Consider the following 288,358-nt stretch of genomic DNA (forward strand, 5'->3'; position numbering starts at 1 on the left):
TGTCCTTGTGACCTTCTCACCTGGGAAAATCCCTCTGCTCCTCTGACCCTCTCTTCTAACTGTGACTTCCTCCAAGAACCATCTTGAGGAAGCCTGGACTTCTCTCCAGGAGGCCTCTTCCCCCTCCTCACCTGTCTTCTGCAGTAACAGTGTAAACTCCTTGAGGGCTGGGATTATCTCTCTTTTTGCTTGTATTTGTTTTCTTGGTGAGCTCTTAGCACAATGCCTGACATACAGCATGCTTAATGAATGCTGACTGACTTGATTTAAAATACAGAAAATCTCCTTATAGTAAAAATCATGTATAAATCAAATTATATAGTATGTTGCTGCTTACCTATATTATGGGGGAGAATGAAGGAACGATTCAGAAGAACAGACTATTTAAACAACATAGTTATTGGATTTATTAAGTAATTTTTCATTAACATTTATTTTGGTTAAAGAGGTGGGAATTCAAAGTTAATGCAGGGCATGTTTGGCAAAGAAAATGTTATTAATACAGTTTTATTAAAACATTAATTGTATTTATGCTATGTAGTACAGACAGACATTAACAAAAATAAAAAGCACATCTTGAAGAGAATCAAATTCTGAAATACTCTGGCATGTAAAAACGGCACAATCACAAACAAAAAATCAATTGGTCCAGACCCCTCTGGGAGAGAAGCAGCTTATTCTTTTCACATCAGTAAACTGAGAAAGAACATTTCCCTCTTCTCATTGTCGGTCTTAAAACAAAGTTTACACGAACAAACCCAGATCCCTCTGTCAGGCAAAAATATAATAAACTATACCAAAACTCTAATACTGAATAGATATTACATAGTAAACCACTCTCTTTGAAAAACTTATGATCTATTTTTAAAAACATGAAATGGAATAAGATTTCTGAATAGGAAACAAAGACTTTGGCAAAGCCATACTTATTTTCAGAGAGAAAATAAAATGTAGCTGCAAAATCCTTTAAGTAAACTAGGAAGAATACTTGAATACTTGTTTGGAATAGTGATTTTTCTATGTGTAAACTGAGTGCAACACTTAACATGTCAATTAAAAGTTGCCTCCCTCACATATCTAAATCTGCTTTTTATTTAAATACTTTGAATAATTTTAATTAAAAATGAAATAAAGGCTGAAGAATACAGATAGTGCATTTTAAGGTTTTTTTTTTTCCAGAGATTTAAGTAAAAGTAACTTCCAAACACACAGCATTTACTATGCGCTTATGGTTTGGAACTAATTTTCCCTGAGCACTCTTTCTGCTTGGCTAGAAAAATTAAAACATGATCTGCAGGATGTAACTTTACTGTGATTTCTTTTGAGGACACACAGCTGTGTCCCACCCAATGTACACAAATATCGATCTCTCTAGACAGCTCTAAAGCAATCAGTAATCTCACTGTAAAATGTGAACTATTTTAATGGCTGTAAAATGAGTGTTTTAAATTTGGGACCCTTGTATACTCAGGGTACTTCACCAAACTGAAATGATTTAGTGTCCAAAGACTAACAGCTATTCTACAGATTCAGAATGATACTAGTAACACAGAAGGAACCATGTAATTATCTGCACTTTCAGGACACAGAGCAAATGTAAAAACATTTTTCTAGAAAGAGGAAGAAAAAAAATGGGCCAATAGTAAACATTTTCATTTTTATGTGATAAAGCTGAAAAAATAAATCCTCCCCAGCATACAAAAAAAGTTACCTTCCCTTCAAGTTTTAAACATTGCAATCTTGGGGTCTTTGTTGCTCCCTAGATACTCATGCAAATCTATATAACGTCATTGGGAATTACATTGCACATACTAAAGACCAATATGGTATCCCAAGATGTATCATTGAAATAATATAATACTAGTTAATGCACATGCATGGTAACACTGCCAGCTGTATTTCAGTCATTTTTTAATGTCTTAAAAAAACCCACCAAGAAAAAACTTAGAATTTAGGCCTCTTTCCTTTCAAAGAAATAAATTAGGGTTCTCAAATATTAGAAGTTTTAAAATTGTGCAAATTTATAAATAATCATTTTCTACATAGCATAACATTAAAAAGCAGATTAAATTTAAGAAGTTACATATTTACAAATTTCACTTTTTTTACAAGATCTAACTGGATCTGCATTCATTCCTCTTAGTAATGTGATTAACGTAGCTTGCAGTATTCAACAGTTAAGTCACTTAAAAGATTAAGATGGCAGCCTTCCAAATATCTTCAAAAAAATGAATAATTTCCGATGTCTGCACTGCCTTCTGCTATTTGAGATCACTCCTGACTGACGTGTCTTACACAGGACGATTTTGACTAAAGCGACTTTTAGACCTAGGTTAAAATACAGAAATGAACAAATGAAAATTAAAGTCAAGGTCTGACTTTATTCTAAATCATTTGGATAGTTGTTACTAGTTAAAAGTTACAAATGAATAAATTTCAATTTCACTAGCATACACTTCTCCGCTAAAGTTCTGTGTCTCATTCTGCGTTCTTAATGGTTATGTCAGAGATGGAAAGGGTCAGGCACAGGGATCAACTTAAGAACAGTGCAGAATGTTGGATCTGGAATCAGAGAACCTTAATTCACAACCCATTCAGAGACACTACCGAATACTCTTGTGATGTTGGGCAATTCAATTAATCTCTCTGGGCTTTTCAGTACCCTTTGGTGAAGTACTCATAAAAAATGAGGGGACTGGAAAGGTGAACTCTAAGAGGAAGACTTACAACTCTTAATCTATGATAGTAGGTAAATTCAAAGAGGCTTATCATCCAACATTAGCCATTAGGTTCTGAATTTCTTGTGTAGGCCATGGTACCCCTCATGAGACTTTCTGCTAAGATGCTGCCTGCTTATTATCTGTGTCAGTGGAGGGAGAAGGAAGCTTGTCTGATAAAATCATGGCTTTTCTTAGGGAACCATACACAACAAGAGCACCATTTAATAGGATCATGGCTTTAGGGTTAGGAGAGATTATTAATCCAACTCATCATCTTAGAGATGAGGAAGGTCACTCAGGTAGCATATGGCAGAGCTGGGATCCCACACTGCCTTGACAGCAGCAGTTAGCTCAAAGCAAAGTTGCATTAAACCATTCAGTGTCCCAAAGGTCTCAGAGATTTTAAACTTTCAATAGCTTAAAATGGTACTAAGACTTTTGTGACACTCTACTACAGCTAAAAAGTTAGTATTCTGACATTTTTGTCAGTCTTTGTCAAAAATTTAAAAATATAGTTCTGAAACTGCTTCAAAAAGTGTTGGGAAAAAATATATAGGCATTACCTTTTTCCCTTCTGGCATAACGATTTTTAGTCATTTAATCTTTTGATATGAGGTTTAACATACTTCAGATAAAAGGTAAGCAAGTACTTCTTCCTATCTTATTTAGGCAATTTAAACCGAAATGTAATTTCAAAATTCAGCGTTCTCCTGAACACTAATTTGGGTTCTGATTTACCTTGTGTTTTTCTCTGTGCTGCTCTGTCGTGTAGTGACTGGAATTGAGGCCTTGACTTGAGCTTCAAGCCTAGAATAAATACCACCCGCAAACTGCAAAGTAAATAAATTAAATTGTGAAGCCATTCTACTTTGATTTTAATAATTGCTTTGCTTATTAGTGGGTCCATTTGTGAATTTTGAAAATTTATTTCTAAATTAAAAATCTGGAGGACAATAGAAGTTAACACTGCTATAGTTAACATAAACAACAAACTGTTAACATCTACTCATCACGTGCATAGATGCTATTAATCAAAACTGGTGACTAATATTAAATTCCAGGAAAGTCACACAGTACATGGCCAGTAGTGTCAAATATGAATTAAGAAAATATAATAGGAACAGAAACATACATACACCCATCTTACTCTGCTACCTCTGCATGTGAAGCTCATGGGCAGGGCGGGTGACTAAGAATATCTGAGTGCTTTTAGACTTGTCTACAAAGCTAATTATACAGGAAACACTTTTTACTTTCCAAGGTGAAAACAAAATCAGAATGAAGGCATACTCAAACTCAGAAAAGGATACTTAAGCATAATTCTCACTTCTTTTCCTTCTTTTGACTTGACTCGATCCACATCACCTAGTCGCATTTTTATTAGGTGCCCTGTAATTTCAGACATCCGGCGCTGATCTGAACATAATAAATAGTAAAACCTGTTCACTTGTGAGGAAGTTGTTATCGAAATATGCTGAAAATCAAGACTTTGTGAATGTATGTTAGAAACATTCCTTAGTAAACATGTTTTTGTAGGACCAAGATATCAAGTTGCAAAGTTACTTCTTCATGGATTTTCTGGAGTTTAATAGGTAACCAAAAACTATGAAAACACAGAGTTAATATAAGCAGGTTTTTTGAGAGGAGGATGGGGTGTGTGGCTTTGGGTTCTATTCGAGGAGTATAAGTCTAGCTAGGTAAAATCAAAGGGACCCACTCTTGACCACAACTAGATGAGAGGATTTGTATTGGGCTAGTCTGATATTAAAAAATATAGATAATTTCCTTGAAGTTGGACAATTTTAGATATCCCAAAGATATTTCACCTCTGATACATACTTTCTAGGTGACCCTGAGCAACTCACTCACAATCTCAGTGATCTGGGCAAGTCTGTAAGATCCTAAGTTGCAGAGAAGGTGCCAACCTGCATTGGTAGAAAGTGTTTTCTCATGGGGAGTTCCCTATATCAATGAAATTACAAGTCCACTGCCTATCCTATCCCTCCCTATCTTAAACTAATAGGGACCAGGCTGGTGACCCACAGAGTTTGGAATCTGGGTTACTTTTATGGGGGAACACAAGTAAAGAAGTGCTTCAGGTTATAAAAAAACAGTTATATGTTATATACAGAGCTAGAAAAGAATGTCTGAAATAATTATATACCTTTCTAGTCAATAAGACTATAATCAAATTTGGCACTATATACATAAATGTGCAGCCAATATAGAAATACTGTTCAGATAATTATAATAATTTACGTCTAAGTGGTATTTTCTTTCAGTGAAAGGGTTATTGAACCACATATTAATGATGTAAGGTGGCCATAGGTCAAGGACCACATAACCCAGCTTGCAAGAACATTTTCTTACACAGTTTAGTCCCTTTGTTTATCACCAGTATAATGCAAGCAAAAATTATCCAATAAGGAAAGAATTATGCACACATAAACATCTTTCTACTGTAATAGCAGATGCATAAAAAGCACATTTACTATAGTAGTATAAGTAGAAGTTTGGGAAGGACTTACAGAGTAGATTTGTTGTTTTTTATCAGGTTAGTAGGAACACAAGGGATATCCTGACTATCATGAAACCTTGGTCATTACAAAGTTACTCTTAATTTGTAGACCAAGAGATCTGCATTGGACCTGGCTTCACTGCTGCTGTCACTGTCCCTTAGCAGCAGTGTGATCTTAGATAAGTTATTTCAAATGCCCTAGAAATCAGCCTCACCTGCAAAATGAGAGGTTTGTCCAGATTACTGATTAGTGCTTCCATTGCTAAGTTTCTAAGAAACTTCCATTTGCTCAACATGTTTTGTGAATATTAAGAAAAAAAAAAACCCACCCATCTCTCTTATGTAAATACAAATGTGTTAACCAAATTAGTATGTCTTACCCTCTTCTCTCTGAGCATCCTGATTGAACCTCAATGACCTAGAGGCATCCCATTTGTTCCTCTGTATACTCACACTATTGAAAAAAAGAGAAAAAGTCAGGTTCCATGCCTTTTTATTTGAATGTGTGTCTATGCATATGTAAATACATGCATATATGTATACATGAATGTATATATCTATGTATATTTTAAAACACATATGCACATATAAAAAAGGATGCAAAGGCTGTACTTACACGAATGGAGAGGCATCTCTGGAAGTTGACTAAAAAAAAAATCAAAACAACCCAGTGATGATAATCAGGCTCAAGTACAAGACATATGCTGATTTAGCAAACAAATTAGTACTAAAAATAATGATCTCTGATACATAAACTCAGTCTCAACCATACCAACATTTTTACACCTGTAACTTTTACCCTCTGCGGAGGATGACTATGTTTAATGGCAAACGACATAGATCTTTGGAGTTTCTGCCATCCCAGGGGAAACAGGGTTGCTCTAGCCCATTCTAATGGGGCTATTTCTGCCCTCCCCTGAAATACCTGAAGCATTTCCTGACCCCCACTGCTAGAGCGTCCACCCTCCAATGACTTCTCTCCTGTTTTATAAAGAGTTTATATATGGCCACATATGCACTGGTCTTTCCCAATATCCTTGGGGCTTGAGAACAGAGTTTATAGTAGGTGCTTAATGAATATCTGATGTTTGATTGACCTGCCTCTCCTCATGACTTTTATTCAAATGACCTAAGTTTTCATTCACCTAAGTGATCTAGTAAATTAATCTTAAAACTTAAATTTACCTTATCTGATGATTTTTCTTTCTTTTGAACACATGGGGAAGACATCTGTTTTTTTGGCTGTTTGGTGAACTTCTTCGGCTTCTCTTTTTTCCCTGTAAATAAAGATGTTATTAAGTCATAAACTTGTTGTTAATATGCTCTTGTTGATTTCTGGTTATTATGTTTTTTGTGTTTTAGGACACTGGTGACTGAGATTTTTCAGTAATCATGGTGCCACAGAATTTACAGCCATGAAGCACCGCCAGGAGAAGAATGGTGGAAAAGCTGGGCTTAACATAACAAAAAGTGATACTCCTTAACTACCTATAAACCTATCAAACTACCAAGGGGATATTTTAGAGAGCCAGACAACATAGTAACAGAATTCATTTGAAAGAAGAAAAGGTGTAGAATCTCATAGTAAATAATGAAAAAAAGTAGGAAAGAAGGAGAAACAGCATTTCCAGACCATAAATAATATTCTAAAGAAACGATAACTAAAAACAAATGGTACTGGTTAAAAACCAAAAAGTAAATCAGTGAAACAAACTAGACAAGAAAGAATTAGAAACAATTTAACTCAATAACTCAGTGTTTAATAAGCCACAGAACACTAAGTTACTTGGGTAAGAACTGCCTGCTTTACCAAACAAGAAAGCAGATTGGGAGAAATTAGGCTGAGATAATTTTCTAACATCTTATCCCATAATAAGCTCAAAAGGAATACAAACAAGCAGAATATTAAGGGTCACAGCATTAAAAAAAATAAGAAGAGAACCAGATCAGGGACCTTTCACTGCCATGGCTGGAGAGGAATTTCTTAACCAAAGAGGGGTTAGAAATAATCACAAAAAATAAAAAGATAATTTTGGTTACACAAAAAATGCAAAGCTTTTTCATGAACTAAGTTAGTGCAACTGCGATAAGAAGGGAAGCTGTCAGGTTGGGAAGAAAAAAAATCTGTGTTTCAAATATAACTGACAAGGATCTGATTTACAAGATGCTGAGGGAAAGAATACAAATATACGTGGCCTCATTCTGAAGGGAGTATCCACTGAGACGACCTCAGAGATCTTTGAAAAAAATGAAGGAAGGTTATTTGTGTATTTGCCATGCAGTCCATTTGCATGTTTAACCCAGCAGGAGCCTCCCTCCACATTCCCCCTCCCATCCTGAGGGCAAGGAAAGTCTTGGTTAAACTCTGTACCTGCCCTCTTACTTTAGACATAAGGCTTAATAAGGAGTTGACAAAACACATTTTGAAAGCAGCTGTGAACACTGAGGCTTGTCTTAAATGCAGGTTATACCTTGCTTTTTAGTTACTTCTTCTTCATCCCCAACCTCATCTTCAGTAACTTCAGACCCAGTGGTATATTCATCCTCTTCTGAAAATAATGACTGTTGTTTCTGAATTAAAAAAAAAAACAAACCCAAAACTCGGGAAAAAAATTCTCTGCTTTTTAATCATAAAGAGATGATCATGTTTATAACATATTGCTCTCAAAGCAGAAAACAGCATGAATGACAACACAACATTTATTTTGGAATAGAAGGAAATATCATGGTCTTCAGTAATTGCTGGCTTGTGGACTGGGAGCTTCCATGTTTAGGGCACAGCAATCATATTGTATATTTATTTTCCCTCACAGTAAGTGCTCTAATCCTAAGAAAAAAACAGATATTAAATAACTGTCTCTTGCCTTGAGGGAACTTTGATTCCAAATGGCAAGTCTAACTCTCTTATGTAAAACCAAAATAATGATTCTGGCATCAAAAGTCTCACATTTCCTGCAATATGGCCGCTGATGACATGCTATCACTTTGTTTCATGCATTCCCTTTAGTCGTAGTCTCCTCTGGCTCTTTTAAACCTATATACTATTTTGGTGTGTAAACTATCACATAAGCTTAAATGTTTTAAATGTAAAAGACAAAAGATACTTTAAAATTTCATTCATTAAAAAAAGTGTTAACATAGTAATGATGAAAGGCTTAGGACAGACGATGATACCATTAAATCAGAAATGGTGGATACTGCTACTCTAAGAAAATATTGCTAACTATAATAAACACAAATTTCTCGCTCTAACAGATATGTTTAGCTAAAAGATCAATTCACTAAAATTTCTGAAATAAAAATTGCCAAAGATTCAGTTTAGTAAGTTCTTTTTTTCTTCTAAAAAACTCAGGAAATATGAATATAGTTATTTACCAGTTGCAGAGTCCAATTTTTCAAGGACAAGAACTGTAAAAAAGGCAGAAAAATACTAAATTAGTAGCTATCCTTCTAACCTGATTATAGTACAATTTAAATTTTGTGTCTCCTATTACAGAATTACAGAAAATGATTTAAAGTTAGAAACCAACTTTACCCAAGAACTAAGAATTTTATTCTAAATTAAAGAACCAGATTTTAAAATCATGCATGTTACCAAATTATTTATTGAAATAAACATATATGAATAAGAAAATCTTTAAAGCTTAAGCTTAGAGTTATAGTGTGACCAAAGGTTCCCTGATTATTTGTATATTTTATGGTTTGAATATTAGTTCGGGAGTATGAGCTAAGGGACCCCACACAAAGCAGACAATTCAAAGTGGGAAAAAAGCTAATAATAGGGCACAACTAGAAAAAGACAGATATCATAAAGATATGATAAAATTATGAGGGGATGTGTAACGTTAAGAGAACAGGAAGATCTTCCCCACCATGGGCCTAACACATCGAGCTTGTGATCACATGGAGCCTTTGGTTACATGGAGCCTGGGTCACATGGAGTTCAGATTGGGAGGAGCTTGACAAGTAGGAGGAGAAAGAAGAGGAGGAGGAGGAGGAGGGGAGAGAGAGAGAGGGAGAGAGCGAGTACAAACAGAGATAGAGGAAGAGCAGATAGAGAGAAGCAAGCTGTGAGTGGGAGCAGTTGGCCCAAGAAGTAGAGAGAGAAAAGCAAGCTGTAAGGTAAGAGGGAGGAATTTGTCTAGAAGGTTTAAGATGCCAGCGCTCCCTGGATTAGTGATAAGTACCCTGTTGAATCTTACCTCCTGGTATTCTAATGATGTCCCAAATAAATATTTTTTGGAGGAAGAGAGTTATTTATATTTTGCAAATTTACCTTGCAAATACACATGCATTTTCATAGCGGCTGCTATGGGTATGGCACTGGTGCTACAAATAGTGACAAGGATGGGATCACAAAATATAAAAACTCTATTTGGAGACAGGAAGGCTCTAGGGAAGAAAATGGGTATCTTGGATGGGAGAATTTACTTTATTCCTCCCTGGTAAGAGAATGGGCTAAAAGCACAGGACTTTGTGAAAACTGGGAACTGAGGCTACAGAAGGGAGAACCCATAGATTTAGAAAGATATTTGCAAGGAATACCAATAGAACCAGGGAAAGAAATGGCAGGGGTATGTAGAAGAGGATGGGAGTTGTTAACAAGTTATCATATTATATATAAAAGTAGAGACAAATTGCTGGAGGAAAAGGATCAGTTGATAAAGGAGTCAGCTGATTTGTATGAGAAGCTTTCTATGCTATAGCATCAGAACTTCCCTTCAGAAGAGCAAGCTAGAAAGTATCAGGTGGTAGAAGAAAAGAGAGTTGTGAGTTTAGCTCAGAAAAAGAAGAGAGAGTTAACAAGATGAAGGTGCACGCAACCCTTGCACATGCGGGGCCTGACTGGGACCCACAAAATGAGAGGAAGATGCGTGGGAGGAAAATGAAACAAATTTACACGAGGAGACTTCTCGGAATGCGGATGTTCATCCAATACTATGAAGGAAGCAGGAGAACCAGCAGGGCCACATAGTGTTTAAGGAAGCAACTGAGGATTTTACTCAACAGGAAGTCACAGATATTTTAAGTGGATTCACTTAAAAATTGGAGAATTACTAGTATCTTGGATGTGAGAATCACTGATGAGGGAGCCAGAGGAGTATGGGTAGATAACATAGACTGTTTGAAATTTATAGGTATTAGAATCTTTTGTGATAAGAAGCTTTTAGGGATTACTATATTCAAGGAGGTAACAATGGAACTAATTTGTTAGCTTTAGCTGCCAAGGGATTTAATAAACAGTATCCCACTGACTCTATGTGGCTGGTGGAGACAGACCCTGGTATTCACTTAGAGACTGTATGAGAAAGTTAAAGGAAGAGGTAATGAAAACCGCAATTATTTATTGGAGATGCAGATACCTATCACAGCACTCCTTTAACAGTTTCTCATGGAAATATAATAGTGAAGACAGCTCCTCCTGTTCATAAACACATAATTCTGACTACTAATTGGGGAAATAGGGTACCCTCTTTCAGAAGTACTAGATAAGATTGCAGTTAGTAACTTAGGGAAATGGGGAAAAGATAAATCTCCTCAAGAAAGAAGAGAAAATAGCCAGTGGATTCAAAGTTAGAATAGATTAACAAGGAGAGAAATATTTATTGCTTTATTGAGAGCAGGGACAGATTGTGGAAGAATAGATGGTATTCCAACTAATGAACTATATAAGATGAACTGGGAAAAGAGACTTAATATTAGACAAAACAGGGAAGTATGAACTGCCCTGAAAAATCTTCCTGAATCACTGCATCTAAGTTTGTCACACCTGTAGGGAGGATAGGAAATTAGCCAAGCCCCAGATCAGATTAAAGAAGTACACAGAAGTTTGTAAAGATTACAAACCCCATATCAGTTTAACTAAATATTGGAAAAATGGAGGGCATTAAAAGATATTGGGGTAGAGGCCTCCCTTATATATGGAAAGATGAATTTAAACATGAAACCCCTATTACTATCACAGGACTGGGAGGAGCTGAAATACAGCCAAACAAGTTAAACTAATGATGAAAACTGGACATGCCCAAGAGTTTAGCATAATTAAATGGAAATGGTACATTCAAAACAGATCTAAAACAGCCAAAAGTGGAATTTCTGCTTTACATGAATCTATAGCACACATAACTACCGAGGAAAATGATACATCCCCTGAACCAAAGCAACAGTTAGCACAGTCCTTGGTAAAATGGAATGAGGGATATGATGGATTAACTGAAGAAGAAAAGAAACATGCATGGTTTATTGATGGGACTGCAAAATATTTAGACCATAAAAGACATTGGAAAGCGTTAGCTTATAGCCCACGTATTAGGTGGACTTTGGAAAGTATTGGGATAGGTGCAAGCAGTCAATATGCTGAACTTATGGCAGTATACCAAGCTATTAAAACAGAACAAGGAGGCCAGTGTCATGTATTTACTGATTCATGGGCTGTAGCTAATGGGTTAGTTACATGGATGCCTAGGTGGAAAAATCAAAATTGGGAAATTCATGGGTAAACTTGGGTAAACAAGTCTGGGGCAAAGAATTATGGGAAGATAGACGGGACATGTCTTTGGTTACTAATTTGTCAGTTTTTCATGTAGATGCTCATATAGCCCTCACCACTCTAGAACAGGAGTACAATACACATGCTGACTGACTAGTAAAGATTGCTACTCAACATCTTGTTCCTACACTGAAACCAACTGATGATCTGATACTGCTAGCAAAATGGGTCCATCAAATGGCCAGCCATTTAGGGGTCCAGGCCACACACAAGATTGAGATATTAGCATCTCACATTCATTGTTATAACTGGTAGCAGAGGAATGTCATACATGTCAACTGAAAAAGGAATGAACTGTCCCCAGGTAGTAACTAGAGAGATGGCAAGGGAAAAAATCCCAGGTCAAATTTGGCAAATAGATTATGTTGGCCCCCCCTACCCCAAGATACAGGATGAAAATTTATATGTACTTGTGTTGACACCTATTCAGGTGTATTAGTAGCTTGTCCCTGTAAGAATGCAACCCAGAAAAACACCTGTAGAACTCTACATATCATAAATCTATATTATGGAACCCCAATGGTGATTCAAAGTTACCATGGCTCACATTTTAAAGGAAATGAAACGAAGAGTTATTGTATATTAAACAATATAGAATGGATATACCATATCCCATACTATCCACATGCATCTGGGTTAGTTGAAAGAATGAATGGGTTATTTAGAGAACAGTTAAGTTCTAATAATTCTTATCGACATTGGAAAGATAATTTGTTCACTGCTTTATGTAATTTGAATGGACTATTAGGAGAAAGGACACTTCTAGCCAGAATGATGACTCCAAATCTGCAAATTAGAAAACAGTAAACACATTAAGATCTCAAATACCGAGTAGCGAATTGTAAGGCAAGAAGTCCCAGAACCATAACCAGGAATACCTGGCTCAGCAGGATATGATTTACATTGTTGGGAAGACTTTTTGTTGGATAGGAAAGAAATAAGAGAAATCCCTACTGGAATATGGATGAGACTTCCTAAAAAACATTTTGGATAGACATTACCTAAATCATGACTAGCAGCATGAGGAATACATCTATGGCTGGAGTAACAGATTTCAATTATCAAGGAGAAATTATTGTGATATTCCAAAATTTAGGTGAAGAACCTATATAGTTCTGCAAAAATGACAGAATAGTTCAAGTGATCATTATTCCTTGGGAGATAATACCCCTTCAGAAAAGTGACCCTCCTTCCAAAATAACTATAAGAGGAACTGAAGGGTTTGGTTCTACTTACAGAATAAAATTGGGAGCTAAAGTATGGGTAAAATGGAAGCCAAATGATGTTCCAAAGGCTGTGGAGATTATAGCACATGGAAAAGATAATAATGTAACTGTTATTTATTCAAAAGAAGATGATTATCAAATTGTGCCCTTAACTCATATATTTTACTGTGAATAAGGCTTTAATAGTGGGTTCATGGACTCTAGAAGCATGGTTGATGCTATATTTACCTTGCTTCTGGTTACTGTCTCCTTATTCTTTTGGGCCTTTGTTTAACCTGTTTGCTAGATTTGTCTCTTATAGGCTCAGTGTCCTCCACTTGTAGATGATCCAGCTTAAGTTGGATGTCACCCTCTGTCCAAGACTACGATATGTCACCTCTAGACCTGGCATTGACCAACTTCCCCATGCCAGCTAAGGAACTGATCCCTTGAATGGATTTCATGAAGCAGGGACAACTCCATGTCCAACCTCAGCAGGAAGTAGTTACACAAGACAAGATTCTGGGTCCCATTTATTTGAGGGGAGAATGATGGGGTGTTTATGACCAAGCCACTATCCTAAGATATTGCTTTATGTGTTTATTTGTGTTATCCCTTTTATATTGTTACACAAGTTATGTTGATACAAGCTACCCCTAAAAGTCCCATTGGTCTATGTAATGGACATGAAAGGCCTTGGGGTTGAAAGTAGTGTTGGGAGAATAGGAAGATCTTCCCCACTCATTAATAGGCCTAACACATGGAGCCTGTGATCACAAGGAGCCTGTGGTCACATGGAGCCTGGGTCACATGGAGTTCAGACTGGGAGGAGCTTGCCCAAAGAGGGGAGAGAGGGAGAGCACAAGTGGAGAGTGAGAGCAGGCAGAGCAGAGAAAGAGAAGCAAGTTGTGAGTGGGAGCAGTTGGCCCAAGGAGCTGAGAGAGAGAGAGAGAGAGAGAGAGAGAGAGAGAGAGAGAGAGAGAGAGAGAGAGAGAAGCAAGCTGTGAGAAGATAGAGGGAAGGGGAACTTGTTTTTGTGGGAAGGTCTGACAGATAGAAGGATTAGTGATAAGTACCCTGTTAAATCTTACCTCCTGGTATTCCTAATGATGTCCCAAATAAATATTTTGGTTTTGCCTTTGAGAAAAAACGTTATTTATATTTTGCGAATTTACCCTAGAAATACACACGCATATTCATAGTAGCTGCTATGGGTATCACATTGGCATTACAGGATGCACACTAGTGAAGATCTTCATGGGACTTGAAATCTTACTGGTGTAGTGCTATAAAACATACAAAACTCTATATTAAAGCGTGTGTGTATGTGTGTGTGTATGTATGTATGTATGTATAATACATCAGGGTGGCTTAACTAACAGTTTTTTAGTTTGTAAAAATTAAAGGTACCCAAGTACTACAAAAGGTTAAAAGAATCCCAATATGCAATAATTCACTTTTTACAAGTGAAACATTTGTTTGTTTCTAATTTATTGACAGAAAACCATAAAATAGCATTATATTTTATAAGTCCTAAAAATTTTCAAACTTGGAAGAAAACTTACAAAAAAAACTTAATTGCTATAGATTACATTAGAAAAATATGAACAAAGTACAAAAAAAGGATTCACTCACAGCATTGATCTCTCCAGTTTTGGGGCCCCAAGGAGTATTTGGCTCTAGCAGACCATCACAGTCTAGGCCCTTCTCATCAAAGAAGCCAATTCCATAATCACTTTAAAGAAGATAGAATATTCTTGATATAACAGAAAACCCTGCATTTCATCAAACTGAAATTAAATAATTGTTTAAGTTTACTACTGTTATATGAATATTTATGTGGGGTCAGTTGCCTAGCCATATAGGAGAAATATACTGTTTCTTGAGTATAAGGTCTAGCATCTTAAAGCTGTTATTTTCTAATCAATGTAGTGATTTGCATAATAGGAGTCTGCCCATTTTAAAGAGCACTTCAATCCTCTTAACCCTCTGTCTGCCACAGAGAAAAGTGGGCTATTGGGGTTATTGCTGTTTCTGGAGCACCTTATAATTTTAACAGCAGCAATTACATACTAACCTCTCCAATCCAGTTACAAATGCAGTTAAGATATAATTTCTAGAATGCTGACACTAACCAAACTTCACTGTTTTCAACCTGAGCATTTAAATAAAGGGCTTAAACATTAAAAAAAAATATACACACTACATACAAAAGACAATTGAAAGATCAGAGAATTTCATCCTGTTGGGGTATTTTCTCACCTAATTATGTCTTTAGGAAAAGGTACAACAATAACATCCCTGTGCATGAGGAGATCGTCCAGTATTTTAGAAGATGAACAGGTTGGTAAATCCCCACCTTCACCTCGATCACATAAACCAATCACGTGGTCCCTCACTTTACAACCCTGTTACATAAGAGACATCAGATTAGATTGTTACAGAAATGCTTGCTCTAAGAATTACCGTCTGATTCCATCCCATGATGTGCTAGTTCTTTGCAGAGGACATATCATCTATTTGAATCAATTATTTAGATTATACATTTGTCCCAAGAAATCGCTTCACTCCTAACACATAACATGTAAAGCTGATAATTTGTTAGACTTGCCGCACAGATCTATAATACAAGAAGTAAAGTGCTAAAATGAGACTAACAGAAGAGTCAGAGTCAGCCAAGAGGTAATGATTTTCATCCTGCAATGAAGAATATTATTTTTCTACTAACTATGTGTCTATACAGAAGATATATAAAGTTAAAATGAAGAAAACATAAACACAAAGTAATGAATTGATCATCATAATAAATCTCAGGAAGATACATTGTGCAATAGTCATGAACTGATGTAACATCTCTGGGTCTGAAAAAACAGTGCTAATTTGCTTAAAATTTTAAGGTAGTCTGATCAAAAGTAGCTATTTTCATCTTATATGGAATGAGAGATTTAGGAAATTGAGCAGTCTAACATTTCATTCCTTTATCCCCAGATACTCTTCAATTGAAGATATTCTATATAAATAAATGAGAAGCATGTCATGTATTGCTAGGAGCATGGAATATGAAAACCACAGGATTTGGGTCTGAGTTCTGATTCTGCCACTTACTATGACCTTGGGCAAATCATTTAGCTCTTTATTTTCTCATTTGTAAAATGAAGTTGGAAGGCAGGCTGACATAATGGATGTAGAACTTGAACCTTTGGTTCAAGTCCTAGCTCTGACTACTGGATGTGTGACCCTGGAAAAGCAATTTAACTTCTCAGTCCTCTGGGCAGCTCTCTAAGTAGCTGAGAAGGCACCTTGGAAAGTCTGCACTAGAAGAGGAAGCTCCTTCTCAGGAAGCTTCCTACCCTAAACAAATCATAGGCCTGGTTGTATTACTATTGAAAGTCATATTGACTCAGTGACACACTGTCCCCATACTGCTTATCAATCAGTGTCAGGGGAGGCATCACCCAGTCCCCTGATATTTGTCACATAGCCAAGTCACCCCCTACCTGTGACCTTTGTCCTCTATCTGGAAATTATCATGTTCTCACTTTCTTGGGGAGGAACTAAGATGTAAGAGCCCAACCTCTGCTGGCATTGCCCCAACTGAATTGTCTTCAAATTACCTATAAAAGCTGGCCCTGCTCTTAAGCTGGAGCAGCTGATCTTCAGTGATCAGCCCATCAATGTATTGTTACCTTTACATACTTATAATAAATTCTTTTTAATTCTCTTTGTCCTGAATTTTGCCTCGTTAATAAGGGTGAAAGCCCAAATGAAGAATTTTCCTTTCAAAACTATCTTCTTCATAGGGTTGTGGTGAGGATAAAGTGAGATTATATATGCTTTTTGTAAATCATAAAGTTTTAGACTTTCAAGTTATTATTGTTGTTGTTGTGCAAGGAATTCGAAATTAGAACATCATTTTGCAAGTTCTCCTAGATTTTTAATATAAAAAAACCTTGAATGCAAATTTTCCTAGTAATGTGAGGTAACTTTTACAACCTCACAAATCAAATTTTTGATGAATCAGTTAATTCTATTAATAAAAATCAAAGATGAGGAATCTGAACAAAAGCTTGAGTTTATTTGGCCCAGAGTCCTCGGATTTATGATAAAATTTCTCTTAGAATTAGGAAGTTTTCAAGTTTTTCTAAGAAAAAAAAAGCCAAATTGAAAATTTACCTTTGCAATCTGGGTAGGATCAAATCGAAGAACCTTCTGGTTACAGCAAGGATATATTCCAGTGCCAGAAGAACTTGATGTATTTGACATACCGGGATAAATCACTGGTTCAGAGTGATACTGACAATGTGAAAACTCAGTGCAGAGAAAAGCCTAGGTAACAAAGGAGACATATTAAGAACTTTTATATATACAAATTACTTCTTTCAAAATAAGATTAATTCAGATTATCTCTAATGTAAAATAATTTAAACTGAATTTGCCAATCATGTCAAAAGTTTTCTAACGAACGAAAAATGATTCATGAATACCACTTCAGGTTTCGTAGAATTATCCTAGATTTAGAGTAGGAAGGGACCCTTAGTGGTCACAGAATCATCTCAGATGCTATCTAGTTAAAATCATTCTACAGAGGAGAGAAATGACCTACCGAAACTGGGACTTGCCCAATAGCATGCAGGTAAGAAGTGTCAAAGGTCATTAATCCCAACCTCTTCATTTAATAGATGAAGAAACTAAGGCCCAAAGACATAAGTTGACTTCCTCAGGGTTGTACTAGTGAAAACGGCAGAAAGAGGATTCAAACTCAGGCTCTCTGAGTTCACACCTGGTATCCTTTCTGCTGCATTAACATGCTTTGTTATTTTTAAAAGAGTAGATAAGTGACTCCAATGTTAATGGAAACTATGTTATATATCTGAAATTAGATGAAAACACTCAAAATTGTTTAGAAGTGTCATGCTAGGCTTTTTTGAGTGCACTTATAAATGGAAATAACTAAAAACTATAAAGAATCCCACTTTTAAAGCATTAATGATTTTGAATAAGACCCCAACACAGAACAGTCTGCTGTTTTGAATCATTCTTCCACAAAGTCCTACTCTAATGCTTCTTCATAGGATGGAGAGGACTCTGGCTTCTTGAGAGGACATGCTCTTCTTATGGACTCTACAATGCTGGAAAGGCTGAGTACAAATCTAATCTAGGCTAGGTATTATGTGATTAATTCTTTGAATGCACAACCATGAAACAATAACAAAAAAGAGGAATGATATCCTTCAGTCTCCCTTCCACTTCCGCAGGGACAGGAATAGCAGAAAAAAGGGAAGAAGGTGCTAAGAACAGCAGCTTTTAGACTGTCTATAAACATTAAATGTTGTTTGTTTAAATGTGAGATCTCTTTTAAAAAAATTTAATTTATTTATAGTTTTCACTTTTCAACAATCACTTTCATAAGTTTTAAACTCTTTTAAACCCCTCTCTCCCTCCCCAAGACAGCATGTAATCTTATATGGGTTCTACACAAACATTCTTTTTAAACACATTTTCACATTAGTCATGTTGCACAGAAGAATTAAAACAATTGGGAGAAACCATGAGAAAAACCAAACCAAACCAAAACACAACACAAGAGAAAACAGTCTGCTTCATTCTGCATTCTGATTCCATAGTTTTTTCTCTGGATGTTGATGGCATTTTGCCTCAAGAATCCTTGGGGAATGTTTTAGGTTCTTATATTGCTAAGAAGGGCTAGGTAGGTCTATCAAAAACAGTCCTTGTACACTATAGCTGTCACTTTGTATACTGTTCTCCTAATTCCGTTCTTTTCGCTCAGCATCAGTTCATATAAATCCTTCCAGACTTTTCTGAAGTCCTCTTATTCATCATTTATTATAGCACAATAGTATTTCATTACATTCATATATCATAACTTGTTCAGCCATTTCCCAGTTGATGGGCATCCCCCTGATTTCCAGTTTTTGGCCATCACAAAGAGAGCAGCTATAAATATTTTTGTACAGGTGGGATCTTTTCCCATTTTTATGATCTCTTGGGGATACAGTCCTAGAAGAGATATTGCTGGTCAAAGAGCATGCACATTTTTGTAGCCCTTTTAGCATAGTTCCAAATTGCTCTCCAGAATGGCTGGATCAGCTCACAGCTCCGCCAACAATGAATTAGTGTTCCAACTCTCCCACATCTTCTCCAACATTTATCGTCTTCCTGTTTTGTTATGTTAGACAACTGATAGGTGTGATGTCACACCTCAGAGTTGTTTTGATTTGCATCTCTCTAATAAATAGTGATTTAGAGTCTTTTTTCATATGACTATAGATAGCTTTAATTTTTTCTTCTGAAACCTGCCTGTTCACATCCTTTGACCATTTTTCAATTGGGAAATAAATGTGAGATCTTTAATGAACAGTGAATCAACATACTATTACAAGCACATGATAAAATCACATCAATCTTTATGTTCTTGTGGTAAACAAAACCAAAAGATAAAAAAATTGCAACTGGAAGGGAGGCTCCCAATTCTTTTGTATTTTTCACAGATGTGCTTTTTAAAGCACTGCCACTATTTCCCATACACCACCACTCTTCCTCCTTCCCACCAAGAGTACTCTCTTACAACAAATAGGTACACAAAGAACAGAGAGATGGACCACATCAAGTAGCGTACACCTCATTCCTCACCTGTTAACTCCATCTCATTGTTTAAAGAAGAGTGCACTCTTTACACTGATCTGAGTTCTGAAGTTTTAAAAAGCCTTTTTCCTTTATATTACTGTAGTTAAGATAGATCTTGTGCTCTTGGTCTGCTTACTTTGCTCTGCAGCAGTACCTCTCAAGCTTCTAAAATTCTTCATTTAGTTTTATTTCCAACAGAATAATTCTATTACATTCATTTACCATAATTTGTTCAGCCATTTCCCAATATAAATACCTTCTGGCTTTTTCCCCTTCCAAAAAGAATAACGCTATGAATAGTTTGTCAGTGTTGAACTAAGTATGAGGTCTTTTTGTCACCTACTTCCTTGGAGTATATATATGCCTTAGACTAGGATTGCTGGATCTAAGAATAGAAGTACTTTAGTGACATCATATAGATTCAAATTGTTTCCCAGCATAACTGAATCAATTCACAACTGTACCAAGAGAGCATTAATGTGACAGTCCTTTCACAGCCTCCAATGCTAACTATTTCTGTTTTTGGCAAAAATTTGTGTATTTTCACTTGCATTTCAGTGACTAATGATTTGTATCTTATTTCACTGATCATTTGTATTTCTTCTGACAGCTGCTCACTTTGATCATTCACCTACAGGATAATGAATCCTGGTTTAAATATTGTATTGATCAATTTTGCACAGATCTTACATAACAAACTTCGCAGAGATATTTAATGGAATGATTTTTTCCCCTCAATTGAGTTTTCTGTTTTAATCCTAGCTGTACATTTTTTGTTTATGCAAAAGAAATTTTATGTCACTGAAATTGTCTATTTTATATTTCACGATCTCTCTTCTTTAGTTAAGAATTCTACCTCTACTCATAAATTTGAAAGGTACCTTCCATTCTCCTCTAATTGTTTCATGATGTGACAATTTGGTTATCTTATATTTTAAGTATACTTTAAAATGCCATGTCATTTAGTACATATATTTACAATACAATAAACATTTATTAAGTGCTAACCATGCACCACGCATTGGGCTGAATGCTGGAGATACAAAGAAAAAGAAAAGATAGTCCCTGTCCTCAAGGAGCTTATAACTTAAAGAAGAAAAGACAATATGCAAAAGGAAGCTGAAAAGCAGGGGTGGAGTGGAGAAGGTACTTGGGCACAGGGGCATAATGATGGTGGATCTAAATCCAAGGAATACAGTTGGTAGGAAACGAAGAATTGGCTGGGTTACTGAGCCTTCTTTAAAAGGAGATTTCTGGAGGCATAATTTGCTCTCTGATCCTCCAGCCAGAAGGCATCAGAGGCTACTGATGAAGTATGAGTACTAATGCAGAAACAATCTCCATGATGATAAGTATTCTGTTGATGACCTGTTCCTAGGGGGATGGGGGTGGAGTTGGGGGAGTGGTCATGATGCTGGTAGTATTTAATATCAATAATTTCATGATCTGTGATGACTTTCGTATAATAATTTCCTTGCTCTATTTGTCCGGATGCTTTGTGTATGACTGTTCCATCCCTTATAATGATGTATGAATCTTTAGGTTTTAAGTGTTTTTCTTATAAACAACAGATTTACCAGGTTTTGCTTTCTAGTCCATTGATATTTTCCTTTGTTGCCGTTTGGGTGAGTTCATTCCATTCGTGTTCTTTCTGAAATGACCATTTGTCTATTTTATATATGTATGTATGTTGTACACACACACACACACACACACACACACACACAAACAATATATTATGCACACAGTTGTTTGCACGTTGTTCCTCCCATTTCAGTGGAACTAGTAAGCAGAACTGTGTTTTTGCCTCTCTATATCCTTAGCTCTTAGTACAATTCTGGGGAACATAAATAAACTATGAACAAATTGCTTGCTGATTGACTTGTTCAGTAAGTTTGTTTTTCCACTATATGAAATTCAGTTAAAAGATTTCTTCTCTCTATCCCCCTTTCCCCTTCTCTTTGCTTAAAACCATTCCCTTCCTGACTATAACCTCCCTCCCTCTCTATCTCTAGGGTTTTACTTCAGTGTATTTCTACCTCTATGTAATTTTAAATATTTAAATAATTATTAAAATAATTTTTTATTGCCTAGACCAGATAACAGCACAATAGTTCAAGAGATTCTTCACTCCCCCACCCCTATAAAAATCTTATCTTATTGCATTTCAGTTATTAGAAACAGCAATTTTCTCTTATTCTTCCAATGCCCTTGAATACCCAAGCCCATACAAAGCTTGTCTTCTTTGTTCCCTCATTAACTCTCAGAGAGTCTTTTCTCCCCCTTTCAGGATAGAAGCACTTGAGCACAACTTAGTCCATTAAACTTTTAAAAAAACTTTCTTTTCTTTATCTGTTGTATCTACTTTCAAAGTCTCTGCTCCACAGAAATATATCTTGCCCTACAGGACAAAAGAGAAGATGGGGATAAGGGAAGGGAGAGATGTTAGAAGGGAGGGCTTATTGGTGATAGGGGTAATTAGAATGCTCAGTGTTTGGGGGTGGGGGGAGGGGAGAAATGGGGAGAAAATTTGGAACTCAAAATTTTGTGGAAATGAATGCCGAAAACTTAAATAAATAAATAAATAAAAAGTGAGGATCAATAACCAATGGACAGCCCATGGGCTCCACTGGTATCCTTGCAATTTCAAGATAATAGTAAGAGGTCCTGGCATGTTCGGAGAAATTTTTGTAGTGAAATTCTGAGGTGAAATGAACAAGAGTGAGCAAGAATGGGATGGATGGGTCACAATCTGAAGAGTTACAGGGGAAGATATACACTGATTAAATGAGATCAGAGATATCCATCCAAAAACAGCACCTAGGGATCAACTTCCTGGTGATGATCTAATCCATACTTCACTGAACCCCTCCTCAAACAGCAAGTATGAATCCATCAACAGGAATCCAGTGACAAATAATTGCCAATTGATTGCTGCAATAGAAGCTCAGAGTAACTGAAAAAGGCTAGGGACTTTATCTTCAATTCTATAGAGACTTTATATGAAAGAATATGAAATCTGTTATACTATGTCTCAGTGTTACATAACATGATTTATCATGTAATAATATAATCTGAGAGATTAGATAACTTTTATTGCTATAATTAGAATAAAGACCATTCTTACTTTATAAAAAAACAAACAAACAAACAAACAAACCCAAAGTCTCTGTTCCAGTTTTTCTCAACAGGAATACATGGCAGCCATCTATTCTTCTAATAATTTATTTTTTCCTTTGATGGTAATATATTCAATTTTGTAGGTTGTTATTCTTGGTTAATGGATAATTTCTTTGTCTTTTGATACATTATATTCTAATCTTTTCTTCCTCATAGTTCATGTGTAATCTAGTCACTTAGAATTTTTTTCTTTAACTTGGGAGGTCTGGAGCTTGGCAACCACACTTCTGAGTGTGCTATTTTTGGTGTGTCCAAAGGTAGCATATTGCCTTTCGATCTTCACTCTATCCTTTGGTTCCAAACTTCAGGGCAATTTTCTTTTATAATTTTTTGGTATAAGGTGTTCAAGACTTTTGTTTTAACATTCTCTTTTGAGAATCTGATGATTGTTATATTATTTCCTCCTGTCCTGCTTTCCAGGTCAGTTTTTGATAGCAACTATGTCATATATTCTTCCAATTGTTCTATTTTCTAAATTTTGCTCTAACATTTCTTTGCATTCTGATGTTTCACTGATTTTTTTTTTTAGGCATATCTTCCATTCTTTTTTTTTTAAAAAAAAACTGTACCCATGACTATGCCAGGATTTTCTAGTTTCTGTGCTAGACTATCGATTCCACTTGTCTCTTCCTTCAGCTTATGGGGGTTAAGTTAAACTGCTGAAGATCCTCCTTGTAGAGCAGTCGAGAATTCTAACTGAATGAGGGGAGACTTCCAGGAAGGATTGGTTTTTGGCAAATGTCTATTGGACTTATAATTTGTTTTAAGTTTTCTTTGATTTAGATAGCCATTTATAGTCACTTCTCAAAACCCAGAATTCATACTAAATTTTCTTCTTCCTGAGGGGCCCAGGCAGGTGTGTATATAGAGAAGTCTTTGACTGCCATGAACTGTAGGGAGGTCAGATTGGGATAGATTCTAGAGAGTCAATGAGGGCCTTTGGTGACTTCCCCCAACAAGCGGAGTTAATTTCACGTTACTCGTATCTATCTCTTTGAACCAAGAGTGAACTGTGAGAGTGGGAAGGGACTTAGATGATTTCACAGTATTATGGGTCAGGCCTAACTGCAGTAATTCAGTCTCAGGATTATGAAACTCACAGACCATAAAATGCATTTAAAGCAACCTTACTTTAATAAGGATACAATTCTTAAATTTAAAAAGGATGCCAACTCAAATAAAAGATTACTCTTTAACACCTCTACAGTTACCCCAGCAGTCAAGACCAGTGGGTCACAAAATCATTCCTTCAGGACAGGTAGAATTTGGCTTTTTAATGTCTTGCCTTTTAATGTCTTAAATGACAAAGGATCTAAATCAACAAGGAGCATGAGAATGGCCTCTCCAAGCCCTTTTAAGGGAAACCAACCCAGTCTACATAAAACAGGTTACACTCCTATCACACATGGAATACTGGGTCATTTTGTCTTTCAGTACATATGATAAGCCAAAAGATCACCACGACAGAGGCAGCATACTGCAATTTTTTAAAAGCCCTAGATCTGGAGTCATGCACCTTAGCTGAAACTCAGCTCTATTACTTATTACCTGTGTTAGATTGGTCAAATCGGTGAAACTTTCTGGGTCTTGTCTTCTTCATCCAGAGGAGGCTGGATTAGATGATTTTAAAAAGTGCTTATATAAATGTTATACATAACAAATGGGGAAAAAATTGCTTAGTAATGTAGGAATCACATTAAGTTTTGCTGAATAGTTAAACCATCATCAAGTTAGAACAAAGGTTAAAGCCAACATAAAATTATAACAAAGGTTAAGATAAGATAAGAACATTAGCAATTACAAAACTTTCAATCTGACCTATTAAAACAAGAAGTTGATGTTTACAAGTGGAAAAATTTAAAAAGGTAAAATACTGACTTTAATAAAGCAGTTGCCACAATGACATAGCCAAAAGAGCCCAGAAAATGCCTTGAGCTACAAACACTTGCCCACTTTGCTAACCAAAGAGACCCAGCAGTTAAAATACAAATCCATTTGTAAAATACCAAAGAATTAATGCAACTACAATAAAAGAAAGTGTTAACAAGAAAAAAAAAACAACCCAAAACTTTGCATCAAATTTTTGAGTCAAGTCAGTATTAAAAATACACTGGAAATCAAGACAAATATAAATCAGGAGACATTCCCTAATAGTTAGATGGTGAAAGGATATGGATAGCTCTCAAAAGAAAAATGCAACTGACCAACAACCATATGGAAAAGCTGCCCAGTCACTAAAAAGAGAATTCAAATTAAAACAGTGTGGAAGCTTCATCTCACATATAGCAAATTGGCAAAGATTATAAAAGATGGAAACAGAATGCTGGAGAAGGTGTGGTAAGAAAGGCATATATATTACCTTGTGTTACTGTATCCTTCATCCCACTTTCACATGAAGAGTCTTCTCCTTATCAAGGCAAACTTTTCTACATGTACAAGTGATCCCATCTCCGGCAGATTGCTCTCCCTTATCAATCTACCCATTCCTCCATTTATCTTCAGTTTCTCCTTACCTACTCTCTGCTTGTCTACTGCCTACAAACATGCCCATGTCTTCCAAGACCTAAAACCCCTCTCACTTGTCTTCCTCTGGGTTTATATCTGGATTGGCCTGACCACCACAACAGCCTTTTATGGTGGCAGTCTTTCTTTATTTGCTCATCCTTCCAGCTTACTTCCTGACTTAGAACTTGATGTCAGGGCTAGCCTCTGACACACTTCTGGAGAGAATACTTAGGTTGGCCCTGTTGCTGCTTTCTTGGGAACGTTGGGTATTATGTTATGCCAGGATCTTAGAGACACTGCTCCTAAAGTGGTCTGACCAAGAGTAGACTGCTGATAAATACTGTTCCTATAAGTCAGGTGGAAAGCTCCTCTAGTTCACAGTGACAGAACCATAGGTTTCCTTTTTGGTCTGGGATTCTTGCCTTGGTTATTTATCTCTCTGCAGTCTGGGCTATGTGTTGGAAATGAGACTCTACCCCTGGGGTCCAAGTCACATAGCTGCTGCTGGCTTCGGAATTTCCTTTTTTCCCATAGGGCAGCCTAGGTTTTCCCTACCCAGAATGAAAATGCAACCTTTATGCAGAGGTCCCCTTCTCAGTTTGCCCTAGATTTGTGACCTACAACTGGATAGTGGGTAAGGACAAAGCTGCCAGTTTGTACTTGTCCCTGTTGCAGTGCCCTGGAATAGGTCCCGGATTTCCTCTTGCCTTGTAACACTCAGGCATTATGTGTTCCTGGCCTGACCCTGTCAGACCTCCACTTCACTTTTCCCTATGCTGAACTAGGCTGGAAAAATGACTTACTGTGACTTTTTCTGGGTTTCCCCATCAGGATTTGGTCTGGTCTGTTTGGAGGAATTTTGCGGAGGGGAGCTCAGCTGTCCTGCTTCTCTTCCTCTCCTCTCAGGCCTTTTTTCAATCTACATCCTGCTTGACCTCTCTCAACAGCCTTTGAAGCTGTCAAACATACGCTTCTCTTTAAGAACCTCTTCTTCAGAGGCTCCCATGCCACTCCTTTATCCTAGATCTTCTACCTATCTGACCATTCTTACTTGTATGACTGTTCTTTCCTCATCTTCTTTGCTGGATCTTTGTCCAGGTTCTTTTCATTAAAGGTGAATGTTCCCTAAGACTCTGTCCTCGTTCCTCCTCTCTTTTCCTTTTATATTATTTCATTTGGGAATCTCATTAGCTCTCTTAGTGCCAATGATCTCTCTGTTGATGGACCTCACATCTATTTATCCAGCCCTAACCTCTCTCCAAACTTCCAGTCTTGCATCTCCAATTGTCTACTAGACATCTTCAACTGAATGTATTGCCTACTACTGAGGAGCATGAAGCTCGTAGATCTCGTGAGCTCAGGAATTCTGAGCTGTAAACACTGACTCAGCATTAGCATGAAATCTGCCCCCAAAATGTCTAGCCCTTGGGAGTGGGAAGACGACCAAGTTGGCTGCCTAGTGAACCAGTCCAATTCAGGAATGAAGCAGGCCAAAGCTCTTGTGCATCAGCCCAAGAACAGCCTCTCAGTGTCCAGCTTGGGTGTGACAGAGAGACCTAGTCTCATAAAAACAAATAAGGACAAAACCCTGCACCATTTTAAGACATGTACAGAAGATACTTAGTTGGAGGAGACCTTTAAGGCTGTATTTGTATTTCCCTTTATCAAACAATAATAATCAACAAGCAATAAACGCAGGCTGGTTAAGAAACAGAAAGGTGTATCAGTGGAACAGAGTAGACATATAATACACAGTGGTAAATGATTACAGTAACCTTGTATTTGACAGATATAAAGATGTGAGCTTTTGCTATTTGGTAAAAATTGTTGAGAAAACTGCAAAGCAGTCTGGCAGATTTTGAGTATAGCTCAATACCATTTACTAAGATAAAGTCAAAATGGCATATATGACCTAGCTATAAAGAGATATATCATAAGAAATCTAGAAAAACATGGAACATATTACCTATCAGATTTATGGATAGGAGAAGAATTTATGAATAAGCAGGAGAAACAGAGTATTGTGAGAAGTAAAATGGGTAATTTTGATTAAAGTTTTTGTACAAATAAAACCAATGTAGCCAAGATTGGAAGGAAAGCAGAAAATTGGGGGGAAATTATAGATAGTTTCTCAAATAAAGGTTTTATATCTCAAATATATAGAGAACTTTGTCAAATTTATAAGAATATGAGTCATTCCCCAACTGATAAATTGTCAAAAAATATGAATAGGCAGTTTTTTGATGAAGAAATATGTGTGTGTGTATGTTTATACACATACACACACACATATATATATTCATATGAAAAAATGCTTTAAATCATTATTGATTATAGAGAAATGCAAATTAAAACAACTTTACTATCAGAATGGCTAAAATTATAGAAGGGGAAAATTACAAAAGTTGGAGGGGATGTGAAAAAATTGGGACACTAATATGCTACTGGTGGAACTATGAACTAATCCAACCATTTTGGAGAGCAAACTGGAATTTTGTCCAAAGAGTTATAAAAGTGTTTGTAACCTTTGTCCCAGCAATACCACTATTAGCTCTGTTTCCCCAGGTAATAAGGGAAAAAGGAAAAGAACCTGTATGTTCTAAAACATTTATAGCAGCTCTTTTTGTGATGGCAAAAAACTAGAAATTGAGGAGATACCCATCAATTGGGAAATGGCTGAACAAGTTGTGGTATTTGATTGTGACAGAATACTACTGTGCTGTAAGAAATGATGAGCTGCTTAATTTTAGAAAAACATGGAAAGACTTGCATGAAATAATGAAAAGTGAAATGAGCAGAACCAAGAGAAAACTGTATATAGTAATAGTAATATTGTTCGAAGAATAATTGTGAACCACTAAGTTATTCTGAGTACTACAAATACTCAAATCAATTATAAAGGACCTATGAAGGAAGATGCTATCCATTTCCAGAGAAAGAACTGATAAAAAGAAGCATGTATAGTATGGTTTTACATATATTTATATACTTATGTCAAATGGTGGTCTTCTCCAGTGTGGGATGGGGAGGGAGGGAGAGAGACAATTTGGAACTTAAAATGTAACTAAAAAAATTAAATAAAAAAAAAACAATAAGCATAGGAAGATTTTATTCTCTGTACTTTTCAGTACTGTATGACTATAAAAATGTAATCTACTACAGAATATAGTATTTTATGTTATATATATATATACACACACTATACTATATATTCTTTTATAGAATATAAGTGAAAGCTGTATTATTCCCTTATGTTTTCACAAAGAAAAAAAATACTGATTTAACATCTGAAACTGTCAGATGCAAATATGGAAACAGCAGCTGACATTTGATCATAAAATTTTGCTTCTTTTACGTAGACACTGAATAGGAAACAAAGAAGACAAAAGTACTTACTTGATGACATCTAGAACATGTCAGCCAATTGACGGTTCCCCATAATCGCCAGTACACATCTCTCCAAGACTTTAATTCCTCAAAAAGACTAACCAAATATTCATGAACTTCCCAAGTTTTGTCTCTGAGAAGAGGATAAGTTATCTTATTTTATTGAATAGCAACATAAGCAATTTATTTATTTTAGACTTTAAAAAATTAAAGCTTATACTCCCAGCAAAGTTTCTTAAATGATTGGTTTGACATGAATTGTGGTGGAAGATGAAAGAAAACTGCATTTGAGGTACTTTGGTATGGGGCTACAGAAGGGGAATGAGAGTCAGTAAGACCTGAATTCACATCCTGTGATGCAATGAAAGTCACATACAATGACAAGGGGAAGCCACTTAACCTCCTGGAGCTTTATTTTCCTCCTGGCTAAAACAGCAATAATACCTCTGATAGTGACCTCATAGGGTTGTTGTGAAACTCAAATGAGATAACATAGGCAAAGCACTTTACAAACTTTAAGGAGTTCTATGTTCTTTATCATTACTGTTAGAAGAATGTCTTCTCCATGTTTCTTAAAGGACCTGCACATCAAATCTGGTTATAATAAACCCTGGAGAGTGCCTATTTTACTATACTCAAAGTATTTTGTAATCGTTATCTGAAGAGCTGACACTAGTATAGCATTTGCTTTACATATTTTCTCATCATGAACTATTGCTTGAATTCAGTAGAATGCTGGGGAAACAGAAAGTTCTATCATATAGAAATTGTATAAATCTTGTAATAATCTGATTGGCATTCTTGATGATTCCAAACATTTTACCATTGTATCATATCTCTATCAGTCAACCAACCAGCATTTATTAAATGCCTACTGTATGGCAAGCACTATGCTAGGTCCTGGGGATACAAAGACAAAAGAAGTTCTTGCTTTTAAAGAGCTTATAGTCTATCAGGGGAAACAGAAAAGCAAATACACAAAAATGTTAAAACACAGACACACACACACACAGTAAACACAAAGTCCCTGGGGGTGGGGGAGAATAGGAACTAGCAGGTGAGAGCACATGCTGCCTGAGGAGGCCCATCCCATGTCGAAAATGAAGCAAACAGAAGCTCCCCTCCTGATCACTAGCGGCACCGCAGCCCCTTGTCCTTCTGACCTAGGCAAGACGGACAGATTCAGTCTCAAAAAAAAAAAAAGGTTGTGATGAAGATGAGTCAGTCAGCATTTGGTCTCAAGTACAAACAGTGCGTTCAAACTCTGTTACGACTAAAATTATCAAATGGCATTTACTTCTAATATAGTAATATGAGGAATCTATTGGTTGGGGTGGTGTTTTTTGGGGATGAGTGTATGTGTGTTTTAATGGAGCAAACTCAGAATTCTTTCTCCTGAAACTTAATTCAGTGCTGTATCCCTAATAAGAAATCTGTGAATACTGACAGTACTTCAGAGTGGAAGTTTTCCCTGAGGTGATTCATAAAAACACTTCCTTTTTACTATTTTTACTCAGAGCAGTTTCCTGACAATTTTTTGCTTTCAATACTTTTTAAAAAAATCAGCTCTGAATAAATTCATTATATAATATACATATTCAGCAGTGTGGAATAGTATAACACTTCACCTTGAGAGCTCTTTATCAAAGAACAAGAATGACAAGATTCCTTACGGTTAAGTGTGAAACTTGAGCAATATTGAATATCATCTATTACACTGATGTAAACCAAACTGAAAAACAGTATTAGCCATAACTCTTCACATATAATAACAAACCTCATTAATTCATTACTACAAATGGTCTGTTATTTGGAATTATACTGTCCTCCAGGTTCAGAACCTCTGTGTAATTCTTGACTCTTCATTCTCTTAAACCTTTCCTGTCTAGTCAGTTGCCCCAGTCTACCTGCCTAGTATTTTCTATGTCAGTCCCCTTCTCTCCACTCAGAGCTATTGAAATAATTCTATAAATACATGAAAAGCTTACATCTAAGCAAGTTTAGCATTTTATTTTCACCATACCTTATGTGAATATAAACAATGTTTCCATGTTGATTTATGTTGATTTTTCCTGGAATGCAAGGAATTCTTGTTTCTGTTTCTTTAGTTAGAAGTTTCTTACACAAACAGCATCTAAAAATTATTTGAAAACAAAATAGAAACATTCAAAGTTAAAATCAGGAATATATGGTTCAGTGAAAAATGCCTGTCATATATAATAGATATTGAAGAATTATTTTACCTGTACAATGTTGCTGCATTATTCCGAGAATCTGGGTTCTGGTACTCTGGATCAAAAAGTCTTTCAATCTTCTTACAAAAAAGTTTACTGTTAATAACAAATATATCTGTCTTCAAATGATTGCGACTATATATTAGATTTTGACACAAACAATACCTGGTAATACTATGAAAAATATTCAACCAACTGTAGAGGGTGCAAAGAAATCAGGATAAATAATTTTGTTGCAGTTCGCTATGCAATTACTGCAAAGAGGTAGTGTTTTAATAAAAAATCTGACTTTGTAAGAAAATCAGATAAAACTGAAACTTCTTCTCTCCTGTCCTCTTGCTGAAAAAGGCAAAAATGTTGTAGGCACTGTCTTGGAAGTGAAAGGGGATTCATCACAGTTATGATCTAGTATTTGCTGAATCTCTTCAGTGCCTACTTAAATATGTTCTGGCTGCTATCACACCTTTGACTGGAATGGCTTTAACAATCCAAGCAATGGGGAAAAATCAGAAATTTTAGATTAAAGGGCTCACCACCCTCTTCTAAGAGAAATTTGTCCTAAGTGCATGGATTTTTATCTGTTTGGGCTGTGATTTCAGCTCAGCAAGCATTTATTAAAGACCTAATATGTGCCAGGTACTGGTGCTAGATCTGGAGCAAACTGGTAAGCTGAACAAATTGATAAAAGTAAATTGTTAAATAAATCAAACAGGTGACACAAAGATGAAGTCAATATTGTTTACAGACAAAGAAAGGGAAGTCGGGTGTGGTTTTATATTTATTAAGGAATTGAGTATAGCAGTTACCAGTACCAAAGCTCTTATTCTGGAGGTGTTTAGGGGAGATGTGAACACTGGCAAGTAGTTAAATAACAAGCCTATACATTAAAATTCAATATGGAGAATAGAAGGCATTGTGCAAGGACTTACACTGACTATGGGAAGTTTATTTCTAACCCAAATGGCTGCTATCTATGTTTCAAGCCAATCACTCCAGAAGAATTAAGTATCCTCCAGAAGAATTAAGTATCTACTGTGAGTCAGGTGCCATGATAAGCACTGGGCATACAAAGAAAGAGGAGCTCAGTCTAATGGGCAGACACTATGACAATTATGTATAAACAAGCTACAGAGAGGATAAAATGGAGATAATCAACAGAGGAGACATTAACATTGAAGGAGGATCTGCAAAAAGGTGGAATGTTAGCTGGGGACTTGGAGGGAACCTAGGAAGGCAAAAAGTGGAGATGAGGAAGAGGGTATTCCAGGCATGGGAGACAGCAAGTGAAAATCCAAGAATCTGGAGAAGAAACATCTTGCTGTAGGAATAACAAGGAGGCTAGTGTCGTGTGTGTGTGTGTGTGGGGGGTGGGTGTGGGTGTGTGTTGTAAAGACCTCTGAATGCCAGAGTTTTTTCGATTTGATGCTGGAGGTGATAGGGAGTCACTGGTCATGACTGAGAAGGGAGGTGATATGCTCAGGTCTGTGCTTTAAGAAGATCACTTTGGTGGGTGAGTGGAGGATGTACTGGAGTAAGGTGAGACTTGAGATAGGGAGTCCATCCCATACACTTCTGTAGTGGTCCAGGGGTGAGGTAATAAAAGTCTGCACCAGGATGATGGCAGTATCAGAGGGGAAAAGGGGTTACATAGTCTAAAGATGTTACAAATTGTCAAATTAATATACTTTGACATAATATTGGAGATGGTAGCTGAGTGAGAAATACAGGAGGACAGGTAGGTTTCAAGCCTGGGTAACTAGGGGGATGGTGGTTCAATTCTGAACTTGATGAGTTTAAGATATTTACAAGAATCCAGTTCTAGATGTCCAACAGGCATTTGGAGAAGAGTGTAGAGGTTAGGAGAGAAGTAAAGACTAGATAAGTAGGTTTGAGAATAACCAAAGGGGTTTATGAGATCACCAAGTGAAATAGTAGAGAGAAAAGGGGACCCAGGACAAAGCTCTGGGTTATACCCATGGTTAGGGAATAGGACCTGGATAAAGATCCAGCAAAGGAGGCTGAGGAGAGGACACACAGGTAGAAGAAGAACCAGGATAGAACATGTCCTGGAAACCTAGAGAGAAAAGAGTATTAAAGAGCGTAATTTTATTGTTGTCATTCAGTCCTTTCAGTTGTGTCCGACTCTTCCTGGACCACTGCGGGTTTTCTTGGCAAAGATACTGGAGTGTTTGCCATTTCCTTCTCCAGCTCATTTTACAGATGAGGAACTGAGGCAAATAGGGTTAAGTGACTTGTCCATTATTATCACACAATAATAAGTGTCTGAAGCCGAACTCAGGTCTTCCTGACTCTAGGCCCAGGGCTCTGTCCAAAGCACCACCTAGCTGCCTTAGGTGAAGAGGGTGATCAGTAATGTCACAGGCTGGAGAGAGGACAAGAGGAGGATTGAGAAACAGCATTATTATGCAATGATTTAAGATCTGCAAAGTCCTTTACAAATACTGTCTCATTTGACAATGACCCTCACAACCCTGGGATGTAGGCACTATTAAAACCCCAACTTTACAGAGAAGAAACTTAAAGTCAGTAGATGTTAAATGCCTTGCCTAGGGACACACATACATGTCTGAGGCTATCAGGTCAGTCAACTCCTCTACAAGAGTTTCAAAAATGCAGCAGACCGAGTACTAATCTGTGGGGAAAAAAACCTCTCAAAACCTAGGGGGTGATTTTTCCAGCCCAGGTTAGCATAAGGAGATAGACAGAAAGGCCTGTAGACACTGGAGACAGGGTTTGACTAGGAGTACACCTTTTGGAGCATTTCAGTGCACTTGAAGGTTGCATACCAGAATAAGAAGAGAGCCCAAATCCAGCACAGATGGACCTATACTTGTGCAGGGTGTAGGAACAGGTTCCTACTGGCAGCTCTACTGCTTACTGTTCAGTATCAGGTCACAGATCCAGAGCAGACTGAGAAGGGAACCTGAACCTAGAAATACTAATCCAGGGTGAGAAGTATGATCAAAGTACAAGGTCAGAAGCAAAACGTGGCTCTGACCCCAGCAGCTGAGCAGGGTCTCAGTTCTAGCTTTCAGCCCAGTATGAAGCTTGGAAGATAATATCCAATGCAGGAATCCCAGAACAAGGGGAAGCCTGCAGTTTTGCCAGTCAGGACCAGTAAAGCTTCACAGCTGGCTTGTGATAGCTGAAGCCAGTAGCAGTTCACTGGAACTCCAATCAGGGGAAAGTCTACAGGCATGCTGTCCAGATCCAAACCCTGGTTGAGAACTTGTAGAGTTCAGATCAGAGTAGGGATAGGAATGTTACAAATCAGACTTTGCCCTGGATCAAATCACTTAGGCAGTAAAAGCTTGCAGGTCCTCATCTCGAGCTATTTGTGACAGCGTGGAATAACAGGCCCTCTAATGAAACTTCTGTGGGTAGCTAGGTGGTACATGTAAAGTACTGGGCCTGGAGAAGACCTGATTCTGAGTGTCTGAATTAGAATCCAGCTTCAGATACTCACTAGTTGTGAACCCTGGGCAAGTCACTTGACCTTTGTTTGTCTCAGTTTTTTCAACGGTAAAAACAGAGATAATAATAGCACCTAGCTCATAGGGCTTTTATGTTAATATCTTAAAGTATTTAGCATGGTGCCTGGCATATGGTAGGCCCTGTATAAAATGTTTACTGCTTTCTTATTCCTTCCCTCAATTCCTCCAAGAAAGAAATAGTAGGACCAGTTAGACATTCCCCAACTAGGACCACTGAAGGTAAGAGATGAAGAACAACAGAGGGGTCAAACACAGGGTTTGTTTCTCTATCCACTGCATCACCTAACTGCCTGAAGGATGGCTAGCCTGGGGATTAGGAGAATTAGTTATACTTTTTGCCTCTTTCAATAAATAACTGTGTAATATTGGGGCAGCTAGTACTGTGGATAGAGAGCTGTGCCCGGAGTTAGGAGACCTCATGCTTCAAGGCACTTACTGGGTATGATTCTGGCCAAGCTGCCTACTCCCATGTGCCTCACTTCCTTGTCTGTTGGATGAACTGGACCCACTCCAGTGTTTTGCTGAGAAGGCCCCAAGCAGAGTGCTGGAGAGTTAGACACAACTGAAACAACTTAACAACAGCAATTTTGGGCAAGTCTTTTTCCTTTGCCAGGTCCTAGAGGCCTCACCTGTAAACTGAAGAACCTGGATGAGGTGAAATTCTCAGATTCTCATTGATCTCTAAGAAGGTTTTATTTAATGCTTTTCTGTCTTCTTAAAATACATATGTTTTATTTTTCTGTTATTTCTTTTTTAAAATTAAGAATGATCCAAATATTATTTTGAGAAATGCTGTTTTCAAACTACTATTTTTTCTTTAAATTTAATAAACTTTATTGCTACTCACAAGTGGAGGGAAACGGAAAAAAAACAACCCCAATATAAACCACTCCTAACTGTAGTGGAATCAAATTAAGTATTTTAACAAATATTTAATTTAAGAGATTAATTATGGTACATATTTAACAAAATAAATAAAAATACAATATGTAGTAACATCGGGTTTTCTAAATATGCTACTCACAGGGACCCTTATGCTGGTTTAATGTTCTCTCTGCTTCTATTTGAGTATGACTATAGAAGAGGATAATTGATTTGGAAAGTCAACATCTAGCTAAGAAAGTACTATCTGACAATGAGGTCTGACTTTACTGAGCACGTCTTGAAACTGAGGAATTAAAGATTCTTAGACAAGAATGGAACTAGTAAGAATGTACTTACCTAGTACCTTGCAAATCTAATCAAAAGGACTTCAAAATAAAAAGGATGGAGTACAAAAAAACTGGCTATATTTATTAATACAGAAACCACAGAAGGTAATTACAGTGAAGTAAGAACAGCAGTTGAGATAGAAGTTCACAGAAGAAAAAAATCATGCAAGGAACCAGTTGTAAAAATCATGGCCTCAAATGTCTTTACACCAAATGCCCATAGTTTACACAAAAACCCAAGAAAAACCAGAGACCCTAACACAGGGAGGAAAATATGTCTTCACTGGTATCACTGAGAGTCAGTTGGGTGAATCCCATGCCTGGAATATGGCTCTAGATGGATATATCTTTTGCTTCAGTGTTTCCAGTCAAGAATAGTGAGTTTTGCATTGGAAATGACAGGACAAAAATGGGTAATGGGAGTTTAGCCAAAATATTTCGATAATAAAAGATAACAATTGCCCTTACTGAATTCAAGAACTGGTGAAAGTCACTGATAAGCCACTGTCACCAATATCTGAAGGACTAGAAATTTACCACAGGACTGGAAATGGTCAAATGTTGCAACAAGTTTCTAAAGAAGGAAGACAAAAGGGCTTGGAAATTATAGGTTCTTGGGCACGACTTTGACTCCTGACAAAATTCTTTAATCAATCATTAAAGAGATGGTTGAAGAACCTCTACAAGCCAGACCAAGCTTATTTCTTCTTTCAGTAAGGTTACTACATTGGTAGAATTCTGTTAATACAGTTTACCGAGACATCAGCAAAACATCTGATGTACTATCTTACACTATTCACTGCATAACAGAGCACTGGCTTGAAGTCAGAAAGACATGGATTTGAATTCCACCCCTGACCCTTGTTAACTGTGTGACCTCAGCCAAGGCGCCAAACCTCTATTTTGTGTCCTCATCTGTAAAATAAAAGGGTTGGACTTGAGGGCCTTTAAGGTTTGTTCCACCTGAAAGTACCCATGTGAGATTAAGAGATATAGACATTAATATAATTAGATTGGTTCAGAATTGGTTGGATTCAAAGTATAGTCATTAAGAGTTCTATAACAACTGAGGAGAATGTCTCTGGTGGGGTGCAATACAGCTTTTCTCTGCACCTCTTCACATTTGTATTAATGATTTGGACAAAGGGAGGGAGAACACACACTTCTAATCTGCAGGTGGCACTAAGTTGGGAGGGAGAGCTAACAACACACTAGACTACTTTCAAAATCTAAAAACATCTTGATAGTCTAGCACAGTAGGTTAATTCTAATAAGATGAAATTCAGTATGGTTAGATTCTTAATTTGGGTTAAAAAAAGAATTTTACAAAATGTAGGGTGAAGAAAGCATGGTTAGTCAGCAGTTTGTCTGGGAAAAGATCTGTGGGTTTCAGAGACTACATGCTCCACAGGAGTCAACAAAATAATGTGGCAACCACAGAAGCTACTGCAATCTTGAGCTATGTTATGAGGAATAAGGAGGTCCAGGAATCGTTATATTTACTACCAAGAATAGCCTCAGAAGCCGTCTAGAGCAATTTCCACTTTTATGGATGAGGAAACTGATACCCACAGAGATAAAGTGACTTGCTCAAGGTCTTAGAGCTAGCATTACAAGATGTGCTTTGAACCCAGGTCCTGTGTTAGTCCCCCTGTACTCTGTATTGGACAGACAACATCTGGAACAATGTGTACTGGGTACTCTACTCTGCATAAGCAGTATAAGAAAACATCTAGAAGAGGGCAACCAGGCTGGTGAAAAAGGAAATCAAGATGTTTAATTTTAAGAAAAAATAAGAAATATGTGACAATTCATGCGTCTGAAGGGCTACTGATATGGAAGGGTGACTAGCATTCTATTTGGATCCAGAAAATAGAAATAAGCTTAGGGAATAGAAATTACTAAGAGGCAAATTTTGGCTACATGTTAGGGAAAACTTAAGAATTAAAGACATTCTCAAATGGAAGGGCTACATGGGGAGGTAGGAGCTAGAGGCAGCCAGGTGGTGCAGTGGAGTGAGTGCTAGACTTAGAATTCAGGAACACCTGACTTCAAATCCTTCTTCAGACACTACATGTATTAGCAGTGTGACCCTGGGAAAGTCACCTCAGTATTCCCACCTGAAAAATGGAGATTTTGCTACCTACCTCACAACATTGTTGTGAAAATAAAACTAAATAATATATGTAAAGTGCTTTGCAAATATTAAAGGTACATAAATGTTAGCTATTATTATTACCATCACTAGTGGGTTTCCACCTTCCTGGAGATCTTTAAATAGAGACTGGACTACTATGCTAATCAATTCATAAGCATCTATTACATGCCTATGATATGCACTAGAATTGTTCCTGTCCTTAAGGATTATTCTAGATGGAGTGACAATGATTACAACACATGTTACAGTAGAGATTCCTTTTCAGGTATAGATTCTTCTAAATGGTCACTAAGGTACTACTCAGCTCTGAAGTTCTCAGATCATGTGACAAAAAGGCAAAGTCCCTCCTTCCACATACCCACACATAAATAAATAGAAATTACATAGAAATTATTTTTTGGGGGTGGGAGGCACTAAATATAGCCTTCCTGAAGCAGGTGGCATCTCAGTTTTGAAGGAAGCAAAAGGATACTTTAAAGCAGAGATAGGTGGGGAATTCATTACAGGTGGGGGTCATGGGAGGAGATAGTTTATGCCAAAAAATGAAGATGAGATCTTGTGGATGAGGGACATCTACTAGATCAGTATGTCATGAAGTACATGAAGGAGAGTAAAGAGCAGTAACCTTGGAAAAACAAGACTAAAGCCAGATTGTGAAGAGCTTTAACATCCAAAAGAAGAAATCTGCATTTTGCCCTAGAGATTATTAGGAGCCCACGGAGAGTCTTGAGTAGGAGATGACATGGTCAGACCTATGCTTTAAGTATATCAGTATTGGCAGTTGCCAGATTTGGTGATTAAGAGATAACTGGTTATCTTGGAGAGAGCAATTTCACTGGGTATAGGAATGTGCAGTGTGGAAGGAAACTTCCTTTACAAGTGAAGAACAGCAATTTTTTTTGATAACTTGTAGTTTTAGAGTGAAAAATATTTAATAAGTGGTTATTTTGTGTCAAATACTGGGGATTCTAATGCAAAGGCAAGATAGTCACTGACTTCAAGGAGCTTACATTCTAAAGGGGTTGTGGCCAGGAAAGGGGGTTGTGGTCTGGGAAGTCACAAAAATGCTAAGAAGACAACAGAGACATCCATTAACATATCCTTTCCAGCTACTCTCTCCATAAGGCTGAAGGAGGGAATAACATGCTCACTAAATTGGATATGAAAATCTATCTTACAACAGGAAAGTAGGGGAGGAGGTGACAAGTGGGGTGAGGGGAATGATAGAAGGGAGGGCAAATGGGAGAAGAGAATTACTAGAAATAAACCTTTCGAGAAGGGACAAGGTCAATTGAGGGGGGAAAAACAAGAGGGGTTAGAGTAGGACAGAGGGCAATATAGTTGGTATTATACAGCATGATTATTATGGAGGTCTTTTGCAAAACGACACATATTTAGTCTGTATTGAATTGCTTGCCTTCTCAGTGGGGTTGGGGAGAGAAGTTGGAATTCAAAGTATTAGCAACGAATGTTAAGAATTTTTATTGCATATAATTGGGAAATAAGAAATACAGAGAATGGGATATAGAAATTTTCTTGCCCTACAAGAAAAGAGAGAAGATGGGGATAAGGGAAGGGTGGGGTGTGATAGAAGGAAGGGTACATTGAAGGAAGGAGTAATCAGAATGCAAGGTATTAGGAAGCGGGGGGTGGGGGTGGGGGTGGGGGAGTGATGGGGAGAAAAATTGGACATGTTACAAAGTGAGGTAAAAGCAATTAGTACTAAAAACAAACAAACAAACAAACAAAAAATCCTTTCCTGAGCAGAGGTAGTGATGAACTGATTAGAAACCTCAAGCAGAGGAGGTAGAAGGAAGATTCATAGGGTCAACAATGCCCAGGGGTGAAAAAGAGGACATGATTTCAGACAGCTTCTGGAGGCATTAAGAGGCTAAGTGACTTGCTCATCCTCTAGTTAGTATTTGTCAGAGGAAAGACCTTTCCAACTCTGAGGCTGGCTCTCTACAATTATCAGCAAGGAACTGTTAAAAGTGATTCAAAATAAATGATTACAAAGAGGTATATGACAATAATCATCATTTTGATGAATCCGGTTTGGGAGATATCAAAGAACAAAAAAGTCCAAACAACTTACAAAAAAAAGAAAAAGAACTATAAATGACATATGAATGATCCAGGAAGTAGGTGTTACAGGAGGTCACTCATGGGAGGGAGAGATCACTCTTAGCTAGGAAGATCTGAGAAAATTCAGTAGAGGAAGTAGCTGGGGGGATACAGAGGGAAAGAGAAGAAACAGGATTTTAGTAAGTCAGAGGTTGTGGGGGAAGGTATTTCAATCAGAGAAAACAGCATAAGCAAAAAACAGGAAGGTCAAATACCTGCTCCATCTAAGGAATTACAGACAGACCAATTTGGTTGGAGAACAGGATTTATATGCAAGAGTGTGGTGGAAAATAAAGCTAGAAAAGGTAGGCTGGTGCCAGATTTAGAGTGCTTTGGACAAGGCTAAAGAATTAAAATTTCATCTCAAACAATGGAAAATCCATGTAGTTTTTAAAAAGTGGGTTTTGTAGTATAACAGAGGTGTGAGGTAATTAGGATCTGAACCAGGCTGTTAGAAACGGGAGTGGGTACAAAGGGAAGATGCCAATTCTCCTTACCTTCTGAAACTAAAGATACAGCTAAAAGTATGTATACAGCTATCAAATCAGTCATACTCACCCAAGGAATGCTTTAATAGAAAAAAAGTCAGACCAAAACCTCAAGACTTGTATGGTTCAGCCACCTTCTGTCTGCAGGGCTTTATCTATGTGAACCACTACATTTTTCCTAATCTTGATAAAGGTTTTACATTTGTATAGTATTTCTCTATTAACTTCATGTCCTTGCCTATTTCTCTTTTATAATTCTCTGAGACACATGAAGGAAACAGGCACAAAGAATAATAAGTGACTCTTCCAAGTTTCCTGGCTCAGGGGATTCGAACCCAAGTATTCTTAATGCTTTTTTCTAATATTCACTGTTGTTTCTAGATAAATTTCTAAAATAGTCTACCACTGTAGTATGTTTTTAAAAAGCATTTTAAAAAAGTATTTATTTAAATGTTCTAAAATTACTGACCATACAGTTGACATCTGTTCTGTAAGAAGGATATTTCACATACAAGGTCCTAAAAAGATTCAAAGATAAAACCGCTTTATTTCTTAAAGGAAAAATTATAAATTTCAAAATTAAGCCTTGAAATTTACCTCCTAAACTTATCTTTTTTGTCCTTTACATCATCAACTTCATTATGTGTGAACAGGTCAGCTATACGTGTAAGGAGGTTTGCATTAATACAATTCATGTTGCATGGGGTGGATACTATAGCATTCATGTTTTTATGGCAATAATGAATACACTGTTCAACCTACAAAGAAGAAAAAAGACAACGAATATTGAAAATAATAGGATGAATGCTGGTGTTTCAGTATATCAACAAGCTCACATGATGAACACTTATGATGAACCCAAGTACATAACACTAAATTTTGTCTGCTATTAATACCATTTCACAGGTGATGTGGCAAGTAATGTTTTAAATTTACAGAATGCTTAAGCGTAAGTATTTCTCAACAGCTTAAAGTCTACTAACTCATAACCTAAAAGTCATATTGTTAGGCTAAACTACATCTTTCTAGTGCTCTTGGTCTATCGTGACTGTTAAAGACCACAAATTATGAAAAGTTTGTAAACTTAAAAAGATTACAAACAACGCTGTGGTGTAAATCTGATAGTTTCACTGGTTATGGAGTTAAAATTTATGTTGAAAAACTACATATATGACATTTGTGACATAAATTTAAGAATTAACAATGGAAAAGAAAAACGAAAAACATACTTCAATGAGTCTAAAATTTACAACTAAGTTATGAGAACGCTGATTTTTGTGATGGAACCCTTAGTTTAAGAAAAAATTAACTTGCTTTTGTATTCATATGGTATTTTTATTAATTTCTATAAAAGATCTTTGATTTCATCAGCGGGCATTTTCTCTACCTATGAAGGTCAAAATCCTTCATGATTAAGTTTCATGATTTATTCTAGGAAAAAATAAAAACAGAGTATGGCCAACTCTAGGTAATGAATGTCTTTGAACTAAAGTTTATCTTCAGAGAAAAGATCCAACACAAGATCCAACAACACAGTCTGGGACTGTGCTCAAAAGGATTCTGGCTCAGGAGGGCCTGTCAGGACTTGTGTTCTACTGGCAAAGCCCTCAAGAGCCCATGGTCCTGTCCTAGCCAAGGTAAAGAATTAGAATAGAACTTTAATGAAGATTGTATGATATGAACCTTAATGATATGAAGCTTCAGTTCAAGAAAAATTTATTAAATGCTATTACATGCAAGGCATCATATTGGGTATTGAGGATATATAAGCACAACAGTTCGTGCCATGTAGGAGGTAATGACTCTAAGAGACAGAGATAAGGAAGGAGAGCATTCCAGGAAGAAGCAGGAATACTGTGTACAGGGAATAGCTCACATGCAAATCTGACCATAGCAGAGGTGTTTAATCCAGTGTGGATGGCTTTAAAATGCTAGGTTGAAGAGTCTTTATTTTATCCTAGAGGCTAGCAGGAGTCACTTAAGGTTTAATCACGACTGTGTTTTAAGGATATCAATTTGGCAGCTGTCTAGAGTATGATCTGGAGGAAAGACCTGAAGCAGGGAGACCAATTAGTAGGCTACTGCAGTATCTGGTAAGAGGTAATGAGGACCTGAAGTAGAGAGGTTGGGGAAGTAGTAGAGAGGGGAAAGTGGAGGCAAGAAATGTGGCCTTAGAATCAGTTAGACTTGGGAACTGATTAGATGTGACGGATGAAGGAAAGGGAAAAGCAAGGATGACTCCTTCCTGTCACGCAAGTTTGTCTTCTTGCCTTTATCCCATTCAACTAGTTTCTAGCTATTGCTACCTTCTTCCTCAACATCTCTTGTACCTGTCTCCTTCTCTCTACCTCGTTCACTCTCATCACTTCTGACCTTCATTATCTCCCTCCCTCCGTTTTGTGCCTCATCACAGAGACCCTGAGAGCCTGGAACGCATACCTTCCTCACCTCCTTCTCTTAGAGTTCTTGGGTTGTTCTAAGCACAGCCAGGCCAGCTTTTCCTGTGGCTCTTGGTGCTTTCTCTCTCCTGAAATTATTTTGCATTGACTTATCTACATGTGGCATGTGCGTACATGTTACGCACCATGGCAGAACAAACTCTTCAAGGCCTGCAACTAGTCTGCTAATGTCTCTCTCTCCCTAGGGCCTTACACACAACAGACATTTCATAAGTGTCTGAATGAAACTGAAAGAGGGCCCAGAATGGAGCTTTAAGAGTATAGCTGGCAGTACAATGATGGCAAGTACAATGATGGCAAGTACAATGTCACAGAAATTTTTTGCATTTAAAAAACAGACATTAATGGTACAATTTGGTGGATGTTTTATTGCATAACATCAAACATAGGCATGAGCATCTATTAATTTTTCTGTATGCCCACATAAAATTCTCATTAAAAAATTCTCTTTATTCCTTGCAATACATGTAATAGCTGATAAACTAATTACACTTAAAGAACTTCAATTTTACACTAAGTATTAACTCAAAATTAATCAGTTTACCCTTCCTCTAAGGTGGCTGTCAAAATAAAATTAGTTTGAGGGACAAACATACAATTGTTGTGCTTTTATCCCATCTAAGAAAAAGGCCTCTCTACTTTTACTGGTGTATAACAAGTGATAACAACCGCTCATATTGACACAGCACTTTTAAGTTTTGCAAAGCACTGAAATCTCTAAAAGCGAGCAAGTTATTCTCAGAAATACTTTTGTTTAGGATTTTTTTTTCTAAAAGAGACATTAGATTCATTTTAAACAACTGAGTGCAGATTTTGGAAAGAAAAGATGTGACAGAACTTCACATATACCTGAAAAATAAAAGATAAAGATGTACCTGGTGATGACGCATTCTCAATACAATGAAGTAAAAGGCCTGGGAGTCTTTATGAATACTTACTAATGAATCCATCTTCAAAAATTCAGAAGAAATCAGAATTGAAATGACATTCCCTGGTTCTAAAAATAAATAGGAAAAATGATTAGTTCACTTATCTCTTCCTTTATTTGTGGCAGAATATTCATACAACAGACTTCATTGTCAAGTGAAATAGCAATGAAATGTAAATCATACTATAGCTCAGATACACATTAGGAAATTCAGAGTTAAATTTAGGATATACGGAAAGTAGCAGCAAATCTGCACTGCAATCGGATGCATACCAAGAATACTCAAAAACTCAAAATCCTTTTCTACACACACACACACACACACACACACACACACACACACACATACACACACACACACACACGAAAAATAAGGAATAGCTCAACTAAACCCAAAAATCTCAAGATGATACATTATCACACTTCTTCACTGGAAAAATACAGAAAACAAGCTGAGATAATTTGATATCATTAGAGTTGTTCCAAATGGAGCTATGGTCAACATTTTAGATAATTCAAGATTTCCAAAGAGAAGTATAACATTAATACTAAAGAGATTCTGAAACTACTTTCTAAATATGGAATAAGTGAGCCTTAAGAATGTAGCTGGGGTGGTATCAATTCACAAAACGATTATAGAAAAAAAAGAGACACACTCTTGTTCCTATTATGAAAACATGGTTAAGGTGTTATTTCATATGGACGTCCATCAAAGTTAAGAAGCACAAAGCTTCCTGTTTAATTATGGTGATTTCGTGATGCATCTTTGCTATCAGATCAATTTGACCACTGGTAGTTTTACATAATGGATAGAGTCTTAGAGTTGAGAAGTCTTGGATTCTAGTCCTGTCAGAGGCATGCACTGGCTACCTTGCCACGGATAAGTGGTTTACCCTCTCACTGTCTCGGACTAGAGGCTGAAGACTGATATCAGAGGTTTCCACACACTGATGAAAAACATAAGCCCTACCAAAAGCATGTATGTTATATCAGAAAGACCTGGTGTACTAAGTGTTAGTACTTCATGGATGAGGAAGTTATATGTGCTCTAAAACCAATGGGAAAGGCTATAAAGAAGAATGTAAGTCTTGTATAAGATGTTTTTATTAGATAGTACAATGTGTTCTCTGGCTACATGTCTTTATTCTCTAAAAAATGACTTGGAAAATGTCATTTCTAACATCTGGAGAGCTATCCATTTGCCAGAAATTCCACTATAGTTTACTAAAAAAGGATGATGTGTCAGTTTCCTAAAAACTATTGCCAATGTGGACTTGAATACTACTTTCCAAACAATTTTCCACATCTCATTGCTGGCACATACAAAGTAAGTACTGGGTGGCATTCCAACTACTCAATGAATAGCTTGTATCAAATAAGCACTTTTACCTAAAGTGGGTACCTCACATTTCTCATTCTCCTTAGAGTTCCTTTTCACATACTGTATCAACCAGTTGAAGATGTGAACATCACAGTGAACTGAAATGTCCACTTCTTCCCAGCGCTGGGCATCCACAGACAGATATTCAGCAAAGTACTTCATTTCTGATATCAAAAGATCTCGAGGGCAAGTAAAATCTTCTTTCAGGTTTTTTGCTTCATCACATACATGAATCACCATATTTGGCCTTCATTTAAAAAGTTACAAAGAAAAGAAGTTATCACAGTTTGAAAGCAAGAGTTAAGCCACATTTATTACAAACAGGGAGATAAAAAGTGAAGAGATGGACTTCTAAGTAGTTCTATGGAATTTTATCATTTTGATAGCCTATTAACCTGATCATAATTATCAAGTAAATTTTATAAAATTTCAAATTTTATGTACTTATATGACTAAAAATAACTTTAAACTAATAAATGTCACTTCAAAGATCGGAGGTGGGGAACCTGAGGCCTTGAGGTCACAGGTTCCCTTGCCCTGTCATAGATGAACAGTCTCTTTTTGGTTATTAACAATTAACACAATTAAATGTATACTACTTTAAGCTAGATTTTAAAAAGGAATTAGTGTTTCAACTTTATAAAAACAGTACAGGGAAAGTAAATAAGCGAGCATAATTTTTGTCATGAACCTTTGCTTCTTAAATAAGAATGTTAAGCAATTATAGGAGGGAGATTAATAAATGAAGAAAGAAATGAACTATGTACTTAAAATCCTTTGGTACTGTTTTAAAATGGAAAAGAACCTAAGTTTTAAAATCAGTTTAGGAAATATAAGGAAAAAAACAAGAGTCACAAAGGACAGGAAGACAAGGTTTGGTTTTGACCTACTTTCTAATATTTCTGGGATGGGGAAGTACTATCCACATGGAAAAGATCATAGAATAAATGATCATAAAACAATAAAAGAAAAAATACTTAGAGACTTACCTTTTTAAAAAGGAGGTTAAACAATGAGAAGACAGTGTGATACAGTAGAAAAAGCAAATGTCTCTGGAGTCAGAGGACATGAATTCAAACCTCACCTTTGATGCTTGCTACTTTTGCGACCTTGGGTTTCACCTCCTTGGGACTCAGTTTCCTTACGTATAAAACGAGAGGGGATATACTAGATAACTTCTAAGATCCTTTCTAGCTCTAGAGCTATGATCCTATAAAGTCTACCTTTCTGTATTGATTCACAAAGTTTACACATGAAATAGTTGATATATTTAAGAGTTAGCATTACTGCAAAATATTAGTAAATATGTTTTAAAACATGTTAACTTGGTTGATGGAAAAGAAAGTTAATTTTAACACATTACCTAATCTTTAAATTTTCTTTACTCTGAAGATTGTATCATTAAAAAAAAAAAAAAACATCAGCTTCAAGACAAATCTTGCTTTGTGTCACTCTATAAAAGGAATATAGGAATAGGAACAGATTCTCTGAATAATGTCATCAATACTGTATATTTAAATGGCTGCATGCCAATCTGGATGAATAACCACTCCCATTCTCCCTCACCCCTATCCCCAGAGCATTAGAAAACAAAAGCCAAAGGGATAGGATTTGACAAATCTTAAGAATTTTAAATGAAAAAAAAAATCAATGACTTAAGAAAAAATCATAATTTATCATTCTTTTCAATTAGTCAAAATAAATGATAATTATGAAAATCCATTTTCATCATTTAACATTTTCCCCCAAAGTCAGATGCAAGACATAAATATTAAATGAGACAATAAATTATTAGTGAAATTCAGTAAAAAGAGTTTGGCATTAAGTCTGAATGGCATTCAAGTTAAAATTTCATGAAAATTTCCAACACATTATAAGGCAATCAAAAAAAAAAATCAAATCTAGCCTCACCAGCTATAAAGTCAACGAAATAAAGAAAAAAATTTTTCTTTGGACTCTTTCAGTATTCTTCAGTTTTAATTTATCTGCAGCAGCTATAAATGTAAAAATAAAGATCACTTTGCTAACAGATATAAATTAATAATAAGCCATAAAATAGGATTTTACACAGGATGATCTGAAACCAAGTTTCGATAATAATATTGTAATCTGATATCTCTACAAGGTAGTAAGGGACTCACGAAAATTTCTATTATATACCTTGTAATTTAAAAGTAATATTAATTCTTATCTAATGAACAACCAGCCTCCTACCCTTCTGTTTCGTCAGCCTTTTCTCCATCTTTATGAGCAGTACAGTTTTCATTTTCTGAAGAACAATTCCTTGTGGAAGCTATAATAGGTCTTCCTTAAATACAGAAACAAACACAAATAATGAAAATGTTAAGAGTTTATAACAACTTGGATTCTGACTATTGACTAGTAGTAGTGAAAATTATGCTGTCATAACTATACATAAACTGAAGGCACTGTAAGTCAGCTGGCATTCTCCCTAATTTTTTCTAAGAATGCTTGAAAGGACCACAATAGAGAAAAGGAACCATAAACTACTAACGAAGGCAGGTTGTTTTTTTCTAAATAATGCATCAGTATTGTTTTTATATGGCAGGCACGAAAAAGGAGTTTTATGGGGATAAAATGAACTAACAGCTACCAACAGATTTCTTTCTTCCTTTAGAAGGAACTATTTTAGACTAATGAATGCTCTGACTCTGAAACTGAGATAAAAACCATTTAAGATATATTGAGTGTATCTATAATGAGCAATTGTTTTGATTGTTATTACTGAAAACAATACTTCCAAATAATGACTAATTAATCAATATAGCTACTGAACAGGTTATAGGGCTGAAGAGTAGATAAGCTGTTTTTCTAAACTAGGAAAGCAACAATGATCAAATAAAAAATAATGAAAATATCAAGTATGAATACGAATGAAAAAGCATATACATGTGTTGCCAGGCACCGTGCTAAGTGCTGAAGATAATTAGAAAGGATAGTCCCTGCCTCAAGTTCATATTTCAATGGCAGGAAAAAACACTTATGGGAGGCTAAGCTGCAAGTCAGAAGGATAGGATTTAATCTCTTTATTTTAGCACTGGAGAATGTTCACGTTCTGTGTTCTTATGATATAGTATTGAATGTACTTTAGCCTTTGGGAAAAATAACTATGATAAAAATGATGGAATTACTCTAAAGCTTACCTGTTTTGGAAACTGAATTCTGCCTAAGAGGTGGCTCCTGAAATTCTCCTTGCGTGTCAAGGAGTGAAGATTTGATGTATGTTGCTAAGTTTTCAACAGGACTTCTTCCAGATGCCATAAGAGGACTGTACTGGTTGTCAACAGGTGAACTTCCACTGCTTTTGAGTTCATCAAATCTTTTTGCACACTACCACGAAGTAAAATAATGAAATAAAAAGACGGAAACAAGGAAAGTAAGGGAAAAGTATCTTGGTATCATAAATTCCTTTTCTATGAACAATAATTTACTATCAGCAGATATTATTCTAGGTTTGTGATTCCTGGTAACCATTGCCAAAAAATGTCAAAATTCTTTGATTTGCCTTTAAATTTTTTAAAAAGGAAGTTCAAAACTGAAGTTTTCCCATCTCCTTCTGCATCAAATATATTTTCTTATGCTGTATTTCTACCATCTGCTGATAATTTCATATTTTAAAAACTGGGATTTTAGTCTTAAAGTTATATGGCCAATACTTTAAGCTATAAAAATAAGTAAATTCTAGCCTGAAACTATTTTGCTGGTGATTTAGTACTTATAAAATAATTGACATTTGAGTCTGCATTCTCATAATTTACTTATAAAAACATTTTAATTTCTTAATAAGTTGCAAAACCCAGTATTTATTTTTAACATATTTTTTATTTTGTTGTTTTCCAATTACATATACTTTTTTCTTTTTTTTCTTTATTTTCAGTGTTTTACAATCACTACTATATAACTTAGGATTTTTTTTCCTCTCTCCCTCTCCTTTCCCCCTAACCCCCCCTCCCTCCTTGAGACAGCATACAATTTTGTATAGGTTCTACACATATATTCCTATTAAATACATTTTCACCATAGTCATGTTGTATAGAAGAATTAAAATGAATGGGAGAAATCATATAACAAACCAAAATGTAATACAAAAGAAAATGATCTGCTACATTCTGCGATTGAATTCCAGAGTTCTTTCTCTGGATGTGGAAGGCATTTTGCCTTAAAAGACTACTGGGAATTTTTTAAGTCCTTGTATTACAATGAAGTTCTAAGTCTACCAGAAAAAAAACCTCGCACACTGTGGTTGTTGCTGTATATAAAGTTCTCCTGATTCTGCTCCTTTCACGCAGCATCAGATCATATAAATCCTTCTAGGCCTCACTAATGTCTTCCTGTTCATCATTTCTTATGGCACAATAGTATTCCATTACATTCATATACAACAATTTATTCAGCCATTCCCCAGCTGATGGGCATCCCCTTGATTTCCAGATTTTGGCCACCACAAAGAGTGCTGCTATAAATATTTTTGTACATGTGGGACCCTTTCCCATTTTTATGATGTCTTGGGGATACAGTCCTAGAAGCGGTATTGCTGGGTCAAAGGGTATAGATATTTTTGTAGCCCTTTGGGTATAGTTCCAAATTGCTCTCCAGAATGGTTGGAACAGCTCACAGCTCCACCAACAATGAATTAGTGTTCCAGATCTCCCACATCTTCTTCAACATTTATCGTCGTCCTGTTTTGTCACGTTAGCCAATCCGACACGTGTGATGTGGTATCTAAGAGTTGTTTTGATGTGCATTTCTCTAATCAATGGTTGATTTAGAGCATTTATTCATATGACTATATATATCTTTAACTTCTTCCTCTGAAAACTGCCTGTTCATATCTTTTGACTATTTATCAACTGGGGAATTACATATAAATTAAAAAAAAAAATTGAGTTCCAAATTCTCTCCCTTTTTTCTGCCCCTTCCCTACCCTTTGAGAAGGCTGCATAATATTGATTATACATGTTAAGGCATACAAGACAGATTTCCATATTGTAAGGGTCTGGAACTCTCGGATTATCAGGGTCATGATGCCCTCAGGAGAAATCTCTTTGAGATGCCATGTCCTTGCATGATTTACGTGATGGACCACCCCCACGCAATTACCAACCTTCACAATTATCTTGAGCAAGAATAACAACAGCCAAGCACGTAAGCACAGCAGACAGTATTTACAAACTTCTTGCTTGAACGGAAGTACAATGGAAGTAGAATGCCTATATATACTCTGATCTAGCTGAGAATAAATGGAGTGCATACCATCCTTGCTCCTGCCTCATTCATTCGTGCCTGGAAGAAAGATCTCATGCAGGCATGAGATCTTTGGGAACTTAACACCATATTAGCCACATTGCAAAAGAAAATACAAAAAAAAAGCAAGAAAAATAAAATTACAAGAAAGTATATTTGAATCTGCACTCAGAGTTCATCAGTTCTCTCTCTAAAATGGACAGCATGTTTCATTATGGATCCTTTGGAACTACCTTGGATCATTGTCTCAATAAGGGTCTTTCACAGCTGATCATTCTTGCAAAACTGCTGTTACTATATACAATGTTCTCCTGCTTCTGATCACTTCACTTTGAATCAAATTCATCTAGGTCTTCCTGGGTTTCTCTGAAATCATCCTGCACATTATTTCTTATAACACATTAGTATTCCATCACTCTCTCATACGACGACTTCTTTAATCATTCTCTAATTAATGGGTATCCCTTCAAATTCTGATTCTTTGCTACCACAAAAAGAGCCACTACAATTTTTTTTTTGCGTGTGTGTGTGTATGTGTAAATGGGTCTTTTTCTCTTTTATCTCTTTGGGATACAGACCTAGTAGTGGTATTGCTACTGTCTACTATAGTAGACAGTTTTATAGCCCTTTGGTCACTGTTCCAAATTGCTCTCCAGAATGGTTGGATTAATTTACCACTCCACTCAAAGTGCATTAGTGTCCCATTTTCCCCACATCTTCTCCAGCATTTATTATTTTCCTTTTCTGTCATGAGAATCAATCTGATATCTCAGAGTTGTTTTAATCTGCATTTCTCTAATCAATAGTAATTTAAAGCATTTTTTTCTTGTGAATATTGAGAGCTTTGATTTCTTCTGCAAACTGCCTATTCATAGACTTTAGTCAAATGTCAATTGGAGATGGCTCATATTTTTATAAGTGTCATTCACTTCCCTGTATATTTGCAAAATGAGGCCTTTATGAGAGAAACTTGCTATAAATTTCCCTCTAATTTCTTTTTTTCCTTCCTATTTGGCTACATTTTGTTTTGTCTGTGCAAAATATTTTTAAGTTAATGTAACAAAAATTATCCACTTAACTTTACATGACCTTATCTCTTGTTTGGTCATACACTCTTCCTTTATCCAGAGACTGACAGGTACATTTTTCCATGCTCCCTCTCATTTAGTTATATCACTTGTTTTGTCTAAACCATTTATCTATTTTGACTGTATCTTGGTATACAGTGTGAAATGTTGGTCAATGCATAGTTTCTTCCAAACCGCTTTTCAGTTTTGCCAGCAATTTTTGTCAGATGACAGAAACTCCAAAAACTTGGAATTTGGGTTTATCAAACACTAGATTACTATGATCTAGATTACTAGATTACCACTGTGTACTATGTATTTAATCTGTTCTACTGACCCACCACTATTTTTTTAGTCAGTACCAGATTGTTTTCATGATTACTACTATTATTGTAATATAGTTTGAATCTGGTACTGCTACCTAGACCAGTTTCCTTCAATTGTTTTTCATTGATTTCCTTTATATTCTTTACTTTTTGTTTTTCCAGATGAATTGTGGAACTATTTTTTCTTGTTCTATAAAATAATTCTTTTGTAGTTATAGTGCCATGGCACTAAATAAGTAAACTAACTTAGTAGAATTGTTTTTATTATATTGGCTTGGTTTACTCATGAGCAATTAATATTTCCCCAACTGTTTAGATCTATCTTTATTTATGTGAAGAATGTTTTGTAATTGCATTCATATAGTCCCTTGGTTTGCCTTGGCAGGTAGACTCCCAAACATTTTATACTGTCTGCCATTATTTTAAATAGAATTTCTCTTTCTGCTGGGTTTTGTAGGTGGTCTACAGAATTGCTGATGATTTGTACGTGTTTATTTTATATCTTGAAACTCTGCTAAAGTTGTTAATTGTTTCAATTAGTTTTTTAGTGGAATCTCTAGGGTTCTTTACATATACCATCATATTATCTCCAAAAGGTGACAGTTTTACTTCCTCACTGCCTATTTTTATTCCTCCAATTTCTTTTTTCTTGCTGTTATAGGTAGCGCTTCTATTACAATACTGAATTAATAGTGATGATAACGGACATCACATCTTCCTTCACCCTTGATCTTACTAGAAATGTTTCATATTTATCCCTGTTACAGAGAATGCTTGCTCTTGGTTATAGATGCCACATAATTTTGAAGAAAGGCTATATTGATTCCTATGCTTTTAAGAGGACTGAGTGTTGTATTGTGTCAAAAGCCTTTCTTGCACTGATTGAGATAATAATATGAATTTTTTTGTTATTAATATGGTCAATTATGCTGATAGTTCACCTAATATTTAACGAGCTCTGCATTCCTGGGATAAATCCCACCTGGTCACAGTATATGATCTTTTGTGATATACTGCTATAATCTCCTTGCTAATATTTTATCTAAAATTTTTGCATTGATATCTATTAAGGAAACTGGTCCTTAGTTTTTTTTTTTTTTTTGCTCTCTCTGAATTAGGTATCAAACACATATTTGTGTCATTGAAAGAATTTAGTAGGATTCCTTCTTACCTGGTTTTTTTTTTTCAAATAATTTACACAGCAATGGGATTAACTGTTCCTTAATTGTTAGGTAGAATTCACCAGTGAATCCATCTGGTCCTGGGGATTTTTTTTTTTAGGGAGCACGCTAATGGCTTGTTCAATTTCTTTATTCTAAGATAGTTATTTAAGTCTTCTACTCTTTTTTTTATCTGGGAAGTTTATATTTTTGTAAATATTCATCCATTTAACTTAGATTGTCAATTTTAGTGGCATATAATTGGGCAAAACAGCTCATAATAATTGCTTTAATTCATCCTCATCGGTGATGCATTCACCTTTTTGAAACTGGTAATTTGGTTTTCCAAAAAAAGGAGGAAATTATTCAATTTAAAAAATTTTTTATTGGGATTCCCCTCATAAAACCAGCTCCTAGTTTTACTTATTAGTTTAATCATTTTTAAACTTTCAATTTTATTAATTTCTCCTTTGAGATTTTCTGGATTTCCATTTTGGTGTTTAGTTGGGATTTTTAATATGCTTTTTTCCCCCAGTTCTTTTAGCTGCATGCCCAATTCATCGATCTGTTCTTCTTCTCTTTTATGAATGTACATGTTTAGATATATAACATTTCTCCTAAGTACTGCTTTGGCTGTATCCCACAAATTTTGGAAAGTTGTCTCATTATTGTCATTCTTTTTAAAAGAAATTTCTACAATTTGTTCTTTGACCCATTCGTTCTTTAGGACTGGATTACTTACAATTAATTTTTAATGTATCCTTCCATGGCCTTTTATTGAATGTAATTTTTATTACTTTATGATCTGAAAGAAAGATGCATTTAAGATTTCTGCCTTTTTTTTGCATTTATTTGAGAAGTTTTTATATTCTAATACAGTCAATTTTTGTGAATGTGCTATGTACAGCTGAGAAAAAGGTATACTTTCTATTCCCATTCAGTTTTCTCTAGAGATCTATCTTATCTAGTTTTTCTAAGGTTCTATTTACCTCCTTAACCTCTTTCTTCTTTATTTTATGGTTGGATTTATGTATCTCTGAGAAGGGAAAGCTGAGGTCCCTCACTAGTATAATTTTACTATTTCCTCCTGCAATTCATTTAATTCTTCCTTTAACAATTTGGATGCTATGCTATTTAATGCATATGTTTACTATTGATGTTACTCATTGTTTACAGTACCTTTTGACAAAATGTAGTTTATCTGCTTATCCCTTTTAATTAGGTCTATTTTTGCTTTGTCTCAGATCATGATTGCTACCTTCGCCTTTTTTTACTTCAGCTGAAGCATAATACATGCTGCTCCAGTCCCTTATCTTTACTGTTGTGTGTTTGTTACAAGTTTCTTATAAACAACATACTGTTGGATTCTGGTTTCTAATCCATTCTGCTATATGCTTCTGTTTTAAGGGTGAGTTCATTCCACTCACAGTTATGATTACCAACTGGGCATTTCATGCCATCCTATTTTCCTCTGTTTATCCATTTCGCTCTATCCTGTCTCTCCTCCAAAATCTCTTTTGCTTCTGACCATTACCTTCCTTTACGTGCCCCCTTCATCAACCCTCCTCCCCATCACTAATGTTCCTCTTATCCCCTTTCCCTCCTACTTCTTTGTTGGGTAAGATAAATTTCTCTACCCAATTGAGTGTATGTGTGTGTATATTTTCCCTCTGAACCAATTTAGATGAGTGAGGTTGAAGTGTTACCTTCCTCCAACCTCCCAATCACACCTCCCACCCCACTGTAAAAAAACTACCCCGCATGGCTCTTTTCTGTCCCTTCTCTCTTCTCCCAAGGCATCCCCTTTCATTTTTTTAGATCATCCCAAAATAACTGACTTAAAAGTGCCCCCCCCCCAAGGCAAAATGACTACGAGAAGAATCAGTGTCAACAAATTTAGAGTACTTCTCTGAGCGTGAACAGTTTGTTGCTAACTTGGAAGGAAAGTTGAGCCAACACACAGTTGGCAACAGTGGAGCAGAAAAGGAGTGGGTAGCTTTCAGAGATTTGGTGTACAGCACTACATTTGCTCATCTGGGTCAGAACACTCGCAAACACCAAGACTGTTTGATGAAAATGATGGGGAAATTTGGAAGCTGCTAAACAAAAAACAAGAACTCCATAGGATTTACCAGCAGGATAATTCATCTACCTTAATTCCATCAAAAGCAAAGTACAAGCAAAGTTTAGAGAGATGTAGGATTCCTGGCTCAGTAAGAAGGCAGATGAAATTCAGTTTCACACTGATAGTAACAATTCAAAGAGCTTTTTTAAAAAAATTTATTTATTTTTAGATTCTGACATTCATTTCCACAAAATTTTGAGTTCCAATTTTTCTCCCCATCTCTCCCCTCTCTTCTCCCCATCTCTCCCCTCTCTTCTCCCCATAATACCTCACATTATGATTACCCCTTCCCTCAATGTACACTCCCTTCTATCATACTCCACCCCTCCCTTACCCCATCTTCTCTCTTTTCTTGTGGGGCAAGATAAATTTCTATACCCTATTACCTGTGTTTTTTATTTCCCAGTTATATGCAATAATAATTCTCAACATTCGTTTCTAATAGTTTGAATTCCAACTTCTCTTCCTTCCTCCCCATCCATCCCCACTGAGAAGGCAAGCAATTCAATACAGGCTATATATGAGTCGTTTTGCAAAAGACTTCCATAATAATCATGTTGTGTAATACTAACTACATTGCCCTCTATCCTACCCTGTTCCCCCCTCTTTTTTAATTCTTTCATTTGACCTTGTCCCCTCTCACAAGTGTTTACTTCTAGTTACTCCCTTCTCCCATTTGCCCTCCCTTTTATCATCCCTCTCACCCCACTTGACCCCTCCTCCCCTACTTTCCTAAAGTATAAGATAGATTTTCATGCCAAATTTAGTGAGCATGTTATTCCCTCCTTAAGCCATATGTGAAGAGAGTAAGCTTCACTTTCCCCCTCTCATCTTCTCCCTTTTCTACTCCATTGAACAGGATTTTTCTTATCTCTTTTATAAGTTATAGCCTGTCCCACTCCATTTCTCCCTTTCTCCTCCCAGTATTTTCCTCCCTCACCCCTTAATTTTTATTTCATTATTTTTTTTATGGCTATTATCTCTTCTGATTCAACTCAACCTCTGTGTGTGTGTGTGTGTGTGTGTGTGTGTAATCCTTCCACCTACCCAAATACTGAGGAAAGTCTCAAGAGTTACAAATATTACCTTTCCGTGTAGGAATGTAAACAATTCAGCTTTAGAAAGTCTTTTATGATTTCTCTTTCCCGCTTACTTTTTCATGCTTCTCTTGATTCTTGGGTTTGAAAGTCAAATTTTTTATTCAGTTCTGAATGCTTGAAAGTCCTCTATTTCATTGAATGACCATTTATGCCCTTGAAGTGTTATACTCAGTTTTCCTGGGTAGGTGATTCTTGGTTTTAATCCCAGTTCCTTTAACTTCTGCAATATCCTATTCCAAGTCCTTCGATCCTCTAATGTAGAAGCTGCCAGATCCTGTGTTATCTTGATTGCATTTCCACAATACTTGAATTGCTTCTTTCTAGCTGCTTACAGTATTGTCTCCTTGACCTGAGAACTCTGAATTTGGCCACAGTATTCCGAGGAGTTTCTCTTTTTGGGTCTCTTTCAGAAGGTGATTGGTGGATTCTTTCAATATTTATTTTGCCCTCTGATTCTAGAACATTAGGACAGTTTTCTTTGATAATTTCATCGAAGATAAAGTCTAGGCTCTTTTTTGATCATGGCTTTCAGGTAGTCCCATAATTTTTAAATTGTCTCTCCTGGATCTATTTTCCAGGTCAGTTGATTTTCCAATGAGATATTTCACATTATCTTCCATTTTTTCATTCTTTTGGTTTTGTTTTGTGATTTCTTGGTTTCTCATAAAGTCATTAGCCTCCATCTGTTCCATTCTAATTTTGAAAGAACTGCTTTGTTTATCTCATAGTCATTAGCTTCCCTGAACTCGATTCTCTCTTTTAAAGAACTATTTTGTTCAGTGAGCTTTTGAATCTTGTTTTCTATTTGGCTAATTGTGCTTTTTAAAGTCTCCTCCTCTTTAGCTTTTTGGAGCTCTTTTTCCAATTGAGTTAGCCCCTTTTTAAAGGTGTTATTTTCCTCAGCATTTTTTTGGTTCTCCTTTAGCAGGCTGCTGACACGCTTTTCAAGCTCTTCTATGGCCTGAGCTCATTTCATATTCATTTTGGGGATACTGGAGGCAGAGGCCTTGACTTCCTCTGACAGTATGCCTTGTTCTTCCTCATCTGAAAGGATGGAAGGAGACAATTGTTCACCAAAAAAAAGTAACCTACTATGTCTTATTTTTTTCCCTTTTTTGGGCATTTTCCCAGGCAGTTACTTGACATCTGAATCCTTTGTCAAGAAGAGGATCCTAGTGCTTCTCCGCTCCCCAGTACAAGGCTGAGATTCAGATCAGCTGCTCAATTCTGCCAGAGGCTTTAAGCTGAGCTCCCTGGACAATGGACCAAGGCTGCTTCCTCAGCCACCATAGCTGCCTGCCTCCTGTTGCTGCCGCTGCCTAGGGCTAGTGCTGGGGGAACGCCATTCCCCTCTCGCCCAGCTGGGAAAACCCTCCCATACTGACTTTTGGAGCTTTCTTTGTCACTTGTGGGTTGAGGGATCTGGGACCCTCCCTGCTGGGAATTCTGCCCTGGAAGTCGATTCAGGTCCTGTTCCTCCTGGGGCCGCATGGCCATGGCTAGGCTTCCCTCTGCTCAGTGTCCCATGAGATAGACCTTTCCTGTCAGCCTTCCAGGTTACCCTTGGCTGGAAACCCCTTTCACTCTGTGTTCTGTGGCTTGTTCTGTGGCTTCTGCTGCTCTTGAGAATCATTTTTTACAAGTATTTACAGGTATTTTGTGGGCTGTGGGGGAAGCACTAGAGTATGTGCATCTTTCTACTCCTTTCTTGGCTCTGCCCCTCAAAGAGCTTTTATGATTCCCTGAAAGCTATTTGTGGACCAAAAACCTATGGTGCATCACAACTACTCAGTGCTGATGGAGCCACATTGATTAGTGATAAGGACACAATCCTACAGAGATGGGTTGAATACTTCCATAGTGTTCTCAATAGACCATCAATCAATGCTGAGGCCACTGACCATTTTTACCTCAGGTTGAAGCTTAACTTCCTTAGCTGAACTTCCAGCTGAAGAAGAGGTCTGGAGGGCCATTAGGCTCCTTTCATGTGGCAAAGCACCTGGTGCTAATTCTATTCCAGCTGAGACTTACAAAACAGGGGGACCATTACTCATACAAAAGTGACTGAAATTTTCCAGGTTATATGGCAAGAGGAAGTTATCCCCCAGGAGTTCAAGGATGCCTCCATTGTCCATTTCTATAAAAGTAAAGGGAATAGATTGTCCTGCAACAATTACAGGGGGGTCCTCTCTCAATCACTGCTGGCAAAATTCTTGCCAGAGTCCTCCTTAATAGGCTGATCCTTCACCTGGAAGATGGTCATATATCTGAGAACCAGTGTGGCTTCAGAAAGGGCCGAGGAACAGTCAATATGGTGTTTTCTGCCTGACAACTCCAGGAGAAATGCCAGGAGCAGAATAGAAGTCTGTGCACAATATTTGTAGATCTGACCAAAGCCTTTGACACTGCTAATTGTGAGGGCTTTGGGAAATTATTTCAAAATTTGGCTGCCCAGAGAAGTTCATCAGTATTGTATGTCAATTTCATGATGGCATGTTTGCCTGGGTTTGGATAGTGGTCGATGCTCTCATGCCTTCCCAGTCACTGATGGAGTGAAACAGGGCTGTGTGCTTGCTCCCATGCTCTTTAGCATGATGTTTTCAGCCTTGTTGTCAAATGCTTTCAATGAGGATGAACATGGCATCAAGGTCAACTACCATACTGATGGCAAGTTCTTAAATTTCAAAAGGCTACAAGCCAAGACCAAAGTGGAGGGAGTGCTAGTGCATGATTTTCTGTTTGCAGATGATTTTGCACTCAATGTAGCCTCTGAAGCTGAGATGCAATAAAGTATGGATCAATTCTCTGCTGCCTGTACTAATTTTGGCCTAAAAATTAACACCAAGAAAACACAGGTGCTCCATCAGCTACCACCACACCATCCATACATGGAACCATCAGTTACAACAAATGGAGAAGTTTTGAATGCTGTGGATAAGTTCACTTACCTTGGTAGTATACTTTCCAGGGATGTACACACTGACAATGAGGTTGTTGCATGCATTGCCAGAGCTAGTTCAGCGTTTGGAAGGCTTTGAAGAAAAGTTTGGGGAGAAGGGGTATTAGACTGACTAACAAACTGAAAGTTTACAGAGCTATTATGTTGACTTCATTATTGCATGCCCGTGAAACATGGACAGTCTACCAGTGCCACGCCAGAAAACTGATTCGCTTCCATTTGAACTGTCTTAGGAAGATTCTGAGGATCACCTGGCAGGGTAAGGTACCAGACACTGAAGTCCCTGTTCGAGCTGAACTGCCAAGCATTCAAACTATGCTTCAGAGAGCACAACTCCGATGGTCTGGCCATGATGTTCAAATGCAAAATATATGCTTGCCAAAAAGTCTATTTTATGGAGAACTCACATGGGGCAGGTGATCACATGTTGGTCAGAAGAAGATACAAAGACACTCTCGAGGTCTCTCTCAAGAACTTTGGATTTGACTGTGCAACATGGGAGACACTGGCACAGGACTGGTGCTCAGCACGGCATGCTCACATCAGAAAGGGTGCTGTGCTCTTTGAACAAAGTAGAATTGAGACAGCACAAAGTAAATGTAAAATGCTCAAATTTTGAGTATCCACCCCAAACATTCATACAAGCTAACTGTGCCCAACCTGTGGTAGAGCATTCTGAGCTCATATTGGTCTGATCAGTCACAGTCGGACACACTGAAACTTCACTTTATCATGGTGATGTTATTTTGGTCCTCTTCTAAAACGAAGGATAACAACCAACCACATAGATTCTTTCTAACTGCTCTAAAAAAACTGATTAAGTTTTTAGAAGTTACAAGTGTTATCTTTCCATAAATATATGTAAATGGTTTAACCTCAGTAAGTCCCTTTGATTTCTCTTTCATGTTTACTTTTTTATGTTTCCTTTGAGTCTTGTATTTGAAAATCATATTTGCTATTCAGCTCTGGTGTTTTTATCAGGAATGCTTGAAAGTCCTTTCATTATTTCATTAAATTTCATTACACATCCACATTTTTTCCCCTTAAAGTATTATAATCAGTTTTGTTGGGTTGTTTTTGGTTGTAATCCAAGCTCTTCTGCCTTGCAGAATATTATATTCCAAGCTCTCTGCACTTTTAACATGGTAGCTGCTAAACCTTCTGGATTCTGACTGGGGCTCCATCATATTTGAAGGGTTTCTTTCTGATTGCTTGAAGTAATTTCTCTTTGACTTGGGAAGTCTGGAATCTGGCTATAATATTTCTACCAGTTTTCATTTTGGGATTTCTTTCAGGTTGTGATCAATGGATTCTTTCTATTTTACCTTCTGATTCTAGGATATTGAGGCAGTTTAAAAAATAATTTCTTGAAATATATTTAAGTTTTCTTTGATCATGGATTTCAGGTGGGCCAATAATTCTTGAATTAACTCTCCTTAAGCTCTGTTCCTGGTCTGCTGTTTTTCTGATGAAATACTTTACATTTTCTTCTATGTTTTTCATTCTTATGATTGTTTTATTGTTTCTTGATGTCTCATGGAGTTATTAACTTTTATTTGCCCAATTTTAATTTTTAAGGAATTCTTTTCTTCAGGAAGTTTTATATCTTTTTCCATTTGGCCAATTTTATTTTTAAATCTCTTTTTGTTGCTGTTCAGTCATTTTCAATAGTGTCTGACTTTTCCTAACCCCATTTGGGGTTTTCTTAACAAAGATAGTGGAATTGTTTGCCATTTCCTTCTCCAGCTCATTCTATAGATGAGGAAAAGAAGGCAAACAGGATTAAGTGACTTGTCCAGGGTCACACAGCTTGTAAATGTTTTGAGGCTAGATTTGAACTCCAGAAGATGAGTCTTCCTGATTCAAGCCTGGTACTCTCTATCCACTGTGCCACAAAGTGTGTCTTTTACTAAGTTGTTGTCTTTTCAAAAATTTTCTTCCCTTGTTCTTTTATTGGCCTAATTTTTCCTTTACCCCTCTTATTTAATTCCGAAAATAATGTAGTTCCAGGAATTCTTGTTGGGCTTGAATTTTTGTCCCCTCTCAAGGCTTTGCTTGTAGCACTTTTGATTTCATTGCGTTCTTTTCAGTTTGTATCTTGATCTTCCCATAGCAGTTTTTTTTTTTTTTGCTCATTTTTCCCCCCCCGCCTATTTCTTGACCATGAATTTATGTTAAGGTTGGGCTCTATTCCCAGCATGGGGAAAAGGGAGGGGCACTACGAAGATGCAATGAGGAACATCAAGCAGACCAGTTTGGGTGCATCATGGCTGCAAGGCCCCATTACATCTTAGCTAGACTATTCTAATTGGTCTTCCTGACTCAAGACTTTCCATACTCCAGTTCATTCCCATATAGCTGCCAAAGTAATGCTTTTAAAGTATAGTGATAGTCATTCCTCACTTTCCCCATCCCCCTTAATAAATTCCTGGAGCTTCCTATTACTTTTAAGATCAAATATAAATTCCATTGTTTGACATTTAAAGTTCTTTACAACTTGGAGTCTTCTTATCTTTCCAGTTCTACATATTCCATCACTTCCATGTGCTCTATGGTCCAGCCAGTGGCTTACCTGCTATTCCTATGATAACATTTCACCTATGTGACACTGGATGGGTCCCATTCCTAGAATGCTCTCCCTTCTCACTCCTGCCTCAAAAAACTGTAGGCTTCCTTCAAGATTCACTCAGTTCAAATGACACCTTCTGTAGGAAGTTTTCTTAGTCCCCCAGTTACTAGTGCCTTCTGCTCTAAGGTCACCTTATAACTACATACAGCTTTTATATATCTATTTATGTACAGGTTCTCTTCCAATTAGGCTATAATTCCTTGATGGTAGGGAATCATTTTAACTTTTTTCTTTGTATTTTCAGCATTTAGCACAATTCCTAGCACACAATAAGCACTTAATAAGAGCTTGACTAACTAATGTACAGAAAAGTAGGTCAAAATGAGGATACGAAAAGTTTTAAATACCAAACCAGAGGCACTTGTATTTGATCGTCAGTGCCATAGGGAGCCACTTTAGTTTAGTGAACAAGGAGAGACATAATCAAAATGCTTCAGAAATATCACTTTGGCAGCTGTGGAAGGAAGGAATGAAGAAGGTAGACAAGTGAAGCAAGGAAACTAATTAAAAGGCTAATTCAAAAGTTCAGGTGAAGAAGACCTCAACTAGAATGGTAGCTCTATTAGTAAAGAAAAGGGTGTGGATGCATGAGACAGGAAGATAGTGTGTGTTTGTCCTTCATTGCCAAAGAAGACCATGCCATCAGAGAAATAATGACATGACTTGCACTTGACTTTGTTTTGAGTGAGGGAGGGCTGTGCAGGTCACTAGCCTCATTTCCCCTCCGGAGCCATCTGAATGTAGTGACCAGATATTTATCAGGATGACTGAAGATGAGCCAGGATGAGGCAACTGGGTTAAGTGACTTGCCCAAGGTTACACAGCTAGTGAATGTCAAGTATCTGAGGTGAGATCTGAACTCAGGTCCTCCTGACACCTGCATTGGTGCTCCATCCACTGCACTACCTAATTGCCCAATAGGGAAATAGAATTAAACAAGAATGGAAATTAACTGGCTATGTGGGGTGAGGATCAATTGGAGGAAAATTACAAGTTTGTGAACCTGGGTAATTGGAAGGACAGTGGTTTCAATACTAAGAAGATAGGGAGAGAAGTTTTAGGAGGAAGATAAGTTTTGTTTTGAGTCTTTGAGTTTAATATATTTATAGGATGTCTAGCTGGGAATAATATCTAATAGGTAGCAGGTGATGCAGAAATGGAACTCAGGAAAGGGACCAGGACTAGATCTACAGTTATGGGAGTCACTCATGTAGAGATAACTGAAGCAACAGAAGCTTATGTGGTTACTGAGTGTGGAGAGAACAATTTCTTTTATGTTGACAATACTCTGACAGGTAAGCTACTGAAGAATTTTAATCTTGAATAGCTGTAATGGGGAAACCTTCCTTTTCATTATTTGGCCACACGTTTTTTAAGGCTGCCATTTCTCCTCTATCTTTATCCCTGGCTTTATAAACTTGCCCAGAGGCCTTTTCCAATGAATCCCAAGGATGTCAAATTTACATGAAGCACTCTTCCCAGTCAATAGACTATTCTTTTATTTCACAACAGCAAGGTCCACATAATTTGGGTCTTCTCTATAGGACAGTCTTGGGATATAACCACAACAAAGAAGAGGATGGGAATGATGGTCCAGCAAAGGATACTGAAAAGGAGTGGCCAAGCAAGTAAGAAAAGAACCAAGAGAGAACACAACCACCTCTAGGAGGAGGTGGCTAACAGTCTAAATGTTAAAGAGGTCAAGATGGACAGACACTGAAAAGACCATCAAATATGGCACCTGAACAACACTGGTAACTTTGGAGGGAGTAGTTTTAGATGAGTAATGAGGTCAGAAGCTGAAATGTAAGAGACTGAAAACTGAGAAAATTTTAAGAAAAGATGACAAATATAAAAGACAGTTTTTTTCTAGGATTTTGTCTGCAAAAAGTAGGAGACAGCTTGAGGAGTTGGTAGGGTTAAGGTAGGGTTTTTTTTTAAATGGAGATAATTAGGCAGCAGAAAATAGGTCAGTAGATGGGAGGGGGAGAAAGGACAATTGTAACGGCATACTATTAGAGAAGGGATTAAGCTGAAGGACTGGTTGACTTTTGTGAGGGGAAGAGACCACTTCTTTTTCAGAAAATAAAGTTCAGACATAATTATGGCATGCACTATTTAATTCACATCAACAACCGATATCGCATTTCCAATCAATACTGTCATCTAATTTTAAAATGAGTACTGGAATGCTCACTATAGTAGGATAATTGGTTTATTCCACTTGGTAGTTTAAATTACTTAGTAACTGTTCCTAACAAACAAACATACAAACCACCTAGTTAGGCTGAATCTGTTTAAGTGAGATATATATTTTCAAATATTAAAGAGACTTTATTCTAAAGCAAACACATAATTAATCTTACCTCTAACATTGCACATTAGTTAGGCATGGAATTAAAATTTTATAATGATAATAATATCATTAGAATAACAAGTAAAAATGAAGCTACTAAAAACAATAGAAAATTATTTAATAAGGCCTAAAGGAACAGTTGCTAGATAACTACTGAAGAAGAGCTGTAATGAAATTTTGAACTAAAGATAAGTAACAAAATTCTATAATATTTTTATTATTTAGAAAATAGTAATGGTCATGTAAATGAGTATAAGGTGAATAATTAAAATCAGAATATTCCATTGAATCTACTTTTTGTACACAAGGTAACTCATTATTTTTCTCCTACAATTCAGAAATACAGGTTTTATTTTTAAAGCTGTGATTTATTTGGATATTTTTTACTATTTAGTTATGTTGGAAAACAGAATGAAAATTTACCAAAGTTCAATGAAGCAATTATGTATGAAGGCAATAGAAGGTGAATGCTTTTCTTACTTAATGAATTAGCCAAGGACAGTTGAAGCTGATTTTTGCCATACCATACAAGTAAGATGTTATCAAAAACAAAAGACATTTATACATTTAACTAAAACAAGAAGTTTCTTAAAAAGCAGTACATAACTATTTGAAGAAAGCAAGTCTATATATTTGTTATTTTAATTATATATGTGAAAACTTTCTATTCCTAAAATAAAGGCTATTTGTCGTGTTAGCATGAGAAATTTATGCAACTAAAGCAGTCTTCTTGCTTGTTCAACGACTATAAGAAATAATAATCTTCTTCGCCTTTTTCATTTCTAAACAATTTCTCAGTTTTGAATGAATAAGTCCAAAGGAAGAACACATGATTTTTGTCTCAGTAGAAGTTACTCAAGAAACACACACACATATTTATTAAATGGTCCACCCTAAGCCCTGATCATTTTAATGACTAATACAAAAGGTGATCGTTTGATGCTAAGCTACTGCCAACTGTTTTAAATTTGAATATACAATTACTGAGCACCTGTATGCCTAGCTAGGTGCTGAGAGTGACACAAAGATAATAAAAATATCTTAAATTTCAAGGAATTTATAATCTAGTATGAGAAATTAATTCGTATTTTTTCCTAATAATCTGCACAGGGATATTTTAGATTTCTTTAAATGCCAAGGCCCCTAAGACATTTAAGGATCCTAGAGACTTGACTTTTCATGAACATATCAAATGTGTAAACTACTATACCTTGAGAGTGACTATTTGGTTGTAAATGTCTGACACACGGCACTTTAAAGTATACAGCCACACATGTATTATGTATACATTTTTATACATAGTACATGTATCCATGTTGTAATATCTAAAAACCTATATGAGTCAAACATTTTTAATATAGTCATTTCTTTTAATATTATCTTTTACTGGATTTTAGGTTTGAAATTTTACCTCTTTTGATGTTAATCCAGGCACTAGCCTTGCTACTGTTTCCCAGTTGATAGGCTGAGGTACTCCGATTAGAGAATAAAGGATCATATCCAACACCATTTGGTTATTGCACAGAAAATTATTGTTTTCTGAATATCCACGACTCATCTTTTAGAACTAGGAATAGAGAAGAACATTATTATTTATACATGAAACCTCTAGTTTTCCAATATTTTATAAATAAGGTTAATAGTTTGTTCCTGAGAATTATTTGATAGCAAAATACCTTTTACCTAAACCAAGAGCTCATATTTAATACATAAAGTGAAAATACTGAAACTTAAAACTTTAAAGACTTGTAATTGCACTAATATGGGAATTACCTCTACTGAGACAAACCATAACCCTCCTAAGGCCTAATACTGACAGTTTCGTGAGTTTAAAGAGCTAGCAAAATTCATCACTTGTTGGTAACCAGGTGGTTTTGAGTCTTTCCAAACTTAGCCTAGTAGATAGCTCCTTGGACAACAGTAAGTTTATCACTAAGCCTTAGAAACTGGAAATACAATCTGGAACTGACTTACTCTTGGAAGTATTCACCTTAAAAAAAAAAAAGACTAACATCTCAAATATTGCTGATTTAAATACTGAATAGCATTTCACAGATGGCTGGTCAAAAGTTGCCAAATGATGAGTAACTAGCCAGAGGCTAAGGGCTCAAAAAAAGGTTATATAGGTCAAAAGTAGATGTTTCATCTAATGTTCTAGTTGGAAATAAATGAACATGCTATAAAAGATGTAAAACTCAAAAGTATGAGAACAGAGTATAGTATGACAAATAACACCAAGATAATCTGATAATTCATGATATTCATAATTTTTACTGTGCTACATAATTAGATATAAAAGTTAAGCAGTTTGCCTAAGTAATTATAATTAGTATACTTCTGTATAGCTTATCCAAAATTTTAGCTTTTCTTTTTTGTAAACAACATTCTCTAGCTTTGATAATTTAATAAGTCAAATGTCACAGATACCAGTTTGCCACAATACTATGCCCAAGTTTAACCTGTATCACACAGCACCTCACAACCCTATTAAAAAACAAAGGTCCTAGAATTAACTACTTACTGTCCAATTGTCCTCATATTCATACTTCACACCTTGAACTAGACTTAAGTTTTCCAGTGTTTCTCAAATCCCTGCCCCTTAATTCTTCTTTTTTTTCTTCTCTTCCTACCTTGTGTTTGCTGAACAATAAGTCATACATCTAATTTCTCCCTGTTCCTTATCCCTGGTTTCAGATTCAAAAGGACATGACAGTGGCAAATGAGTCAAAAGATTCTTAGATTGCTTTAAAGTAAAAGCTATCCTTTTGGCTGGCCTATTTTAAAAAGAATTCCTCACTAAGAACTTAGTTCTTTCTTTTCTATCATTGTGAGAATGAGTGTGTAGAATATGGTTAACTGAACTGCTGGAACAAGTATCTCAAGAGGAAAATTTCTGGATCCCAGGGATAGATCATTCATCTCTCCCATCACCCCATAGATAGCAGCTTCTTGGCAAGGCAAAAGCTATGGCAGCAGTGAAGCAACAATAGCTCTTGGAGAGCTGCACGTGCTTGTTTGACATAGCTCTAGAAATACTAGCTATAACAGTAAGTCAGAAATCGATGGTACAACAAAATGGAGACAAAATTGTTTGTATTTGTGGATAATACTGGTTTAATAAGAAAATCCCAAGAGCTGGTGAACAAACTGAGATGATAAATAGCTTAATAAAGTAGGATATTAAAAACTGATAAAAACCAAAGTAATAGATTCAGTGCTGATCAGGGCCATAGAAGCCATCTGGTTGAACATCTTTATTTTGCAAATGAGAAAACTGAGGTTCAGAAAGGTTATAAGGGAAAAATAAGTAAATAACTGGAGAGGTATTCAGTATTCATGGTTTGGCCATGCTAAAACAATAAAAAATTTTAATGAGAGAACCCTAATAGTAACATAAACTGATTTATAATTAGTAAACAGCAACTATCTATTGGGGACACTCCAAGTCACAAAAACAAAACAAAAAACAGTAAGAGCTTAAAATGTCCCCAAGTGATAAGATGTACATCATATTTTGAGAGGAAAATACAGGACATTAAATGCTGACTAAAGAAAGTTTGGAAAGATATCTAACAATAACTAACATTTATATAAACGCTTATTGTGTGTCAGACACCATGCTAAGTGCTTTACTTATTTTATCTCATTTGAGCCTCACAATTACCCTGAGAGACAGGTGCTATTATTATCTTCATTTTATAATTGAGGAAACTGAGGCAAATAGAGATTAAGTGACTTGCCCAAGGTCACACAGCTATTAAGTGCGTGAATTTGAACTCAGGTTTTCCTGACTTCTGGCCAAGCACTCTATCTACTGTATTACCTAGTTGCCTAAGCAAAGGCTTTTATCCCAAGGGCATTCCAAGAAAACTTCCAAGAGGAGAAAAACAGAAAAGATTTACAAAAGTTATTATAACCATTTTCTCCTCCAAGGATGGTAGGATGGTATAACCCAGAGGTGGGGAACCTGAAGCTTAAATCCCTTAATGAAGGGATTTGTGCTATGAAGTTTGGATTCAGAGAAAAGGCTGCACTTGAGGATGCAGAGGACCACATGTGGTCTTGAGGTCACAGGTTCCCCACCTCTGATGTAACCACTATACTTGGATCCTAACATCACAGTTCCCAAGGTGCTTAAAAAGGTAATAGAAATGGCACTGAAGAGAAAACAAACAGGAAAAGCAACTGGATTGGATCAAACATATATGAAATCGCTATGTGATGGGGGTGGGGTACAATTTTGAGGGCACTCAGGAACTTAAATGTTAACTAAAAAACAGGAAAATACTAAAGACTTAGGAAAAAGTCTTAGGCCTTACCGATTTCTCCCCAAAAAGAGAAACAAGAGTATATCAGCATCTACCTACCTATGTTTACTTTCCCTCTACACAAAATCTTCATGAGGAACACCTATACCCAAATTGAGGACAACCCCGATGAAGGTACTAGCAGGGAACAAGAAGGCTTTTGCAAATTATATTCAGTAAAGGACATCTTTGCTACCTCACAACTGTCTGAAAAATGTAGCCAATGTAAGATCCTGCTATGATTATTGTTTGTTAATTATGAAAATGCATTCAATTTAGTACAAATGTTGCTTTACTGTCTTTTTTACAACACTGTGTCTTGTATTTATATATCAAGATCATTCGAGATTTCTTGGAAGATATAATAGAAATAAACCTGTTAAATGACCTAATAATCAGGGGAGCAATAAAATAGGGAGATGTATGCTCACCCAAAGGTTCACTCCTGGATGGTGAAGTATTCAAGGTTCTCCTATTTGCAGATGACAAAGGGTTGACTGCATTATTCTATAAGATACTGTATAGTTTCCTGGAAGATTTCTTTTCCCCACTTAAGTTTCTATAATTCTACGTGTATTGATTAAATTTATGCAAAAGCTTTATAATTCTATATATTTGAAGGAGTCTGGTTTGCCCATCCACAGAGGAAAGACCAAATGAATAAAAAAAAATTACTGTTGTCTAGATTTCAACATGTATCTGAACGGACACCCTACAGAGCTTCTCCATCTGGGACTGGAAGTAGAGATGGGAAATGAAATGAACCCAGAACTGGAAAGCAGGAAGAGTTAAAGTTAGTTGGATCACTTTTGTGAAATTGCAAGGTACTTTTACTGACTCTAAGCTTCCATAACAATGAAGGTCCATCTTTTCAATACAAACATTTTACGAATCTTGATGTATGGCAGCAAGCCCTCAGATAATACTAACTGTAAAGAACCAAAAAAATACATCACACAGAGGGTAATGGAAAGGTGAATTGTGAGCAGGCTGCAATATGCAAACAACAGAGAGTACCTCACAACAGTAAAGAATGTCATGAAAGAACAGCAGGACAGAAAGATAGAAAAGATTTACATATATTATCTCATTTGATCCTCACAATAATCCTGAGAGGTAGGTGCTGTTATTATCCTCATTTCATAGTTGAGGAAACTGAAGCAAACAGAGGTTAAGTGATGGCCCAAGGTCTGTTCAAACAGAAAATATGACATGGCTGGCCATATTCTCAGAGCAAGGAAGAGAAGGGGAAGGGGAGATGGGGAAAGTGTCCACTAGTATCACTTTTAATGCTAGGAGAAAGTAAGGAAGGCCTCCAGCAACTTAGGAGGAGTTCCTGTAGCAAAGTTTTGGGAAGACACGGCTAGGTTACAATTTGCATCATTGAAGATAGTCTTGAATCAATGAGATCCAAGATTCATTTGGAAAAGAGAATGCGTGGCATCACTTCAATTAACAATCACTGTATGAAACTAGACATGGTAACAAAAATTTATTTAAGGAATTAAAAGGCATGGTACACTAGAGAAATAATGAAAAAGGACTATGCTAGAAAAAAGGTACTCAAATCTATTTGGTATTGGTTAAATAATAGAAGGGCAGCTTGGTGGTGCAATGGATAGAGGATTGGGTCTAGAGTCAAAAAGACTCATCTTCATGAGTTTAAATCTGGCCTCAGATACTTACTAGCTCTGTGACTCTGGGCAAGTTTCTTCACCCTATGTGCCTCAGTTTCTTCATCTTTAAAATGAGCTGGAGAAGGAAATGGTAAACTACTCCAGTATCTCTGTCAAGAAAACCTCAAATAGGCTCATAAAGAGTCAGATACAACTGAAAAATGAGTAACAACAAAGTAACAGGAAAGTAGGTCAGTGGAACAGACTAGATAAACAAGAACGAACAAGCATTTGTTAGAATCAGAAGCAATCCAAGACAGTTGACCCAGTGTTTGATAAACCTAAGAACATAAATTACTTGGGGAAAGACTCCCTATTTGGCAAGAACTTCTGGGAAAACTTTCAGTCTAGCAATTATACCTAAAGCACAATACAAATTCCAAATGAATACTTGACTTGAATGTAAAAAGGTCATGTCATAGAAAGTTCAAAACTGTACTTTGTAAATACAGTTAGAGGAAAGATTAATTTCTTTATTTTTAATCCTTGCTCCACTAATTTGTTTATAATATCAGTCTTCATACCTAGATCGTGTACTATTTGGAATTTATTTTTGTGTAGGGTGTCAGGCATTGGTCTATGCCTAGTTTCTGCCATACTGTTATCCAGTTTTCCCAGCAAATTTTGTTGAACACTGAGTTCTTACCCCAGAAGCTGGGATCCATAAGTTTATCAAACAGTAGATTGCTATATTCACTGCTTACTGTGTCTTGAGTACCTAGCATATTCCACTTGTCTACCCTTCTGTTTCTTAGCCAGTACCAAGTGGTTTTGATAATTGCTGCTTTATAATACAATCTGAGATCTGGTAGAGCTAGGCCACCTTCCTTAGCATTTCTTCCCTTGATATTCTGGACCTTTAGTTCTTCTAGATGAATTCTGATGTTATTTTTTCTAGCTCTACAAAATAATTCTCTTATAGTTTGATTCGTATGGTACTGAATAAGTAAATTAATTTAGGTAGGATTGTCATTTTTTTAATATTGGTTCAGCCTACCCATGAGCAACTGTTTTTCCACTTACTTAGATCTGACTTTATTTGTGCGAAAAGTGCTTTGTAATTGTGTTCATATAGTCCCTAGATTTGTTTTGGCAGGTAGACTCTCAAATATTTTATAGTGTCTATCATAGCTTTAAATGGGATTTCTCTTTCTATCTCTTGCTGTTGGGCTTTGTTAGTAATATATAGAAATGCAGAAGATTTGTGTGGGTTTATTTTGTAACCTACAACTTTGCAAAAGTTGCTTATTATTTCAAGTAGTTTTTTAATTGATTCTCTGGAATTCTCTAAGCATATCATCATATCATCTGCAAAAAGTGATAACTTAGTTCTTTATTTTTAAGTACTGAATTTTTACTTATGTGTGTTAGTCACACTGCTATTGAAGCAGTCATGTTTAAATAATAGTAACATTTCATTTGAAATTCTATTTAACTTCACATCCTCCAACTTTTTAGTTGTGTTGGGCAGTGGATAGACCATCAGGCCTGAAGTCTGGAAGACCTGAGTTCAAAACTGGCCTCAGACTTTTACTAGCTGAATGACCTGGGCAAGTTATTTAACCTCTGTTTGACTCAGCTTCTTTTGTAAAATAGGGATAATGCACCTACCTCTCCAAGGGTTCTTGTGAGGCTCAAATGAGATGATTGTGAAATGCTCAGCACAGTGTCTGGCACATAGCAGGTGCTACGTAAATGTTAGTTATCATCATCATCATCATCATTATTTTAATATTACCTTCAGGTATCACATCCTGCTCCTCATTTCCATCAGAGGGAGAATTCTTGATCACACAAGGCAAAAAAAAATTAAATTTTTTTTCTCCAGCAAGTTGTTTAATTCCCTAACAATGTGAACTCTCAAATTTTCCCTTTTATCTTTTTGTCAGATTTGTCTAAAAGTGAGTGACATTAAAGTGTCCTGTTGTTATTATATTATTGTCTTTGTCTTCTCATAATTCAGTTAATATTTTCATTATAAATGTAAATACTAAGGCATTTGGAAAACATTTAATATTGATATTGGTTTGCTGCTCCTGGTTGCTTTCAGCATAAGGTCATTTCCTTGTTTAGTTTTATTTATATTATGAATTTATTTTTGCTTTGTCTGATAAATTTAGTTTCAGTCCCTAATTGTCATTCTGTGTATGTCTCTGTTTTTTAAGAATATTTCTTGTAAGCTACAGATTGCAAAGTTTTGCTTTCTTATCCAATCCATCATTCTCTTTTGATTTGCTGTATAATCCATTCACATTCAAAACCATGAGAGGTTTATGTCTTCCTTCATTTGTCTTTAATACATGCCCCCACCCCCAAATTAGGAGTCATTTTCCTCCTCTTTAAAGACTGCATTTTGTCTCTTCAGTTGTGTTTGATTAATCTACTTTAAGGTAACTCTTTCCCCATAGGTTCTCTTCTCATTCTGAAGCCATTCCCCCTCCCCATTTGTCAACTCTTTCCCTAGTTTTAGAGTTTTATTTAAACTTAGCAATTCCTTTTCTTTCCTTTCTTCCTCTTATCTAGTTATCTAATTCTTCCTGTTTTTTTTTTTCCATCAAGTAATTAAACAAAATCCCCCTTTCTCCATTTAAGGTTTTTTCCCACTTTTTGCATCTTTTTCTATTTTTAATCTTTAATAGTATTTTTTCCAATTATATGTAAAGACAATTTTAACATTCATTTTTAATAAAATTTTGAGTTACAAATTATCCCCTGCCCTACCTTCCCCGCACCTTAAGAAATAAGTGCAATCATGTAAAACCTATTTCCATATTAGTTATGTTGTGAAAGAAGAAACATTTTTGCATCTTTTTCTAAAGATAATTTCTTTACCTCATTCTCTTCATTAATTAATTACCTCATTCTCTTCATTAAATAGAATTTGTTTATTCTAAATTCTTATTTTTTGATTCATGGTCTTTAAGCTTAATTTATTTCTGGCCTCTGTGTTCCTTATGAATTTAAATCTTCTCAGGTCTCCATTTTGCATTCCCCCTTTTAAATTGTCTATGCTATTGTGCTGTAGATCTTGCTCCCTTCCCCCTTTTCTGTTGTATTTCATTCTTTTCCTGTGCTCTTGATTATGCAATACATTTTGATCCTCTTGTCCTTTTCATGATCATTTTTCTTTCCTGTTTCCCATGAAATCAACTCTCTGGATCTATGCTCTTCCACACTTTTGGCCACTGCTTGGCCCTAGAACTCTGGCAACAATTTCAATAAAATAAAATTATAAAGCTTTTTACATAAACAGTCAGTCCAAACAGAATAAGAGAAACTTAAATGGGAAAAATTTTGCTTTCAATATAAGTGATAAGAATATGATAAACTAAAACATAAAAAGGAATTGAGACCAAGAGCTATTTCTAAGTAGACAGTCAAAGGATAGGAACAATTTTCAAAAGAACTGTAAACTATGACTATATAAATATATGCTCCAAATCACCAATATGAGAAAATAAAATTTTAAAAATTGAGATTTTGTGTCACACTCTGAGAACTGGCAAAGATGCCCTGCCCCACAAAAGGTATCAATAAGCAGCCTTTTTCAAAAGTCTACTTAATAAGTATCCTTTCTTTCTTTATCTTTTTGAGACTGGTGGTGCTGGATCTAAGAGGATGCAGTTTGGTAATATTTGGGACATAGTTCCAAAGAGCTTTCCATAATGGTCATATCAATTCACAGCTCCACCAACATGGATACTCTGGTTTTCCTGAAGCCTCTGCAACTTTAGTCATTTTCCATTTTTGTCCAGTTTTTCAGTCTGACGGATGTAAGGTAGAACCTTAGAATTGCCTTAATTTGCATTTCTTTAATACTTTGTGATTTAGAAAATTTTTTTCATTTGCCTTTAAATAGCTTGGACTCTTGAGAACTGCCTGTTTATATGTTGTTCACATACTGATCATTTGGAAAATTCCTTTAATTCTTATAAAGCTGAATAGGATTTATATACTTCCTAACAGAAATCTCTATATATTGAAATTAAAGTTATACTAACATAACTGATATTTGAAACGTAAGGTAACTTACGTTTGAAACGTGCTGTTGTATGTATCACCTATTCATTCAAGTTCACATAATTATCATTTTAGAACAGGAATGGACTTCTGAAGTTTTTTAGTGCATTTTACAGATGAGGAAACTGAGATTGTGTAGTTAGGTGATTGGCCCAAGATCACACAGGTAGTAAATTGGTACAGCCAGAATTCATACTCAGATTCTCAAAATTCACCTGTTTTTAATCTACCATGTTACTTCTTAGCCCTTAAATAAAAGATACGCCCAACAACCATCTGGTACTAAATTTGAGTCCTATACAATAATAACATTAAAAACTGTAAGTGGTCTACTTACAAATTATTCTAAAATCTTCTTGTGACAGGACAAAACTGCTATCAGACCCTGACTGATTCTGAGGCAGACAGCTTCCTGGTCATCTGAGAGCATAAAAAGTCCTGGTCATTTGGAGTCTAGGCCTCTCAGCCTTGATGGGTCTGAGCAATTAGGTGGCTCAGTGGAGAGAGTGCACTGGGTCTGAAATCAAAAAGATTTAAATTCAAATCTGGCCTCTGACACTAACTGTGTAACCCTGGGCAAGTCACTTAATTTGTGTGCCTCAATTTCCTCATCTGTAAAATGGGATAACAGCATCTACCTCTCAGGGTTGTTGTGAGGATCAAATAATAATTGTGAAGCACTCAGCATGGTGCCTGGCACACAGTAAGCACTAGATAAATTCTTATTCCCTTATACCCCTCCTGGGTGTCTAAGACCATGGGGTTACCATACTCTGATGACCTATACTGACCAGATGCTTTTCAGATGGAGACAAGGTGGAGAGGAACTATCTGGAAAAGCTAAGTGCTACCATGTTCTTGTTTTATTAAAAGCTCCTCTGTTAAACAGTGCCTCATTTCATCTTAACATCAAACCTGAACTAAGAGACATTACAGGTGTTAAAGTTCTTCTATCTAAAAGTCCCCAAGAATGCATTTAATTATGTCCAACAATTAATGAACAGGCAAGAATCAGGACTAGAGGAAAGAATAATCAAAATATATGTTTTAACCTTCTTATGTAAATACATAAAAGGAAAAAACAAGGAGTTCCTATACCAATGCAAACAAGGCCCCATCTTCATCCCTATGAATCCTTGACTTCTTAGTAAAGATACATGTGCTGCACTGGTAATTTTCAAATTAATGAGATTCAAGAATGGAAATACAATGGATAGCCTGAGATGAAATAATACCTCTAATAAGTAATCTAAAAACCAAGCAATTCAAACTTTACTCCATTATCAACTACGTTTATTTTATGTTTCTTTCAATCCTAAATTACCACAAGATGATGCAAAGGGAGGCCGTCATCATGCTGATGTCATGGTCCTCTTGGAGAACCAAGGACAAACACAACCACCACAAGATCCTCAAGCCAATTTAACACATTTAACACATCTGTGCCAAGTAACCCTGGCTATGAGGATTCAAATACAATTAATTAAAGAGTTCCTACTTTTAAAGAGCTTACATTCTAAGGGGGAGTCAAGTATATGCATGAATATATAAAGTAAATCTACAGAGAACATATACAAATAAATACAAAGTAGTTTAGCAGAAAGCAGTTTGAGAGGTAGGGCACTAGCAATGAGGGGAGGAGGAGAGGTTTCATGCAGAACAGAAATGAATTAGTATTATAACTATTTAATAGCCTTGCATATGTAGTAGTAGGTAATTAAAAAATAACAGAATATATATTTCTTTTGGTGACTTGGAAACAAACATGGCAATCTCAAAACAGAAGTGAACACCACACCTATACAGTCTTGGCTATACAGCTTCATCTTTCCATGAAGACAGATGAATTCCCACTTAGCTCTAATAATAGATATAAGGGCTTTGGACCAAAGAGGTTGGCTGCATTTGAAAAGATTTTAGGAGACCCACGTTTCATATGATACATTTCTAGTGCAGAAAAAACCTGGAAAACGGGTTATTTTCAGTCCGTAATGCAGGTTTGAGGTGATCTTGGAGAACCTCAAGAAAAATTTATTTAGGATGCTAGGGATTCACTAGAGTTAAAATGGACCCTTTGGGACCAAAGCACAAAGCAAAAACCCAACGGTAACTTTTGCCAAAGGGGGTGGAGGGGCGCGTGGGAGAGCGGGATGGGAGTTTGAGGGTACACTCAACAAACACCAAGCGTCCCACGGTCGGAGGTAGAAGACCTGCAGGAGGAGGCTGGACACAGACAATCACGGTGAGCGCTAAGGGGGATCTGCCAGCACCAGGAGTCTCTTTGGGTGAGGTCTGCATCCACTCCGCTGCCACCCGGGGTCTGGAGGAATCTCAGATGCACAGTAGAGAGCACCTGGGGACCACTCTTGCTAAGATAAAAGGATGAACTGCGCCTTCGCTCTTCTTCGGTCTCTCTCGGATTTTTTAAGGTGGAAAGCCCGCACGGCACTCAGAGCCTTGAAAGCCCTGCTGGGGATACATTGTGACTCTTTAGGAAGACTGTTCAGAGCGCAGGGGATGCTCAGCGAGGAACGCGTCACCCACACGCGCGTCCGACGCTAGGAACACCGGCTGACGGACACTTGAACCGCGGCCCTTACGTCTCCCTTACAGACCCACTGCGCGGAACCCTAACCCAGCCTGCTTCCTCCGCAGCTGACACCGTCCACCAAGACCCCCCCGCAGGCCTCGGACCACCCAAGGACTCCAAGGTGACCCTCGCACAAAGTCAATCAGCTTCACGGAGGACCCAGGTCCCCCGCGGGCCGTTCGGGAGCTCCCCGGCAGGACAAGGGGCAAGCCCGCAGGTCCGTGGGCAGCTCGGCCCCACCCGGCAGGGTCCAAGCCCTGGTCCTCCGTCCTCCGGCAGAGAGCTGGCCGGGCAGGAGGAGGGGGGTGGGAGGCCGCGCACCGGCACCCCGAAGGGAGGTGAAGTCACCCTCCCCAGGGCGGGCACCGGCTCCTCCGCAGTCCAGCGCCTCCTAACCCTCCTCCAGCCCCCCACCCCCACGGCGGCCGGCCCGCGCCCCGGAGGGCATCACCCCCAGGGCCGAGGGCGGGGCCGAGGACAAAAGGGGCGGCCCCCTGGGGACGCCGGAGCCGGTTACCTCGGACGCCGATCGTCCGTCTGCAGCAGGAGGCGGCCAAAGGCGTCCCTCAGCCGGGGACCAGCGTCCTCAGGAAGGCCGCGGAGCCCGTCGCCGGCGAGAAGAACGGAGTCGAGCGGGGCGCGGGCGCGCCGATGAAGGACCCGGATTCCTTGGCCCCGGATGGGGGTCGAGGGGCGGGAACCGGCCCGGAGTGCGTGACGGCCTCGCCGCCGCCGCCGGCTCTCTCACTCACCTGCCCGGGGCCGGCCTCGCCGCCGCCTTCGCGCCTCCGTCACCTGCTGCTGCCCCGGCGCCCCGCACACGCGCCATGAAGCTCCCGGCCCCCCAGCCCGCGGCTCGCAGCGCCCCTAGCCCAAAGCAGAAGCCGGCGGCCGGCCCCACTGGAAGAGCGCGGAGCGAAGGTGGGACCGAGGAACTAGGCCGAACACAGCCTCGCCAATCGCAGGCTAGAGGAGCAACAGGCGGACCAATAGGCGAGGCGCCCCTCGGAGGGAGGGAGGGAGTGGGACGCGTCGGGGTCCATGCAGCTGCCTCGCCTCTCCCTTCCCCGGGCGGGGTTACTTCCCTCCCAGTCCTCCTCTCCTCCCCCTCCCGCTCCCGTCCACGCCCGGCTTGTCGCACTGCAGTTTCCCCCGCCCTCCCAGCGTCTCGTCTCCTAGCAACCAACTCCAGCAGGAAGGGCTGGGGCAACTAGCTCTAGGCCCAAAAGGGGAAGCAGTCTGGGGTTTAGAGGTGAGAAACTGGGAAAATAGGGAGGAAAAACAGTCCAGAAGGTCACATGATAAAACTGGAATATATGTTGCTGTAGAAGCAGTAATTAACATTTTAATTACGCTTTAGGTGGAATGGGAAGCCCCTCACTCCCCATCGAGCCGAGTCGTTCTGTCTTACCACAGCACCTATAAAACCATCACTTGAGTTTTTAGTTGAAACTTGTTTTTGAATCTCCAGCACCTGGCTCTAGCACAATGTCTGGCACGTAGCAGTGTACTCGATGATCACTGAATCTGTGAAAGTGTGTGGGGTGCTGAAGATCTTTGAGGTTACCCTCTAAATCTAAAATCCTAGGAGCCATTTAAGTTCATTTATCTTAAGCATTGTCCTCTTCTAAACAATTTTTTAAAATGCCAATATCCTTACAAGTGTTTACAAAGGATATCTTTCCAGTATCTTTCCAGTCCTGAAAACTATTACTAATTTACCTTGTTGCTAATATTTTCAGGTAAATTGAAATTATCAAATGGCTTTCTTCCTTAGCAGCAGGATCCTGAAAGTTTGAAAAAGGGAAACAACTGAGAGTTAAGGGATCTGAGACAGAATAGTAACCGTGGTTTGACACTAGGTACCTTTGGGTAATAGGGGCAGCAATGTTCAGAACTAGATAGTTTCCCAAGGTCTTTGCCTTTATAAAAAGTACTGTGTTTATACCTCGCAGAAGTATTGTATGGTTAGAGACCCTTTATTATTTGTTATTTTTTTTATAAGGCTGTAACTCTAGATATGAATCTCATGGGATATTCAGTCTAACCCCCTGATGAGATTAGGAAATTCTGACCCAGGGAGGTTAAGAAACCTCTCCTTCTGTGGTTTCCAGTATCACTTGGTAAATAGATTGCCCCATGGAAATTTTCCTCTTCTTAAAGTTTAGAATTTACAGTTTCCTGTGTATCAATTCAATCTAGGTCCTGTTATCTTACAAAGTAAAGACATTAATTTATTTAATATATCATCTAAAAAGAACCATTCCTAGTTCATTAGAAAATGTACTAAATACTATGATAAAAATTTTGAAAATACACAAATTTTAAGAATCTCAAAATCTAACTTACAAAATAAATTGAGCTGTAGATAATATTTCTGCTTTATTAGCAAAATGATAAAATGTATCACAGGCAAAAGTGGAAAGATTAGCATTATGTTTATGACCATGGTCCTTATGAAAAAGGATTTCCTATTTACAATAATTACAATATTTACAATATTTAATATTTTTTCAGTGCCATTTGAAAATTATTTTATTAGCTAAACTAAAGGGATTATAATAAAGTGAAGTTCCATTACTTTTGCACAACATTCTCAAGTTCCTCTTTAGACTTATTTTTTCCAAGCTTCATTATTTCCCTTTTCATAGGAAGTATTTTTGTTCCTTCAGTGAATAAAGAGCTGCACTCATCACACCTGATGCAGTCTGTAGTTCAGTAAAACATTAGCTATCCTTTTACCATGATGTGACAAGAACCATGGCAACAATGCTACAAAAGCCACAGTATGCCAGTAGTACCTACCTTCAATCAACTTTGAAAAAATCCTAGTTTGTATAGTGTTAAGAATTTTACAAAGAAAGATAACTCCTTTGGAAAAGAATTGTTGACAGAGAAAGAAATCAATTTCATTTATTAATTTTATTTTGGATTTTTGTGGTTGTTCAGTCATTTTCAGTCCTGACTCTTCGTGACACCATTTGAGGTTTTCTTGGCAAAGATACTGGAGTGGTTTGCCATTTCCTTCTCCAGCTTATTTTACAGATGAGGAAACTAAGGCAAACAGGGTTACTTGACTTGCCTAGGGTTGCATAGCTAGTAAATGTCTGAGGCCAGATTTTAACTCAGGAAGAGGAGTCTTCCTAATTCCAGGTTCAGCACTTTCTTCACTGTGGCACCCACCCGCCCAGTTCTGGATATTTAGCCTAAAGCAACGTATCATTCATTTTCATGTCATTCACTGCCTGCTCAAATACTATTATTAGTGGCTCCCTACTGCTAGTAGGGTAAATTCAAATTCCTTACCCTGGTATTCAAGGTCTTTCATGATTCAGCTTTCATTTTATATCTCACTATGGGTGATGTCTTTGTTTTTTAATATCCCATTAACTGTCTTAAGAAGATTCTGAGGATCACCTGGCAGGATAAGGTACCAGACACACGGACTATCTGTGCCCAACCTGTGGTAGAGCATTCCATGCTCATATTGGTCTGATAAGCCACAGTCAGACACACTGAAATTTCACTTTACGATGGTGATGTCATTTTGGTCCTCTTCAAAGACAAAAGGACAGCAACCAACAACCAACTATATCCCACTGTAGCCCAATACAAATTCTTTCCTCCAGCCAAAGAAGTCAATTCACTGTGACCTCACAGCTTTGCTCCTGCATTACCCTCTGTGTACCTGGAATCATCTTTCCTTTTCATTATTTAAATCAGACATTCTTCAGGGCCTCAATTCCCACTTCCTGTGTGAAACTTTCTTAACTTTTCCAGCTTGGTGACTCCTCTCCCCTAACTTCAAGAACACTCATTGCCATTTGAGAAGCTGCCATGAAGGTTCAGAACAGATCATTCTGAACTTAGATCATTCTATGTGAACTTGTTAAAACTCCAACTGGTATCCTAGTATGACAGCAGGCCAAATGCTTAGCATGCATCTCAGTCCTTCATGGAAGTGGTGGTGTCAAATTTCATGTTAGGGAATGATTTTTCCTACAGGCCTGAAGACCCCCTTGCCCCAAAGTGCTTTTGCAACATAGTACCTTTCTTCACCTTATACTGTTAGTCCTTGTTATGCCCAAAGAGGAAGAGATAGCATACTTGCATTTTATCCACCATGATTCATGTTCTTCTGTTCCATTCTTTTTATTTCCACAGAGTTCTGATATATCTTTTATTCTTTATAAGTAACTTTCCTAAAGAAATTTCATTTCTATACACAGTTGCATCTTTAGCAAAGACTCTTGGTGATGAATATTGAAAGAGAACTAAAATCATATACCCTTCAGAAAGTTGATTGCTAGGAACCACTGAAAAGCTACAGACCATTTAATTAAATGATTTCAACATGGTTTATTATTAAAGTACAATAAGCAATATCTTAGTTAACGTATTTCCTTTAAATCAAACTATTTACAATCTCTAGCCCCCAGCAAAGAAGTTTTACTATATTTGAAACTTAAAAACATATTGACTACTTGGTTTGAATAGTAAATATGTGGTCACTAACACTAAGAATTTAACTTCAGTTGATCTTTAAAAGTTGTCTGTGTTTTTCACATGTAAATAAAAAAGATCAACTAGACTAACTATAGTAAAGTCCCATTTATCCAGAACATTTGGAAAACTGGATAGTCTGGCTAATTATTTTGGTCAACAGAATAACTACATATTACCACACATGAATTATCAATTTATTAAAAATAATGCATTAGAACACAAAATGCATTAAACTATTCTGACCATCTTTCCTTGATATTTCAGAAAGCACATGTTCTACCTTAAAATAGCACTATAAACACCAATGATAACAGCACAGCACTATAAATATAAAACTTATAGAAGACTAGGCTGATTTTATACTGACTGAAAGTTGTCTTTTTAATTTTTAAAAATAAATTCCTGATATTGAATTGTCTTATAAAAGTAGATTATAAAAAAAAATCAGTTATTTCCAATTCCTTAGTTGATCAGTAACATTTAGAACTAAAAAAGTGAAGTAGGTTGTCAAAAAGCATACACAAACCTTGAGGAAGCAAAAATCTTCAAAATAGTAAAGGGCTAGATACTACACAGATTTTTTTTAAATTATAAAATCTCATATAATTGGTTACTTGAAAATCTTGGTAACAATTCATGTTTCAGATATGTGAAATGTTTAGATGATTTTCAGCCTTTTCTCTAAATGCTGGGGTAGAAGGGAGGAGGTGATGCAACTTTATCACTCTAAAACCTCCTTTACAACTTTATAGAATCACAGAATTTGCTGTTAGCTAGAACAACTAAATCTGGATAACAATAGGTTAAAGGATTCAAGAATATAACATCTTTACTGTGTACTTGTAATCAACTCTGATAACTTAGAATGGGGAGGAAGGGAGAGAATGGGGATGGACACCTTCTAGCAAGCATTTGGTTACCCATGATGCAAACAAGTGCATAAAGCATTTTATTTTGCTTTTTGTTTTACTTGCTTACCTAAGTATTTATTAATATCTACTTGTGTAGTAAAACATCCAGTAAAACATGATAGAAGAGTGAAAAGCCAATAGTATACCACTTAAGTTGAACTAGGAAAATAAAACATACTCTCTTGGTATTTGTGATAAGTTATCAGATTTAACACTGTATTCATGTCACATTTATAACTAACATCAGTATATTCACAGTGAAGGCCATGTGCTATTTTTTTTCCTTTATAGGGTACCTCTTTGCATCAAGGGGAACACTGCAAAAAGATAATGGTGCAATGTGATCCCTTTTATAATCTCTAAAGGAAAATGGCATTCTTATTAACTGTCAATAAGAGGGGTAGACATTTAAGAAAATATTAAGAAGGGGATTAAAATACAAATCAGCTATCAGAAGAGATGACTATCTGAGTTTTATATTTTTTTAACCAACTAAATGTGTAATTTGGTTTATGCAAAGGGGCTAAAGGATTGAGTGATTTGGCAATATAAAGAGAAACTATGAATGGCAAAAATCTCTTAAATTTTTTAGTCCAGGGTCACTTACAGAAGGAAAGAAGTAATCTGAATAAATCGAGGAGCTTGAACTGAAGAATTCATGGGTCAATTTATGTTGGGTATTGTTGAGACACAATAGAGTCATAAAAAGATGGTACATAGAACACACTGCCTGAGAGAGAGAAAAAAAATCAATGTTTACTTCTAAAGAAGAGCTTAATTTTTCAATTATGTATCCCTAAAATTCTTATTGATGGCCCAGTCCAAGAATTTCAAATTTAAACTAGCTTGTATGGAGAGCTAGGAAGGCTCCCAAAATTAAAGAGAAAAAACACTTCACATCTCTGTTCACAGAATATGACACATTTCTGAACTAGCCAGGTTATACACAATACATTTCTACATTACTTAGCTAACAATGTCTTTAGGTAGAAAAAGTCCTAACAAATAAGTATTGTGTATATTTCGATTTCTCCCTTCAAATTTTGAGTCCTTTTCCTCTTGCCATGTACCTCCCTCTATCTCCTTCACCCCCGTAGAAAATTCCCCCATGGCTTCAAAAGTTCTGGAAACTTTACATTTCTCTTTACACTCAACAATCCTTTTCTTCCAAGTGGCATTAAGGTACAGGTACAGTACTTGTAAAATTCCTATTAACACATTTCCCTTAATATACGTATTACCATAATGTAAGTTCTTTGTCCATTCTAATTGTGTCATTAAACTAAATCACTCAAATTTACTCATTTTACAAAAATAGACTCCTAACTTATATTCAACTATAATAACTGAATAAAGTAAAATTAAAAAAATAAAAAATTAAAACTTTTCCAGTGAGGTTAAAAAAACTATATGTGTTTATAAATAATGAGACAAGGAAAGAATATTCAAGAAAACTGAAAATATGCAGGATTTGAAAAAGCTGCTTTTAGTACATGTACATTCCATGATTTAACAATCTGAAAATGGATCAATATACCCTTCTGGTTTTAGATAAATCAGCACAAGAGAACTTTTTGGGAAGAAAGAAAAGCTAAATTTAATTTCTCTTTTCTGGATGGACTTAAAAATCCCACCATAATTTTTGTAATAAAAGAACTGCTCTAATATTTGGCATTAGTATTTTTTGTTTTATCTTGTGCAGAATTATATGTAATTATTATATATATATATGTATGTCACGTATAACCTATGTCCTAAATGATAAAACAAGCTTTTGAGGGTAAAAAAGTATTCTACATATACATGACAATTACTGTTACCAATAGCTGCATCTCAACTCTGTAGCAGAGGTTCTTAACCCGTCTTGTGTCATGGACTGCTATGGCAGTCTGGTAACATCTGTGGATCCCTTCTTTTAAGAATGCTTGTGGCCTACATTCAAAATTGTGAAGGAAATGCTAAATTTCCATTAGAAGTTAGGGAGAAAAAAGATGAATTCTCTCTCCTCTCCCCTCTGAAATCTATCTACAACCCACAGTGGGGGATGATGGACGCCAGGTTAAGAACTTCTGTCCTATAGGTACCTTTATGAAAAAATTATAAATTTTTACTCTCTTCTCCACCCTCTTCCATTCTCCAGAAGGAATATTTACTTATATAGCATTCTAATATATGTACTGCCTGCTGCCAAAATCATGGCTGTGTCTCTATCCCAATAGTTGCTATATTGTGCTTTTTAAATAATTTTCATAAACACCCAATCTCATTTGATTCTCACAACAACCCTGTGAGGTAGGTAGAGCACATATTTCTTCCTTTTTTATAGCTGAAACAAATGGTTATGTGACTTCCCCACAGACACATGAATAATTAGTGATGGTGATAGGTCCAGGTCTTCTGATTCACTGTCCTAGCCTCTTTATACCAGTTATACAACATTTAATGTAACTTTTGTAACAACATAAAACCATTTTTATTGGGCGCTGTTTAAATCCAGAAGAAATAAAACATGCAAATGGGTTGGAAATAGTCTGATGCACATGACATGAGAAAATTAACTTTAAAAAAAGCAAACACTTTTCATATTAGCTTCTGGATTGAAAAATAGAATGTCAGGTCACCTGCAGAAAATATCAGTGAAATTTAATTTATTTTTATTTATACAGTACATGTGATTTCACAATCATTTAAAAAATAAAATATATTTTAACTGTATCCATTTTCTGTCTTTTTTTCATTAAGAAAACAAGACAAAGTATAATTTTATTCAAGTTAATGTATAGTTATGACACAGTGATAGACTAAATCAGATACCTAAAAATGAAACATTAAATGACTAACAAACTACAGTATCTTTACTTTGTTTTCTTTAAGTCGGTAGGTCAAAGAATACAATCAGAAAAACTGAGAATACTAAATGTCTGCTTGCTGCAAAATGTAAGGATCATGTTATTTAACTCGAAAATGTTTTGGTTAATAGTTTCTTTAAAATATCCATTCCTTAATTAAATAATAGATAAAGCAAAAAACTGGGGACCTCAGCAGCAAACAAACTTAGCCCCATTTGAAAACTGTAAAGGTCATGATAACAGAAAGTTCAAAGACTTTCTTTGCTTACTCAAAATTCTTAATTCCCTTTCTGGTTTTCCAGTAAAACAGGGATTCCCACACATATGTATACTCACCAGTCAGATAATTTATATAGCAACTTACCATACTAAAAACAGTAAGAACTACCTCAATGGAAGATGAAGTTACATTTATCCACCTTACTACTTTGTGCTCTGCTATTCCTTCTCCATTCTTAATAGCAACCACAATCCCTAGCCTAGGAAATAAATATTTTCATCAAATTTAATGAGGCCACCACCAAGTTTCAGGACTTTTTACTTCCATTGTACTCCTATTCAATTTTGCTGTCCCAACATAAAATTAAATAACTAATCTGTTTTAGAAAGAATTTTGGTATGAGATTTAGATTCCATGAACTAGAATCCCAGCAATTACATCTAAGAATAAACCACAAAAATTGGAAAAAGTCAATAAGAATAAATATTATTTAAAACTTGTTTATACACCTTGGCTGAATCTCTAAGTAAGGAAGTTTATTTTCTCTACACCTTTTTATCTCATACACTTTAAAATTCTAAGATGTTCCATGTTTTTAGATAGGAGTACTAATTTAAATGATGTCTATTTGAAAAACAAGTTTCAGAGATGTCTTTTAGTAAATTTCATTTAGGCTATTCATGTTGTAGATAGAGTCTGTCCTATCTACTCATTTAGTGAACATAAAAGTTCAAGAGAAGAAATGTAAAAGCATAATCATAATTCTATCAAATAATTCAGTTTTAGACATCATCTTAAAGTACTTTACTATTTTGAGCTTAGTGTTAAAGAAAATTATTTTTTAGCAATCACTGTCATATATGATCATGGTTTACAAGAATCTCCAAATTTTGCTATAAGATATTTAAGCACCCTGAAATTTAGTTGCATTTGAAATCATTATTTAAACAAAAGAACTCAAATCAAGTAGGTTACCTAAATGAATGGTGATATAGTATTTTGTCATCTGCTTTGCTTTGTTAGCTGCAAACCTTAAATCTAAAGGAAACAACCTGTTGACACTTTTAATATCTTTGCAGACTATCTGCATGTGAAATTTTAAAAACTAATCATACTAAGACATAAACAGGGTTTTAATGACAAAGTTGAAGATTACTACTGCTAGAACTGAGTAAATCATTTTACTCAGCCTCAAAGAATATGTATGTTCAGGTTTTTTTGGGGGAAAAGTACCTCTATTGCTCTCTCTCTTTTCATAAAAGTGGTCATAATTTTAAGAGCTCAAAAGATGTAGGATTCTCAGCACAAAGAAATGGAGACATTCTAGAGCAAAAAAAAAAAAAATCCCAACTACCATAGGGGACATTTTTGTACTGCATACAGGAAGCAGTTTTATTCACAATGCTTCTACTGAACTTTTCAACATATTTTAAAACAAAGGATAAATATGAAATTATTCTGAAAAGGTGGAAAAATATAATCAAAAGTAAATGATGCAGTACTGGGCTGCAATGAAAATCATATAATTCTTATTATGCACAAGTTCTTACTTAAATTACACATCTCTGGCTACTTGCCCTTAACCCACTTTAAGAAGCTAAGTTTCTTAAAAACCACCAACTCTTTTTTTTTTTTTGGCCTGGTTCTTATTTTTTTATGTATTATTTCCTAATTTCTGAGGATTCTCAGACAATCTGTTTAGAAGTCTTAAACAATTAGAGTTCTACATTCCAATAAACAATACATTCTATAGCTCATCAAAGTAACTCTTTCAATAAAGAACTCGGTATTTGATGAGAAACAGGCAGTCTCAATCCAGGACCAAGAAAACCTCCTACTCCAAAACTTGAGATTGCAACCAGCTCATGTTCTGAACCAGCCTACTAAAGTACAACTTAAATATTTTTCTAGCAGCAAAAACATCTATAAAAGCCAAAACACATGTTTGCATTGGATTGTGGGCTATTTCTTTTAAAGAAATATCAAAAAATGTATTTTTTTTTGAAAACAGTTCAATTATAAGTAAACATGAAGGATATCAAAGATCTTGTTTATCTCCACTATTGCCAGTGGATTCAGATGTAACTGGAACCTTATTATTTTCAACAAAAACAGATTCAAAGGCAGCTTCCTGCTCCTCCAATGTGTCTGCAGCAGTAGTTCCACTAATTAGGGCTGAGTTGGTAAAAGCTCGTTGCTGCTCTGAAATCTTATTCAATTCCACTGTTTTCCTACCTCTTCTTTTACCAAGAATTTTGACATAATTAGCTGGCACAAGTCCTGTTGTTTGACCATCAAGGCTGGCAAGAAGCCAGCCACGAACTTTGGGCTGTTGTTCTGATGGAAGGAAAAAAAAGTTTTGCAATTATAAAATACTCTGAAAGTATGTGACAGAATAGACATTAAAACATAACAGGTAAAATATAAAACAAAAATAAAATACTAGGTAAAACTCAATTTTAAAAAGTATCCTTAATAGTTTCTTATCTGCATAAGACATTTCAATTATAATCCAAAAAATGTATTAGGAAATTAATTCCTTCAAATATACAAAATAATATCCACTGAAAGGCTTAAATTTTTCTACATTTAAAATTCATAAAACCAAAGACAAGAATTACTAGTTTATTTTCAATTTCCTTACCTTCCCTGATAATAGGAAAAATAATGTGTACTTACTAAAATATAGCTTGGAAAATAATACATTAAGTTTAAGTAGTATAATTTCCTTTTGGTAAACTATAAAGAAAATCATTCCATTTCTTTTGTGATATGAGAGCATGCTAAAAGATATTGTTGTGAAATTTTCAAAGGAATGAATATTGGGTTAAATCCAGAATGAAAAAAATAAAGTACTCAGATTTCTAAACAAAAGTTCAAAAACTCAAAGGCAACTCACAAAATAAAATTTTAAATATTCATTTTTGAAAGATTTCTTTTTGCATTTTAAAGCTCTAACATTAGTATACCTAGTTAAATGTAGCATCTTAAGATAACTGCTAAATCTGTTCAGTTATCTTTCAACAATGTAACATAAGACAAATATAGCTCATCACAGAAGATGAATTCCTTACTCTGTAAAGAATTATTCTAAGAGAACAAAGGAGAAAACTTAAGTGAACCAGTGCTTGGAAACAGGTTTAAAGTCTAAAATGTTCAACACATTTAAGTATTCACTTACACCTTTTACTTGATAGAGGGAGAAAGCAGAAGAATAAAACTAAAATATTAGAAGCCACTCCTATATACAGATCAGAGAAGCTATAATTGAGGGAGGGTCCATAACAGGGAAGGTGGAAAGGAAGAAGTATTACTACGTGCCTACTCTGTGCCAGTTCCTACTGTATTTTTTTACAAGCATTATCTCATTTGATCCTCACAACAACTCCATAAGGTAGGTCTTACTATTATTTCCATTTTCCAGTTGAGAAAATTAAGACAGAGGTTGTGACTTGCCCAGAGTTACACAGATAGTATCTGAGTACTTACTAAGTATCATATCCAAACTCAGCTCCTTCCTGACTTTAGGCCCAGTGCTCTATCCACCTATCACTGCTGAAAAAGTCTAGACTGAAAAATAAAATAAAAATTTTTCTATTCATACCTAATTATCCGGTGTCATAAAGAAAAAGTTAAGTGCTACATTCTATCTACTCTTTAAGTATATAGTGATTAATGGAATAACTTAATAAATTAAGTACTTCAAACTTAGAAAGTATATAACTTTATATAAACACCTCATTTATCTAGTACACTCTACTAGCACCAAAAATTTTTTAACCATTTTTGATAGAAATGTTTCTAAAATATATCATGTCCTTCTTTACATTCTTAAATAGTATATGGAACATAACACTTGACTTTTCCTGGATCATTCCAGATAATTTCAATCAATTTTTGAAGGGAGGGTCCAGATTAGTGACTGAATTAAATTAGGGAATTCCTGGTGTGGAAACTTAATCCACCAAAGCAAACAGGCAACTCCTTCTGAAATTTTAAGTCTTAAGAATGTTGTCTGGGACACTGACAGGTCAAATGACTTATCATCACTGTTAGAACACAGCTAGCATATATAAAAGGTAGAACCAGAATCTACCTCCTTCCTCACTCAATACTCACCTTCTACTCACAACAGATTGTCTTCATCAATACTGTATTATAACAGAGAAGTCATCATGGACTACTGTGTCACAGAAGACTGTATCAATAAATGACTTTATAAAGTTATCTATATCTTTAGAGAATTTGAGGCTACTTATAATTTTGGTCTTTTCCTTCCTGTTGGATTGCCATCTATCCTTTCCAAGTAGAAAAAAGCATAGACCTATGAGGCAGGAGACTGAATTCCAGTCCCAGTTCTGACAATAAGTAGCAGTGTGACTTTGGCAATATCATTGGACCTCTTTTGTTCTCAGTTTCTTAATTTGTAAAATGAGTTAGACTATGGAAGGGAGAGGGGAATAAGTACTTGTTAAGTGACTACTGCGTGCCTGGCTCTGTGCTAAGCACTTTACAAGTATCACCTCATTTGATCCTTACAACCCCGGATGGTAGTTGTTCTTGTTGTTCTTCGTTGTTGTTATCCCCATTGTATAGGTGAGGAAACTGGGGCAAACAGAGTTGAAGTGACTTGCCCAGGGTCACACAGCTAGTGTCTGATTTGACCTCATATTTTCCTGATTCCAGGATCAGTCCTGAAGGGGGAGGGGGGGAAAAGGGGATGCCTCAGACCAGATGATTTGAGTGATTTATGTTTACTTCCATCTTCCATATTCAATGCCCAAGTGGCAGTGAAACAAGAGGAAAAGGTGGGGTAAAACAAATGTCTTCTATGACTCTTCCTTTACATACTCCCACTCTCAATTCCCTGGACAAAAGCTCACTTACGTAGAAAGAGATGTCATTTACTATGAGGAAAGACAACAAATGGGGAGCTTGGGGATAGAAAAACCAAGGATTGAAGCAGCATTCGTTTACTTTAGGGGGATGTCTAGACTCAGGGAATAGCCTGGGTTTTTTTGTAGAGTGTAGGCTAGGGAGGAAACAGAGCAGCAGGAAAGGTAGAGGATGGAAAGGAGATCTCCTTCCCTCATGCCACTTCAGGCCTCATTCTGGACCAACCTAAGTATAAAGTGACAATCAGGAAGTGCTAGTGAGGTGAAGAAGGGAGAAAAAAAGAAGGAGCAAAGGAGAGTTTCTGTGACTACCAATCTAGGGGCCATTCTAGGGCAGGTCCTATAAGTAGGTCAGATCTAAGTCAAAGACATTTCTCCACTACCGTTTTGTCCTATCATTTATTTGATCTTTATATGTTAATACTGACTTACCTTTAGTCTCTTACCTCATTTCATGTAGGTGGTTTCAATATTAAATCTTAAAAAAAAAACCCCACTACTCTATATTTGTACAGTACCTATTTTCTTGAAGAACTCACTAGACAAGTTCTAAAGTAGCTGTTTTACCATGTATTTCACTGGAAGAAAAACACTGTATCATCTAACAATAACATAAACAAATCAAAAGAATTATGTGGCATCTCCAACTAAAGATGTCTGCATTTGAAGGGCTGGCTTGAAGATCCAGCAAGTTCTGACTGGTTTAGCCAGTTTAAATTTCTCAATCATTCACACAAGAAATCAATGTGCTGTTGTTCAGTCATGTCTCTTTGTTACCTCATTTGGGGTTTTCTAGGCAAAGGTACTGGAATGGTTTGCTATTTCCTTTTTCAGCTCATTTTACAGATGAGGAAACAGAGGCAAACAGAGTTAAGTGACTTGCTCAAGGTCACACAGTTAATAAGTATCTGAGGCTGGATTTGAACTCAGATTCTCCTGACTAGAAGAGTGCACTCTATCTACCACACCACCTAGTGGTTGCCCTAAAGAAAAAAAAATCAATGTATTTAATAGTAAGACTGTTATTATAATATAGTTAATATATTTCACTTTAAGTTTGGGTAAAAATTAACTAAAACCATTGGGCCAGTGTTTTCAGTAAGAAGACCAGACATATTTTAAAATAATTAATACAAAAATTATGATCTCAATGTTACCATCCAAACTGAGTTTCCACAAAAAATTCCTATTACTCTGACTACAGAGAAATAAGGATGAAAATAATTTTGTCTGAAGTCATTAAAATAACATCTTTTAAACAAAGAAGTCTAACATACAAGTTCCAGTTAGTTAGTTTGCTAAATCACTAGAAACTGGTTAAAAATGAATACTTGAAATATGAATAAATGACTTGCTGAAATTTGGCATTGCTCCTGGTTTATGAGCACACAGATTTTCTGATATAAATTCAACACAATTACCAAATAAAAGCAAAATACTGCTTTGAGGAAGCCTACTAGTAAACCTATAAAAGCAGATAATTCCCTGGTAATTTATTAGATTATTCAAGCATTGTTCTTCAAAGAGGTGGTTTGCTTCCAGTTTGGAATTCACATATTTTGAATTCTTCTAAAAGAGGCATTAGATAAACACAAAATGTTTCTTTTTTTTTGTTTTTTTATTATTATTGTTGGATGAAATCCTGATGCTATATATCTCCTGAAGTTTTTGAAGCTTTAAATTAATACATGAGAAACAACTGTAGCTAATTAATAATTAGCATGGTGTTCTGAATCCTCAGTGGCAATTAGGAGCACTTTATTCACAAACAAAAAATTTCACAGACAAGAAAACACCGCATTAAATATCATCAATACTCTTGAAATATTGAAGCACGTTACCTTTGGGTGCCAAGTTTAGCATATCACCAGCCCGGAAAGAAATTTCTTCTTCAGAAACAGCAGCAAAATCATATTCTGCTCTAGCTACAACATGGTCATCTTCACCACTTGCCCAATTCGTGGTAGCTATATTCCAAATTGTGAATTAGATTAAGTTAATAAAAAAAATCAGCAGGAAAAGCCACATATTTCATTAGATGCAGTTTTAAAAATATATCTTATTCTCTAAGAGAAGCAGAAAAAAATGTATTCTGTACCATCAATGTTGAATTCCTGAGTCTACTTCAAACTGTTTTTACTATTCAGCTACCCATTCACCTTTTATTTTTTGGCATATGACTGTGACTCCTGGTTCACAGAAAATTGAAGCCAAATACTATGAACTCTCAAACTTTCTTCTCTTTACTTATGTATGTCTTTCTACTCATCTCCTGCTCCCTTTCAATCTCAAAGGAAGTCATTTCTTTTCTTAGGCTAACCCTTTTCCTAGTAATTACTTTTGATGTCATCTATCCCAAACACTCCCCCAAGACTCTACCCCATCAATTTTCCCCTCTCTCATTTACATCTTCAATTTTTCTTGAGGCTCCCTCCTCTTCCTACAAATACATCCTTCTCTTCTCTCGTCTCCCTTGGCAAGTTTATTTACATCCAGAGATTTTGCTATGAATTTTAGGTAGATGACTCCAAAATGTGTATGTGGTCAGCTGTGGTCTCATATTTTTGCTTATTAGATAGTAGTATTAGATTAGTAACTTAAACTTAAACCTATTTAAAATTATTATTTACACCACCCCGTTTCCACTTAGCTCCTCCTCTTATCTTTTCTACTTCTAAAAATGGCACCACCATTATTTTAGTACCTGAGCTTAAAACCTTAGAAGTTTTTACTTCTTTCTTCTTCCTCTATGCACAAACCTAAATAAGTCACTAAGCCCTAATGATTCTCACTGCTCAAATTCAACAACTAAATAATGAAGTATGTGCAACAAAGCAGCATGAAACGTCTCTTCCATCACACCCCTCCTATTTCCACCACACTGGATTAATACCTTTGACCTGGACTCTTGTACTAATCTCCTAACTGGTATTCCTCCACTCTCCATCCCACAATTTATATTGTATACTTTTGCTAGATTAATCTACCTAAAGCATAGCTAATATATTATGTCCTTGTGTTCAAAAATCTTCAATGACTTCCCACTGTCTGCAAAGTTTAAAATCCTTAGCTTGAGGAGAAAGTGTGGTGCATTTAAGTGGACTTTTATAAGGACATTTAAAGACCAGGGCACTTTAGTTCAAATTCCATCTTCAACATTTACTAGCTTTGTGCTCATAGAAAAGTGACTTAATCACTCAGAGACCATTTGCTCATTTATATGAGTCCAGTATCTGTAATAATTACTTTTCACAGGGATATTGTGGAGATCAAATGAGAAGTACACAAAGTACTCTGTAAACCTTAAAGCACTACATTAACTTGTCAGCAAGTATTTTAATCACTTCACAATCTAATCCTAACTCAGTCTCATTTTCATTATACCACTCAGAGTCTCTGAAACACACATGAAACTTTTACACAGTTGCCTATTTATTTTAATCCTGATCTGTATGACGTAGTATGACGTAGGGAGCACCTGGGTGAGGCAATTCTTTTTATCTACACAGGTTGGCAACTTTGCTGCAACTTGTAGTTTTTGAGACTAGAAGCTGGCCTGGACCCTGGAACTTACTTTCAGAAATCTGATTCATTTTTCTGGCACTAGCACAAACCTCAATTCCTCTAAGCTTTCCCTGAAAAATTCTGTTGAAAGTGATCATTCCCTTCTTTGACTTCCTTTAGAGCTTTGTACTCTAATGTATAGCCCTTCATCGTATTCTACTTTGTATTGCAGTTTCTTGTGTAGACTTCTCATCGCAATTACTAAATTACATAGTAACTGAGAAACAAGGACCATGCCATTTGTTTTTAAAATTCTGGATATCATCAAGCAAAGTGCCCTTGTAGGTATGCAATTAATAATTGTTTACTTTAATCAATGACTAAATTAACAAGTTTGTTTTATGCTTAATTGTTGTTTTTCCAGTCAAAAATATCCTTTACTCAACATATATCTATAAAAGGACCAAAACCAAATAAAATTATTTTCTACAATCTGATGATATGTCCCATTCATTAAAAACTCAAGGTGGCTATATGACCTTATTCCTTTATAACAGAAATATGATTATTTGTAACCTTATAAATTGTCCTTACCTGTTACTTCCTCAGTGTGGGTGGATAGCAGTTTCCAGATAAGGTAAGGACCCCCCAGGATAACAGCAAAGAATAAGAATATTGGCCAAGATTTTGCTGAGTTAGCTGCTCTGTCTTCAGGGCCAAGGCAAGCCACAGTACCTTCACTTTCTGCCCATAAATCCTCATTCTCAGAGCCTCTTCTTAAACCCATCATCTGCTGCAACCGTCTGTAGAGATATCGTATAGTCCTAACTAATGCAAAAGCTGAAAACACTTTTGTGAAATGTATTTTCAATCGGGAAAAATGATTGGCTACATCCAAAACGGCTCTGAAACTGTTATAGACAGCTGAAAAGGTGGCATCCATCATCATACTGACAGAAGCAAATGCATGCACAATACTTTCAATGGACTGAAATGCACCTCTGCTGCTTTCTTCAGCTTGTTGGACAAATCTGCTGGGAGGAAGATCATCCATACGGAATCGGTTATATCCTAACCCCCCATATCCATAACTGTAAGGATTGTAGCTTCCATAAAATGAATTTCCATATGCTCCATAACCAGAAGAAAAGGAAGTGTAAGCAGGTCTAAAAGTGTTCAGATTGCTGTTTCCTGTCTGCTGTGATGGCCTTGGAAGAATTGGTGGGGGTACTCTTGTAAGAGTTGGTTGCCCAGGCCTTGTCAATAAAGTAGGACCCAAATCAGCAGATCTAAAGAAAGAAAATTTTAGAGATTCAGGATCCATATCCATATGACAAGGATAATCACTCAAGCACTAAAATTCAATTCAGTAATTATTTATTAAGTTCCTAATATGCACTTAAGTTGAGATACATGATAAGAAATATAAAAATGCTTACTAAGTTATTTCAAGTTGTATGTGTACTTTCTCCATTTCTTTATAGGTCTTTTTGAATTGCTTTGCGTTATGTGCCTGTTAGTCAAACTTTCCAGAAGAGCCCTCCCCACCCTCCGCTAGCTTCCATACTCAGAAAACAGGGGTAAAAAAAATTTCCTGTTCACCTCATAAGCTTGTGAAAATCAAATGAGATTCATTCTTTCATTTAAACATTTATTTCAGGTCTATAATATGTAGAGCCCTGTGTTAGACACTAAAGGAGAAACAAAGTTTATATAAAACAGTATCTGCTTTCACAGCATGAAGGAACTTTGTAAACTCTAAAACCATTTAAACACATTTAAACCATTAAAAGGAATAGTTCTTGTCCTCTAATACTTGACAGTTGCATTGGGGACACAAGATACAGAAAATAAAAATACAAGATGGCATATATGATTAAATACCAAGGTGAAGAGTATAAACAAAATAGGGAGTTCTGAAAAGTCTAATCCTATCATGCTTCCCCTCAAAAAAATTTAGGGTCTCCTTACTCACTACTCAGGAAAGTTCAAACTCTTTGTTAGGTTAAGTTCCATACAACATGATGCTACTCTGTTGTTCCAGCCTTATCTCATATTCTAATCCCCTATAGGGTAGCTAAACTCAGCCCCCATATACCTTACTGTTCTTTCCAGCCTCTGTTCCTATGCCTAGAACTTTCCCACACAATGCACTTATGTGATATTGCACATTATAGATAAGTTTGTGTAATATCCCTTTATTAGACAGTAAGCTCCATGAGACCAGGGGCTGTGGCTTCTCTAAACTGTATTTTTCCAGTGTCTAGCAAAGTGCTCTGCCTACAGTAATATGAACTAAAGATTAAATAAAAGTAAAAGGAGAGAGGCTATCTGGCATCAATTCTTCCTCTCCCTCCTCTACTCACTGCAAGTCCCTGTTATTGATATTCTCAGAACTGCTGGACAAAGGGCTCCTACAAACCAATCTACAAAGCAACAAGAACCGTTTTAAGCATTGATTTGAAACCCACAAGCAAACAAAAAGTACTGCAAAAACAAAACATTTAGATCTGCTTTACATAACTAGAAACAAGATCTATAAAATTAAACTTTTCCTATTTACGTTGTATCTACTATTATTAACAATGATCAATGTACCCAAAAGATAGGGATATTTATTATGTGAACAATCCCCGATCTTGTTTTCATGCAAAGCTTGATGAGCATCTACAGAAGCAATTCGGCAGCAACATATTCTAGCGCTGTTGTGTTTCTTCAATGATTGATCAAAATTTGATATTTTGTCTCCATCTCTGCAGTGAACAAGAAACCATCGGGAGGGGAGAATAATAATACACAGTAGAGGAGAGTAAGTCTTAAAATGACTCTTCCAAAATCCAGAGCCAAATATTAGGGGAACTTGGCAAGACAAGAACAAAATCATTCCAATATACATTTATTAAATGTCTAAAAAAAACCCCACCTTTTACTGAGGCCTCCTGTAGTTAAATGCTTTTACTATATACTGGGCGCCCCAACCACTCTATTATTGAGTTAGTAGCGGAAAGCAATGCCCTCAAGGATTGGAGAAAGGGAAACTGGGAGATTCATTTTTATTCCTTGAATACTGAGGCTTCAGGAAAGAGGTTCCCCCTCCCCCCATACATACGGGGTGTGTGCGTACGTACACGTGTACACACACACACACACACACACACACACACACACTCTCTCTCTCTCTCTCTCTCTCTCTCTCTCTCATCAGAAGCTCAGAGGTACAGACAGCCTGATGCCCCCTGCTCTCCTTTCACCCTCCCACCCTTCTGGTGCACACCCTCATCATCTCGGCCTGAACCACCGCTATAACCTGCCCCAAGTCTCTTCCCACTTTAATCCATTCCCTATTCTTTCTGCCACTAAATTCATTTTCCTAAGACTCAAGTCAGATCCTGTCAACTCGCCCCCGCCTCCCCCAAGCTCCAATGGCTTCCTATAGATCTCCAGGACAACAAGATGTCCTCGCCTAGACCCCTTCTTCCAGTCTTTTTATACCTCGATCCCGTGACGCCGACCTCCCGACCCAGCTCTGACCACTTTCTCCGGCTGCCCCGCTGCCTAGGTTACGCTCCCTCCTCAGCTCTCCCCGCCGCCTTCGGCACGGAGCCTTCCCCGAGCCCTCGGTCCGTCCGTCATCTCCCCTGGGTCCTGGGGTCGGCTTCTGCCGGCCGCTGGGCAGGGGCTGCCTTTCCCCGTGTCGTCAGCGCCCAGTCCGGCGCCTGGCCCTCACAGCAGGCTACTAACAAACGCCGCTCGCCCGCAGAAGCTGCCCGGGGCCCGGGCCCCGGCCCGGCCCTCCACCCCCGGCCTCGGCCGCTCCGGAGGCCTCGGCGAGGAGGGGGCCAAACCCAACGATCCTAACTGCCGCTACCCGTCACCTCAGCCTCCCCGACAGCATGAGCCAAAGGCCCTCACACTTACTGGAAAGAGGGGCCGGGCCCGGGTCCTGTTCCTGCCCCCGGGATCCTCCGAGTCTCCCAAGGCTTCGGCGGAGGCGGCGGCTGAGACGCCATCTCCAAAAGCTCGGCTCGGCTCTCGCTCGGCTCGGCGGCGGCTCCAGCCGGGGTCACAGGAGCGTCCCGCGCCCGCAGACCCGACGAGGAGAGCGACGAATCATTCACTTCGCTAACCTTTCCCCGCCCCCTCACCGGGCCGAGGGTTCGCCTTTCCAGGAGCAAGGGCAAGCCGTCTACCCGGCGGAGGCTCTATTGGGTGACCCGCAACCACATTCTGTGGAACACAGCTCGGGCTCCCCTCTTTCCTTCCCTGTGTACCGGGGGAAGTTCCCGAGGTAGGGGACGGGCTTATCGATGTTTTCTTTTGCTGCTACGGAGTCCTGGAGACCGTTGTTTTCCCACCTCTCTAGACACAAGTCAATATTCCACCGCGGCCGCGGGACAAGATGATGCCCCCGGACCTAGTCCTTCCGAGTGCAGCCGGTGGGAGCTCACGCAAGTCTCCGCAAGCCGTGGGGCGGGGCAGGGCCGGGCAGGGCCGGAGATGGCGTGGAGGAAAGGCGGTACCTCGATGCTGCGGAGCGCGTTTCCTCCGGGGACGGCATTGCGCGTGGCACCGAGTGTCTTCTTTTCACGTCCCCATTCCCTCGGAGGAACGCAAGGGGTTAAGCTGGGCTGCCGCCGTCGCTACTGCTGGAGAGAGGCTCCCAGGGAGCGAGCGCGGGAGAAGCCGGGCGAAGGGACCGGGGCCGGAGAGAGACTGGCCCTGACGTGCACGCGGGGAACAGGCGTGCGAGGCGGCGCGGGGCCGGAGCCTGGACCCGGCCCGGGGGACGCCAGCGAACTTTCCCAGCGGCTGGAGGCGTGGGGGTTAGCGCGCCGGAATCTGCGGGTGGCCCGAGGAAGTCTGCGAGGGGGAGGCCGACCTGCGGGAGGCCGCTTTAGGTCTTCCTGGTGGTGGGTATCCTCCCGGCGGCGCCACGTGCCTTCCTCTGCCCCCCTCCCCCTTTACTCCTTTTAAGTATTTTCGTGTACTTTACTGTATAAGGGGTGATCCAAGAAGTCCTAGAGGTGGGGGGTGGAGGGAAGTAGCACCTCCTGGAGTTGGAGGGGAAAGCCCTTCTGCAGTTGGTGCATGTGGGAGGTGTGCTGCCAGAAGTTCAGAACTTTGGGGAAAAAAATAGAAAGAAAAGGCCATGAGACTCAGGTCATCGGGCATCCCCTTGTAGTGGACTGAACCCCCACCGGATTGGGGAGTCAAAAGATTGGTCTTTATGTTAGCGGTGATGTTGGAATCTGTTGGGTTGCTTAAGAGCCGTGTGACTAGGCACAGCTCCCTCAGCTTCTCTCGCTTATCTATTAGATGGGGATCAAGTATTAAAGTTCTTATACTTTATCGAGGTACCGAGGTGACCCTTGGTTCTCATAGGCTGTGCTCACGTAACGCGTGCTTTAGCGAGTCCTATCAAGGTGGAGAGGATTTTAGTAGGGGACCAGCGGTCGTCTGAGGACCAACCAGAGAAGGTCGCAGCATTAATTGTAGACAGCCTTTTCAAGGAGTTAGGGCAGGAGGGATAAAGGATGACAGCAGGGACAGAAGGATTAAGTGAGGGTTTTTTAGGATGGGGATCTATCTGTATGTTTGTAGATAGTAGGGAAGGAGCCACCAGAGAGAGAGATTTAAAAATAAGTGAAAAAGTTGGGATGACAGAGGGCAATCTGTTGGAGGAGTCAGGATGGAATGGGATCACTTGAACAAGGAAAGGAATTAGCTTTGGTAAGGAATAAGAGTAAAGCCAGTTTATTATGGGAAACGAGTGAAAGAGTAAAGAGTGGCAGAAGGCACGTGAGTGATAGAAGATGAAGAAGAGGGAGTTGGGAATGCCCTCAGTTTTTTTCTGTATGATAAGAGGCAAGGTTCTCAGCTTAGAGAGTGGGGGGGAGAGGAAGCCATGGGAGATTTGAGGAGGGATAAAAAGGTTTGGAAGAGCCCCATTGGAGAGTGGGATAGCGTGTTGATAAGGGAGATACAATAGAATTGCCTAGCAGTAGTAAGGGGCTAGCTGAAGCGATGTAACATAAATTTGTAATGGACCTAGTTAGAATGGTCATGTGATTTTTCTCTGCACATGTGCAGAAATGAAGGCTGTGAATGGTGGGAGCCGTCTGAGGCTGAGGGTTGACGGGGCGAAATTGGTAGTATAAGAAGGCTAGGGATTCGCTAGGGATTCAAGAGAGGAGAGCACCGTGGAGTAGAACGGCTTCCCCAAGGAGTCAAGATGAGGAGAGGAGAGGATGGTTAATGCTGGAGAGATGGCCTGGGGAGAAGAGAGGGCTCATGAAGAGTGGGGTTATATGGAGGAAGGCAAGAGGGAGATGGGGTGGGGAAAATCATTAGGTTATGGTCAGCTAAGGGGATTTCAGAGTTTCTGCACATGGAGTTGGTACATTTGTGGGTGTCAGCAAGACCAAGGATAGAATCATCTTTGTGTGTGGCTGAAATGGAGTGGGGGAGTAGCTCATGGGAATTGAGAAGGTTGAGGAACTGTGTATGTTAAAGTCCTCCAGTATGAGGGCAGTTGGGAAGGAGAGAAAAATTGTAAGCCAGGTATCAAACTCATTGAGGAAGGAAAGGGAGTGACCTGGGAGTCTGTAGACAGTAGCTACCAGGATCTTGTTTGGGTAGTAGATATGAATAGCATAGAAGAGAGGAAGGGAGAGAACCCAGAAGTGGCAGTGGGGAGCAAGGTGTATTCGAACCCCCCCCCCCCCCCCCCCCCCCCCCCCCCCCGCCCCGCCCCAACCATGAGCCCAGGATTATAAGTGAAAGTGCAGCTATTACTGTAGAGGGTGGCCAGGGAGTCTGTTTCATCATTGAAGAGCCAGGTTTCAGTAAGGGCTAGTAAATGGTAGGTGTGGGAGAGGAAAAGATTTAAGATGAAGGAAAGTTTGTTGCCTATAAAACAGGCATTCCAAAAGGTACAGTGGAAAGGCTGGGTGGACTTAGGATGAAACTTTCTTGGAAGGTTGGGAAGGATAGAAATGAGGAATTAGATATTAGGGGATGTGGAATGGGTCTTGAATTCAGAGTCCCTGGGGTGTGAAGAGTCTGACCAGGTGTGAGAATGTTTATCACTGAGTGGAGGCACTCCTCCTCTACTATCAAAAGACAGGCATAGCAGGAGATGAGAGGCTTGAAATTAAAGGAAGAGTTGCTTTTTGCACTGAAGGTGTTCCACATTCCTGTTGGGGGATTGGGTTGGAAGCAAGAGGTAGAAAATTCATTGTGCCAGTACAGGCAAAAGTGGTTGCACTGAGGTAGATTGAAGATATCTGGCTTGGCCCCTTGCCTCAGGGGACAAGCTGTGCCAAGCAGGAGATGGAAGACTACCACTGTGGTGCAGACCCTTATCACCTCATACCTGCACTATTTCTATAACCTGCTAATGGATCTGCCTGCCTTAGGCTTCTCCCTGTTCCAGTCCATCCTCCATTCAGCCACCAGTGATCTTCCTAAAACCATAGATCTGATCATGGCACTATGCAATAAACTCCAGGTGCTTCCTATTGCCTCCAGGAGCAAATACAAAATGCTCTGTTTGGCATTGAAAACTGCTCATAACCCAGCCTCTTCCTACCTTTCCTGTCTTCTTACACCTTATTCCCCAAGAGATACTTTTTGATCACTGTCCTTCTGGCTGTTACATGGTTACGTGAACAAGACACTTCATCTTGTAGCCCCAGGCATTTTCTCTGTCTCCCATGCCCACAGTACTCTGTTCTCATCCAGGCCTCCTGGCTAAATTGGCTTCCTTTAAATTTCAACTGAAATCCTACTTTCTACAGAACTCCTTCCCCAATTCCTCTTAATTACAATGCTTTCCCTCTGTTAATTATTTCCTATTTATCCTGTATGTACCATATTTGTATGTATTTGCTTGTTGTCACTCCAATTAGAATGTGAACTTCTTAAGGGTAGGGATTGTCTTTTGTCTCTTTGTATTTCTAGGGCTTAGCATAGTGCCTGTCACATGTGCTTAATAAATGTTTATTCATTGACTGACTTATCCATGGTTAGTGAACAGGGTTAGCTGGATGAAGATCAAGCAAGGGGTTTCAAGGTATGAGAATTTGCTAACTAAAAAACTAAAAATTTGCCAAATCTAGAGAAAGTAGCTCATTTTTTGCTCCTTTTCATTAGCAGTGGGAAACTTTATTGTCTAGGTGATGTTCCATTTTTCTGAATAAGATATTTTTTTTTCTATGCATGTTCTTCCAAATCATAAGAAGTGTTAGTTTGACTGACCTTTTGAGGGAAAGAGCACTGCATCTGGCATCAGAAGACCCATGTTTGAATCCTGGCTCCACCACAGACTGCTTGACTGTGGCTGTTTGTCACTTAACCCTCCTGGGCCTCAGTTTCCTTTGTTGTAAAATGAGTGGGTTGCATTAGGTGATTTCCCAGTTTTCTTCCAACTTTTCAAATTTTAGTTCTATGTTACAGATCACTAAGCTACCACTAGGTATTTTATATTCAGATTATTGAGGATAGGGATTTAAACGGTCTTTGATTTCATTGATAGTGAACTCCCAAATGAAAAAACTTCCACTAAATGCAGGTTGGCACTTTGCAGTTTATAGTCTTAGTTTCATAGAGCACCAAGGGGCTAAATGATTTGTGAGTGAATTGGGCCAAGAACTGAATAGGGGAAAGAATGTGAGCTTCATGCCTGCCCCCTGATAAAAAGACCTGTCTTTTTTAACACACATAACTATTGGCAATGATTGAGATTCTCAAAATTTTACTAGCTAATCCACAAGCCAATAAAGAGGTGTGCAGCTTTCTAGTGATGAACTGTACACAAGAAGTAGAAAAATGCTATCATCATATGTATGCTTAGGAAAGAAATTGGCTTGGTTATGTGACAAGAGTGAAGGAAAGAGATTCGTAGCCCTCATGTTTCATGGGTACCTAGGAAACTCGAGAAGACCTAGAGGAAGGCTCTTGACATCTTGGTTGGAATCTCTGTGGATAATCTATTAAAGAGCATGGATGAGAGTTTCATAGCATGAGAAAGTATAGATGGGATTTGTTTTCTACAGATGGAAGGAATGCCCATTTGAAGAGATCAGTGTTATGAGAAATTTTTGATTGTTATGAGAGATTTTGATTTCCTGTTATTAATTTTTATTTGGGGTTCAGGACTTTTTCTCCTGGTAAGGAAATTATTGAGCTGGCTGAAACCTGTTACATTCCTGAGATAAGAAGGGAGTTTGAGCTTCCTTTAACTTGCTTTAATTGTGGAAGGATCTTCCTGGCTCCCTTTGGTTATCTTTGTGACATATAAATCTGCCCCTCTGAAACATTTGTAAGCTCTAAATTTTGGAAAGAATTTTTAATATGTAACTAAGTCTGTTTGGCTAGGTCTGCTAAGAGCATGGAAGATTGCAGTATGTCAAATATTATATAGTATTTCTGATGTAATTTTTCTCTATAAAAGCTTTGTCAGAAACCCCATCTGGATTATTTTTTCTGAGACTGAATCAGAAATCTATGTAGAAACAGAAGTAATTAAGTTGTTATTAGAATTGAATCAATTTTGCATATATTGTAGAAACTGATGGATATGCCTTTCTTAAAATCCTTCCCTGACCAAGTTTTCTTTCATAGCTAATGACTATTAAATTGATATACCTAATAAATTCCTTTGTAGGTTTGAATCTGTTAATTAATTTATTAAACATATATTACCATTATTCCCTGTCCCATTCTCTGTTCCAGTTAAACTGTTCCTTATATGATGCTCTACCTCCCATCTTTGTGCCTTTGAACTGGTCATCCTCTGTGCTTGTAATTGACCCACTTTTCACCTTTGTTTCAGAGAACCCCTTGCTATCTTCAGGACTCAATTCATGTACCCCTTTTTTTTCTCTTTTCTTTTTCTTTTTGCATTTCAGTAGTTTTATTGAAAGGTGTGGCACCAATGCAATATGCACAGCACCCACGGCAGCCGTGAACATCGCATTGCAATTCAGAATCGTGAAATACCACAGACTTTACGTGTGGAAGGCAGAACCAAAACATTCACTCAGACCCAAATCCATCACACAACAAAAATCTATACACAATAATAATGCACCATCCCCAATCTTTCCCCCTCCTAGGCTTTCCACAAACCAGGTCCATTACACTCATCACAAGCAGGCTCTCTTAAAATCACAATCACAAAATCACTCTCGTTACCCAGGAGTCTGCATCCTTCCTATCTCTGACTGCTCTTAAGACCAACTTCCTCTGAGCTCTGATCTAGCTGTGCTTCTTCCTGCTCCGACCATTCAGCAAACTCCTCCCACCATAGGCTCCATGTGACTTAATAGGCCTTTTAATGAATGGGAAAGATTTTCCAATTCAAATTACCATTACAAAAGGTCACTTTCTTAGTACCACTACATAAAGGTACTTACTTGTTATTATTAGATCACTTCAGCCAACTTAAGTTTTCGTTGATTAATTAGAAAGGAAATTCTTCAATAAATCAGGTGTGTAGGAATAACTGAAGAGTGCATCTGCAAAACACTTTACAAAATGAAGCACAAGACATGAGACATACTGTGGTTCTTTGGTTTATCTTTAAAAGGGAAGTTTTCCCCCCACAACATGTCAAAGGAAAATTTGAACTAGTTATAGCTATTGTGGAAGTTAAGCTATCAATTGCACTATTAACTATATGCTTTCCCAACCCTATATGTCAGTTTAGATTCATTAACCTACAACTAGCCTTCAGTGTCCACCTGCCACGTAATTAGTCAAATAAATTACTGCTTATTTGAATCTGGTTAGACAACTCATTTTAGTCTCTCAAGTTGAACTGTTACAGGAGCATTGTGACAATTACATACCCCATATGTACTGCTTTTAAATACAAAACTCTGTACTAAGGGTCCAACTATAATCCTTATTTAAAAGCTCTAGAGTGTCAGCATTAGCATATATTGCTTTTAGAAGGGCACAGCTGAGGTTTCAGATTGCCACACTGTAAGAGTTGCTTGTATAAGAGAAATTAATTTTTTTCTGAGGGGCTAGATGAGATAAAAATCGTTCTGTGTAAAACTTTGTATACTGTATCACTTGCTCACTAAGATAATGTTGAAGATCACTTTAACATGTCTGTCTACAACTTTAATAGAATTTTATAATCAAATTTAAATGAAAAAATATGCCAAACAGAAATAAATCTTTGGAATTATTGGATTATCTAGTTGTATAAGGCTTTAACAAGGTTATTTTGTTGATGTTTTGATGCAAGTTGATGTTTTGACATGAACTTGCATCACAGTTCAAATAATATCAATTAAAGTCAATCACACCTTGCCATCAGTACTACTTATAATCAGTATACTGATCCAGATACTACTAGATTGGATCAATATTAACCGTCAATTCACAGTATAGTCTCCAATCCTTATTCCATGTTAGGGTTTCACATTTGAGTTTTAGTTTTTATAAACATGTTTCTAAAGGAGATTCCAATTTAGTCCTGAACACATTTCTAATGGCAGCACACATAATAAATTTCCAACTATAGTCTGGTTTCCCCTCAAGTCTGAAAACATCAAATGCTAATCTAGTTGCTATGTTTCAGGCTTCACGGCTTAAATTCACTCTAATACTGGAGTCCACAGTTCTGATGTGAAATAAACCTTCAAAATAGTTGAATTTCTTCACCATATGAATCTTATTAAGACCCAGTTTCAGGAATTGTTGGAAAATGAGCGATTTTGTAATAACTATGCTTTAACTTACATGCAGTACGCCCAGACAAAATCCACTACAACTTCTGAACATTTGGTTTAGAACACTTGTTTGATGAATATTCAGTTAGCAGTTTGCTACAAGTTCCTGCCAGAAGGTCAGATCTCTGCAATTTATCTTGGAATGTTTGTGAAGACATTTTAGTCCTTCTGTCAGTTCTGTAAATTTCTGTGCTGGAATCTCCAGTGCAACTCTAGACAATGCCAATGCAGAAGGCTTTGGTTTAGAAAACATAATCCTGCCTTAAGCTGAGCTAGTCTTTCAAAACTCAGGTTCTTTGTCCTTTCATATGGTAAGTTTTCATGAATGAGTGAATAACAAAACTGTGGAAACAGAAAGGCAGTAGGAAAGGTAGTAGTAACTTTGAGGGTTTCCGGTACCCCTTCTCTAACACAGTCTTTTCCATTCTCATCAGATCAGAAACTGAATTTCTGTTGGCTTATTTATATCAAATCAGTGGCTAATGGGACATTTCTCTCTTTCTCTGTTAATTTCACAGTCAGATAGAAGCAACTTAATCCCACACATCCAAGATGTTTGGGCTGTACCTTCATTTTGGATAGAAATATGTCCAGTAAATTCATAGTTAGAGAAAATGTTTCTGTATCAAAACCAAAGAACTGAGTTAGGCTAAGAAGATCTTTCACTTCGAAGTCCCTCAGTCTTGCCCTCATCCAAAGGCCATTTTCATGAGCAGATTCAATTAATCTCAAGCCACATACCTTTGGCTGACATCTGGACTCCTGTTCCAGTAGAATATTCAGCTGGTGCAGCAGTTTCTGAGCTTCAATTGTTACCAGTACCTCTGTCATTTTGAGGTCCTCGCAGTGGCTCTTCCTCGGTAGCAAGCCCTTTCTCCCATGTCCCCCCAGGCCTGTCCTCTTCTCACCCTGAAAAATTAGTCCAAACATCCTGGACGACAGTGGAACCATATAAGGGATAAGAGAGGAATCTGGGGGGAGATGATGGAGGGGGTTTATGGGGCAGCAGCTTCAGTAAGCTGAGAATGATACCAGTCTGAGGCCATGGAATGCTCCATATACCACTTTCTAAATAAATCTTTTTTTATTATTCCTCCAACTACTTGCATCTCCCACATTTTATTTAACTAATTTGTATCTTGTATTTTTATATACAGTACTTGTGTATACATATAAGTATATATTTTTATGCAAATATGTATCTACATGTTGTCAAGCCCTATAGAATGTAACTTCCTTGAAAGCAAGGATTGTTTAATGTTTTGTCTTTGTATCCCCAGTGCGTGCCTAGCACAGTACCTGGCACGTGGTAGGTGCTTAAATGTATCATGATTGATTGAACACAGTTCATTAAATATACTGTGAGAAGTGAACTATTCAGGCCTTGGATATACAAAAATAAGATGAAATAATATCATCTTCCAGGAGCTTACCATGTAGTAAAGGTGATAAGATGTGTACCAATCAGTCAGAAAACATTTTTTAAGCATCTGTTATGTGCCAGCACTATGCTGAGTATTGGGAATTCAGAGACAAAAGTGAAATGGTTCCTACCTTCATGAAGCTTACATGTGTTTGGGGGCAGACTATATACTTGTATAGGTCTTTACAAAATTACATTCAAAGTAAATGCAAGACTCCCTTAGAGCAAACACTACTAATTGGGGAACCAGGAATTTGAGCTTATTTTTGAAGGAAACCTGGAATTCTAAGAGGTGGAGGTGGAGGGGGAGAGCATTGTATCCTTGGGGGACAGCGAAAAAACATCCAAATGGCTGATCAGTGGGTTAAACCATAGTGTATGTGGAGAAAATTCCTGTAAAAAGACACTGGAAAGACTGCAGTGGACCAAGATTTTGAAGAACTTTAAATGTCAAACAGAGTAGTTGGTATTCTATTTTAGAAGCAATGATGAGCTTCTGGAGTTTATTGAGTAAGGAGGATTGTGAAATGACCAGAACTGGCATTTACATTTGTCCACCACTTGACCCTTTTTACCTTTCAAATTGTCTACATTCTGCTTCCCTTCCTGTACTCTGTGATCCAGCCATAGTGTTCCACTTTCTGTTTGCCTCACATGACTTGATCTCTGTGCCTTTGAACTTGCTGCTCCCTTGGCCTGAAATGTTGTTTTCTAACTTCCTTCCTCTTAGAATCCCTGGCTTCGAAGATTCATCTCAAGAGCTCTTTCTGTAGGAAGCCTTTCCTGGTCCCCCCAGAAGCTAGTGCCATCCCCTCTAGAGTTACCTTCCATATATTCTGTATTTATCTTGTGTATTTGGATTCATATGTGTTGTCTTTCCCAAGCTTCTTGAAGGTGACTGTTTTTATTCTTTGTATCCACAGTTCTTGTTACACAGTAAGCACTTATTAAATACTTAATTGATTGATTGAATCAGATTGGGAGAGATTTGAGGCAGGGAGATTAAAACACTAGACAGACTGGAACTTAAGAAGCCCTTGAAGGACCAATCCATGTCAATTGAAGCAGTGCATTTTTTTTTTTAAATTCATAAAGAAATATGTTGAAATTGTATCTTGTTCCAGTTCCCCTATTTAGCACCTCCCCCTCCACTCCCCAGTTAATATAATAAGCTAGTTAGGTAACAATACAGATAGTTTTTTCTTTTTACATAAATTCACATTACAAAAATTTGACTTTACATAAAGAACTCTAAAAGAAATCTGCATTTCCCAAAAGTACCTACGTTAACTTTACTGTATAGTGCTGTGCTTTTTCTTTCCCAGCTCCTGCTCTTCTTCCTTTCCCAGTGCTATCCCTCCCCAACTTAAAAACAAAAACACAATGAACCCTCCAAGTGAAAGTGGAAGGGACTCCTTAAAAGACTATTACCTCCATATGGAGCCTTAGCATGACATTTCCAGGAGTAGAGAGAGAAAACCTTTGGCCCCCTTTAAATGTTAAATATTAAGGAACAGTTCAAGTGAAGAGGCAACATGATGTAATAGAAAGTATATTGGATTTGGAGTTAAAAGACCTCCTATCTGTTTGATGGTGATTGGCTATAGAATCAATATCTTTTAATCTCTCAGAGCCTTGGTTTTCCCATCTATTAAATAGATTAAGTATTTCTACTTTTACCTTAAGATGTTGTTGGGAAGATAAGGATGCTGTAAGCTTTAAAGTACTTGCAAACTTTAAAGCATTATATAAAAGTGAGTTGTTTGGGGTCATATTTGTTTGTGAAAGTGAAATGTGGAATTTCTTACTATCCTTATGGTTTTTTTGTTTGTTTTTAAAGTTAGGTTTACTCAGCATGTTCCCGCTGACTGAAAAAGACAAGCCTGTTGCCCACTTGCTGTTCAGAACTGGCACTTGTCCACGATGTATCTTCAGATTCTGTTGTGTGGATTTTCATGCACCTTACAAACTTCCATACAAGGTCTTTTCATATTTTTTAAATTTAAAAAAAGAGTCTATATACATGAATATCTGTATTATGGTTTTATATTTGTTCCTAATCCTTTAGTAAATGTAAACTTTCAACATTAACAGTATGCACACACAGAAGATTACTGACAGTGGTAAGAAGATAGTCTCATAAAATAAAAAGTGTAGAGAATGATCCTATGTGCACACATTTATTGTTGCAATAGCCATTCTGCAGAAGATATCTAAAAGCATCTGCAAGAGGCATCTATCTATCACAAAACATTTTCCTCATATAGCACTTTAAGGTATGAAATGCATTTTACATGTTACCTCATTTGATCCTCAAAACAATCCTGCCAGGTAAGTGCAATTATTATCCCCATTTTATAGATGAGAAACCTGAGGCTGAGGGAAGTTAAGTGAATTGCTCATCTGAGGCAGAATTTAAACTCGGGTTTTTTTGATTCCAACACTATTACTACTACTAATAGTCTAACACCCCCTCCCCTGAAGATTTCACTGATACAGGGAATTCTCTGGGGAGGAAATTGCCTCTTTCAGTTCAGGTCAGCACTTTAACTACACCTTAGAGCCATAGAGAGTTGCCTAGAGCCCTGAGGTATTAAGTGGCATTTCCAGGGTCACCCTGCAGAGGACGTGTCACTGGCAGGATGTGAACTTAGACCGCTGAGTTCTCAAGTCAGCTCTTTATGCCTTGTTCCATATTACTTCTCATGTTTTAATAGACTTATATTTCAATATTTTAAAGATAAGTACTTTTGCTGGGGTAACTCAAATTCTGCCTCTACTTATTAGATGGTCTTTGAAAGTTAGGTTGACCATAAACCCATTATCTTGCTGCTGACCTGGTGATAGATTGGATCTTTTATATGTTGGCATATTTTTTTAATGATCCCAAACTTCTTCTTGATATAAGGACCTGTATTTTTAATAGCAATTTTCTTTCTGATGGTGGTGTGTGACTGTGAATCATAGAAAATTAAAGTTTCCGAATAAATGAAGTGGAGGTTAACTCACGTACAATAGAGAGGCTTATCCTTGGTGTGAATGGTCTATAACATGTTACAAATGAGGAATTATGCAGGAGAATTGGTATAAAGGATGTCATTAAAGGACCATATGATTGGAAAAAGATGAATTGGTCACATGGCAAGAGCAAGAGATAACTGATGTACAGCTCCTGTCCTCCAGTGGCATCTTTGGGATTTTAAGAGAGTTTGAGAAAGACTTTTAGAACATTGGATCTACAGCCTTTCTGGGGAACTTAGGTGAGGACATGGACATGGTTGCTGAGGTTAGAAAAATACAGATGAATTGCCATCTATATCGTTGGAGGAAATACCCATATATATCTAAGATCATAGATCCTTTGGAGTATTGGAGATAAAACTTCCTTTTGTATATTATCTTCTCCCTTTAGATTGTGAGCTTCTTGAGAACAGGGTTTGTCTTTCTTTTTCATGTTTGTATCCCTAGTGCTTAGCAATAGTGTCTGGCATGTAGTAGATACTTAATAAATGTTTATCATATTGTACTTAGATTAAGTTAGGATAGTTAAATACTGCCTTTGTAGTTTCTGTTTAGATGAATGAATGTAAATTAACATTTCCTTGGCATTACCATATCAGTGCATGAGGTTTGGGAGTCTTAATTTCTGTTAGTAAAATTGTTTATAAACTAATAGATACTTTTTACTTTTAAGTAAATTGAGAATAAATTGTTCAGAATAATTCTCAAAATTATGTTTTGTTTATTATGTTAATCATGTTTTCCTTATTAAGTTCCTTTTTCTCCCAAAGGTGGGGCTCTTTCTTATGGTGAATTTATATAAAGTCTACATAAAAGAAAATTGAATTTATGAGATTTTATTCTACATGTTAGAATATCATGTATTTCCTGATAAGAGAAATATTTTCATGTTTTTATTTCTGTAATTAATGAACAAAATCATAAGCTATCATTGAAATTATTATCTTTCATAGTAGGACAATTAACAGATATTACAGTTCGTTGATTTATTTATCATAGGATCATAAGTCTTGAACTAGAAGGGACCTTACAGATCATCTAGTTCAACCCTCATATTTTATAGCGGAAGGAAATGAGGGGCAGAGAGTATATAAGTATTATTATTATGATGACTTGCCCAAGGTCACATAGGTACTATGTACATAGATACTAGTTTGACCATAAAACCCATTATCCTACTGCTGACCTGGCTCTCTAACTCTTATAGCTACATTCTAGAATTAATATTTATCTTTGAAATCTTTCTCTTTGTGTTATAGAACTTATGTTATAATAATGACAATTTTTTATGAAGATATAAAATAATGGGAGTTGTTCCAAAGTTGATGGGAACAAAAATCATCAAAATATACTGTATTTAAAACTTTTTACTGATATTTTAATATGTGGTATTTAGTGCCTTGAGAGGCATTACCAAAAAAAAAGAAAAACAAAAAATCCTATTCAACTTTCTTTCTTTAGGTCTTGCTTAGGGAGCTCGAGAATTTCCTGAAAACTGAAGATAATGATTTCACTTTGGAAGCCACCAAACCACCTCTCAAGAGGATTCGATTGCAAGATAGTGAGGCTCAAATTGATGAGCAGAGCCAACATGGTGGGGAAATGACTGCCATGGTGAAGGATGAAAATATGCTACTTGAGAAGCCATATCTAAATGTATGCAATATATGCTTGGGAATTCTGCAAGAATTCTGTGAGAGGAAGTTTATTAACAAGGTAAATGACTAGTTGTTCTTATTAAATGTTTAGGTTGGTAGAGATTTTCCTTGATTTAAGACATGAAGTGATTGTGGTCATACATGATTCTTTGATAACAGAGGTAACCTTATTTGACAAGCTTCTGATCATTAATATCAAGCAAGGCATAGCCAGAGAGAAAGTATGCTTTCCAAATCTGTTCTGCACTGTGACTGAGGGAGATCCAGGGCAGGGTTTGAATAGATATGAGATTCTTTATTGATAAAGTCCTCCACATGCCCCTGACATTGTTGGGAGAGAGTATCTTATTCGAGAAGCGGAAGGTGACCATTGTTACTGTGTCAAAGAGTATCTGGTAGGATTGTAGAGGCGTAAGAAAACTGAAAAGGTGGAGGGGTGGGGAAGGTTATGAAGGGCTTTCACTGGAATTTATTAAGGTGAGGGGTGGTAACATGGTCAGATTTCCACTTATTAAGGAAGATCACTCTGAAAGCTGAGTAGAAGATGAATTGTAGTGGGGAGAAACTTGTGACAGGTGCAACAACCTTAAGGTTATTGCAGTAGTCTACCTGGTCCAGTTGCATTTTATAAATGAAAAGGCCCAGAGAGGGAAAAATCCCAGTAGAAGGTCACAGCCAGCTGAATGACAAAAGTTGGGCCTAGAAGCCAGTTTTTATGATTCTCAGTGCAGTGCCTTTTTCTAGTGTAGATTATGGAACTTGGAAGTATACTTGTTCAGCTAAAAGTTTGGAGTATTGTAATACCAACTAGTTGACCAAAATTTCAGGTTAAAGAGTGAAATTTTCAACAGTTCCTATGGATTTGTGTAAATGTAATCATTTTTCAGGTGTGTCAGAAGGTTGAATCTGCTGGGTATGAGTTCACCAACTTGGTGTTTTCAGTGTCCTTCCCGCCACAGCTGTCTGTAAGAGAGGTATGGTCATTTTTACCTTAATTTACATTAACAGGTGCTTAAAATATGGGAAAATGGAATGAGGTAACAACATGCTGTTTATTTCCTATTTTGTGTATATTTTTAAACATTAAAAGAAATATATAGGTGGTAAGTAGATGCCTGGATAAATGAATGAGTTGTTAGCATTTTCTTTCAGGAGCTGCTGCTCTTTTGAGAGTAGTGAATAGTGGCAGGTGTCTGACTAGTGTCCAGAGGCCCTTTGCGGAAAATGCTAGAGAGTTCATAATGACTTTGGGAAGAGGAAGCTCGTTTTGAAAGACAAAATTTGTCTCTCCTGTTTGGGTGAAACCACGTTGTCCTCCAGCTATCTGATGAGAATATGAAAAATTTTCAGAAACTTTAGTTCTTATTGGCAGTGTAGGGAAAAGAACCTGACTGGAGTTTTCATTGAACTTGGGTACTTCATCTTTCTCCATTTATAAAAGGAGAAAAATAATAATAGTTTTAAGCACTTCAGTACTTCAGTGATTGGTGATTTTCTTCTGTCAGGATAAGCCTTTCATCAATGTAGATCAAGACTCCTCTTTGACTTTGTAGATGATTTGCAATTCAGTTTAAGTCCCAGAAGGGCTGACGTGTGGCATAGCTTAGAGGCTGTAGAGACACCCTATAAAATCCAGCATCGGCCTTTGACACACACTGTTTGACCCACCCTGGGGTCATGTACCTACTCAGTGCTGGAGGCTACTATTCTCTAAGACTATAACTTACAGAGTATGCACTGATGTGTATTAACAGAGGGAGTTTCTTAACTGGGTCTTCTCTGGACCACCAAAACCACAAGTTTGATTTAAAAAATTCCAGGCACCATATTAGGTGTTGGGGAGACAAAGACAAAAGCAAATTAGATCCTGCCCTCCAGGAGGCTACCATCTATTGACCTGAAACAGCATATATGCAAAAGATTGAATACAAACTATATAAAAGTGAATGCAAAGTATTATTGGTAGGGGGAGGAGAGATTTAACAGTTAAGAGAGGATCAAGAACAGCCTTGTGAAGAAAATGATATTTGAGCCTAAGCCTTAAAGGGACCTAGGGGTTCTAAAAGGATGAGATGAGGAGGAGGGAAAACATTCTAGGCATGAAAAGTGGTCTGAGCAATGGTGTGGAGAGAGGATGGAACATTCTGCAGAAGGATTAGCAAGTAAGCCAGTTTGACTGCAACATGAAGTGCACGAAGTGGGAACATATAAAACCCGTCTAGAAGAACTTTAACTATGAAACAGAGGTGTGGTGTTTATCAGCTGTGGCCTTTGGGGTATCTGTTTGGTACCTGTATGGAAGGCGAATTAGTGATAATGATAATGGCAACAATAGCAGCCGGTACTCATAGTGTTTTAAGGTTTTCAAAATGCTTTACAAATATCTCATTTTATCCACATAACAACTCTGGGAGGTGGGTATTATCTCCATTTTATAGTTGAGGAAATGAAGGCAGACAGAGGTTAAGTGACCTCCCCAGGGTCAAATTTGAACTCACATCTTCCCAATTCCCATTCCAAAGGCCTGTCTACTCTATTACCTAGAAAGTGGAGGCTAGGAGACTGTTATAGTTATCTCTGCAAATCTGGATGGAGAGAAGGGGATGTGTGGAAAAGGTGTCAAGGCAGCAGAATCAACTAGTCTTGGTAGCTAATTGGATGTGAAGACAGAGGTAAGGGAAATGTCGAAAGTAACTCCAAGGGTTTCAGTCTGGGTGACTAGAAGGCTGGTAGTATCCTGGAAAGAAACACAGATTTGGAAGAGGGGTGAATTTATAGAGAAAGGTAATGTGTTTAGTTTTTGGCTGTGGTATATCCATGTGGAAATGTTGAAGATGTGGCCTAGAGCTCAGCAGGGAGAGAAGATCTAGACACAGATTGGGAGGTCGTCTTCATAGATTTCCTCTTTGAATATAGGTACTGAGCCAGAACAGAAGACTGAGAGGGAATGGTTGGACAGGTAAGAAGAGAAGCAGGAGATACTAGTATCATAAAAACATGAGGAGGAGAAAGTATTAAAAAAGGAGGGGATGGATGAGGACTTTGGAAAGTCCTCATTTAGCAAATAAGAGATTATTAGTAATCTTAAAGCAGTTCTAGTTATTGGGTGTAGTAGAAGCTTAGATTACAAGGAATGAGAAAGAAATAAGAGGAAGTGTGGAGGCAGTGAGTGCTGAAGTCTTTTTTTAGGAATTGTCTGTGAAAAGGAGGACAGATACAGCAGGGTGCCTTAAGGAAAGGTTTGACCAAGTGAAAGTTTTTTAGGGACAGGGAAAATTCTGGGCATGTTTATAGGTAGCAAGAAAAGAGCCAGTGGATGGAGAGATTAAAGATCAGAGTGAAAGAATGTATAATTCAGAGGTCAAGATCCTGGTGCATATGAGAAAGATGTGCTCAAGAGCACAAGTTGGGGGTCAGCCCTGGCAACGAGAAGAACCTCCTCTTTGAAGAGAATGAAGTAAAAAGAGAGAAAGGGGGATTCAGTTGAGGAGGCTTGAGATGTAGAATTGAGGGGAGAGTAGGGAGCATGGATAGATAGCCTCAATACTCTGTCAACAGTGATCAAGGGGTGGTGAAGGTGGCTGGAGAAAAGAAGAGTTTGGAACAGGTGCTGTGAGAGTGCAGCAGAGGGTCAGTCAGGAAAGGACACAAAAATTGCCCAGTAGTTTTTCTTTCTTCCTTCTCCTTCGTCATTTTTTTGTCTTTCCTATCTCTCCCTCTTTCACAAACCCCAGGGGTGTGGAGTACTCAGACTCCTTGGTTAGGTGGCATGGGAACCCCACTAGTACCCTGTCCATGGTAACCACAGTGGTAGAGGACCGACCCTAGCTGGTTTTCTTGTCACCTCTCTTTCAGGCACAAGTGACTCTAGGGCTTCTCCTCTGATACCTTTTAGTGTTAACTGCATCTATCACCACCACCCCTCCAAGTTGCCCTACCTTTTCTTCAAATGGCTGGGTCTTCTGAGGGGTGAGAAGATGGGGAGATTTAGCCTGAGCTATCATGGAGGGACAAGACAGGAACCTACCATAGTAAGAATCAGCCTGAGCTGATTGAACTTAGTACATAGTGAAGGCTGAGTGAGATCACTAAGTATTTCAGCTTCCCACCGTTATTTCATGAGACTTTACCTCTTGTGGTTTTTCTGTCTTTTCATCTTGAGGGTCCAGCTTTAATTATTTTACATCTGATAAACATTTTCTTTCTTTTGAGTTTTCAAGGTTGGAACTTTGTGTGGAAAACCGCTGCTGAGCCATTTTGCCAATCAGGTGATAGGATTGTCACCCTTTACCCTCCAAGCCACCATGGTAGATCCAGAAATGGTGCTGACAGAGACTAGAATTAGATGAAATGCAAAGACTTATACATGGATTCATAAAATCAGCTTTCCAACTATTAGATGAGGCATGGGTAACTAATAAGTTTTCTTTTTCTTAGTAGTTTTATGTTTTAGTGAACTGAGTGTTGTGTAGTGAGAGGTTCTCTGGCTTAGTGCTGAATCTGAATCCCTGCTCTGCTGTACTGATCTTGTGACCATAAGCACACTGTGATTTTGAGCTGCACTAAGGGAAGAAGAGCCCCCAGGAGTTTGGGGGACTATATTTGCTTTAGTCAGATTATGTCTGGGGTATGTTGTTCAGTTCCGCGCACCACAGTTTAGGAAGAACATGAATAAACTAGAGAATGCCAGAGGAGGACAGTCAGAATGGTGCAAGCCCCGGAGTTTATGCCATATAAACATTTGAAAGAATTGAGAATGTTTATCTTGGTGAAGAGAAGACTCAGGGAGAACATGATAAGTTGTTTTCTGAAATTTGAAAGGCTCTCTTGTGGAGAAGGGATGAGATTTATTTTTTCTTGGCTCCAGAGGGTAGAATTCAGAGCAATGAATGGGAGTTGCAAAGGGAAGAATTTAAGCTTGAGATACGGAAACAACTAAACAATTACAGCTGTCTAAAAATGTAATGATCTGCCTCAGATAGTAGCTGGTTCTCTCCAAAGAGAGCTTCAAGTAAAGACATGATTTTTTTTTTCAAGTACAGATTGAACTAAATGGCCTCTTAGCTAACATTTCAAAAAGTCAGTGATTTTTGTGATTCCTTCCCAAGAAATGTGGGAAAGCCAAAATGCTTTTAATTTTTGTCTTCACTGATAAAGAAGTAACTGCCCATTAGACGGAAGAAAATTATGTTATAATAGTGACATTTATAAACATTTTTGTAAGTCTTTAATAGTCAGTGATCATAATTCTTCTGAATTTTAAGGTCAGCATGAGAATTCCGTTAAGCAGATATAAAGACATAGACACCAGAAAGCTAAGTGACTTGCTCACATTTACAGGTTGTGAGTGACATATCCAGGAATGCAAAACAAAGCTTCTGAAACTCCAGTTTCCTGCCAGGTAATACTGCCTTTAAAAGGCTTATATGTGTATATATTTTAGTAGTTTACATAAGCATTTTTTCATTATTTATCAGAATCACCACTTGTTGTTTATTGAATACTCACTGGATGTAAGACACTGTATAAGATGATTGGAGATAGTAGATACCTCTTCTCTCACTCTCCTCTTCTCAAAACCACTTTATGTCATTTGCTATTCTTTCCCTTTTTCTAAGTCTTTGAAAAACAGGTGACACTTCTCCTTTCTATGTACACTTGATCCCTTCTTTTCTAATCTCTAGTAGATTGTATTCTCAGTCTTTCCCATTTCTCTAGTCTTTAACTTTTAACTTCTCCCTATCTACTGGTTCCTTCTCTGATCCCTTAAACATTCTCCCCCTTCTTTAAAAAACCTCTTCCTTGATCCCACTATCCCACCCCCAGTTGTCATTCTGTATCTTTCTCAGCTACACTACTTGAAAAAGCTGTCCATACTCACTTCCTCTGCATCTCTCCTATCCCTCCTCAACCCTTTTCGTTCCTGCCCCCTCACTCAACAGAAACTGCTCTTTCCAGAGTTGTCTTTGATCTCTTACTTGTCAAATCTGTCAAAATCCTCCCCTGTGCATGTTGAACACCCTCTTCTCCAGGTTGTTCTCTCCTCTCTGAGTTTTAGTGATGCTAATCTCTCCTGGTTCTCTTTCCAACCTGATCACTCCTTCTCAGTCTCTTGCTGGATTGTCATCTATATCATGTTTCCTAATTGTGGGTCTTTCACGAGGTTCTGTCCTAAGTCCTCTTCTCTTCTCCCTCTACATTCTTTTGGTAACTTCATCAGTTTGTGTAGATTCAGCTGTCATCTCTTTATAAATGACTCATATGTATATTTTTATGAATATATTATGTATCTCTCTCTCTCCCCTTCTTCCCCCCACCTACCTGTCTGTCTGTAAAACACATACAGACACATCCAGGCCCAGTCACACCTCCTCAACTAAACCTTCATAGCTAGCATTTATCTAGTGCTTCAGGGTTTGCAAGGAGCTTTGTAAATATTTCATTTTATCCTCACAGTAGCTTGAGGAATAGATTTTATTATTATTGTCCCTGTTTTATAGATGAGAAAACTGAGTCACGGAAATGTTAAGTGACTTGCCCCGAATCAGATAACTAGTAAGTACCTGAGGCAAGATTTGAACGCAGGTCTTCCTGACTCTAAATCTAACAATTTAGCCACCTTGCTAGCTTACTATTAGAAACTGGATGTCCTGGAGACATTTCAACCTCTACATGTCCAATGCTGAATTACTTCTTTTAAACCCCTCCCCCCCAATCCCTTCTTAACTATTTGTTTCGAAGACATTACCATTCTTCCAGGATCACAGATCTGTAACCTTAATATTATCCTCAATTCCTCAAACTGTGTCACATAGAAATTTTGTCATTTCTGCCTCTACAATATCTCTTGAAATGAGCTCCTGCTTTCCTCTCATATGGATACCACCTTAGTTCAAATCCTCATCACTTCCTGACTATTATTATAAATCCCTTAATTGATCTCCCTCCCTCAAGTGTCTGTTCACTGCAGTGCATCCTACCATAATAATTTCCTCTAAGTACATCCTACCATAATAATTTCCTCTAAGTACAAATCTGATCAAGTAATTCCTTTCCTCAGTAAACTCTTACTTGCCATCATTGCCTCTGGGATCAAATAAAAACCACTCAGTCTAGATTTTAAAGCCCTCTACTTATCCTGACATCTTTCAGTGTGACTGGATGTTATTCTCCCTTCTTTATTTTGCAGTCCAACCAAACTGGCCTTTCCTCTGTTCCTGGCACCTGAAATTTACCTCCTGTCTAACCATTTCATATGTCTAGAGTTCACTTCCTCCTTACCTCTGCATCTCTTTCAAGATGCAACTCACACAGTTTTCTGTATTTAGGCTATATAGACTTAGACATGGACTTCTTGACTTGCCTATTAGAATGTCAGCTCCTTTTGATGAAGGATTGCTTCCTTTATTGTAGTTATATCTCCAGACCTAACAGTGCCAGTCACATAGTAGATATTTAATAAACACTTATTGATTGGTTAATAGTGATTTTTTTAAAGGATTAGATTATTATGCCTAAGTTCTCTCTACTTTATATTGACTGTTGCCTCCCAGATGTTCAGCAGAGAAGATACTCCAGTGACTGAAGAGTTTAGAACATCTCCCTAATTTAACATGTCATCATTATGTACTTCATTCTTTTCTTTGTGCTCTTGAGCCTTGTTGGTTTAAAAAAATTTTTTTTAACCAATCATTTTTCTTAAGTGGTACAATTATGTAGGGAAAATGAAGTGAAATGGAATGAATATACTACAGTAATATTGTATTGATAATCAACTTTGAAAGACTTAGGAATTCTGATCAACACAGTGATCACAACTGCAAAGGGCTCATGAATATGTTACCCACCTCTAGACAGAGAGCTGATGAACTCAGTGCAGATTGAAGCATATTTTCCTTCCTTCCTCCATAGTTAATGCAGGAGTTTGTTTTGCATGACTGTACATTCATATAATGGGCTTTGTTGTTGGGGTTTTTTTTTGCCTTCTCAATGGGTAGAAGAGGGAGGGGCAGAGGAAAGGGAGAGAATTTGCAACTAAAATAAAATCGATTTTTAAAAAAATTGCATTGTAATGCTGCGATCTTTCAGCATGCTAAGAAGTCATATTGATGATTCACTCACTGACACTCTATCCCTTGAATTACTGTCAAGTTCTGCCTTAGAGGCCCTTTCAAAGGGCTCAGCCTCTTTGTTTTCTGTTGTTTTGACAAGGACTTTAAACAAACTTCGCTCCCATTTAGGTAACCTACTTAGTATAGATCTATTTAAACAAATAACTATGTCACTGGATACTGAAAATATTGAAATATTGCTACTTCACTCTTTCTTAGTGCCTTAGTTTCCATGTTCTGTGGCCATCCATATCTGAAGATAGTGAAGACTGGTTAATGTTAGTAATCTAACAAGTTAGGGTTCAAAGGTCAGAATTTTAAAAAGAAAATAAATCTGTGATTATGAAGATATTTTGAATGAAACTTCCGAAAGTTCTTTGCTATTCCATTTCTAAGCAGATCTCTATGATATTTGGTATAGTGCTTTGTTCTTGGCATTTTAAACATGTTGCTGAGGGTTTTTTCCTATGAAAGTGGTATTTCAATGCTTGCATCCTGGCTTGGAGGTAACCTTGGGTTCTTAAAGATTATCCCATCAGAGTGCAAGATCTAGCAAGTCCTCCCCGCTGGAAAGACTTCAGTTTGGGGTTCTTCAGTTTCCTTATTATATGATCAAATTGTCTAAATAAATTGAGGGGAAATTTTTTGGGAGGAACCTCATCACTTCATGAAGACAATCTACAGATACACGGTGGAAGAGTTCTGATATATTAGTGGTGCTAGGATCTACACTAATGAAATTGCATGTTTTCTAAAGTATGAGTAAGATTCTATTTGGATTTCCTTTGAATAAGAATGGAAGAGAGGGAGTAGAGTGCAGGAGATAACGCTGACCCTGAGTCAGGGAGACTTGATTTCAGGGCCCACCTCTGACACACTCTGGGGATGTGACACCAGTGAGATTACTGCGCAAACAAACATTAAGTAAAAGACGACTTTGAAAAACCATTGTGATAAAATTGTCTTGGTTCTTTCACATTATTGGCCTCAGAAAACTTTGAAAATTTGAATATGTGACTTGTTATATTTTATTTATGTATGTGTATGTGTGTGTGTATTTATGTATTTATGTATGAGGGAGAAAGGCAAGGCAATTGGGATTAAATGACTCGCCCAAGGTCCTGACTCCAGGGCGGGTGTTGTATTCACTGAGCCACCTTAGCTGCTCCATATAGGATATATTTGAAAAAATTTAAATCTAGGGTGAAGCAGTAGTTAGGAAACATTAATACTTCATGTATTTGTCTTGTTTTTTCAGGTTTCTCTCACACTGTGGCAATAAAGCAAAATTACGGAATGAAGTTGTTGAGCCTAGATTTGTGTAATGGTTAATAATGCTTTCCCAGGACAGTAGTTTCTTGATAGGTCTTTTAAAATTAACTTTACTTTGAATCCCACAAATTTCTTTGTTTTTTACCAGTTTAGGTCAGTAGAGGGCAATCTTGTTTTGCCATTTTGGATGAGAGGCCCCTTTTTAATTTTCCAGACTGGAGGAGCAGATGAAACCATTCTGGGTAATGAATAGGCAAAAGTTTGTTTTCATTCAGGCCTTCTATTGACTTGGGATCAAAGGTTGTTAATATTTAGAGCTTGAAGGGACTTAGACATCAAGTAGTACAACCACTTCGTTTTGCACATGAGAAAATTTACAATTCCTCTTCTAGTATATTAGGTATCCCTTTTCATTTTTTATTATTTTCAATTGTGCTAAGCATGCCATACGTTCCCTTCTCCAAGTTGTTGATAAAAATATTAAATAAATAGCAGAGGATCCCTGGCATGATGCCTGGCAAGCTTGTGTCCAAGTAACCTTTGGTGACTGCTTTGGGTCCAACCATTCAACCCGATGTAAATCCACCTAATTCTGTTACTGTCTACTCTAGCCCATATCTCTCAATCTTTTTGCATAAAGATAGCATGAGAGACTTCATCAAATGCTTTGCTCAAGTCTCCTTAACTGTATCTGTAGCAGTCTTATGATTTACCATTTTAGAAATCTTGTCAAATAAGGTTGTTGAAGCAGTGATGACTTTTTATGATGACTGCTTCCTTTTCTAGATGTTAACTAAACAGTCAACAAGCACCTCACAGTATGTTTTGCCATTTTAACAGGAAAGTGTGAAGGTTAAACTCACTGACTTAGAGTTTGCAGATTCTGTTTTTTTCCCCTTTTTTGGAAACTGGAACAACCTTTGCTCTTTTCCAATACTTTTCCCTTTCTCCAGAATCTTTTTTTCCTTTGAAGATGTGGTCTTCCTGTTTTGCCCAGGCCATAAGTGCAGGGACTATGTATAGACTTGATCCCACTACTGATCATCATGGGAGCTTTGACATGCTCCATTTCTAATCTGGAGGATCACTCCTTTTTAGACAACCTGGTTGCCCCTTACCAGACTGTGTGAATACCTAATCAGCATAGCCCATTGCAGCTCATGATCCCAGAGCTCAAGAGATCTGGTAGCCTCAGGAGTCCAGAATTTTGCAAAGATAACTGATAGTGGCTCAGTAGTCACATCTGGAAGTTCTTTAAATACTTGAGGTGGTATTGTAATTTGCCGGAGCCTAGTGACTTCAATCTACCAAAGGTAAGCTAGATGCTTTCTTACTGTCTACTAATTGTGAAAATCAGCTTCTTTTTAGCTATTTCTTGTTCTGACTTTCCCATTCCAAATATAATTTTCCTTTCTCTTTTTCACTAGTTTTACCATTGTCCCATCTCCTCTGAGTAATAGTGCTATCCTGTTCTTTTTCTTAACCATTTTAGCTAGAAAAACTAGCAATCTTCCCTCATTCTGTGCTTTTTCACTTCTGACACTATATTATAGGAATGGTTCATTTGTATTCAGTTTACATTCTTTACCCTTGTTTCCATCTTCTTTATATATTTGTGAAGATTATTTGATGAAATCTCTATTTCCACTCTTTTTAGGACAATTTCCTCTTTTCGTCTTCATCATCATTGTTTTTCTCTGTATCTTCACAATTTCATTTTTGAGAGCGTTCCATTTCCCCGCTGCTGACTTTCCGTTAGAGCTCTAGGCCCTAGGATTTTACTAATCCTTTCTCCAAATCTTTTGAAATCTGCTCTCCCTTTGTCTAGGGTACATGGGAAACACGCCAGGCTTTCCTCTTGATTGTGAATTTGTAAATTCTGAAATGGTCACCAGTTCCTTTTGTTGGTAGCAATCAGATCAGAATAGCACTCCCTCCCTTGTTGGTTCCTTTATCTTCTCAAGCCTGACATTATTGTTAAGGCTCTCAGATACTTAAGTGGATCTGTGATCTCAGGGTTTTAGGATTTCCCTCCAGATGATGTCACTCATTGTCCATCTTTCTGGTGCACCTTTTCTTCATCATTTCCCAAATATTCATTGCAAGCATTGTACTTAACATGCTATAGGCCTTCTGTACCTTCTTCTTATAAGGTATGAGGATGGCATTCCTTCATGTTGTCATGGGACCTGCTTAACTCCTCTTCCTGTCTTAACAGTTCTTTGTGGCATCTTTCCGACCTTCGTAGTGCTAATTGGTTCATATAATATAGCTTCATCACATCTGCTCCTTGCATTTCCATTGCCCTCAGTGTAATATTCATCTTTAGTTCTTTTGAGGCAGTATTGTTCCATGGCTCACTGCCACATAGTAGCCCTGGTAAAATGTTCATATAAGAAAGGTGGGTCTTTGCTGTTATAGGAGGCTTGGGGTTAGTATAACAACAACAACAGCTGACATTTCTGTAGCATGTACTGTGTGCCAGGCAATTTGCTAAGCACTTTACAAATAATATCTCATTTTATCCTTACAACAACCCTGAGAGGTAAATGCTGTTATCCCCATTTTTTGATGAGGAAACTATGCTCAGAGTCACACAGTGAGTAAATATCTGAGGCTGTATTTGAATTCAGGTCTTCCTGATGCTAGGCCCATCACTCTACTCACTATGCCACTTAGCTGCCCCAGCAAAAGAGCGTTGCAGTGTCCTGAAAACAGTCCTGGAATATTAAGGCACCCTTGAAGGATAGACATGGGGGCAACACATGTCGTATAAGTCAAACCTCCTCCAACACCTTCCCTCAGGCTTTGATGGAGGCAGTCCAGGAACCTTGGGAACAGCAATGCTCCTCAAATTACCAGGCCTTCTTCCAGCCCAGGCCCCACATTTGTCATTGAGGGGCAGAAGCATAGGAACAATCCTAGAGCCTTGAGAATATCAGTGTTTCCAGCCCAGGGACCTCGGCCATCATCCTGGGAAGCAATCTCGCTGGAGATGCAGCCTGTTAGCTGTTCCTTCAGGTAGAATAACCTTAGCTACTGAAGATGCATAGAAGAAAGTTCTTGCTACCATAGTCCTTATCACTGTCAAATGCTTCAGCATCAGAAACATGAGATTTTATTAGTGGAAATGACAATAAAGAAAGGGCATTAACCTTCTTTATGTATCATCTTTAGAATTGGAACTCCTTGAGAGCAGGAACTATCTTTAATTTTTTTTTTTTTTTTTTGTATTCCCAGTGCTTAATACATAGTAAGCGTTGATACCAGAAAGACCAAAATTTATTAAGCTAGATTTGGGCTATGGTGTTAAAAAAATCCAAAAGGACTTTTCCTTTTGTGACTCTTTTCAGGAGCCAATCAATGGATTCTTTTTTTAAAATTGAACTTTATTTTATTTTCAGTCCAAATTCTTTCCTTTTCATCTTCTACTCCACAACTCACTGAGAAGGCAAGAAAAACAAAACCCGTTGCAAATATGTTAAGCAAAACAAATTTTCACATTAGCAGTATCGAGAAGAAACATGCTTCAGTCTTCACACTGAGTCCATCAGCTCTATATTTGGAGGTGTTTCATAACGAATACTTTGGAATTGTTGTTGGTCATTGTGTTTGTCAGAGTTCTGTGTCTTGTAAAGTTGTTTATTTTTTTTACGGTATTGTTGTTATGTAAATTGTTCTCTTGTTTCTGCTCATTTCACTTCGTGTAATTTCATATGTCCTCCTAGATTTATCATCCCCTTCATTCATTTATTTTAGCACAATAATAATGTCAAAATATTAAAATTATTTTTTATGGAAACAATATAAGAAGGAAATAAATTAAACGAAACACAGTTAGTGGAGTGGGAAAGTAGTCCAGAACAGTATCAAATATTTCATGAAGGAAGGAGCTAGATGAGGGAGCGGCCTTTTATAGGTATAGAACTGTATGGAGATAGGGCTAGCAGTAGTTAGTACAAGCTGGTAAAAGTTTAGAAGTTTAGAAGAAAGTCAAGAAAAGTTTAGAAGAAGCCAAAAAGAGGCTACCTCAGCGGATTTCTTCAAGATTCAGGCTAAAGGATTGTTAAAACTGGTGGTGATACTGAGGCAATGAGATGTAACACAGATAGAGTTCTGAATATTCTCAGGCCACCCGGCTTAGCAGCTCCAAGTTGAGATAAAAGCTTCTGTGTCTCTGTCACCTCCTTGCATTTCTTTCAGCAAGCTCAAACCCCTTCCAGGCAAAAGCACAAGGTCCAAATGTTTACACTTAGAAAGGGGCTATTGAGGACTGAAGATTTTTTATTTTTGTTTGTTTCGCTGGTTGCTATGGTCAAAAAAATTCTGGTGTTGGGTGTCTCCAATATTATCTAGGCTACCCTCATGAAGCAGATTTAGTCTGTTACTGGGGCCATACTCACAGCCTTTTCAGCATGGTAGAACCTGCCAGACCTTATGCTTTGGTAGCATAGTCATTAAGAGGCAAGGATCACCTCCACAACTTGATGGGGCATGGCATTAAAAAAAATAATTGGACATTATTAGCTACACTGCTATGGATAGGAAGAAAGTTCCAGTAGATTATTGATAGTTAAAGTCCCCTATCACAACTCTATTCTGCCTTCTTATCAGGCTTATTATCTGATACCCCAGTTTCTCATCTTGTTCTACCCAGGTGATGTGTAGTATGATGGAATGAAAATATTGCTTCTCTTTTTGCCTTTGTTGGTGATGTTGATTGGCAGCCAGATGTTCTTAGTCCTGCTTCCACCCTATGCTTCTTAGATTTCCTCATAGAAGTACACATGCTATTCTGTCCTTTTCACCCATTTATTTATCTCGAGTGTTTTTGTTTATGAATCATGGCTTCTTTCAGAGCCATTTCAGTCATGGGCCTCATCCTCTCAAGTCTTAGACATTCCTGTGAAGTCAAATTCACTTCTCACATTCGGTAGGATTTTTAGTTTATCTCGTGTGTTACCCAAACCTTGGGTTTTTATGTATTCACATTTCAGTCCAAAGGTCTCATTGATGACTTCTTTCTAGGATTTTGTTTCTGTGAATTTCTGACCAGCTCTTTCTAACTATCTCTATGGTATCTAGTGTAATGAATTAGTTGGGTAATTTTTTCCTGTTTTTTCTTTTTAATAAGTATTTATTAATCATATATAAGAGTAAGAAACTCTGCTAGTTGAAGATACAAAGATAAAAATGAAGAACAGTCACTGCCCTCCAGAATCTTGATCCTACTTTATTTTCAGTTGTACTAGATTTATAAGACCCAGTCAGATATATTCTTACTACTCCTTGTTAAGAGTCTCCTCTTGCCCAGGATCCTGTCTAGAAATACAAATCCTGTTCTTCAACACCATCTTCTTCACCAGCTGTTAACTTCCAGATTTGAATTTCCCTTCTGAAGCATTTGTTTTCCATTGTTAACAGTAGTGACAACACTCCTATACCTCAGAGATCTTCAGTTACTTACCCCAAACCAGTATTCTTTAGCAAGGCTTTCTGCTTCCTTCTCTCATGTGATTTGTGCCATGTAAATCACCAGAAGTGGATAATTGTTATTAGGTTGGACGAGTATTGGGAGGTTCTCTGGATAGCTGACTTTTCTTTGATACCAGGTCATCAGACAGCTTCCTCAATACCCTTCCTTTATCAGGGAGTCACCAACCCGTGTTTTTTCTTACCCTTACTGGATGGTCTCTCTTCTTACTGCACTTTCCATGGAGGACAGTCAGCTGCTCTCTACACTTACAGATTTCTCAGATTATATGAGAGAAGAATATTTTCAGCCACCTAATTTGGTAATTCCTAAAAGTATATATATATTTTTTTAAAAAATCTATCCATTTTATTTATGAATTCCTCCACTGATTTCAATGATTGCTTTTAATAGAGATCAACCTGTATGTGACTGGATCTACGTAAACTCAGATCCAGAGGATTATAGAAGATAAAAATGGCTAACTTTGTGTTTTATAAAAACATAAATTCTTTAATTGATCCTTATGACTTGAAATGAGATAATTTGTAATTATGAGAGAATATTGATGTGACTTTATTATTGTAACTTTAGAAGATAATTTTCAAATGTGTTAGTTGTCATAGTTTTGGGAGAATCCAGTGATTCTTAAATTTGTCTCTTCTCTCTGCCTTTTTCTGGCGGAAGCTGTTGAAATGCTGGAGTGGGTGCCTGGATAAGCAGGGTAAGACGAACTAATTTCAAGGGAAATCATGTCTCATTTTTATTCATGTAATTGGATTCATGAAGCACAAGGAGAAAATAATGTAGTGAAGATATGGATTCTTTCTAGCTTCCCTTTACCCTCTGGTTGTGATAGTTTTGGACAGTTTTCATCTATGATTTCTTGAAATAAAGTGTTTAGGATTTTTCTTTAATCTTAGTTTTGGGGGAGTCCAATGATTCTTAAATTATCTCTTCTTGACTTAGTTTACAAGTCACTTGTTTTTGATACCTGATGTCTTGTTTCTGTAATAACATCAGCATATTAAAAAAATACAAACTTATTTAAGACATTTCAAACTGATATTTTTGTTTGTAACAACCTCAGTGTTTATGCAAACAAGATTGATCTGTACCATATACACATTCTGAAGCACTTTTAATTATGTTTATTATATAAACAGCATAAAGAAGTAGACAAAAAGTTCAGTACCACTTAACATGCACATGTGTTCTTCATATGTATTGCTGTTCAATTTTTTATATGTATTTTATATTTCTCATATCTGAAATCACTGCTTTACAGGAATGAATTCTCTAAGTAAGATTGAACTTAAAATGGTAATCTCTCATCAGAGCATATGTGTCTTAAAATGCTAATATAAATTTGTACATTTGCCTGTTCAGATTTTTACCATTTTAAATATTTACAGTGTTTTCATAATATACAAGTTCAAGGTTTTCACTATTAAGTTTAAGAAGTTACCTGTCTGACATTTTGTTAATCTCTTCTGCCAGCCATTGGCAACTGTAATATGATATGTTTAACTCATATGTCTTTTTGTTTTTTCAATAGGGGAAAATAAGTAAAGAGAATACAGTCAAAGTGTATTTACCTTATAGCTTGTATTCTTTATTACTGAAAGGTTTTGCTAGTTCCTGGTTGTTCCCCTTAAAAAAATTCCGCAAGCTTCAAGGAATTATATAAGGTAGCAGGAGAGAAAATGTAAGAAGATTATTTTTTAAAATTAAGATTCTATTAAAGTTTAATGTTTTCATTATCTTTTAATTAAAAGCCTTTTTTATTTGTCTGCTGATTATCTCCTGATTTTATAACACTGGTCTACATAAATTAGCTCTGTATATTTTGTCATTATGCCATTCATTAGAAATTTGCTTGAGATTTTCCTCACATACTAAAGTCCTGTCAGTACAATTCACTTTTATCATACTGTTCAATGAAACTTAAGGTTCATTTTTTATTTGTTACATCATGGTGTATTTGTAACCAGTGGGAAGATAGTAGGGCAAGATGAAACAGGTTATGAGATCTGGTATCTTACTTTCCTCTACTATCTTTTACATCTTATTAGGTACCAGTGGAGGAGACTGGGGTTGTATGGGGTTTATGTACATACTTTTGTTGTACAGACAAGAGAACTAGTTTTGGCCTGACCTGGTATGTACCATATCCTTGGGCAACTAACTCCCCCAGTCAATTAATTCCCAGCATTCTCAGGCTTAATGTGTCTGTACTAAAGCTAAAGCTGAAAGCTTGTGTATGAGGAAGAAAAGGAGTTGGAGAAGAGCCAGCCGCTTTCATCCACTATAATGAAAAATGTCACTCAGAGTGATATTGTAAAAGGGTCAAGTGCTGTTGAAATTCTTGACCCTCTGCTTGTGTCTTCCTCTTTCTGAAACTATTTCCTCATCTGCAGATTGAGAAGTTTGGATTCAAAAGTTCTTTCAGGCTTGTGCACTGTGCTCCTGTTAACATCCTACATTCCTGCTCCTCAGTTAATGCAAGTGCTCTGACTGGGGATTGGCCTGAATAAGGGTCAGGGAACTTTCAAAGACTGTTAAAGAGAGGAAAAAATAAAGTGCCTCTTCTAAAGATGTATAATAGTAATTTAAGAGACTCAAATAGAAGGAGTTCACTTCAGCAAACCTTTCTTAGTGCCCCATACCTGTATGTCTCTATGCCTTAGGAATACAATAATTAAAAATAATGTTGCTTGACCCCAAGGAGTTTATAGCCTGATGGGGAAGGGGATGTACATAAATCAGTAGGAAATAAGCAGAATGTGATGAGAATCAAAGAGAGATCTTGACACACTGCTGTATGAACATTTAAGCATGTATAAATTACTTCTTTGAACATGAAGAAATTGCTTTCATTTAGGGTAGGGGTAGATTTTCATAGAAAAGAAAACATTTAAACTGGGTGCAGAGATGTGGAAGGGGTGTCTTCTAGGCATGGGAGAAGATCTGAATGAACATAAGGAAGTGGAGTTAATGACAGTGGTGTAGTTTGACTAGATTATGTGAGCATAAGTCAGTGAAATAATGCCAGGACAGTAAGTTCGAGCCAGTTTGTGGGGGGCTTTAAATGGCAGGCTTTAAAGAATTTAAATTTTATTTTGTATCAACAGTAGGAAGCCACTGAAGGTTTTTAATGGGCAGGCATATGACATGGCCAATCTCTTCATCAGTAAGATTAATTTCGTAATTGTGGAAAAGATGGATTGGAGAAAGATAAGATTGGAAACAGGAAAACCGGTCCAGACGATGATGAGGGCCTGATGGTGGCATTGTGAATAGAGGGGAAAATAGAGGTTGAGAGACTAAGGTAACAGGATCCAAAGGATTTAGCAGTTAATTAGCTGTGAGAGATGAGATGAAAGAGAAGGAAGAGTCCAAGATGACTCCAACTTTTTGAGCTTAAGGGTATAGAGGGATAGTAGTGCTATCAACAGAAATGATTGATTTGAGGGGTATGGTAAGTTTGAGGTAGGGAAGATGATGAGTTCTCTTTTAGTCATATTGAGTGTGAGAGATGGACATATTTAGCAGACTGTTCTAGTTGTGTGCTTGAATATTTAGACTTGAGGTTTGAGGTGATAATTGAAGCCATAGGATCATTTGAAATTGCCCAGGGAGTCTTTATATAGAAGGAAGAGAGGTTGGTTGAATGAGAGGTGGAAATTGAATAAAGGAAACTGGAGAATGACCTGACAGGTAGCAGAAACATTTTTAATTCAGCAAATATTTATCAATTGCCTACTATATGTAAGGCACTGAGGGATACAGAGACAAAAACCAAAATCTCTGCCTTTGTGGAGGTTGCATTTTACAGAGGGGAATACAGCACATACACTAAATATATACAAAATAACTTCAAGAGAGGAAGAACATCCATGTCAGATGAGTGCCATTTGAGCTGTATTTTGAAGGAAGCTAGGGATTCTGGGAAGCATAGGTAGATTTCATACTTTAGGGCCCATTTCTGCAAAGACATTTAAGAAGGAGATGAAGTATAATACCTGGGGAACCATGGCAAGCAAGCCAGCTGCCAAGAATGAAGAGTGTCAGAAAGGGGAGTGATATTAAATAAGACTAGAAATGTAAGTGAGAGATGGATTGCAAAGGTGAAATGCCAGCAAGGAAAAAATATCAATAAGGAGGGGATTCTTAACTATGTTAGGGGATTAGAGACAAAGAAAAGGCCATTGGATTTGGCAATTAATGTGTTCTTGGTGACTTTGGAAAATTAAGTTTCAATAAATTGATGGGATTGGAAGCTGGATTTTAAGGGATCGAATAGTAGATGAGCATGAACATTTCAAAATTGGGCTGATACAGAGTGCTGGAGCTGGAGTCAGGAAGACTCCTCTTCCTGAGTTAAAATCTGGCCTCAGACACTTACTAGCTGAGTGACCCTGGGCACCCAGTGATATCACTATTACATCTGTATCCTAAAGACATCAAAGAAAGAGGAAAAAGACCTGCAGTATGTACAATAATATTTATTGAAGCTCTTTTTATGATAGCAAAGAATTGAAAACTCAGGAAGGTGTTCATACATTGGGGAATGGTTGAACATTTATTTTATGGTGAATGGTGGAAGGCTGTTATACTGTAAGAAATGATAAAGAGGATGGTTTCAGAGAAACCTGGCAAGACTTATATGAATTAATGAAGAGTGAAGTGAGCAGAACCAGATTTAAAATTTATATAATAACATCAATATTGTAAAGACAAACAACTTTTAAAGATTTAGCTCTCATCAGTACAACAACCAACCGCAGCCACGATTCCAGAGGACTTATAATGAAACATATTACCTACCTCCAGATAGAGATATGATGGACTGAGGGTACAGAATGAGGCTTTTTTTTCCCCACATGGCCAATGTGGGATTTTTTTTTTGCTTGATTACATATATATATTTGTAATGAGTTTTATTTTTCTTGTTTTCTCATTGTGTCCTCCCCCACCCCACTCCCACTACCCCCAAATAAGAAAAAGGGAAGGTGGGAGGAACAGAATGTAGATCTAGAAACAAAATTGAATTTAAAAAAAAAGAGTAAGAAGTGAGGAACTGAGACAAGTGTATAGAATTTTTCCTATGACTTTGGCTGTGAAAATGAAGAGAAATACAATGACAGCTTCAAGGGATGGAAAGAATTAAGTAGTTAGTCTATATTGTACATTTTTTAAGCATGTGTTTTGAGCTAGGTATTGTGCTAAGTGCTGGTGATACGCAGAAAGGTAAAAGATAGTCCATTCTCTCAAGAAACTTCCAATCTAATGGGGGAGATGACATGTAAATTGATATTTTTAAACAAGCTATATATATATATATATATATATATATATATATATATATATATATAGCATTCTTTTTTTTTTTTACTCTCATATATTCTGGGAGATTCTAATGTTTCCCCATTGCAAGTGATTCTAGGTTTTGGTTTTACATATATACTTTTTTATAATATTTGTCACTAAAGAAGATGTACTGCCATTAGGCTGCTGTACTCTTGAGAACTACAAACCCTTGCCATCTGCCTAGGAAATCGCCAATATGTGTTATTTCCCCAACTAGAATCTGAGCTTTGGTTGTTTCCACTGCCAAATAAATTTACTGTGACACAGTTTTATAGGGGTTAAAAATCTAGGTTTTATCATGCTTAAGTACAGGATCAGGAGGTAGAAAGTAACCCTGTACAGACGTTAGAATTCTATGGGCAAAATTATATCAGAGATAGAGAAATAATTTTTGACATACAAAACATACTCTTAGTCTAAAAAAGTTGAACAGATTTAAATAGAATCATAATCCCATACTCTTAATTCCCCAAGGAAACAAACCTAGTTAAACAGACTTTATAGGTAAACTCAGTCAGGTTACAGATTAAACTACATTTCAAGGATTCACAGTGGGCTGGTTGAAAGGAGATTTGTAGACATCTAAGATAACTACAGATTCAGAAGCCAGTGGACCCTCTTCACAAAGAGTAAATCACTAAATCACCCTGGGAAGCTCAAGACTCCCTTTGGCTTCTTATCTGAGGAATGTCAAAAAGGCTTCTCTTGATATTATCATTCCATGAGTCAGATTTTAACTAGGTGTTTAATAATAACAGAAGGCAGGCTTCAGTTAGCCAAAATGAACTTGGAGAGTGGCATTAGAAAAGTCAGTGAAAGTTTTTTATTTTGTTTCAGTTTTTTGTTCTTTCCATTTATATTATCATGGTCATTGTGTACTGAGTTCTAATGTCTAATTTTGCTTGTTCCTGATTTCTTTTGTTTTTGTTCCACTGTTGATGAAGATTTGGTTTTAAAAATTGGACTTTTCTTTTACAATATTCTAATCAATATTCTGTTGTGGGAAAATAAACTGAAGGCTGTTTGTTGGGATCATCATGAACTCTACTAAAACTGTTTTTGTTGTAATTGGGAAATCCTTTCAGAGAAATCTACCATCTTCCTCAGCCAGTTCCCTATTCTTGATTTCTTTAAAGGATGTTTCATACTTGGGTTTATATGTCTTCAATGCGTTTCAGTAGATTGTCTCCAATTTTTATACCTGTTCTGTTTTGTCCAACTCTTTGTGACCCCATTCAGGTTTTTCTTGGCAAAGATAATGGAGTAGTTTGCCATTTCCTTTTCCAGTTCATTTTATAGATAAAGAAACTGAGGCAAACAAGGTTAAGTGACTTGCCCAGGGTCTCACAGCTAGTGTCTACAGTGAGATTTGAACTCAGGAAAATGAGTTTTCCTGACATCAAGCACTGTCTCCATTGCTCCATCTAGATGCTTCAACTTTTATGTGCTTCATATTTATATGGAAGGGATTTGCCTTTCTGTTATTTTCACTTGAATCTTACTACTGCCATGCAAAAATGTTTTTGATTTTTGTGGATTTATTTCTACTAGTGCTACTACTACAGAAATAATTATCTCAATTTCTTTGCTGATTCTCTAGCACTTTTAATGAAACCAGCATGCCATCAGCAAATATAAATTGTTTCCTGTTTGCTTATACTTATGCCTTTAACTTTTTTTATCTTGTCTTATTGTTATTGCTTTATTCCTCTATTTATTAGGAAAACTTATAGTGTTTACCTATTGCAAATAATGGTAACTTTTGGATTTAGATATACTTTTGTTCAGTATTTTAAAATTTATAATCTAATTAATTATCAATAACAATTATGATACTCATGATTTTTATATAATTGAAGATTAAATTTTAAAAATTTAAAAGACTCTCCTTTGCTAATATATAATAGGATTTTAGTGTAAACAAATGGTGAATTTTGGTAGTTTTTTTTTTTTTTGCACCTATAAATACAATTATAGTTTTGGAGCTTCCCCCTCATCTCTTCCCTCCACCCACCCCAAGACAGTGTGCATTCTGATTACCCCTTCCCCCCAGTCTGCCTTGCCTTCTATCATACCCCTGCCTTCTCTTATCTCCATCCCCTCTATTTTCTTGGAGGGCAAGATAGATTTCCGTGCCCCATTGCCTGTATATCTTATTTCCCAGCTGCATGTAAAAATAATTTTTAACATTTATTTTTAAAACTTTGAGTTCCAACTTCTCTCCTTCTCTCCCCCCCCCATACCCACTGAGAAGGCAAGCAATTTGATATATGTTATACATGTGTAGTTATGCAAAAGACTTCCATAAAAGTCATGTTCTTAAAGACTATATTTCTCTCCATCCTATCCTGCCCCCCATTTATTCTATTCTCTCTTTTGACCCTATCCCTTCTCAAAAGTATTTACTTCATTACACCCTCCTCCCATTTGCCCTCTCTTCTACCATCCCCCTCAGCCCCCACTTATCCCCTTCTCCCCACTTTCCTGTAGTGTAAGATAGATTTTCATAGCATATTGTATATGCATGTTATTCCCTCCTTAAGCCAAATGTGATGAGTAAGGTTCACTTTTTCCCTCTCACCTCCCCTCTCTTCCTTCCATTGAAAAAGCTTTTTCTTGCCTCTTTTATGGGAGAGATCATTTGCCCCATTCTATTTTTCTCTTTCTTCTCCCAATATATTCCTCTCTAACCCCTTGATTTTATTTTTTTAGATATCATCCCTTCCTGTTCAACTCATCCTGTGCCCTCTGTCTACATGTATATAATCCCTCCAACTACCCAGATCCTGAGAATAGTCTCAAGAGTTACAAATATTATCTTTCCATATAGGAATGTAAACAGTTTAATTTCAGTAAGCCCCTTATGATTTTTCTTTCCTGTTTACCTTTTCATGCTTCTCTTGATTCTTCTGTTTGAAAATCAGATTTTCTATTCAGCTCTGATTTTTTTCATCAGGAATGCTTGAGAGTCCTGTATTTCATTGAATGACCATTTTTTTCCCCTGAAGTATTATACTCACTTTTCTGGGTAGGTGATTCTTGGTTTTATTCCTAGTTTCTTTGGCTTCTGGAATATCATATTCCAAGCCCTGTGATCTCTTTATGTAGATGCTTCTAGATCTCGTGTTATCCTATATTTCCACAATACTCAAATTGTTTCTTTCTGACTGCTTGAAATATTTTCTCCTTGACCTGGGAACTCTGGAATTTGGCTACAGTATTCCTAGGAGTTTTCCTTTTGGGATCTCTTTCAGGAGGCAGTTGGTAGATTCTTTCAATATTTATTTTACCCTTTGGTTCTAGAATATCAGGACAGTTTTCCTTGATAATTTCTTCAAAGATGATGTCTAGGCTCTCTTTTTGATCATGGCTTTCAGGTAGTCCTATAATTTTTAAATTATCTCTCCTGGATCTATTTTCCAGGTCAGTTGTTTTTCCAGTGAGATATTTCACATTGTCTGCTATTTTTTCATTCCTTTGGTTTTGTTTTATAATTTCTTGATTTTTTATAAAGTCATTAGCTTCCATCTGCTCCATTCTAATCTTTAAGGAATTATTTTCTTCAGTGAACTTTTGGACCTCCTTTTCCATCTTGCCAATTCTGGTTTTCTAGGACATTCTTCATTGGCTTTTTGAATCTCTTTTGTCATTTGAGTTAGTCTATTTTTTACAATATTACTTTCTTCAACATTTTTTTGGGTCTTCTTTAGCAAGCAGTTGACTTGTTTTTCATAAATTTCTTGCATCACTCTCGTTTCTCTTCCCAGTTTTTGCTGTACTTCTCTTGATTTTCAAAATCCTTTTTGAGATCTTTCATGGCCTGAGACCAATTCATATTTTTCCGTAGAGGTTTTGGATTGAGGAGCTTTGACTTTGTTGTCTTTGGTTTGCTTGTTTAGGTTTTCCTTGTCACCAAAGTAAGATTCTATAGCGTGACTCTTTTTTCTGTTTTTGCTCATTTTCCCAGCCATTTACTTGACTTACGAGCTTTTTGTCAAGGTAGATCTCTGCTTCCAGTGGGGGTGAGTGCCTCTGATTCCCCCACAATCTGTGGGCCTAGAGCTCCAGAAACAGTTATTGTCTGCCCCTGCTGCTGCTGCTGTGGCTGCTGCGGGTTCCTTTGTCTCCCAGGGGCTGGGGCCAGATCATTCCACTCTCCCACACTGGTCCCACAGGCTTTTCCACTGACCCTCAGATTTGTCCTCGGCATTTTGGGGTCCTGAAGCCTGGAAACTGCTACAGGTATGAGAGATTCATTCTCCCCAAGGCCTGCTCAGCTACTGTCTGTGCCAGCTCCACCCATGCTGGACTGTGCCCTGCCCCCTGTGTGACTCAGTGACATTTCCTAGCTACCTTCCAGGCTGTCTTGGGCTGGATATTTGCTTCACTCCGTCATTCTGTGGGTTCTGCAGCTCCAGAATTTGTTTAGAGTCATTTTTTTTACAGGTATTTGGCTGGGCTTGGGGGCAGTGCTCTAGAAAGTGCATGCTGTTACTTGGCTTTCTTGGCTCCGCCCTGGTTTTGGAGCTTTTAATTTGATTAATTTTGTTGTGTTCCTAATTTTGAATCATCCTTATCTTTTTAGTTTAAATCCAAATTGATTGTAATGAATAATTTTGGGGACCTTTTTGCTTAGATTTTTAAAAAATGGAATTTATATTCATTCTAGATAGTGGTTGACAGTATTCTCTCTGCTATCTTGGATTAGGCATTCAGAATACTGTATTTCATAAAAGGAGCTTGGTAGAATGGTTTCTTTCTCAGCTTTCAGGATAATTTATCATAGCTATGAATTACTCTTTAAATATTCAATAGAATTTTCCTCTAAGTTCACCTGGAACAGGTAGCTCCCCGTTTGGTAGTTCCTTAATCATGACTGTTAGGTTGGGAGGAGTCTGGATATGTTTGTAGGTAGAAGTTAAGGCCTCAGTGGGTGAAGACAAATTGAAGATCAGAGATAAGTAATATAGATCAAGAGCCAAACTCCCAGAGGTGATTGAAAAAAATGTAGGCAAGGGCAGAAGCAGAGGAGTTATTGATGTAGAGGAGAGCCATTTTCCAAAATGCAGCAAAGTAAGAGAGAACAAGAAGTGCTATTGAGGGGATTTGAGATGTAGAATTAGCAAGAAGAAGGAGCTCATAGTGGGTAACATGTTTTGTCAATAAAGTATAAAGTGGGATTCTCTGCTAAGGGGGAGCCTTGGAGAAATTAATAAAAGAAGGTTTAGAAAACTGCTTTGGGGAATGTGAGAGCAGAGGTTTTGAATGACTGTCCCAAACCAAATTAAAATGTAATTGAGAAATATTTAACACAATAAATAAAAGTACAATAAAACATAGATAACATTACATTTAAAAACTCAATGTGTGGGTTATATGGTTCTTTTTGCATAAATTAGTGGCCTCCATTTCGTTTTTTTTATACCTCTGTGGTAAGAGTATCCATTAGTAAAGAGTCCAAGGATTGTGGTGTAGCAATGAGAGTTTAATTGAGATTAGATAGCATCAATTCAAACCCAGGTTGGACACTGCCAGCCTAATTATGTGATTATCTCCAGCATTCATCAGAATGTCGTTAAGAGTGAAGAAAACCTTATCCAGTTGTCATGGCAATCAGGTTAGGATCTTTTTGCTGTTTTTGTTTATACCAAGAAGTATAATGCCTCTGAATGATGTGATTAAGGAGGATCTTTCCCACCCATTGTTGGGCCTGCCCATTGTGGGAAGCTTGATTAACGGAGCTGTTTTGTAGGAGAGTCCCTAGTACCTTTTGTTTTTTCTATTGTGGCACTGGATTAGAGGATTATGTCCTCTGGCTTTAAAAAAGGTGTAAATACTCTGAGGGTGAGGTTTTACTTTGGGATTTAGTTTTTGTAAGAAGGTTTGAGTGAGAGGACTCTGGGAAGCTGCTTTAAGGAGCGGCCCCTCCCCCCCTTGAAGACCTAGATATCAGCTTTTCCCTCTTTTATAACTATGGTCAGACAGTTGGATCTGTCTGTTGAGTTATGGTCAGTCAGAGGAAAAAGTGTTGACTTTGATTTCTCTGTATTTTTGTTGAAGTTCAGGGTGCTGACTCCCCTGAACTAGGTGAATGATAGATGTGCTTGGTTAAAGAAATGATACATGTGCTTGGTTAAAGTGATTGTTAACCCCTCAAAAGTTGCCTTTCCTTTTATGAATGTAGATCTAAGAACCTGTGATAGCAGGACCACCCCCACCCATCCCCCGTGTATGCTGGGGTGCTATACCAAGTTACTTGGGTTTGGAAAGGGATTAGTGCTGGAGGCAGGGGATTTAAAGGTAGGAGGACAGTGTTAAATTGAACCCATTAGGTCACGATTTCTAAGTGAGAGAAGTGAAGACCATACAGGAAAGTAAAGAGTGATAAGAAGCCGTAAGGAAGCCATATTTAGAAAACTAAGGTCCTGACATGTAGAAAGAGAATAGATTTTGGTGAAATTTCAGATTACTTGGATCATGAATGTCAAGCATTTACAGGTAATGGTAAGTTAATTTATCCTTCCAAGTCTTTCCTCAAGAATTCTCTTCTCCCACCCACACCCCCAAGTTCTTTCCTATAGAACTCTTATTTACTTTATAATATCATTTTACTCTTCATTTCTTTCAGAAATTCTAGCTAACTTTGTTGGCAAGCTGTGTTTTTGTTTGAGGCTTTGCTTATAGATGTTCCGTAGTTATTCTTTTCTTCTGGGTTTTTGTCTTAGACATCCCTGGCTTCATAATGGTTTTTATCATTGGTGTCTTTTTTGTTGACTGATTATTCCAGACTTCTTTCCTGAGTTGAATCTTTGTGCCAGATTATGTACATTTCTGAAGGAAATGTTATGGTCTTGTTTGTTATCTGTCTTTGCAGTCCTGCAGTTGCTCTCTTCAGGGCTCTGTTCCTCAAGGCTCAGGGCAACTCAGACCAGGTTGCTATGAACTTTCAACACACTTGTAAGTCTAATCTGAAGCATGGCTCAGTTACTGCTCTCCTGTTCTTAGCTTTATGGACCCTGGCTTGAGTTTGGGCAATACAGCTGCATACTTGATCATGCTCAGAGCTCCAGTAAACAGTTACTGTACCCTAGCTCTTGTCATCTCATTGTAGCCCTGTTCCAGTTTAGAACCACAGAAATCCAGGATTGCCTCTGGGCCATGCTCCCTGTTTTAGTTACTCATCTTTAGGCCTCGGCCCTGGTCTGTGAGCTGAAATCCTACTCTAGGGTTAGAATGACAGATCTATACCCTCTTTCTTGGACTATGCTCCCTGCCTTTGTCAGTTTATGGAAACCAAGCAGTGAATTTCTCAGATATTGAATGGATTCCTAATCTCATTAATTTAGAAGTTACTTCCAAAGATGCAGTTCACAACTCATTCATATCTGCTTATCCTGTAATATTCCCTTTCTCCTTCCCTTCCGTTGCCAGTGAAACTGAGTAGCCAAGATTTTTACTCATTGAGTGCTGCTCTGTTGCTCCTACTGCTATGAGATGCTCTGGGGACAAGATTTGTATATACTTAGGGTGATGTGGGAATTAATTCTATCTGAACCTGCACAGATATTGTGGTTAAAGTTATAACCACATTGAGTTTCAGGTGCCTGGTCAGAGAGAGCTTGGGAACTTGTGCATTTTGGACTAATAGTGGAATGGTTTAGTGTTGGGCAGAAATGGATGAGATGGATGGTAGGGATTGTGTCTCAAACACTCCCCAAATTGGCAGTCTCATCAAGGCTGAGGTGCAACCTTTTTTCCTTTTAGTCTGTTTTTTGCTCCCATTTCGCATACCCTCTGGGGTATATACACTCTAACTTGGACTCCCCTGGACTAAATAATATAATGAGAGGTCTCTAGAAATCAATTTCAATTTCTACATTCTTCTATCAGACATATTTGTCTACACTGTCAACATTAGTTGTATATTAAGCTTTATACCGAACAGTAATACAAAAGCAGTAAAATCCTGATTGTAACTATTTTGCCATAGCCCCACACATTAGTTTGGATTTTTTTTTTAATAGTATTTCTTTGTTTTTGGTCTGGATCTGTGATTTCTTCAGTGTAGGGAAATTTCAGCATTGAAACTCTCTCCACTCATATAGCTTGGCAGTACATCTAGAATTTAGAGAGTTGCTTAGGGACACCAATCAGTTATTTGTCCTGGGTTATACAGCTTGTATGTTTTGTAGACAGCACTTGATAAAGTTATGGATTTCACATTAAAGGACAGTTCAGAGTTTGTCCAGTCCTATTCCCTCATTTTGCATGTTATGAAACTGAGCCCCAAGTACATAAAGTGACTTTCCAAGGTCACACACAGTAGAGCTTGGGTCCTACAGTTCCAAATCCAAAACTCTTTCCATGTCACCAACTTGCCTTCCTTCCTCAAAGCTGGACCCTTTAATCTATAGTTGTGTATAGCATCTTTCACCTAAGCTTTCAGACCCTTTAAGGCAGATGTCTTGACCCCTGGTATCACTAGTAAGTAGGATAATAGATAAAGGGTAAGTCTTGGAGCCAGAAAGACTTAGCTTCAAATCCTGTCTCATATATACTTGCCAGCTGTGCGGCCATGAGCACATTACTTAACCTGTCTGATCCTCCCTTTTCTCATCTGTAAAATGGGGATAATACCTGTCCTCCCTACCTCATATTGTTGTGTCTCAAATAATAAAATGTATGTAAAACATAGTATTTACATTGGTTATAGATTCAAGTGATCTACCTTAAGTAGTAAGAAACAAATGAAATAGAGAATGATGAAGCTGTTCAGTGTTTGACCAGGGTCTTTAATCTGTAGGTAGTTGCTCTCATAGGACTTTTCAGTTTGCTCCTATGTATTTTGAGTTAAATGTTTTACCTATATGTTTCACTTTACTGCTATACATACATCTGTATATTTAGCCATAGATTGTAACCTTACTCTGTTTTGGGTGGATAGTCTTGAGGAGTTCCTGTGGCCAAGTGGCCAAAAAATTCATTAATTGCTTGCTGGTCTAATGATGAGCCTGGTAATGTGGTTCATATGTCTGCATGTGTAGGAAACACACACACACACACACATACATATATACATACACACACATATATCAAATGCATATTTAGTGTGAAGTTTAGGATAGACCTTTCACTGAATTGGGTAAGATTTCTCAAGTTTTCAATATTCCTTTCAAAAATGTAACTTTAAAAAAATTGACTTCTAAATGCTTATCTTGTGGGGAAGGAGAGTAGCTATTTACTTGTGTCTTTAGGTCAGACCTAGTTTGGGACTCCCCTTGTAAATCAGGAAAATACATTAAACATAAATGTGTGATTTCATTGATTCTCATGCAGCATTAGTGGGAAATCTGTAGGAGTAGAGGGGATACCCCGTTAATTCCAGACTGACTACAAACCAAGTCATGTTTGAATGCCTTTCTAGTATTTACTGTGTGAGATCACTGCTAAATTTTAAATATTAACTCCTCTAAAAAGAAGAGTTATTAGCAAATTAGTTTAAGTATTCAGTGATAGTGTTGAAACTTAATTTCACTGAACATTTTTTCCCCTTTTCCTTTTCTTTCTGGGTGTGACTAAACTGCCTACAGCATGCTGCATGGTTGCTGGTAAAACAGGAAATGGGGTGAGTAATTTGAGTAGGGATTTTTTTACAATCTTTTAAATACAGACTACTTATTTTTTTTAAAGTACTTTTACTACGTTTCTCTTCTGTAGGGTGGGTGCTTCATTAGCTATTAGAGCAGTTGAGTGATCATTTGGGTTCATTGCATTATTTCTCCAGTTAGTTCCTTTGCCTAGCAGAAGCACACTAATTCATACTTGATAGCTCATTAAATCTTTCTAGCTTTAGCATGAATGTTAGATTTGCTGGAACACATACTAGGCAACCATATTACATAATATAGTTTGATGAGCTTTTTTGACAAGAGAAATTTGTTTTCATCAGTTAGGAAAGTTCATGGTATATTTGTGAATGTGCTAGAAATTACAGAAATCTGAGTTCCATTATATGATCCCTAACTGGGTTTTTGAAAGTGAATATAGAATAACTGCTGGAGTTTTGGTTAGTAATCAGTAAGCATTTGTAATGATAAAATAATGTGCTGATTAAGAGATCATACCATTACTTTTTAAAGTAAAATGAGAAGAGTTTTTCACTTGAGTCATTTAAAAGGTAATGATAAAAAAATTTTTCAGGATTTTTTACTTGATATTTAAGATAATGATGAATAAATTTTGTAGTCTCAGAATATAAAATTTTTAAGCCAGTAGAGAAACACAATGTGCTGATTCCAAATCCTAAGTACTGTAATAAGATGTAATGTATTTTGACTGTGTGGTGATGTATTTTAAAAATAATACACATTGTTTTATTCAGGTTTTCATTAGAACTATTAATACAAATTTATTCTATATGGTTTTATGTTTTTATTTTACATCAATCAAATTTATTATTACAGCTAAGACAGATTTTATAATATGCACCTGAATTATTAACAAGACTTTTATTTATCTAAGAATCCAGAAAGTAAATTCATTTTTCTGTTTAAAATTTATTAAATATCTACAGTGTTATTTACAGTAATAAGAACTTAGAACCACTGCATAAAAGGTGTTAGATTCGTCTGTCTAATTTAAATTATTTTGGGGAAATCATTCCTTTTCCCCCCTTATATCTTCATCTGGAAAATGGTACAGCTATTTGTCAAAAACTTCAGATTATTATATAGGACATTTGTAGTAATGATTCATAGATAAATCCAGATTCTGATTTTGTTCTTAAACTTTGAGAATGTTGTTTAACCTGTTCAGGCCATAAATTTAATTTAAAAAACATTAAGCATCTAATATGTGCAAAGGTCCTGTGCTTGGTCCTGAGGATGCAAAGACAGAAACAAAAAATAGGCCTTTTCCTCAAGGGGTTTACATTCTGTTTTAAAACTGTTTCTGAATTTGCATTTGCCCCATGTTGATTTTGTTGTTCTCCTTGAAAGAGTTTTTAAAAATGTAGCAGTAAAATATTTCAGTTCTCCTGAAAAATTATAAAATAGATTGCTACAGGATGCCAAAACTCTTCCTCAGTGTCAGGAGTTCCATGCAAAAGTGATCTAGAGGCACTACCATTAAAGAATTAATTCAGGAATCTAAATGAAATTAGTTGAGTTGAAAATTTTAGACTAGATTTGTTCCATATAAATCCCTTTAGAATAATTAAGATTCAATTTTCAAAACTATAAACCTGGAATTTTTGTTAAGTATTTATTTTCTAGTAAAGGAAAATACATCAGAAATGTCTCAACCTTTTCCCTTGACTTCTTGACATGGAGGAGAAGAAATACATCCAGTAGCCAGTTTTAAAGAATTGAGATGGTTTAGAATTATTTGAAATATTGGAGATTTTGTTGTATGACCAAGTTCTTTCAAAACTGTAATGAATAACCACGTAAGCATTTTAAAGTATTGTTTCTTGTTAATACTTTAGAGTAATCTAGAAGGTAAATCATTGAACATTGTATGTTCTGTATTTCACCTATTTCCCTTATTCTTCAGAGTATACTTGACATCTGAGTTTATCCATGTTTCCCATTTATTAATGTTCTTCTCAAAGGAACATTGAAATGTGAAAAAAAAATTATCAATCAAATTCCCATAGTGATTATTTCCACAAATCAGAATACTGTAGGAATTTTTTAAGCATTTGGTGTTTCTGATTGGATTGTTAAGCTAGTCTTCTTTAAATAATTATGGATCTCATGGCAGAGGTCCCTGTAATGTTTTGAGTCTTATGTAGTGTTATTTGCAGCAGCAGGACATCAACAGAGAGTCCCTATTTCATTTGGATTTCATATAAACAAGGAAATTCAGTGGTGTGTGTGTGTGTGTGTGTGTGTGTGTGTGTGTGTGTGTGTGTGTGTGTGTGTCTCTGTCTGTGTCTGTGTCTGTGCCTATGCCTCTGTGTGTGTGTCCAGGACAGGCATTGTGAATCGTCATTGAGCCCTATTCAGAATCAAACAAACACAAGACAGCAGGCCCACTTGCATCTGGGAAACTAATTAATGGCAAACTATTCTCTGACACACAGAATTTCCCATTTCAAAAATTCCATTGTTCTCCTACTGATGCTATATGCTTGCAAATCTTGGAATACCACAGTCTCCAAGGATTCACATTTGTGTGTCCAAAGGAAATACAGTGGCCATGAGCTGGCTGTTGCACATTTTGAAGCTGACCTACGTGGAAGTTGTCATGTAAGACGTAGGTACTATCGTAGAAATTTACTTTTGGAAAAGTGATTTTCCTAAAGCACAGGTCTGATCATGTCTCTCCCCTCTCCAGTAAGCTCCAGTGGTTTCCTATTGCCTCTCGAATTAAATACAAACTCTTCTGTTTGGCATTTAAAGCCCTTCACAAGCTGTCTCCACCCTACCTTTCCAGGCTTATTACACATTACTTCCCTTTCATACACTCTGGTCTAGTCAAACTATTTTTAGTATGTCTTCATACAGGATTCTTTTATGCCTTTGCATAGGCTTTCCCTAATGGATTCGTCTGCCTCTTCCAAAGCTCCTCTCCAAGTGTTGCCTCTGCTATGTAAGGTCTTTCTTGATTCCCCTCACTTGCTAGTGCCCCCATGAAATGATCTCATGATGGTACTTAACTTTGTATGTGTCATATATACCCTTTGCTTCTCTTGATAGAATGTAAGCTCCTTGAGGGCAGCGCATGGTTTTTGTCCTTGTATCATGAAGAGCAGCAGCTAGCGCTTTATAAATGCTTACTGATTGATTCCTTGCAACTCCCTCCGGTGGACATTCGTCCTGCTCTGACTTCTTTGACTTTCGGATCTAGCAGGAGGCTGATGCAGACTTTTGTTACACCCTGCTGTCACTTCTAGACTAATCCTTTACCACCATTTCACAATAACTTTTCTTCTTTTGAAATCCATTCCATTTGTTTACTCCTCCCCATTTTTATTGCTTTTATCTACCAACCTCCAACTGACTTTTCTAGCATTTTCAGCCTGACTCATCTTTCTACTCTATCCTCTGTCATCATCCTTAGGTATTCGAATATTCATGTGGACAATCTCTATGACTGAAAAATTCCTTGACCTCAACTTCTGCATCCCACTTTAGCCAGATGTTGTCATGGTTATATCCTATGCTTAATTCCATTACCTCTGATATCCAGTATTCTATTCTCCAGTCATAATTGTCTGTCCTTTCATCTGTCCCATTCACTCATACTTTGCCTATGTTATGATCTCTGGTCCTTTAATCAATACCTATTCTTCTAGTCTGCCTTCTCTATTGTCTCCATACTTAGTTATGACTTCCTGGTCTGCTTCTTCTCACGTCCCACATTTTGAAAGCTAACATGGTAATAATCCTTGATTTACATTATTTCCACCCTGTGAATTCTCATCCCTAGGTAACTTGTATCTGCTTTGTCTTCACCTGTTCCAGGGCTGCTGAGAGTCAGTGGAGAAAGTAATGAAATTGATTGTTTCACCTGCTACAAATTTATGATGCATAAACTCAAATCACCCCTTACTACTGCTTGATAATACTTGTGTTCCGCCTTTGTCAGGTCCCTCTATTATTATCCACAGTAACTATTCTAAACATTTTTTAAATTTTTCCAACTGAAGATATCCCGCCCCACATATCCTTAAAGTAAGTGACATAACTGCCTACTTGTGAATATCCAGTCACGGGGAGCACTCTCTGTTCTTCAGCTATTTCTCAGAACTTTTCTGTTCTTATCTTTTTCTCTGGTAAAAGGAGATGTATTCTTACTTTTTACCTTTACCTATATCTTTAGTCTTTTTAACCCCATCATCTCCAGGATCTTGATGCAACAGTTAACCTCTCACATATTGTGAATTTAATCATCAATAAAAAAGAACGTTTTGATATACAAAAAAGAATCAGAAAGAACTAAATCTATCAATAAATATTAAATACCTTATTGTAAGGTACCATGCAAAGTGCTGTGAATACAAATGTGGATACAAATAAAAAAACAAAAACCAAAATAATCCCTAATCAAAACACAGTGTGAACTTTTGCCACGTACAGTTAGATTTTAAAGAAGTATATATTAAATTTCACTGTGTAGTGACATCCTTGTATTTGTTCACACTTTTAAATTTTTTTTCCTGTGCATTTTAAAGTGTTTAAAGTGCTCTTTTTGTATGTTGCTAATGTGAGACATTGGTTTTGCCTGACTATACATATTTCTAATAAAGTTTTTTGCTTTTGCTTTCTTAGTGGGGAATGAGGTGGTGGAGGAAGAGAATTTAGAACTAAATATAAAATAATATTGAATTATTTTTAAAAGGAAGAAAGAAAAGGAACCTACTTTTCTTGCCATTACCAATACCAATTACTGGTTGGGGCAGCTAGATGGTGTACCAGTGGAGGAGTCAAGAGGCCCTGAGTTCAAATCTCACCTCAGACACTTGACACTCACTAGCTGTATGACCTTGGGCAAGTCACTTAACCCCAATTGCCTCATCCTGGGTCATCTCCAGTCATCCTGATGAATATCTGGTCACTGGATTCTGGAGGAGAAGTGAGGCTGGTGACCTGCACAGCCCTCCTTCGCTCAAAACAAAGTCAAGTGTAAGTCATGTCATCATTTCCCTGATGATATGGTTTTCTTTGGCAGTGAAGGATGAACACACCAGTCACTGGTGTACTTTTTCCAGTGAACAGGTATGTCCAAGAGTCTTGGGAATGGCAGTGCCCCCTCACACTACCAGTCCTGCTTCTAATTCTGTTCTTGTAGCCATCAGTACAGGAGGAAAACCCAACGGAGATTTGACCTGGCCACTCTTTCTGTAGATGATGGCAAAGTCCTTGGCACTGTCATATTGCTCAAAATTAAAAAACAAAAGCATTACTATCAATAAAAATAACAGTCAGGAATTTGCATTCCTATGTTCTTTGCCACAGCGTCCCAAGAACCATGGTATCTTTCCATCTGATTTGCTGCTGACACTGAGGTGTCCTCTGTTAGAATGTGGCCTCCTTGAGAGCAGGTCCTGTCATACTTTCTCTTTGTACCCCCACTGCTTTGCACATAATAACTGCTTCACTCACTCATTCAGGTTATGGAAGTTCACAATCTTGGTGTTACCTTAACTCTTCCCTCTCACCCCAAAAATATGATCAGTTGCCAAATCTTGTTGTTTCCAGCTCTGCAGCATCGTTTCTATCCCTTCTCTCTGCCCACACAGCCACTACCTTAATTCAAACTCCCATTGCCTTTTGCCTGGACTCTTTTTCTATGTGTCTGCCTCAGGTCTTATTACAACTCCAATTTACCTTTTTCATAGCTCCTTATTCATTATACTCTGGTGGTTCTCAGTTGCCTCTAGTAGAAAAATCACTATATGCATTTTAAAGTTCATCACAACCTGGCTCTTTTATACCTTTCCAGTTAAACAGCTGGTAGTGTTGTGGGTAGAGTGCTGGGCCTGGAGTTAGAAATATCTGAGTTCAAATCTAGCCACCAACTGTGTGTCCTTGGGCAAGTCATTTTACCTCTTTTTCCCCAATTTCCTCAATCTTCATCAATAAAGTGGGGATAATAATCGCACCAACCTCCCAGATTGTTGTGAGGATCAAATAAAATAATTGTAAAATACTTTAGCACTGCATCTGCCACGTAGTAAGTGCTATAGATATATATAGATACACATCTATATGCTAGTTATTACCATTTTTGTAATTTTATTATTAATTATTCCTGCACCTTGTCCACCTTTGCATACTTTGTGATCCAGTATTGCTGACTGCACACCAACTTAGAAAATCACAGGCCAACATTCTCTGTGTTGTAATTTATATTGGTAAGCATTCCTCAATTACATTTTAATCTAAGTAGGTACATGAGTTTGACACTGTTCTACATGAAGCCTTTCATGATTTTCCTGACCTGCTGTTTCCTTCCCATAATTTCTTTGTACGAATTTTATAATTATTCCATACTTATTTAAAACATGTAGTCTCCCTTGTTCAAATGTAAACTTCTTGAGAGCACTTTTTTCCTTGTATTTCCTAGCTCTTAATAAATGCTTGTCAATGGACTGCAGATTTAAAAACTGTCAACTGAGCCCCTCCTCTGATATGACTGAAGAAATACCACCTTCTCCTTATTCTTCTTGTATCTGTCACTTTCTCAGGGTCACTGCTTTCTGATCTTTCTGACTCCTTTATGTGGACATTTCCCACAATGTGTCAAACTCATGACCCTGCTCAGATTAGATGTAATTGGGAAATGTTTACCAAAATAATATTAAATACGTTACAACATAATAATGTTAATCTGTGATTTTTTAAGTCAGTAGGCAGACAGCAAGAATCCCTTTCTATTTGAGGTTGACAGCACTGATGTAGAAGATGAGACATCTGAGCTAATTTTGAAGGAAACTAGGGATTCTGAGAATCTTTCCTTGTTTCTCTTCTTTATTCTTTCTCTATTCTTTCCCTGGACAGTCTCATTTATTGCCATGATTTTAATTATAAATACTTAACAGATTTTTATCTTTAGCCCTTAGTGCCCTTCTGAGCTCCAGGGCAACATCTTCAACTGCCTACAGGACATTTTAACCTAATATATTAACTAATATAAGCACTATTGACATATGTCCAAAATCGACTGTGTTATCTTTCCTTTTTAACTGGTTATTCACCATCATGACTTCACTTCTATCAGTTTCCTACAAATGAAGCTTTATTATCTTTACGTCTTTACTCTTCCTCCTACCCTTCCTATCTAACCAGTTACCAGGTCCTGTCAGTACTTCATTTGGCAGCTGTATATTCTTTCCCTTTTTTTTATTCTTACTTTTACCACTCTACTAATGCCACCTACCTTGACTATTGTTATATCCTCCTATAATCTCCTATACAGTTCATTCTTCATCCTATCTAGTTTAATCTAGAATAATCTTCCTTATGCATAGATCTGTACAAATCATACTCCTTAAAAATACTCAGCTCTTTATCGCTTGTCTCTATATTTCAGACTCTGTTGATTGGCATTTGGGGATATCTGCAGTCTGTTGCCACACTACCTTTTCAGCTTCCTGGTATTCCTCACCACGTATGCTAGAATGTAGCCAAATCATACTGTTCTCCTCCCCAAATGACCTATAACTTTCTTTTTCTATTTCCTTGTTCATGCTATTCTCTTTACCTAGAATGTCCTTTCTCATACCCTTTACTTGCTCAGTTTTACCCTTCCCTTTAAAGAATGCGTCACATGACAGCTTCTTAAATCTTCTCTGTTGTTCCCTTCTATTTCTTCTAAAGACCTTCTTCCCTATGTTTCACACAACAGTGTTTTCTGACTGTAGTGTAATTATCATGTACTATTATATATCATAATTATGTTTTTATAAGCTCTATGCAGCAGGAACCATGTCTTATTTTAAATTTTTATGTCCTTCAATGTTTAGCACAGTGTTCTTCATACAATAGGTGCTAAATAGATGTTTTCTGAATGGATATTGAATAATTGGAACGTGAACATACTTACTCTGGAATTTCAGAACCCATGAAGTAGTTATCCAGTTTTCTTCCAATATTTCACTGATTTATTTGTCAAAATTATATTAATACTTTTTACTGCCCTTCAAGGATATGCTGTTTTGTCACCATGGGTATTACATCCAGTAATGCAAATAGAATTTCTCTAAAATCCAGTAGGTGAACTTTGAGAGTTGCGGTGACCAAATAATTGATTACCTTTTAACCAGCCTGGTTATCAACCTCTGCAAATTTAGTTCAGCTGGTTCTCATACAACAGATACACAGTCCATCCTGGTCCCATATTCAAAGCTTTTCCAGCTTGTTAGGACCCACCATAATGAGACATGAGAGTTGGAGTATAGCAATGAATTCTTTTCATTTCATGTCTCTACAACATGAACTTTTCTAGAACTTTCTGTTCTGTAAACATTGTACAACTGGTGATAAGCAAACATGTCAATTCTAATTCAGAAGAAAGCTTACTAGTGAAAATATCTTACATATGCTATAACTATTTAACAACTTTTTTTCTTTTGTAGTTCTTTGCTTCTGGTCCTTGATAGAAAAAATAAGAACTCACCTTGCTGAATCTCATATCATTTTATTTTTATGATGTTCAGGAAACGGGGCCTGTCACTAGGAAGAGATGATATTGTTCAGCTAAAAGAAGCCTACAAATGGATTACTCATCCCTTGTTCTCTGAGGAGCTGGGTGTTCCTGTTGATGGGAAGGTATTAACTAATTGAATAATAGTAGTGTTCATTTTTTCCACGTTGTTTTGTAAGTCTTACCTTCTTATGATATCGATGAGGTCCTCTTAGTTTAAGTGCTTTTCTCTCCAAACAATCTCTTGGGTAAACATAAAACTTTTTTAATGTCCTAATTTTAAAATGCAGTGTCCAAGCCTTTTTTAGGCTTTCCTCATCAAAGATGTTTATAATATTACTGGTTGTTCATCAGCACATTTAGTTCTATTTTTCGTGAGTTTCTATCTACTTGTCCTTAATGAAATGCTTTACAGTGTTTCTTATCATACCCAAGGCAGAAAAAGGAATTACAATAATTTAGAGAGAGCCCTGAGTATAGTAGGGAGAGCAATAAGTACAGAAACAAGAGCTGGATTAAAATTCTGTCTGCAGTTAGTACTTGTGTAACCTTGTGCAAGTCTCTTCACCTTTTTGTTTTCCTCATTCATAAAGTGAAGGTGTTAGACTACATGATACCTAATGCTGTCTCTATTGAATCTATGTTAGATACGCTCCCCCTGCTGACCTCTTTCCTTTCCAAGGCAGGTCTTCTCTAAGCCTCCCTCCATAGTTTCTGCTGGCCTCAAGATCCTGGGCACGATGCTTTCAGTACAAGGCTGGGTAGGAACCATGGTGTCTTTCACCCTGCCCATGTGGAAAGTCAGAGCCTTCATTGGCAGTGGCATCATAGTGACCCAGGTGATATGGTAAGGCTTTTTGGACGTTTGGTCCAGAGCACTGGCCAGATGCAATGTAAGATATGTGATTCCCTGCTAGCCTTGCCTCGTGATCTGCACACAGGTAGAGCCCTCACTGTTATAATTCTGCTGGTAGCCCTAGTAGCCTGCTGATCTGCCTTTCTGGGGTCAAGTATACGATGTGTATAGAAGGGGAGTTATCTCAGTAGTCCTGGTCCTGATCCCTGAGATCATGCCCATGGGATTATCAAGGACTTCTACAGCTCCCTGGTGACTGAGGTTCAGAAACAGGAATCGGGGGCCCTCTCTGTTCTTGCATTGGGCAGGTGTAGACCATCTTCTAGTAGTTGGAGGGTTGCTGCTCTGCACTTGTCTCTTAAGCAGCTGAAAGGGCACAGAACAGTCTGTGGTCCAGTAGTCCAGTTCTTTTTCTCCTCTGGGACTCCTGAGGTCCTTCTGAGTATCTAACCAGGAATTATGTATGAATCTGGAAGGAAGTGTATATACGGGGGTATCTCCCTGAGGTCAGAAAAGCCTTCCTCCTGCCTTCCTGTCAAAGGATGAAGCTACAGGTGACTCCAGTGAGTCTTGAGATTTTTGGTATTCTTTCTTTTTTTGACCCGTTGGATGACTGAGCCAAGAGGAAGACTCCATATCCTCTTTCTGGTGTTTATTGATGCACATGATGTCCTCCAGACATCACCCTTGGATAATAGAGCTCCATTGATGCTGCTTAAGATCTCCCCAAAGATCTGTGTTAGTCTTCTGCATATGCTAGAGCTAATCCTCTTTGATTGTGTCAGGTGTCAAGGGCACCTCCACCCCCACCTCCAATCTCTCAGGAAAACAAGATCACCAAGCTTTTCTAATCCTCCGGGAACTGATAGCTTCTGTCATCTCTCTGATTTCCAGAAGGGCAGGATGTGATTTTCTTGCTGGCTCCTGTATCTTGCTTTAGCTTACTCTTTTTTTCCTGATCCACAATCCAGCAAACACAGCCATAGACCTGGCACTGGCATCAGCTCCATGCTGTTGCCTTCCCTCCCTATCCTCCCTTTGTGTCTCATGGTGGGAGATTTTTAGGCAATAAAATGTGTCTTGGTAAGAACAAAACAAAAAACCTCACTATAAATACAGGTTTTTAAAAAATCCTTTTCTTGATCAAATCAGAAGTTTAGCAACACCTTCCTATGTACAGATCACCTTAAAACTTTTATCATTGTTGTCATTATTCACTGTCATTGTCTGATGTGATGGGAGATGTATCAGAGGACCAAGAAAGTACAATGGAACTTATAAGAGGAGGATGGCAGCAGCAGTTTCTCTATGCTAGTATTTATGTAGCATTTTAAGCTTTGCAAAGCACTTTACAAAGATGAACTCATTTTATCCTCACAACAATTTCCATTTTATCAATGAGGAAACTGAGACAGACAGTTAAGCAACTTCCCCAGTCATATCTTTAGTAAGTATAGTAAGTGTCTGAGACTCAATTTCAGCTCAGCTTATCCCAGGTACAGATTCAGTGCTCTATGCATTTTGCCATGTAGCTGCCTTAGATGATTAGTGTTGGAAAAAAAAAGTTGTATAGGTTTGCCCTGACTTTTATTGGTTAGTTTGTGATCTGATCCATGATATATCTGTTTGTGAAATTATGAATAATACTGTAATGGTTCTTTGATATTTATATGACCCATGGGCCACTTTCAGGCCGCCAAAGCAGCCCACAGGTGGTACATTTTTCACGAGCTGCCCAAAATTCCTTGATAGTCCACAAGTGGTGCAGGTCAGATATTGTGCAGACCTGGTATAGAGCAAGAGGTCTACCATTTTTAGTGTTATAGACCCTTTGGGCAGTCTGCTAAAAGCCTATGAACTCCTTCTTAGAATAATATTTCAAAATACATAATGTGAAATATATAGAATTACAAAAGAAACTAGTTATGTTGAAATATAATTACCAAAATATTTTTAAAAACTAGGTTCCTAGACAATTGCAGCTTAAGAATCCCCACTATAGAGCACCCAAGCTTATAATAGTAGTAAATATAGATTGTAGAGTAGGATAGTAAGGAAATCTTGATCTCCCTACTTCAACAAACAACAGGTGAGAAACTAGCTGGTTTTATCACTTGTTAATCCAACCTAGCAATGTCACCCTCATTTCCTACACAAGCATTCCCTTGTAGTATACTCACAGTGCTTATCTAAACTGACCATTGATTTGGGTTTCTGATTTAGTTTTGTTTTTTTTCCTTTTTGCCTTTATTCTTTCAGATTTTAGAACCAAGTCAGTAACACATTCAGTCAGTATTACTCTTTTTACTGACTTTAAATGTAGTACATTTAATTTTGTAGGCCCAATACATTCATTAAGAATAGCAAGAATGTTAATAGAAGGGAAAAAAGAGCTGCCATGTGTTAAATTATCATTTATAATGTGTTGTCATTTTTCTTTCACATTTTACTAGACTGAACAATTAGGACTCTTAACATAGCTCACTGCCTATTTAATACATAACTACTGATTGCATCAATCTCTGTAATCAGTACTCATTAAGTGACAATTCTTGCTCCTGTTCAAAGATTAGGAAAGGAGATTTATTATAATTTATTTATTTATTTATTTATTTATTTAACTTTTAACATTTATTTTCACAACATTTTGGGTTACAAATTTTCTCCCCTTTTATCCCCTCCCCCCCCAAACCCAAGCATTCTAATTGCCCCTGTGACCAATCTGCTCTCTCTTCTATCGTCCCTCTCTGCCCTTGTCTCCATCTTCTCTTTTGTCCTGTAGGGCCAGATAGCTTTCTTTACCCCTTAACCTATATTTCTTATTTCCTAGTGGTAGGAACATTACAGTTGATCCTAACACTTTGAGTTCCAACTTCTTTAGCTCCCTCCCTCTCCACCCCTTCCCTTTGGAAAGCAAGCAATTCAGTATAGGCCAAATCTGTGTAGTTTTGCAAATGATTTCCATAATAGTTGTGTTGTATAGGACTAACTATATTTCCCTCCATCCTATCCTGTCCCCCATTACTTCTATTCTCTTATGATCCTTTCCCTCCCCATGAGTGTCGACCTCGGATTGCATTCACCTCCCCATGCCCTCCCCTCTATCATCCCCCCCACCCTGCTTGTGCCCTTGTCCCCCACTCTCCTGTATTGTGAGATAGGTTTTACTATCAAAATGAGTGTGCATTTTATTCTTTCCTTTAGTGGAATGTGATGAGAGTAGACCTCATGATTTTCTCTCGCCTCCCCTCTTTATCCCTCCACTAATGAGTCTTTTGCTTGCCTCTTTTATGAGAGATAATTTGCCCCATTCAATTTCTCCCTTTCTCCTCCCAATATTTCTCTCTCACTGCTTGATTTCATTTTTTTTTTTAAGATATGATCCCATCCTCTTCAAGATTTGTTATAATTTAATAGGCCCACTTAGGCTGAGGTGTCAGAGTAGGACTGTAGTGAATAATTACATAGTTAATTGATTATAATTCCACTGTAACCAAAGGCTGATTCTAGTATAAATGAAGAAATGATATAAAATGATGATAAATTTATATTTATGTGGTTGTTTTAAATAACAGTCCTATGAATGAGGTAGTACAGGTATTAACACAGTTTTAAACCTGAGGATACTGAGGTACCTACACTTTTCCATATTTACACATCCAGTAAGTACTTGCGCTACTGGAACTCTGACTGAAAACTAATACTCCAATATGAAAGTGGCATTGTTGTATAATGGATGGACAGTTAGCCTTGCAGTCAGAGTCCTGATTTCCACTTTTGTCTCTAACACAGATTACTTAAATCATACAACTTCTCCATGCCCCAAGGAACTCTCTGAGACTGTAAGATATAGATGAATTGTCAGTCTGCATCAGCTGAAGGAGTTCCATACTATGAGTATCTTAAATATCACAGATCTAGACCAAAAAAAAAAAAAATTATTGCTTTAGTGCATATCAGTTTTGATTCTCTGACAGCTTTAACTATTGAACTGAGAAAAAAGAAGAAAAAACAACATTACTTACATATTCACATAGATTGTTGTTTCTCTTGATATGTGGAATATTTATGGTTATTTTTTACATCATTTTTTGTTAATGGGCAGAAGGGAGATGTAACAGAGACTGACATAATAGAAGAGTTATTCTTGAGATTTTAGAAGTTCATGATTTGTAGTCTTATGATCCAGTAATGAATGTAAAAAATACAAAACCTTTTTAACAATAAATTGTAGGGTGGAGCCAAGACGGCAGAGTAGCACAAAGTAATGCAGCCACAGTCCCTTTCACAACTCCTCCAAATAGATCTAGAAAATGCATGAGACCAGTCTTGATGGGGATATCCAGAAAGTCATTGAATTCTTTGCTGAACCAGGTTGGCATAGGGGGAGGTAGAGAGGTCTGCAGATGTCAGGACAGGAGCATGCCACATGAGGTGTACTCTAACCTTCAGCAAGAGGCTGTATAGCAGAGCAAGAGGAGGTTCCAGACTTATACTGGGGCATTACTATATGGACAAATGTAAACTGGAAGCTTTGTTCCCTATTACCTAGTTCTGGGTGATCCATGGTAGACTGAGAAAGGGACCCATGTGCAAGGGTAATGGTGCCCTGGGCATCTGAGGAAGGAGGAAATTCAGAAGCAAGCTGCAGTGGTTTGGCTCAAACCCTAGAAGCAAGGTAGGTTGTCATTTCCAGCATCCAACTTAGTCCGCATAAGGATAAACGGGCCAAGAGTCCCTTACCAAAGGGGAACTAACAGTCTTGTCATTGAACCAGCAGAACTATCTAGTGGCTAATAGAGGCTTAGTCCACTATCTTTTTATTGTTATTCATACCACAGGGTCAGCAATCAGACTTTGCTCTGGATCAGACCAGAACACTGAAAGCTTGCAGGTGTCCCAGCCTACTTCAGCAAGCAAAGCCTCAGAAAAACAGCCTGAGCACAAACTCAATTAGAATTCCTGAAAGAGTTGAAGCAAGAGTTTAAAAATGTTTTTATAAATGAAATGAGAGTGCTTGAGGAAAAGATTAGAAAAGAAATGAATTGTGGAAGAAAGAATTGGAAACTGAATTAACAGCTTAGCCCAAGAGATAAAGTTTACCCAAATAATAAACTGCCATTCTGGGACCAAAAAGAAGCCAGTGACATCATGAGGCAATAAGAAATATTGAAACAAAGTCAGAAGATTGGAAAAAACAGAAGAAAATTGAAATATTTCATAGGAAAAACAACTAAACTGGAACAGAAGAATGGGAAGAATGAGAAAGAAGAATATACTGGAGGGGAGGGAAGGGAAAGGAAAGTTAGGGAAAATTAGCTCACATAATGAGAGTGGAAAAGTAGACATCTGCCCCGAACAGAGGAGCGGGGAGGGTGGATTTTGGTACTTTAATCTCACTCTCATCTCACCTGGTTTAAAGTAATAATCCTAACAGTAGAACTTACATAGCATCTACTCTGTGCCAGGTACTATGCTAAGTGTTTGACAAATATTATCTTATTTGATCCTCATAGTAACCCTAGGTGGTAGGTACTATTATCATCCCCATTTTGTAATTGAAGAAACTGAGTTAAATAAAAGTTAAATTGCTTGCCCAGGGTTATATAGCTAGTAAGTGTCTGAGCCCACATTTGAACTCATGTCTTTCAAATTCCAGGCCCAGCACTATTGTGCCAACTAGATCTCTTTCTTGCTCTCTCTCTCTTTCTCTTCCCCCCGAACCTCCTGCCGCACTTGAGTACTGGATTAAAACATTGTATTGATAGTAAGTAGTAAGGCCGAAAGGCACAAACCTTATCAGTTTTTTTCACTACACCATTCCCCCAGATTCCCATCCCATTTTCACATATGCCTTATATGTATGTACAACAAAAACTGTTATATAATGCAAACCTGGGTCTTTAATTTTGTCAGGGCATACTGGTCTCTATAAGTTTTAGCAAGATTCTTTTTTAAGCAGTGGCTTGTAAAACTGGCCTCTGAGCAAGTTGGTTATAGTATCATTTCCAGTTTTCTTTTTTACTTTTTTATTGTGAGCCAGTCTTTGAGAGTTTAATTTATATTTTCATTCACAAGTTGTGAGATGTTAGTTTCCCTTTGCTAATTTCAAAACTATTTTTATGATTTAGAGCTTGTTTGAAGTAAGTGTGATCTTTGCTCACCCTGAAACAGATGAGGATTGCCACTTTCTGTAAGTTGCTATGTAAACATCATAGTAATCTTTGTAATTGTATAACAGTGTTCATGTTATTTAGTTTTCATGAAGGTAAATTTAATGGCTCATTTCTCTCCTTTTCCTGCATTTCTCTAATTTTATTCAGACATTAAACCTGTTCACATTTTAATTTCATAAGTAATAATCATAGACTATCTTCTTAGAAATATTTTTTAGCCACCTACTGCAAACTGTAGATTGGTTTTTTTGGTTTTTTGAATAACATAAGATAACCTTTAAGGTCCTGTTCAGATTTAAAATCCTATGGTCCTACCTATGTTTGCAAAGGATCTTTCACAGCTTAAAGATTTTCTTATTTTTATTTCATAAAAAGGTTCTTAGCACCTTTATCTTATAAAATGGTAAATCTGAAATTCATGAGATAAATTATTAGAAGTTATTTCTAGTCCATTGCTATTTCTCTAGGCCCAGTACATGACATTAATTAAACTTTTATTAAGCACTTACTATGTGACAGGCATTATGCTAAGTGCTGGGGATACAAGAAGGGCAAAAAGAAACCCTGCTCTCAAGGAATCACAGTGTCATGGGGAAGACAGGATGCACACAACTCTGTGCAAAGTCTGAAAAGTGCTTTACAAATATTATGTCATTTTATCCTCACTAATAACACTAGAAGCTAGGTGGTATTATATTCCTCACTTTACAGATAAGGAAATTGAAGCCCAGAAGTTGGGCCTGCCCAAGGTTACACAGCTAGTAAAACGCCTGGGGTCTGATTGAAACTTGGGGCTTTCTGACTCCAGGGCTGGTGCTGTATAGCCACTGTTTTACCTAACTAGGCAAGGTACGAACATTAGCTTCACCTTAGATCACGTGACTAGTAAGTTGGAAAAGCCTAGGACTGGCACCCAGATCTTCGAACTGCTACTGTAGTTAGGTGGATGAGCAGAGAGAGTGTTCTACTGAGAGACAAGAAGATCTGAGTTCAAATCCTGCACAAATGTACACCACAGTGGCTGTGGGCCAATCACTAACATCGCTCGGCCTCAGTTTCTTTATCTCTAAAACAGCATCAACCTCACTTCTAACCCTAGTGCAGGGCTCTTCCCTACTAGTAGACTGTGCTGCCTTCCCGTACTCAAATGCTTATTAAAATGTAAATTAAATGTAAAGTTGAATTTTCCTAATGTTTGGTTCAGGAAGCACTGACAAAACTGGTTAGGAAAGGCATGGCAGAGTTCAGTGGAAAAATCCTGGACTTAAAATGGGAACAATCTAGTTTAAAATCTTTGCTCTTTCCCTTAACAGTTTTGTGATCATGGGCAAACATGTGGTCTCTCTCACCCTCATTTTCCTCAACTGTAAAATTAGGGTGATAATACTTACTTTACTTACTGCACAGGACTTTGAGGAAAGAACTATGTGAACTTGAAAGTGGTATGCATAAATGAAGATAATGTGAATAAATGTGAACTATTATCATTGTCATTACAGTATTTACTTCCTCCTAATATCCTGAAGTCATCAGTCAAATTATATAAAATGTACTTGATTTTTGTTATCTAGAAGTACAGTCAGTAGTCCTTGAAATTAATTTTATTTTATTTTAGGAGCACTTCATGCCCAGACTGTTTCAAGCCAGCCAAAAATAAACAGGTAGAGATCTTCTCTTCTCATTCTTGGGTGGGCTTTGTATGTGTTTAAGGTTCACCAGTGATATAGGTCATTTATATAGTATTTTAAAGGTTGCAAAGTACTTTGCATTTTTCGTCTTATCTGGGCCTCAAAATAGCTTTTGACGTATGTTCTCCAGATATTATTTTTCTATTATAGATGACAAAATGAAAGTCATGGAGCTTAAGTGACTTGGCCATGGTTTCATAACTGGGATCTCTCATTACCCGGTGTATCATTTATAAAGATCTGATCTCAGAGTTTCACTGCTGTAAGCTCAGGTTTGAATCTCTTTGTTGCCCTGAGAAAGTCACGTAAATTCTCGGAGATTCAGTTTCTGTATCTTTCAAATGGGGATAATAATACTTGTATCACATATTCACAGGGTTGTGAAACAAATCAGTGTGTGTGTGTGTGTGTGTGTGTGTGTGTGTTGTTCATGATACTCTTGTGCTTCGAGGATATGTGATTTCCCTGTTATGGGTGTCCTTTTCCCTGATGTAGAACATGACCCCTCAGTGCCATCAAACAGAGGCATTGCACATGTGGATCCATGAGGCTGCAGCCCTCCTAGTGCAGTTTGAACCATATTAAAATATAATTGGGAAGTACTTTACAAAATAAATGAAAGTTCAGTAGAACATAGATAATATTAACATGTGGTTCTTAAAGTCCATGTGTGGCTTGCTGGGATCATTGTGGTTCTTTTTTCTGTTTGAGCTTGGCCCCACTCCCCTGGAACTTGATTGATCTTCATGAGGGCCCATGTGCAAAAAAATCTTACCCGTTTGGCAGCCTTTGGGTGATTACTTTGTCCAAATTTACCTAGGTTTATCTGTTAACACATTCCTGGGCCAATCCTCAGAGCCTTTCTAGCTTGCTAGGATCTAGTTGAGCTTCCATGTCCTAGGAGAGGCCTTCATCATCTTCATTCTATTCTGAGTCAGTAAGAATAGGACTTTGTTAGATGATTAAAATAGATTTTTGAACTATATTTATTTCCATTTCTTATTTTTGTATTTTTTTAATCCTTGCCTCTAGCTAGAAAGTTGTAGAGTATATACATCCTTACATTTATGACACTTTCTGAGTTGTTAATTTTAATGTTAGTATCATAATTTCAATAATACTTCTTTTACCCATCATGGGAAATAAAATTTGGTTCTAATCCAAAGATTTCATCACCTAGGAATATCCTGGATCAGTGTAAAAGCCACATTTCAAAGTCTTGGGTAATGCCTACTTTCTAGAAGTTTACAATTTTTTAATCAAATCCAAAATTAGGTTATTTCACCTAGGGAAATCCTGAGTTGACAAGAGTCTTATTGTGAGTGCACTTGAAAAAAGTTAATTTGTATAGACATATTATTTCTTAGCTTTTACTACCATAATTTGCAAGTATAGTCAGTTCACGGGGAATATTCTACTGTGAAACCATCTTTAGCAACTTTACATATACCAGTGACTTACATAGTTTTATGATGACTCATACATTTTTACATAAATTACTGAAATCCATTTTCAGTTACTTCCAAGTTCTCTTTACTGTTACATGCACAATATGAGTCCAGCACCTGTTTGTCTTTAACTTAATGAATAATTGTCTAGTTTTAGGATCTTAGGTTTAGAGGTATATGGGACCTTAATCCCTAATAAAGGCCAATCTGTGCATTTTATACCTGAAAATATTGAAGCTTACAGAATGTAAGGAGGAAAACATGATTAAATTATAAAATTTTTAAAGGGCAGAATAAGTCTACTAAATGTAATATTTGTTTTGTGCATCTAACTGCCATTTTGTGTCTGAATTTTGGTTTGACATGAAAGTACTCTATCAATTAATAGATTCAGTTACATATCCAAAAAACCCCAGCAACTCAAGTACAGATATTTGGCCTTCACTAAAGCCTCCTCTGATCCCTCATGGGACAGAGCAGTGACCCTGGGCCCTTAGAGGGTTTGCCTTCAGAGTTCTAACCAGATAGAAAGGCTTGACATCTAAGATCCAGACTATAGGGTGAGGCCAACCTAGAGAAATTGGGAGAGGTTTATCAGCTGAAGGTTAGTCACCAGTCAGATATTTGACTGCAGAATCTACTAAGATGTGAAGTAGTTGTCTTCAGAGGGGAAATTATTTCTCTGAAAACATTCATTAACAAAGTAGAAAAAGAGCATTAATGAACTAGTATACTGTTTTTAAAAGTCTCTGTTAAGAAACTGAGAAGAATAAAAGATGATAAATAGAAGAAATAAAAGAAGAATGCTTGGAAAAGTTAGAGAAGAAATCAGTAAAATGGACTGCAAATGAGATTACAGCCATGATGTCTGCGTACCCCTCTGGCCATCATTTTGACTGCCTCCCTCTCTGATAATGGGATTCTACCCCCTGATGCTATGCTAGCTGTGCCAGGCTAGCTGTGATTGGTCCCTCTCCTTTACCCATACTTCAGGCACATCTTCAGTCATCCCTTCCTCAGCCTCCTTTTATTTGTTGCCTTTCCACATTAGAATGTAACCTCCTTGAGAGCTGTGATTGTTTTGCTTGCTTAAACGCTAGTGTGAAGCTAAATATCAAACAAAGAAACAAACAAAAATTAAGAAACTGGCCCCATCACTCCCTGGCAAAGCAGGCTCCAATTTCACTGTAGCCAGGAAATTAAAAGACACTCCTTGGAAGGAAAGCTATGGCAAATCTCGATGACATACTAAAAAGCAGAGGCATCACCTTGATTAAGGTCTGTATCATCAGAGCCTTGGTTTTTCTAGTAGCAATATATGTCTCTGAGAGTTGGACCATAAGGAATGCTCATTACTTCAGAATCTACACTTAAAAAACATGGTGCTGTACAACTCTTGAGAAAACCCTGGACAGAAACGAGATCAAGTCAATCAGTACTTAAAGAAATTAACTCAGACTGGTCATTGGAAGGACAAATATTGAAGCTGAAGCTTAAATACTTTGGCCATGGTAATGAGAAGACAAGATTCATTGGAGAAGATCCTAATGCTGGGAAAGATTGAAGGCAAAAGGAAAAGGAGATGGCAGAGGATGAGATGGATAGATAGTGTTATGGAAGCAATGAATGTGAGCTTGGACAGATGTTGGAAGAGAGTGGAGGGGATGGAAGGATGGATATGGAGTGCTATGGTCCATGGGGTTCATGAAGAGTTGGACATTACTGAACAAATGAACAGCAAATTTGCATCCTTGACGCTTAGCAGAATTTCTGGCACATTGAAGAGCTTAATAAATGTTATCTATCTAGAAACAAGACTAAAACAAATCTGAAATATATTGACAACTAACAGAATCAGGGATAGGAATCAGGGACAAGAACTGGACATATGATTTCATTGTTATCAGGAACCTCCATATTCTGTCAATAAACATGTATTAAAAGCACTTAATGTGCACCAAGTACTGTGCAAAGCACTGGGAATACAAAGAAAGGCAGAAACACTCTCCTGAAGAAGTTTGCAATCGTATATAAATAACTGGATATTCAAGATACAGAACAAGTTAAAGGTGATCTCTGAGGAAAGACCTTGGGGGAAGGGCGAGGGGACCTGGAGAAACCTCCTTCAAGAAGTAGAATTTAAACTAAGGTTTAGAGGAAGCCAGGGCATCTAAAAGGATGGAAGAAGGACATTGTAGGCATAAGGGACAGCCAGTGCAAAAGTGATGTGATGTACACCAGTGTAGCGCCACAATTGCTTGTGCTAACAGCTCTAAAAATCACAGACCTCACAGGGCAGTTTCTCTGCAATGATTAAAAGTATATACCTCAAAAGAAAAGCTGGCATTATTTACAATGGAGGAATGCCAAAAACTTTCCTCGTAAATACAAAGATAAGACGTTATCAAAACATTCTGTTGTCATAGTTCTAGAAATGTTGTAGTAAGCTAAAAGCAAAATGAAGGCACTAAAACAGACACATCAGTAAAGAGGAGATGAAATCATCTGTTTGTAAATGGTGTGGTTACTTATAAAACCCCAAAGACTCTCCAAAATAATTGTGACAGTAACTTCATTAAAGTAGCAAGATACAAGATAAATCCACAAAATATTTTACCATTTTTAAATAGTAAGATCAGAAGCCACAAGGCAAAACACAGGAAGAGAAATCACATAAAAAAACCCCCACTATGAAACAAAATACCTGGAAGTTATCCACTAAGATAAACTAAAGGTATAAATACAATTATAAAATGATCATTAAAGAAATAATGATGACTTAAATAATTGCAGAAATATTGTTGCTTATTATTGGTTCATGCAAATTAGATTAAGGTGATACCATAATTTATAGATCATCGGATCATACAGCTAGAGCTAGCAGGGACTTCAGAGTCATTTGGTCCAAACCCCAGATTTTATATATGGGAGAAGAGAAATCTAGGTTATGCTAAATGATTTGGCCAGAGTCACACGTGCAGTGTCAGTGGCAGGATTTGAGTCTAGGTCCTCAGACTTTCAAAAGGTATAGAAACTCAAGGGTAGGGACTGAAAGAAAAAAAGAAGTGAGAATGGAAGGGCACTAATAATTTTGTGCCTCAAATTATACTGTGAAGTTACAATCCTCAAAATATTTGGGGTTAGTTAAAGAAACAGAAAAGTAAATCATTGGAACAGACTAGATGGGTGCAAAACAGTCAAAATAAGCCAGTATTCAATAATTTGAAGATCAAATGAGAGAATATTTGTAAAAGTACATCATACAGTGCCTGATGCATAGTAGGCCCCTAATAAATCTTTATTTCCCTTCCCAGGGAACATAAACAGTTTGATAAGAACCATTGGGAAAACCCGAAAGCAGATGAGCAAAAAAGCAGGTTTTGACCAGCAGCTTACACCATATAATGCAATATGTTCCAAATGAATTGGGCAAACCTAATTTAAAAAAAAGATTTAGAAGAAAATAAAAAATAGTTGGAAGTAAGTTTACAACTTTGATAAGAGGGAATTTTTAATCAAGCATGAGACAAGAGAAGTCAAAAAAGGTTGAACACTGGCAGATTAGTATCACATGAAACAGAAGTTTTTGCACCATCTGTGTATCTAGGATAAGAAGGACAAGTATTTTTGGGAGAAAGTGTTTGTATCCACTATCTCTGTTAAAATAAAGATCTGGTTATCTAAGACACAATATAGAAACTTCATAGCAGCTGATTTTTGTGGTAACAGAATTAGAAACTGGACTTGGCTAAATAGTGGTAAATGAATGCAGTGAAGTCATTTTGCAACATAAGAAACAAAAAAAGGAATTTAGAGAAAGTGGGATGACTTATCATGAATTAATGTATAACCAGCAAAATTATACACATTGATAATAACAATATAATGAAAAAGAATAATGAAATTGAATGCTATATAGTTATAATGATCAAGATTGGTCCCAGAGAAGGTATATGAAAGAATGCAGGTTTCTACTTTAGTTCGATAAGAGAGTACAAGTGTGGGCTATTGCACATGCCCTGAGACCAAGTCAGAAGTTTTGTTGAACTGTTTTCTTTATGTGTAATTCTTTGGTCCCTTAATTGAGTAGTAAGAGAGGTAAATGAGATATAAAAACAAAAGGCATTAATAGAGCTTTAGAAGACAACAGGGAACATTTATTACAGTTAACTATTTTGTGCAGTACAGTTGAATTTTCTATTCATTTGCTCAGTTTATCTGTGATTGCTTTACCCGCATGTACCATAGTGGTGGTGATGGGTTTATACCACTGTAGTACATTTACCTGTAGTGTACATCCACCTACTTCTCCTGTGCCAAGAAACCAACTCACCAAGTATATATAGTGCCAGAATCGAACTAGGGAAGAGAGTACTGACTGATATGTACCTTAGCAGGTTCTTAATTTTAAGCAAAGGATCTGGTTAGATGATAAATCTGTCACTTAAGGGAAAAAATATTCCATTCATGATAGGTGAGAAGTTTAGAGATGTATTATTTGCATACTTGCTTTAATAGTCATACATTTGTTAAATTTTTCAGATATTCACCCTTTATGTGATATAAATGTACACAATTTCTCCAGTCATACTTTATTTTGCCTCTGTTTTCATTTCTCTTATTTTCATTTTCCTCTGTAGTCTGTATTCACTAGAATGGCAGTTGTGAAAGCTTTGGACAAAATAAAAGAAGAAGATTTCCGCAAGTATGTATAAGTATAGAATCCTAGAGGAAACTGAGTTTATTAAAGCTGGAGAGGCCATCTGGTCCAACCTTTCCACTTTACAAAACATAACTTTCCAAAGATAAATACAGCTAGTTTGTGGCAGAACTAGGACAATAAGATCATAGGCTTAGAGCTGGAAGGAACCATTAACTCCAGTCATCTCATTAAGTTAAGACATTGAAACAAAGACAGGTGGAGGTGGAGTGACTTGCCCAGGTCACCCAGTAGTAAGTATCTGAGGTAGGATTTGAACTCTGGTCTTTCCTGATCTAGTGCTGATTTTGGCAATCTAAAAAAGAATCACAGGATCAGAGTTGTAAGGTTCCTTAGAGGCTATCTAGTCTAACTCCCTTTTTTACTGATAAGGAAAATGAGACCCAGATAGGTTAAATGACTTTCCCAGTCATAAAGCTAATAGCATCTGAGGCAGGATTTGAACGCAGCTCCTTCTGACCCTAAATCTGTGCCCTATCTACTACACAGTGGTACCTGCGTTACCAGAACCCAGGTCTCCTAACTTGCATTTTTCTTTTTCCATGACATCACAATTAATCTGTATTTCCTACTATTGTCCAGCTCTTTTGTAGAAAAAAAGAAAGCAATGGGAACCACATGATCTTCCTTAATTGCTAAAATCTGTTTCAATAAAAGTCTTACAGTATTTTTTACTGGTTTAAAATACTATTGCATGAATTTTCTATTAAAATTAAATTATCATCATAGTGATCTTTCCAGGAATATGTTATTTTTGTAAGACTGTAAACAATTAAAATTAAGAAAACATTCAGAAAGATTTTTCCAGGATAATTATATTTCAGAGTGCAGGGAAGTTTCTTATAAATGAGTATTTTTATTCCATTTAAAAACTTGATTACAGTTCACCTGTGTAAGCTATAGCTTACTGGAGCCTAAATGTTTGTTGATTAAGTCAGCTTGGAAGGTGGTATGAACCTTTTCACACTACATGGGGACTCTTATGCTATTCAATATCTGGAGCTCTGTGAGGTAAGGGAGGGGAAGGAGGGAATAAGCATTTATTCAGCACCTACTGTATATAGGACACTGCTGATCATTTTACAGTCATTATCTCTGCAGGTAAGATCTAGTTTTAGTGATGGTTTTTCTTTTAAATGTACACCTTGGAATGGTAAGGGGAAGATAGAGCATTGTTCTCTCCCCATTCCTTCACAGTCTTAACTGGTAGCTGAGATGCAGGTTTCTGGAGCTAAAGAGAGAAAAAGGAACAAGATGAGTCTCTCTCACTTTCTATACAAATTGAATTATTTATGTCACTGGGACCTATCCTTAGGTCTCGGACTGAGGAGGAAAGGAAGAGAAGAAGAGCAGAAAACTCTTGTCTTATTTCCTCTCCCGTCAAAATGTCATCTGTTGTAACCATTAATTGAAGAGCTAGGTAGGCCAGCTCACAGAGCAGATTGATGATACCTTTACAGACTTAGTTTCCTTGGCTTAGTAAGTTAGCACCCTCACATGATAAAAATTGACCTTTTCTTCATGCAACTTCAAAACCTATCTGACTCAGAATATGTTCTAATTCATGTTGGTTGTGTGATGGAGCCTCCTGTCCTGAAAGTCCTGGTCATGACAGGTTTTTTTTGTTCCTTTATTTCAGGAAGTTTCCTTGTCCTCCAGATTCACCAAAGGCTTTTTGCTCTGCTGTTGAAATTGAGTGTGCTCATGGTGCAGTCTTTGTAGCTGGTGAGTATTTGATATAAAATAGATTTACATTAAGTTTATGTCCTTTCCAGAAAACAGAATTGCTTCTTGAGTCCTCAGGCTTTGTTATTGTTATCACCACAGTCTGAAGAGCTTTTAAAATTATTTTCAGAGAATTAGAAATGATCATATAGTTAAACTTTGAAAAGGTAAGTTTATGTTCTGTGCATTTTTAAAACAAACTAATTTAGGTTAATTTTCTCAAGTGACATGAATTGTAGTAGAGTAACAGTATCTGCGATGGCCAAATGGAGGTCTGATGTTGGACACTTAGAACAACATAAAACTAGACAGGAGGAAGAATGCAGAAAAGCAGTTAGAAGTTAGACATTTTTCTCATATTTTACTAACTCTAGAATGACAAGTAGTTCAGCTTCTTCCAGAAAAATTTTCTGGTGCTCTGATTAGTCCCTGAAATCTGGGAAAATAAAAGTGTTAATAGCAAGGAGGAAAAAAAATCTCTTTATGTCTTTCTTTTCTTTCTTTGTTTTTTTTCCTTTTTCTTTTTCGGTGAAGAAGGTAGCTGGCATCTAATAACTGACTTAGAATGAAAATGCTGACTTAACATTCAGTCTTGAAGCAATAATGGAGCATTTCAGGCCTTCTCTGATGGCTTATTCATCTAAATCTGAGTCACATTTGGCCTTTGTTTTTTAAATTAAGGCCAACAAAAAAAAAAAACTATCGTCTTTATTAGGACCATCTATAATGCCATCCTGCCACTATTAAGGAACAGGGCAGGTGATTGCTTTTGTGGGCCTTAATGTTGTTAAATTGTACCTCAGTTCATCCAGTCAACAGATATTTATTGTTCAGATAAGGCGCTATGGTGCTTTGACAACAATACCTTCCCCTCAAGCAGCTTTAGTGTATTTGGAGAAACCAGGCTAAACAAATGAAACGCCTATGGAGATCTTCCCATTTCTTCTTGAGAAGGTCAATTAATCTCTCTAGATCTCAGGGGGAGCCATTAAGAGAACTTTTGAGCTCAGGAGTGGTGTGACAATTCTCATTCTTTGAGAAGACTAAAGAATTTTGTTGTTGAGGTGTTCGGTTGTGTCCAACTCTCTGTGACCTCATTTGGGTTTTTCTTGGCAAAGATACTGGAGTGGTTTGCCATTTTCTTCTCCAGCTCATTTTATAGATGAGGAAACTGAGGCAAACAGAAGTAAGAGTGTGAGGCCAGATTTGAACTCATGGAGATGAGTCCGGCCTGGCTGTTTAACAAACACTTTGCCACCTAGCTGCCTCCTTAAGTTTTAGGGTGGTTATATTGTAAAGAGCTTAGACTGGGGTGGAGAACCTGTGTCTGAAGGCCACATGGTAGCCTTCTGGGTCCTTGGGTGCAGCCTTTAGATTGAGTCCAAGTTTTACAGAGCAGATCCTTTTATTAAGGGAATTTGTTCTGTGAAGTTTGGATTCAGTCAAAGGACTGCACTTGAGGACTGTGTGGTCTCGAGGCCACAGGTTCTTTACCCTTAGCTTTAGACCAAGGCAGAAGACTATTTCCCCCACCCCACCCCCGCCCCAGTAAAAAGACCATTGTCTTTGAATCTTCATTTTCTTACATGTTTACACTTTGTCTGTAAATCTAGATTGTAAATTTCTTTACTGCATTATACCTTTTTGTATTCCTAATACATAGGAACACGGTAGATGCTCAATAAATATCAATTTTACTCCGCTATTTTTATAAGCATATTTTGCTTGTTTTTGTTTGGCAGGAAGATATAATAAGTACTCCAGAAATTTACCACAAACTCCCTGGATAATTGATGGAGAAAGAAAACTGGAGTCCTCAGTGGAAGAATTAATTTCCAATCAGCTTTTGACAGTATTTAAAGCTGAGAGTGAGTGTTCTAATTTTCCTAATTTAAATGGTATTTATATAAGCTAAAATTATGACTGACACTACTTTTGGAATCTTAGTACCTGGGTTCAAGTCCTAATAAGTTATTTAACCCCTCTTGACCTCAGTTTATTTATCTGTAAAAATGAGTGTTCGATGTAGCCTCTGAGGTTCCTTCCAATAGATGAATGCTTTGATTCTATGATCCGTGCATAGATACATCGATGTATCTCATCTAGCTATGGACGTGAGCTTTCTTGTGGGAATTTGCAAAAATTATACTTTTTAAATAAGTCTTGACTTTTGAGCACTCTCTTCTTCTGTATGGGAGGAGTTAAAAAAAGCTTCCATTTCTAATTTAGTGCAAGATTTTGTTGCATTTTTAAAATAACTTCTAGAAGGTCTTTGGAACTATACTTCAGTACAAATGCTTCTTGCAAAGTTGTTTCAGATATAGTAACTGGTAAAGCTCTAAGTCTACGTTAACGTAGAAAGCCCCCTTTGCTATACAGATTCTTGGGGTGAAAAGGAAAAAGTTAATAGTCTCTTTAATTACTGTGTCTTAGAAAAACAGATGGTATCAGATCAATCTTTTTTTACTCTAATGAGATCAAGAATAGGACAAAATGGATTTAGGGTGTTGCTGGAAGGATTGCGTCAGACTTAAGGACAAACTTGAGGTAGCAAAAGTTGTTCATTGTAAGAATTGAGTCATTTTACAGTAGTTTTAGGTATTGCTTCTCTCAAATCATAAGATAAAGCTAGATATCCACCTGTCTGAAAAAGTGTGAGTAGAGCCAGCCTAGGGAGGTTTGAGGCAATGGATTGGAAAGCTTTGGCAAGCCCCATCTCACCATTTGATGCCTTCATTTTAGAGAAGCAGTGTGTGGGTCATCTGGGTTTCTACACTGACTACTATCTCCCAGGGCTCCTTGGATCTTCAACGTTCCAATTATTGGATATTCAGGGCCCTCCTGGTATCTGAGGCCAGGGCATTAGGAACCTTAGAGCCCCTTCACCTTAGTGCCCTAGCCTCAGCTAGTAACAGCTTCCAACTTCCAGTTGCCAGGGCTTCCAGCATCTCTGCCCCCAGGGCTTTTGGGACTTCTAGGAGGAGCCCTGCACTTTGGCTGTCTCCAGGCACAAAACGTTTTAAGTCACTTGTCATTCTAGCCTGTGTCTGCTCTTCTTAACTGTTCCACATAATTTCCTGCGCTAGGGTTTGTTTTACTGGCAGGTTCCTCCCCTTCTAGCTGCCCCAGAGCTTCTGGCTGGTGTTTTATGCATCTCTGGGGTAAAAAGTCAACTGGAGTTGCTCATTGGATTTCTTGATCACTTCCCACCATTGCCCACAGGTGTTTCAATCTGGTGTGAAATCCAGGTTTTTGCAAAAGTAGGTGCTGTGGAGGAGAGGGTTGCCTACTTTCTGTCTAGACAGCTGTCTTGATCAGAAGTCCCCTCTTCCCGGTGACCTTTTAATTGACAAATCTGATGGTCTTTTCTCAATTTTCGTGTTTGTTGACCCCTGCATTTGATGTGGTTGAACCCCTTTCCTTCCTGCATACTTTTTCCTCTCTAGGTCTTTGTGACACTGCTCTCTCTTGGTTCTTCTCCTGCCTGCCTGACCATTCTTTTTCACCTTGCTCTGCTAGGTCAGTGTGTATGCCACACCTATTGACCTGCTGTGGCCTGTCACAAGGCTGTGTCCTGAATCCACTTCTTTTTTCTATCCACACCTTCACATGGTGACTTGATCAGCTCCCCTGAATTCACTTACCATCTGATGTCTCCCAGTTCTATACCTCCAAGTATCCCACCAGCCTCAGTTCTTTTTTGCTTCCCATTCTTTGCGTAGCATTGCCTAGGTACCTAGCTCCCAGAATAGCAAGATGATGGATCAAAGAGTTTTTTCTTTCTCTGATTCCAGCTTAAATGTTAAAAGTCCCCAAAAGTCACATTGGAAATCAGAGCTACCATCTTTGAGATAGCTCTGAGTTAAGACTTTTAGGTCTTAGTCTGTTTTCTGAAATACTTTATTCACTATTGATAGTAATTCTCATTTTCCTACCTCTAAGCTAATTAAGCAAGATGACAAGCTTCCTTTTCAACTAAATTAAAACCAGAAAGGGAAAATGTGTCCAGTTAATGGGTTTTCCCCCACTTCTGTCATGGAGAAATTTCCTGTCTGTAAAATGGTAATAATGTTTATGGAAAATACTTTTGCAAGCCTTAAACTGACATATGAGTTAGCATTATTATTAATATTATAATGTTGGAAACTAGAGCCATAAAAGATCAGCAATCTCTGAATTGTTCTCTGCCTCTCCTTTCAAAAGGTTTTAACTTTTCATCATCTGGAAGAGAAGATGTGGATGTGAGAACATTAGGAAATGGTAAGAATGAAATATCATCAATTCATTCAGCCAATTCTCAAAGATGACTACTAGCCATTTTTTGACAAATGGAAGTTAAATAGTTATTGAAATCTAATACCACCACTGATGTAAAGTTTTTACATTATCTCAGCTTTATCATTTCAGATCGTTTCAATTAACATCCTTTTAATCTGATTTTTTGTAAAATTCTTAACAGCGATCTTAAGTTCTATCAAGTAAATGTTACTTGACCATTTCATAGGAACAAGGTAGTAGAGAATTTGGCAAAATTCCTCTCTGTTTGTTATTGTTTTTATTCTGTTTAGCAAACTTTTCACCAAAACTAGAACATTTTCCAAAATAAAAATTCTAAGAAACTGTTGTATTTTGTATATATTATACATATACTATATGTATATTACATATAAATACTGTATAATATTTCCTGTCTTTCATTCGTCCTTTGCTCTCAGAAAGGACCAAGGACATCAGAAGCATATGTCTGGACTTCCACTGGTGCATAAGAGCATAGAAAAGATGATGAGAGTTAGTTATACCAGAGCCGTCCCCATGGCCGACTCTGAGTCTCTTGGAATCAGCTTCACCTTTTCAAAAGACGTTTCCTTGGTGGGGATTGGTTGGAAAGCATCGTTGGCTGGGCATTGTTGCTTGTGGCAAAAACTAAGGATAGTTAACTGTTATCTTATTCAGAGAGCCCTTGGAGCAAGTAATGACTCCTTTTCACTTATTACTAATCCTTGCATTTTGCCACCAAACACATTTTTTTGATTCTTTTCAAAATTTTTGATTTTGATTCTTTTCTCTGCCTCCCCCAGTGCTAGTTCTGTCTCTAACTCTCAGGCCCCTGGAGCTTATCCTGTTTTTCGCAGCTCCCAGACATCTTGCATTAATCCCTATGTTAACTCCGACAACATGGTTGTTTCTCTGCTGCCAGGAAGGCCCTTTGCAGTTGAACTGGTGAATCCTCGGAGAGTCCGGTTCAGCTCTCAAGATATTAAAGAACTTCAGCAGGTAAATGTGTCAGTGGCGTGGAGCTGGACGTGTCTCTGTAGCTTTCTAGTGGAATTGCTCACTAATTATTATCTGCTTCCATTGTTCAGAAAATCAACATCTCTTCAGACAAAATCCAAGTGCGAGACTTACAGCTTGTGACCAGGTAAGGGGCCAAATCTTTGTAGGTGCTTTCTAGAAAAATGCTTTGGGCTGGACTGCTTTGTATTCTTTCCCCATCGGTAACAGTGTTTTTTGTTCATTTTGTTTAGAGAAGCAATAGGACATATGAAAGAAGGCGAGGAAGTGAAGACAAAGACTTACAGTGCCTTTGTCTGGATAGATAAAGTGATACAGAAGGAAGACATTGAATTCCTAGATGATTTAAAGGTAGTAGTGTTCATATTTTTTTCTTTATTTTCTGATTCACAAGAAAGTCCATTGCCTTCTGTTTTGCTGCTCCCTTTGAGTTCCTGCATCATTTTAATATAAGTGGAATTATTTTCAAAGTGGGAGACTAGAGAGATTCTAAATTTCCTACCTAGTCTGTTAGTTGGTCAGACTTTCAAGAAGGTTTGTGGCAAGCACTTTAGACACTCTACCTGTCCAGTTATAAATGGCCGTGTTTACTGTGAATTTCCATCTTCCTCCCCCATCCCTTTTATTAGTACAATGAAGATTCTCTGGTAGGACTGCCATTTGAAGTGTGCTTTCCTTCCTTTCTGGTAGATTGTCATGCTCAGTAAGCCTCTGAAAGCTTGATCAGAGTACTTAGATATGAAAAATGCTAATTCATTTCTTTCTTTAAGGTTTTTTAGTGAAATTTATTTTTATCTTTTTGATGTTCTTTGAATATTCTTAGTGAGAGACAAATAGATGGAACAAAATTTTATAAGGAGAACAAGGGATGGAAAATTAGTAAAATCAGCAAAACAATCTCTCAAGTTCAATGAACATTTATTAAATTTATACTATTTGTAAGGCTCTGTGATTGGTAGTGGGTATATGAAGATTAAAAAATGATACTGTTCCATTTCTTTAAAGAGTTTGATAATAAGATATTAATTATGATGCAAAGGAGAAGATAAATGAAAAGGAAACATGTTGTAGAAGGAGCACTAGATTTGGAATCATGACCAGGATTCACATTTTGTCCCTGCTACATATTAATTATGGGCAGCAAAGTGGTGCAGTAGATAAGTGTTGGGTCCGAAGTCAGGAAGACCCATCTGTGTGAGTTCAAATCTCACCTCAGACACTTAATAGTTGTGTCACTTTGGGCAAGTCACTTAAACCTGTTTGTCTCAGTTTTCTCATCTGTAAAGTGAGTTAGAGAAGGAAATGGCAAACCACTCTAATATCTTTGCCTAGAAAACCCCAAATGGGGTCACAAAGAGTCAGACACAACTGAAACGACTGAACAACATTTGTTAAGTTACCTGTGTGAACCTGTATGGTGCTTAATTCATCTATATAATGAGAGTATTAGAAGACATTATTTCTGAGGGCCTTTCTCCTTTGCATCTATGAATGTCTAAAGTCAAGATGCATAAAAAGAGGTGCAAAGAATTTTGAGAAGGGAGAGATCACTCTCAAATGTGGAACTGAGATTTATCTAAGGGCAAGTATAAGCAATTGGATACGTTTTAGATGTTACTTAGTCATTTTCTAATTTTAGGATGACAGATAAATTTACAGACATTTTTTTAGATTCCCAAATAAATTTCTAAACCTCATGTCATTCCATCATAGAGGTACAAATATGTCAGGTTATCATGGGAAAATACACATTTATTTTCAAAAGTTCAAAGTTTGAATGTAAAAGAAGTTCTGTTTCTATAGTACTAACAGGAATAATTTGGAAAAGACTTCTTGTAGCAATAAAATGCTAGAATTTCAGAGCAGAGGCAACCAAAATTTGTTGCCTCTTTCTTCATCTTATGTTTACTTACAAGATGCAAGAAGAAACGAAAGAATAGTCATTCCCTTTAGTCTGCTTAGGGGAAACAGTGTCAAACAGGTATGAATAAATTATAATGTGTGTTATAGTAAGAGTAGGTGGGGGGAGCACAAGTAGTTTTTTTTAATGTTTATTTATTTTTAGTTTTCAACATTCATTTACACAAAATTATGAGTTCCAAATTTTCTCCCCATCTCCCTCTTCCCCCACCCCAAAACATCATGCATTCTGATTACCCCCTCCCCCAATCTGCCCTCCCTTCCCTTATCCCTATCTTCTCTCCTTTTTTGTGGGGCAAGATAGATTTCTATACCCCATTACCTGTATTTCTTATTTCCTAGTTGTATGCAAAAACAGTTCTCAACCTTCATTCCTAAAACTTTTAGTTCTACCTTTTTCCCTTCCTCCCTCCCCACCTATGCCCATGGAGAAGGCAAGCAATTCAATATAGGCTATATATGTGTAGTTTTGCAAAAGACTTCCATAATAGTTATGTTGTGTAAGACTAACTATATTTCTCTCTATCCTATCCTGCCCCCCCCCATTTATTCTATTCTCTCTTTTGACCTTGTCCCTCCCTAAAAGTATTTACTTCTAATTACTCCCTCCTCCCATTTGCTCTCCCTTGCCCTCACTTATCTCCTTCTCCCCTACTTTCTTGTAGTGTAAGATAGATTTTCATACCAAATTGAGTGGGCATGTTATTTCCTCCTTAAGCCAAATGTGATGAGAGTAAGCTTCACGTTTTCCCTTTCACCTCCCCGCTTTTCCCCTCCATTGAAAAAGCTTTTTCTTTCCTGTTTCATGAGAGATAACCTGCCCCATTCCATTTCTCCCTTTCTCCTCCCAATATATATTCCTCTCTCACCCTTTTATTTTATTTTTTTTAGATATCATTCCTTCCTATTCAACTCACCCTGCCCTCTCTGTTCATATGTGTATGTATGTGTGTGTGTGTGCGTGTGTCTATAATCTCTCCAACTATCTAAATACTGAGAAAAATTTCAAGAGTTACAAATATTATCTTTCCATATAGGAATGTAAACAGTTCAACTTTAAGTCCCTTATGACTTCTCTTTGCTGTTTACCTTTTCATGCTTCTCTTGATTCTTGGGTTTGAAAGTCAAGTTTTCTGTTCAACTCTGGTCTTTTCATCAAGAATGCTTGAAAGTCCTTTATTTCATTGAATGACCATTTTTTCCCCTGAAGTATTATACTCAGTTTTGTTGGGTAGGTGATTCTTGGTTTTAATCCTAGTTCCTTTGACTTCTGGAATATCATATTCCAAGCCCTTAGATCCCTTAATGTAGAAGCTGCTAGATCTTGTGTTATCCTAATTATATTTTCCACAATATTTGAATTGTTTCTTTCTGACTGCTTGCAATATATTCTCCTTGACCTAGGAATTTTGAAATTTTGCTACAATATTCCTAGGAGTTTCTCTTTTTGTATCTCTTTCAGGAGGTGATCGGTGGATTCTTTCAATATTTATTTTACCCTCTCGTTCTAGAATATCAGGGCAGTTTTCCTTAATAATTTCATGAAAGATGATGTTAGACTCTTTTTTTGATCATGGCTTTCATGTAGTTCCTTAATTTTTAAATTGTCTCCCCTGGATCTATTTTCCAGGTCATCTGTTTTTCCAATAAGGTATTTCACATTATCTTCCATTTTTTCATTCTTTTGGTTTTGTTTTGTAATTTCTTGGTTTCTTATGAAGTCATTAGCTTCCATCTGCTCCATTCTAATTTTTAAAGAACTATTTTCTTCAGTGAGTTTTTGAACCTCCTTTTCCATTTGGCTAATTCTGCTTTTTAAAGCATTCTTCTCCTCATTGGCTTTTTGGACCTCTTTTGCCAATTGAGTTAGCCTATTTTTAAAGGCGGTGTTTCCTTCAGCATTTTTTTGGGTCTCCTTTAGCAAACTGTTGACTTGCTTTTCGTGATTTTCTTGCATCACTCTCATTTCTCTTTCCGATTTTTCCTCCACCTCTCTCACTTGATTTTCAAAATCCTTTTTGAGCTCTTCCATGACCTATTTATTTTGGAGGTTTTGGATGCAGAAGCCTTGACTTATGTTTTCCTCTGATGGTATGCATTATTCTTCCTCATCCTAAAGGATGGAAGACAATGCCTGTTCGCCAAGAAAGTAGCCTTCTATAGTCTTATTATTTTTCCTATTTTAGGCATTTTCCCAGCCAATTACTTGACTTTTGAGTCCTTTGTTAAGAGGAGGGTATACTCTGGGGACCTGTAAGTTCTCAGTTCTGGCAAGGTGGCACAATCAAGAGAGAAGAGTTTACTCCTATACTGGCCTGCGCTCTTGTCTGTGAGCAGTGACAAGTACTCTCTTCTGCCCAGGATGTGCGAGTACAATTCCCTCTTCACAACTGCCTCCAGTTCCACCAGGCCAGCACTCTTCCTCAACCCAGGAGAGCCACTCAGGGCTGAGATCCAGATCAGCCACTCAACTCCCCCAGGGGCTTTAGGCCAGGAGCTCCAAAAATAGACAGTGCCACTGCAATGGCTGCTGCCAGTAGGGCAAGACACCTCCCCCCCCCCCCCCCCCCCCCCCCCCCCCCGTTCCTTTCTCACACAGGTGAAAGAGCTTTCTCACTGACCTTTGAAGTTGTCTTTGGTGTTTGTGGGTTGAGCAATCTAGGAACCACAGCTGCTGCCAGGGATTCTGCCTCCTGAAGCCTGTTCCTGTCCTGTCCCTGCCATGCCATGGCCAAGGCTGGACTGTGCTCCTCTCCGCACTTGGAGTGATAGACCTTTCCTGTCGGCCTTCCAGGCTGTCTTGGACTGGAAATCTCTTTCACTCTGTTGTTTTGTGGCTTCTGCTGCTCTAGAATTTGCCTAGAGTCATTTTTTACAGGTATCTTATGGGCTGTGGAGGGGAGCTTCTACAGGTCCGTCCTACTCTGCCATCTTGGCTCCACCAAGTAGTTTGTTTACTTTTGCAAAATTCCAGGAATGTTGCAAGACACAAGAAATAGAGAGCAACACTTTTAAAGACACAGGCATTTTCCAAAGACACTTATCAGGAGCAACTAAGTGTCAGAAGTGGATAGAGCACTGGCCCAGGAATCAGGAGGATCTGAGTTCAAATCTGTCCTTAGATACATAATAGCTGGGTGACCTTGGGCAAGTCACTAAATCCTGATTACCTCAAAAAAAAAAAAAAAAGACAATTATCTCTGTGGGAATGACTCCCAAATCTATATATCTGGTCCTCATTTTTCTCCAGCCTTTAATCACCATCTACCTATTTCACATTTCTGACTGGGTATACCAAAGTGACTTCAAACTCAACATCTCCAAAACTGAACTCATTATCCTTCTGCTCAACACTCGCCTCAACCCCTTATGCCCATCTGAACTTTTCGGTTTCTATTGAAGGCAACACCACTTTTCCTGCTCTCTGAATTAACAACTTGATGTTTTCCTGGACTCCACTCTCCCTCACCCAGTCCGTTGTCATATCTTGTTGTTTCTCCCCCCATAGCACACATCTCTTGCACCTGGCTCTTTTTCTCCTCTCACACAGAGAGTTATCTCATTCAGCCCTGCAATCACCTGTTGTCTGGCCTCTTGTAATAGCCTTCTAATTGGCTCCCTTCCTCAAGTGTTTCCCTACTCTAGGCCATCCTAAGCACAACTGCTGAAGTGAGTTTCCTAAAACAGTGGTCTGTCCACATCACTCCCCTAAACTCCAGTGGCTCACTATTACCTCCAGGATAAAATATAGACCTGTTGTGGCATTCTAAGCTGCTAACCACCTGACCCCAACTTACTTTTGTAGTTTTATATAGTCTGCCCCTTTATAACACTGTGGTCCAGCCAAATTGTTCTTGCTGTTCCCCATATGCAGCCTTCTTTGTCTTCACCTTCTTGGTTCACTGGGTGCCCCCATGTCTAGAATGGCCTCCCTCCTTGCCTCTGCCTCTTAGAATTCCTTTTTTCCTTCAAAACTCAGCTCATGTGCCACTTCCTTCATGAAACCATTCCTGATCCCCTCTGTTAGCACATCTTCCCCAAAATTATCCTTTGTGCATGTGTATACACATCTCCCCTGACAGAATGTGTACTCTTTGGGGGCCAGGCTTGTTTTTATTTTTGTCTTCATATCCTTAGCACACCTACTCAGGACCAGGCACATAATAGGTATTTAATAATTGCTGTTGATTGACTGGTAGCATACTTCCATGTAATTCCTTATAGCCAATCGAACATATAAGAATAGTAGTCATTGAGATATTCCCAGATGTCTCAGAAGTGACTAATCCTGAAACAGCTGCCTTCCTTCAAGTATGATAGTGGTGGTACTGATTCTTCTTTGCCATTGGGCATACCTTGATTGAGTTCTTTTCTGAGTATGGCCCTAGGCACTTCAACTCATAATTCTGTTTCCAGAAGGAAGTATGCCAACAAGAAACTACAGACAGTTCAAAGTTGTTATGAATCCCTGTTTCTGATTCTGTTTGAGGTCAGTTTTTAAAGATATAACCTCTCAGTGTCTGTAATACCCTTCATTTCCTGGTGTTCTAAGATATGTAGGAAAACCTCAGTAGTTTAAAGTAATGGGAAGAGCTGTCAGAATTAGTGAAAATTCTGAATTTTTTTTTAAAGAAGTGTAATAAGTACTTTGAACTAGGCTACTAAATGTCCCTTCACAGGAAACACCAGTTTAAACAGCATGAAGGGTTCTTTTACAGTTATATACTTGTGTATAATTAATACCATTACGGTATTTGAAAATGGTCCTCTTAACAAGGAGACAGTGTAACATAGTAGGAAGACATTCTATATCAAACTCAGACCTGCTGGAGTTCAGTCCTTGTCCTGAGGTTAACTTATCCTATGTATGACCTTGCACAGGTTACTTGATCTCTTTAGGCCTTGTTTTCCATTTGTAAAATAAGAGGGACTACACGATCTCTAGGATTTCTTCAAATTCTGATGTATTTTTTTATGAATTCTAAGTACCTAGGCAGCTTCATTGAAGTATTAGTTATGTTGCTAATTTCCTTGGCAAAATCTTTTCTTCATATACATACATACATACATATATATATATGTATATAAAATGTTAAAGCCAACTTTACCCTTTCTTAAATTATCACACTTTCTAAATAGTAAGGTTTTTATCCATGATGGTGTCTATAAAGTTAGCATTTTTCATTTCCAAAATGGCAAATCAAAAATTTATTGATTTTTCAGGCTTTTCTTTATTGAGACAACAGCATTCTCTTTTTAGAAATAATGAACTGAGGAATAAAGGCCACAGAAAGTATACAAGACCCAGAATTCAGTCTGTCATGTTGAACAACAAAATATCTATCCAGAAGAGAAGTATATACAATATAGTTTTGAAATGTATTTCATAGACAGCTTGCCCCACATAGAAGTACAATAACCACCTTACTGTGTGATTTGAAGGGTACTGTCATACTCTCTCTACTAATAAGTCTGGACCTCATTGCTCTCCTCATTTACATATCCAAAAATGTTACCATCAGAATCAGACATTTGGTTAGTTCACACAGATGAGAACATTGTTACTACAGAATGTTTTCCTTTAAATGGGATGAGAAAGGAAATGTGGCATTTGTTAGAAAATTGTCACCTTAGAAAGGTTTAAGGCCTTTAAGGGTATGAAATTTAGGACAGGTAAATTTCAGTGGGAAAAGGCAATTTAACATCATGGATAATGGATGTGGCCTTGGAGTCAGGAAGAACTCATGAAGTACACCCTCCCCCACCCCCATCCACACAGACTGACTGTATAACCATAGGCCAGTCATCTAACCTCTCATTGTCACCTCATGTAACCTATGTGTTACAGAGGAATTGCTGATTGAGCAATGAAATTACAGTTTGGGTCCCCCAAAAAAGTTTTAGTGGTAGGAAGGTAAATCTAAGGAGAGCAAGCACTACTTGGGGTAAAAGAACCCACACTTGTAGTGTGTAAGGGTACGGAGGGAAATAAGACAGGACCAAAGAGGGAAAGATTCAGATTGTCCATTGGTTTTGTGTGGATCCAGCCCTAACTTCATGATTTGTTTAATATTTGAGAGGCAGACAGTCTAGTGGAATAGAGAGAATGTAGGACTTAGAAGACACTGATTCATACTTAGAAGTTGTGAGGTTATGAACAAACCACTTAACCCCTGATAATTTGTTTTCTCATCTGTAAAGTTGGGATAATGCCTGCCTGCCTTAGGCGAAGTGTTTTGTAATCCTTAAAGTACAGTATAATTGTATTGTTATTTATTTCTTCAGGACTTACAGATTAACCAGAAAACACCACTTCGGGTTCTTCACCGAAGACCTTTGGCCATAAGAACTCGCATCATTCACACCATGGAAGCACACTATATAGACGAGCATCATTTTCGTCTCCATTTGAAGACTCAGGCGGGAACGTATCCTTTCACTTTCGGTATACTAGATGTTCTAACCAAAGTGATACCTGCTCCAAGTAGTACTATACTGGCAAAAACATTTACTCCAGATGAGAGGTATTATGGGAAGAATTATGTTGAAGAGTGGTATTTTTTCCTCTTCATCTCCTCCAGGCTCCCTATAAATGTTCACATGGCCATTTCTAAAACATATATATACAGTTTTCAACATTCATTTCCCTAAAATTTTGAGTTCCAAATTTTCTCCCCATCTCTTCCCTCCCCTTGCCCCAGGATGGCATGTGATTTGATACAGGGTCTACATATATATCCGTATCGAATCTATTTTCATACTAGCCATGTTGTGAAGAATTAGAACCAATGGGAGAAACCATGAGAAATAAGAAACAAAGAAAGAAAAAGTGTAAATAATATGTTTCAGTCTGTGTTCATGCTCCATAGTTCTCTTTCTGGATTAGACACCATTTTCCATCAGGAGGCCTTTGGAGGTCTTTTGAATCCTTGCATTGCTGAGAAGAGATAAGCCTGTCAAAGTTAGCCATTGCACATTGTGGCTGTTACTGTATATAATGTTCTTCTGGTTTTGCTCACTTCACTCGTCATCAGTTCATTCGGGTCTTTCCAGTTTTTTTTGAAGTCCACCTGTTCATCATTTCTTATAGCACAGTAGTATTCCGTTACATTTATATACCACAACTTGTTCAGCCATTGCCCAACTGATGGGCATCCCCTCAATTTCAAGTTTTTGCTACCACAAAAAGAGTGGCAAATATTTTTGTATATATGGGCCCTTTTACCATTTGGGATACAGACCTAGAGGTGGTATTGCTGGGTCAGTGGGTATGCACATTTTTATAGCCCTTTGGGCATAGTTACAAATTGCTCCCCGGAATGGTTGGATCAGTTCACAACTCCACCAATAGTGCATTAGTGTTCCAGTTTTCCCACATCTCCAGCGTTTATCATATTCCTGTTTTGTCATGTTAGTCACATTACCATTTTTAACCAAAGTTACCGGTCCTCATATCTTCAGAGTTATATTTGTTTCTTATAATTAAAACAATTAGCCCTATGCTCTAGTAGTAATCATACATTAAATGTTTATTGGTTGAGTCTTTGGTTAAGTTGCAGAAGCCTTTTCTACAAAGAATCACAAATCCACTGTCATATTTAGGTTCTTTGAGCATTTTTAAAACTTTCTCCAAAATGAATGATACTATTTTGCATTATAGTTTTTGTGTTTAGCAATTGAAGTTGGAAGCCAAAGGGGACTATATTTTTTATAAGTGACCTTATAAAAAAGATCCTTGGCTGTATTAGTTCAAGCCACACACTATTTCCTATAGTAGAGATACAAGTACATTATAATGGGAATTAAGGTAAGAAATTCAAAACTAAAGCTGATATTCTTTTATAATTTAATAATGTCTAATAATTATAGAAATTTCTAAAATAAGTTATATTTGAGAAGAATACCATGCCAGTTTTATATTAGGTTGTTAATCAGGTCTTAGTTATCCTTTACTTTAAACATGGACTTGAGAGGTCCTTCCTTTTATTAGATTACCACTTGTTTTGAGTTCAAGGTATAAAATTAATGAGACTCTTTGTGGGCAAAGAACTGGAGCATCTTAATATAAAACTGTGATGCATTTAGGTAAATGTTCTGAAAATGAGGTTGATTCCGAACTTCTCTTTCCATAGAAATATTCCTCACACTTTGATCCTCTGCCCCTAAATCTTGGATTTCATTGCGTAGGGCCAGATTTCTATCTATGCAGTTTATCTTTTATACTATCTGAGATCCTACCACGAAGATCCTCTTTGGGATATGATAAAGAATTTTCTAGGTTTATGATGTAGTTGTTCTCTTTTACTATATTCACGTTCCCAGGCCTTCTGAGAATGGTCTTGTTTTGTACTAGATACTAGAAGATTTCTAAATTCCCTTTCAGTTTGAACATTCTGAGTTCTAAACTCTAGTGGTCCATAGTTGAAACCTTTTCACTTTGGCTTAATCCATATATGGATTATTCCAAATATCAGAATAATGATGAAGGAAAAGGGGTGGAAAATAATGATTATTTTTCTAACACATTAATGCAGTTTTGCCACAAATGTGAACTAGAACTGTGGTTCTCTCTTTACTGAAGCTACGCCTGAATCTTTTGTACTGTTCTGTGAGCTTTGGCTGTCCTTCACTCCACATGTTATCCAACAGGAGAGGCAGTCCTAAGGAAAATGAAAATTAGAGTCAGGTACAGTGGATAGAGCACCAGCCCTGGAGTCAGGCCGACCTAAGTTCAAATTTGGCCTTGGACACTTACTAGCTCTGTGATCTTGGGCAAGTCACTTAACCCCAACTGCCTCCCAATAAATGAATGAATGAATAGAAAGTGAACATTATAGAGGGGGAATAAAGATACTGCTGTCTAGTCAAATATTTCTTAAAAATGTGTTATGAGGAAAGGGGAAGAAAGCAAGACAGTATATTCATTAAGGTGTATTCTGGATAAAAATAGAAATCCTTTTCTCCATAAAAACTACAACTTTATCCCATCTGGGTACAGCATTTCACATTTAACATTCAGTTTATAGTAAGCATTTTTCCATAAAGTACTTTGTGAGTACAGTGAAGGAAACTGATCATAAAATCATAGGATTAACTGTGAACCAGCTGGGTTTATCAAGAACCAATCCCATCATAATAACTTCATTCCCTTTTCTGGCACTGTTGTAGATTGGTAGGTTGTAAGAATTCTTTAGATGTTTTCAGATGCCTTGCTGAGATCCTCACATACCAAGGCATTCATAACATCCTTACCAACAAAATGAAAACTGTCAGCTAGAGAATTTGGTTGACTTAAACCTAGCTAAATAACCTTAACCAGACTGGTAATTACTGGAATAGTGTCAGCCTCGGTGGGTGGTTTTAGTGGTTGCCCTAGGCATCTGTCATTTGCCCATTTCTGTTCAATATGTATATCAATGATTGGAAGAGGCTGGCCTTCCTACCTTTCCAGGCTTCTTTTTCCTTACTCCCTTATTCTTGTCTATTACTCTGTAATTCAGTCACCTCGTCTTCTTGCTGTTCCTCACACCAGACGATCCATGTGCATTTCACCGGCTGATCTACATACTTGGAATGCTCTCCCTCCTCTTCTCTGTCTCCTGCTTCCTTCTAGTCTCAAAGGCTCAACTTCTGCCAGAAGCCTCTCCCAGCCCTCCTTAGACTCAGTGCCTTCCCTCTAGGATTATCTCCAGTGTATCCTGTATGTCTTGTTTTATTAGCTGTTTGCATGCCATCTCCCTGTCTGAGCCCCTTGAGAACAGGGACTGTTTTTTTGCTTTTCCTTATCCCCAGAATTTAGCACAAAAACAGACACATAGTAGTGCTTAATAAATGCTTGTGAATTAACTTGAGGGATAGGTAACTCTTTGAATTATGAAATTAGAATCCAGAAATATCTCAGCAGGTGGACCAAAACTAATAAGATGACATTTAATAGAGATGAATTTAAAGTGCTTCACTGGATTGAAAAAAACTGAACTGACCATGTTGGAAGAGATGGCACTAACCATGTGAAAAGCCCTAAAGGTTAGTTGTATTGCAAACTCAGTATAAATCGTGAATAGGGTATGCAGTGAAAAAAGTTAATGTCATCTCTAGCTATTATCCAGAATATGAGGGGCACTCGTCTGTCTAACAGATTCCATCTATAAAGTTGTATTCACTTCAGAATACTGGCAAGGCATTCCCAGAGGAGGGTTGTTAGGATGGTGAGAGGACAGGAAGTCATAAAGTAAAAGGATCAGTTGAAGGAATGTGGGGCTTTAGCCCAAAGAAGACTAATGCAGGGGAAGTGGGCATGGTAGATTGGTATTTGAAAGGCTGTCTCATGGAAGAGGGATTGGATTTATTGCCTTGGTCCAGAGACCACAGTTAGAAACCATGGGTAGAAGTTGCAGTGACAGATGAGAGCTTTTTATCAGGAAATCCTTTGTACAACTTGAGGTCTCCAGAAGTGGAAATGTGCTGCCTTGGAGGAGGTCATCAGTTTCTTTTCACTGGAGACTTTCAAGTATAGGCATGATAACCCCTTTTCAGGTAAACTGTAAAGAAGATTTTTTCTTCTGACATAGGTTACACTAGATGCCCTCTGAGGTCCCTTTTAGACCAGATTATATGGGCCTGATGCATGGAATAACACCGGGCTAAAGTTCAACTGTGATGCTACCTCTACAGGATCTTCACTAATTCTGAATTGTTATCTCCTGTATCTTCTCTCTTCCCTGTTGTTTATACTGTTTAAATGGAAATTTGTAAGGACTTCACCCACCCACCTCCACACATTAGAAGGTCTTTAGGCGCATGAAGCTCACTGTCACAATCTTCTACCTGAAAGGTTGACCAGCTCATTGTTTTAGGGCCAAAAAAAGATGGGTAGATTGAATTCATAACTATGAAAATAAGTATTAAGGGAAAAAAAAATCCTACTTGAGACTGTGACTAGAAATAATGTGATTTAGTTGACAGCAGGCCCCTTGAGCGCCGGCTTGCCGGGTCTGGGAGCTGGTTTTCTGTAGCACACTTTGTGAGACACGTGTCAGGTGACACAGCTCGGGAACTGATTTTCTTTTGTGGTATTTCTGCTGTTGTAGTTATCGTTTCCTTTTCATCTGTTACCACATCACCATACTTATTTTCCCTTAAATAAAACCCAGTTACATCAAAGAGTTTGTGCATGGAGACTTTGGGAGAACCAAGCCAAATATTGGTTCCCTGATGAATGGGACAGCTGATATTCTGGAGCTGGATGTGGAGGTAAATTGCTTATCATGCATCTTATATAGAAATTAGCGAGGAATATCCTTTCTTATATGGCACCTGTTAACATTAAGCCTGGGGCTTTAAAAAGATTGAAAAAAGACCACATTGATTTGTACAGTACTCAAATGTATAATCAGCAGTCAAAAATTTCACACCTAGAATAGTGAATGAGGGATGGACTAGCTACTGAATTTTGGCAAAATAAAAGTGTACTCATTCTCATTTAAATGCTCTTTTCCAGAGATAGTAGATGTAAGCTGGAAACCAAGCAGGGAAACTAAAATGGAAAACAGGAGTTCACTTGCTCAAAGCCCAAAGGGCTTGAATTGTGTGAAAATGTATTTGTGGCTTCCCTAGGTTTTATATTGAGAGATAGAGAATTCAAGTTAAATGGGGGCATAGTTGAGGTGGAGAGAACAGAATTCTGACTTAAAGCACCATTCAGGAGAAAAGCCAGGAAAAAGTACTTTGGTATTACATAATATAGAGTGGATAATTTTCTTGCACATTTGATTTGTTTAAAAGATCCTGGCTAGTGGCTGTTGATGACATCAAAGAGTGTTTGTTTCAAAGGTGTTGATTCTATCTCATTGATGTTATCCATGGGCAATCTCTTAACTTCTCTTTACAGAAAAACCCAAACATATATTTTCTGACCTAAATTCTTCAAACAACTGCTAAGGCTGTTAAAACTCTTGCCAGGCAGGCCTTTAAACACACCAGAAAACAAATTTGAAATTATTTTAGAAAGCTTTTTCTTATTTTTAAATAATTAGGGTTGAATAGGAACCTCAGGGTAGGAGTGGAGTGGGAGTACATATGTTCTTATTTTTCTTAAAAGAGAAATGAGAAGTGATAAGATTAGGATTAGCTAAAAAGGAGAAAGAAGGGCCACTAAGAAGTGGAAGCAATTCCTAGGAAAAGTGGCAAGCAGATAAAGATTTTCTTGAGCCTGTAGATTTTCAGTATCTTTTTACAAAGCTGCTTTAAGTCTGAAAGAGAAGATATGTTAACTTCACCTTGAGACCACATGTTCAAGTCAAATGTAAGCAGGGATTTAATATAGTACCTTCAAATTGCGTTATTGTTCTTTCATTACTAGTGAGAAAAGTGGAGCACTTTTGGCATGTGTCCTTGTCAGAACAGAACTGTCACAATCATCACAGTTGCTTTTTTGAAGTGGTAATTTCACATCAGGCTCCAAATCCACCATTCCCTTTTCAGAGTATCTTTTACAAATGTTAGTAAGCAAATTTTTCCAGTGCATAGGCAGTTTGCCTTATTTTTTAAAAAACTAGTAGCAATTTGTAGCTTTGGTGATACTAAAGAACTCAAAATATTTAAGCAGTCCACTTGTAAAAATTCCCAAATATGTGGACATATTTGCTGATGCTTTCAAACATTTGAGACAACCAGGACTAAAAAAATCAACTTCTTGAATAAAAAAGAACTGCTCAAGTATTTTTAAAGGAATTAACCAATAGATGAGCTAAACTATTTCTAAAATTTTATTTCTTAATGTGGTGTTTTTACGCCCCAACCTAAAGCTCTCATTTTTTTTTTTTTTTTTGACAAAGTGGCATAGTTAGTAAGGAGAATATTTCTGCTGCTAGGTCTGATTGGTTCAGGGAGAGAGTCTAAGACACAGAATCCTGAAAGATCAGCCGATAAATTGTCATGTAAAATTGTGTCCTGTACCAGCTCTTTTCTTGAGATGAGATTTTCTCCTTGCTGTATTATGTTGTTATTGTTAACAAATGCCAAATAAAATAGTAACGTTCAGTTTTAATGACGTTAGTTTCTCCCCCTCCCAGTCTGTCGATGTTGACTGGCCACCTGCTCTGGATGATTAACTTTCAAGATGGGAATCAGAAGAACAGCTTTGTTATTATTCTGCAGAAGACATCTGTTTACATAGTATAGATTGCAAGATAGCTTCTTTTTCTCCCTAAAGTGTCTTCAAGACTTACTTGGATCACATTGATCTGAACAGTTTTCTAATCATTAGCATTTATTCATGTAACTTGTATTTTTTTAGACATTAAGTTGGTCTGAGGATATTTTATTATGGTTTTTCTTTTCACCCAATCTATGAAATAGTAACTGATGATGCTTTTTCTCATTTTGAGAGGTATGTAGACTACAAGATACATGTGCTGACATTTAAGAGACCCACAATTCTTTAGTCCTGGAGAAAGGGAAATTTTCTTCAATGGATGAGATATACCATGTTCCTTTTGTGTTCTGAATCAAAAAAATTGCTCTTTGAAATAAAGTCAGCTATAAACTATAGAGAGAAATATAAAACATTATGAAAGGAAGGGAGGTGATGCAGGAGGTTGAATGCTGGATGTGGAGTCAGGAAGACCTGAGTTCAAATCCAGCCTGTACCCTAAGCAAGTATCTTAAACTCTCAGCCTGTGTTTCCAAATAGGAATAATAATAACACCTACCACTCAGGGTTATTGTGAGGATAGAATGAGATAACACATGTAAAAGGTTATCAAACCTTCAATTAGCATTATGTAAATTTTAGCTTTTATTTTCATCAGATAAGCATTTTTCAAAGTACAAGGCTAATCTCAGCTAATTGATTTTCTTTAGAATCATTTGTTAACTTTATTGTAATGTGCAGTTTGGCACACTTTCTTACTGTGAACCTGGGATTGCTATTATTTTTCCTGTGGAAGAAAAACAAAGACTCACGAGTAATGATACATATATATGGTATGCACAGTGGACTTTCGAGATATCTTTTAAATAAAAAAGGTTGAGGGCAGCCTGGATTTCTAGGAATTGTTTGAAATAAATGTAAGCTCATATTTATTATTTAAGCATTATCATCTGTAGTTTCTTATTTGATCCCCACAATAACCCTACAGAGTAGGTGATTTTATTCTCATTACTGAGGATCACACTGTTGACTCATACTGAGCTTGTAGTTCACTGAAAGCCCAACCTTCTTTTCAGACAAACCACTGTCTACCCTGCCTCCCCATTTATTCTTCCAGATCCTGAAATCAGGAACACAGGCTTTCCACTATATTGGATTAGCAGCCAAAGCAACACGGTAGATGTTACTGTAGAGCCCAAGCTGGACAAATACTCCCCAAGTATCCAAGGGCAGAAAAAACAAGGAAAGAGTGAAGGAGTCAGGAGAGACCTGGGTTCTAATCTCACTTCTGATGCTCCCAGTGTGACCTTTCTGACAAAGTGATATTACTAAAGTGCACATTTAACTTTATCACTGCCCTGCTCCACAAATTTCAGTGGCTCCCTATTTCCTTTGGAATCAAATACACCCTGTAATTGGCACTTCCATGATTCTAGTTTCTTTATATATAACTCCCCTTTTGTACTCTTTGGTCTGACTGAACTGACCCTTTGGCTTAGAATCTTCTTATCTCTTAGAATCCCTAGTTTCCTTCCACATTCATCTTACATACCACCTATGTGAAATCTTTCCTGATCCCCTAGTGTACTCACCTCCCAACCCCCTTACCCATTGCTTTTTGTGATATGTCTCAAGGATATAAACTCCTTAGATTCTGGGATTCTCTGTCTCTCTCAGAGTCTGGCACCAGATGGTGGGGCTTAATAAATGCTTTTTATTAACAGATATTTGAAATAGTTCTAGAAGTGCTAACAATTGCAATCAAGACAAGAAGAAGAAATTAAAGACATAAATATCCTCAAATAAATGCTTAATCCCTATTTACATGACTTGATTTTAGCCTCAGAGCATTAGTCAAGAAACTAATGCAGATATTTTCAGTAAATCTTCAGAGACAGACCTAAGAGGGAAATTTCCTGTTAGCATAAGTAGTTCATTTGTTACTACTGTCTTTGGTCTAGCATGTTCCCTACATGAACTTCTTAATATATGCTGATCTGTTGTCTGTTTATATTCACCTCAGTTCCCTCCCTTGACAAATACTTCTACTGTCCTCCCAGCACTTCCTTCCAACTCTTTCCTCCCACCCCCAACATAGCCACTCCCATATTTGGTGAATGTAGCCTGTTCTCCTGTCTCCTATTATGCAGGGTGCTAGACTGGGAAGAGTATGGAATTTGAAATCAGGAAGGATTTGGGTTTCAATTCCCACATGGTAGAGGTTGAAAAAATGAGTGGAAGTTGCATATTTAGGCTTTATATTTCTTAAACATTAAAGCCGTCCTAAGGTAGAAGAGGATGCCTATGGAGGTGGGAGGGTTTCCTCTCCTCAGAGTCAAAAAGCACTTATTAAGCACCTCCGATATGCCAAAAACTGTGCTAAGTGCTGGGATTTTAAAGAAAAGAAGATGCCATCTTTGATCTCAAGTTGCTCCTGGAGGCCTTCAAGGCAAGACTGAATAATGACTTGTCAGGGATGTTGTAGAGAGGATCCTGAGGGATAGATTAGACCAGCTCAGGAGGTCCCTTCTCATTCTATTATTCTGAGCCCTGCTCTGATACTTGTTTGTGTCACTCAACCTCTGACCCTCCCTTCATCTGAAAAAACAAAACCACACACCCTGCAGTGCCCACGTTGAACAGTTATTGTAAAGCCCAAAGAAGACCAAGTCTGGATTGTGCTTCAGAGCTCCAAAGTGCTTTCTAAAGTTCAGCTGTCATCATCGTTATTATTGCTGCTGTGACAGATTTCCCTGTGGCACCAAGAACTTCCTGGAAATACTTGGCACAAAATGCTTTTTTTCCCAATGAATTTTATTAGCATTCTCTCTTCTTCCAAGTTACCTAACCTTCGGCAGTTGTCATCAGCCTAAGGGCCAACCGTGATTCCAGAGGAACCCGGATGAAGCATACCAGAGAGGTGATGATCTCAGGGTCCAGATCAAGACATAGTTTTGGGACGTGGCCAATGCAGAAATTAGTTTTGCTTTACTATTTTTACCTGGTTTGGTGGTGGTGTTTTCCCTCAGTGAGAGGGAAGTGGGAGAGTGGATTTTTACTAATTGGAAAAAAAATGATTTAATAAAAAAAAGTTACCCAAAGCAATTTTGTGGAAAATATACCTCACGTGACTACTGAATTCAGCCAACCAGGCGGATAGAGTGGGTCAAAATAGTATGCAATACAAATTTACTTGGCTGTGTGCATGGGAAGGAGGTCTGAAACAGGAAAAGGAATGGGAGGGTTGGTGGGGAGGTTGTAGTCACGAGCAGATGCCTTACATTTTAGAGAAATCCAGTCTTGGAGGACAAAAGTTTCAGTTCTCAGATAATTACATCCCATAGTAATCTTGGGCAACATTCTAGGAGGAATTCCCATGGAGTAGCAGGAATATTTGGAGAGCTCTAATGACAGAAGCCTTGGTAAGCATGAAATTTCTGATTGGCACAGATGTGAGCCACCAGGATTCTCTGGGGGAATCCAAGTATTTAGAAGCCAAAGGACCCACAGCTCAGGCGAGAACGAAATTAGTGTCAAGTACTAAAGAGTTTGTGTGCATAAGTGAGTGAGTCCATATAAAGGAGAGATCCTGATGAAGTGCTTTAAGAAAATTGCAGGCTAGGAAGAGCACTCTAAGCTCTCACTCCAATATTATAAAGAAGATATCACAAAGAGAATTCCACAAATATGACTGCCAAAAGAGCTGCCAGTCTGTCACAGTAGAGTGACCTTTTAGCTTTGTTTATAAAATCAAGAAACTAAGAATTAAAACAAACATTTAATAAAGTATATTATTGATAATAAATGTTAGCTATTATGAGAAAAATTATTATTGTCAGGATTATGGGGAAAATCATTTTTTTAAAAGAGGCTATTACTTGAAGAACAGGAACATTTGATGGGTCATTGAGCGAGTAAGTGGTTTCTGTGCTATGGTCTGTCAGTGTTTATTGGGCAACTGCTTGGATGTTTAATGTTCAGGTTGGGAAACAAGTGTGTTGACTAGATTTCGTAGTGAGCAGATCTTACCTTCAAATTTCACTTTTAAGGGCATTTTCCATTGTAATTTCCTTTGTCCTGATTCAACTACTGAAGCTTATTTTAGAACACATGTGACTTTTACAGTGCTGAATTAGTCATTTTTTCCCAGCTCTGCAACAAAACATGGTTCATAGATACTAAAAATTAAGTTCATATTTCCTTTAGAAAGTGAGAGTATATTTAACTAAGACTTTTGCTTTAGCTGAATATAACAATTTAAAAATTCACCCTACCACTCATAAAATCTCAATAACCTTCAAAGCTTGAAAGGGTAAAAAATTTTGATATAAAATTATATATAAAATTTGATATAAAAATAGGAACTTGATTATTGAACGTTGCTTGTTTTCTAAGGACAGATTTTCAAATCTTTAATAAGATTAAAAAAATTTTCAAAATTGTATACATCAACTCAGCATGGGACCCCAGAAGTGGAAGAAAGTGACCCCGGAGCAAATGATTAGAAGGGACCTCACATAATTTTTAATTACCTAGAAATCTGAGTAAAGAATAAAAAGCATACTTTGAAATAGCATACTTTTGCCAATACGTCTATGTAAAATGACTATCGTTAAGTTTTCCCAGGTTTATCTCAAATGCAAGATTGGAAATAGGGAGAATGAAATTCACTTTAATTTTTGACCATAAAAGCAAATCTGAAGAACATATTTAAAAAATTGTTTTGTAATTTCCTTTATGAATTTGTTTAAATTAACATTTTAAATAAAATGTTCATAGTTCTTTGAGCCTTTGCACTTGTGTAGTATCATTTTTACTTTGTGACTGATTATCTCAAGTACACTTTATGGCTTAGATGTTAGAAAATGGAGAGGGGAAAATATTGGGATCTGTGCTTTCTTTGGGACAGAAAACTCCCAGATGAGAAAACTCTCCTTACCAATGCAAGTTAGCACCTTTTCTGCAACATTATAGTTTTAGAGAATTTGCCAGCGTTTAGTTATAGAATTCTTAAATTCAGAATTAATCACAACATCTGGACTTTTCTTGGAGACCAGGTAAGACAACAGTATTATAATTATTTTCAAATTGTGTAATTAGAAGTACGACAAAGAATGAACTATATTGATATTGACAGAAGTTCATTTTGGTGAATAAAGCTTCGAATTAAAATATAAAATTGTCAAGTTTTTTTTTTTAAGTTTATGGTTCATTAGTGAAGTCTTTACTAAGTACCTGTGTGTGCAAGGAGCCATGTTAGGTACAGTGAGGAATGCAGATGAATATAACAAGGTCAGATCTAAGCTCCAAGAATTTGCAATCTAGTAGAATTCTATGTACATAAACAGAAATATAAGAGTTCAATAAAAAGATGCCATGATTCAGTATGATTGAAGGGAGTGGTAGCAACATGTTCAGAGAAGGGAAAAAAATAAAATTAGTAAAGGTGATAAGAGCAGTGAAGATCATATACAGAATTCCTGTTTGTTCCACAAAACCCTGACTGTGGCCACTAGCAAAGCATTTATTAAACTAACTCCCAGCTAGCTAAGATCTTGGGATTAGATGGAGTAAGTTTACAATGAGAGATCAATTTTGCCTTCTTCAATTTGATAATAGTTCATCAAGAACTTGTGTGCCAGACAACTGGGCAATCTAAACATGCTTCCTAATAATAATAGCTATAAGTGAATAATAGCGAGTCAAGTAATTTATACGATAGAAAATTTAAGATAGAAGATTTGAATATAAAACTTTTTTAAAAAGAATCAAATGTCTTTTTTTCCTTGGGAGATGATTTTTTTCCCCTATCATTTTTTTAAAAAAAGTTCTTGATTATATTAAATGTACAACAAAAAACTTCAAAGAAAAACATCTGAAAAAACTCATGTAAGTTCAACAAAACTTGACATGTAACGCATCTGCTTAAAAATTAACAAATATAATGTCCATGATAGATAAAGTTAAAGGGTACCGGCAGTTTTCATTGGAAGAAAATTACTGATAATTTAAACAACTTTGTGCTACCACCTTGCACGAAATTGGGGGAAAAAAATTTTATAATCAAAAAAATTCTGATAGGGTTGTAGAGAAATAAACTTATCTACCATATGTGTAATTTCAAACCAATCTAATTCTTTTAGATACCAACTTGGAAATATGCAATAAAAATTACAGATATAGTCATACCTTTGACTTAATTACATTGCTGACAGTATGCCCTGAAATAGTTTTTTGGGGTTTGGTTGTTTTTTTCTAATAAATATGTGCCCAAATATTTTCATAGGAACATTATTTTTAATTTCAAAGGACTGAAAAAATCTAGAAATCCTATGATAGAAGAATGGTATAATGTATTGTGGCACATTAATATAATGGAGTTCTATAATACAAGTAAAACCAGTGAGTATGAGGAATGCAAAAAGTCTTGATTGTTATGAAATGATGCAAAGCTAAAAAAATAAAGTAAAAACAATAACAGATTATATATGACCAAATAAGAAGGAAAGGTGAATGAGAATATATGGACTTAGAGGAAGTAGCTGGAAAGTTACAGTATTTTATATGCTGAAATGTAAGTCATGAAGAACGTTTAGTCGTGTTTGAAGTTGTATTTAATTATTTTTTTTTTTAACTTAAAGTCATGAGTAACTCAATGCTGAAAGATTGGAGGGTGCTGGTTAATTTAATTTTCTGCTTATCTGAGGTTTGATCAATAAAGCTTTTCAACCCAGCTCTTCCAAATCTTTGTAGAAAGAATCAGAAATGGAAAATACTTTCATAAGTAAGTACAAAACTGGACAATTTGATTTTTCCTTATTGACATAAGAGCTTTCATTTTGATTATTCTTATTCATGATCGTTGATGAAAATTTGAGTAGAATATTGGCCTAAATATATGCCAGTTCTGAAATATGTTTTTAAAAATCTGTTACTCTTTTTTAACAAATCTTTAATGTCACTTTGTCTTAAGTTGTCTTATGATTTTTCTCTTTACTCCAAAAGCCTAAGAATAGAAAAAAGTTGATTAAGGCTTCCAGTTGTATTCTGGGCATGGGACAGGTTTCTTCTGAGTCCATTAACATCAAAACTAATCCTTAAAATTTCTCCCCCTCACCTTCCATTTATAGTCTGTATCTAAAAAATTAGAAATTTCTAGAAAATCAAGCAAGTAAGAATTCTTCAATCCAAAAGCATTTATTAAGTCAGGCACTCTGCAACAAGTTACAGATACAAAAACAAAAATGAGTCAGTCCATGCCCTCCAGGAGCTTACAGTTCTAATCTGGGGAAACAACATGTACACGTATGGGCATAAATACAAAGTGATTTAGAGTTCACTGAGGAGGCACTTGAAGCTGTTAAGACAGTTAAATTTCCAAATTACATAAAGGAACAAGGAGTAAATTAAGAATACTTTTGAACCATTAGTGGGTTTGTACCTCCTGAAGTATATGGAATTGCATTCCTATCTTAAGCCCAAGTAAGTAGTACATAAGGGAAGCCTAAGAATGCTGGTGGACCCAGAAAGGTAGAATTGGAATAATAACCTAATTAGGTACGATGTAGGGCAGGGTACAATGGTCACGAGAACTGGGGACTAAGGAAAGAACAGACGTCCTGCAGCTCTTGAAAGCACACTCATGTAAAACAGTCCGAACAACCTGAGGCTGGCAGGAAGAGGCGCTTCCAGACTCTTCCTTTGACTTTGTTTATGGACCCTTTGGGGAACCTGAGTACGTAGAAGCTATCGAGGGAGATCAGGGCATCCTGGAACCGTGGAGATGAACCCTTCTTGGGGACAAAGGGGCAGTGCTGGGAGAACCAAGGAGAACATGATCTCCCTCAATCAAACGATTTATTAAGCCATCGAACCTGCAACTCCAGTAAAGAGTGAGCCAGTAGTTCTACCTTCCTTTTGACTTTTGAGCGTTAAACATTCAAGGAAGCCATATATAAATGTAGGTTGGTTGGTCACCCAGGCATTAGAGCCAGGACATACTTTTGTACTGAAGGAAGCTTTTGTAGGATAACTGGGCTGAGACTTAAGGAGACAACTGCAAAGTACTTCACTGTCTTAGGAGATATGACCTAGTAGGACTTTGTCAGCCCAGAAAGAATCTGGCGTTCCTCCAAGCTGCTTAATCTATAACTGGCCCTACCTAGGTTATGAGATCCCTGATGGAACCAAATGTTCCAGTTTAAGAACATTCTAGTTTAGAACTATCAAAAGGAAAAAATAGGACAAGGCAGCTCAATAAATACTAATTGTGCTTATATTTTGTTCCATATGCCAGCATTTCTTAAATTGCTAAGAAGTCAAGTCAAGTCACCATTTTGGGCTATCTACTCTATTGCACTATTCATATATATGTATATGTATTTACATACATACATATATGTATATATGAACATACATACACATATAATACATACACACATATATATATCACTGAGACTAGTTTTTACAGAAGTTTTCTGAGGAACTCTCCAAATCATCAATTAAATAAGGGAAATGTGATAAAATCATTATGACATTTTAGAAAAATAACTGGGAATGTTCTAGCCAATGCTACAGATTATATTTTAAGTATACATTCATGTGATTTGGTCTTTCATATCAGCCTCCTTTAAGTGGTTTTGTTAGCGGTTATACTGTGTAAAGTGTATTTGAGACCTCCACCAACTAAAATGCCAATTTGAAAAGTTTCCAAAAAGCGAAGAGTTAAAATTGGATACTATGAAATCCCAGGGTGCATCTCTACCTGGATGTCACTGTCAGTGATATAAAAGTTTCATATTTCAAATACAAAAAGCACCCTACTAAATTATAGTAGCAAAACTTTCAATATTAGAAGAGCACAACAAAAACTGGAGTCCAGTGGTATGTTGGATTTGGTTCATCTTGGCTTGGCAAGCACTTATTAAGCACCTATTATTAGCATCATTCAGACAGTGTGCTAAGTTGAGGGGACAGAGTGACAAAGAACATTCGCTGGGCTCAAGGGAATTCCCTTACATTCTTCTGGTCAGTCAGTGTCAATTTCACCTGATTTAAGACTCACTTTTGGGGAGATGAAATAATTTCACTTTCAATTATATGAAAATCATTAACTTAATCAAATGAAAAATGGTGAGAAAAAGGATGTGGAGAAAAACAAGATAATAGGGAAGGTCTCCAAATCATTCCCACAGGTTGAAAGAAGCTATAGATAAATGCCTCTACCCTAATAGCAAATCTAATTCAGCTTCTTTGAAGGAGCAAAGAGATGTTAAAGAGACACTCAACAATTACAAAGAAACAGCTTTATCCAATGAAGAGTCAGGCATGAAACAAGTATAATGTCTTGGGAACTTGCTTCCTATTCCAGGTGATCCCAGTGCTCTATCCATTTTTCTTTCAGGCCCAGGCTTTATTAACAACCAGGAATTTTGCCCACTTTGCCAAACAGCCACAGGAGACCCCTTAGGGGTCACCTATTGCCTATAATTATAATGCTGAAAATTTTTTTTTTCAATGACATGGTCATTACAGTATCTATGTAAAATTTGCTTGAAAGCAAATATGTATTCACTCATTAAAAAATATAGGTATGTATAAAGTCATTAGAGTAAAATGATTCTAAAGTATACCTTGGAAGGTTTATTTACACATGTACTGGAGCCTTGATATAAGCACTCTGTTCAAGTAGTTCCTTCAGTAAAACCAATGCCATAGGTGAAACTTTGCTGTAAGGAATACTTTGGGTACTTCCATGGCGATCTCCTCTGGATGAGAGTCACCAAAGACACCAAATTCACACCATAGCACACTTACAGCAAGGCTCCAGTGCATAAGCTGAGCACAGAATGATGCATCTTAAGATTCAAAACAGAATCTTAAAATGACTACAAATATGTGTCCAAAGGATACACACTCCATTTTAATTAGACAAGTTCTGCATTAAACAATCTAAACTGACTTCAAAGGAATTAAAATGATCTTCACTTTGCATATTATCATTAACATAACATGGATTGTTAGGCACAAAACTTGGGTTATTTGAATTAGGATTGCCTGATGATTTTGATTCACTTACTGTACTGTTCTCTAGACAACTGAAATCTACTGGATCAAATACATCTGACTGTGATGTAAAGAGAGCAGGACTGGCACTGGAGCCTGCTGTGGATGCCCTGTTAGAAGGTGTCAGATGAAGTGGCTTCCTGTAGTCTCTTGGGTTTAGCCCTGAGTTATATGGTGAGCTTTCAAGGTTCACGCTCCCATAGTGCACATCAGTCTCCATCATGCTGTCACTGCAGGGTGCTGGAATATTCATAGGACGATTCTGCAACATGTTGGTATTAACGCTAAAAAGGTCAGCCTGTGACAGTGACTGAGCTCCAATTCCATTTGAGCCACTGTTAAAAAGACAAGGATCAGAAGTATCTAGACTGCCTCCTGGCACAGCTATTTCCAGGTATGACCGGCTACTTTGTGAACCAGAGGGAAGTGTCCCTGTTGAAAAGCCATTTGATGAATGTGTATTCATTGAATTTATTGATGACCAGCTGGAAGAAGGATAAGGTACCATTGAAGGTAAAGTTGAAGCTGGATGTGGCATTGTATTTGAACTTGACACAAGTGGTGAAGAAAAGTAAGGAGGGACTTGAGGCATAGTTCCTGGAGTTCTTTGCATTTCTGTTGGAGGTAAAAATTAAAAAAAGTTTTTTAAAAGTAATTTTAATTTAAAAAGTATTTAAATATTAATATACCATTTTAAAAGCATCTTGATATTGAATTATAGATAAATCTAAAATAAATAAGTCATAATATTATATTATTTAAATCATACAATTTGCATACAGTTATAAACTTGGGTACAAAATAGCCAAAATCATTTCAGGTAAAGCTATTCTATTAACTTTGGGATACCTCTGTTTACACTGATTTTAAGCAAATAATTTTGTAAGAATATATACTAAGTATCAACATGTAATCTCATTTAGGACATTATGAAAATCTAGCTTTTGAAGTCCTTGTTTGAAAACTGGGCATATTTAATATAAATATTAAAGTAGAACCACTTGATTAGAATCCAAATAACCAGAAATGTTTTATGAAGAGGCAGCATCAAAAGGTGGATGAAACATGACCCTTGGTGTTGAGAAACTTAGATTTAAATTCTGTCTCCAGTTCTTAGCTGTATAATCATGGGGCAAATCATTTAATTCTCAAAACCTGCTGTTTCAACTGTAAAATGGAGATAACACTTATACTACTTATATCACAGACTTATTGTAAGGAAAGTGTTTTGCAAATCTTAAAGTTTCATATAAATAAGAATATTACCTTATGTACTATGCTTTCAGGAGGAAGAGGAAAATCAAAGGAAAGCACATTTGTATCAGAATTTATTGAAAATGCATATACAATAATAATATACTACAGATGCAAACCAATTTCCTAGACTTACAACTTTATGAATAGCACTGAACTATGATAACTAGTCAGAAGGGTGATTCTATGACACTTCAACATCCTCCTTCATACTTACAACTCAATATCTCAATGGTTTCATTTCATCAGTAGATACTCATACCATTGAGTCTGATCACAGTTCTTCAATAACTTCCAGGGGTAAGAACCGGTGGCCTGCAGGCCACATGTGGTCCTTTAGGTCCTCAAGGGTGCCCCTTTGACTGAATCCAAACTTGACAGCTTGTGGGGAGAAGGGAATTAGATTCAGTCAAAGGGTCACACTTGAAGACCTAGAGGGCCACATGTGGCCCCCAGGCCACAGGTTCCCCACCCTTGATTAGATAGTCTTTGAATTACTGTGGTCATAAAAGTAATTATTTTCAGGCCAACCTGTGCTTTGTACTTTGGTAGACTGATCCTTGGATGTCTAATGCAGCCTATCACCAAAGCTTGATAAAACCCAGGAGATCTTGTGCCCCATTGGCATAGCCTATGAAAATATAAGGTCACTTCCACAACCTCATGAGGCAAAGGAGGACTTCAGGAGAGGCTCAACTGTAAAAGGGATCATGTTCAGAGTATTACATTTAGTAAAATATGGAAGTAAACCATCACATTTTTAAAACTTTCAAGGAATCTTGAAACAAAAGGGGATTTTCTGATTAAGTTTTAGTTAACCAGAAATTCAATTACCAGAACATCTTTTTTCTCCAGATATTCCAGTTGATTATATATTTACTGTAAGACTTCATTTATTCTCTAGAAAATCAGAGTAAATATGAACATAATTACGGCTTCAAATACTGTTTAGTTTTGTACAGACGCCAATGCATTTCAATATGTTATGGCATATGTAGTTTAAATTTGTGGGGAAAAGTCAAATGAGCATTTTTTTCTCCATCAAGAATGCCAAAAGGAGATATGACACATACTGGTCCTTCTAACCCCCATATCTGTACAAAAGGTCAAATGCTACAGAAACAAATACCTTTTTTAATGATTCTCCCATCTCCAGTCAGTCGGGGAGGGCCAGCTTTTGGTCTTTCTGAAAAATTAACTATAATTTTTTAAACTTCAGTTAGTATCATTTTGAAATTTACATTCAAAAATCACATGAATTTTAAAATATTAAATAAGTTTTAAAAATCTATCATTTAATTTTGAAAATTTGGTAAAATGTTTAAAAGTAAAAAATCCTTACCACAAGTTTGCAACAGCTTCTGGAAATCTAAAGTTGTTTTTTGTTTCTTTGATTTATTACCATATGGATCTGGTTAGGTAGGAAGGAGGGAAAGGCATTAATCACATAATTATGCTTGTACCCTCTCTCAAATAAATTGGGTATTTTAATTGTAAATATATAAAAAGTACGCTTTAAATCACTGCACACAAAAAGGAGGGAAGAAAAAGGAAACAAGAATGTATTAAGCCCCTACCACGTGCCACACACTGTGCTAAGCTCTCTTCAAATATCTCATTTAATTCTCGCAATAATCCTGTGAGGTGGATGCTATCATCATTATCCCATTTTACAGTTGATGAAACTGAGGCAGACAAAGCTTAAGTGATTTGCAAAGCTAATAAGTGTCTGAAACTGGTTTTGAACTCAAATTTTTCTGAATCCAGGTCCAGCACTGTCCACTGCACTCCTAGGAGTGATTGAATAACTACTGATGCATTAGATCATTGTCAACACAAGATTTTCTCTTAATTGTGAACAGAATTCATTTCTTCTGTAGGGTTTGTGGTAAAAAAAAAAAAAAGATTTACAAGTTGATATCAGAAAATATTCACATACAGCATTCTAAAATCTATAGTTTGTAAAACAACAAAGATATTGTTTGAATCCCACTAGAACTGTCAAAAGGCTCTTTCTTCATACATGCACAGAAAAGTTTCTGTCAATCTCACCCTCACTTATTTGTTCAAAAGGGTTTAGAGTAAGTGTTGGTAAGAAGATAGCATGACTTACTTCTCCTTTCCAACTTTTAAAAACTATGTTATGCTTCAAACCTATGAATTACTTACCAAGTAATCATAATTCAAAATGATTTTAGGGGGTTATTTACCAGAGAATTGAGCTTAGATGAAAATGTAAGGCTCCTTTTTCACATGAGAAAGTAGTTAAGTGCTTTTCAGATGTTAGTTAAGTAAAATAATCTTTATGAATAAATGGGTAAAGATAGTAATTTAATCAGTGCAAGGAAAAATAAGAATAAGATACTTTCATTAATGATGATAAACAAACTCAAGTGAAAGAAAAAAGGATACTTTATTAAGTATTTAAAATGTTTATTCTTCTTTACAATTAATCAGAATTCTTTTCCCAGGGTCAATATAGTGAACTAAAGACCTTAGGATTATCAGCTAACTAATCAAGAAACTTTAAATGTCCCTTACTCAATTAGTAATGACAACGAATCATAAAAAATACCATACATGTGGCAGCAAATAACTGCTAATGATTTGATGAATGTTCATTTCAAAAAGTAAAGCAGAATTTACAGTGATCCCACCTGCCTCACAAAGCTGGTGGCAGGATCACAGAATCCTATATCTAGAGCAAGAAGGAATCTTAGAGCTCTTGTGGTCCAAACTCCTCATTTTACAAATGAGCTCTATAAGGCTGAAGGGACTTATCCAAAGTGGGCACAGGGCAGGGGGGACTGGAATGTGGGTTCAGGTTTTCTGATTCCCAAAACCAACTGTTCTTTCCGCTACACTAAGAAAATAATAGTGTATATGAAAGTGTTCTTTAAAATAAAGTATTAAAATTTCATATCCAAACACATAATACAGATATATGTGATATGTAGATAGACATATATATATATGAGTGCATATATGCATACACATATATAAAGAACTAGCAGTTTAACTTTCTAATCAGCTTTAAAAAAAGGACCTGCAAAAATCTGCCTTATATCTGACATTGTCAACTTAAATAAAAATGAAAGCCATAGATTATTTTCAGCAAAACCCTTTTTATGATCTTATTAAATCCTACTAATTCTCTTAATTCACTTCCCTGTCTCATATTTCCACTCCCTGTGCAAGTTCCCCATCCTTCATGACCTATCTACCTGGCTCAAAGGCTTTCACAATGACCCAGGTTGAATCCTACCAGAGGTGAGACCATGCACAGGTAAATTGAGAATTCACACTAGAAAGAAATCTTTTCTATGTAATTAACATGGGAAAGGCTGCTTCTGGAGGACAAACCTTACTAGATATCAGAGAATTTCTACTGGAAAAAAGCCCTTTATGTGTAATAAATGTGGAAAAGCTTTTAGCCAATGGCCAAACTTTACTACCCTTCAGAAATCGCATACTAGTGAGAAACCCTTTAAATGTGATGGCCATGGGAAAGCTTTCATTGGAAATGGAGTGCTCCAAAGCCATCAGAGAATTCAAGCTGACAGTTTGCTCATAATGAATGTAGGGAAGACCTGGGGAGCAGTGGACAGTAAGACAGAGGACCTGTGTTCCTTTCTTGACCTGACCCTTATTATCTCTGTGACCTTCAACAAGTCATTTAAGTTCTCCAAATATCAGACTCATCATCTGTAAAATGGGAAAGCGGGGAAGGAATGGATGTGATGCCTTTAAGGGACCTTCAAGTTCTAAATCTTTGATCCTCAGTTTTCTCATCTGTAAAATGGAGATCATCATATATCAACCTGTAGAGCTTACCTCAGAATTATTTTTAGGTTCAGATCAAATGATGTATGCCAAGCACTTTGCAAATTTTAAAGTTTGATGATTAATTCATAAATGTATATAAACAAAGAAACTCAAGTGAAAGAAAAAAGGCTTTCCAGGTTCTCCCTATCCCCTCCTCACTCTGTGCCTCTCCTACACTCTTTTTACCTTGTATTTGCAATTCTTTGTGTCTATGTTGACCCTTCCCACCACAGAATGGAAGCTCCCATGAGATCAAGACTCCTTTTTAATTTTTTATATGCCTCACAGCAACCAAGAGTACAGTTGCATTTATAATGTAATATAATATTTGGCAGTCACATAGCTGTTGAATGAATAATGATTTGCAAAGGCAAGTAAATATAATTGGGAGTACTTCCAAAAAGAAAAGTATAAACTTATGGACATGTAACTGAAACCCAGATTTGAATCAATAATAAAAAAATCATAAGTGAAACTATCTTTTATGCAATAGAACTTTTCTTGTGGTAAAATGTTACCTTTTTCATCTGGCAGATAACGAAAGTCCATGGATTCACTAACTTCCTGGTCTGAAGGTCTTCGAAGCTGCATTTTTACTGTTACTGGTTCAGTTATAGCTCTGCAAAATGGTGGCGTTCTGAATACAATAGCTACTTGTCTATGTACATCTGCTTGTGAAAAGCTACCTTTAGCTTCCCAATCATCCAACACAAATCGAACTTCTATATCATCTAGAAAATGAGCAGAAATATTTAACAGTAGACGACTAAAATATAAAACGTGAACATTTATATGAAATAAATTCAATAAAAGAACTCAAGAAGAAGTACCTTTCTGAACTTTGTCACAGAGTAGGAATATTTCATCCCCTCCTCTGACACTTCCACAATTCTTGTTGACACGACAGATTCTTAATTCTGCGGTATTAGGAGCTCCTAGAAATAGAGAAAAAATTGAATGGATATTTCAACAATGTTTTCTATTATTCTAGAATAAAGCTGTGGTGAGTAATAATGATAATAATTGGTAACATTTATATAGCACTTACTATGTGCCAGGTGATTGGGCAATGGGACCAAGATCCCTAAAAGCCCCTGAACTTTCCCACAATGGCAGTTCAGCTGAGGCAGCTGGCCCATCCCAGTATACCCTTGATACTCAATGATCCTTTCAACTGCATTTTCACTGTGGCACTCTGACCATTTAACTCCTTTCATTGTCTGTACCTGGCCCATCCCAGGCTATTTACCACTCCTAAATCCTGATCTTCTCACTGTCTTTTCTTATATATAAGTATCAGTCCTATCCCTGCCAAATTGTAGATTTAGTAGGAATCTTGCACACCTTACTGGTATTATAATAAAGCCTCTCTATTTTGACTGAAAGAAGGCTTGAGGGCTCAAATTCTTTTGAGGCACATCCCCTGTAACCTTGCACCTCAAACTGCAATGCCAGGTACCATATTAAGTGCTTCATAATTATTAGCTCATTTGATCCTCACAACCTTGACAGGTGGGTGCTGTTATTGTCCTACAGATGAGGAAACTGAGGCAAACAGATGGCCCTGCACTCTATCCACTGCAATACCTTGCTGCCCACCAATGGCACAGTGGTTTCAACACCAGATAAACAGAATCACACCTTTTAAACAATACTAAAAGCATTAATGATCATATCTGTCTCTTCTTTATATTCACTCCAACAGCCTACTTCAGGTCACTCTCCTAGTTCACTAGGGCACCAAAGCTACCACAATACCCTCCCACCTGGACTCATCTCTTCTCCCCCCTTCCAATCCATCTCCACGCTGTCACCAACTGCTGCTGCTTCATCATCTTTACTCTCAGAGCCATCAGTATGTGCTTAGTTTCCACTCCAGGAACATCCCACCTCCTTCACAATAAGGTGATCACCTGAAATCTCATCACCCCGAAGCCTGACTCAGCTTGATACTCAGCACCTTGCTGGTTCTCAGTTCCCCCAGCCACCTCTCCCCTCTGGCTGGAGGGGGGGTGCAATAAGCTCCTCCCAAAGTATTCTTTTACTGAGGCTCAGAACTTTCCAGAGAACTCTCCATTTTCCACTGTGGTTCTGCTTGATTTCTGACACAAACATCATGCGCTTGCCCCAGGTGCCCTCTGGCTCCCCCTTCCCTTTTAGCTTCCTCTTGTGGGTTGTCTTCTCCCCTGGCAGGGTAGGACTATCATTCTTTTTATTAACTTGCATCCCCAGAGCTTAATGTATAGTAGCTGGCACAAAGGAGCTGCTTAAAAAATGTTTAATGAATTGAATTGAAAATGAACATAACTGACATATAAGATTTCACAAAATACTTTACATAATATTATCTCATTTGTTCGTTGCAATAACCGTATAAGATAGGCACAAGTCATTTTTATGCCCCTTTTATGGATGATAAAACTGGGTTTCAGAGAGATTAAGCGACTTGCCCATGGCCACGCAGGTAATTGTCAGAAACTGAGTCAAACCTAGGTCTTATCGACCTGCTAGCTGAGTGCTTTGCCCACAATACTGCCTCATGCTAGAAGTTACACTGTTACTACGATTCCACTATGGGAAACCCTTCAAAGTCTCCTCATGGCCTGGCCAACTATTTGACTTGGCAATAAAGATCTTTGAGCCAATCAAGCTTATTTAATGTTCCCACAAAACACATATGATACTTTATTACTTTTGCTTGTTCTGTTTCTTCTACTGGGACTGCACTCTCCTGTCTCTTCACCCAGAAAGAGATCCCTCTGTCTTCTCTGCTCTCTTAGTAGTCAGTACACTCATGTGGTACCTGTGCCTTACATCACCGATACCTGTATGCACATCTACCCTATCAGACAGTAAATTCCCACAGAATGAGACCTAGTTTGTCACAGTTTAAAGCAAATATATTTTTTGTTTAATCTTGTTTACACTTGCACAACCATTATAAGTATTCAAATATAAAAACAATAACAAGAAAATACAAATCAAGAGCCTTGAGACAATAAAGCTATGCAAAAAAAAATTGTAAACTACCCTGTGTTTACTGCTACCTTTAAAGAGAACAAAAGCTTAACCTTAACAAGATAGTAAGTCATCCAATGTATTTAACATGAATTGTGCTTCTGTTTAATGTGTGAACAGATTCTATTGGATTTCTTCATTCTGTAAGTCTCCCATATTTCTTCTTCAGATTCATCATTTATTATAACACAGTGATATTATAGTTATAAACCATAATTCTTTCAACCATTCCCCAACTGCTGGACATGAAGTCTGCTTTCAGCTTTTTCTGGGCTATCATAAACAGTGCTGTTAGTAATCTTCTCATACAATTTTGCATCCCCTCTAGCGCCCTGTGCAACACATTTTTATTACTCAGCAAACACTAGTTGAATGAGGGATTACTGACTATATGAATGTATGGATGAATGAATGAACAGAATACTGAACAGTGATTATAGTTTTAAAAAATGTATTAACAGCTATAGGAAACAAAGGCCCAAGTCGTATTTATATTACTGACTTTGTATCCATACATGGAGTCAAATATATATGATGACTTTCAATACCAGTATTTTAACATTTCACAATCTTTTACTAGGAGAAACTTACAAAACAAGAAATAAACTGATATTGAGAGAAATGATAATATCCAAGCAAAACAGTAATTCCCCATCTATTCTGAATAGAAAACATAGAATAAAGGTCCAAACTACTATAAATATAACTGAAGAAAATAAACATTTCTTTAAGAAGAAATAATGTTCAGGAAAAGAAGCAAATAATACAATTTAGAAAAACTGTATATTTTATTACTTATGAGTCATTCCCTATTATATATCTTTTTTCAACAAGTTGTTAACATGTCATTATGTGCTTTGATTCCAAAACAGCTAGCTAATCAAAGGCTCCTTTGAGTTGGAAGTGACCTTAGAAATAATGTTGTCCAGTATCTCACTCAGTGCAGGACTTCCTTCCATAGCATCTGATGGAAGCACCTCTACTTCAACATATCCAGTCGTTGAGTTATGTCCGACTCTCAATGATCCCATGTGGGGTTTTCTGGACAGAGACATTGGAGTGTTTGCCATTTCCTTCTCCAGCTCATTTTACAGATGAGGAACTAAGGCAAACTGGGGTAAGCGGCTTCCCCAGAGTCACATAACTAGTAATTATGTGAGAATACAGTGAGCACCTTATTTCATAGAGTATCCCATTTCATTTATAAATTGTTGTTTCTTTTAACATTATTCCCTATTGCTGAGTTACAATCTGCCCCGTGATTTCTATTCACCAAACCTAGTTGATATGATTATAGGATCATATATTAAGATGTAGGAGGGCTCTAGAAACAATGAGGTCAAACCCTCAATTTACAGGTAAAGGAAACTGAGGCCCAAAGAGGTTAAGTGCCCAAAGACATAACAGCTAGAAAGCAGAAGTCACAATTTAAACTCAGGTCCTGACCCCAAATCCAGCGCCTTTTCTACTATACTCTAAAATGACAGTTACTTTCGTTCCAGAAATCTTTTCATGTCTACAGCCCTAACCAAGTCTCCCTTCTTGGTCAGAATGTAATTAAGAACGTATCCAATGTTCTGCTGCTGCAGTGTGAAGTTTTTCTGCAAATTTCCAGAGTCTGAAGTCTCCCATATCTTATCTCTGTGTCCATTTTGTAATGAAAGTTCAGAAAATATCAACCATGTCCTCCATTCAAAGAAGCAGGCCTCAAGTATTCTCCCGTAAACATTACTTTTATCATTCTCTCCTTTTACTTCATTATTTCAATGGATCCCTGGTCTCAGTGTGGGCAACCCCTCCCCTTCTATGCTTTCATAACTGGTAAGTTTCCTATCCACATCTTTCCTAACATTCCCAATAGACTCCCAATGCTCAGGAGGTCATCTTGTTGGTTTTTTAACAACATCTGTGTGGACACACGGTACAATGATCAAACTGTCCATCTATTACCTCTTCTTTTTGTTATGTAACCAGCCCTCCTCTTTTTCTAGACCTACATGTCTTTGACGGTGCTTTTCATATCCCTTCTCGAATACAAGTGATACAAGATAGCCTATTTACACCCACCATGTGTCATTTTCCATCGCCCTTTAGGTCATCTGCAACTTTGAGTTTTCTGAGGCTGTGGTTTTTTTTATGCATTCATACAAAATCAACAGGAAAATACTGGTGTTAAAAAAAAGAGGGAGGAGGACTTCTAGTGGTTAGCAGCTCCCCTACTCAATCCAGTCTAATGTCCACTTCCTACTCACTTCTGGGCCCACGTTTAATTACGTGGCACAATGTGAACAGTGGGTAGTGTGCCACAGAAGACAGAAAGCTGACCTGGGAGTCAGGAAGACCATGGTTCAAGTGCAACCCTCTGACACATGCAGGTTGTGGGATCCGTAACAAGTCATTTAACCTCAATGACCCCAGCAACTCTCTAAGACCCCACACTGCAGAGGTGAAGATCAGCAGACAGAGGAAGTTCTTCCCCAAGAGCTCTACACTACACTGATGAAATCACAGTTCTCATTTCAAAAATAATGTAGATAATTTTTATCCACTCTGTTTTTCAAATGAGGTTTGCAAAACACTTTTTTTCACAACCACCTCAGGAAGTATACAAAGAAGAATTGAAACCCAATTCTCTGGAATGCCGCTGATATAGTTTACCAAGATTTCTGGAAAGCATTTGACAGGATTTCTTCCACTAACCTTATAGGCATGATGGAGATATGTGGGCAAGATTGGTGGGCATGGAACTATTCAGCTGGACCAAAAGACGAGAGAAACCAATACAGTATATGCTTCTTGAGATGGTGCCTACCTAGCACATAGTAACTATTTAACCAAAGCTTGGGGAATTGCCTAGAATTGCCTAGGACAGTCATGGTACCAATCTTCTCTGGTCAGAACATATGTTAAGAATTATGTTCAGTTTGGGATGCCATATTTTAGTAAGGATATTGATACACCAGAAACTGACCAGAAGAAAGCAACAAGAAGTGAAGGACTACAAGATCACACCATAAGGGTCAGTTGAAGGAATGGGGGGATCTTTAAATTAGATAAGAGAAAGCTTTTGAGGGGGCATGCTCACTATCAAACATTTGGTGGGCTGTCACCTGGAAAAGGAATCAGATTTGTTCTTCATGTCTCCAGAGAGCAGAATTAGAGCAAAGGGGTAGATATTACAAATTTTGGTTTGATATAGGGAAAAAACTTCGTAATGATTAGAGACACTTGGAAAGAACTATAACATAAATAGTCAGTTTTGTCTCTGCCCTCGTAACTGCCTATTTTGGATTACGTATCATACAAATACACTATAGTTATAACCTGGTATCTAGTAACCTGTAGGTATCTAGTAGAAACTACATTTTTACAGTTTGGGGGATATAGTTCAGTTTCTACCACTTCAATACATAATTTGCATCGATCAATAAATCTGGATTCCTTAAAGATAACCTTTCTGAAGTTTCTAGTAGCAATGAAAAAAAATGTTCTCATAAGCTTCTCCATTTCTAGTAACAAATCTGCATAGCTGGAGTTATTTGTTCCAGCTCCTACTAGATGCATGTACAAAGAATGAAACATGTATTTAAAATGAGCTTGTATACTAACAAGGACACAAGTATATATAAAAATGTAGACAGTACAAATATAAAGTTAATAAATACATATACACACAAAAAGTGGTCAAATACAAAGCACTCTGGGAGGGAATGCAGTGGGGGGTGGGGTAGGGTGGATCAGGAAAGGCTTCATGCTGAAGAGTTAATGTAGATGTTGCATATGGAGCTGTGTTTGACACCCCTCTTAGATATTAGTCACTTCACAGGATCAATCTGGAGATAAACTCCCGTGGGTTATATTTCACAAATCCAGTGGCATAAAGCTGTTATCAGCTTTTACATTTTCTATTGGGAGGTGAGGTCCAATTCAGCTTTAACTTCAGGACTCCAGTAAATATCTTAACATAATCAGTCACAGCCTTCTCTTTGATATCTTTATGCTGTATCTGTCACTTTATTAATACTACTAGTAATTTAAATAAAATAATAATTATGAATAATAATAAAACTTAAACTCCTAAGTCAAGTATTTAAAGCTACAATGTACCTCTCAAACCTTATTTACATGACTCCCCTCCATATGCTCTATATGAGAGCCAAACTAGAATACTAGCTATTTCCTAAACTTGACATGCCATCTTCACCTTCTATGTATTCAGCAAGCTGCTTCTTATGCCTGAATACACTCCCATCTTCCTTTTAACCTCTTAGAATGTTTAGGTGCTATCAACTCCATGAGGTTTCATTTGTCCTTCCTCTCCAACTGATGTCTTCTTCAGCTGTCTAGGATTATGCTCTGCCCTTGTAACTGCCTGTTCTGTATTATATTTACATGTGTACATTTTGCATTCTGCACTACTACAGTAGAATGTAAACTCCTTGAGGGCAGGGATAGTGCACTGTTTTAATCTTTGTATTCTTAGCTCTAACCTATGCTTTGCATATATATTAAGCACTTAAATAGTTGTTGAATTGAAGTGACTTCAACTAGAAGAATGACAAAAACGCCAGCTCCTATCTTTAAGTCTTTCAGAACTTCAAAGTTATGATGCTTAGCACACAGTAGGTGTTTAATAAATGATTAACTATAGATACATTCAAATTTTTTTTTCTTCTGGCTGCATCATTTGTTCCTAAATGATCAGTGGAAATAAATACCATTTGGTTGGTGAATTTTAGGATAATCTCCATCATATTTCAGATACTCATTCTAATACGATGGTAGACCTCCCTATTAGCTATGTTAGGCATAGATAGAGATGGCCAACTCTGTCTATCAAGTAATCAATTACCATCAACACACAACATTATGCTTGCATTTTATAGTTTGGCCGATGGTTTTTAACAATTTCAATGGCTAAAAAATTTATCAGGTGGCTAACCTGAAAATGAGTTATTCTGAATTTAGGCAGATTGGTCCTCAGACATGTAATACTCCATGGGCCTCTATATTCCAAGCATTTCCAACATGGTAGAAACCTGCCAGAACTTAGACTGTCATGGCAAAGTTTTCAAGAACCCAGGATCACCTCTACTTGTGATGAGGCATCTGATTAGAATTTATATTTTACTTAAGAATTTTTACTTTTTTGATATAAATAATTGAAGTAATGTTTATTATTGATGTGTAGATAAAGCCAACAAAATTTTTAAAAGACAATTTGATCTAACTAATCTGTTTATTCAATGTCATCCCAATTAAATTACTAAAACATTACTGAGTTAGAAAAAAATAATAACCAAGTCCATTTGGAAGAACAAAAGGTCAGGAACTTCAAAGAAATTAGGGAAAAAAGGATGTAAAGGAAGTAGATTCAGCAGTATCAAACCTTAAACTATATTAAAAAGTGAGGGTATTGTTGAAGTGTAAAAAGGATAATTTCAATTATTTTAAATTAAAATTTTCTTGTGTAAATAAAATCTACATAGGCAAGAACAGAAGAAATGCAGAAAATTGGGGGGGATGGAGACTCTCGGACAATCTCTCAGATGGGTTAGAATAATGCTGTAGTGTAGGAAGTAAGCTAGCTGGTTGATTTAGAAAAATATGGAAAGGCTTAGACTTATGAAGGAAGATGCTATCCACCTCTAGAGATGCAGACAATAGGAGGAAATAAGCACATTATTGTCTTACACATATCTATATGAGTGTATATGGGTATGCTTATAGATATTTCTGTGTCCATGTATATGTGCTGTGTGTGTGTGTGTATTCACATTTAATTGTAGCCTTCTTTGTGTGGTGGGAGGAGGGAAGGGAAAAAATAAAGTAAAAAATGCACAGCAGAGAATAAAGAACATGAACAAGGAAGCAAAGAAAAGCTGGGCAACTCTGAAAACAATGTACAGCATTTATTACATATGTTTTCTTGAAATGGAAATATATGTTTTACATTGAATCCTCTCTTATAGTCTCCTGTGTACATGGCAATGCTTTTTTTTCTTTTCTCATTTTGTATTTAAGTTTAAATTCTTTTAACTGTACAAAAAAAGAATTTTTACTTTTTATTTGTGGACCACAAAAGAACTAATTCTTCCTTTCACAAATTCTTATGACTCAAGAGGTGTATGCTTTTTATCTGAATGTTCTGGGAAGAGTTGAGTCATCAGTTCCAAAATTACATCCTCCACCTACTCAAGCATATAAAATTATCACTTTGCTTATTTACTTGTTTGACATAAAAGTTTAAACTTTGGTTTAAGAGAGAGTATAATCTATAGAAAACATTTCAACATACAAAATTTTCACATAGATCAACTCAGGAGGATATAAATATTAAAGTCTTTCATTAATATTTTAAGAAAGACAGCATCAAATTATCACCAAATTTCATTTTATTTGAACAATGCTGAATGTTATAAGTATTATGAATCTTATTTTTAGGGTCAGTAGCTATTAAAATTATGGATAGGACAACTGTTTTAAAAACAGGTACAATTTTCTCTTCAGGGCAAATTCAATTTCTAGCTCATCAATAGAGCTGACAGAGCCAGAAATTTGCTTTTCTAAAAGAGATCAACATAATTGATCACAAATACATATTCAACTTACACATGGCCCCAAAACATACAAAACTTTAAATACTATAGGTATAATAGCAGGGTCTCATTTTTTGGCACGTATGTAAATAAACTACAAACATATTCCTTCACAATGAACCACAGAGTGAATGCCAAAATTTGTGTATTACATTAAAGTTTCTTTTATCAAAAACTGCTTGAAATGAATGGGCCATTAATTGATGTTTAGTAGTCTTCTTTAATTAAAAATATTCATTACAATGTTATTTGTTATGCAAAATCTAATCAACTTTAAAAGATAGTCCAATATATGTCATCTTGTAAATATTACATAAATTTATTCATACAATATCTGTGGATGCCATGAAGTTGTCACTGGAACCTATTCATATAAATTTTAAAAGTGAAGAGCAAAATGCAGAATACAGAAGTAAATTAGAATAATTAGAAAGCCAAAGAAGATATCATCCCTTTTGCAAATAACATATTAACACAGGTGCTAGAACATTTTTCTAATTTATTTTGTATCATGCTTGTCCCACATGAATGAAAGTTTTAATAAAAATGACTGGCAATTGGCAATTAGAGCCAAGTAGTGTTTTATATGGAGAATCTTCTTGGTAGAGCCATTCCCTACTGATATTTAATACTTAATTGAACCCTTCTTGTTGCAAATAAATTCTATATAAAACCAATGTGTGCATTAGTATGCCTCAAATGGTAAAACCAAAAGGTACTAAATAACCCATCTTTCCTGTAACCAACAGTTCATTTCCTATTCCTTTCTTTTCATACTAAATTAAAAATATCTGTTGACTGTCACCAGATCTACCACATCACCAACATCAAAATCATAACTGATTGCTCATTTTTCTTCCTGTGTTAATGTATAAGTTTCTGAATTATTTGGTATGCAATATGCAAATTTTTTAAAAACAAAAACTTATCTTTGCCATGAAATTAATCTTTCTATTTCCCACAATCTTTAGTTCAAATTCTAGTCATCAAAGGAATTTAAAAAGAACCAGGAATGATCTTTAAATGAAAGGTGAAAAAAAAAACTATGAAATATATCTTCTTTTGCAAAAGGATCTCTGCTTAGTCTACCTTTGGAGAATAACTTGAATCAAAAGCACGAAAGGGGTAACTTTGGCTGACTAAAACTCAAAATCAGTAACACACCCGAACTTGTGGTTGAAGGCAGATAACATATTTATTTATGTCATAGATGAAGTGTAATGGAGGAAGACTCTAAATACCCAAAGTCACCCACATAAAAACCCAGACTAAGATAAAATGAAGCTGAACTTCCCCCACAATACGTACGTATTTCTCTTGCTTAGGAAGTAATGACATCAATTCAAATGTGTATTTAATAAAGATAAGATATTTTCATATGTTAAGTTCATAATAAACTAGGTCTCTTATATGTTACATGCCATAGTAAGAACTATATAAGATCTGAACATGGGATTGCTCACTTATTTTTATTTGGAGCTTACAACTAAGTTTTAACCCAATAAAATTATCCTAAGAAATTATGGAAAATCATTTTATTGTAGTTACACAAATTCTATTTTTTTAAAGCAAACCTATAAATGAATCATGTATTGTTATTATCACTGACCTACTAAATTGCTTTTGAATTCCTTAATATTGAAGTTTAATATAGCACAATATGATTAAAAACTTATTAAAATGATACAAAAACAGATGACTTCTTTCCAATGTAATAGGTATGTCATAAATATCAAAAAATGAGTTGAAATCAAAACATTATTATTACTTCTTAACAAATGACAACATTTACTTAATTTGGTATAACAGAGATATCCACCTTTCAATGTCTTGAGAGGATCTAAAGGAAAAAATTTAAATGATTACAGCTATGAGCAAGAGACCTTTCAAAAACATGTGGCCAAGAGTGAGAGTGACAGATGAAGTCTGGATGATAGGAGTGATTTATCTCAAGTCATCTAGAGAAGCCTTCGCCATGTCACAATGACCATGAGTACTGATTCTATCATTCTTGTAGTGCTAATATGATCTCAACATATGATAACTTTTCAGTCCTAATCCACTTCACCAATAATCACATAGACTCAGCCTTCAGATCACTTTCATCTCATCTACTGAAATCAAAATACAAACCTGTTTTGTAAAGTTTTCATAATCTGACTACAGGCAATTTTACCATGTTTATTTCTTACTGTTCTTTTTTTATGCATCGATAGTCAAGTCCAAATGTCCTACTTATTCTTCCCTGAACACAAACTCCCATCCCCCATCACTGTCTCTATGAAGGGTCCCCTTCCTATTCCCCCATCTCAGAACTGCACCACTTCCTCCCCTGCCATCTCCTATTGGAAGTCTTGTCCTGACCCTCTCCACTGCCAGAATCATCCATTCTGGAAATTTCTTTGTCTCTACTTTGAATGTATTTTGCCTTAATTTTTCTACATCTTTGTTGTCTTCCCCTCCCCAAAGAACGTAATAGACTTGAGGACAGGGAACATCTCATTTCTGTCTTTTTATCATTAAATCTTAGCATAGTGTCTAGGCCCCAGGTACTTAATAAATGCAGAATGAATGAATTCTTCTCCTGACATCCAAGTCTCTTTCCTGCCTTCTCCAATGATTTTCTCCATCAGAACTCCTTGGTGACTTCAGCATTCATAATGACAATTTTTCCAATTTTTCTAATGTCCGTCAACCTTCTTAACTCCCATGACATCATTCTAAATGACTCATAGAGGTGGCAACCATTTGGGATACATCATTACCTGTAAATCCACCTGTTCTTCCTCCAAGTTCATACATCCTGAAGATTTTCTCTCTGATTACAATCTCCTGTCCATCCCCCTTCTTCTATTGTCTCTGTCCTCCTGAGCCTGCTCTGGCCACATTATTATGACTTCTGATTGCTAGATCCCATCTCATTCTCACATACTATTCTGCTATCAGCTTCCTTCCTTAAGAGCCTTCACCCTACAGCTAGTCATTTTAATATGGTACTAGAGTTCACTCTTGAATCTCTTTCCCCCTTGTCTTTTCGCTGTTGCTATCCTATTCTAATCTTGAATCACCCAACCATTTGTCTTTTCTCCTTATTTCCATTACAGGAGGAAATCACAAAATTATGTTGACTGGGTCCACTACAAATTTATGTCATCTAACATCAACCAGGCACTTACTGCTATAGTACAAACCTTTTTAGACTGTTTTAGAATCCATTTAGATTTAGATGCCAGAGGCAGTTGGGTGGTGCAGAGGGATACAGCACTGGGCCTGAAGTCAGGAAGACCTGAGTTCAGATCTGTACTCAGACACCAGCTGTATGACCCTGGGGAAGTCACTTAACCTCTGTCTACTTCAATTTCTTCAACTGTAAAATGGGGAGAATAATAGCACCTACCTCCCATAGTTGTTATGAGGATCAAATAAGATATTTGTAAAGAACTTAGTGCATGTAGTAGGGCTTAATAAATGCTTATTTATTCCTTTCATTCACCTCTTTCTATCACATTCCCTATAGTATCTACTCTAAACCCTGCCCTCAAGTCCCCACACCCTTTTTCTTTAAGCAAATAATCTTGTCTCTTACTTGGGCTTATTTAATCTTTTCATTTCCCAGATTTCTGCCCTGGTGCCCCACTGTCCTTTTTGGTCACTCTCTCACTTGGCTCACTATCTTGGGGAGACTCCACTGTAGACCTTGTTCCCTGGTCTGCTTCACTCTGCAGGCAGCCTTCCTGTCACATGCATACAGTCTCCGCTCTGCTCTCCCCTCCAGTTCTAGCACCATACTAAAACCAACTCTCATCATTCTTATAACAATATTTAGGATCAAAGTGCCCCAGGACTTCGGCCTCTACTATTTTATGTACATGTTCTATCCTATTAGAAAGAGGTCAGAGAAAAACATGTATCCCCAGCATTTAGCAAGATATCTGGCACATGGGAAGTCCTCAATAAATGCTTTTTCATTCATTCATTTGCAGGACATTCAACGTATGTCAACAAGTATCTATCAAGGAACTTACGTTCTAATGGGAGAGACAACATGCAAATGACAATATACAAACAAGATATGTTCAGGATAAAGTAGAGCTAATCTGTTGGAAGAAACCTCAGAGGCCATCAGTCCAGACAGTCCAGAACCTGCCTCCCTGTCTCAAACTTGCTTCATGGTTCTCCTGTTCTCAAGTCTCAGCTAACAAGGTGTCCCTTCTCCATGGCAACATTAACCAGTGTGTGTCTCTCTCCCCCTCTTCCCCTTCTTTTTATGCCCCCTCCCCTCTACAGCCCCTTCCCTGTGGACTACAATAAAGCTCAGATCTTCCTTATAAAAAAAAGCAGTCTACATCCCCTGCATTTTATGCACACTTCAATACCATGCAATCCGCTAAAAGAACTTTATCAGACTACTACTGAATCTACAATTACCAAATTCTTAATGACTTCCTAACTGCCAACCCTTTTTCTTTACTCCTCATCTTCTATCAAACAGCTTTCTCCTGACCTTCCTCCATTTCAGATTTTTTGTTGTTAGGCTTTTGTTAGGTCATGTGCTCCTCCAGTCCTGTGACTTCAATGATCACCTCTAGACAGATAACTCCTAAATTTATACATCTCCCTCATCTTTCTCCCTGGATATCAGTGAAGTATCTACATTAGCAGGGCATATGTCTACCTGGATGTCTGGCTGGCAAATCAAACCCAGAAAATTCAGGAATGATCAGGTCATCATTTACCATCAGCCTACACTCCTCCCAACTTCCCTAACTCTGTTGATGTCACCATACTTCTCGTTACACAGTTTTCAAACTTGAGTCCTGTTTCTTCCCTTCCCATCTCTCCACAAGGTGAAGCAGTTTCCAGTTCAGTCAGCTCTCCCTCCACAATATCTCTTGCAGTTCCCCCTTCCTCTCCATCTAAGGTCTCCTTAGCCTTGCCTCCAATCTCTCCCTTCTTCAACCTATCCTTCACAAGTTTGCCAAAATAATTTTCCTAATACACATATCTGACCATGACTTTTATGTAATTCCTCTGAATCCCCTTTACATCTAGAATAAAATATTGTCTTCACCCTGGATTTAAAACTCTTCACATTCTGGCTCCAACCATGCTTTTTCTTGTCATATTTCACATACTATATTCTAGTTAAACTGAGGTACTTATTATTCTCTTTTCTTTCCATGAATTCAAGTGGGCTATTGATCCTTACCAAGAATAAACTTCTTCCTCTCTTCCTGTAGAGATCAACAAATCTGATTCAATTCAACTAACATTAAATGCCTATGAGGTACAAGGTACTATGTTACAGTCCAGGGAGACAAAGATAAAAAAGAAGCATAGTCAGCTGTCAAGGAGTTTACACAATTAGAATTTAAATAGAATCCTCTTCTTTCAAGGGCCAGGTCAAGTGCTACTTCTACCATAATCCCTTCCCAGGTGAAGCTGACCTCTCTCTCCTCAAATTTTCCTAGATCACTTTCAATCTTTCCTTTGGCCCATTATATTTTATCTTACTTTCACAATTATTTGTGCACTTAGTATATGCCCCCTATTAGACTGTAAACACTTTAAGGCAAGGCCATGTTGTGTTTCCATTGCTGTGTTTGGAGCAAACCAACTAGTAGTAAATGTTTGTTAAATTGCATTGAATCTCTATTTTATTAGTACATAACTGATATTTTAATGGATCTGTGATCTCATAAAGATGGTTACCTCCTCAACCACAAAGATTACAACTCATCTACACCTTCTCATCCTGTGTGTCTGATGCCTCTCCCCATAAATGCACCACAGAGGATCTACCCAAAGGGTAGACATCACTCTCAAGGCTATTAATGTCTCAAGGACACCAATGCAGAGCTTGGGCTGACCACCTGCTATCTTTCACTCTAACTACAAGACCAGCCCACTTCTTTTTATGATCATATACTTCCTAACCCTTCAGTGTCATTACTGACACACCTCACTGTTGGTAGTATGCATCCTTTTATATATACCTACATTCCAGGAAGGTCACTGACAAGCAGTGTGTCTACTATAGCTAAAGGATAGCTAAGCAGTGCAGGAGATAGGGAAGACTCATCTTCATGAGTTCAAATCTGGCTTCAGACACTTACTAGCTGTGTGATCTTGGGTAAGTCACTTAACCCTATTTGCCTTAGTTTCCTCATCTGTTAAATGAGCTGGAGAAGGAAATGGCAAACCATTCCAGTAACTTTGCCAAGAAAACCCCAAATGGGGTCACAGAGAGTCAGACACAACTGAAAAACAACTCAACAACAACATTACAGGTAAAGGGCCTTGAATTTATGTTATAGGAGGTTAAGTTAAAACAAGGGTTCTTAACCTGGGATCCATTAAATTGGTTGACTGGTTTTTAAATATACCTATTTTGATAACTGCATTTCAATGCAATTAATTTCCTTTGTAATCCTATGTATTTTATGCAATTAAAAATACTATGCTGAGGAGTCCATTGGCTTATCCAGACTACCAAAGGAGTTCATGTCACAAAAAAGTTAACAGCTCCAGAGTTAAAGGAATTGGGGATTTTTAATCTGTGGAAGAGAGGGCTCAGGGGGAACATGATAACTATTTTCAAGTACCTCAAGAACAGTCAGGTGGAAGAGTAACAGACTTGTCCTGCTTCCAACAAGAGTACAGAATGAGGAACAACAGATGAAAACTTCAGGTGCAAAGGTAAATAGACTTGACCTAAAAAAACAATCTTTGACCTACAGCTAGCAGGAACACTTTGATTTTTATAAATAATAAAACTAAGACACAGAGAAGGGAAGAGACTTGTCTATAGCTTCAAGGACAAAGGGAGGAATTGGTGCCCAGATCCTCCGTGACAGGGGTTAACCAAGGGGACATGAACTCCTCCTTACTCAGATCTTCCTGCAAAGGCTGGATGACAATTGTTTAGAATGTCACTGAAGGGATTATTCAGCTACTGTTTAGATCAGACAGCCTCCAAGATCCCCTCCAAAGTCTTAGAAATTCTGTCATATGGTTTTTTCTTTATTAATAAGCAAAAACCAAACTCAGTTGGATCTTTCTTCTCTACAACTCTCCCACATACAGTGTGTGACTGAAAAATGTAATATGATGGAAATTAAAGAGCAAAAGCTTCCTATCCGCTTTTCTTCATCAATGACCTTTTCCCTACATGGATAGATCATTTTCTCAAAGCTCTTGCAAAGCTGAGGAACTAATATACAAGTCAGAAGGCACCAATGCTTTTAATAGAAAGGATCATTAAATATTATGACAGGTAATCAATGAAAATTTTAGAAACTTATTTCCTAAAGAAATACAAAACCACAACAGATTCCCATCTGTTTGAGATGGTATAGGTAGTAATAACTATTAGCTTCCAGAGCATCCTCAGATCTCTTAGCAACAGCAAACAATGCCCCCATTTACAGCAGATGAAGCAAAAGATACAGCTAAAATAATTGATTAAGATTATGAAAATTTCACTACGATTCCAAATTAAACTTCAACAAAACAAGCTGAGGCTACTACACAAGAGAGAAAATAAGTACTTACGATTATCATAAATTGGGTTGGAGACAACAGGAGGAAGAGCTGATATTAAATTGTCATGTTCATCAAGAAGGAAAACTTGAAAACAGAGTCTTACCACATTGAGATCACAGTCTTCAATGTTGAGTAGCTGTTGTTCTGGAACTGAATGATAAAATTATTTTAAGGATATTTAAATAATCATGAAGATTTTTAAGAAGTACATTCTTCCCTCCCAAAATTCTATTCAACTAACTTGGAAATAGTTTAGACAAATATGTTCTTTAAAAAAATAAACGGCACATTTTAAAATCTATAACATATCATTTTCCTGGCCCAGACCAGTGATTCATCATTCAAGTATTTCCAAACATAGGCACCATAGTAGGCACTTTATAAAAGTGAAAAAACAGAAACTGAACCTTCCCTTTCTTGGAAGAACAAGAGAGGAGAATAAAAAATTGATACAGGTAATATAAATGATGCTGAACGGATCAATATATGCAGTACACATCCGTGACCGTGATGTATTGTGATAAAATGCAGTGAAAAGAATGGCAGATTTAGAATCAGGGGACCTGGGTCTGAATATTAGTTTTACCACTTAATACTCTGTGATGACTTTGGGTGAGTCACTTAAAGATTTGATATAGTAATTCATTTTAAAATGTTACTAATATGATAAAAAAAAAAACCTAACTAAAGAGGCAGTGAGGCATCTTAGAATGAATCTGTGATCAGAGGACAAGGGTTAAATTCCTGTTGCTGACACAATGTGACCTTGGGCAAATCACTTAACATATCTGGGTCTCAGCTTCCTTGTCTTTAAAATGATGGGGTTTAGACTATCTTCTGCATTCCTTTCAGTTCTAAATCTATGATCCTATGAACAGATAATTATATTGTATGTAGAGAATTAAGAAGAAACTTAGCTAGACACAGGACAAAAATAGCTAACATAAATGCCACCCACGTGCCTGGCACTGTGCTAAGTGCTTTACAAATACTATCTGATTTGATTCTCCCAACAACCCTGGAAGGTAGGCACCATTATCATCTCCATCATACATCTGAGGAAACTGAGGCAAACAAAAATCAAGTGACTGGCCTGAAGTGACATAGAACATACAAGAATTAAAAGTGGTGTTTTGGGAGGTAATGTGCAGTTGTTTAAAAAAGTCATACTTAGCTTATGCATATAAGAAAAACTCACTAAGATTTTTAGTATGAAATTTTATGTACAAATAATAATTAAAACAAAAAAATTTCTAAAGTTAAAAAGTTTTATGCTAACATTTTTGTAGATTTGCAGAAATAGAAAAACCTTGATAATGCCCTAAAATATATATCGAATTTATATTTGAAAAAAACTCAGTTCCTATTAGAAATATATTTCTGCCCTTTTTTACCCTTATAGCACATCTATTATCATACAATTACTAAAATTGCAACTTTCATGTTTCTTAATCCTGAAATAAGTTCTTACAATGCTCAATTCACTGTCCAGAAAAGTACTGAAATTGAAAGTATATATATATATGTATATGTATATATATATGTATGTGCATACATATATATATATTATGTGCACATATAAATCCCTACAACTAAAGGACAAATTTCCTAGTATTGTACATTGCAGTACTTATTAAAATAACTGTGACTTTTTTTTTTTGGATTAAGGTTCTCATGGATGTGACATTCAGCAAAATAACATGTATAAATTTCTCCACAATAGCAATATAATGCTACTTATTCTTTTATCATCCCTAACTTCACCAGATTTAGAACTATACCATATATAGTGCAGAGGTTCTCAAAACTAGCATCCGGAACATGCTGCACCACGCAGCACATCAACACCCAAAGGTCAAAACAATATCAATATCTGCATCACAGCGGTGTACTCTGCCTCCTCAATCTATGGGTGCCAACAATGCCTACTCAGTAAAATATTTTTAACAATATTGTAACGTAATGATGCAAAGAAGATGTAAATGATTTCAAATAACTTTTGAATGAAAAATACTGAACAATAAAGATTACCTGGCATAAGACAAACAGTTGTGTAGATGTACCTATATATATATATATATATATATATATATATATATATATATATATATATATATATATATATATAAAATAACTCAAAATGATGGTATATTTGATATAAATTTATGACAATATAAACATATCCAGTCTTTCCACAAAATTAAAGAAATATGTATCATCCACAATTTATTGACTTACAATATTCTTAAATTTGATCTCAAAATCTGAATAAAAAGTTAGATGCTAAAGACGTCTATCCCTTTTTCTGCTTATTTATTTTATAGATGGCTTAATATTATTCATCCTAATTACAGAGTGAGAAAAATTAAGAATGGCTTTTGTTCTTCACAAAAAATTATACTATGAAGCTTAGTACTTGAGAACTCTTTATACCAATACCATCTTTCCAGTTCCACTAATTTTCACATTGCTTAGGCTGCATCAAAATATGGAAGCATCTTTTCTTTCTATATCAAGCTGGCAGCAAGTGCACCCCTAATTTCATAGTCTAGCACAAGCTTAATGAAGCACCACTTTTAACACTTTAACATTTTAATATTCCTCTGCTCCAAAATCTTCAATGGCCACCCTTTTTTGCCTATATGATAAAGTCCAAACTCCTTATCATGGCCTTAAACACTGAAGTTCAAAGATACCTTTTTAAACTGCTTTCTCACTTCTCTGCAAAAATTCATCAATCAACAAGCTTTTATGAGAAGTTTACTATTTGTCAGCCTTGTGCCTGATATAGGCATCATGCCACTAATAATACAAACAAAACAGAACTATTTCCTGACCTCAAGGAGCTTACATTGTACAGGGGAGACCAAATGTACATAAAGAAGTATAAACAACTGTAGATAACCAAAGAGGAGAAGGTACCAGCATCACGAGGAGCTAGAAAAGGGTTTCTATAGGTGTCTTTGAACTGAGTCTTAAAGGAAACCAGGACTGTAAGAAGTCAAAGTGAGGAGAGGAAACATTCCAAGCACTGGAGGGGGCTGGGGGTGGCCAGGGCAAAGGAGTATCATGTGTGGGAAACATCAAACAGGGGCAGGGATGACTAAACTGCAGTTTGTAGGGGCTGGATCGTGAAAAGATTTAAATGATAAACAGGAGGAGTTTATCTTTGATCCTAGAGATAACAGGGAGCCACTGGAGTTTACTGAGGGAAGGGAGAACATCCTTAACTTTATGTTCAAGGTTACTTAGCTCCTTAAGCAGGTCTTACACCTTCTTGCCTATGTTGCCTTTGATTAGCTCTATTTCTCCTCCTGCTCTTCACTTCTCCAAATATTATTCACGTTTAAAGGACCTGTTCAAGACCACCTCCTCTGTAAGCCATTCTTGACCCCTCCCCAATCCAGTCTGTTCTTTCCTTCTGTATTTCTACTGCCATCACTTTTTGTACCATTTATCATATACTGCTCTATTTTCAATTCTCAGTTATGACTGTCATCTCTCCAACTAAATAATATACTCTCTAATGGTAGGATTATGTTATGCATTGTTTTCTAGCTCTCATAAAGCAAAATTACCTTGTATATATTTTATATACATTTATATGGGTATATGTTGTTTTCCTAATAGACCATCACTCCTTGAGGGCAGGAGCCATTTCATTTCTGACTTTCTGTTCCAAATGCCTGGTATACGGCATTTAATAAATGCATATTGGCTGACTGCCTAGCCAAAGTATTTTGAACATGGCAGCCATTTCATTTTATTTCTGGACCTGACCTGTGATTACATAGGTTTAGGAAACTCCCTGGTGAGGAAACTTCCTCTTCCAAAGCAGATCAGCATCTATGCTGCAACTTACAATCTTAGACTCTCAATTAGTACTCATAAATTCACAATGCCCCCCCACAAAAAAACCTTAAAGGAATATGAAGCTCCAGAGCATTGTTAGATATATCTGACAGCCTTATGCCAAAAAAGAGACATGACTGAAGAACAGCTAGTAGAAACTTTTAGAGAAGAATTTAGTATAAACACAGAAGACAAGTGATTTTGGAATATGACTTAAAGGTAATATTTCTGGAAAAAGAGGATAAAAGAGCTGTCTGGCTTATGCAATAATACTAAGGTTATTATATAACAGTCCCAAGAATGAGTTATTTTTAATAAATTTTTGATATTACTTTATTTAGTTTCCTCTCTACAATCTTCTTTCTGCCCTGATTCCTTTATGATATCCCATCATTTATGTCAAAAAAAATTTTTTTAAAGAAAGAAAAAGAGGGGAAACATTTCAGCAAAACTGATCAATAAAAAAAAAAAGTTGACATTAAATGCAATGTTCCACTACCACCTCAGCAAAGAAGCAACAGAGGAAGGGGACAGTGGGAGAAAGGGGTCTTCCCATATCTCTTCTCTGGAGCCAAGCTTATTCTTTATAACTTCTCAACATTCATTTTCAATTGTTTTGTGGTTATCGTCTTTTCTATTTATGTCATTGCTGTCACAGTGTATATTGTTTTCCTGGCCCAACTTATTTTTACTTCACCTTTTTTTTACTTCATGTCTTCCCATGCCTCTCTGTATTCATCATCTATATCAGTTCTTACAGTACAGTAATAATCCCCAATCAACTGATGGACATCTAGTTTGTTTCCCAAAAAGTGCTGCAATAAATATTTTTGGTGTATGTGCCTTTCTATTGTGCAAAATAACTGAAAATAATATCATATCTGATATAAATTTGACAAAATATAAACATATTCAATCTTTCTACAAAATTAGAGAACTATTAATCGTTCACACCTTATTGACTTACATATTTATAATAATACAAAAGAATCAATCAGCAAACATTTATTAAGTGCCTACTATGTGCCAAGCATGCATACAAATATATCGAGCTATATATAGGAAAAATAGGAGATAATTAATGGAGGGAAGGTGCTAGAATTAGGAAGAGCTGGGGAAAGTTAAAAGCTAAAGCTTCCTTTAGAAGATGAGATTTTGGTTAGGACTTAAAGGAAGTCAGTAGTTGGAATGAAGGAAGAAGAGCATTCCAAGCATGGGGGACAGACAACTATAATGAAATTCCCTTGAGAACTTTGTTCATATCCATTGATCACTTCTCCATCTGGGAATGGTTTTCAGTCATATATTTCTGTTAGTTGTCTGTACATCTTAAGTACAAAACCCCAACAGCTAAGCATGAATTATTTACAAGATCATAGGTTTAACTGACCTAGTTCTGGAAAGGAGCAGAGAGCTCAACTAGCCCCAAACCTTGTTTTACAAATAAGGAAGGGGAAAAATAAAAGGTTTGGTGACTTCTTCAAGGTCACAATGATCATTAAGTATCAAAGCTATTATTTCAACTAGGTCCTCTGGTCATTTTTTGCTAGTCTGTCATGGTGCTGTGAATACATTTTAAAAACTGAAGGTTGAGTTTGACACTGTGGCAACATAAAGAAGAGGAAAGGAATTCTTGCCAAGAAGAAATAGTAAAACAGGTAGGTTGTGTAATATAAAAGAGACAAGTTTAGACTAGAGGAATGTTTATGTGGTGTATATATCCATATCTACATATACAGATATATACATATAAAAATGTCATATGTATATATACACGCATGTATGCTGTTATATATATATGTAGGTGTGTGTGTATAAAACTTGTTACAACATATTAAATTTATAAAGTCTAATGACAAAGTGTTAAAAATTGCTTTGGTAATGGTATAATGGAAGTTTGTACTCTCACTAGCTGTGTGGCCCTGAAAAAGACACAGTTTCTCTGAGCTTTCAGTTTCCTCACCTGTAAAATGTCTCACAGGTTTATGCGGAGAGGCTTTGTAAAACATGAAGTATCGGTATAAGATACCTCCTACAAGAAGTCTTCCCTAACAGTTACTAAGTACTTTTTGTGAGCAAGACACAATGTTAGATCCTAGGAGTAAAACAGTCCTTGCCCTCAAGAAACTTGCCATTTGTCTACTGGGGCCATGGCACAAGCACACAGATAGGTATAATGAGGACACAGGTGAGAACATTTAGGAAAGCTTCACAGAGAGAAGCACCTGAAGATCAAAGAAGGGAAGACTAGCTGATGGGAGGCAACAAGGAAGTTCATTAATACATGGGCCACAACTGGCACAAATCCTGGGAAGTCACAGCTTTCGTGCTGAATTTGGGAAACAACAGATAATTGTTTCCTGACTACACCCCCAGGCTGCACAAAAATGGATGTGAAACAAAGCTGGAAACATCACAGGATTTCATAGCCAACAGTGGCAGCAGGACCTGGAGTCAGGAAGTCCTGAGTTCAAATTCAGACACCTCCTAGCGGACTGACCCTGGATGAGTCATTTAACCTCCACTTGCCTCAGTTTCCTCATCTGTAAAATGAGGCTAATAATAGCACCTACCTCCCAGAATTGTTGTAAGGATCAACGAAGTATCAATTGTAAAGTGCTTAGCACAGTGCCTGTCACAAAGTATGAGCTATATAAATGTTAATTTTCATCATTATTATTATTCCAGCTCCTTCACTTTGTAGATGAGGTAATGGAAGCCCAGAGGAGCTTCAGTCTGACAGGGATTCTTTCCACTGTACCTCTTATCTCTTATAAAAAGGGAACCAAGATGAAGGGGTTGCATGGATTTAAACTTCTTGGTCTTCAGTCAAAAGCTCTTCCCCTGAGCCACACTCCCTGACAAGCTAAGGCCAGACTGTGAAGGACACCAGCATTAGCCTAAGGATCATAAGGCAGCCACGAAGATGGCTGCCAGGAGTCACACTGATCCCTACTCAACCCCACTTCTCAGGTAGACAGAGGGTGGGGTCAGTAATGGGTTTAACCTTCTTTAATAATTTCCAGTCTTTAAAAACGTTCACATTCTGTATTCAACACATCTGCACTAATTTGAGTGACTTAAAAGTCCTAGTTGCCACACAAGTCAAATACCAGGGTCTTTTTTTCTGTCAGCATTTAGTTCTCACTGATTTTGTTACCAGCCCTTATAAATGTAGTAAAGAAATCTATAAACTATTATGAAAGAGGAAGCATGCATCCAGTCAATTCCTCTTAATCTATTTTTAAATTCTACTTCATACTTGATCAACAGAATATGATGTAACATTCATGTTCTCCTTTTTTAAATTAAAAGTTTAAAACATGTCTTTAAGGACCCAAATAAGAGAGGAATGCTTTACTCACAAACAAACATGATATACACATGGTGACAGACTATGGGAAGGAAAGAAATTAACTTTTTATAATGCACCACTACAACAGACTTTTTGAAACTGAAAATGTAAATTTAAAACCAATAAAATTATTCCCTAGTTCTGTAGACATAAACTTTTAAAAATTCTATGAATGCTAAATATCATTAGTGTGAAACAAGTCAAATAGAATGGGCATACTGTACCTTGGTAAACCATTTTATAAACATTATAAGAAAAAAAGTAAAGTTTAGTTACAATTCAATTTCTTCTTACACACTATATAAAACACTAACCTTTTAGAGATGAGAGAGAAGAAGAAGAGGAAGGGACCCAAGGGGAAAGAGATGAAGATAATGACCCAAGAGCAGAAGGCATGGTGTACAGTCTGCCATACTGGGAGGTCAGATAAGGTAAGCATTCATCTAGGGGAAGAGGGTAAAGGGTAGTGAAAGAAAGGATCTAGAAGCAGAGTCCAAAGTTACAGTGGGAGGAAGATGAAGGTAATAGATCAGAGGGTAAAAGTGTGGAGATGAGCAGGAAGTGAAGTGATTTAATAAAAGCTTGTTGATTGATATCTATGTCAATTTGGATAGAAATTTCTGAATTAACAGTGCCAACCTGCCTAAAATTAAAGCTCTGATTTTTTTATATGAACTGCTGAAGCAATATAAACATCAACTTCCTTGATAAAAGCATAAAATGAAATTTAAAATTGGTCTAATTGGTGGACTGATTGAAATCAAGAACTGAATAGCAACATTCTTTTTCATGAAATCGTGGAAATTTCCATAACAACAAAAGCAAAATAAATAAGGATATTTTGTTTCTAGGTTCACATTCTTCAATCCTTAAAGGATCTATGATTTAATTTGTATAGGTATTTCCAACAATGCAGATAAAATCACAAATCCCTCTATGCTTTAGTAGACAGATGATTTTAATGAACTTCTATGACCAAAAAAAAAAAAAAATAACCTATGGCCAACTTGGTGATCTGCCTCTCTGAAAGTAATTAGACTGGTCTAAGATGATAGGTATACCATCCACTGCCAAGACTATATTCAAATTCTTTCTAGTTTGGTAGGATGAATGAACCCAGGGTCACCCTCATACCATAAGAATGCAAAGGAAGACTTTAGTTTAAAAATGTAAAATAGAATTATTGGTCAGCATATTGTATTCCAAACCAGTACAACAGTAGTCTTGTAGTTTTGATTGCTTTTTTGTACAGGTTAATTTGATAAGGTAAAAGGCTCTAATTACTGATGACCAGGCACTGGGATACAAATCACTTGCCTTGCTAGACTTTTCTCCTTGTCAGATGCCAAGGCTATATAATTTACTTCAAAAATTAAATTATAAAAGAAAAGGCTTATACATCCTTATGACAAAACACTACCTTGCATACATGGAATGCAAGAAACTGAAACATGAGACAGAAATGTAAATTCCACAGAGTCAAAGACCATGTTAGGTCAATGTTATATTGCATGTGCCGTGTCAAGGTGTCCTTTGAGAACTTAACAAAGAGTGGCATTAGGATAGTAAACAGAATCCAGTCATTGAATATTTACAACTACTGACTGCAAGCTGACTTTATATACTTAAGATAGAGCAACTTTCAACAATGACACAGTAGTACTACCACGTGTGTTCATTTTCCATGTACTACACCAAAGAGTGGATTCTAATTAGAGAAGAGATTTAAATCAAAGAAATCAAATACCAAACTTTAATTTTGGACTACCAAATTTGCAATCCTTAGTTGTCCAGAGTATCATGACATTTCACAAGAAGCCCCAAACTATGTAGCCATCATGGGAATCAATTAACAGGACTCAGTTCCAAATCTAAAGCGATTATGACAAGGAAGATGTGGCCTGGCCTCAATGCATGCTAGATGCCATAATTCATACTAAAATGATCGATCCTATGGCTTTTTTTTCTGCCAGAACTGTACAAAGATCTTGCTCTGGGTTTTGCAGAAGGTTTGACTCTCAAAAGGTTGGTTAATATACTGCAGTATCATTAGTCCATACAAGACAATCTGTAAAGCATGAGGCTACAGTGAAAACAGAATGCACTTGCACTTGTTTCTTTCCAGACTACTATCTCTGTAATACAAAACACATCAAATTTTTGAAAAGAATCTGCAGAATACTATTTATCTTGACCAGTTTACAAAAAAATTATAGTCACTTATATAACTTTGCCAGAAAGGCTACTTTTAGCTATTTGTAAAGTCAATTCAGTTGTGCCCAATTTTGTGACCCCATTTTGGGTTCTCTTCGAAAATATACTGGAGTTGTTTGTCATTTCCTTCTCCAGCTCATTTTACAGATGAGAAATTGAGGTAAATAAGGTTAAATGACTTGCCTGGTGTCATATTGCTAGTAAGTACCTGAGTCTCAGGTCCTCCTGACTCCAGGACCAGTGCTTTATCCACTGCGATACCTAGCTGCTCATTTATTTATTTAAGAATGTACAGACAGAAGATTCATTTCTTCTCTTACTAATTGATATAGATGTAAAGCTTCCTAACGATAGAATTTGATTAGAGAAATGCACTAAAATAACTCTGAGGTACCACCTCACACCTATCAGATTGACTAATATCATGAATACGGAAATGATAAATTGGAGGGCAGGTGGGAAAACTGGGATACTAACACACTGTTGGTGCAATTGTGGGTTGATCCAACTATTCTGGAGAACAATTTGGAACTATGCCCAAAGGACTCTAAAACTATGTTTACCCTTTGATCCAGCAATACCACTGCTAGGTCTATATTCCAAAAAGATCTTTAAAAAGGGGGGAAAGGACCTATTTGTACAAAAACATTTATAGCAGCTCTTTTTGTGGTGGGTAAGAATTGGAATTTGAGGGGATACCCATCAATTGGGGAACAGTTAAACAAATTGTGGTATATGATTGTGATGGAATATTATCATTCTATAAGAAATAACAAGCAAGACAATTTCAGAAAAACCTGGAAAGACTTATATGAAATGATGAAAAGTGAAATGAGCAGAACCAGGACAATGTTATACACAGTAACAGCAATATTGTATGATGAAGAACTACGAAATGACTTAGCTATTCTCATCTATACAATGATCTAAGACAATCCCAAAGGACTCATGATGAAGCATGCTATCCACCTCCAGAAAAAGAAGTGATACTGTATCAATATAGACTGAAGCATCTTTCTTTCTTCCTTTCATTCTTATTTTTTTGTTTGAGTCTTCTTGTACAAAATAACTAATATGGAAATATTTTACATGATTGCACATGTAAAACCCATACCAGATTATTTGTCATCTCAGGGACAGGGGAGGGAGGGAAGGGTAGAATTTGGAACTCAAAATTTAAAAAAATTTAAAAATTTGTTTTTACATGTAATTGGGGAAAAAATAAAATATTTTTTAAAAAGAGAGAAACTAAACTAATGAATACCATCTGTATCTTAAAGATATCAAAAACATTTTTTAAAAAACCCTTATCTATAGGAGATAGAAAATTGCTCAAATGATTGAGAAGGGAAATAAGCACAATATGAAACTGAGTTTAAGGTTTGTTTGTGGTTCTAAAAATTTTAGAACCTTAAGATTTGAATAAACATTTTAATCTCTTATTCTAAGTTTTATTAAAAAAAAAATCACATGACAATCATTACCACTACCATAAAACTCCCATCAGAAGACGGAATGAAGCCAATCTGGGAAAAGCTAAGCAAGAAAGTGTGACTTCTTTGAGATATGAAAAACTCAGTTTTTCACTTAGACTAAAATAATGACCTAAAGTATCATATGGTTTGAGAAACCACTCAATGGCACATCTAGGTCATTCTACACTACACATCCTAATACTGCAATTTCAGTCTTGTATCTCTTGTGTGACTGTGAATAAATCAGTTAGCCTCTTTAGACCTTGATTTTCTTATCTGTAAACAACAACACTGGGTCTAGATGATCTCTAAGGCTCATCTCAGCTCTGATGCTATGAGATTCATATCCGGAAGAAACATCCTCCCTCCCAGAAAAATGGTTTCCCATCCCAATTCGTCTCTGTCACCAGCCATTTCCCTAGGCACTTAGGTTCAAAACATTGGAATCATCACCAACTTAGCTTTCTCCTCTATTAATCAATCAAAAATTTATTTATCATCTGTTATGTACACAAAACTCTGCTAAGTATTATGAAGATACAAAGAATTAAGACCACTTATAATCCAGGTAAGACAAATATGTGAAATTTTAAATAACATAAAAATTCAACAACAATAAATGAAAGATTAGATGTTAGATGTGATTATTTGGCAAATGAGCTATATAATAGGTGTTGTGAATTCAGAGGAAGAAGAAATCACAGTAAGTCTAGGAAAGCTTTATGAGGAGACAGATCTTGAGCTAGGCTTTGATAAGTAATGAGAACGTCCCAGGAAGGAAAATAACCAGAGTAAAAGTACAGCAGCAAACAATGTTTTAGAAAAGTAAATGGGGCAGAGGGTTGGCGGGACAGAATTAGAGGCAGGTGGTCATGGCCTTGAATGGCAAGCTAAGAGAGTCACACCTTATTCTTAAGGCAGTGGGAAAGCATGAGCAGAAAAGTGATATGATAAAAGTGTTGAAGAAACTTCATCTGGTGGCAAGGAGTAGGGCATTTTCAAGGAGAGACTAAAGTACAGAAACTAGTCAGAAGGTCATGAGGTGTAAGTTTCTGACCTAGAGAGGCTCTGTGGAAGGGAGGCTAGCAGAAGGCAATGTGGATGACGAGAGCCCAGGTCGTGGTGAATGGTGCCCCAACCATCCAGGCTTGGTGCCACCAACGCTGCCACCACTGCCCTTGCCCAGGCCCCCATTCCTAGATGGGTCATTATGAGGTTCTGAGGGGACTCCCTTGCCTCCAGCTTCTCCTCACTCCAACCGTTCTGTATACTACTCCCTGACTGATTTTTGCCCAAAGACCACTTTTGTCATGCTACTTTCATGGTTAAAAATATTTCATCTTTCCTTACTTTCTACTGCACCAAATCTAAATTCATATTTTGAACTTTCAAGACCTGGTCCCTCATTACCTGCTCAAACCTTATTTTCTACTCTTCTCCAACACATTCCCTCCATTCAAAACAGAATGGTCTTATCCTAGGGTGGGGAACCTGCAGCCTCGAGGTCACACGTTACCCTCAAGTACATTCCTTTGACGGATTCCAAACTTCACAGAACAAATCCCCTCAATAAAGGGACTTGTTGTGTAAAACTTGGACTCAGTCAAAAGGCCACACCCAAGGACCTAGAAGGCTTTGAGACAGCAGGTTCCCCACCTGACTCTTGTCCCTGTAAAACAGTGTTCATTCTTTCCTGAGCCTTGTTCATGATATTATCCTGGCCTGGAAGGCTTACTCTCCTCTGCCATCTACATAAATTCAACCAGTGCTTACAGGGTCACTTCAAATCTCATGTCTACCTGAAACCTCTCACCAACTAATCCAGACCTCACTAATCTACCTGTTCTATGGATGCCTATAATACTTCTGGTCTACACTATACAATTTAACTACTGATCTCATATCATTCTCTATTAATTCATATGTTAGTCTTGTCTCTCCATTAAGACCATGTATGCTTTTTAAGGATACAGAGGTATGTTTCTATCTATAATAATACTCACTTTCTAAAACTTTTTCTCTAACTTTGAACCTTGAAAGTTCAGGAAAATGGCTGGGAAAAAGGAATTTGGTTCATCTTGCCACAACTATTATAATACTCATACATTTCTAAGAAGAATTTTGGAAAATAATGTCTGTCAGACCAATCATGTCATCAACTAGCCTTGTAAAATACACTCACCATTGAAAGGGTTAATTTCTGCTGAAATTCGTGAAATAATGGCTTCTTTAACTTCTTTTTTCTTTACACATCGAATCCCCAAATTTTGAAAACTAGAACAGAGCAAAATTAAGAACTATCAAGTAAATGATTTTTTAGTCACAAAAACAAGAGTGAAATCCTAGGACCTATTGAACACTGCTAAAATTAGTCACTTTAATACTAACAGATGGCATTCCAAAAGTGACAGGAAGCAAAAGGAAAGTTATGTTAAGTTTCTAAAGTATACACTAAAAGGAAAAAGAAACAGAATATACATTTACACAAAATATTTGTAATTACATTCTGACAGCATGTCCAAGTCAAATTTATCAACCTAGAAAACAAAGTATAATCACCAAGATCAAAAGACTAAAAATCACAAAAAGTGACTAATAGGTATTTGCAAAGGATGTGAATAGCTGATATTATGTCACTTTAGAATATGTGATCCTAGACCACAGTGAAATATTGTTTGCTATACATGGTACTTCCTTATCAACAACAACATTCTTATCAATATGGGAGTGGCATAATTCATTCAGAAGAATCAATGGGAAATTAAGAGATTCTGATACTTAAAAATTAAACGTTTACAAAGTTTCAAAATGTCACACTTATGGAAAAGTTCTGAATAGCTATCAACCCTACTCATTTGCATGTGACTAGTAGAGATCACTGCCAGGGGACTCCCCCACCACCACCAGCAGTCATACATAGTCCCACATGGAAAAACCATTACATCATTCAAGTTTGGTGGATGTGAACAAGGAAGCAAAGTTCTCCTATAATAACATTACTGTTCCTTCAAATTTTATTTAGCAATTCAAGTAAACTTTTCTTATGGGCATACCATTCTTATGGGAACTACCATTAATGTTTTCCTCAAAATATTCTCAGAAAACACCCAATTCATATACACTTAGCTTTGCTTAATTTGCACCTGAAATTACTCTGTAGCTCCCTTTCTCTATGTAATAAAGTTGTGTTTTCTATAAAAGATTCTACTTTGTTGAAATTCCTGAAATCATATCACCTAATATTCCTAGCTTTATTTAGAGACTAAGGCTATCTTTCAATTGTTCCACAGGAAAGGGTTCTTCAGTCAAATACTCATTTGAAAACAAAGTCAAGTAATTTCTAAATATATTATTTAATTAGATTTCACTGTTTTTCATTAGAATCAGAATTTTTAATTAGAATTTTCTAATTAAAGGGGCCATCACTTGACTCACTTCTTAAAGAGGCCTATTATTCACCAAATGGGCATTACCTCACTCTAAGTGAGTACCTGAAAAGGCCTTAGCCTAAAAAGGCCAAGGTCTCCCATTTCATCCTGGGCCATCTCCAGCCATCTTGATGAATATATCTGGTCAATGGACCCAGATGTCTCAAGAGGAGAAAGTGAGGCTGGTGACTTGTACAACCCTCCCTCACTCAAAGCAAAATCAACTACAAGTCATGTCATGATTTCCCTGAAGTCATGATCCTCTTCGAAATGAATGACAAACACTACTGTTTTTCATATAATTTTAGACAAGTAATGATTGTTACACCATAGATTTGAATATATCTAGTCTGACCCCCTCTTTCAGAGATGGAGAAATTAAGAGTCAGAACTTAAGTAATTTGTTAAGGTCCAAATTTCTCTGGCCCATCTAGTTAGTGACAGAATTCAGCTATTGTTCTGACTTTCATTCCAGGTCTCTTTCCACTAGACTACATTGCCTCTCTATATATCCTTCAAGGTAAATACACATTCAGATTTTATGCTTATCCAAAGTAAAATGATCTCATTTTCCCCCACAAAAAGATAAAAGGTACACCACTAGCATTACTGACATTATAATAAATTATTATTATTTTTTTTGGATTCACAAAATCAGTTGAAAATCCTAAGCAGTGTATTACTAGCAACATGTTAAAAATTTTTTTTTTCATTTTAGGAATGGAAAAAAGAAGGCAGTCCAGTCAGCCCAGTGTTCCAACAACAAACACTACAAATCCAAGAGACAGGCATGTTAGGGGAACAGGTTTTGCTTATGACTCAGGTCCTCTCTAGCTCTTTTTCCATTCGTAGTTTAGCCTAACCCAAGACACATGGAATACGAAATGAAATTATGCTCAAACAACTACAAGTCTACAAAGTGTTTATAATTAATAATAAATTACAAAATATAAACATTATATCCTTTACAGGGATAAACAGTTGATGTATTATGGTTAATATGTATCTAAAGCCAAAAAATGACAAATCAGCAAATTCATTAATTACAGTGTTACTTCTACTGTCAACTGTACAATTTATTTACTTGAAAATAGTCTGCTGCCCCTTATTATAGTCATAAATGCCCATCAGAAATATCAGTGCACCTGACTTAACACACCTTGCTTTTGTAGTCACAGAAGCATACTTAAGAATGGAGAAAACAAATGCCTCCTGGTAAACATAATTTCAAAGACACCAGGCCAGTTTCCTGGTCCTCTAAAAAACACCAGTTTATTTAAACAAAAACACTATCTTACTTTGAAAGCTTTGATTCCAGTGAATATGCAAATTCCTCCACTCTATTTACCCTTCCAACTCTTCCCAGCCTAACTTCACAAACATTTTAAATAGTTGTCATTAAACCTTAGGGAGAATGGATTTCAGATACTTTCCTAAGAACAAGTTTTAACTGGGTGTGTAGGGGCTGGGCAGGAGAGATGAGGGAGAAAGGAAGATGAAGATGCTAAGGACTGGAGAAAGAGAGACATGGAGGAGAAAGAAAAGCATGTAACTAAAAGACTGAAGGCACCAAAGACACTAGCTTGATTCATCGTTTTCAACCATGTTAGCCAGAGTGAACATTTTCACAAGGCACAGACTCTCACATAAGCCCCTAACATGTTATACCTTACAAAAGGAGCATAGACAGGACTCTGATTCCTGAATTTGCTAAATGTGTTATCCTGAGTGGATTTTAATTTTTGATAGGCTATTTTGGTAATAAATATGTAATTTGAGAGTCTAAAGGACATTAACCTAGATAACATATCTACTAGTCATTAAAAAAGACATTTTTCTATCAGTTAGCATTAGTTATCACATATAAATATCTACAGCAAATACTACTCTTTCACTAATTACCTACTACAATCAGTTTAGTTTTTAGTAGTCTGATTTCTATAGATGAACAATTCATTTTCAAAGGTAAATATATGGATTAGAAGAAACAAGGCTTTAAACCGTGACTAACAAAATGACAGGAATAAACATGGAGGTTCAAGGGAGAAAAATCAGAAAGGATTGGGGACATGAAGGAGAAGGTAAAGGGAGGAAAGGATATGATAAGAAAAAAGGCACATTCACAAAAGAAAACAAACAATCATTTTTTAAAGCAATTAACATCTAAGAAGTATTGCATTATGCTGTGACCAACCTAGAAATGGGATTATGATTAAGTTGTGGCATCTCACAACTTATTTAGGCCAGTTGTCAAACAGATCATACTATTCATCACAGGGTCTACTCTATTTTTTTTAAAAACAAAAATGCACATTTTTTGTATGAGAAAAATCAGTGGATAAAAGGAAGAAAAATATAGCAAAGTGAATGAGAGTTCGCATCAAATACTATGGGGAAAGGAAATGATGCTTATCAGTCAACAGGAATAGTATGAAAACTTGAACCCACAGTTAAGAAGTGCTGAAGGGGTTGAGAGCAGAAGAAGTTGAAGAAACCCTGCATGGACATAGAGAGGAGTTGTTTTCTAATCCTCTTCTTGGTCCTGAAGGCTCTAGTAGGTTGTATTTCCCACAAACACCAGCCCAAGAGAGAGAATGGTCACTTACATCAGAGCTCTGCGTTCCTGACCAAACTCGGCTTCATAGTAGCCATCTTTACAATCTTTTCCAACTAGATCATGGGGATGTGGTTTGTATGGCTCATTCTTTGTTACCAGAGTTATTCTCACTTTTCCTTTTCCTTTCCCATAGCAATTCATGATCTGAAAAAGGAAAGAAATTTCAAGTAGTAAAATGAAATTATGCATCATGAACAGCTAATCTATTCACTACTGACCTCCCCACCCCAATAGTTTTATTTATACACCATATTCAAACATTGCATGAATGGAATTGGATAGAGATTTCTATAATGTATTTGCTTGGAAGAATTAATCTTTTCTTGGCCTTGGGCTCTTGCTTCTAATGTCAAACTGTGAAGTCAGCTGGCCTATGGTGTTTTAGTTTCTTGACTTTTAAAAATGAGTAAAGCAATGCTCATTTAAAACTATTATTATATAAAATTAGGAGGAAACTCAAATGTAAATTACAGAATAAATTATCATTGCCTAAATGTACATATAAAATAAGCCAAGTTGATTACAATAAGGTATATTTACTGTGATAAAAATTTCTTTAACTTGTATATTTAAATCACATTACAATCAATTTCACTTAAAAAAATACCCCACCATTTAAATACAGCTAATTCATTATTAATAAGATAATTATTCATCATCTTGGCCTGGGAAAATATTTATGATAGTCTGCATTCATTGTGTGCTAAGTGTAGACCATAATTAGGATAAAGAAGTTACCAGGATGTCAAAACAAGTTCTACTAGAACTGGTTAGAGAAAATATGACTTGAATGAAGATTCAGTAAGAGGGTGAAGCATAGTTTGGTGGAGGGAAGGAAAGAATATTTTAGACCAGAGGAAATGATTACTATTTAGAGCTCAAACGTTTTGGTCTCAGAACCCCTTTACATACTTAAAAATTACTTCTTGTTATTATTATTATGAAAATCATTTTGACCTTGTAGACACCCGTCCCTCCCCCCAAAAAAAGAGACCTGAAGTCCCTTGGATTCTCAGGACCATACTTGGGAAACCATTGATTTTGAGGAATGGCTAGGTAAAACAGAGGAGTACAAACAAGGGTAGAACAAAGTAAACAGAAGTTAGTCATGTAAGAGGGAATCCATGGTAACTTCAAAACTGCAATTTTGAAACTAACTTCAATTTGAAAAGCAACTGGAAAATACTACAGGGACTTGATAATGAGGTTGTTCTAGTTATGTACCTAAGTCCTATTAGGAAGTCTTAATGCCTGTTTGTAGGTGGAGGGCAAAGGATGAAAGATGTCTTTTAGACCACTGGGGGAGACAGTAACATTCCTGATGGTAATAAGAAGTTGAAAAGAGGTGAGAACTTGGGTGTTTACGTTAATAGGTTCTGTTTTTAAGATATATTTTTATACTTTTCGATGGCAATAGTATGGTGAGAAATTTGAGATTAAATAAAGAATCAAATATTAGGGCTAAAAATGTCAATCTGAAAATCATTATCAGTGAATAGTTGACAAACTAAAGACAGGAAAGTAGAGCTTCCCAAAAATAAAGTAGAAAATGATCAGAAACCCTTTGGGCTTCCCCATAATGTATGGGCTAAGGAAGAAAAGGAGTCTTTGAAGGAATAATCTGAGAGATAAAGAAAAACCAGGAAAACATAGTATCCTGATATGAAGATCAGATTATTTCAAGAACATATCATATTTCAAAGTATTTAACTTTGTTAATATTTTCCTTTTTTAGTATTAAGTTAGAGAACTCTGATAACCAAAACTGTAGCATTATTTGGGAGAGCCTGAATACTGTGGCTTTAACAAGTTTCATTCACCTGGTATAGAAATAGCAAATTATTTCATTATTAAAAGTGACTTGAAGTGTTCAGATTTCAAGATGAAAGGTACTATGTAATTGCAAATAAAAAGTTTAAATCTACCTGCCAAAAAAACCTTTAAGCTTTGCTGAACCTCATTTGGCATTTCATGGTAACAATCTGTTTCTTTGAAATTATGCTAGAAAAGTAGACATAATAGAATTCTACTATTGGTTTGTTAGGTTAGGGGCGAAAAAAGATGTCAATCAACTGGGGAATGGCCAAATAAATTGTGGTACGTTAACACAATAGAATATTACTGTGCTGTAAGAAGCTATGCTCCTAAATAATTCTGGAAACCATGAGAAGATTTATATAAACTGATGTTAAGTGAAGAAAATAAGCAGAATATACACAATGACTACAACAATACAAATGGAAAGAATGGGGCAAAAAATGCAAAGGAACACTGACAGTAAACAAGCTTGGTCCCAGCAGAGATAAGAGGATGCTCTTTTTTCCTTCCTTTGCACAGATGGGCAACTGTGAAGGAGGGACAAAGCACCCATTGTCAGACTTGATTAATCTATTGGTTAGTTTTGATGAACTCCTTTTTTATTCTCTTTTCTACTCTGCTTCTCTGAGTAAGGAAAGGGGAGAGATATATTAGGAAGAGAAGGTGATACAGAAATATATCAATAAAAATTAAAAGAAAAGAAAAATAATTTGGATATTTTAAAATTTTATTAGATAAAAAACATGGTCTAGTGGTTAGAAAGCTGGCCTTGGAACCAGGAAGCCCTAGATACAAGCTCCACCTCTCAAACAAACTGGCTACATACTCTGGGTAAGCCATTTGACCTTTGCAGTGATCTGGGCAATTTTTTTAAAATTATAATTTTCAGAGATGTCAATCTGTGTTGATAGAGAGATTTTCCTCCCCTGGGAGTTCCCTATACCAATGAAATTACAGATCTGGCTCCCATCACCTCTCCTTATATTAAGATTTTACTGTATAAAATTTAATCATCTTAATTATTAATGCTAATAATTAATATACTTAATCAAAGTATATAATCACTTTAAGTCAAGAACTTTATCCTTTTTCTGTTCTGGATTGGTATAAGATAAATTGAACATATATAAAGTAATAACATTTCCAATCAGCAAGTGTAGGCATGAGGTCAGGGACAGACATTGTGGACAGGGTAAAAAAAAATGAAAGGATTTTGTTCCTCTCCTTTCTCCTGAGGCTTGATTTCAGGAGAAGAGAACAGGAATCATGGCTGATTTTTTAGCATTTTAGGCTGTACAGTACAACAGTATATAATATTATATAACAGTATAATGTATTTATACTTTTTTAGCTGTAGAGTAATTCTGAGCCCAACGGGCAGGAGGATGCCTTCTCTAGAGCTATGCTCTACAAAAAGGATCACAATCCACAAACTGGTTTAGTATGAATTATCTTAACCATATTATATTTTTGGTAAAAACAATTCACGTACTAAAGTATACCAGGTCACAATCTATGGACAAGGAAACTTTGAGAAAACATTCCTGAATATCTAGTCACTTGGTATACGTTATCAAGAACCAAACTCCCACCCCAAAAGAATGATATCTGATTATCTTAAGCATACGGTAGTTAAAAAAGTTGCAAGAAGAAAAGTATTGGTGACTATACAGAAAATGTACCTCTTATAAAATTGTGATGCCATATTATGAAGTCCATCTGACTGTGTGAACAAGAAAATGGTGGTCTATTACCTGTATAGATGGGTATGTTCGGTTATTATCTGTACTGTGTTCTCCTGGAATGCTCCCTGCTGACCGTCCTTCACATTTATAACGAAAACGCATACCCCTTTGCCGGGGTTGTTCAATTATTTCTACATATGGTTCATGTCCACCTAAAATTAAAATAAAAAACAGGTGAGGTTAGGGTAACAATAGCATTAGATTTTTAACAATTTTTTCAATAGACAAATGTAGATTTGTTTTCTCTTCAAGTAAACCATAGAGTTGAAATTCAAATAGATTGTGATATTGGATGGGGAAGGAGGGGGAAAGATTTTTTTTTTTAACAAAATTGAGCTTTCACACAATGGCAACCTGAGTTATTTAAAAAAAAAAATAGTTGGTAGTATCAATTTGTCCCTAGAGATCTCAAAACTTTGTGCTGGCATCAACTATGAGATCACCACTTTTGAGTTTTCTAAATGAGCATCAGGGGTTCCCCCAAGATTCTCCCAGTAGTGTTAAGAAGTTAATAGTACTTAAGTGTTTTTAGTGTCAGCTCTAAAAAACAAGTGAATTAAAACTGGAAATATTTTATTTCATCATATTTATCAGTTGTTGTAAACTAATAAGAACATGCAGAGAAAACTATACTAAGTTTTTCCTAGCACTTCAAATTCTTCTAGGGAAATAAAGGATAGGGAATTTCCACTAAATCCCATGAAAACTTTAAGTAGTATATTAAAACTAGCTATAATAAGCAGACCAAGCAAGACTTTAGGGGGAAATCAATTCACTAAGATTATAGACCAAATGGATTTTTCAATAAGATTGTTTAAAATGCTTTACTATGTTACCATGTAAAAAAAAATTTATATATATAGTGATCTTTATTTACATACACTAAAATCCATAGTATGTACTTTTGTTCTTTTTTTAAACAAATTGCTTCTTACCAAAAATAAAAGTTGATTAAGAATATGGATTCTGCTTTACAAGTAGGTGGCCACCTTCAATTCTCTCCTTTAATTACACAAATGTACTCTACCCCCATATCCTACCCCTGCCTCAGTCTATGGAAGTCCAAAATTGAAATATTTCAATTCATTAAGTATTAAGACTTACTGTGTGCAAAGTATAATGTTATCATCGATAAACTAAAACAAAAAATGAGCAAGCACCATAAAAAGTACTGGATTTCAAGTCTGAGGATCTGGGTTTGATTCCAGTTATATGTACTACCTGGATAATCACGGGCCTTTCAGGGCTTCAGTTTCCTTAGGCATAAAATGAAGGAGGAACTGGTGACCCTTCCACCTCTAAATATAACCCTATAATGTGGCCCTTCTCTCAAACAGTTTACATTCTATTAGAAGGACAGACTATGTACACAGGGAAGGATCCTAAAGAGGGATCAGAAAAGGCTTCTTCATTCCTCAGAGGCTCAGGAACTAGTATTTTCTTTTAAGGTTTTGGCATCTGTCAAAATGCAAGGACCACTGAGAGACATAGTAAATAACACTATTAATAACTAGAAGAAAGAAAGGCAGCATTTAATTTGCTTTAAGAATACATAGTAGCACTATTAAATAAAAAATGAACAGAATTTGTGGCTAAAATGATGACTGTTACAGAGCAGAACACTAGCTTCCTATTTAGAATTTTCATAAATTGGCATGCATTTTATTTTACTGACTGTGGGTCAAGTTTTTTTGGGCCTTAGTGGCATTTTTGGTAAGGGGTTAGTGCTTCAACAGGTGATATCATTATTTATTTGTACCCCATGAGCACAAGAATAAATGATTTCTTAAGAGGTAACATTATGAAGAGAGGCCATGTGGCACAGTCTTGGCTCTGACACAGAACAGCTATGTGAAGTCAGTGAGCTTGGCAGCATTTCCCCCCAACCCCACCTCCTTAAGACAATAAATTACAGTAGGAAGGAGTCTGCACAGTGAGAAACCAAAGGGAAAGAAGCAAAATGTCCAAAATGAAACATGATGAAACAATCTCAGCAAGCATACTGAAATTCAGGTAGCATCAGTTATGTGTGTGTGTATGTGTGTGTGTGCGTGTGTGTGTGTGTGTGTGTGTCTGTGTCTGTGTGTGTGTGTGTGTCTGTGTCTGTGTCTATCTGTCTTCTGGCCCTCCAATACCCATTTCTCTCCTTAGGGGAGCTGCCTCATCCCCAACCCTCAACTTGTATTGATACTCTCCCTCCTCACATGATGAAATCTTATGCTTGAGAATAAATCCGAAAAAAACTCATTCACATTAAGTTATAATAAGGAAACCTAAATATTTACTTTTCATCATGTCATTAGAAAGGCCTTTTCCACTCAGATATCTTTAATTGAGGTAGTGGGTAGAACTTATTTGACCTTTAGTCTGACCATATATATTTTGCTGATCTTATCAATGAATAAAGAAGAAAGTGGGGTTTTTTGGGGGGGGATATAGATTGGATCTATGATTTCATCGTAGGGAACTCCTAGCGTGGAAACTCCATCTGTGTAACTAGTCTGTTACTTACTGTCTTAATGAACTGCTTGGGGGCACCAAGAGGTATTGTCACTTGCCTGTGGTCACATAGCTAGCCTTTGTCAGTATGGGAAATTTAGGGGGCACCAAACCTGAGAAGAGCAAAAGTCTGCCCTTGCTACTCCTTCAGTAGAGTAGAAGTAGGTGAGGGGAAGTCTGTTACAGGTAGCTAAAAAAGTATTGCAGCCTTCTTGTTTCCATAAAGAAATTCCTGCCTTGAATGCCCCGCCCTCCTTCTTCCTTCTTGGGATTTTCCCTTCTGACTCTCCTTTACAGGAAGAAGAGCCTCTCCTGCCCTCCCTCCACAAGCAGGGCCACATCCCTCAGCACAGGAGAAAAATCCCAGAGTCATCTTCCCCATCATGTCTGGTGTGGGAAGAAAGCTAGCTAGGTCTTCTCTAGTGTAGCAGAAGGAAATCAAAATCACTCCAAAAATCCATTCGTTGGGCCAGATGAAACACATCAAACTTCCAAAATGAAGATTCTATACCTCTCAAGATACTGAAGTAATTTTTCTCACTCTACTGAATTGGTCTTAATTATTTCTCTGTCCTTTTCCCATAATGAATTACTAAGTTGATTTGAGGGTACATTTCTTGGTGTCTGCTTCAGGCCAAAACTGAAGGGGGCCAAACTGTAGGTTTATTTTGAACTTCTCTGTGCTGTAGGTGTATCCATAAAATGAGGAAGCTGGATTAAATAATATCCAGGATCATACCTCTAACATTCAAAGGTTATCATTCTTCCTCTAATGTTGATGTCTGAGTCTGTGAAGGACATTAGAGGAACTAAACCTATGATTAATAAGACTTCCTTCACTTAGATTAAAAAAATGAATATTTTATATAAGAGATTGTTCACATCCTCATATTTTCACATCCCACCTTTATCCTGATTTCTTTATTTCTATTTCACTATATGGAGATATGTTTATCTCTTTATATAAACAAGTTTTTTTTTAAATTTTCTACCTACAAATCATTGTCTATAAAGAACCAAACAGTAACATGCACCAGCTATTTTTCCAGATAACTGAAATACTTTATATTTTCAAAGCATTTTTTCTTTGAAAGAGTGAAAAGAAGGATGCTAAAGTGTATCCATCTGTGGAACAGGGAAAATGAATACCCACCATAAACCAGTGAATGACAAGAAAAATGAAATTTTTAACCAAGAATATTACCAGAGAATCACAGAATCTTGAACTTGAAGGGAACATGAGGATCCTTTAGTCTAACATTTGCTTTTAGAAAAAAAGTCAAATACCTGGCTATGGAAATGACTGGTTCACCTTTAACAACGGTTCTAAGTAGCACTTTTACTATTGCATCCTTCTATAAGAATTATACTTATTATTATATTATACTTTTACTTAAATGTCACTTAAATTACAGCAAACATTACACAAATAGGTTGATAACTAATAGGCATCACTGGCAATGCCTTCTTCATAAACTCTGAAGAATACAATCAAAAATATTAATTTTCATTGATATGGATTTTTTAAGTATACAAAAACCATAAACTGAAAGAAATATGCAATATCATAATAACAAAAAATTTCCTAATTATCTACATTCACAACTTTGGAACCACTTTTGATTCCTCTGTCCAGATGAATTCAATATAATATCCCAACACACAAGTCAGTCATTACCAAGTGGCATTGAAGGATTTTTTGCAACGATCCCCTACTCCCACTCTCCTAGTTTAGGCAATGATGTTGAACTTAATTGCCGGACTACTGAAAAAGAGTACAGTGATTTCCTGTTTTCACGCCTATGTTCATGCTATCTCCTGTGTCTATAATACCCTTCTCATTCATCTGTACCTATCTTCTACCAATCCTTTCATACTCAGCTGAAATACTACCTTTTCCATGAAGCCTTCCCTAATTTCCCCCTCATCTAGTCTCATATCACTTTGTACCTCTCTCACAAATGAATCATATTCTAATTTGCCCTACATCCTTTACCACTCCTGACCTGAGGACTATAAACTCCTTGAGTGGAACACCTACTGATCTCTGCATCTCCTCCAGCACCATCCACAGCTCGCTGTGTACAGGAGAAGTTTACTAAATGTTTGTTGAATAAATGATTAACGTTAGTAATACAGTAAGCTAAATCAATACATGCTACCCCCAGAGCTAACTGCCCAGTTAGCTATGACTGCAAACTATAATATTGGTACCCCACATATCCATGTTTACAGCTTTCAAAACACTCTCTCATAAATCTTCTCGCCTCACAAGAATCCTGTGTGTTTCCTCACAGGACAGGTTTTATTTCCCCCCAGTTTAAAGATTAGAAAGCTATTGTTCAGAAATGAGTTTCTGATTTGCCCAAAGTCATGTAGTAGTAGTAGGAGTAGCAGGAGGAGGAGGAGGAGGAGAAGGAGAAGTGAGCTCACCTAAAACCAACACATTCTGATTCCTAGTCAAGTGCTTCTTTCTCTTCCTCAGATACAAGAGGTGACTTCATCACTGTAAGAACCTGCTCCACCAACTACATCAACACAGCTCACTCATTCTCATGTCTTCTCATCTTGTGTCACTATTGTTCATGTTTTACCATAAATTCTCCAAAAGAGATCTACCTAGAACACTTCCTCTTATCAATTCCTCCAGTACTTGGTCAATTTGCTAATCACTGGACAGAAATAGCACAGTGAAAGTACTAATAGTTAAAGTACTGTTAGCAGGAGGTCTTGAAACTATGCACCACTTCCATACTTCAAAAGTGAAAGAGAGCCTACAGCAAAACTCAAAGGTCTAAGCAGACATATTTGTCTGTTCCATGGGTTACTACGGCCAACACAAGTCTATTGATGATGAGACTGAATTAAGCTGAGATGAGTCCATTCACAATCCATCACCCAAACTCTAATCTCTCCCAACTTGGAAAGACCCACCAAATTTTGTACTCTGCTGGTATGGTGGCCTAAAAGAACTCAAGACCATTTTCAGGCTCCAAAGAATCATTACAGTAAGGCTTTTAGAAGAGGACTTTCTGTCACACTCAAAAAAGTATTTTCCTTTATATACAAAATATAAATTAGAACTGGCATAATGGAGAATTGGTGTTCTGGAATCATTAAATTTTTTTAAAATCCAGAATAAAAATTGTTTCAGGAACAATGCTTACTGATAAGCTAAGTAAAGCAAAATCTAATCTAAGCATAACTAATGTTAAAAGCTTTAGAATATGAAGTGTCTTGGTAGAGGTAGGACTCAATTTAGTTCCTGTACAGACCTTGGAACGTAAAGGAGAGGAAGCAGCAAAGCAGAAATATAGAAGATGTAGTACACCTGACAGAGAGGGCAGAAGAAAATACTTATGACCCAAGTATACAGATGGAGTTTACATCACCTGCTTTCCCAATTATCCTACACATGAAATTTAGAGAAAGGGGAAAAGGCAGGTTCTGTTTCCCCTAAGACCTGGGAACCCATTTAATTCATAAAGACTAGTTTTCTGTTACCTTTGCCTCTTCTAAACATAAAAACTACCTTCCTCTCTCAGTTCCTTTTATAAATAAGTACTTCTAACAGTACTATGCTAACTATTGAATGACATGAAAATAGAAATAATTCCCTAAGAATCTTAAAGGTTCCCACAATATGAGAGGGATGATAAAAATAAAACAAATTAGAACAAGATAAGTGAACAAATTAGAATACAATAAAGGACTACAAAGTGCTAAGAGATCAAATGATGGAGAGAGAGAATGATCCTATTAGGGAGGAGGGAGAAAGAACAGAAGACTAGGAAAAAGATGGCTTTTAAACTGGACTGGTAGGATTTCAACAGGTGGCACTAGATAGAGAAGGGCATTCCAAGCACAGAGAACAATCTGAGCAAATATATAGAGTCGGGGAAATCCCTGCATAAGTTAAAGGAATGGCAAGTAATCCACTTTGACTATAATGCAGCAGACCGTTATTTTTTTATTACTCTCTACCCATCAGGTGTTATTCCTTTCCATTGTGAGCCACCATCACCCGAACATAAAGAATCTGGATCCAAATCCCAGCTCTGCCACTTATTATCTATGTGACCCTGAACAAGTCATTTTCCATTGTGGGCCTCCATTTCCTCAACTGTAAAACAAGAGGAGAGGGCTGCACCAAAAAAGCCTCTAAGGTCCTATGATTCTTGATCTATATCATCTGAATTCCCTTTGCTCACTCTTAATTTCCATATACTTTTCCATACTGATCCATTTCTGAAACAATATTCCAATATGATTTTTTTGTTCCTTTCATATTACTCTTTAAAATAATTAATCCTGAAACTAGTCTCTCCTAAGTCATCTTCTCTAAGGTATTTTTGTACCTTATCAACAACCACTTTCTACATTTCTCAGGTACTAAAAAAAAAAAATCCTGTTGAAATTTTAGACTACATAAGGTGCAGTAAAGTGTTTACAAAAATAATTTCCTCATGCATTTTCTATTAATATGTGGTAAGACAGAATTCCAAGTGAAGAAAAATATAAATAAAAGGTAAGACTCCTTACGTAGATGGAAAAAAGGAAAAAATTATTCAGCTAATTATCAGAAAATAGCACTTCAAGTATGCTTTTTTGTTCTCCACAATAAGTAATGTGAAATTACAAAGAGATCAATTTCTATTAGATCTATTAACTAACATAAGTACAAAACAACTTACTTTCCTTGTATTTAACTGAAGTTCACAAATAAACAGGAACACTGATTGCCCAAACATACATACCTCAGACAGGTTTGGGAACATTTTTCTTCATACTTCCTACTCTAATTAACTTTGATGTCAACAGATTTGAAAGGAAGTTTTAAAAGCCTTATTTAAGCTACTCGAATGGAATCTAAGGTTGCAAAATCCTAACCATTTGTTTTCACCATTTAAAAAAGTCTGAACTTCAGAGTAATTTGCAAAAATCATCAATTTTTCTATTTCCCCCAGAAATCTTTTTATTCTTACAAATTATGATCTATGGTACTTTTATGTAATCTGAACCATATACTGCTTCCATGTCAAAGTTATTAAGAGATGAAGTATTAAAATCTGAGAAAGTATTATTAACTACTCTGTTACTCTATTAAAACACTTTGTAAAGTTTTTCATTACGGCAACGTTACCAGACTCTAACCACAGATGATAATAAACTCTAATCAATTAAGCAAAGCTTTCTCTCAACAAACTTATGATTTACTGAAGATAAACAGATAATCAAATGTCCAAATAAAGGTATAAAAGGTTTTACCAATGATAATAGCGCCTACTTTCCAAGATTGTTGTGAGGATCAAATAAGATGAAAATTGTAAAGCTCTTAATACAAGTGCCTGGCACATTTGTTGTTCTGTTATTTCAGTTGTGACTGACTCTTCATGACCCCATTTGAGGTTTTGTTGGCAAAGATACTGGAGTGATTTGCCATTTCCTTCTCCAGTTCATTTTACAGATGAGGAAACTCAGGCAAACAGGGTTAAGTGACATGCCCAGGGTCACACAGCTAGTAAATGTCTGAGGCTACATTTGAACACAGGAAGATGAGTCTTTCTGACTTCAGGACTGGCACTCTATCCACTGTACCACCCAGCTGCCTTTACTCTGTTCTCTATAACAATCAAATCTGTACAACAAATGTTTTCTCTGGTACTTGTCAGAATCACTCTAATGAAATTTCTAATTACTGTTGATGCTGCAGGAAGGAAGATTGAGGAGTGTCATATAAAATGTCAGCTATTATCATCATTGAAGGCAGCCAGGTGACACAAGGGGATAGAGTGCTGGGCCTAGAGTCAGGAAGACTCATCTTCCTCAGTTCAAATCTGGCCTCAGACACTGACTAGCTGTGTGACTCCGGGCAAGTCACTTAACCTTGTGTGCCTCAGTTTCCTTATCTGGAAAACGAGCTGGAGAAGGAGATGGCAAACAATACCAGACAACTATCACTTCCAAGAAAACCCCAAAATGAGGTCACAAAGGGTCAGACACAAACAAAAACAACTGAACAACAATTATTATCATTATGAAGGCCAGAACAAGACTGCAGATTTTTCCTTTTAAACTACTATTTCCAATTTCATGGATAGGAATCAAACCATAATACCCTCAAAAAGATATTTTCTTTGTTCGTTCATTTGTTTTTAAAATATCAGATTACATTTAATTTTCAAAATATTTCTGCAGAAATCCTTTTCTAATTATTTGCAATTTTAGCATTTGGGGTAAAGAAAGAAAACTACCCTTAATTTTGAATTCCTCTAAATCATCCTATCATAATCAGTACATTGTTACAGCAACTTTTTTTTTACAGTAAGGAACTCTCATATCAGTCAACAGAGGTTACAAATTCACTAAGGGAACTACTTTACCATTATTTTCATAAAAATGTGGGGTGTTAAACACATTGCATACAAATGTGGTTAATTTTGTGCTGCCCATTTAAAAAGTATCACATGGTTGACAAATTCACACTTCCTGAAAAGGTTGGTTAAATTTCCATCATACTGCCTATTTTATTTGTGAAACGTCTTCAATATTCTCACAGATTCTTTTTAGCTAATCAGGAATTTGACAACTAAAAGTTAGTTTTTTCATGTTAGTCATCTAAATTTGTTTTCACAATATTAACTCAGTTATATGACATTTTAGGGTCAATGATGTGGGTAAAGGGAAAGTTTTAATATTTTAAACTATAGGCATATTCTCACACTAAAACCACAAACACAGCCAAAAGCATGCCATTTGAAACAACCTTACTTACTTCCTTTTCAACTTACAATGGTTGCAATGACACTGGTCTGTTTAAAAAAAAAAATCTTTCTGCTCTCTACTTCCTCTTCTACACTCTAAAACAGGGATGGGAGACCTTTTTCTATTGAGAGTTACGGATCATATAATTTTTTTTAAATCCTATATTTTAGTGGAGTTTTGGGTTGGTTTCTGTTTGTTTTGAGAGGGGACAAGGAGTTGAAATGTAAAATGTTCCTCTCAAGTATTTTTAAAATTACTCAGGAAAAGTAAAAAATAATTTTTCAATACTTCAGTTTTAATGGCCAGCTAGGTGAGCAAGGGGAATGGAGACAGAAGTAAAGGAAAAGAACAGGAGAGAGACAGATACAAGAAAGTTCAATGTTTGCCAAAACCATGAGACAAAGTTCTGAGTCACTTACTAAACTTAAAGCAACCAAATGGAGCTCACAGATGTGGGTGTTCCCCCCAGTGATGCACACTGACCATCCTGTATAACTCTTCAATATCCTCTCAAAACTTCATCAGGAGGGTCCCACCCTTGGGAGGAAGGGAGATGAGGGCTTCTTCCCTTTCTCCTGATCCTTAAAAAAGACAACTTTCTAGACTGGCAAAAACAAAACAAAACAAAAACCAAAAACCAAACACTGCCAGAACTGGTTATTTTTTTAAATGTATTTTATTTCTAAGCATGCTTTAAATTCTCATTTTTCTCCTCATTTTTAATAGAAAAGTCTTAGCTTAATTTGGGGGAAAGTGGGATATAACTATTTCATTTCATACATTTAAAAAATGATGCTTTCTTCACATTACCATCTCATGTCCTTTCAAGGTATTACTAACAAAGACTTTTAGAGTCACCGTGCCGGTCTTCACCATTATTGGCATAAACGGGATCATCCTGGACTCTTTCTCCAGATACGGTCCATATAGACCAAAGAAGAGTCCCCCCGGGTCTGGGGATTTTCAACTCCACTTTTAAAACAAAAAAGAATGATCAATTTTGAAAGCTCCGACGCAGGCTTCCCCGCATGCACTCAATGGCCAAGAGTCTAGAGGGAACTGGCAGAGCGAAGGGTACAGAGCCCTATGGCATGAGCCGAGGTTGGCACCGGCTGAGATCGAGCAGATCGTTCGAACCCAGTGGGGAATCCGAGATGACCGTACCTAGGACAGCAGCTACCGCCCAAAGGGAGAAGGGCACTGCCTGGGCAGCCGCTGCCTGCTCGTACGGCGTGGTTGGACCGGGAGCTGCAGGACAGCCCCGGGCCGTCTTGGACCAGCGCCGGGCATAGAGTAGGCGCTTAATAAATGCATACCTCCTGAAAGGCAGGATGGGTTGTACCTCTGCACGAGCAGAGCCTGGTGCAGCGCTGAGCACAAAGTGGGCGCTTAATAAATGCTTAACTGCCTGCCTGCCGAATCATCTTTGTTTTCGCCTCGCCCTTTCCCCCAAGATCCCCTCCTCCTCCCCGGGTTCCGGGAGTCGCAGCCCGGGAGGCAAGGGGGAATCCCGGGTAACTCCCCCAAACTTTCGCACCCGATCCCCTTCCCATCCCCGGGAGTCCGGACCTATGGAAGGCCGGCCCCTGCGGACACTCACCGGTCGCCATGGCTCCGCTCCGCGCGCCGGGCTCCCTCGCAGCGCTCGCCGGGCAGGGCAGGGCAGGGCAGGGCAGGGCAGGGCAGGCCGGGCCGGGCAGCGCGTCTCCTCCGTCAGCACTCGCCGCTAGTCAGCCGGGTCTCAAGCGGCGCGGACCCCCTTCCCCCGGGGCCCCGCCCCTCGGCCCCGCCCCCTCTCCGCCCGCGCCGGCGTCTGCGTCTGAGGCGGGTACCCTCCTCCCCTGCCCAGCGCGGGGCGGGGGAGGGGGCGGGGCCGAGCCGAGGGAAGGCTCGGGGAGCCGCTGGAAGGGAGGGGGATTTCCCGAATATGACGCAAGGCGCTCTCCCCACGCCAGCCCTCTCTGAGGTGGCGGGTGGGGGTGTGCGCACTCAGTCCCTCTCTGCGGAGTACGGACGCCCCGCCTCCTACGGCCCTCGCCGCCGGTGATTGGGTAGTCTTGGAGACAGGGGTGTGGCCTGGCGGTCAAGGCCGCCGAGGGGAGGAGCTGGGGGAAGAGGAGGAGGAGGAGGAGAGAAAACCATACCGAGCTGGTTTAAACCCCACGGCTCCGGGAGAAATTCCCCCTCCTCCAGCTTTTACATTTTTTTTAAAGAACTGGAGGGGGCGGGAGGGTGAGGTGCGCAAGAAGAGGGAGGCGCACACGCACGCGCTCCATTATGTACACGCCCGAGCTCGTGGTCCTGCCCCCACGCCTCATCTCCAGCCCCGCGCGCCCCCCTGCTGTGCGCTCGGCAGGGGTGTCAGGGTGGGGGGTGTCGCAGCTCTGTGGGAGCGGCGGTGAGAATCGCTTAGCGAAGCCCCTTTGGGCTAGGCTGGCCCGCCCTCCTGGATGATGTAGAAGCCCGGAGTTTTCAAAATGTGGTTCCCCTTTTTCCCTCTTTCGCAAATGCAAATCACAGCCCCCGCTGCGGGCTCCGGGTAGGAATGACTTTGTTCGGGTTCACCTCCTGGGGAAGCGCCGGACCAGCGTCATTATAGCCCTTGTTAATTTGCAGCGAATTTATTTGCATAGGTGCCTCTATCACCGTTTGCTTTTTCTTTTTTCGCCCACGGAAATATGACATTCAGTGCTACTTAATATATGTAATACATGCAACATATTGGAATACATAATTCTTTTACGTGCACTGTTACATGTATATGTAACGTATAACGTGTAATTATGTAACGTGCGTAATATGTTTGTTAGCGGTGTCTTCCTTCTCTGTTAGTCAGTTTCAAAACTTTCCCTGATTTCTCCCTAGAGAAACTATGTCTTCCTCAACTAATTTCAGCCCTTTATATTCCTGTTTTATTCTCTATTATTGGGGTAGAATAATAATAACACCCTCCTGGCCAAAGCACTCAACCTCTAGAGTCTTGCCAACTCTCTGGGACTACTGAATTGCAGAGACCTGTTCTGTTTGGGTAGAGGTAGTTCCTCATTGGGTACTCCCCTCACGCATTAAATTAGTGGTTTGTACAGCAGCATCACCACTGATCGCAGCCTTTAAGGTTTGCAAAACGATTTACGTACATTGTCTCATTTGATATTTTACCTCGACCCTATAAGGGGAAGACCTTAAGAGCTGCTATCCTCATTTTTAGAGATAAGGAAACTGAGTTGAAATGGGACTTGTCCATACTTATACGATTAGTAAGGGGCACCATGGAACAGTAGAAAGAGCAGGGGCTTTTTGGAATCAAAGAACTTGGATGATGCTTCTCTCCTGCTTCCTCAACCTCTGTCTCCTCATCTGTAATTGAACTAATGATGTCTGAAGTCCCTTCCAGGTATAGATCTGTGATTCAAATCTGTGTCTTTTCCAAGACCCGCACTTTTTTCTGACACCACATTTATATACACATACTCATACTCATACTTCATCTAAGGCTGGAAGGAATCTTAGAAGTCGAGACCACTCTCAGCTGACATGCCACATTCTGCAAGGAAACTTTCCTGGTCCTTTTTAATCTCAGTGGCTTCCCTCTGATATTATCTCCATGTCATTTTGTATAAGCCTTGTTTGTACATAGTTGGTTTCATATTGTCTCCCCCTTTCTGGTGAGGTCCTTGAGGTCTGAGGTTGTCTTTTGCCTTTCTTTATCTTTTACCTTGTAACACAGTGCTTAATACATAGGCACTTCAGAAATGCTTGTTGACCCCTTTATTTATTTAAACAGATGAGGAAACAAGGGCCCAGAGAGGTAATCAATTTGTCAGTTTATAAGTCATAGAACCAGGATTCAAACTCAGGTCCTGGTAATTCCAAGTTGGGTAGAGAATGTTTTTCAGTTGTCTCTCACTTTCCCTAGGGTAGAGTAAGAGCACTTCACAAAGTAAGGTTTTGCAGTTGTGATGTGCTTAATCAGGTTAGGATTGCTATTCTCCAGAAGGCCCAGTCTTCTAATCAGCACAGATTCCCTGCCAGCCTAGAAAGCAGAAATGTCTCTGATCCATGGTGGTCGGTATTCATAATTATTCCCCATCTAACAGTTACCATAGACTAACATGGATTAAAATTTAACTGTCTATATAGCTGATCCCCTTCTAAGTGAAAGATCCTTGAACGAAGGGAATATGTTTTATTTCTTCTTGTCTCTTCCAGACCCTACCACAGTGCACTGTACTTAATAAATGCTATTTATTGAACGAATGAATAAGTAAAAGAAACTTCTAACTTATATTTGGTTCCTTCCTTTATTCCCACACCTTATCATCATGGTCTATCCTCTCTGATCCCCCTGTTCCATCCCCTCTGTGTGCTGTAGATGAGACCCTAATTACTTCTCACTAGGATTCATGCAATAGCTGCCTACCTGCTCACCTCCCCTTCAATTCATCCTACATATCCTGTTAACCTTTAAAACCACGCCCTCCCCATTACCTTTAGAGTAAAACCCAAAGCCTTTAGCCTGACATTCAAAATCCACTGCAACCAAACTGGACTATTCACCATTCCCTAAATGTGCCCAGAACTTTCCTGCCTATAAACTATGTATGTTTAAGTCAAATTTCCTCTGCCTGGAATAGCTTTCCCTCCACAATCATGTCTGACTCTTCATGACCCCATTTGGGGCTTTCTTGGCACTGGAATGGTTTGCCATTTCCTTCTCCAGCTCATTTTATAGATGAGGAAACTGAGGCAAACAGGGTAAAGTGGTTTACCCAGGGTCACCCAACTAGTAAATATTTGGGCCAGATTTGAACACAAGAAGAGTTTTCTGTACAGCAGGGTTGGAGCTCTATCCCTTGCACCACCTGGCTGTCCTTTCCCTTCACTCTGCAGGGACCAGCTCAAACTCCTTTTCCCATGAAGCCTGCCCTAATTTCTCCAGCAAAAAAAAAAAAAAAAAAAAGGCTTTCCTTTATATATTCAGATACAGGACTCTGTCTAAATCTCTCTTATGGAATATATCTCTTTGGATGTCATTTATAGTAATGGGGATCAAGTGCATATACAGAATTGTTTTCTAGATGTAAAGAAATGTTCATGATTATTGATATTTATCAAGTTCATAATACTTCAAAAATTTATAAAAGAAGAAAAAAATGATTTAGTTTTTGTTTAAAAAAAAAAAAGGTCAGAAGAGCTCGCTCTTTACTCCCTAACCTCATCAGAGGCAGAGATAAGACTTCAACTTAGCTCCAAGACCTCAGAGAGGATGAGGCTGGCTGGGCCAGAAAGGTCCAAGCATGCTCCCTCCCCTTCTAAGGATTCTGTGCAAGGAGCTTCTGACCCAGTGTCTGCTCTGGACCAAGGCTACTGCCAGTGGGGCCCCTGCAGCCCCTTTTACAGCATCTCCTCCTGCCTTCATCCAGGACTATTCCAGGACCCTGAAGAGCGCAGTGCTCACTGCAATGGACGCCACCAAGCTGGCATATGACCCATGCATCCAAAGTGGACCAATTTGCAATGTGATTCCTCCTTCAAGAGATAGTAGGTTGAGTGCAGGGCCTACAGAGAGCCTCAGACACATTTGAGGGTTAGATGGGCTGCCCCCCAGATGGATGTGCCCATGCTGAACAGAGGAGTTGGATGGGCCTCGGTCTGGCAGGAGGTCTGGGCGCCAGATCACCTGGAGCATATGCCTGAGCACCCCAGTTTGTGGAATTCTGAATATTTGGGCTGGCTATATGTGGCATCTGACAGTCAGTGGATATTGCAGATGAATGGATCACAGCAGCTCATAGACTAACTGGAGGGAAAGCAGACTATAGGGCTGGAGCCCTTAACAGAAGCCATATTTTGCAAAAGCAAAATTGTGATTTCCACATCCTGGTGGTGCAGAGGCAGGCATTAGAGATTATTAGTGCCTTGTAGGATTTCCTATGGTGCACTCTGCACTTCACAAGTGCCCAGATCAGTTGCCTACACTTGTCAGCGCAGAAGCTGCAGGATGAAGTCACTTTCATTCTATTTGAGTTGAGGCCTCCACAGACAAGCTATTCCAAGACCTTCCAGGGACTTCTCATTGACCACCTACAGACCCCAGAGATTCTAACCACCATGCTCTTTCCAGCCTCAGAGTGGATCATGAACAATAATTTAACCCTGGGCCAAGACCAGGTCTTAGCATGAAGGTTGCTTCAGCCCAGTTCTATCCCTTACCCCCAGGAGCCCTGCAGGACTCAACCAAGATTCAAGATTTGGCTCTGTATGAGCTTGAAAGAACTGGAGAGTGGGAAGAGCCCAATGTCTGGAGTAGAGAGGGCTCCCAGCCCATGTTGCTGCCTTCCATGAAGTCTTCCTCCAAGCCACCCTGAACATCTCTGCAAGGTTCCAGGCTGATAATGGTGGTGAATTTCCATTCAGCATAAGCAACTACCTGTATAGGGATAGAGCAAGAGATAGGAGGTGGGTGTCGTGGTCTAGACCTAGCATGTTACCTTTGCTTGGTTACTTTCCCTCTATGGGCCTCATCTTCCCAATTTGTAAAATAGGGGGAAAAGCAGCTAGGTGTTGCAGTGGATAGAGCACCAGTGCAGGAGTCAGGAGGACCTGAGTTCAAATCTCACCTCAGACACTTGACACTCACTAGCTGTCACTTAACCTCAGTTGCCTCATCCTGGGTCATCTCCAGTCATCTTCATGAATATCTGGTCACTGGATTCAGATGGCTCTGGAGGAAAAGTGAGGCTGGTGACCTGCACAGCCCTCCCTCACTCAAAACAAAGTCAAGTGCAAGTCATGTCATCATTTCTCTGATGGCATGGTCTTCTTCGGCAATGAAGGATGAACACACACACACACACACACACACACACACACACACACACACACACACAAATAGGGGGAAGATTGGATTTGATGATATCTCAGGTCCCCATAACTGCTTGTTGCCTCCTTCACTGGGATGAAGATATGGTGACTGTGCATATCTTTGCACAAGGACTTAAAAGGGTGACTGAAGACTTTGGTGGGGACTGTGTCATCTTATACCAGGTCGTGGGATAATATCTGCTACAGGCCTGATTCTTGCCCTTAGGCTACAATTGGAACTGCCCTGCTGTATAGTGTGTGTGTGTGTGTGTGTGTGTGTGTGTGTGTATGTCTGTCTGTATATGTGTGTATATGTGTATTGGTGGCAGGGGAGGGAGATGAGCAAAGGTTCTGCCCACTCTCCCTATGGGGAGGGGATGATTATCTAATTTGCCTGTCATTTACATATTCTTTGCATGACCATGTATCACTCACACACAGCTGTCTTTAGGATAAAAGTCACTGCAGCAGTAGCAATAATCCTTTGCTATGGTTTCATGGTGTGTCATGGTGGCACCATCTCAAAGAATTCAGTCAGACCACCTCTAATAAAAGTATAGGCATTTACTGAGGATTGACATCCCTCAGAAGTGGGCTATGCTCCAAGAGGAACTAGCAACTTTGTAAGACAATACAAACAAATTTATAGTGTAGTGATGTTACTTACATAACAGAAATTATGAATATCAAAAAGGCAGAAGGGATTGGGTAATGGTGAGGAGTCCCTTCTATGGTTCAGTGGTCAAACATCCTGGTCATGCTGTACTCCAACTGGCTAGCTGTTGTGGTCCTGGATGATCAAGACGGATAGTTACATATTGTGGTTCTGTCTTGGGCTAAATGGATGGTGTGATTGTGTTGGGGGTGTAAGCTCAGTTCCATGTGGACAGTCTCAGGCAGGTAAAGGTGAGGACTTCTAAACCTTAGAGTTCTCATGAGGCCCCCCAGGGAACAGCAGGGAATTGAGGTGTGAGACCGGGATATCTCGTGCATTTCCGCCTCTTCCTGTGAGAAACCGAGATTGGCCCCGGGTCTGAGCACACCTATTGTTGTCTAACAGGCACGGTATTCAGGTGCAAACTATGCGGCCTGAGAGCTTAAGTAGGGTCAGGAAAGCCTGAAGGCGTTCTTAGTGCTGAGGGGCCCTTAGAGGATAGAAGGACCCTCTTCCCTCTCTCCTCTCTTCTCTCTTCCCTCTCCCCTCTCCCCTCTCTCCCTCTTCCACTTCCATTTCCAATCTCTTACTGTAAGATCTTTACCTCCTTGGGAGATTTCTCTCTCCTCAGGAAGAGTTCCCCCTGCACATGTAACTAAGACCCTGAATAAAGCCTAACCCTTGTTGGACTCTGGAAAGTCTCTTCTCTCATATGTTTATCTGGTTTGGCCAGCCGAAGACCTGCGATAGGTAAGGTAAGACTCGGGTAGCCCTTAGGCCTCTAGGCCTGACATGATTGTGGTGGAGTATAAGAACACACCTTTTCAGATATGTAAACTGGATCTGGGGCAGTGGCTAGCGAGGGGCAGTGGCTATATTGAGTCTTGGGAGCCTATGGTGCGGTTAAAGCCAGATGATGTGACTAAATTAGGATATGCCTGGTGTTCAGTGAGGCTCATAAGGAAGTTACGATACTGGGGCCGGGGGCAGCTTTATTAGGATTCATAAACTGGAGTCATGGAATAGGAGCCCAGTGATGAGCTTGTATGCTAGCTCCCACTTTCACCTGTAACAATAACAACAACAAAGATAGAGAAACTTCGAAAAAATGAAAAATATAAGAAGTATATATCTGTGCAGTTTCCAAGTAGTTTTTCTCTGGGGTGATGCTGAAAAAAAAAATGATTAATGTACTAAACTAATATCCTGCCCAACCATCTCCATGGCTTTTTCTGACTCTGAAGCGCCCACTGAAAAAACTCACTTTATTTTTTCCCTATTCTCAATAAATATACATCAACCTTGAAATAAAAAGGAAATCTTTCACTAGGACTAGGAAAATAACACTAATATTAATCCAAGGAATGTGGAAACTAATCTCCCTTTGCCTTCCCACTTTCCTAGAAAAAGATGATTTAAAAACTGGGCACTTAAAAATATATGATGGTCCACTGGGGAGTATGAACTTTTGTTCTAAATGTGTATTTTCTTTCTTTTGAATCCAGCAAATGTATAAATATATTTTTAAAATGAAGGACAATAATCCAAAAAAAAAAATATGATGGTCTAGTGGTGCTGTTTGGGCATTATTCACACTTGCTAATAATGTATAAGATGCCAAGTCAAACTGGGAGAGAAGAGAGGGTCCTTAGAAAACATCTAATCCAACCCCCTCATGTTACAGATGAATATATTGACACTTGGCTTACTCTGTGATCTCATCAATGTAGGTATGGCTTCTAGCAATCTAGATCTGACTCCTTTTTGCCCTCTCATACAGTGTCAGTCAGTCAACAAGGGTATATTAAGCACCTACTGTATGTCAGGCCCTGTGCTAAGAGCTAGGGATATACACAAAATAAAAGACAAAAAAAAAATCTCTCAAGAATTCACAGTTGAATGGGAGAAATAATATGCAAATAAGTACATCATATATATATGTATATTCATATATATGACATACACATACATATACAGAATAAATTGGAGATAATCAGTAGAGGCATAGTCATCTAGTAAGACTCTTATCTTTGTCCTCCCATAAAACATCCACAGGAGATCTACCTGGAGAGCAAGAGTCTTCTTCTGGTTCTCTTAACATCATGTGGACCCTAGCAGAGCATACATGATGTCCCTTGTTTCTGCTTGACTCTCACATCACTGTCTCCCTTTTTCTTTTTTGACTCTACATCATTCTGTTAGCATTTAAGCTTATTCTCTTGTACAAACTTTGAGGGAGCCTGTGAGAACTAGGCCTAGAGTCAGGACTCGCTGAATTCGAATCAAGCCTCAGATACTAGATGTGTGACCCTGGGCAAGTCACTTCACCCTATTTGCCTCAATTCTTCATGTGTAAAATGAGCTGGAGAAGGAAATGTCAAACCACTCCAGTATCTTTGCCAAGAGAACCCCAAAGGAGGGTCATGAAGAGTCCAACACAAGCATTTGTGCAAATTTTGGTTAATAAAGTACTGTAGCCTATACCTGAAGTCTTATAAGAATGGCAGGAATCTGAAGTGGAGAAAAGAGATAGACTGTTAGAAAGTCTTAAAGGTATAGCATTTGGAATTTGGAAAGATTACAAACTTTGAAATATGAATTTATGCAGAGATTAGAAAAGCAATTTGCTGTTTGATGAGACACCTCATTTAATCTGCTTCAGCAAATGGTGGGAAATTGATTTTGTAACTCAAATAGAAAGTCAGCTGCAAAGATAGTTAGTAAGTAGAACCATAAAATCTGAGAAGCAATTAAACTGGAGAAAGTGTGCCAAGGTGAGATATACCTTCAAGGGTTGAAGGCATATGCTTGGTTTTGGTTATGAACCAAAAAGATAACAAAGTTGTCTGAAATAGTTATTCAGTTTATATAAAATGAAAACTCAACTAATACTAGTTCAAGAAAAAAAGTTCCTAGGGGTGGACTACAAAACCCAGGACAGTGGACAGTTCATATGACAAATTCAAGATTGGAAATCCATCAACATCTAATGAAAGATAGGCCAAGAGACCAGAGTAGAGGAGTCAAACTCAAATAGAAATGGGGGCCACCGATCCATACATGAGGATCCTTTCAGACCACATGTTGGGTTAATTTTTAAATACAATATCATCTATGTTCTTTTGTATTTTTATTTATTTCATTAAATACTTTTCCACTGCATTTTAACCTGATTCTGCTTCAGGAATATTGTCGGCCACATGTGGCCTGTGGTCATATATCTGACACCTTTGGACCACACCATTACATTTTCTGGAACCAGGAAGCAAGACCAATCCAGACTCTTTGATAGAAGATTGCCATCCATATAGTACAAATTAAGAAATAGCAGAGATTCTGTTGTTATAACTCTGGCTTGGATGGTCATGGGAGTGATGTGGGCAGTGGAAAGAGAAATGCAACTTTGGTGTGTGAGAAGCTGACTCTCCAAAAGTCTAACAGATATAAGGTCAGGGATAGAGTTCATGCTGTGCCCTGAACAGAATAAAAATGACCTAGTCTTTATCCAAGTCACCATAAGATGATGGAGAAACACTACTTTTTTAACATCAGAAAAAAACAAGCTATCTTCTGTTATAATTATGAATTAGCTGAACATAATAAATATGTTAAGGGTTAATAAAGTGATAAACTGTTTGGAAGAAGCTGATGCCCATAGAGCTAGTGTCAGGAAACAGACAATATCACTAATAGGAGGTCTGAATTTATTTCCAAGGAGGGAACCAAGGTAACAAAGATCTGAGGAAGGAAGAACTTTGTTGTTCAAAAATGTTGTAAAAATTTAGTAACCAGTGAGAAGTTTTAAAATGGAGATCTAAATTCAAGAAAAAAAATAAGTCATTTACACAAAAATCTTAATGTAATCTTATCATTCCATTAGACACAACTGGAGTAGCTCTGTTGAAACAGCAACTAAGAACTTTTGACACTTAGTATGGTCCAAAGTAAGACAATAAAAAATCAATAAAAAAGGATGTTGTTTTTGACTAAAAAATAAAAATACAAAAACAACTGATCGTAGAATTGAGGAGTACTTCTAATGTATCCTGTAGAAGTTCAGGTAGCTATACCACAAGTTTCTCAGTAAGAAGGAAATACCAGTTCAAATGATGAGGGGGAGATTAAAACTCAAAGCAACTCCAATTTACCCTAATACTGCAGGTGTAGAGAGAGAACAGAGTGTTACCACAGGGGACTTTGAGAGTCTACATAAGCCATCTATGATCTCAAAGTTACCATTATATTATGATCCTGATAATCAAATACTTAGAAATGGAAGAGAAGCAAAGGGAAGGGAATCAACAGGATTTGACAACAGATTGTGTCCAATTGAGAGATTTGAGCAAAATCTATTATGCTTCAACTGAACACAAAAAAAGCTGGGATAGAAATCATGATTTCAGATAAGGCTACAGTAAATATAAGCATGATATAGCAGGGAAAGTATGCTTAAAGGTACCAGTGATAAAGAATTAATATCAATAATTAAGATATATGCACTGAAAAGCATAACTAAATAATTAAAGGAAAAGTTAATTATAAGAAGGAATAGAAAAATACTCTAATAGTGGGGAACCAAATTATACCCCTTTCAGACATAAATAAAGCTAACCAAAAGATAAATAGGAAAGGAGTTAAGGACCTGAATAGAACCTTAGTAAAATTAGAGATGGTAGCTTTTGTAGTAGGACGTAAAGACTGAGAGAGCGAGAGAGAGAGAAAGAGAGAGAAAGAATGAGAGAGAAAAGCAGCAATACTAAATACTATTTACTGATCACAATGCAATAAAATTATAGTCAATAAAGAGGCTTTGAAGAAAGAAGTAAAAATCAATTGGAAACTACATGAGTTAATCCAAAGAAACTAGTGGATTAAAGAAAAAAATTTGAAGTAGAACATTTCGTCAAAAAAGAAAATGACAATTACCAAAATTCATGGGTTATAGATAAAGCAGTCCTTAAGGGAAGTTTTATATGCATAAAGACTTTTTTTAATATCAAAAGTGAAAAAAGAATAAATCAATGAACTGGGCATACAACTTAAAAAACAAAAACAAAACTAAAACAACCACCAACAAAAAGTTCTCAATTAAGCAACAAAGTAACAATTCTAAAAAATCAAAGAAATTGTTAATGAAATTGAGAGCAAAAAAAAAAATCCACTAAATTGATGGATAAAACTAGGAGCTTTTAAAAAAAACTAATAAATTAATAAATAGCTAATCTGATTAATAAAGAGAGGAAAACCAACTTGTTCATATCAAAAATGGAAAAGGATAATTCACAACAATTGAAGAGGAAATAAAGGAAATTATCAGAAACTATTTTACTCAATTATGTGCTAACAAAACTTGGAAGAAATGATGAATCCTTACAGAATATAAAATATACAGATTAACACATGAAGAAATAAATTATTTAAATAATCTAAGATCAGAAAATGAAATCGAACAAACTATAAATGAATTCTCAAAAAAAGTTCAAGACTAGATGAATTTACACGTGAATTATACACAAATTTTGAAAGAACAATTAGTCCTAATGTTACATAAACTCTTTCTAAACATGGTCTTCAACAAACAAATAAGTAAAATTTAAAAAAAGAAGTAAAGAAACTGGTCTTGATCAAAAGCAAGGCTACTTCTATATTAGAGATTGTAAAGAATGGTCAATGATGTCGAGGGGTTTGGAGATGCAGAATACGGGAGAATAAAGAGCTCCCAGGAATAATTTTCATTTCTTTAACACAATATGAGGCAAGATTCTGTGATGAGAGGGCATGGAAAGACTTGCGTGAAATGATGAAGAGAAAAATGACCAGAGAAGATTGTATATAGTAACAGGATTATTTGAGTGACTAAATCATTTTGACTATTATAAATACACAAATCAAAAACAAAGGATATATGAAGAAAGACACTATCTGCATCGAGAAAAAGAACTGATAAGTAGAAGTATGTATTAGAATAATTTTATATGTATATGTACATATACATATGCATATGTGTATGCACATATACGTATATACATACATACACCTATTTGTGTCTAATGTAGCCATCTCTAAGGTGAGAAGGGACAGGAAGAAAAAAAAGAAATTTACATGATAACTTTGTTGCATATTTAGAGGAAATAGCAGGTTGTATACGGTAGGTTTTCAGTTTCATGTACAATCATCTTTTTATTATACTGTGTTATGGAAATGCTTGTTTTGTTCTGCAAATTGACAATTAAATGATTTTTTTTAAAGATACAAAAATAAACAAAAAAACAAATAAATATGGTGTTCAAACAAAGAAAGAAACCTATATAAACTGATATTCCTAAGAACATGATGCAAACATTTTAAGTAAAATATTAGCAAATAGGCTACCATGGTATACACTGTAACCACTGTATCAAAAATTCAGGGTTCGTTCAATTCTAGAAAGACTATAAACACAATAGACTATATATTGATACCATAAATCATTTTTTAAATATATGATTAGATCAATAGTTGCAGAAAAGGCTTTTTAAAAAAATTCAACACATTAAAAACATTAGAAAGTATAGGAATATTGACTTTAGTAAACAGAATCTATCTAATATCAAAACCAAACATTACATATAACAGAGAAAAGTTTTAGAGACCTTTCCAATAATATCAGAGGAAAAGCAAAGATGTCCATTATCACTACTATTTAACACAATTCTATTTAACGAAATATTATGTAAATATAACATGTAACTATGTTAACTATTTAACATAGTTCTAGAAATTAGAGATACAGTAATAAAACAGAAAATAAATATAGGAAATAGGCATAGTCAAAGATAATTTGATGATTTATTTAGAGCACCCCAAAAGTCAACTAAAATATTCATTGAAATCAATAATAGTCAGCAAAGTTGAAGGATATAAGATAATCTGACTCATCAGCATTTTGTGCATATTACCAACAAAACCCAGCAGAAACAGATAAAATAGAAATTCTTTTCAATATAATTGCAGAATGCATAAAATATTTGGATCTTGATCTGCTAAGACACACCCTATAACTATATGAAACCAAAAAAAGCATACATGAAAAATTATATGAAACCAAATAAAAACAAATATAAACTTAAATAACTGGAGAAATATTAATTGATATTTAACAATTAATGTAAAATAATTAATTATTTTATTTATTATTATATTATTAACACTATTAAATTATATTATTAATATATAATAATTTATTTTAATAATTTTATAATATTAAAATTAATTTACTTATTCAGTGTCATAGCAATCAAATTACCAAAAAAAATTTTATAAAGCTATAAAAAAAACTGAATACATTTGGTGGAACAAAAGATCAAGCATTTCAAGGAAATCTAAAAGAAGACAGAAAGGAGGGAAAGGGAAGGGGGTGGTGGTAGTCATCTACCAGTAACAGATCTTAATCTATAGTACAAAGCAGTAATCATCAAAACAATTTGATACTGGTGAGAGAGAGAGAGAGAGAGAGAGAAGAATCAGATGAGACATGCTACATGCAGAAACAAATGAACATAGGAACAAAGTGGTCAATAAACCAAAAGACCATACTTACTGGGGTACTGTTCAATAAAACCTGATGGGAAAACAATCTTGTAGAAATTAAAGCATCTTACATCTGATACCAAGATAGACTCCAAATGGGCATATGACTTGAATATAAAAGGTTACATTGTGAGCAAATTAAGGATCAAGAAATAAATTACCTTGAAGATCTCTTGTTAAGGTCAAATAAGAGAGAAAGAGAGGATCACAGAAGATGGTTAATTTTAATTATAAATTTTTTTAAAAAGTTTTTGTAGAAACAAAGCCAATGAAATTTAAATTAAACAGGAAACAGGCACTTGGGGAAAAGTATTTGTAGCATCTTTGCCTGATAAAGATCTCAAGTCCAAGATATATGAGAATGATTAAAATTTTTAAGATTGAGAGCCATTCCCCAATAAATAAATGGTCAACGGCCATAGAATGATCAGTTGTCAAAGGAAAAATATCCAAACTGTCAATAATATGAGCAGATGTTCCAAATCACTAATAATGAGAGAAACTAAATAATGAGAGAAATTGAAGCTATTATGAAGTTCCACCTCACACCCAATATGTTGGTAAAGAGGACAGAAGAGGATGAAAAATGTCACATGGGGCTGCAGGAAAACAGGAACAACAAACGTGGAATGAGATGTTTTTGGATATGGTCAAATTTCATGACTTGCTTAATTGTGCATATTTGTTAAGAAAGTTTTTCTTTTGTTATTGTTCATTGGAAAAATAATAAAATTAAATAAAAAAAGAAACTAAGGGTAGGCATGTCAAAACTATTAAGCTAAGGTTTATCTTTATATACAATACACCAGGTAAATCAGAGGAGAGTAACAAAGCCAAATACAATTCTGTAATGATGTATGTATAATATATGCGACTACATTTTGATCCTTAGTTTATGCTTTTCATTCCTGAAATTGAAAGATATTTTTGCTGTTTATAACAAAAAATATTGGTGTATATGTTTATACATAATGCTCTTTATAAACGTATTTCTATTTTGGTAAAGTATATTCTTGTTGCATTTACATATATCGAATTTTATGAGTCAAACTTTTTCACTATATACCATGTATGCATTTGTGTACTAAACCATATATTCTATACACAACATATATTATGTTATATATTATGCTTTATGTATAACATGTTATACTCTATACATAATACGTACTGTATATAAACACAATTACATAAAGACATATAGTGAAAAAGCCTTCCTCACATACGAAATTCAACATATGTAAATGCGATAGTACGTTACCAAAATAGATAAAAGTATATAAAGAACATTAGATAAAAACTCAGTTTCCTCACCTATAAAATGAGCTGGAGAAGGAAATGGCCAACCACTCCAGTATCTTTGCTAAGAAAACCTCAAATGGGGTCATGAAGAGTCAGACACAACTGAAAAACAACTGAACGACAACATTCACTATTCTATAAATGCTATACTCTATATGTTATACTATAGATACTATTATGTATACACATAATATATTGTGAATTGTGAATAAATATGTATAATTCTATATAATACATACACAGATAGTAATGTCTATACACACATAAATATATGCATAAAGTATTATGAACAAAAATGTTAATTGTTGCTAACCAAACTCTTTAGAGTGATTACTTACTCACTTAAGGGGGTTGTTGCAATCAGTGAAAGGTTAGCAAACAGGAGGAAGTAGAAGACCTCGCCATCTGAAAATAACCTTTCTTTCTTTGGGACCCTTCAAGAAATGATCTTCAACACTGGCAAACACCTTTAATTATCATGTCTCCTTGTTTTGTTCTTTGCTTGATATGAGTAAGAAGAAAGTTGGCAAATGAAGTTCTTTCTGTTGTTACATTTTAGAAGGAATTTTATATGATTTTTTTGTGCAACAGACACCTTGTTAGATGAGAGATTTTAATGTGGAATTTTGCTCTCTGAAACTGAATACTTGTTTATTGTCAATAAACAGTAAACACAATGAATCTTGTATACTTGTGCACTTTCTGGTCATTTGTATGACTATAAAGATGGTGTCTGCTATAGGAAATCATTTCTGAAAGTTTACCTCTTCCCTTCTTTTACCTTTATCAAGGTTGCCCTCAAGGTATATGTGAATTAAAAATTTTTCAGAGTTGAGTAGACATATACATCAGTAGTTATAAATATTCACTCAGTCACCTTTTCATGGTAACAATAGAGAATAAGATTGTGCCAAGCCCTTAGAATCCTCTCCTCTTTTATGTAACTTGACAATAGATCCCCAAATATTAAATAGCTTAGGTGGCACAGTGATAGAGTATTGGACCTGGAATAAGGTAGACTCAAGTTCAAGTTCAAACTCAGATACTTACTGAGTGACTCTAGGCAAATCACTTCAACTCTATCTCAGTTTCCTGGATTATAAAATGGGATAGTAATACCTACTTTAAACTGTTGCTGTGAAGATAAAATGAGATATTTGTAATGTACCTGGACCCATAAGGGTTTAATAAATTTGCTTATTATTCTTCTCAAAATCATGTTGCCTCATCATGGCTCCTTTCGGTGTAAACTTTGTATATTTAATATAATCCAACTGTTTTCCCCATCTTTGTCTTCTATAATGCCATTTCTACTTTTTTGTTTGGCATTTCAGGGACAGTGACCAGAAAATACAAACCTACTTGATATAGAAAATTGTTCATTATAAAGAGCCTTAAAGAGTTCCTATAGATTTTCCATCTGTCATTTGTGTTGTCCTTTTTCCAGTTTAATCTTTTCATGCCCTAGACATGGTTCTATTAAGTCAATTCTCTTGCCAAGCTTTCTGCAAACTTGCTTTTTCCTGTTTGACTTCTTGCTGGTTTATGAGGTTACATCACTCATAATTTTTCACCAATCTTCTCCTTAAGATCTCACAAATATATTTCTATTCTAAACTAATGTCCCTTGCTGCCACATCTGTCTGTTTGTCAAGGAGATCAGGTGTTTACTGATGGAGTGGTTTGTGGGCTATTTTGGTTGCCTTGTGGTACAGAGTACTTTATATCAGTTAAACTTCTTTAGAATATGGTTAACAGACTTTGTCAATAGCCATTCTTTTATGCATTTCACATTCTTTTAACACCAAAAGTTTACTTAAATAAGTCATATTTCCTCAGTTATAAACCTTATCTTCCAATTTTTATTTTCTTCTAGTTTCATAACAATTTTGACCTTGATTCTGTTGGTGATCCAACTGTACACAGCTGTTTCTGAAGTGCCTGTCTGTCATATTAGTCCCTCCACAATTTGATTTCACCCTATACTTTTCCAAATTAATTTCATATTACTCTTACACTTTATGCAAACAAGACTATTTTCTGTCTGTCTTCTTCCACGTTTGGATTTTATTCAAACTGTTCTATTCCTGAAATGTCCTGCTTTTTCCTCTTTACTTATTGAATTCCTACCCACTTTTTAAAACCCTACTCAAAAGTAATCTCCTATGAAGCTTTCTCTAGTGTCCCCTGTTAGTTAGGCTTTCCCTCTCAGACTTCACACAGTAATTTGATGTTTTCTAACACACTTATTGTAGTATTGTTGTATAGTACAATTATCTCTGTATTTGTTAGTTTCAGAGTAAATGTAAATTGTTCCTCTTTTAGCCAGAACCTTAAGGATCTTCCCCTCCCACTTTGATTTTTTTTTTTTGGATTAAAGGGCCATCTCTTGGCTCACTTCTTAAAGAGCCCTAATCACTGAATACATGTTGCCTCAATCAAAGTGAGAACTTGGAAAGACTTTAGCTTAAAAAGACCCCTGCATCCTGGACCATCTCCAGTTGTCCTAATCTGTATCTGGCCACTACACCCAGAAGGCTCTGCAGGAGAAAGTGAGGCTGGTGACTTTGCACAGCTTTCCCTCGCTTAAATCCAATTCACTTGTAAGTCATGACCACATCTTCCTGATGTCATGGTCCTCTTCAAGAACAAAGGACAAACCACTACACATGCACATACACACAGCTCGAAAGATAAAAAGGAGAGGGTTTAAAATTTTGTTTTTGTAGAGATAATTGGCTTTAGCAAGGAAAAGGATAACCCCCTTTTTAAAGACAGCAGAGAAAGAAAGAATAACTTAAAAAACTGAGAAATTTTGAGGTTAGGCAGGAAGTTGAGGAATCTCAAAGCTGATGGCCTTGATCTTTTCAGCAAATTAGGGAATGAGGTCATCTGCTATAAGTATGTAAGAGCATGGATTAAGGGCTTGAGAAGACATAGAAAGGTTTAGAAGAATAGTTATAGGTACTGAGATACAGACTCTAGATGAGGAAAATGAAAGGATTGTTCAGTAACACTGGACACCCAGTTGAGGTTATCTAATGTACATTGATATACCGAATGAAATCATCTCTACTTTTTAGACTTTCTTCACTAACAGCTGCCTGAGAATAGGATTGGAAACAAATTAGTATGGGATCAAGGGTGGAAGATAAAAAGGATGAACAATTCTTGGAGGATAGTTATCAAGTTATTGAAGTGGCCATGAGATCAAGGTAAGGAAATAGACTAGTAAGGTCATAAATAAGGGCGATAGAATATATATATATACATATATGTATATGTAGCACATAGGTTCTAGGCTCTACCTTCCAACCATCACTCACAGTGGCAGGATGGGTCCCCACAGGGTGATGGGCTACTCCCTTTAGGGTCATAGAAGTAAACTTGATGGGTTGGATATGTCTAATACTATCACTTGTGAGTCACCATCTTCCCCCATTATCATCTGACCAGTTGGCATCTCTCTAATATCAATTAACTGACATTAATTGGCTTTTACAAAGGGATATTTACTAAGAAAGTACAGAAAGATATAGCAGCAACATACCATATCAGGAGCACATACTCTCCTTTACATGCTTCAGTCTCTGGCAAAAGTGGGCTCAAATTTAAAACAGTTTCTATAAAACATTACCTCCCTCTCCACTTGGGGGTGGGGTATAGATAGGACACGACACTTTGTTCTAGGAGTCATTTTTATCCTGCAAAGAGATTCCTTCAAGTTTATTTCTGGGTATGGGATAGTTGATGGCTTAGTTGCTTATATGGGAAGGGATAAGAACAAGGAATTGTAAGTATTTCATTTTAGATAGAATAAAGAGCCATGAATTCAAGCCTAGAATGATATTTTGGAACCAGTCTATGAAAGACATCAAATGACAGGTGTATTGATAATGCATTTTTGCTTATTGTTAATGTAATTTTGCTTCTTAATGGTAAGATCCTTCCTATCCATTAAGTTACATGGAAGCCTGAGACACATGAGTCATCACATGGAACAGGAAGGGGTGGAGCAGGAAAAGTAGAACAGGAAGAGGCAGAGCTAGAGCAGAACTGAGAGGAAGCTAGTCACAGACTAGTCAGAACTAAAAGACACAGGCAAGCAGGCAGTGAGTGAGAGGACATTTTGTTTAAGGGAGTCTGTTTGTGATTTGTTTAATGGAGCTGGTTTGTGGGAAGCCTAGCAGGGGAAGGCTTGGGGCTGGTGTTGCCTTCTGCATTGTTATTTTGCATACATTTCTTTGTTACTATGATGGATTTGGCTTTCTGGTGTCTGAATAAATGTTTTGGTTCTGTCTTCCATGGAGAGAGTGTGTTGTATTTCATGATTCAGAATTGTGCCAGCATATTCGTGGCCACTATAGATGCTATGAACATCGTGTTGGCGCTACAACAGGCAAAGGATGTTTGCCATATTCAATAGGGAACCACTGAAGATTTTTAAGAATAAAAGTGATTTGATCAAAATATTCCCTTAAGAAGATTTCTTGGGCAGCAATGTGAAGGATAAATTGAGACAGAAAGAGTCTAGAGGTAGAGACAATAGATAGGAGTTTATTATAACAGGTCAGGTGAAAAATTATAGGAACTTGAATTAGGCATAGCTGGAGTAGAAGTTGAGGGGAGAGGTCATATCCAACAAATATTCCAGGGATAGAATTTCATTTGAAATAGATTAGATGTGGAAAATAAAGAAAAGAAAACAAAGATACCTCCAAAATTTTAAGCCTAAGCGACTGGGGGGGATGGTAGTGTCATCCAAAATCAAAGAACAGACAGAAGATGGGTAGGTTTCGTAAAAAGGATGAAAATGGAAGGTTCAGTTTTTAATATGTTGTTTGAAGTATCTACCATATAAAAAAAGTGCCTGTCTAGGGTAGTATAAGTTTTTTGATTGCAACTTGGAGATGCAGTGGAAAGAGCTTGGAATCGGGAAGACCCATCTTCATGAGTTCAAATCTGCCTACAGAAACTGTGTGACCCTGGGCAAGTCACTTAATCCCATTTGGCTCAGTTTCTCATCTGTAAAATGAGGTGGAGAAGGAACTGGAAAATCACTCCATTATCTTTGCTAAAAAAAACCCTTCAAAAAAATCAAATGGGGTCTTGAAGAGTCAGACCCGACTGGAATGACTGAACAATAACAATAATGACAGAAGTTCCATAATTAGATTTCTTTCCCAAAATAAGTGAATCTCAAAGACTTCCTTCTCTTCATTGTGCTTTTTAAAATTAAAATATATTCTTTATTAAAACAGTAGTATAAATATTCATTATATTAAACTCTTTAAGTTTATAATAAAGTGCACAAGGAGCAAGACTTAAATATAACTAGTCAAAAGTAATTAGTGATATCTTTAGATCACTTTTCAGAATAACATTTTAAAATTCATAAAACAAAATAAAGAGTACAAAGGAAACCAATTGTATTGAAATAATCGTTATAAATTTTTTTTTTTAACCAAGTTTATCGATCCCTTGAAATGTGCCAACGGTCCATGAACACTCAGCTACAAACTCTTCTAAACTTTTGGTACTTTCCCAAAAGTTGTCCCTGGGCAACTCTCTTGTGTTCACTACACTTCCTTCAGTTTAGATTTCTTAAGTCCTAGAGGCAGCTCCCTAGAATTCTATGTTCTTTATATTTCAAGTGAAACACTGTCTAATTTTTTCCCCAATCTCTCCTTTCTGCATCTCTTCATAAATTTCATGATTGCCTTAAAGCCCCCAGGAAAAAAAAGGCAGAATTTTCTTATGACAACCTTTCTTACAATTAGGGAATGACTATTCCTTGAGATCTGTTACTAGTAACTAATTTCGCTAACAAATGTTTCAGATTCTACTAGTGTAACAAGCCATTGAAAGGGATTGTTTTGTTAAACTTCTACAATTTTTAGCATTTAAAAATTTGGTTTTGCTTGGTATGGCCTAAGGGTGAAACCTAGTAGCTTTTGTAATTACTCATTATTGCTTGGGAGACTTCTGCAATTTACTTCTCTCATTTTAACCAAACACAGGAAATTAAGAAGTCATGAATGGAACACACACACACACACACACACATACACACACACACACACACACACAGAAAGAGAGAGTCAAAGAGAGAGACAGAGACAGAAACAGAGAGACAGAGAGAGAGACAGAGAGACAGAGACAGAGAGACAGAGACAGAGACAGAGACAGAGAGAGAGATTCAGGTTCTAACAAGTCTTTTCCTAATTGATCAAAAACATTTCACAAACTTCCCAGTGTACTGGGTCACTCTTTGAAAGTGATTGAAGTGGCTGTCTCTCCAGTAATGTGAAAAGAACTTAAGACGAGTATCGATAGAAATGCAGACAATTTACATAATGTTTCTCTTTTACTCTGTCTACACCCTTTGTGACCTCATCAATTCTTATAGATTTAATTATGATCTTAATGTAGATGATGGCACCATTCTATATCCAGACACCTCAAATTTAATATATTCACAACAGAATTCATTATTTTTCTCTTCAAACCCACCCTTCTAATTGTTTCTTCCCATTTTTGTTAGAGACACCACTATTGTTTCAAATCTTACAGCTTCGGAAATAACCTCAGTTATCTTCAAGTGGCACAGTAGCTACAGCACTGGGTCTAGAGTCCAGAAGACTTGAGTTCAATCCAGGTCAAGTCACTTAATCTCTGCCTGCCTCGGCTTCCTCAATGCTAAAATGGGTATAATTATAGTACCTGGTTTTCCCAGTGTTGTTTTGAGGATGAATTGAGATATTATTTGTAAAGTGCTTAAGACAGTGCCTGGCACATAGTAAACACCTAATAAATGCTTGTTCTCCTTCCACTTCCCCCTCCCCATTCCTTTTCTTTACATATCCATCTGCACAATTGAAATCCTTTCAGACTTTTCAGTGTCTCTGGGGCATCCAGTTTGAAATGTTCCCTATGCACTTGGTGGAGAGAGACTTGGTCGGATGTAGAGTCCTGCAATCATTTATGTCAAGATCATAATTAAACCAATAAGATTTGATGAGGCCACAAAGAGAATGTAGAGAGAGATGAAAAGAGAAACATTATGTACATTGACTGTCTTCCTATCAATACTCATCTTAAGTACTTTCCACATTACTGGAGAGACAGTCGCTTTAGTCACTTTCTAAGAGTGACCCAGGTCCTCCCTGTATTTGGCCTGGAATATTACAATAGCCTACTAATAGGGTCTTTCTGTTTCAACTCTCTTACACTCCAAGGCATCCTCCACACAACTACTAAATTAATTTCTTAAAATATCGAATTTGATGATGTCACTTCCCCACAATAAATTCTTTACTCACTTTTGACTCCAGGATAAAAGATAAATACAAATTCCTCTGTTTCTCTTGCAAAGCTCTTGCAGTTTGGCCCTACCTACCTTGTCAGACTTCTTGCACATTACACCTGTTTTCACATTCTATTTGTGGCCAAAACTGTTCCCCACACACAGCACTCCATCTGTGATCTCTGTCTTTGCCCTGGTCCCTTCAGTGTCTCAAATGGACTCTTTCCCTGTCACCAACACCTCGTGAAAGATCTCATTTCTTTCTTGACACACCTCATATATCGCTTTTTACTTAAAGCCTTTCCTGATCTCTCTCCCAACCCTGCTAATGCTCTCCCTTTCTAATGTGTGAGTGAGTGTGTGTGTGTGTGTGTGTGTGTGTGTGTGTGTGTGTGTCTCCAGGGAAGATATAAGCTCCTTGAGAGTGGGAATTATTTCTTTTTTTTTTGTCTTTGTAGGTACCCCAGTACCTTGTACAGTGTCTGCCATGCAGTGAGCATTTAATGAATGCTTGTTGACTGATTGATTGATTGATCCACATAAATCCCATATATCTATTAATACCTGGAAAAAGTAGGTAGAGTGCTACTTTAATGTGAAGTTGTATGAAAAAGTTAATTAATAGGAAGCCTTTGATTATCACTAATGGAGAAGAAGGTACAGAGAATTAGTATCCATTCCTCTAGAAGAACAGAGCTGGCTTTTCACCCTTTCTCTCCTCTGTCTATAATTCAACATAATTTAACAATAATTTACTAAATATTTATCATAATATTTCAATTGTGTTGGAAGCCATGAGGAACATGTATGTGCCTGTGTGTGTATGTGTGTGTGTATGACACTGGTTCATTGTTGCATCTATACCTACATAAGACATTGGTTCCCTGCCCTTAAGAAAATTACTTTTGGCGGGGGTGGGGGGGGTGGGGGGGTGGGGTGAGAGGCAGGAGTTGCATAGAAAGTAGAGATTTTAAAAAATGAGACCAGACCTATTATTTCACTGGTATAGGAAACTACCCTAGAGAAAAACCCTTCTAAGAATGCAGAACTGCAACTGGGAGTCTTAGAGAGTTGTCTAAGGGCACCGAGAGGCTATTAGAGTGTATATCACAGTGAAGTAGTGACTAATGAATCCCCACAGGGAGGGCTGAAACTCTGCTTGAGGGGAGAGGGCACAAAACAATCAAAATAATTATTGAATACGTTTGAGTGAAACTCCTGCAGAAATAACTTCACTTTTTCTCAATGAAAGCAATGTTCAAATCAAAATTAAAGAAAGTGAAACTGACAGTGAATTTTCTCCAACTGACAATGGATACAACACAATGATCGTTTAATATGTTATTTCTGAATAAGTTCAAATTTGAAACCAAATTGGTATGATCTCTTACCATCACTGTCAGTCATTTTAAACTGATAAAGCAGGCTTTTGTCAGACTGTTTCTTGTACACTTGAAGTACGTAAACTTGTTGCTAAACATTTTTTTTGTGTGGAACTTTAAAGTATCACTTTTTTTTTTTACATTATTCATTCATCTCAACAACACTGAGAACAATATAATTAACTGGTTTAAAAAAAACCCTAAACCACAATTCTAAAAAAAATTTGAAATAACTGAAGAACATTAATAAATAATTATTTGGAATTTTCAACAATTAAATTTAAATTTACCTGTTTCTAATTTTTATCTCTAATTTTTAAAAAGTGAAATAATAGCTCTCATGGTTGGTTTGATTCTGTCATCCAACATGTTATCTATCCCCCTAGTTGTATGCCATCTGAAAATCTGATAAGCATGCATTTCTATACCTTTACACGAGTCACTGATAAAAAAGTTACATAGCACAGGACTGAGCAGAGATCCCTGAAGTACTCCACTATAGACTTCTTTCTTGGTTGATACTGAACCATTAATAACTACTCTTTGGGTCAAATATTTCTCAATCCACCTAATCATGCTGTCATCTAGTAAACATCTCTCTATATTGTCAACGAGTACAGCATGAGAGTCTTTGTTAAATGCTTTGTCAAGATCTGGGTAAATTTTCTGGAACTGATAGGTTCTCAAAGATCTCCTTCAATCATAAAGGTATCTTAATAACAGTCTCCAGGGAGGAACCACGAAACAGCTACATTTTGCTTGTTTCTAGTTCTTCACTGGAGGCTTTAAGTTCCTCTGCTGTCAGCAAATTAGTAATGAACATAGAATAGCAGGTTTATTAGAGGGCACTTAAAAAACAGAAGGACTTACCCTCAAACCCAGTTATTAAGGAATTTTTATAGCTCCCCATGTCTTAAATGGCATTTTCTTCTCCTGCCCTAAAAGCTGTTACAATCCCACAACATCGACAGCTAACAATGTCTTCATATCATGAGTTGGATTTGAGCCGTTTGCTGAAGAGCTGAGTCTGTGTCTTGCTGCTCAGTATTTCTTTAGAAGATATGCTTGGTTCCTTGCTCGGGTGTTTGCTGCCTTGATTCCAGCTTCTGACCACCACCATTACTCTACAGCCCTATGGTCATCCTGGCTTTTGCAGACTCAGGCTAGGCCTAAGAATCTTTGGTGCTTACCGGACAGCTGTTGCCATTTTCTGTCCCTTGGTGGCTTTGTCACTTCTAGACTCCTTCTTCTTTTTCCTGTGCATGTACCAGAATTTTCTCATAATTTTTTGATGTTATAAAAAATGCTTGAATCCTTTTGGCCATCATCCCATGCTATTATAGGAGAAGACTGCTCAAACAGGTTTTCATGCATACGTAGATCCACAGCATTTCCCTGATCTATTAGTTTATTAACTCTGCCAGAAGAGGAAATGAGGTTTGCATATCAGGACTTCTTGGTGAAGCCATGTTGACTTTTTGTGATCCCCATTCCCTTTTCTAGATATTGACTAACTATTATTTAAGAATACATTTTGGAATCTTCTATTCTACTCCCTTTTTGTTGAAAATCTGAACAGCACCTGCTATTTTTTATTCCTAAACACCTCCCCCATTCTTCATGATCTTTTTTTTAAAGTAAAATATTGTTGTCATCTTTTGTTTTCACCTAAATTTCCCTGAATATTCACCTTTGTCCTCTGTTCCACAGAGTAATCCCATATGAAGAATTTTTTTAAAGTGAAAAAGTAAAAGATGAGAAAGATAAAACCATCAGGAAAATGGATTTACTCATAAAAAAGAAATTTGGAAATATATTTGATATTCCACACACATGAACTTTTCACCTCTGCAAGAGATGGGTAATGTCTTTGCATGTCTCTTCTTTGAAGCCACACTTCTTATTTTTGCACCATCTTTTTCTTAATTGTTTTATGGTTGTCCTTTTCATCTGCATTGTTTTCATTGTGTAAGTTGTTTTCTTAGCTTTGCTTGCTTCACTTTATATCAGTACATGTAAGTTTTTCCATGCTTCTCTATTTTCATTATATTAATCATTTCTTATATTTCTTGTTATCACATTCATGTATCACAATTTATTTAGTTATTCCTCAATTGATGGTTGTTTCATTTCACAGCTCCATTAATAATATATTGGTGTGCCTGTCATTCTAGAACCTCTCTAACATTGACCATTCCTATCTTCTGTCATTTTTGTCATTTTTCTGGTTATAAGGTCAAACTTCAAGGTTGTTTTGATTTGCATTTCTTTTATTATTAGTTATTTGAGGCATTCCTTCATATGACTGTTAATGGTTTGCATTTCTTCTTTTGGGAACTGTTTTGACCACTCATTTTGGAAAAAAGAATGACTTTTGGTATATATTTCTGTTAGTTGTCTATGTATCTTAGATATCCAACACTATAAAATTGATACAAAGATTTTCCCCTGACTTGGCCATTTTCTTCTTAACCTAGATGCATTAATGTTGTTTGAAGAGAATCTCCATGATCTTTCAAAATTACTAATGATGGTTCAGCAATCATATCTATTAGTTCTTTCATCAACTAAGGAAGGATTTCTTATATGCCAGGTGACTTGAACTCATCAAGGGCAATAAGTACTCTCTGGCATTCTCCTTCTTTATCTTGCATTTGAATTCCACATTAACTATTTTCTTTCTCTCTTTTCCAGTTTAAAGTATATTCACTATGGCAGAAAAAAACCATAAGTGAAATATGATTTGTATAGTTCTACCTTCTCTCTTCTGTTTTGCTATTATTATTGATGATTGTGGTCAGGGATCGTAGCTCTCCTTTGAGCTTCCTCTTTTCTCTAATATAGTTTTCTAAAAAAGCCCCATTTTATGTCCTTAAGATTACTCACTAACTTCAGCTTTAGCTCTCTCGACACTATTCTGATGAGATTAGACCAGACTTTTATATTTATCCTTTGTTACTCAGCCTTGCTTCTCTTTTCTATATGTGTCTTTTAAAAGTCTCTTTTGGTTTGTGAGTTCCCTGAACTTCCACACCAGTCTCTTTAGGCTAGTTTCTCTTTTCTTCTTCATTGAATTTGTTTCTCTTTCTGAGTACAGAATTACATTTATTAAGAACTTATTATTCTTTCTGAGCTGACTTCTCCATGGAATTTTAATTCCTGGAATCTCACCCATGCTTTCTCTGCATACCCTTATATCTATTCTCCCAAAATTGAGGAGTATGCCTATGACCAGCTTTGCTTTCCTTTCCTTATTTTCTTATAAATCTTATTATTAAAGGAATAATTCTAATATAGAATAGTCACTTTCTCCCAAGGTTCCCATCCTTTCTGCTTGATAATTAATTCCTCTATGTTGGAGAGAATTAAGCCCTGAAATAGCAGTGCTTTTCATTGGTTCTTCCACTTTTTTAAGGATTAAATTATCATTAAGCCCTCAACAGTGGTCTTTAATACATGGCAGGAAAAGGGAATCTATGATGGTCTTCTAAGAGGCTGTCCCCCAACCCCTGGATTTGATATATAAGAATATTGAGAACCTGTATTTGGTGATTGGAACTCCTGGGTCTGTTATAGTTTTAATCAATATGGTAGCTTTGGGAAGCAGAAGAGGACCTTGAATTTTAAAGGGAGGAGTAGGGTTTTGTTCAGGCAAGTCTGATTGGTTTTCCACTTCTGATGTCACAGACAAGACTGTTCCAATTAGCTAGTAAGTGAGACATTTCTAGTGCGAAATCTTCCCGGCAGATTCCAGAAGAGGGAAGGGGGAGCCAAAAAGGAGATGAGGATATGGCTAGAGCAGAGATGGCAGGCCAGGGAAAAACTAGGTATTCCACAACCTCCAGAAAACAGAGATTTTCCACACTGCAACAGCAGTAAAGGAAATGTAGAAGTAAAAAAAAAAAAAAAAAAGGCCTAGGTTTCAAACCAGGCAAGAAGTGAGAAACACATGGTACTGTAAAGAATATTGAAGAGAAAAATAGATTTAGATTCCAATGAATTGCCACTGTGCGTGTGTGCGTGCGTGTGTGTGCGTTCGTCCTTCATTGCTGAAGAAGACCATGCCATCAGAGAAATAATGACATGACTTGTACTTGACTTTGTTTTGAGTGAGAGAGGGCTGTGTAGGTCACTAGCCTCACTTCTCCTCCAGAGCCATCTGAATCCAGTGACCAGATTAGAGTTGCCACTAATTCTTAGATGAATCACCGTCTTTTGAGGGTGAGAACTGCAAAAGTAAATGAGGGTTGATGAGTGTGGTGAAACACCAGAGGCCAGATGCTCAAGCAATTCCTCTTCCCATCTCTACCCCCACATACATACCCACCCACACACCTGCACCCAGTTTTAGATTGAAATATAGGGGGAAAGAGAGGAAATTGTGAGAGTAAATATGGCAATGATCATGAAAATCAACTCATCTATTTTCATTTAAGGAACTGAAACATGACAATAGTGACCACACTCACACACACACACACACACACACACACACACAAATATAAAATCTTAGTATGTGAGTATATAAGGTGAATTTTAGTGTATGTAAGGTGGATTTTAGCATAAGGTAGATTTTAGTGTGTGTAAAGTGAATTTTTGTTATTATTTCTTAGAGTTCAATTTTCCAGAATCCATAGCCAAAACAATCTCCTGTTCCCAGGTACTAGATATGAGTTCCCACAGATCTGGTTCGAAACTTCTCTGCCACACTTGTGCAGAGTTATGTAATGGTAAATAACACAAACATCTATAACAATCTATAATAATATAAACACCGAACAGCTGTGCAGTGAGATGCAGGGACGAGGGGATGTAAACTTGTGAAGCTATTGCTGGCAATATGCCTTCTTTGTCTGATGCCCTATAAAGCAGGTGGGCACTAGTCAGTGAATGGGGAACTCTTAGGGTTGAATGCACAAATGCTGTGTGTGCTTCAACTGGCTCCCACTGAGGCTTGGGGGCGGGGGGGGGGGGGGGGGGGGGGGGGGGGGGGGGGGAGAATTCGAAAGCTGAAATGCTGTGTGTGCCTTGATAGCCCCCATCAAGGTCTGGGGGGAAGTCTGTGTTTGCCTCAACTGGCTCCCAGTGAGGTTTGAGGAGATTTAGGGGAAGCACAAGTTGTGCCTGTCTTAATTGATCCCAATGAAAAGTAGGGATAACTGCCCCCCCCCCACCCCGCTTCTCACTGGCCCCTATGTAAAGGGTGATTAAGCAATGCTGTAGGAGTTTGTGCTCCCTTTATCAGCAATTCTCTTCTAATAAAATGACTAAAATAAAATAAGATTATTAACCTCTTCTAAGTGTCTTTCCCGTCTGACCAAATCAAGAATGAATCTGTGCTAGCAGCCCTCAGGTGTGCTGTGTTTATCTGTCTTACAATGTGAAAATTCAGAAAACAGTCATTCAATCTAGAAGTTTCAACTTAAGGCTTTCTTTTTTAACCTTCCTGATTAGATCATATAGATCTCATAGCATAGCATTTCTTACATAATGCTGATCAAGTTAAGCTTTAAAAAGTGAAAGTGTTCTGACACCACAGTCAATTTGGTTTTTATAACTACATGAGTAAAATCCAATATTCATGAATATGGGAACTGAATGACTAGTTGAGATATAAAATCAGCATATTTCAGAATTAGTAATATAAACACTGTCATTTTAAAAATGATGTGCTATCCTTAAAAAAAAAACTAGAGAAGAAACAATACTCTTCCTAAATAAACACCAGATTTAAAATTATGAAAATCAAAGAAAAGATTAACAAAATTAGAAGCAAAAAATGAAGAATAAAGGAAATTATTATAAACTATTCTGTTCATTTATATGCCATAACCTAAATGAATGGATGAACTCTTATGAAAACATAAAATGCCCAGAGAAACATAATAAGAAGTAGATAATCTAAGGAACCCAATCTTGGGGAAAAAAATCGAACAAGTCATAAATGAGCTCCCAAAGTGCATGGGGAGGGGGAGATTCCATATTCTGGATCCCATGAATTTACAAGTGAATTCTATCAAATATTTAAAGAGCAATTAATTTCAGGATTACATATATTGTTTGAAAAAATAAGAAATTCAAACAACTTCCATCCTTAATACAATTATGTTCTTAATTCCTAAAACAGGGAGAATCAAAAAACAGAAAGAAAACTATAGACCAGTAATTCTTAACGGGGTTGATCAACTTAGTTCTTTAAAAAAAATTTTTTTGATAACTGTATTTTGGCATAATAGATTTCCTTTGTAGTCCTGTGTATTTTATCTTATACATTTAAAAATAGACTGTACTAGATTAACAAAGGGATCCATGACACAAGGTTTAAGAGCACCTGCTATAAATCAATATGTAACATAAATTTGCAGTGGACCCTGTCAGAATGATTGTGTGATTTTCCTTACTTTCATTCAGTAGTATTTATGCAAAGGTGATGAGTGGTGGGAATGACCAAAAGCTGAGACTTAGCTTGGCATAATCAGTAGTGTGATAAGCTGGGTAGGGATTGAAGAGAGGAGGACAATGGAGAGTTGAATTGATTCACCAAGGAGTCAAGATGGTGAGAAGAGGAGAGCATGGCTAGTGTAGGGAAGGTGGCCTGGGAGACAATTGGGGGGAAGTCAAGGGATTGGAGGTCATGGTGAGGATGAAGAGTAGGGCTATGTCAGGGAAGGCAGAGGAAGAGATGAAAAGCAAATAGATTATGGTCAGACAAGGGCAATTCAGAATTCTTGAACATGGAGGTGGTACATTGGATGGTGATGGCAAGATTGAAGGTTTGGTCATTCCTGAGTGTGACTAAAGTAGGGTAGAGGAGTAGCTCGTGGGAGGTGAATAGGTTGAAGAACTGAGTGGTTAGGGTATTTGAGGGAGAATCAGTGTATATGATGAAATCCCTTAGTATGAGGGTAAAAGTTGGAGAGGAGATAAAAATTGTAAGCTAGGTATTGAGCTCATTGAGGAAGGAAGGGAGTGAAATGGATGTCTATAGATAAATAATAACTACCAGGATTTAGATTGGGTAGAAAATATGAATAGCATGATCCTCAAAGGAAGAGAGGTTACTGAATGATGGAGGAAGGGGAAGAACCAGAAAGTGGTGATGAGGAGTAGGGAATATTCCAATTCTCCCACCTCAACTAGTGAGCTGAGGAGAACGAGTAAAGGTGTAGCCAGTACTGGAAAGGATGGTTAAGGGAGGTTGTGTCATCAAAGGAAAGATCTAACCTTCATTTCTGAGGATCATAGGATGTAGGATAGATATTATCCAAGGTTATATACCTGGGATTAAAAGTGAGGTCTTCTGCTTCCCAAGTCCAAGCTTGTTCCACAGTGCCACAATACCTCTCAATATTCACTTCTGATATTAAATAACACTTGTGAATTTGTTAGCTAAATAGGAAGATCAGTATTATTAGCATGGACAGGTAGGTGGCACATTGGATAGAGAGCTGGCCCTGAGTGAGGGAGGACTTGAGTTCAAGTACGACCTCAGACACTTGCTGGTTGTGTAACAATGGACAAGTCACATTAACCCTGTTTGCCTCAGTTTCCTCATCCATAAAATGAGCTGGAAAGGATATGACAAACTACTCCAGCATCTTTGCTAAGAAAACCCCAAATATCATCAGGAAGTGTCGGCCATGACTGAAAATGACTGAAAATTAATTAGTATAGGTATAGTACTTAATGCAACGCTTTGTAGAAAGTAGGTTCTCAACATGTCTTTGTTGAACCAATGAATGAAAAAACAAATGAACAAATGTATGAATGTTGGTTATTCATGCTGTTTTCACTTCTTAGGAATCGTAAACTGCTAGGTAGAAAGGTGCTTAATATTGATCTAGTCCGTGTGGTAAAAAGTAAAGGCTGATTATCATTTTATCAAATCCCCAGACTACTTTGACTTAAGGGTAAGCAGTCATAATCATCACAGTTAAGAAAAAAATTTCTTTAGGAAAAAAAGAAATATTTAAAATTCTGAAAGAGTTTAGTTGTTGGTTTATTATGGAAATTATCAGCAAGAGTAACAATGCTTTGGATTTCTACAGCATGCTGCTGCCTAAGAACTGAAAATGAATTAAAATAGCTTTTTACATAAAATCAGGATATCTTTTACTCCACCAATTAATTCACAAAATGTTCAGCAGCTCCTCAATGGTAACTGTTGTAATAAGGAGCTGAGAAGATTGAGTCTCTCTACTCTGGGCTCCCTCAATTCCCATCGTCTACAACTAAAACTCTTCTATGTTTTTACCCATATCTCTTCTGCTACTGTTTCAGAGGATGGAGTGAGACCTTCATGACAAAGCTAACATATTAACTTGCATCCTCAATTCTCATTCCCTTCATCTCCTTTGGAAGTTTGTTCCACCAATAATTCACTCCTTCTGTCTCTCTCACCATTAATTTCTCCCTATCTATATAAACACCTTTGGTGCCAACTACAAACATGTTTTGGTATTCCCTGTCCAAGAAAAACCTTCCTTAGACACTGCAATCCCCACAAGCTGTATTCACATACATGATTCTTTTCAATCCAGAGCTGAACTTTTGGAAAGTCTAAACTTACTGCTTCTACCTCCATTACACTAACTTCCTCATAAATACCTCATAATCTTTCTTGCTACCATTCAACTGAATCAGCTCTTTCAAAGGTCAGTAATGACCTATGGTCTTTGTTTCATTCATTATCCTCCTTGGCCTTTCTGCAGCATTTGTTATTCCTAATCATCCCTTTCTCATGCTACTGATCTCAAAGTCTCCATTGTCCCCCATCTGACTTGTCTGAACATTTCTTTTCTGTTTCCTTCACTAGGTCCTCATCCTCCTGATCCCTAACTGTGTAACTCTCAATCTTAGCTCCTTTCTCTTCTCTTTCTATAATCTTCCCTTGGTGAATTCTTCTGGGTTCAGTAATCACATCTATGCAACTATTACTGCCTATACCTAAAGGGAGTTAGGTAACTCAGTAAATAGAGCACTGGGCCTGGAATCAGGATGACCTGAGTTCAAATTCAGCCTCAAACACTTACTAGCTTTGTGACCTTGCGAAAGTCACTTAACTTCTGTCTGCCCTTAATCTACTGGAGAAAGAAATGGCAAACCACTCTAGTATCTTTGTGAAGAAAATCCCATGGATAATGTTGGTGTGTTGTGGTTCACAGGGTCATGAAGAGTTAAACACAACTGAACAACAACATACCCAAAGGTATAGAAGATGACCTTATATTTAGGTATAATCTTTCCTTTGAATTCCACTGCCCAAATGCTAACGGCCTGCTGGGAATTTTTTACAATAAGTCTATGAGCTGCATAAAATTCAACATATCCAAAATTGGTGCAATGAACAGAGCACAAGACTAGAAGTCAGGCAGACTTGAAATCTGGCTTAAAATACTTAGTAGCTATGTGACTGTAGGTGAGTCAGTTGACTTCCGTCTCTTTTGTAAAATGGGTAGAATAAGAGTACCTATCTCCCAGAGCTGTTGTAAGGATAAAATGAGATAATATTTATAAAGTGCTTTACAAATCTCAAGGTGCTATAAAATGATGGCTATTATTATTTATTGTAGTAGTAGTAGTAGTAGTAGTAGTAGTAGTAGTAGTAGTAGTAGTAGTAGTAGTAGTAGTAGTAGTAGTAGTGGTAGTAATTATCCACCCCTGCAAATGGCTTCAATTCAGTTTCTCTTGATGGTACCACCATCTTCCCAGTCACCTCAGAATCTGCTTTAATAGCTAACATTTATATGAAACTTTTAAAATTTGCAAAGTGTTTTACACATATTATCATATTTGATTCTCATAATAAACCTGTGAAATGGGTACTATCGTTATTCCCATTTTATTTCTTGAGGAAACTGAGGCTGAGTGACATTGTGAACTGCTCAAGGTCACACATAGAGCATGTGTCTGTCTGTCATGTCTGAGACAGGATTCAAACCCAGGACTTTCCTGACTCCAAGTCCAGAACTCTATCAACTATGTCACCTAGCTGCCTTTGGCTCTTCCCTTTCCTTCACCCCTTACAGCCAAGAAGTTATCAAGTCCTGTTGATTTTACCTTCACAACATTGCTTGAATTGCATCACTCTCTTCACTTGTATGGCCACTGTCTTGTTTGAATCTTTATTACCTCTTACCTGTTCTGAAGTGATAATATCCTATCTTGTCTCCTTGCCTCCAAGCATTTTCATTCATCCTTCACAGTTGCCAAAATAATATTGTTTAAAATGTAATTTAATTTTAAAATTCTATTTTTTTAGTCTCAAATTCCCTTCCTCCCATCTCCCTGTCCCCCCACCCAAGGAGTATACAAGAAAACAAAACCATTGCATATTTACAGATCAAAGAGAATGAGGCCTTAAAAAGAGGCCATTAGACTTGGGTCAGTCACTGGTAACCTCTGAGAAAACAGTTTCAATAAATGGTGTGAGGAGAAGCAAAATCGTATGAGGGTGAGAGAGTGGTAGTGAAAAGCAGAAGTATTGGATAAGTTTTCTAAAAAAATTAGTAGTAAAGGGGAGAAAAGAGAGATAAGACAGTAACTAGATGGGGAAGAATGGTGAGGGGAAGGTTTATCTTTGATTTTTCTTTTTATTAGCAGGATTGAACATATTTGTGGGAAGATGAGGACTCCCTAAGGAGGGAGAGATTGAAAATGTGAGGGGAGGAAGGAATCAAGATCCTGTAGAAAACTGGGGTAGGGGAGGGGAAATGATATCAAGAGTACAGGCACATGGATAAAACTGAATGAGGAGTAGGGAAATACCTTCTGTCATCACTAAAGAGGATAGAATGGAGAGGAATTAGTAAATGGAATTTAGAAATGTAGGGAAGGTGTTGAGCTAGTTCACGTCAGGGCCTCAGTTGATTGTTGAGGAGGACTGAAATGACATCACTATGTTAGAACCAAATGACAGCATGTCCAACTGTGGCAGACCAGACCAATATGAGCTCCTAGTGCTCTACCACAGGTTGAGCACAGAGTCCATGTGAACATTTGGGTGGATTCTCTAAATTTGCACATCTTGAGTTTCCTTTGAGTTACTTCAATTCTGCTAATCTTCACCATGAAGATGCAGCCCAGGTCGTCTCGGGCAAGCGAGAGAAGACGAAAGTTGGAAGAGGTTAGGTTGGGGGTTGGAGTAAAGGGAGAGAAACATAAACTGCAGGGAGATGGGGAGTTTCAAAGATTTCAGAGCAGCCCAAAGGCCCAGTTGAGGAAAATGCCCAAATATCACAACCTTGTTCTTCTATGGTATGAGTGAATCATGTATCCAGTGTACCAAATACATACTGCTCTTCATTATCCTTCTTTGGGGCTGATTTTGTTTGTTTATTTGTTGACTTTTGATGGTCAACTCTTAATTTAAAACTTTGGAGTTTTTAATCTTCTATCTAAATAATAGAAGGAACAAAAAATTTACAGTATCAAACATCTCTCAGCACAGTGCCTAGCACATAGTGAGCTTAGCACTGTTGTCACTATTGTTGAATCGTTTTCACTTGTGTTCCACTCTTTCTGGCCCCATTTGGGGTTTTCTTGGCAAAGATACTGTAATGGTTTACTCTTTCCTTCTCCAGGTCATTTTACAGATAAAGAAACTGAGGCAAACAGGGTTAAGTGACTTGCCCAGAGTCACAGAGCTAGAAAGAATCCAGAACTGGATTTGAATTTAGATCTTCCTGGTTCCAATCCACTGTGCCACTTACCTGTAAGCACTTAATCACATGCTTATTGCCTGATAAAACATTAATCTGGAAACACAAAGCCATATCTATTATCTATAAGCCAGCTTTGAAAAGGGTACTTTCCCCTCACAACTTTAAAAAAAGAAAAAAGTCATTCTATTTAAAGGGGAAGGGAAGTGTACCAAGATTTTTTTAAAAAATTAACAAATGCATTTTCAAATTTTGCAAATATTGCTAGTATAACAGCAAGAGACAATAACTGAGGTGTCAAATTCAAATAGAGACAAATCTTTGGGACCTGCATATCGATTTAGAAAATCACAAATTAACACGTTTGCATTGTATATTGTTGGGTAGCTAGGTGGCACAGTGGATGGAGTGCTGGGCCTGGAGTCAGCAAGACTCATCTTCCTGAGTTCAAATCTGGCCTCAGACACCTACCAGTTGAGTGACCCTGGCCAAGTTACTTAACCCTGTTTGTCTCAGTTTCTTTATCTGCCAAATGAGTTGGAGACTGAAAAGGCAAACCATTCCAATATCTTTGCCAACAAAGCCCCAAATGGGGTCACAAAGAGTCAGACACAACTGAAAAAAAGACTGAACAATAACATTGTATACTGTATTTTTATTTTTCTGTTAAACATTACCTAATTAGATTTTAATCTATTTGAGAGAGACACTCATTTGACACCTCTAGATAGGGTATAGGTAGCTAGCCCTGAAGAAAAGAAAACTTTTCTGACATCAGTTGGCTGAATGGCTATGAGCAAGTCATTTAATCTCTTCAGTGTCCAACTCTTTCAAGGTATAAATTGCAGAGAACATGCCAACTGTACTGATAAAGGGAGTTTCCTCCCTGCAAGTTCCCTCCACCGGTGAAATCACAAACCCATGGAAACAATCCAGCAAAACTGACCGTATGACAATGTTGTCTGATAAGAGAGACTAACTAATTTAAAACCCAGTCTATCTTCTTTTTACTGGCCTGCATAGGAAGACTTGAGATTGCTCTTATTTTGATTGATTATATAAAAGACACCAATATTATTGTCATTGAACACTTTTGGGGGGGAGCCCTAAAGTCTAGGGTTTAGCTCCTCATTGGACTCATTTTTGGTAAACACATCCCTAGAGAGACACAATAGGCATATTGACCAATATAATTGTTTAATCATATGAAAAATGTACTTAAACACCAACACTGTGCCAACTAAGGACAGAGCAGTAGACATAATGCAATCAAAAATCCCTTGTGCCAGTACTTCCTGATACAGGAATTGTTAACTTTTGGGTTCTTTTGTTTGTCTTTTGGGCTTTTTTTTAGTGCAATGGAGCCCTTTAACAGTCTAGTAAAACCTCTGAACCCCTTCTGGGAATAATGTTTTTAAATCATTGAAGGAAATATTAAATTTCAATTAGAGGTTAATGAAAATAAGGATGTAATTTTTTCTCCATCTAAGTTCCCAGACTCCCTAAAATCTATGTATGGACTCCTTGAGCATCTATGGATACCAATGAAAATCACTGTTCTAGTAGTATTTGTGTGCTTTGCTTTTGCTTGAAAGGGTATCCAATATGTGTTTTCCCCAAAGTGGAGGACCAAAATCAGGCATTTGATGATTTGTGAATAAGGGTAGTAGGCTACATTCTTAAACTAAGCAATGGACTCAATCCTATCCCAGCCAAAGTGGGAGGTAAATTAACTCTTCCACATCTAAACTTCAGAGTGGGGTTACTAACAGATGAGCCTTCCTGAAAATAATCTATACCCTCAGTGTGAACAACTACCTCTCTCTTTCATCAGTGTCTTAAGACTCTGATTCTTTATTTCCTGTGTTAAAGTGTTGTCTGTGTTCTTCCCCCAGACCACAGAACAAACCACTGACAGAAATAGATGGCAGGTCCTGGATCAGTGTGGAGTAGTGTGGCAGCTTAAAAGTTTGTTAGAGCCTAACAGGGGTGTTCTTGACACTACTAGTGACCATGCAGGAAATAAAAAGCAACCAAACAGGAAGTAGGTGGAGTAGACCATATAGGCAGGAAGTGTTCGAGTCTGGTGGAGTTTCTGCCTATCCACAGAATGTATTATTAGTGCCAGGCAACAAGTCATTTAGAGTCTAGCCTTGATTTGTAGACATGTGCAAGGAAGGAAAGAGAAGGAAAGAAAAATTCTTAACAAAGTAAATAGATGGAGGAACTACTATTTCTCATCACACTAGTAACTGCATAAGTCAAAGAAAGGGCATCTATTGCTAAATACTTCCTATAAAGAGCAGTTTATTTAAATTTTAGATATTTAACTACCAGTAAAGGGGTGGGGCAACCCAATTACCTATTAGAGTCATTATACTTAATTACATATGACAAGCAGTTTTCCATTTAAAGACCCTGTATCATTAAACTAAATAATTTATCAATCAGGTCAGCAAGCACGGTTAAGGTTCTTTATTTTGGCTTCAAAGGTCTTTTACTTGAGGCATTACTTAGGTCACACTACATGTGTATAAATGACAATGTTTCAATTAGTTTCTTTTTCTTTCTGCAGAAAATTGATAAATATCTCTACCTTTTTGTCCTACTCCAGAGATTCTGTTACTAATAAATCATAATAAATATTCTGAGGTTTATGCCAAT

The 288,358-nt window shown here is 37.1% G+C and overlaps 4 protein-coding genes and 2 pseudogenes across 8 annotated transcripts; 2 read left to right on the plus strand and 4 right to left on the minus strand.

Annotated features, from left to right (window-relative positions):
• Nucleotides 1–383: 383 nt before the first annotated feature.
• Nucleotides 384–77,654, minus strand: SANBR (SANT and BTB domain regulator of CSR). 4 transcript variants are annotated; one of them, XM_072635477.1, is made up of 21 exons: nt 77,541–77,654; nt 65,607–65,762; nt 48,373–48,559; nt 47,423–47,516; nt 45,217–45,455; nt 43,838–43,896; nt 41,038–41,198; nt 30,954–31,040; nt 30,734–30,844; nt 28,720–28,843; nt 17,167–17,319; nt 15,256–15,401; nt 14,629–14,728; nt 8,614–8,646; nt 7,710–7,809; nt 6,424–6,515; nt 5,855–5,883; nt 5,619–5,692; nt 4,048–4,136; nt 3,459–3,550; nt 384–2,328 (listed from the first exon to the last, which is right to left on the minus strand). In XM_072635477.1, the coding sequence occupies exons 2-21, from the start codon at nt 65,751–65,753 to the stop codon at nt 2,292–2,294; spliced, it is 2,154 nt and encodes a 717-aa protein (XP_072491578.1). In that variant the 5' UTR covers nt 65,754–65,762; nt 77,541–77,654; the 3' UTR covers nt 384–2,291. The 4 variants fall into 4 exon arrangements, with proteins under 4 accessions (XP_072491578.1, XP_072491577.1, XP_072491579.1 ...); XM_072635476.1 differs by lacking the exon at nt 77,541–77,654 and adding an exon at nt 77,306–77,442; XM_072635478.1 differs by lacking the exon at nt 77,541–77,654 and adding an exon at nt 74,536–74,659.
• Nucleotides 77,655–82,780: 5,126 nt separating this feature from the next.
• Nucleotides 82,781–97,870, minus strand: PEX13 (peroxisomal biogenesis factor 13). 2 transcript variants are annotated; one of them, XM_072635482.1, is made up of 5 exons: nt 97,592–97,783; nt 94,268–94,962; nt 92,011–92,136; nt 87,510–87,611; nt 82,781–82,935 (listed from the first exon to the last, which is right to left on the minus strand). In XM_072635482.1, exons 1-5 carry the CDS (start codon nt 97,681–97,683, stop codon nt 82,874–82,876), a joined length of 1,077 nt encoding a protein of 358 aa, XP_072491583.1. In that variant the 5' UTR covers nt 97,684–97,783; the 3' UTR covers nt 82,781–82,873. The 2 variants fall into 2 exon arrangements, with proteins under 2 accessions (XP_072491583.1, XP_072491584.1); XM_072635483.1 differs by lacking the exon at nt 82,781–82,935 and having other exon boundaries at nt 84,837–87,611; nt 97,592–97,870.
• A 206-nt stretch (nt 97,871–98,076) lies between these two features.
• On the plus strand, nt 98,077–187,280 carry PUS10 (pseudouridine synthase 10). Its single transcript, XM_072635480.1, is given in 19 exon segments — nt 98,077–98,517; nt 98,519–98,583; nt 108,688–108,824; nt 111,326–111,580; nt 112,410–112,496; nt 141,342–141,376; nt 149,918–150,029; nt 156,892–156,953; nt 158,552–158,597; nt 164,713–164,777; nt 166,432–166,517; nt 168,260–168,385; nt 170,721–170,777; nt 171,715–171,791; nt 171,881–171,936; nt 172,043–172,160; nt 180,015–180,157; nt 184,883–184,982; nt 186,803–187,280. Coding segments are annotated over 19 exon segments (2,013 nt in total). The 5' UTR covers nt 98,077–98,170; the 3' UTR covers nt 186,842–187,280.
• LOC140520976 (cyclin-G1 pseudogene) lies at nt 105,506–106,289 on the minus strand (annotated as a pseudogene).
• Nucleotides 187,281–196,782: 9,502 nt separating the features above from the next.
• REL (REL proto-oncogene, NF-kB subunit) lies at nt 196,783–250,919 on the minus strand. Its single transcript, XM_072635481.1, is given in 11 exon segments — nt 196,783–196,831; nt 196,834–197,562; nt 199,331–199,399; nt 199,544–199,612; nt 202,545–202,757; nt 202,857–202,961; nt 219,198–219,338; nt 232,267–232,358; nt 236,119–236,273; nt 239,702–239,844; nt 250,557–250,919. Coding segments are annotated over 11 exon segments (1,749 nt in total). The 5' UTR covers nt 250,567–250,919; the 3' UTR covers nt 196,783–196,808.
• Nucleotides 250,920–254,253: 3,334 nt separating this feature from the next.
• Nucleotides 254,254–255,139, plus strand: LOC140529888 (N-terminal EF-hand calcium-binding protein 3-like; annotated as a pseudogene).
• Nucleotides 255,140–288,358: the final 33,219 nt, after the last annotated feature.

This window comes from Notamacropus eugenii, chromosome 1 (assembly GCF_028372415.1).
Source record: "Notamacropus eugenii isolate mMacEug1 chromosome 1, mMacEug1.pri_v2, whole genome shotgun sequence".
Lineage (NCBI taxonomy): Eukaryota > Metazoa > Chordata > Mammalia > Diprotodontia > Macropodidae > Notamacropus > Notamacropus eugenii.

Excerpts from the sequence above, each read along its gene's own strand:
- SANBR (XM_072635477.1), bottom strand. The coding sequence starts at position 65,753 with ATGAGTCGTGGATATTCAGAAAACAATAATTTTCTGTGCAATAACCAA. Across the intron at positions 47,517-48,372 it reads GAATTCAGTTTCCAAAACAG|GAAGACCTATTATAGCTTCC; the intron begins GTAAGCTTTAGA and ends TCTGTATTTAAG. Across the intron at positions 15,402-17,166 it reads ATCCTACCCAGATTGCAAAG|GGTTGTAAAGTGAGGGACCA; the intron begins GTAAATTTTCAA and ends CTTATGTAACAG.
- PEX13 (XM_072635483.1), bottom strand. The coding sequence starts at position 97,683 with ATGGCGTCTCAGCCGCCGCCTCCGCCGAAGCCTTGGGAGACTCGGAGG. Across the intron at positions 94,963-97,591 it reads GGGCCCGGCCCCTCTTTCCA|ATCTGCTGATTTGGGTCCTA; the intron begins GTAAGTGTGAGG and ends TTCTTTCTTTAG. Across the intron at positions 92,137-94,267 it reads CCACACTGAGGAAGTAACAG|CTACCACGAATTGGGCAAGT; the intron begins GTAAGGACAATT and ends TTTGGAATATAG.